Source organism: Tachypleus tridentatus, chromosome 13 (assembly GCF_004210375.1).
Source record: "Tachypleus tridentatus isolate NWPU-2018 chromosome 13, ASM421037v1, whole genome shotgun sequence".
Lineage (NCBI taxonomy): Eukaryota > Metazoa > Arthropoda > Merostomata > Xiphosura > Limulidae > Tachypleus > Tachypleus tridentatus.
Window position 1 is genome coordinate 51904281 of NC_134837.1, and position 288358 is coordinate 52192638.

Genomic DNA, 288358 nt, shown 5'->3' on the forward strand with positions numbered 1-288358 from the left:
GACATACCATCTCTTTATGGATTTTTTTATATACAATGTTCATCTTACGGTTTCACTTAAATTTGCTATGAAAAATCAGAATATGAACTAATTGAACAATTCATGATGACAAGAAACTAACTTGAAGTAAAAATATATTCTAAAGACTTGTCGCATGAGTGTTAAAACGTTTATTGAAATAAAGTACAGAACAACTTTTCGACTTTATTAAATCATATTGATCTAATAAAGAGAGTTTTCAATACCCATACCAGCCCTGTTTATAATACATAATTAAGCAACTGGTTGGACCATCTGCATTCAGAATATACTATTTTTACCAGAGATGAAAACGGTCTCGATTATACATGTATGGTGGAATAATTGTTAATAAAATTTATAATTTATCCAGTTCCTAGATTCATAATTTGTACGGTTCAATGTATAATGTGATTTATTATTACGCTTCTAGATCTATAACAAATGTTGTACTTACACTTCATGTATAAATAAAATGGAGTTATGGTTAAATAAACAACATTATATTGTAAAGAAAAACTATTATCCTACAATAAAAAAACTTGATATCAAAGAAATTCCAGATTTTCTTCTTGAATCCTAATCAGGGATCTCTGCCTCTGGATCCGGTTGGAGTTCCAAGGTACCATTGATTTCATGCCCATTTGTTATGGAAAGACTATCTCACTGATTTCAATATCTAAAAGCTGATATCTCTTAAAAACATCTATGTAGTTTTATAAGTTGCAGAAAGGGAAGCAAGTATATATAAGTTCATCAGATTATCCAAGAGATCGATAGGATAAAGACATCTAATTTATTTGTGCTTTATTGTGAAAATAAGAGGACGAGAAAAGACATGATTAAAATTTGGAAAAGACAGATTACACTCAAGTTAAGACAGTTTTGTTTAAAGGACCAATCACTGTCAACAGTAGTAGAGAATAGCATTTTACGAAAGTTTGAAAAGAAAAACTAAAGGCTGGTTGAGCGTTTACTTTTCTTTACGACAGAAGGGGGGACATGTAAGGACAACCTTAAAGGATAAAATAGTTGTACTAGTCTGAATTAATTTTTAAAACGTGATGAATGCCATATTTTCATATGATTAAATAAAGTTTTGCTAGAAAGTATGGTCAAAATAATAATTACACCAGTGTATGCATTTAGAATTTTAATGTGTCATGAAATTAGCCGACTAGGTCATGAAATTGTGTTCTCACCGAGGAACGTTGTTTGACCTTCCAGTATCTGGCGAGCTGAGTTTCAATCCATACAGGACCACAAACATCTCTTCTTCCATGCATGCTCACTGTACGTTGTAGGTGTGTTATTCTTCTTTGTAGGAGTGTTAGAGCAGCAAATAAGAGTTGTGTATCAAAGCTTTAGGTCCATTTGATGCCATCGAGTGTTGCTGCATGAAGTCACCGATACCTCCCGAAAAGTGGCGTTTAGGGCATAAATTCATACTCGGTTATTTGAGTTGGATGTTCAAGCAGCCTGTAAAACAACTGGCTGAATAAAGATATCCCTGTGTGGATACGACTGAGAACCGTCCATGTCTTATTCTGAAGATAAATCCTGAAATCTCTTTTAATGAATCTTGGATAAAGGGTTGGTTTTTAAAGTCATTGGTGTGGATATGTTACAAGAGTGGTAGCCAATCTCTTGTCGAATGGTGAGCGGTAAGATACTGTTAACTAAACTACCTCTGGTCAGTAAGTCAAAATTAAGGAAGGCGACAAATTTACCGTAAACAAAAAAATATTTCACATTATACTTTTAAATAAAGTGGTTCTTGCAATTTTATTTATACTGCCTGGAATAGTAATTCCTAAAAATATTTTCTTACCAAGTGCTTAAATATGTTAGTTAATGACACATTTGAAACACATATTAAACGGTCTAGAAATATAATTTTTATATTCTAAATATTTAAAAGTATATGTAAAATTTTCGAAAACAAACAATTCATTATTTGTAGGTGGCGATTAAAGGCAGTGTTTATACAATCAAAACGTCACTCAGGCTTTCCGTCATACCTAGAAAACAATTCTCGATACGAAATTAAACGTTAGAACGATTTCGATTGCGAGTTTGTATTATGTGAAAATAAAAGTAACTACTAATTTCAGCGATAGGGGGTTAAATGTAAAGGTTGACGTACAAAATCTCAGTGTTTGTACAGGTTTTAATTTATGTCATTGTGCATGTGCCCTGTTACTGGTAGTTCCCCAAAGATTTAAAAACGTTAAAACATTTTTTAAAACTTCAGAAAAGGATTATTAACATCATTACATTATTGAATTCGAAAATAAATAAAGAAAATAAAGGAAACTTTAACATTTTGGGTTAAATGCCGAAATTCCAAGTGTATACTGAATGAAACGTTTAAATTACTTATCAAAATTCATGCACTTCATTATTACATGTAAGTACATTAAAGTTAGAATACTTGGAAAAACAAAAAAGTGATTTTACACTTTTACAGATTCAGAAATGCCGAAACTCTGAAAGTCAACTCTGAGGGCAATCAGACAATCCACTTGGTTCTCAGAAAGGTCAAAACGCTTGCTATATTCATACTTTGAAAGAATGTGTAAGGCAACTGATAAAACATAAATCCAAAGCTACTGACTATGGTAAGACATCTGAAGGGATGACATTAATATATATGAAAACAAAATAAGAAACTTGCAGTGAGAAAATGCGGAATTTTAAAGAATCCATATCATCCTTGCATTTCATCATCACCACACGGCATTCTAGAACAAACAATACTTCTGGAGATCAAATGTTCATATATTTATGAATCCATATCATATTTATCTTTCATTATCATCAGGTGAGACTGTTGACCAAAAACTTCTTCTCAGGTCAAATGTTCCTCCTTTTTAATCCATGGTCTCCCTTAGCTTTTGTCACCACTAGATTGGAATGTAGAGCAAGAATTGCCTGAGGAGATCAGATCTGCTTATTTTGTTTTTGAATTTTGCTCAATGGTACACGAGGATTATCTGCGCTAGCCGTCCATAATTTAGCAGTGTAAGGCAACTAGTCATCACCACCCACTGTCACAGCTCTTGGGATACATATTTTACAAACGAGTAGGGAGAATGACAGTCACTTTATAACGTCCCTACGGTTTAAAAGGTGAGCATACTGGGTGTGACGGAGATCGAACCCCCAACCCTCAGATTGTGAGTCGAGCGTCCTAACCATCTGGCCATGCCAGGCCAAGAAAAGGAGATCAAATGTTTCTACTTGTGAAGATCACATATTCAATTTGCTGCGCATTATTATTTATTTCGGACGATCAGAGTTATTACATTACATGATACTATTTCAAATAATCGTAAACGTGAATTTGAATTTAGAAGTTAATTAAATGTTAATATGTATCTATTTAATGGTATTTGCCAGCGAGATTGATAAACACAATTTTCTTTTTTTTTAACACAAATATATTTTAATATACAAAAATATAATTTATAATAACAATTATTACTAATAATTATTACAAATGGTCGTTTATATGAAACAGTCTTAAAAAGTTCCAGACATTACTGAGTCTTATATCTGGCCCAGAACTGAATATTTTATTCACAATCCAGGTCCACGACGATAAATCAGTTCTGAACTAATATTGTTCCACCTTGCTTAAGCTAGCTAATTCGGTTGGCTTTAAATCATTTACAAGTTCACTTCTTACCGACAGAGATATTTAATGTCCTCGTACAAATGATAATGTTCAAAGTAATTCACTGAAGTTGAATGTTTTCTAATGTTCTAAATCTATAAATGTTCCTGGCCAAATTCCGTAGTTCTCCGATTAATAGGCGTTAATCATAATTATAGCTTCCTAGACCTATAGCACACTGACTGTAGTTGACCAATAATAATAATAATCTATTTGTCTCTCGAGGCGCCGGTTTTTATATACCAATCACGCGATGCTCTAAAACATAAGTTCCCAAACGTTTTAGACCTTCGGAGCTTCACATGAGAAAGAAAAAAATATTCTGTAGCTTTAATAAAGAAAATACACTAAAAATAGAAACAAACGGTCACTAGCACCAGATAAAATTTACTTCAAACTTTTAGAATATAAATTTATCAAAAATATCAATAGTTAAAGAAAAAGTTTTACTTCTACTTACTTCTTCAAAAATTTCTCCTTGCAAAATTTATATCAGTAATAGCACAGTGTACTTATTTATTGGTGGCTCGAATGGGCTTGGTTTCGTTAATACAGTAGTTCAATATTTGGAGTTATGGTTGTCTTCAATATTTAGCTTGTTTCTAAATTCGATCTTTGTAGTTGCATACAGTTAAAATGTTTGCTCACAAAGATATGCTGTTGGAAAACGCATCAAAATTTTCAAAGCTCTGTTACTTATTTCAGGTGGCCCGGCATGGCCAGGTGGGTTAAGAGGTTATACTCATAATCCGAGGGTCATGGATTCGAATCCCCTGTCACACCAAATATGTTTCCCATTTAAGCAGTGAGGGAATTATAAGTGACGGTCAATCCCACTATTCATTGGTAAAAGAGTAGCCCAAGAGTTGGCGGTGGGTGGTGATGACTAGCTGCCTTCCCTCTAGTCTTACACTGCTGAATTAGGGACGGCTAGCGCAGATAGCCTTCGAGTAGCTTTGCGCGAAATTCAAAAAACAAACTTATTTCAGGGTATTCCACGACCATTTGAATCCATAATTGTGTAATTTCTTCCTTTAAATTTTGCTTTTAGGGTGTAGTCAGTTGAAATTTCTATAAGCTTTTCCTTCTCTTTCAAAGGCAAATCGTTGGTATTTGCAGAGTCAACCAAGGATTTTGAATCCACAGTAATTTTTCTAAATGAGGAGGGACGTACTCCCCAATAGTTGTACACAAATCAGATATGTACTGCAAGACTCAAACTTTCACATCTTCATTTAAACAAATTTCACTCATAAGTACAAATCTACTGAGGTTTTCGAAGCAATCAAGTTCTTCCACAAGTATACATTCACCCCAAAGTTTTAGCTTACGTTGAAGCGCTTCCATTTTACTCTGAACTTTGAAGTACGTTACCCTGATACCTTGCAATTCAGCATTCACTTCATTAAGATAGGAAAATACGTCCGAAAAGTAAGCCACTTTCTGTATCCAGCATTTGTCCCTTAATTTGTATGCAAGTTCAAAATGGTATTCAGATAAAAAGAAACCTATCTCCTCACACAGTTCGTAAAACCGAGAAAGCACTTTTCTTCGAGAAATCCATCGGACTTCAGTATGGAGCAACAAATTTTTATGTAAGCTTCCCATATCCTCACAGAGTAAACTGAAGATCCTCGCATTGAGTGGTCTTGATTTTATAAAATTAACTATTTTTATGACATCGCCTCTTTTAATTCTTCTGGCATTCGTTTCATTGGAAGTGCATAACGATGAAGACAGCAGTAGATACTCTCGATGTCTGGGTTTTTTCTTTTTTGTCCCTGATATTGGGCCTAAAAATTTTCCAATCATAGCTGCAGCCCCATCAGTGCAAATACTTGAGCAAAGCTGCCACTGGATCTCCTGTTCTTCCATAAACAAATCGATCAGTTTAAATATTTCTTCGGCTGTTGTTTAAGTAGGCAAAGGTTTCTAAATTAGCATGTCTTTTCCAAAACCAGCTTCGTGAATATAGCGAATAAACACAAGCAACATCGCATAACCTACGACATCTGTTGATTCATCCGTCTGAAGCAAAAGAAAAATGGACTCACTTTTACTCCCCTTATTAACCTCGTTAAGCAACTTGCTGACATATTCTTGGTTATTCGGGAAACCGAGTTGTCAGAAAGGGAAATAGAGTTAATGTTTTTAAGAAATATCTAATCAATCATGCACTTTATCAAATCTTTTGCACATAGTTTTATCAAATATTCTGCAGTTGTATGAGCTTCACTTGCTTTTGCAATACGGTAACTAACACGATATTAAGCAATAGGAGCACCTCTGTTGTCCTGATGAACAAACGAACGAAATGTAGCTTTTCTTGGATTTAATTATAATCACTTTATTTTGAAATATTCGGAAGTTGGATTTTTTAAATTGGGAGTGTTTTGTTTCCAGTGCCGTTTTAACTTTGATGGATGTAAACTACTGTTTCTCAACACTTTTCCACATTCAACACACAACCCATTATGTCCATCTCATGACCTGTCCACGTAAAACCATATTCAATAAAACTTTCAACATACTTTATTTTCTTTCTTATTTCGGTACTTCTTGCATGATTCTACGTTGAAGTGCTTGTACACGACGATAACGCCGATGAATGTCTATTAGGCCTAAGAATATTTTTATTCATATCAGATTTATCACTGATTTTCAGCCATCTATCCATTATAAGGGTGAGAACTAATTATTAATTTGTCTAAAAACGTATTCTTATATGTCTGGCACTTCAAAAGTATTTTCACAAACACAAAATAGCTTCTGAAAATTCGTAAAGCACTTGAGTTTTATCATCATACAATGACATGCTGACCTACGATCAAAAATAAAGATTTGTGGAAAAAAGGCTAGGGCGCTATATTTTTCTAAAGGAAAAGAGTGACCTGTTATTATTACAATTTGTTTTGTATTTGACAGAAATTGTTAAGCCAAATAATAAAATATTACGCCAGATTTGACGTGCGTCTAAATCTCGAACGAAATGAAAGAAAATGAAACATAACGTCATGCGGGCGTATGACTTCATAGAGCTCATTAGTACCAAGTTTGTCTAATTAAACTACAACGAATCTAACCTAACCTGACAATTACCAATTATAATTGTCATAAATATAATTATACTTTAAAATTGAAACCATTGATACTGCATCTAATTGTATCACAATGTTTCATTTCGTTCGAGATTAGTCGCTAATCCAGATCTGGCTTTTAAAAGACAGTTGGCATCACTACCCAGGGTTGACTGATGCTTCATACGAAAATTACTAGGCTATCTTGTATCTCCAATGACGCATGCAATCTTGGGATGGTGCAATATCTACAAGCAACCAGTGGTACCATTGGCGAAGACTGTATTAACACTTTCACCGCAAGAGCTTCCCCAAAACTAAATAAAATCGTCTGTTGTTAGGCAGAATAAAATATTAAAAGGCCCAATAAGCAATAAACGTGTTATATTAAAGATATATTTTACTTTTTTGTACAGCGTATTCTGATTCAATTTTATAGTTTTAGGAAAAATGTTAACGTTCTAATATTTCCTCGCGGAGCCCCAGGTAACTATGGGGGAGTTTGAAAAACCATGCTCTAGAACATTCGCCAAAATTCGCTTCCAAAAATACCGTTAATCACTATTACCACATACACATCTAATACATTGTTGATTCTTACCCTCAAGAGAGTTCAACAAAATTCGAGAAGAGACGAAACTTGCGGAATACAGATCACATCAAAAAATAAAATTGTTTGTTTGTTTGTTTTGAATTTCGCGCAAAGCTACACGAGGGCTATCTGCGCTAGTTGTCCCAAATCTAGCAGTGTAAGACTAGAGGGAAGGCAGCTAGTCATCATCACCCACCGCCAACTCTTGGGCTACTCTTTTACCAACAAATAGTGGGATTGACCGTCATATTATAACGCCCCCATGGCTGAAAGGGCGAGCATATTTGGTGCGACGGGGATTCGAACCCGCGATCCTTGGATTACGAGTCTAAAGCCTTAACACACTTGGCCATGCCGGGCCCGAAAATAAAACTATACAGGAACAAGCATAGGCGTTAAACTTACTAGTAAATGCATCATGCCTTCCTTCTTAGAGAATTAAAAATTGGTGTTAGACAATTTCTGACAAAAATATTACACACACACACACTCATGTATATATATACACTCATAACAATTTATTAAATACAATAATTGTCAAAGAATTATATAATTTCCAAAATCATGACAATATATAACAATATTAATAGAAATAACCTTATGATAATAAAATTACATAACACGTCAAAATGCTTAAACATAAATATAATCTTTTTACCTAACACAACCAATAATTACACTCTTAGGTATTCTTCGAAAGTTGGAATAAGCTTTAAAAGAGTAACATAAACTTTATGGCTGTGTTTTCTAGCCAATTGGCATGTACGACAAGTTTTACAAAAGTGAGAAACATTTTGCCTGACTTCTGGTCAAAAGAAATGTTTCATAATTTTGTTTCGTGTTTTGTTGACACTCATGGAAATTTCATATGAACTTTCAATATTTCGGAATGATATCCTTTTGAAACAACGATTTGATAAACTATAGCCGAGTCCTCGTTAATACATCATTTACGAAGAAGTAACCATCTGAAACATTCTCCAGTTCGCTCTTTGGGAGGAAGGACGTATTTAAACAATGATGAGATCTGTGGATCTTTTCTTACTAACAGATCAGTTTGCTTCCAGCAAATGGTACTTCCCAAGCTGAACCAGATCTCTCTAATCCATCATTGTCACTTATCAAAGATTTGTCAGTAGGACAATCATTCACAGGATCCATGCCGGACCCTGAAATGTCTTTGACAAATCCATAATATCGTTCTCTGAACACGTCTCTATCATTTCTTTTTGGCTTAATTTCTTAGCCTGAGCTCGAATCACAGCACACGAGGGAAACACATCTGGATTCTACTCAACAATAATATAATTCTTAGATGAAACAATAATCGACTCGTTACCCATTTTGGGTTCGACAACAACTTTACCCCAAAGCAAATCATTTCCCAACAATAACGTTACACCATGAATTGGTAGAGTAGGTCTTACTCCAACCATAACTGGTTCCGAAACTAGGTCTTATGTTAAACATATCTTTTGAGGAGGAACCATTCTCAATACCCTGAGCCACAATAGACTTAACAGCGGCAAAATTCAGATTTAAGGCAATACACCTTCTAACAACAATGATTGAGCCGCCCCAGTATCACGTAAAATGCGTGCATGTATAAGATAAGCGATGTCATTTGTCAAGGACACAGAACCATAAGACACGAAAGGTCTTAATTCCTCCCTATATAAATCAACCTTTTCATTAGTGGCCAAATCAACAACGTTGGATGATCTGATGAAACTACGTCCATATGTAGGCAAAAAGTCACTGAGTATGGGCGTCTTTTCGTTTTTAAACTTCAACAATTGGACATAACATAATCAGATTTTCTACAATTTGATGAAATTTTATCCCATCTGTAATATGAACTAAAGAAGTTTTTTTTTCAAAAGAATCCTCAACTTTTGTTGATTGAAAAGGTATAGATTTTTGCTGAGCTGGCAGAAATTTCTTTTTAATGAAAAGTGGTCATGTGAGTTAAGTGTAATTATGGAAAAGAGAAGCTGCTTCCTGTCGTGTTTCAACTTTCTTTTCATCCAAATTAGTTTGAGATCGTCACTTGTACAACATTTGAATTCCTCAATTAGACACAATTCTCTTAATTTATCAAAGCTGCTGCCAATATGCAGAGAATCACACCAAAATAAACTTCTTTTTCAGTGGAAAATTCCATATAATTTTTACTGTGTTACATGCGATAAGCCCTCAGTACTAACTCTTATGCTTTGAGAATAGCTGCTTTAACCTTATGATGATTTGTACAGTCTTCTAGAGACAGAGCAGCATAAGCTTCTTGGGCTTTACCAGTTCAAACACTGTTATAATAGTGACAATTTTTCAGTGGGCCATTCCATAGTTTGGGCAACTTTCTCAAAGAAATATTTATCGATTCTATTTTCCTTAATTGATGGTATTTTAATATATCTATTAAGTTCGAAGTTGTCATTTTGCCTTAGCCGATCGGATTTGACCCAAATTTCCATTTCTTTCAGCCTAATTTCTTTCTCGGCTTCGATACGAGCTTGTTCGGCTTCGAGACGTTTACTTTCCCTTACTGCTTCAATACGGGTTTCCTCTTTCTTTGAGTTTTAATTAAATTTCTACGTTATCTTTATCACTTAATACTGATTGGCTAGTGGAGACTTTAGTGTATTTCCCTAATACATCCTCAGACAACAAATCATCATTAACTAATATTTTAATAATACACATTTTACTTTATTTCTTCTTACTGATTTTTAATTTCTAATTCTAAGATTTTGGCAATATCAAATATTCACTTTTATTATATATTTTCTAGCTATTCAAGAGAGTTTGATTCAAGAAAATCTTGATAATCAGACATGATCAAATCCTGTTGGCACTGATAAATACAAAATTAAATGTTAATTTACTTCGAATATTGTCTCTGATTCACACTCCAGGCGATCCCCCAGTTTATTAAGTTTCGTTTTATTATTTATTTCGAACAAGTCTGCGATTTATTATGTTATATACACTACGTATCAACTAAACGTAAATTTGAACTTAGAATATAATTAACTAATAATATGTATTAAATTTATGGTATTTGCCAGCGACACTGATAAACACAATTTTCTTTTTCAACACAAATATATTTTAATATACAAAAATACAACTTTTAATAACAGTTATTACTAATAGTTATTACAAATGATGGTTTATATACAACAGTTTTAAAAACTTACAGCCGATACTGAGTTTTATATCCGGTCTAGAACTGAATATTTTATTAACAATTCAAGTCTACAACAGCAAGTTAATTCTCAGTTGATATTGTTGCAACTTGCTTAAGCCAGCTAGTCCAATTTGACCTCTTATCAGTTACAAGTTCTCTTTTTACCGAGGGAGATATTTAATGTCCTCGTACAAATGATAACGTTCAAAGTAATTCACTGAAGTTCAACGTTTTCTAATGTTCTAAATCTATAAATGTTCCTGGTCAAATTCTGTAGTTTTTCCTATTGATAGACGTTAATTAGAATTATAGCTTCCTAGGACTATAGCACCCTGGCTGTAGCTAGCCAATAATAATAATCTATTTGTCTTTCAGCGCGCCTGTTTTTATATACCAATTACATGAGACTAGAACATTCGCAAAAGGTCGCTCGGAACAATACTGTTAATCATCAGTATTACACAGAGACCTAGTACACTGCTGATTCTTTCTCTCAAGAACGTTCTGCAAATTTCAAAACAGGTGAGACTTGCGCGATACACAGTCAAGTATACACGTCGCATGCAAAAATAAAACTAGAGAAACAAGCACAGGCACTAAAGTCAATGTACAACGCTAAAGCTGTAACAACTTACTTCTAAAAATAAACTTATTGACAAAGTAACATTGCTTTACCTTAAATACAACGTAGTACACTGAGTTTTAAGAGGTATTATGATTATTATTATCAAATGTAAAGGCAATGTTGTTAAATGAAAAATAACCACAATAAACAGATTATTTGTTAACATAATGATAGAAATCCTAAAATATCTTTTTAGCCATATTTTAGAACATAATTACTGAACAAGCATCTGTAGAGAAATCACTGGAATCTTAATTAGTGATGACGAGAAAATCCACTTGTATAGATAAATATATGTAAAAACGGCTGGTTTGGGTTGAGAAAATTTTTTTATGCAGAGGAGCCTGACGATGACCGAAGAAGGTCGAAACGTTGTTCGCTCTACTGCATAAAAATTTTTCTCAACGTAAACCAGCCATTTTTACATATATATTTTACTGGAATATTCAGTGTTAATGTACATTACTGACTAATAAAGTCACTTATAAGTCAAAGTTACGATTCTTGAGCCTTAGTATACTGTACGTTTGCACTTACAAGTTTGAATGTTTTTAAATACAAACGGAAATGTTCATTAATAAATCAAAGACCGTTATACACAAATACTTTTTTCTTATATTTATTCACATTTTTATATGTACCTTGTTCTCTTTATATCCACTTATGTTGAAATGGTTATGTAACATGATTGTAATTTCCACATTATTTGCGCTACTACTACAGTTGTGTGTATGTAACTTTATTTATTTTCGCTGTCATCTACGTTTTCTTCTACCGCCGTTTACCATTCTATAATCCTTGTTGTGGCTGATCAGTTGTCGGGAATTACTTTTTAGTAGTATATATTAAAGTATATGGGTATGTTAAGCTAAGGAGTCTTCTACAATAGATGTCTGTGACTTGTTAGCGATAAATTCGACAATTAACAAACGGCATGCGCTCCACTTTTTTTAAATAAATGAAATATATTAGAAACAAGCTGGATGTATATATGAAATTATTTTCATTGTGAAGATCATAGTTGTATCTTAAACGCTATACAATTCTCTTTTTCTTGTCAAAGTCAATTTACGCCAGTGCAATTGCTTTAGGGTTCAGTTTACACACCTATTTTTTTTTTATTATATATATCAATATATTGCAATAGTATGGTTTATAATTCACTTATGTTGTTACGTGAGTTAACACACTTGTATCATGTATTTCGAATAATGGTCTACTTTTTCGTAAACGTCTACACGGACGGGTTCAATTAGCTTTGTAGTGTGTTACGTGAGTTAACACACTTGTATCATGTATTTCGAATAATGGTCTACTTTTTCGTAAACGTCTACACGGACGGGTTCAATTAGCTTTGTACACCTTTTGACAAGATAAATTATTCTCCTGATCTCTTGCACAGATAGTCCTCGTGTAGCTTTGCACGAACTTCTAAAACAAACAAAGCTTATCTCTTTCAAACTATTAATCTCACTTTAACATATTATTCAACAGGCCTTTCACTCCTACAATGGTTAACTTTGCATTTTCTAACTTTTCTTCAGCCGAACTCTCTTTCTCGTGACTTTATATTCTATTCTCTCCTTTGCGCTTGTCTGGTTTTGTGTGTGTGTTTTCCTATATCAAAGCCACATCGGGCTATCTGCTGTGTCTACCGACGGGAATCGAACCCCTTATTTTAGCGTTGTAAATCGCTGTCTGGTTGCAGCTATATATGTATCTGTCATTTAGGCCTTCCAGAAATCTCTATAGCCTCGACATCGATGAATTACAACACACAAAATATATAAATTAATAATACTACTTACATTAAGCACTTTTTTATTTATCTGACATAGAGCATGAACTAAATAAAAGCTTATAAGATCTCTAAATTGAAAATCACTCTAAATAAAAAAATCTATGAAATCTCAAAATCTACCTGACAAGGTTTGGCTTTTAAACACCAAAATACAATAACATGAACAGAAAGTAGGTTGTTCACTGCATACAACTAGTACAACTGACCTGGAACAATATATGTTCCATGTATAAAGAATACATGGAAGCATAAAGCATACAAGCATAAAGAATGGAGAAGCCTGTGGCCATTGCATAATTCACTGACAGTGAAACAGTTATCTATTTTATAACATCACATATGAAATCCCAGCTGTTTTTTTTTACAATAAAACAAGAATGAATCCGTAAATTAGGTCGCTTGTGTAATGAAAATAGGGAAATGTTGCTTACTTGAGCAAGGCTCTGGCTCAAAACTGAACTGTAACAATATATAAGTTAGAAAAACTACATACTAAATGGTATTGGGGTAGTAAACACATGGTACCAATCTCTACAACATGCGTATCTCAGCATTTTTATTTAAAAATTCAAACTACAATGTTAATATGAAGTAAGTATAAGTAAAATCCAAACATACTTTAAACTACTTGTCGGCATTTTGTTAAATTCTTGAGTAACAAAACGTTAAGGGGAAATAATGTTTTAATAGTAATTAGTATTTAATAATATAAAATTAATTGCAACATAAAATTTTATATCTAAATCAAATTGCACTATGTAATTAGTGTTACGTCTTAAGGCACAACATGCTTTTTTTATTGTAAAGCATATAACAAATGAATATTATTTCACTGCCTAACGTGGCCCAGCATGGTCAGGTGGGTTGAGGTGTTCGACTCGTAATCTGAGGGTCGCGAGTTCGAATCCCCGTCGCACCAAACATGCTCGCCCATTCAGCCGTGGGGACGCTATAATGTGACGGTCAATCACACTATCCGTCGGCAAAAGAGTAGCCCAAGAGTTAACGGTGGGTGGTGATGACTAGCTGCCTTTCCTCTAGTCTTACACTGCTAAATTATGGATAACTATCGCAGCTAGCCCTCGTGTAGCTTTGCGCGAAAATTCAAAAAACAAACAAACACTGCCTAACTGAATTTATATAGCATTCATTGGCTGAGTGAGAATTTTATATTTTTCCTAGTTCATTTTACCTTCCAGTGTGAATTCATTTAACTCGCTATTTTCCTGTTATTGAGATCTGTTTAACATGATATTCGTTTTTTTTCTCTTGAAAAATATTGGCATGTTGTCATTACAAGGTACAAACAACTCAAGCTTTCTTACAATTCTACTCCTCCACTATATGGTTACAAACGTAGACACTTACCTGCTGTTAACACCTTACCTTACCTTAGCTATTTCTCATAAAGCTTTGTAATTAACAATAAAAGATTATCAACAATTGTTTACTATAAGAACATAAAAAGGTTATATTGTAATTGCACATCTTGTCTCACTCAGTACAGTTTACAGTAATTTAGTATAAGTTCACTATAATTTGTATTCTAAGTTTTGACATTTTGATTTCACATTCAGAAGTTTTTGTTTTCCTTTGATTTTGAAATTTGTATGTTTTTGATAAAGTCCAATTCCTTAGTTATATAACTTGTAAAACGAGATTTATACCTACATTAAATTATTAATTTGAATATCAATAGATTCTTGCTTTCCTCTTTATCTCAGTAATGAAACTTTTGCAAACTCTCTTCCCACATGATCAACATAAAAACAAATTACAGCTCTTGCATCTTACTTACAATATTGTCTAATTCTCTTCTAGTGTCTCCTTTTTGTAACTGGTCTTCAACTAGACATTCTAAAGCTTCCAAAATCTTAAAAGAAATACTTCAAAATTGCTGTTGTTGCCATAGAATGTGCTTCCCATCTTGTATCAGAGAGGGATTTTAACACACTTTTATTTCCAAGACAAGCTTTAAGAATTTTCCACTGCCTGGTTGAGGCTGAAAAAATGTATAGAGCAAATACATTGTAGAGAAAAAATTAACTGCCATTTGACAGCAGTCAGCCTACCAGATTTAGTGAACGGGCTAAACAGGGCACATGTATGGCAAACTTATTTTCTTCTAAAATCGTTTTCTGCATCCCCTTATAACGATCAGACATGTTGTAGCATTGTCATAAGACTGAGCCTTACACTTTGAAAAATTAAATTTGCAAACTTCACGTAAGTACTGCAATACCTGGTTTGCCATTTCCTCACCGGTATGGCTTTTCAGTTCCAGAAAGGTTAAAAAGCGTTCAATAGGCTGCCCATCTTTTAAGTATCGAAGTACAACACTTAACTGATCTATATGTGACAGATGTGGCGTCGAGTTAACTCACAAGCTAAAATAACCAGAAGAATTTACTTCATCAACAATAAACGCGTGGACCTTCTGAACCATTGGTTCAACGAGTTCTTCACAGATGGTTTTATACAAGTAAGAAGGATCTCCTTTTCCGTAATTTCCATATTTCGAAATGTGTCCTGCTAAGAATGAATCAAACTGACTTATGAGCTCAAGCAGCCCTAAAAATTCCAATTCTGAGTGAGTCAACCTTTTCATCTGTTCTTCGAAGAGCCAGACCACGTTTAGCTAACGTACGAATAACAGCTATTACACGCTCCAAAACATGTTACCAGTAATTGCACCTTTCTTTAATTTGTTTCTCCAACTCTTGTCGCAAGCCTAAACCTTGTCTGCGAGTTAAGTATGTTAGCATACAGTCTCGGTGAGTAATGCTTCTTTCATGATGGTCAATTACAATAGTATTCCGCCAATCACTGAACCCTTCTCTTTTAATAAAACGCGAGAAAAATTTAGGGGCAAAAAATTTACAAACAAAGCAGTAAACTGACCTTGTTAATGGTGAATACAATAACCACTCTCTCTTGTATTGCTCACCAATGGCTTTTACCCCAAAGAAAGGTTTTTGCGAACAGTATCTCGTTGGTTTACCACTACTGAAAGTCAGGCAATATTTGCCAAATGGCCCATTGTAGTATTGACAGTCAATGGATCCCACAAGCAATCCAATAAGCCAATCATCAGCAGAGAAATCGAGCCACAATCCTGGATCTTTTGCTTTAGTTTCTTCATCTTTTGTAGACTGAAGCATTTTACCATAGTCCAGTAGAATTATTTCAACTTCAGACTGTCTTGAAGAGCAGCTTGCATCAACATTAACACTAGAAATATGAGGAGAATTTACAGGAACAGTAAGATCAGTTTTGAGACTTGTGCCAATTGAGCCAGCCTGTAACACCTCAACGTCATTATGATGTTCTGACCTTAAAGTTCACAAACTGGTAACACTGCACAACAAAGTTTTTGCTTCTTGAACACTGTTGGATGTTCCCTACATATTTTTGGTTGCTGATCACAAAAATCACATCCAAATTTGCCCATCACGTACCGTTTCATCGAAATCTTTAGTTTTGTCATGTTTTTTCTTATATTTGTGTCCAAAAATTTTCGTTTCTGTAAGAGACCTATGAACAATGTTTTGTGCAGCCTGGGCATGTCCAGGCATGAAATTAGGCCAGGTTGGAAGCTGTTCTGTGGATGTATGCAGCGTGGGAATGCCTGGACAGGCCGGAGCCAGCTTGACACTGTCTCAGCAGGCTATAAAAGTGGCTTGTATACACAGATGCTGCTCATTGGATTAATATAGACGTATTGTTTCAGAATATAGCATTGCCTCAGTAGCATTGTAACAAGTAAGTTAGATGTTATAGACGTTTTACAGGACGATTGGTGTCGGTCAATATGTCCCGTCAATGTCGTAACAGTCGCAATACATTCTGCTATATTTATGGCGAGTATACGCTTGTTCATCAGAGACGCTCAATGAATGCTCTTGTAAAGAAAGCATATCATCTGTACTTCGGCTGTAAAATTGGTGATCAAGACCAGGAATGAGCACCTCACGTTTGTTGTGCGACATGTGCTGTCTGTCTGAGAGCTTGGCTCAGAGGCACTCGAAAGACAATGCTGTTTGCTGGCCCGATGATATGGCGAGAACAAAAAGACCATGTGACGGACTGTTACTTCTATATGACTGTGTCTGGTTTCTCTGACAAAAACAAGAAGTCATTTGAATATCCTAATCTGCCTTCAGCAATGAAACCCGTGCCACCTGACGACAGTCTTCCAATTCCGAAACCACCAGAGGAATGGACCTTAGACGAATCAGATGAAGAAACTGTAATGCAGGGAACTGGCAGTAACATTGAACCGTGCTCCTCAAGCGATCCACATCTCATAATACAGTTAGAATTAAACGATCTGGTCAGAAATTTGGGTCTGTCAAAAGCAAAAGCCGAATTCCTAGGTTCGAGACTGCAGGAATGGTGTTTGCTGTCACCAGGTACGAAAATTTTTGTATTTCAAAGCCGCCAAGATGATATAACCAAATTCTTTGCACAAGTTGACATCGAAGGATTGTTCTCTGTTTTGGGTTGTGACCATGACCCGCAAGAGTGACGTCTCTTTATTGATTCATCAATGTTAAGCCCAAAAGCTGTTCTGTTACACAATGACAACGTTCACCCTTCAATACCAGTTGGTTATGCAGCACACATGAAAGAAACCTACGAGAACATGGAGATGTTGCTGAAGCACATCCAGTACAGCAAGTAGAACTGGAATATCTGTGGAGATCTGAAAGTCGTTGCTCTGTTATTGGGATCTCTGCATCTCGGCTATACAAAGTACTGTTGTTTCATCTGTGAATGGGACAATCGTGCCAAAGAGTCACATGATTCTAGACAGAGCTGGCCACTCTGTAAAAAGTTAGTTCCAGGACAGAAAAATGTGGCGCATGAACTGCTTGTTTACCCGGCAAAGAATTTTTTGCCTCCTCTTCATATAAAATTGGGACTTATGAAGAATTTCGTGAAAGCAATGAACAAACAAGGCAAAGGTTTTCGTTATTTAAGACAGATGTTCCCAAGAATAACTGAAGCCAAGATCAAAGAGGGCATTTTTGTTGGACCTCAGATCAGACATGTTATGAGTGACAAGCGGTTCGATAGATCTGTTAGTTGGGCCGGAAAAGATTGCCTGGAAAGCCTTCAAAGACGTTGTTGACAATTTTCTTGGCAATTACAGAGCCCCACATTACATCCAGCTGGTAGACAAACTTCTCAAAGCATACAAAACAATGAAGTGCAACGCGTCACTCAAGATTCATTTCCTCCACTCACACTTGGACTTTTTCCCCCGCAAATCTCGGTGCTGTCAGTGACGAACACGGTGAAAGGTTTCACCAGGACATTGCTACAATGGAAAAACGATATCAGGGCAACTGGAATCCGTCAATGCTTGCTGACTACTTTGGACACTGCAACGTGATGCACCGGACATTGAATACAAACGAAAATCAGGAGCAAAATACTTTTAATTATGTTGGACTTAATAATGTATTAAAAACATAAACGCAATTAAATACGTTATTACTGGTAAACAGTTAACTGTCTATTTCTCAAAGTTCCTACATGATAAAGCAAAACCAAAACTATATTTGTGCATACCCACCAGGTACCTGCCACAATCAGCAAAAACTTTTCAGGAAGCCAAACTTTTCAAAACAATTGTTGTGCAGTGTATAATTGTAGGTGTGGAACTTGGTTCAACTTCAATCTTGTAAGAGTCAGATGCAGAATAATTGACTTCTGATGGCAGAGATGGTTTTTGATTTGAAAGATCATGCTGCGTAAGTTGAGTGAAAAAAATTAGCTTTCCAATCTTGGCCACTAAATCCAAAGCCTTTTGTTGTTGTTTTTTTCTTGCCAGTTTTCTCTTTTGGGCACCACTTAAATGAACACATTTCATCTTGCAGCCTGAAAAATACAGAAACAAAAATAAAAAACAAAATAATATGGACCATATATAGTTAAAATGATTACAAAAACACTGAAATTCATAAAGAAAAACGTTGGTAAGACAGTCAAACGTACTAAACTCTAGGTCTATATTTAGACAATGATTGTCAGAAAGTTATCCTAGGACCAAGGTCCAACAGCACATAAACATGAATTCTTAAATACCTTTACTGATTTGCTGCATTCTGATTGGTTGAAAACCATTCGAGACTGGCTTCAATTCTATTTTAGGAGAATTAGTTTTAGGTCATTGCAAAAGTTTCATTAAGGTTGTTGCTATGGTAGCTGTATGCAAAAAGCAATGCCAATGGTAATATGCAAATCCATTGTGAAACAAAAGTATTCCAAAACAATTTGTGATCAATAACACATACTGTAGTGGCCTATATACACAATAATCATTATGTACTGGTACACATACAAAACATATAATCAATTGTAAACTGTACTGCACATTGAATTACTAAATACTAATTAAATATCTGAATAATGAGTTGTAACTTCAACTTTAAGCTCCGTTTTGACCTGGAGACTTCAGATGAGCCAACAAACCATACATCAACAAAATTGGCATGTCTGAAACTTTATCTGCATGTCTCGATGCGAAGGCAAATTCAAAACGACGGCCTCAAATTGGAAACAGTCAACTTCTTTATCCAGACTAAAGTAGCGTTTCCAGTGTACATACACTAAATTACAGGGTGGCCCGTAAGTCCATACTCATCCAATCATGTTATATTCAATTACGCATGTATTATACTTTTTGTCAGAGAAATAGGGCCGATTTAAGCCCATTTACACTTGGCGTCGCTTAATATTATGCATCGAGAATGAGGGACAGCACACAGATACACTGGATACATAAGATATATGGATGGGTAGGGACTTACGGGTCACCCTGTAGTTACGGTATTTAGGCCTAACGTTATTGTCACTCAGTTCTCAAATAACCACAATAACGTTAGGCCTAATGCTAGTACAATGCATTAACGTTAAGCCTAGTACTCAGTACTAACCTTACTCACATGAACTTGTTCAATTCATGCACTTTTTCAGACAATCCGAAAGAGATTTTGTTAATTTGTCGGTTCTTTACAGTATCTCTGTATGCCCACGGTGCCACAGCACTGTACTAGTAGTATAGTGCATACATAAGAACGTTAAGAATCATGTTGTCGTGCATATCGAAATCTTACGCAATTTGACCTAAAAGGTCGAATTATCGCCTTTAGACTGCTCTGACCAGTCAATTGTTTTCTCAGCTTTTCAGAAATGTAACAGAACATATACTGATTTGAATTTACAATCGCAAAATAGTTGAATTACACCTAAAAGTTTGTTGTCGTTGTCTCTGTTTCTGTGTCGGATTATCCGTTCATCTCATAAAAAAATATCACCAGAGGGCTGGAGTAGAGCATTATGATGTCAGAATAAGATCAAGGAAGAAGTAAGGGTCTAAAAATGGCATATTTGACAAAATTTTGTTCTCTATTTATGAATGGGGATAAAAACAAAGGTGCCCGGTCTTAAATAACATTTACAAAACATACATGAATTATGCAGTGCTAACGCAAATAAAACTAAAACAAACGAGACAATAACCCAAATATAACGTACGAAAACAGAAGCCGAAAAATACATAAAACTAACCACGTCTCTGTACACATCTGTCACCATTTCGTTTGACTTATATTTCTTTAGTATTATACTCTTGTTTTTCTGTAAATGTCACTGATTAAAGCAGAAAAACAAAACAGTTTCACTGCCTATAACTTCTTATAAATAGCCACAATAGAAGAAATTATTTTAAAAATATTTTATGGTCAGACATCATAACATACGATCATCTTTTACCTGAAGTTTTATCAACATTTTGTCCAACTCTTTACAGTAATCGTTCGCAAATCAATGACTTCGTACTTCAGATACATAGTTTAGTAGTTTCTTGAAACTTTAGTCACTCGCCGAGCCAAAGAAAACGTTTTTTAACAATGCAGAGTAAAGTCGAACACGGCAGATAAGGGCAATTACAAAAAAATCGACTAAAGTTGAGTGTTGCAGTAAAAGAGTTAAGGGTATGATAGCTAGGGGAAAAACTCTGTGGTGCCCCTCTTCCCTTGGTGCTCTAACCACGTGCTTATTTTGCTTAATTGTTAACCCAGGGCTGCCGAAACGAGGCCTTATAAGTGACCTATACAGTGAAGTATTAATATTCCTTATCTTGTATTCAGTATTTCTATCAAAGGTAATGAAACTGTAATTATAATTTTAAAGAATTTAAGTGTTCACTACCAAAAAATAATGTTGAATTGACAAGTAATTGCCTTGTTTTCTGTCATACTGGTTAGAATAACATTTTATCTAAACATCTTTTATAATATATAAATGCTACATGTGTTTAAACACAAAAAATAAAACATTTTGAAACAATATAAAAAAGAGAGGATACCTAAACAATAACTTATTTACATACACTGCTGGCCAAAATCTTAAGGCCAATGAACATAAAGAAAAAATATGCATTTTGCATTGTTGGACTCAACCACTTATTTGAGTAGATCTTTGAGAGATTAAAATAAGAAAAGGGAACATAAAAGTAAAAAACTTTTTTTAGCATTTAATTGGGAAAATGTAAACACTATGAAATTTGCCTAAATACTAGCTGGTCAAAAGTTTAAGACCATACCAAAAAGAAGTCCTAAACAGGGTAGGAAATGCCCAACAAGAGGTCTGAGTAGTGAGTTGCACGGCCGTCATTGCGAATAACTGCAAACATTCACTTTGGCATGGTCGATATAAGCGTTTGCAGAAGGCTAGCTGGAATGTCATTCCAAATGGTGAAGATGGCTTCAAAAAGATCATGCATTGTTCGAAATTGACGTCCATTTCTTTAGACTTCCCTTACCATTCACCACCAAACATTTTCAATGGGGTTCAGTTCGGGCGAACACGCTGGATGGTCCAAAAGAATCACGTTATTCGCCATGAAAAAGTCCTTTGTCCTGAAGGCACTGTGGATTGCAGCGTTGTCCTGCCGAAAAATCCAATCATTTCCACACAAGCGAAAGTCTTCAGTCAATAAGAATGCTCTCTCCAACATACCAATGTAGCCAGCTGCTGTTTGACGCCCCTGTATAACCTGAAACTCCATTGTTCCATGGAAGGAGAAAGCACCCCAGATCATGATGGAACCTTCTCCACTGTGTCGTGTAGAAAATTTCTCCAGTGGGATATCCTTATCGTGTCAGTAACATTGGAAGCCATCTGTACCATGCAGGTTAAATTTTTTCTCATAAGAGAACAAAACCTTCCTCCACTTTTCTACATCCCATGTTTGGTGCTCCTCAGCAAAGTTTAACTGAGCTGTTTCGTGTTGTGGAATGAGGCGTGGCCTTTGGAGATGTTTCCAGTTTTTAAAGCCTTTCTCTCATAGATGCCATCTTATTGTTCTTGAGCTACATTCTCTGTCCATAAGGGCCTTAATCTGGTTCAAAAATTGGCTGGTGTCTTGCTGGACAACCTGTCGAATCCGCCTGCTCAAAGCCGATGAAATATTCTTGGGCCGACCACTTGAAATTCTTGTTCCGTATCCCTCAGGATCTTTTAAGAAATTTGCAACAGCAGTTTTACTATGCCTAATCTCACCAGCGATCGCACGTTGAATGAGACCTTGCTTTTGCAGTTCGACAATTTTGCCACGTTCAAATTCTGTCAACTTTTTAGCCTTTGCCATGTTTTTACTCAATGTAACAAGGAGATGTCAGTGGAAGATGTTGACAACACTAATGCTTGAACACAAATGACTAAATTTCGTTACGTGTTTACCGATTAACACTTCGTTTCAATGTGGTCTTAAACTTTTGACAAGCTAGTATTTAGGCTAATTTCATAGTGTTCACATTTTCCCTATTAAATGCTAAAAAAGTGTTTTTATTTTTATTTTCCCTTTCCTTATTTTCATCTTTCGAAGTTTGACTTAAATAAGTGGTTGAGTCTAATAATGCAAAATGCATATTTTGTTTTTATGTTCATTGGCCTTAAGATTTTGGCCAGCAGTGTATGTCATTACTGTATACAATAGCTATTTGGTTCCTTACTTGAAATTGTAAAGTGTGTACTTTCAAAGTTTGCACAAAATTTTCAACTAGATTCACGCAACAAGGCCACTTTAAGATTGACTGTCTGAAAGTGCTTTCAGTTTGTGTGAAGCTGTTAAGACTTTTTTTCTCTGGTTCTGGTCTACAATAATGGTTTTAATAACATATTAAGCAAGTTGGCTATTGTATGTGTTTCTTATAACAAAGCCTCATTAGACTATCTGCTGAGTTCCCCAAAGGGAATTGAGCCTCTGATTTTAGCACTGTAAATCCATAGACTTACCGTTGTACCAGCAGGAGACATCTATTATGGGAAGGTCTGGTGAAACATTTTAAGTAGTTGTTCTAAGGTATTAAGTTTTATTGAAGAAAATTACTTTACTAAAAAAAAGAACATATTTTCTCTAAATTCTACGGCTTTAACAATGGAATTGTTAAGTTTATTTATTAAACTAAATTTATATCAGTCAACAGCCTATATTATTTTGATTGTTTACATTAACTTCTTTGTCAAAGGATTTTCAAAAAATATTACAAGTGAGATACATTATTGATACCTCAAGTTCATTTCTAATACTTTTACATAATTCATTTTTGAAGAGAGGAAACGGCCAATGAATGAAGATTATTGTATTTAGTAAACAGGATTTGGTCACATAATTTTTAATCTTCATTACAGTTTTAAATGCTTAGATATCATGACTAAATGCAAAACAATGATATTACATATAGCATGTTAAGTTCATGTAATAATATTGCAGTTCATATTAACAATAGATGAAAATAATTGTTTCTAATGTCAATTGGCACAGGTGATGTTTTTACTCGTATTGTTATAACATAGCAAAAACATTTTTATCTCCTAGTGTCAACTAGCTCAAGTAAAGTATCTTCTATGATTGATATAAGATTGTTTTATAATTGTTTCTAGTGTTAACATAATTAGTCAAGATAATCTAACAACTGACATTATTATAACTCAATATGAACATTATTTTTACTTTCTATACCACTTAGCCCAGATAGTGTAACTACTCAGACTGTTATGATACAGTAGAGTCATTGTTTCTACATTCTGATATCACCTAACTCTCAACGACGGCAAGACAGTAAAATGTGGATTAATGTGACCTGAATGTTACACAGACAACACATTGATGCATCAGTTCCAGATAAAAGAAAGCGATGAGTTAAAAAACTGTGACCAATGTGTAGTCTAGTTAGAACAACTTCCAAAGTCCAATAAGGGTTTATTTGGAAAATCTTGTTTTCACGTTGCTCACTCCAAGTCCTGAAATACAGGACCATAGTCCATGTATGGAACAGGCACAACAGTGATAGCGCCAGAGCAGACAGATCAACCTGCAGTGCCGGTGAGCTCGTTCCCGCGAATACCAATGTGGCCTGATATCTAGAAAACTAGATAGAAGTAGATGTTAAACAGAAATGGGTCAGTGGATTTTGAATATCGGCAAGAAGAGGGTGAGAACGAATGTGAAGCGATTCCACGGCCAGTAAAGAACTAAGCGAGTGAGTATAAATAGTGCAATTTGAGTACTGCTAAGCTTCAATGTGATCCAAGGCAATAGAAATGGTATATAGTTCAGCAGTGAACACAGAAACTGTAGGGGGGATTCTGGACACAACCATCGAACCACAACAAACCATGTCAGAGCCCACAGAGTCAATTGATTTCAAACCATTAGTATAAATGGGAATGGAATATGGTTCAAAAGACGTTGCAAATAAAAGACGGTACTTCCAATCAGAAATATCTGATTTTCTCAGATGGCTAAAGAAAGGTCAGACCTGGGAATTATAAGCTATGAGTGGGATGGGCTGACCAGTGGATACAACAATGTTATCCAAGAACAGACCCAATTCATCCAATTTTCACTGGATACGAAGGCCAAAAGAAGCAATGGCAGATCATCTGTTCTAAAAAGTATGGTCCACCAAAGAAGGAAAACACAACCCTAGGTGGGATGCTGTGGTGAGAATCGAAGTTTCAAAGCATACAGTAAAGACAGTTGCAAATGGCAGAGATGTAGAGGAGATTCACGAGACTCTGTGTACAAGCTCTGGACTGTACAGGTACAGAAAGCCTCGGTGCAGAGCTGAAGTTCCTGATAATGAATGGGGTCCAGCATCTTCAAGGCTGAGGTCCTGGCAGACCCATAGACCAGTGATCCACAGTCTAATTTTGATCAATAAAACCACAATATATTTTTAGCATAGAACATCGATCTGCTCCCCAAGTGATAGAAGAAAAGAAACAGAGGATGTTCAGTTCTCTTACACATTTGACTCGTAGCTGCTTGATGTGTGGTATAAAAGTCAGTTTACAGTAAAGATAAGCCCCAAGAACTTTGTCTAGGGGACCATGGGTAGCATAACTTCAGAGATATGGAGTTTAGGATCAGGGCGAATACCCCATTGGCAGCAAAAGTGCAAGCAGACAGTTGTACAGAGAGAGAAGCTAAAACCGTTTGCTGTGGTCCACTACAGTAAACGATTGAGTAGCTGCCACTGATTATGTCTCATATTCGATGACTGGCATGAGATGTGAAAGCCGTCGATATAGAACCCATTTGCAACAATAAGAGGGAGTTTTTCAGTGATGTCATTAATCTTTATACTGAAAAGTATGACACTCAAAACACAGCCCTGAGGGGCTCCAAGTTACTATAGAAAGGGACGGGAAAGCGTCAAACCCGCACGAACTTGGAACCGCCAGTCCATTAAATTTTTTAATATAAATGCTGTGCCTGTAACCCATATAAGTGGAGGTCTTGCAAAATGCCATACCTCCATGTAGTATCATAAGCCTTAACAAGGTGAAATAATATTGATATAAGATGTCGTTTGAGAAAGACTTCTCTGATTGACGTTTGAAGTCGAATCAGGTGGTCTATGCTGGAGTGCTGCTGTTGTCTGATCCTACACTGGGTGGGAGAGTGGAGGTTGTTTGATTCAAGAAACCAAACAAGACAAACATTAACCATCCTCTCTAAGGTCTTAAAGAGATAGCTTGTCAAAGCCAGTGGACAGTAGTTTGAAGAAATCTTGGAATCGTTCCAAGGCTTAGAGAAAGGTGTAACAATAGCCAGGCATGGGGAAAATATTCTCCTGACAGATACGGTTAAAGAATCAGAATAATAACAAGAAAAGGAGGAGATAGATGGCGCAACATCTTGTAGTGTATATTATCAGGTCTGACCGATGCACTGCCATATCGATGAAGGGCCAGTTTGAGTTCCTCCAATGTAATGGGGCAATTATAGTCATAGAGACGGTTAGCTCAAAAGGAAAGAGATGATTGCTCTGCCCGAGTTTTGATGACCAAGAAGGTAGAGGATGAAGCAGAAGTGCAAAGATACCTAGCAAAAGCTTTCACCGAGAGTATCGGCGATGCTCCGAGCATTAGCTACTTCTTGGCAATCAGAGAGCAAGATAGGAGGGGGACAGAATTATATTGCCCACTAACCTTTTGAAATTTGTCCCATATGACTTTGGAACTGGTGGTAAAGAGATGTTGGTTGTAAACTTAACCCAAGATTCCTTCTGAATTTGACGTCTTAAATGTCGAGCATGTGCATTGGCCTGCTGGAAAGCAATGCAGTTCGAGAGTGTGGGATACCTACAAGAAGTACCCCAGGCCCGTTTATGAGCCTTCCATGCCATGTGGCAGGCAGGATTCCACCACGAAGAAGTATATTGTGAGAAACGTGTAGACGTTTTAGGAGTACATTAAGCAGTTGTCTGTAATAATACAGTCAGTCACTGCTGCCACACAATCTCTATTGATGGCTTACAGATGATGGCAAGATCAAGTTCTGAGAGCAGTGAAAAAAGGCCAGTTGGCTTGACCCAGCTCCCACCAGGGCACGCAGGTCGGGTGGCATCAACCAGCCAGCATCTCTCAAAATTATAGGAAAATGAGCACTGGTTCATGGATTATTGTCAAATCTCTATAAAAAGTGGGAGAATAGTGAAGGGGAGTAAATTGAGAGATCAATAATAGTAAAGGACTGACTAGGTGCACGAAAATAAGTATAATAACCAGTATTGAAAGAGAAGGGTTGTAAGCTGAAAGCATACATTCTACGGAGCAGCCCCTTCTATCAATATCAGAGGGATTATGTCCATTAAAGTACCCCAGGATTAAAAAGGGAGATGACAACTGTTCATCGAGAGCATCAAAGTTTGATAGATCATGTATCTTCAGGAGACAGGTAGAGAGAACAAACAGTGATGGTATGACCCAAGGAAACATGGATGGCTACAGCCTCCAAGGGTGTGTCGAGTGGCAAAGACAGGGTGAGTACGTACTGATCAACCAATAGTGTCACCCCTCCATGCACTCATCCCTCACACAACCTATCATTCTGTACAAAGAAAACTGCCGAAAAGTGGCTGTATCAGCAGGTTGGTTTCAGAAACGTTTCCTGTAAGGAAAGGCATACAGGATGGTAGGAAGCAATCAATGCTTTGATGTCATCCAGATTAGAACATAAACCTCGACAGTTTCATTGTATCAAAGTGGTCATTTTTATTTACATATAGGCGAAATGGGTGGAGAGCCCTTATGTTTTCGACGACGTCTTTTTCTTTATTTGAGGGAGGTCTATTGACCTCCATGGATCTGCCCTAGATCGATTGGGCAGGTCTTTGTTGTAGGAAGAGGATCCTGGCGATTGAGGGCGTAAACAAATGATCGTTTTGTATCTTGAGGTGGGAGAAGATGATGTACCCGAGGAAATGCCCATACCCAGAACTAAAGGAAGTGGATCTTGTGATTTGCTAAAATGAATGTTATGGGCAGAGATTGGTATTGGAGTTGATTCAATAATTCTTTTTAAAAATGGAGGTCAAAAGACTTTTCATCTGGTTTGAGAATGATTCTTTTGGAGTGAAAGAGAAATCTGTCTGCACTCCCAATGTAGTAGTGCAACAAAGTGCAGCAGCATACATCTGAGGTGAAGTGGTGGACAGTAACTTTCGAGCCTCAGGGTAAGTAATGTTTTGAATCGTCTTCAAATGCTACACCTCGTTTTTCCAACCACTTAAGGCAAGAACAAAAGTAGAATGGTTGAGAGCAGTTGCAAGTAATGCAATGAGGGTCTGTTTCACACTTATAGGCATCATGGTACTTGCCACTGCAATGAGCAAACATCAAGGAACCGTGATGTCTTCGAGTGACCAAACTATTGACACTGGAAATATCTGAGAGAGTTTGGAATGTATGGCTATACCTTGCAATTAACATAACTTGCCTTGATGGTGGCAGGTGAAAACAGTAATGCAAATGTTAAAATAAGGACATTGGTCGGCATCATAATTCCATCTTTGCGAGTGGAGATATGTCCTACTGCAGAAACTCCTTAGGTGGAGAAACCAACGAGAATCTCTGACTCAGGGATGTTCTTCAAATTCTTTTCAACAATAACTCCTCGTGACGAATTCAAAGTAGCATGAGATGTAGCCTCAATAGGTATATCCCCAATCACCTTTGAATGTAAGAGAAGTTCACAGAGTTTAGATGTGGCTGCTTCCACCAATATGTCACCAGAGTGAATCTTTTTGACTGACTTTGGAGAGCCAGAAAGTCCCTCTAGGCCCTTCCAATCTTTACGGAAAGAAGATGGCCAAAGTCTAATAGAAGGTGTTATCAAGAAAAGCTTATTATCACATTGCTCACTCCAAATTGACTGCCAACTGGCAAAGAAATGAGCCTTGAATACAAGACCATAGTCCACGTATGGAACAGTCATGGCAGCGATAGCACCAGAGCAGACAGATTTAGCCACGATGTCAGCAAGCTCCTTCCCGTGAATACCAACGTGGCCTGATACCCAGGAAAACTAGATAGAAGTAGATGTTAAAGAGAAATGGGCCAGTCAGTTTTGAATGTTCACGACAACAGGATGAGAACTAAGGTGAAGCAATTCCAGTGTCAATATAGAGCTAAGCAACTTGGTATAAATAGTACAGTTCGTGTACTGCATAGATTCTATGTGATCCAGGGCAAGAGAAATGGCGTACAATTTGGCAGTGAACACAGAAACTGTGGAGTGGATCCTGCATGCAACCACAACAACCCATAGCAGAGCCCACAGAGTCATCTGATTTTGAACAATCTGTATAAATGAGAATAGAAAGATGGTTTAGAAAGATGTTCAGCAAATAGAAAATGGTACATCCAATCGGGTGTATCGGCCTTCTTCAAACGATAAAGGTACACTTGGGGATGGTAATAAGCTATGTTGAGATTGGCTAACCCTTGGAGACAGTTGCATCTGGATATAAAGGCCAAAAGGAACAATGGCAGACTGTCTATTCTGAAAAAGCATGGCCCATTGAGGAAGGAAAACAAAATCCCAGGTAAAATGCTATGGTAAGGATCGAAGTTTTGAAGTATACAGTAAAGACAGTTGCAAATGGTGGAGGTGTAGAAAATATGCATGAGACTCTGGATTAGAGAAGAACAGAATGCTATTGTGTGGAGCTAAAGTTCCAGATAGTGAATGGGGTCCAACATCTTCAAGGTACTAAGTTCAGTATTGATCAAATGCAAGCACAACAGATATTTAGCATAGATCCCAGGAGGTGGAAAAGAAAACACGGAGAATGTTCAGTGCCCTTGTACACTTGATACATAGCTGCTTGATGTGTGTAATGAAAGTCAGCTTACTGTCCTACTTACTGTCAAGAACTTTCCCTAAGGAACAATAACTTCACTAAGATGGAGCTCAAGATGAAGATGAATACTCCGTGGATAACAAAAGTGCATGCAAATGGTTTTAGAGAGAGAAAAGATGAAACCATTTGCTGTGATCTAATTCTGTGAACAATTTAAGGCAGTCTGTAGCTGCTGCTCAATAAATCTCATGTTCGATGACTCACATGAGATGTGGAAGTCGTCAACATAGAGTCTCTTTGCAATTGTAAGAGGAACATGTCTAGTAATCTTTAATCAATATAATAAAAAGTGTGACACTCTAAACACAGCCCTAAAGGGCTCCAAGTTCGCAGACGAAAGTGTCGAACCCATACAAACTTAGAATCGCCAGTTTATTAAATTTTTTAAAATAAAAAGCAGAAACAAGATGTTGTTCTTTGAGAAAAGCTTCCCTAATTAACGTTTTAAGTTAAATCAGGTGGTTGCAGGTGAAGCACTGTCATCAAAACCCACACTGAGTAAGTAAGGGGAGATTATTTGATATGAGGAACCAAACAAGACGAGCATTAACCATCCTCTCTAAGGTATTACAGATCCAGCTTATCAAAGCAACTGGACAGTAGTTTGAAGGAATCTTGAGATACTTCCTGGGCTTAGAAAAAGGAAGGACAATAACCCAGAGCCAAGCACCAGGAAAAGAATTATTCTGCCAGATCTGATTAAAAATAACAAGGAGAATAGCAAGAAAGGCAGGAGAGAGATGGCACAGCATCTCATCATGAATATCATCAGGTCCAACAGATATACTGTCAGACTGAGGAAGAGCAAACTTGAATTCTACTAGTGTAAAGGAGCGATTATAGTCACAAAAACAATCTACCTGAAAGGAAAGAGGTGATCAATGCTAGCTATGTATTTAACCTAAGATTCCTTCAGGGTTTGACATCTTACCTGCCAGGCATGTGCACAGGCCTGCTGAAAAGTGATACTGTTTAAAGTGTGGGATACCTACAAAATGTATCCCAGGCCCATTTTTGAGCTTTCATTGTCACGTGACAGGCAGAATTCCACCACAGACAAGGATACTGTGGAAAAAGTGTTGTGGTTTCAGGAATACATTGAGCAGCTGCCTGAAAAATACAGTCAGTCACTGTTGCTACACAGTCATCTATCGATGACTTACAGAATGGCAGGATAACGTTCTGAGAGAGTAGTGAAAGAGAGCCAGTTGGCCTGGTCCAGCGTCCATTGAGGAATGCAGGATGAATGAAACAACTATGGCCAGAGTATCTAAAATTGAGATGGTATGATCCAAGGAAACATGGACGGCTATGGTCCCCAAGGGTGTATTCAGTGGCAAAGACATGGTAGGTATGTGCTGACTGACCAGCAGTGCCACCCCTCCATGCATTCATCCATCACACAATTTGTCATTTCTGTACAAAAGAAACTGGTGAAAGGTGACTGCATCAGCAGGTTTCAGAAACATTTTCTGTAAGGAGGAACACACAGGATGATAAGAATCAATCAAATCCTTAATGTCATCTATATTTGAACAAAAATCTTGACAGTTACACTGTATCAAAGTGGACATTTTTATATAAGTGGAAAGCCCTTCTATTTTCGACTACGTTTTTTTTATTGGAAGGAGGTCTTTCAACCTCCATGAATACTGCTCTGGATTGAGTAGTCAGGTCTCTGTCTGTAGATGAAGATTCCAGCAACTGAAGGCATGAATGAATAATCGTTTTGTATCTTAGGGATGGAGAAGAAGATGGGCCTGAGGAAATGCCTACACCTGGAGCCAAAAGAATTGGACCCAGAAAGCCACTGAAAGAAGTATCATGGGCATAGATGGAACAGATGTAGACTCATAATCTCTTTTAACCATGGAGAGCAAAAGACTCATCAGATGCGTTATAAATTACTCTGTTGGAAGCACAGAGATCTGTCTGCACTCCTCTTTCTCCTCCATTTACTTAGGGTGAGTAAGAATGGTGTGAACCACTACAGTTAACATAGTATGGTTCCAGTTTGCACACATAGGTGTCATGATTTATGCCACCACAACAAGCACATGTTAAAGAACCATGACATAGTGATTTTGAGTGACCAAACTGCTCACACTAGAAACATTTGAGGGGGTTAGGAATGTATGGCTCTACAGTTCAGATAACCAGTCTTGACTGTAGCAGATGGACGTGGTGATATAAATGTCAAAATCAGAATATTAGTAGGCAGCATAATTCCATCTTTGCATGTGAACACTTAGCACATTGCAGAAATACCTTAGCTGAAAAAAACAGTGAGGATCTCTGATTCTGGAATGTTCTTTAAGTCCCTCTCAACAATAATTCCTCTTAAGGAATTTAGGGGAGCAGAGGAAGTAACCTTGATGGGTATATCCCCAGAGATCTTCAAATTTAGGAGTTTGGGGTGTTGTGGTGAGGATGTTTCCCCTAAAATGTCTCCAGAGCATAACTTTCTTACTGACTTGGGGAAGCCAGCAAGCCCCCTCTGATCCCTTTTGAATAAAAAAAGGGAGACATATGTCCTAAGGATTTCTCAGGTAATGAATGCAAAATGAGAAATCTAGATACAGAAACCACCTGTGATTGTTGAGCAGTCATCCATTTGTGGCCATTTACCAATTATCATTTTTTTTCTCAATTTTATTATTATTATTTTTCATGAATGGGGGTATCCATAATAAAGGAAGAACATTTCAGTGTCCACTGTCCCCATCTACCATGAGGGGAAGCATTGCAATGCCAAACAAGGACACTGCAGCAATGCCAGGGTTTCGTGAGCATTACACTCAAACACCAGCATCAGACACAATATCCACAACACCTGTTGAGAACATCCAACACTGGTACTTGGTTGACCCTAGCCCAAATGGGACCAGCCAATGACATCAGAAGTGTTGAACTTTTTTCCTTTATGAATTTATCTAAAGAAACTTAATGTAGTGTATTTCTATCATATGTAAATTGAGTAATAACAGAAAGTGATTTCTTAAAAGAAATAGTGTGGAGAAATGGTCAATATGGCTTACATTAAAACATTACTTGCATATATCTATTGTGCTTACACTTACTAAAATGTTTAGTGCACCAAACTGAACTTTGTGCTTTCTTTATGTATCCTCTAAACTCTAACACTTCCTTTATTTTTCCAAACTGTACCATAGCTCATATAGCTACAAATTTCACCTTTCATAATTAGTATATAATATGTCTGTATTTACATCATTTTTGTATATTTCCATGTAGTTAATAACATGCATACTGAATGGATGCCACATGACTGTAAACATGTGCCAATCCTTTTATACAGTAAAGGTTACATAATGCAGCCTTTGTTCTTAAGTTTCAAGCTAGCATGTATGTACTTGTATGTGAATCTTTCACAAAGGTCAACTGTTTAAATGGTAAACAAGTCTGTGTAATCTGACTTGGGATAGTTTAGACCGTCTATGTACACATGTGGTTGAAGTATGTAGTATAATGATTAGTGTAATACCATAACAAGTCTTTGTCTAACTGTAAAAGTAGGTTATTCAAACAAGTCTGCCCTTCTTGTGCCACTTGCAAGAAGCCAAATCAAAAACCAACCACATTATTCATTATGAATAAAGATTTGTTTCAATTGTGTACAGTCTTTCTTTGCTGTTCAGGTTTATTCTCTATTTAAAAATGTTCTGAATGTATATTTTTATGGAACTTTTAGTTATTAATAGATAACTAAAAAATAAATTCTTCTGCATTTACAGAAACGCTTGAAAATATGATTTTCAAGAGATAATACCAGACAAATGATGAAGTGCATACTTCCTACAATAATACTGTAGTTTGTTTGTTAAAATGTCATAACTCTTAATTCTCTTATTTAAGAGATACATAAAGATAACATAAAATCAGTGTTCAGCAAAGCTACAATTGAGGAAAGATATAACATGTGGGAAATGTTTTTTCTGCAGTAAAAGGGACAATCTAGTCACTGTAATTAGGGAAACTTAACAGTACTATGTATCAGTATTTTAGCTAGGCCTAGTTACTGCCTTAACAAATAATATTTGAAAACTGAAGTACTTATGACAATGACTTCCTCATTCACGAGAATGTACTTCAACTGAACAAACCTTCTTCATTTGATGGCTGGTGCATGTGAAGCATTTCAAAAGCCAAAAAATGCATTTCATATACAGCAATTCATTATCATCAGCAGTAGAGCAATTTAGAGTCCACCTTAAGCATTTGTGTCAGCACTTCTGACTACACAAGTCCATATTTGTAAAGCATACTGGTGAAAGGAAATGTGGACATTGCAGCCATAGTGATTGATAAGACAAATTTAAAGAGCTAAGCAGATCAATTATAACTATCAGCTATTTATTCAGTTGTAAACTATTAAGAAAGTGTAAATACTGAATGGTCGTTTTTGCAGGAAATTCATATTAAATGTTTGAAAAAAACTTCTCTCTCGAAAAGAACAAATGTAATTTTTTGTTAATTCATAAAAACCAGAATTCTGCTTCCCCTAGGTTACGTATCTCTCTTATCAATTGAATTTTTGTTCCAAACATTTAGTCTCAGTTCCAGCTAACTTGATCTGTCATTAAAAATTACTTCCTCAGTTATTTATAAACATTCATTATACAGTTGCTATTTCTTTTATTAGTTCTTTCAGATATACCTTTAAAACAATATTATACATACTGGTATGATGTACAGTTTATTCAAAATTCATAAAACTGGTTCTTGGATGATATTTGGACATTATATTTTTTTATACAATATATGCTGATGAGCTGCCCACAATGTGATAGATATTCCTTTCCAGAAATTCTATTTTGATGGATAAATATTTCAATAAAACTTGTTTCTCAGTACTTCAACTTATAAAACAGGTTAATTTGTTTTGTTTGTTTTGGAATTTCGCACAAAGCTACTCGAGGGCTATCTGTGCTAGCCGTCCCTAATTTAGCAGTGTAAGACTAGAGGGAAGGCAGCTAGTCATCACCACCCACCGCCAACTCTTGGGCTACTCTTTTACCAACAAATAGTGGGATTGACCGTCACATTATAATGCCCCCACGGCTGAAAGGGCAAGCATGTTTGGCGTGACCAGGATGCGAACCCACACGCCTTAACACGCTTGGCCATGCTGGGCCAAACAGGTTAATTCTGATCCTGTCAGTATGTTAAAATTAAATGTGGAAAACTGTAAATAAATATACCACAAGCACAAGCTTCCACACAGAATATTAACTTTTAATGGTAGGTCAGAAATAAACTGTACGAGGTACCACAAACTAAAGAACAAAGCCTATTCTTACCATATAAGGTAAATAGTTTTAGTTTTTAATATCAGTTTACACATGTCACTCTTTCTCATTATTTTACAAAACCTTTTAACTAGGATTTTAAGATTAAAACATCTTTATTTTAAGTTTAAATGTTTTACTTTTATAGTTTAAATATTTTGAATCCTAGTTTTCCTCCACTCTAGACATGTCTAAAGGATTGCATATATATGAAAAAACAACTGAATTTTAATGGTTCATTACACACCTGGCTTTTAATTTATTTTATAATTTTCTGAATCCAGTACTGATAAGAACCTGCAGATATATAACACTGTGAGGAGACAAGTCATATCAATTTTACCCATTGTATGACATCAAATTAAAAACATCACTTTCTCTTTCCTTAATTATTTAATAATTTACATGTATAATTGAAGAAAACCTCTACATATAAGTATCACTAACATTAATATAATTTTACTTTTTCAAAAATTGTCATTCTATGTATTTAAATTTTGTTGAAGAAAATTATATTTTTACTCTTGAACTGTCTTGGTTTGATTTGAACCACTTCACTAAAATAATAACAGCTGTGTAATTTAATATTACTTCATAACCTACCAAACTATAAGCTCAAATCTTTTTTTAAGGTTATTTTTCATGTACTGATTTAATCAATGGTACAATTATCCCACACAAAAATATAGATTCTCACCTTTGCCAGGACCTGGAGAATCAAATATTTCAGAAGCTAATAGTACTTCTTTGTTCATTTTTCAACTGGAAAAGCAGCAGTGTTCAGGTGGATCCAAAATAGCCTCAATTCCAGCAGAATGTCATATTTAAAAATAGGAATCTTACACTTTCACTTGCCAGGTTTCAGCACCTGTATAATAAGTATTCTTTCTAACTGAACTTCAGGTTTAAGTTACTAATTACTTTTAATGTGACACTTCTTAACTACACAAAAAGACAGTTTTATGTTGTGAACTTAAAATAATCACCAATTTATAAACTGTAGTCCATTATACAAGCATATTGTGTATCTTTTAATTGCAAATACAATTACTTTTCCAATATACTATTTAAACTGATATTATGTTAATGTTCTTGTATTACAGATAGTTATTTTATACAATATGTGGTTGAAATTAAAAGTTTTTTTTTAATAGGTACTTACTCTCTAGAAGGTTTTCTTTCTTCTTACATTGTACTTATTAAAACTGTTTTTCCAGGGGTTCCAAAGAAAGCATTAAGTGTTATTATTCATGATATCAAATTTGATCAAAGCGAGGCAAGTTTCATAACATTCTGTTTCTCTTACAATCTAGGTTCATTCAAGTGAAGTGTCACTCTGATTAAATCACTTTGGAAAACAGTTTGAAATACAAATAGATCTTCTATATAGTCTAACATACACACAAGTCAACTCATAAAATACCAATGTCTTTATTCAATTCACTCAGACATTACAGTCTACATGACTTTTTATTTTGTATAAGAATGCCTGTTTCCTTAAAGAGTTACTGCTCTGAAGTTAGGGCAGAGGAAGCCATGAATCAACACATTATATTATAGTAACTGAACACTTATTAATTTTCAGAAAGACATTTAACAAAATAACCTGCTATTACTACTTTCATTTAAAATGCAGGTACCTGATTATCACTGTGCAGTGAAATCACTTTCAAGAAAAAGAGATTGGATAGCCTCTATGGCATAAAAACATAAAATTGTGGATGAACTCACCTATACAGTACAATAGGAGGGAAAAGTAAGAACTACTACTCACATTTTTAGTTTTTATGTATGAGAAATGTGACATGCTTGTATTTTTGTTTTGGAGTAATGAGTTTTTTTGTTAGTGTTTCTCTTACTTCCTTAATTATGGTGTATGGTTTAAATTATTTGTGTCATCATTCATTATCTTCACTGGTTCTAATAAGTCTTCCTTATACAGTATAAAACAACAGTAAAACTTACTATTTTTTTTCAAGGTATTTATCTTAAAATAATTTGAGATTTTACTTTGCAGCATAAAACACTGAATATAATATTTGCTAGGAAAGTATGTAATAGATACATGTATGTTTACACACATACATGGGTCTGATTGCCATTAGTAAGCTCATGGAATAAATCACTACTACATAGACATGTGAATGCATTAGAATAACTCATTTGCTAGGAAAGTATGTAATAGATACATGTATGTTTACACACATACATGAGTCTGATTGCCACTAGTAAGCTCATGGAATAAATCACTACTACATAGACATGTGAATGCATTAGAATGATAACTCAAGCATGAAACCAAAGCAAAAAAAAAAAAAAGGACAAACCAAGTCTGAAAATTATTTTTTATTCTGCAAAACTCAACTGCATTGGTTCCATTATATCTAAAACCTACAGTTCCTGTTCTCCCACTCTTGCATGTGTGATGTATGTAAACATGCATGCATTGCTGAAGTGTGTTAAACAATATATATATGATTTTGGTAATCCCCCAGCAAAAGAAACTATCAACTGGTAATGTGAATCTGATCATTAATGCTAGAGCTCTCTTATAATGGCAACCCATATTATTCACCATTTCATCCTGAGGTAGCATGGGTAACTCAAGTAGATATATATGTGGAGTGTTCTCTATATTAAGATACTTTTATAAGTAAGCTTTTGGTCCTCCTACTGGATCATTCACCAATAAAGATTCTAGCAAGACCATCAAAAGTTCACAAATAAATGTATTTTAATGTACAGAACACTCATTCCATGTGTACTTTTACATAACAAATCATTACTTCACCAATTAAGTATTTCCACAGTACAATTGACTAGCAGGACAAAAATACTTGCACTGTTTTCTGTATTTTAAAATTATTTTATCAATTTAAAATATAGAAAAAATTTGATCCTATTCAGTTTTTTAGTAAAATGCTATCCTATTGTAAACCATGTTACCTTACAAAACCATATATACAAAAATAGCTCTTTTCTAATTCTTTGTTTCAAAAAATAAGCTAAAAAATACATAACATGTTAGAAAGATTACATGTAATCATGAGTTTCAAAGAATTAAAGTCAATGATTCATTCATCAGTTGTTTTTCTAATTTACATAAAATAAAAGAAACTTCTAACTGTGGAAACCACCCTTCCCTCACATGTTCTATTCAAGAAAACATTCACAGTTTACACATCACTTTGGTGCAAAACATTTTGTAGACCCTTTACTTAAGAAGAATCTTCCAGCAGGTACACAATAAGTTTACACTCTGACAACACTAAAATTTGTAGTTTGATTCCCTGTGGTGGACACAGCAGATAGCCCACTGTAGCTTAGCTCTAAAACAATAATACTTAAGAAGCTGGGAGAAAATGTAATGGAAGATTTGAATTTTCTCAAATTCCTTTAAACTTCTTTATAAAATAATGTGCATGCAAACAACAATCATGGAATTTTCATAAAAATTTATTTATAAATATTATTACCAGAAAGTGATTTCAGTCACATTACTAATGGTCAGCACCTGCAGCTGGAATTAAGTCATTTTAATAATGATGGTCAGAAACTTGGCTAAATGAATAACTTTAAAACACCAGCTAACAACTCTTTAAGGTCAACACTTGGCACTTTCAGTACAACAAAAGGTGTCCTCCTCAAACCATTGAAGTATTAAAAATTTGCTTATCGTATACCCTGTAATCCGTTTAATGTAAAAGTTCATTAATAATCTTATTGGTTTTATTTCATGTACACACAAAGATACAAACATGTAGATTTACTAGTAATAACTGCTGTATTTGTAACATGAATATTGTATTTATTATAGATTAAAAGAAGAAATAAACACCAGAAAGCTATTTGATGTAGTATTTCAACTGGCACACAAGAATTTAGAAAAACTGCATTTCTATAGCAGTAGCATACTAATTTTTGCAACTTACTACAACCTGGTAAATAAATACTTTTTAAAATCACTTATTATCTTGGTTTATCTGAAGTTAGAAACAAAGTAGAACTATGACATAACTACTCCAAGTTCCAACTACCCTTAAATTCTAGCCTAAGAAGGAATCAAGAGCAGGGATAAAGAAGTTAATATGATGTTCAGCTTTAGTGATTAAAGAGCACCAGCTCCTGAAAGAAATTATCATACCTTTTCATTGGTTAATTAATTTTAAAGAATTTGAAGGAAACAAAAACAAGTAGATACTGATTTACATTATTATTTACAAAGTTGCTGGTGTAAGCTCGACCAAACCACATGCTGGGATGGGATTTGTACTATTAGGGGCAAGCTCTTTTTGTGTTACAAAGTCAACTTGTGTTGTGAGACAAAAAATTAAAAACAGTCATGTGCTGAAACTTCTATAGATGGTGTATACATAAGATTATACTTATACACTCTGAATCAATAAACAAGTTATCAGTGGGACTACTTGGTCAGGATAATAATGAACTTATTTACATAGCAGTAACTCAACAGCTAAGGTTAGTTGCTGTTGAACTATGCTCTTAATTAATTATGGTGATGAACTACACTAAGATAGACTATAAACACGAATTCTGAGAAGTTAAAATAAGTCTACCAGGAACATTTAATAAATATAATTTATAAGTGATGTAAGACATCAGAATTTAAATTTTCCCCTCCAAAAATGATTTTGTTTAAAGTTGAGTCATACTTTTGTTACTGGAATGACAAAAGAAATGATTTAGCAATAGTTTCCATGAGCTGACAATCACAGAAATAATGAAAAGCCATATCCACTGAAAGCCTAGGATACTTTCTTCCATTTTCTACAAAAGTTTGTGCTAAGGTTAACATACATTGTGTCTATCTTCCATCTAAACAGCAGTAACTATCTTCAATGTAAACTATATATACTGAATTCACAAAACTTGAATGGTAAGAACACAAAGTTATTTTTTTCATGAATAGTTTGATAAAAGCTCAACTTTTAATGTAGCCATTAATATAATCAAAGAAGTATAACATTTCAGAAATTAAAGCAAACGATAAATAAACGTGTCTGGCCAGAATTAAAAAAAGGTAAAACCATTTTATATCTTTGAAGGGCATCCTTATCAATTTATATGTATATACATATTAAAAATAAAGTAAGCTTTGTCTCAAAAAATGGCTGGTAAAGACAAATAACAATCCTCATATTTACACAAGATTGTGACATGAGCCAAGCCTCAGTGCAGATTCATCAACACTAATATTTTCTATCAAGTTGAATGAACATTACAATAAGAAATTATGTTTTAATGATAAATCTCTATTTATATAAGAACTAAACATTTCCCTAACTGTAAAATATACATCTGTAATGGACAGATGAAGAACAAAACACAATCATAATTCTAGAGTTTCAAAATGATTTAATCATCAAGGCACCTCTAAAACTACTTTCATAAAACTTGGTTCTTTATTGAGAAGAGAACTGGATCCTTATCACTTGATGGAAGCAAATTGGGTTTTGCATTTTTGCAGTTATTATTCAAGACAATGTCATTTATTGACAGTACTCTCTAGATCATTGGCACAAAGAAGTTCACTGTCAAATATCAATGTGAAAAAACACAATTCCTTGTGGTATTGCACATTGAGAGACTCATTTGCACTTAACTATCCATCTCTTGATATACAGACTACTAAAAAAAATGGACAAAAGAAAAATAAAAGAATATTTTATCAAATACCTTAATTTTAACAGCAGTCTCACATAATTACCAAACACAGAATATATTTAAAAATTAAAGTAAAATCACTTGATTAATATTTCTTTCCCCCTTCTTGGAGATAATTGTAAGTTTGTTGCAATGATTTGCTTTGATTCTCATGATCAATGGCATTTGTAAGCTTAATGTGGTTACTAGGCCTCACAGCACAGGCCTTTTTCAAATACTCAAAAACTAAAATGGTTTCAAAAATTGAAAAAATATTATAAATCTTTGAATCAGATTTCATTAAATCACTAAATTTATAATTTATGAACTAAATGCTTGATTACTTGCAGAATTTTACCATTGATTCATATATCTAATTTTATTTTCTTTCTTTCATTGCAACATTACTGACAGACTGGTGTTTGGCCTTTAGAGGTGCCCCAGATTAACATCATAAGATAACACTGTCATGCAAAATAATAAATTGTTAATAAGATAATAGAAATACATTATATCTTAGTTGGTCAGAAGATTTGTAGGAGGAGTTTTATTAAACCTAAGATAAACAATCAACTTTTATCTTCTATAAACTTCTATAGTCAAACAGTTGTAAAAATATTTGGACACTTCAAGTAAGCATCATGAAATGACATTACTTCATTGTAGATTCAAATCAAATTTCTTGGTTGGTCTGATTTTCCACTTTTAAAACAAATTAAAGCAACAAAATTCCTTTAAAAATATTTGTAGTCACAATAGTATTCATGTGTTAATATTAGATAATAATTAAAAAACAAATAACCTTGCAGAACATGCTGGCTTATACGGGTAACTTCTTTTTGAACAATTTTTCTGTGCACATAATTTAAAATCATGAACATTATTTTTCTCATCACTGGACATTATCACTTTAAATCAAACTGACAGTTTAGACTAGTCTCTTTGCTCAGTACAGTAGCATGTTCTCAACTTTATGCCTTAACTTCATTAAGTACAGTATCATTTCTGCACTCTTGTACATTGAACAATGATCTTGTATTTGTAATTATGTTGTTCACTGTGACTGCATTAGTATGATGATATTAATACTACATTTGTTTACTTTTAAATAGCTTTTCTCTGTTCATATACACACAAAAAACAAACATACTTATCAACCTTAGTTATAGTGATATTTAGAAGCATCTTGGATGCCAGGACAGAAAACCATTTATTCTTGGGAAGCCACCAGTGTTTATATAGCAATGAGGAAACCAACAACAAAACACGAGGCACTAAAAAGTAGAGCATCTCCTAAATTCCAGCTCTCGGCTATCTTATTTTTCTCTGTGGGATGCCAGCAATAACCAGCAGAAATGTTATCACAAGGCTGCTGCAGGCAAGTGAAAGACTTTATCTTTAGGCAAGTATGTGGTCAAACACCACTCTCAGACTGCCCAGAAAATCTACAAAGGTCATGGTTCTGAATAATGTCACTATATCTTGGTGGAGAGTTTGCTGCTTCAAAGGTAATTTGTCCCCTGCATCCTGATTCACTTGTGGAACTTGCTCTACGAGCTGTGGCTCTTCCACACATGGGCACTGGTATCTTAAAGTACGAGGGCAGTACATGAGATAAGCCACCACCCTGGTGATGGTCTCCACCACTGATACTCTGAGGGGTTATGACTAGGGGAGTTTTATCTATTGTTCTCAAGACACTAGCTGATGCACAAGATTTAGAAGATAGATTTGCAGGTTTAGTTATAGGATTATCTCCTTGAAGTACTGTTCTGTTTGGAGGAGGTCGTATACATCCTCTACAGATCTCACTCTCTTGCTGAGAGTCTCGTAGATGAAGTAGCTTTGAGTTCCCATATGGATACTCCTCACCATCAGGCAGTGTTACTGATGCTGGAAGGTCAAGTGTCAAGTCTGTCTGAACTGAGTGCTGTCTAATCTGTTTTTCTTGCTGGGCTGCCAACTCAAACCTCTTCTTCTCTTGTGCACCCTGTTGCGTATAAAGCACCTAAATATTTCAAACAGTATTTTAATAACTGAGCAAGCTCTATTAAAAAAAATTCTTTAACTCTGTTTAAAAAGGGTCACATTTCCAAAAAATAAATGTGGGTGTGTACCTCACTTATTTCATATTAACTAAAAATATTTTCATAAAATTAATCCTACTTTGGAAACAGTGTTCACAACTATCAATAGAAATAACATTAACCCATCAAAGACTATGATTTAAACCAGACAAAGAAAAAAGAGCAAACAAGTTGAAAGTTACCAAGCAAATCAATACAAGTACAGTCCACACTTCCAAAATGAACCAGTTTTATCACAGAAAAATTGTCTATAGTTACCAAACAACCCCATTTGATTATGCTAATTCTGTTGATAGTTATCAAGCAAAGCATTATTACTAGAGTAACTAAGTGGACAGCTGCCAAACAAACCAGCATTATTACAATAATCTTGTTCACAATTACCAAACAAGTCAGCATTACTACAGTAATCATGCCCACAGCAACCAAAAACCCTAGCATTACATTGTTACAGTATTCATGTCCATAGCAACCCAAAAAAAACTAGCATTACATTAGTACAGTAATCATGTTCATAGCAACAAAACAAAACATAATAAAAGTGATCATTTTAAAAGCTATCATACATGACAGCATTATTACATTAATAATGCCCACAGTTCTAAAAAATACTAACTTTTTATAGTAATCATGTCTATAGCTACCAAACAAATTAGCACTATTAGAGTAACCACGTACAAAACTACCAAACACAACAACATTACCACAGCAATCATGGGAGACAGCAGATTCTATTCTTGCTTTCTTATAGTTTTGTTAACAGTTCATTTATTATTCCTTCTATCATTTAGTTCAACAACAAATGTTTTTGTTATCTTAAAGTGTTAATTCACCATATAGCTAAAACATTCTGATTTTAAGTGTGTATTATGAAACTGACACAAACTTCCTCTAGTGATGATGTAAGAATATTAATGTTGCAAACATTTATGGGGAGCTGATTTATGATTTATTAATTATTATGGCAATTAATCTCAAGAGAACTAATCTGAAGGTCTAACTACTAAATAAAAATACCTCCTTGATCTTGAAAATGAGTTAATTAAAGAAATATAGTCAGAAAGAAATATTGCTAACTATTGCTCAATTCTGTTATTGGTCTTCAGAAGTGGTTTAAATTTGAAAGATTGTGTTATGCTCTGCTGAATTGCGTTTTTTTATTCTACTGCTTCTCTTTCCTAACTCCTTTGGTACTTCTTAAAATTAATCATGTTGAGATTTATGTTGTATTATTTACTAACATTTCTACCTAAGACCTGGCCAGACGTGGGATCATTAACTGATTTCTTGTTGTAAATGATAAACTTTGTATTCTAGTCATTTGAAACTTTTACTCTGGATTTCTGTTTTTATAGTTTAACAAACTCTTCTTTGTTTGATCCTGGTTGTAGCAGCATTGTTTAGTCAATTATAATCATGTTCACAGCTAAGAAACAAACCAGTATTACTGTGGTAAACATACTCACAGCTACAAAAAAAAAAAAAAGTATTACTATAGTATTCATGTTCACAGGTAAGAAACAAAACCAACATTACTATATTATTCATGTTTAGAATTTTATTGGATAGTCAACATGGTTTCATAAAGGGAAAATCTTGCTTTAGAAATATTTTGACATTCTTTTTTAAAAGGTTACTAGTTATGTAGATAAGGGTAAGAATTTAGAGTTGGTCTATATCTATTTTCAGAAAGTATATTTCCAAGTGTCTTAGGTGTTGAATATAAGTAAGCAAATTGAATAGAAGAGTGACTGAATGAACAAAAGCAGAGGATTGTTACAGATGGAGTTCTGTCAAACTGGATTAATGTCACAAATAGAGTAAATCAGAACTCAACCTTAGCATTTTGTATCTTTTTGATTTACATCAATACTATGGATGAAGGAATAATCAATAAATTACTTAAATTTGCTGACAATATTAAAGTCTTAGGTATTGTTAGCTGTGTGGAGAATGCTGCTACATAAAAGGATTTAGATCATTCAGTGAGTTGGGCAAATAAATGGCAGATGGGTTTTAATTATATTAAATGCAAGATAAGTTTGTGGGTTATTGTAATTTGAATTATAAGTATAATTTGGATGGGAATAACATTAACAGTATCATGAAAGAAAGGGATCTTGATGTAATGGTTGATCAGTTTCTTAAGCCATCCAAGTTGTGTGCTGTTGCTAGTGGTTTGTCAATAGGATTTTAAGTTGTATCTAGAGAAATATTAAGCACAAGACTAAAGAGGTTATAATTTCATTGTAAAGGTTACTGATTAAACCACATTTGGTGTACTGCATTCAGTCTTAAGCTCCTTACCTCAGGAAAGACATCATATTGTTGGAAAGCACACCTGGGATGGAGAGGTTGTCACAAGAGGAGAGGATGAATTCTCTCAAATTGTTTTTTTTTCTTGAAAACAGAAGAGTTAAGGGGGATCTGACTGAAGTGTTTAAGACTGTAAAGTATTTGACAGTGTTGATATATTAACATTTTTCATATTTAGTGGCAACAGTAAGACTACGGGACACACAAATATACATTTTGGTAGGGTAGGAGTTAACTTCAGCTAAGACAGTTTTATTTCTTTAACAGCATGGTTGGCCTTTGGAATGGATTGCCTTTAAATGTTGTAGATACAGTAAATTTTAATTTAAGAAAAAGCTTGATAAGTATATGAATCACAAGAGCTGGTTTTTTTTTTGGTTTTTTTTCAAGTTAACTTAAAGTACGGAACAGCCAATATGAGCCACTGGGTCCCATGTTATCCCTAAACATTATGTCACAGCTAAAAAACAAAAACAAAAAACTGCTATAGTATTCATGTTCTCAGCTAAAAAACAAAACCAGTATTATTGTAGTAATCATATCGACAACAGGAGAATAGTGTCAATAGTTTGAAAATTATGTACCATGCAAAAAAAATTTTTTGCCTGTCCTCAAAAATCTGTTCAAGAGATTGGTATATTTTTACTTCCCCAGGTGACTCATCACAATCATGAAAGTTATCTCTATGTTACTACTAGTTAGAAGAGTTTTTTTGAAATCACTAATAGGTTTACATAATAATCTACATTTAAATTTTGTAAATTGAGAAGCTTCTTATCATTCTTAAACATTTTCTTCCTAAGTAGTGATTCCATAGGATGCTGATGAGCGTCATCTGGTAGAAAGAAACTTTTTTAAATAAATAATTTAATATGTTGTTGAAAGGTAAAGTTGTATTGTGTATGACATGTCAAATTTTTAATGTTAATAAGAACACCTAGAAACTGACATTTCAATTTCTATACCAGTATTAATTATTAATTCATATTTATAAAATTTAAAGCTAAAACAAGCCTAAATTCATTTTTAAGTCTCTGTAAAGGATAATACTGATTAGTGCATCTTTACTTACAGAAGGTTTTCTTTTTTGTTTTTATCTAAAATGTTTCACTTTGGCATTTAGTGTATTTTTTGAATAACTTAAAACACATTAGAGCAAGCATATTTTAAGTCAAAAAGAAGTTTAGGTTTCAAACACTAGTGCCAGCAGTTCCTGAATTCATGCTTTTTTTTTCTTTTCCTAATCATTGATGCAACTAATCTTCTGGTGCACTATGAACTTATAGTTACATTATGCCCCTAGTCCTCATTTATTAAACAAACCAATACAATACTAGGGACCAACTCTACATATACAACAAACCAACAACATTATAATATCCATAGCTTCCAAACAAAACAACTATTATAGCAACAAGGTCTATGGTTTCCAAAGAAACTGAAATCACTAAAAATGAAGATCACACAAGTATCAAATAAATCAAACCAGCTTTAATACAGCAATAATGTCAAGTTATCAAGCAAAACTACAGTAGCCAATCCAACAGCTACAAAATAAACCAATATCACTACAGTAACCATGTTCAGAGCTACCAAACAACCAAATTACTATAGTAACAAAGTCCAATACTTATATGATAAAAAGCAAGTATATTTCTATCTCATAATTACAAAGAAAATTTTCTATGGTAAACTAGTATGATTGTAAAACTCAAAGTAATTTTAAGATCTCATTAAGTTACAGTAGTTTTTTTACACTTACACCATACCCTGGGATAGATTTTGAAATAAGCTGCTGTCTTTGTACACACTATTATTTCAAATACACTGCATAACTTAAAAAGCATTCTGACATTTTCAATATTTGATCAACTTAGATATTTACAAACTAAAATAAGTCTCAAATATTAGAATTGTTATACCATCATTTTAATTTGTTATTGCCTTTAAATCCATCGTGGTATTAAATACAAGATCTTGGCAAGTAAATTTAGTTTAAATAATAAAAGATTTGCACTTAGAATCACATGGAATCTGATTACTGTAGTTAGAGTTGATCTTAATTATATAGAAAAGAATGTTAGACAAAAATATACGACACTGATTTTACCTGTTAAAGATTTCAAAGTTCACATTTTTTTAAATGCATCAGATATTATTTTATATAAAGCACAGAAACAAACCATATCACCAAGATACACTGCACAAAATAATCCCAAACACAAGCAAATAACAAATATTTTGCTAAAAGAACAATAAATGCTTACTGAATAATTTGGTGTTGGTAGGTAAAGCTTCTGCTGCTGAGGCCGTGGTGTTTGTAGAAATTCTTGAGCTCCTGTTGTTTTGGGAGGCGGCCGGCCACGGCCATCACTCCATGACCGTGCCCCCATTTTATAATGACTAATGACGCAAGTAAGAAGCCCCAGTTTTAATACTATAGCTATGACAATGATGAGAATTTGAATGCTGGAAACTGCAAAAAGAGATAAATGAAAAACGTTATCATGGTTTGATAAGTTGCTACAAATGTCTCACACTCACAATAAACTGGAATATTTAGTTCCCTATCTGAGGAATAACAAATACTGGATTCGAAAACATGTTTGTGTAACACCTGTAAGTGTACATACTAAACTTATTACTCACATGTACGTGTGTGTAATATTAATATGAATTTAAAAAAAAAAGTCTGAATCAACCATAAAACTGTAATCATTCTCAAACATCAGACAAATAGTCTGTACCAAGTCCAAGGTCAGATATAACCATGTGAAATGCTGTGCAAAACACTGAAAGTCTTACCTTATACTGCTGCTGATAAATGTATAAATAAGAGATAAAATAAGCCTTTCAAACTGTCCAATAGTCATTAATTCCACGAGTTGTAAATAACTAGTTATTTTGCACATAATGAAAACACTTTAATCTTTTAACAGAAAATCAAAGCAAATATAGATAACTTACTTACAGAAAAACTTCCACATATGTCATAAACAGTTATATAATTCAAAACAAAATTAAATATATACAAAAAGAACATCAAATCTATTAACTGTTAGAACCTCTTGATACATTAATTTTTCCCTTTTTTTTGACACCATTTTTCAATAAATAAACTGATGACAACATGTTATCTATTACTGTTTAATTCTTGATAACTTAATCATGTATGTTACATGTTATAGTTCAACTTAGACTGTTAAAATTATATTTTAAGTTTTAATTTAAATGTTATTTTGCGAGAGGATGCTAATCATGATGATGATCCAATATCTTGAAAGCAAAAAAGTTAAAGTTTTTCAAGAGTCTGTGAATTTGTGCAGTATATAGAAACAAAGTAAAATTATAAAAATAAAGCCCAGTGAAGTAACACAATACCAAGTGATTTGGTTCAGTGTTAGAAAAGTTATTCAGGGGTAGAAGTGAGACATTGCATATTTCCTTCTGCAATTCAATCAAGGTAATTGGCATGTTTAGCAAATATTACTGAATAAATAAATAAATTCATTATCATTATGTAGACTGGACTCAATATTATTTTTACCAATTAATCCAAAAAACTGAAACCAATGACAGAGCACATTGTTATAACAAATGTAACTGCAGAGAGTTTATTTAAGCAATCTATTAAACCCTAAGTTTAGGAAGTTTAAATGGTATTCTCTTCTATTTGTGTAATTAAATCTTCAGGTACATAAACTAGAAATTTTCTTCAATACTTTGTGTGTGTGTGTGTGTGTGTGTGTGTGTGTAAATACACACACATACATATTAACTTATTTTTGCAGGTGAAATGCTTGCTATCTATCACATAAAGCCCAAGTTACCTTTCAACAGCAGAAAAAAAATCTACAGTTAGATTTATAGAATTTCACTCTGATAAAACCTATAAACTACAAGTTTCAAATCAACGTACCTATTAGTTTCATTTCATATTTCATCTCATAAGTTTATATTGAAAAACTGACACTATATTAAAAATGATATTTTTAAGTTACACATTTATTTTTATATCAACACTTTTGTTTTGTAAAATATAATTAATGTTTAATGTTTTTATAATACTTTCCATTATCCAAACTTAAAATAAAAGTTACAAAATAGGTTTATTATCCACGCATAATCCACTGGTTTTAATTTTTTCATTATAATTTTTATATAAAACTCTCCCAGTACAACAAAGCATATATTTCAGATATAAGTTTCATAAATAAATATAAAAATGTACGTTTTAATATTTCATTACTTCTTTCAAGAGTTTGAATTGGTAAACTTTGCAAAGTTTGAAGGGGAATACCCTTTCTTCATGGTGGTACAAAAATGCAAACTTACATATATAGTTGGTATCACATTTTTCAAGGCTAAATCAAATATTATCATATAATGTTCCATAAATGTGCCTACTGCAATGTTCTAAAGGAAATATATAAGTATTCACTGCAGTGAATAAGTTAAAAATACACAAATGGACAAAATTTTTCTCAAACAACTCATCAGATCGATTTACTTCTTATGGAAAAATAATAACAAGCGTGATTATCGTAAACCACTACAATTAAAGAACATAGTTTAAATAAACATGTTAATGCAACTTTATCTATAAAGGCATTCAGGTGGATAAAAAACCACCTAGTGTTTTCTACATAGCAGCATGTAATTGTAGATACTAGTGACGCACAGAAACTGTGCATTATGTCTAGAAATTAGTGATGCAAACAGAACTTGTCTGTTTCATCTAGAAACCAATGGCAGACAAGTTGTGTACTTTCAAAACTAGTGGAATGTTAAACGATATAAACTGACGATACACACACGCACACACGATATAATATCAACCGAATATAACAAATTTTAAAGTCACATTACGCTAAACCATATATGACACAATATCACTTAAATTATATGGTAGTAGTATTACAATTTACTTTTAATGTAAAACGTAAAGCAAACCCCACCATACAAATAGTGATTTTAGAATAGTAAAGTCGGGCGGTACGCAGACCACCACAGTTAATTGCACTGTAATATGTAACGGCATTATTAAAATTTTGTCGAGTTCTAATTTAGACATGCACTCTGATATCGCAGATAGTGTACTTTTTATGTTTGAAAAATTGTTCCGATTTTTGAGATATTAACTGTCTTGTCGTTATTTATATACAAGAGTGACAATACTATTTACGTATGCCTATAATTCTCAGCTTTACAGAGCTGCAACCCGTGTTCACCAAAAGTGCTTATCTTGATGTAACCTCAATACCAGGACACATCCAAGTAACACAGTGTGCATCCCTTTTGATAAGAATAACTCTCAATGCGATCAACAGGGGTAGTCCTGAGAAACCCAACGATAAGAAAGACAATGAGACCGAGAGTAGGCGGTCTTGAAAGCCTTTCTCTTGTCAACAAGATAAAAAAAATCAGCTGTAGCCATTAAGCAGACAACACTACCTTTACATTGAAGTATGTTCAAAACGCATACAATGTGGTTATGTCATTCAAACGAACAAAATATCACGCCTGCGCAATCATGGCTTCTTTTTGCAAGATACAAAATATCAATGGTTGCCTCTGGTAGTATTCCTAATGAGGAACCCGCAGCGGATATCCGGCTCATGAGAAAGCAGTGGGTGAACTACTTCAAGGCTGGTAATTAGTAGAGCCTGCACGAAGATCCGTTTTCACTGGCTGGCAGGGCCCGACCTGGCTCCTACCGTCTCATTCCCGTTCAGTGCCAACCACGATAGACTACGTAAAGCTTGCCGTACTGGAAATACTAGTTTAGCTTAGTCATGTGGTCCATAACGATTGCCAACAATCCTTTTTCAACATTTTGGCTCTCGACTGGGCCTGCACGACTGTTAGCAGAAAATACCACCCTGTGACACCTTCTAAAACCTGCCACCTGGTATTATGGCCGTCAACATGTACTTATATCACTAGTATGTGTCTTTGCTGCCCACTTTCTTTGCATGTTCTGTAGTTTTTAAATGTTACGCTGCTAATGCTACAACGATTTTTACGACTCTTATACCGAAGCTTGATCATAAGTGGTTTATGGATCACATATTAGAATTGTGGAATTTCTTCTCTTCCATTTTTTGCATGTTATTGATAATTTGCAGAATGCCGACCGTACAATTTTATGGTATGAATTCTACCTAGATTACCATAACACGTAGTCTGTGTTAATGAAAATATTTGGAGGAGAAATTTGTTTAAGCAGACAATACTTGTTCGTTTGTAGTTCTATACGAAGGCCGGATATTACAGTGCTTAATTACCGTAGACATATTTACTTTGATGGAGGATTAGTCATACAATGAGACGAGTTTATTTTATTTTTTACAAGTATTTACGTACTGTTTTTTACATGTAGTTTAATTTCAAGGTCACTACAGACAGACACACACCAGTTGATAAAATTCGCACTTGTTACTTATATGTGTACAACTAAAAACCAGTAAACACATAACGTCTTTTTCAGTCTCGAATTGAAACCCCACCACTGAAATCTAACGGCCCATCCACACAATGCAACTTGTATGGTGACGGAGTGTTAGTCCAAGTACCCGAAGATGAAAGTTAGTTGTTGTTTATCCAATAGTGAAAATGTCAAATTGATTGTTTGGTAAAGTTTGTGAAATTTTATGACAAAAACACTCCAGGGCATGATCTAAAATTGCAATTTCTCATGAATGGATGGATAATATAATTTCCCCGTTGTTATTTTCTTGTATGCATGTACAGTGTTAGCTGCAGAACCTGTATATTTAGGCACCAGAATTGGATTTGGAAATCTAGCTATTCTAAGTGAATGGATATTCAGCAATCATATTTCACAGTGCTGTGACAACGAATGTTATATCCCCGACTCATTAAACATGTTAAATCTTGCAGTCAGTATAACTATCTTGACACCTAGTAAATGCTGTGCATTAACTGTTGATTTATATTTCTGTTACTTGTATTTAAAATGAGCCCCCAAACTTCTGCCAAAATATACTTTTTAAACTTTTTATTAGAAATTGCATTAATCTGTTATGGCCTTACGAATCTCCTTATTTATTGAATTTAGACCCATATTGCGAAAACCAAAAATATGTGACTAGTAAGTCTTGGGAATACTGGGCGGTCACTAATTTTTTTTACTGACCATCTACATACAACCAAAACAGCATGACACTGACAACACCTACCAGGAACTTCCTTTCCAATCTTTCCTGTCACGTGCTTGGAAGAACGCGCTATTATTCACAGCCCACACGGAAAAATAGCGGTTTTTTGTTTGTGGCAAATAACTTCAGTGTTTTTACATCGGTGAAATGGAATTTAACATTGTTGCCATGCTGCAAATTTTCCCTCCTTATTCAATATTGTTGATTGTCTTCCCTGTCTTTCAAACGTTTCATTATAATTCGCAGTATTGTTTATCGTCTATCCACACAAACAATTAAAGGATCGTAGTTTCAAGCAACATGGACAAGAGAGGCTTGACCTTGTACACACAGAATGCACAACTTTAAATATTTGTTTATTTGTCGTGCACGGTGTCGGTTTCAAATAACAAGTCTCATTATAATAGTAATAAGAAATACTAAAAGTGTATTAGTATGGGAGTATCGTCATCATAGGATAAAACACATTTATTTTGAAAAACTACAACTATTTCCCGTGTTCAAAACTTGTAAATAAGTGGAGAGATAGGAATAAAGGTACCTCGTACATAATATTTACAGTTATATCACACCGCATAAATTAACCTATCGCAACAACATAAGCAGCCTATATTAAGATTAGCATTTCTTTGAAAACGTAGTTATACTAACGTTCCACACCTCAAAGGTAATTCTTTGTCTTATTTTTTAACCTCACAACACATTACGTGTCACATTTCTTCCAAAAGATATACGAAATACAATGGATTGGTGGCTCCATCTCACAAGTGATAACTTGTAAACAATGAATATTCATAAATATAATAAATACCATTAAAAACGGTCTCTCGTAATATTCGCGGTAGAACAAACGTGGTTTTGTTTAAACACCGCTTAAATTGCCAAAACGTGCACTTAAAAAAAACAAACCACCAATGAATTAATACCTGTAAATCAACGGTTCTCAATCTGTTGTCCGCGGTCCACTGGTGGTCCGCAGCTCCCTTCAGGTGTTTCGTGGAAAGCTTGCATAATTACAGAAACGAAGCAACAGCACAGGGAATGGATCCAGTTGCGACACGTCGAAATGATAAAAATGAGGCGGTCTACGAACAAAAACATCTGAGAAACACTGCTTTAAATGATCTGCCTATACTTTCGTTCAATTATTAAATAGCTTTCAAAAACTCTAGAGTTAATTAAGTATCAAATTAAGTCTGTAATAACATAACCACTACCAACACACGAGCCACACAAAAATCATAAATTGCACTTAATCGTACTAATTACTGCTTTTTTTTCTTTCTACATAGATAGAAAATAAGAAATTTCACCCAATCTTTTCGTCAGTTCTAAGTGTTATAACAGGCAAAAACATGAAATTACTCAATATGATACATTATATGCAGTCCATTTCTCGTAAACAGTAAAAAAAAAAACAAAAAATGGGGAATGTATACATAAACAGCAACGGAAATAGCGAAATTATACTTTATGTTATTAACAATATTTTCAGTTCCAAGTGCTTCTTATAGGGAATAGGCATATTTAACCGATTTATGAAGAACTCCTATTAACATTTGTTGTTTCAGACTTTTCGCACAGAGCCATATAAATGAATATCTTCATGATGACGAGAAAGTCTTGAGAATACATTTTCACTTCAAGTGGGTCATAAAGCTTTAGCGGTTGATACTTTTGATTAACAGCCTTCTTTTTAGTTTAACAGCTTAAAACTATCCACCGCTAAAACTTGCATGACCCAATAGTGTGATTTAGATGCCACTAAAACAGCACACCCACAGTTATAAAGTTTTGATTATGAAACTCACGTGCAGTAAGCGCTATTTAAAATCAAACAACTAAAGTTAAATATCAAACTAAATATTTTTACATAGGTCCCCAGAACGCCTCTAAGATTCTGTGTAGTAATGTATTATTATCAGAAGCCAAGTATTTCTTTAAAAACCTAACAAAATATACTGGCTAACCATCTTTCCAATTCAATACTCAGAGTAAGGCTTCAGACATTCACATATTTATTAAAGTGAGACTCAATCAAAATAACTTAATACCTCAATATATCTTCATACAATAATTTGAAATTAAAACAGCATTTCTTTTGTTATTCATCGTAATAAGGTAATATTTGAGCCATCAAATGACAAACACGAGAAAAAAGTTTAGAATCCAGTTCGACGCTGGCACCAGATTTCGCCGCCAGCTGTCTGTCCCACAGAACTGAGGCGCTTTCGCTCGTCGTTTCTCACTCAGTATCTGCCGCCGACAACCTTGCAGGGACTGCAGTAGGCGTACTAGAAATGCTAACACTCATATTATTTCTCTTACATTTATATTAAAAGTTAAAAATAATATTTACCTTTACAAAAGTTAACACGGAATTTCGCAGTACAATAACAGGAACTCTTTATACAAGTAACAACTGGCAACCATCTTTCCTTTAGTCTTCATTTTAGCGACAATATTGCAGCTATATCATACAACCTCACCTGTCCGATAGAGTAAACCCAACCTCCGAGTTCAATTCTACTATCGCCCTCTGGTGTCTAAAAACACATAAATCGATTTTGTGGAGTAGAAGTTAGATCTTGTACGTATTTAGCGTATACCCAACTTATTTTAATTCACCAAAAGAAAATTATAATAATAAACTGTTATGGCGAAAAATAATACTCCTTTTTCGCATTCTAATAATATTGCATGTTATGAAAAAAGGGCCTAAAAGGAAATTATATATTAAATAAATATTAATAACAGCAAATTTTCGTAAATATGGCTTGTATAGTGCGGTTGACATATTATATATTCTTCTTTGCTTTGACTCATAAGATTTTAGAATTACTAGTGTAGTTTTCTCCCATTGATACTGTGCTTGTTTGACCAACTCTGTGGGAGAGAGGAATCAACTTCATGGTTTGCCAGGTTTTCCGAATCATAGCACATTTAATTAAAGTAAAAATAATAATATAATAAATTGGTGTTTAAAATATGTGTTATTAATCGTTACAGTAATTTCGACTTCTAAATAAATTAAATAATATAGATATTATTATTTATAGTTCACTTACAGTTGATCATACAATTAATATTATAAATAGCCGTTAGACGCAAACCTCTGCGTGAGTTTTTCGTAACAAGAAGAATTACATGAAAGGATGATTTCTATAACAGCATTGTAATCGAAAAGCAAACGGTTAAGAAAACAATTGCACGAGTAGTAATGCGAAACAAGATGCGATGGCTATTACAAATGTGAGATTAATCGTAAAAGATATCCTTAAAAAACAATAAAATACTATTTTAGTATAATTTGGATCATGATATAACGTAACCGAAGAATGTTCATTAAACATGCAAAAGATAAAACAAAACAGATCAATAGAATTTCAAACTGTGTTGAAATTTTTAACATACAAACAATTACAACAAAGCTGTGTAACAAACTTGTTAAGTTGAAGAAAAGACAAACGTCTTTTTGTTTCGACTCGAAATTTAATGATCCAGTGAAGTATTTACAACGTAGTTTGAAGTTATGCTAGGCTGGTTATTTTCGCAATAATACTTTTAATTATGCAGCAACGACACCTATGGCGGTGAATGAACAGTAAGTGTGAGGGCATATAACGCTAATATCTGAATTCGAGTGTGCAAAATGCAGACAGTTCATTGTGTAATTTTGTGCCTTAACAACAAACAAACGCGACAACAAAAGTAATCATGAAGAGTTTGTTTGTTTGTCTGAAGTTAAGCACAAAGCTACATAATGGGCTATCTGTGCGTTGCCAACCACGGGTATCGAAACCCAATTTGTAGCGTTGTGTCACCTTGGTCATCATGAAGGGTAATACACGGGTTATGTGTTTAGTTTGTTTGTTTTGAATTTCGCGCAAAGCTACACGAGGACTATCAGTGATAGCCGTCCCTAACTTAGCAGTGTAAAACTAGAGGGAAGGCAGCTAGTCATCACTATCCACTGCCAACTCTTGGACCACTCTTTTACCAACGAATAGTTGGATTGATCGTGACATTATAACGCCCCCACGGCTGAAAGGGCGAGCATGTTTGGGATGACGAATATTCGAATTCGCGACCCTCAGATTACGAGTCGAGCGCCTAAACCACCTGGTCATGCCGAACCTTTACGGATTATACTACTAATAAACACAAAAAACCGTATAACCTATATGCGTATATATATATATAAGCGGAAATGTTATATAAATTTTTAATATGCGATAACTTTAAGCGCATATTACCATCGTGCAAAACCATATATGGAGTAAGAGGTATTAGTTACACAAAATACTACAAAAATTACATTAAAAGTAAAATTTTAAAATGAATTTGCAATTAAAACCAATCGTTTTTACCCTTTCGGGGAAATTCCACCAGTAGAACAAAAACATTGTTAATGAGAAAATGTAATCGTGTAAAATGAATTAGCATTATATGATAAGTAGGTCAAGTTTGTTGTGGGAATATAAACAGGACTTATTACGACCGCCCCCATTAACTACAGAAGAAAAATATAGATGAAAACTCATTAGTCTTCATGTGTCTGCGTATCCACCAACAGTCACTTAAATGTACCTGATTGAGTTATTGTAACAATAATAGTTGTTGCTGTATTGGTCAAAAAATGTCAAAAATTCAAGAATATATCCACTTCAGCTGAGGTCCAGCATGGCCAGCTGGTTAAGGCACTGGACTCGCAATATGAGGGTCGTGGGTTCGAATCCCCGTCACATCAAATATGCTCACTCTTTCAGCTGTGAGGGCGTTATAATGTTACAGTCAATTCCACTATTCATTGGTAAAAGAGCAGTCCAAGAGTTGGAGGTGGGTGGTGATGACTAGTTGCCATAATTCTTGTCTTACACTGCTGAATTAGGGACGCCTAGCGCAGGTAGCCCTCTAGTAGCTTTGTGCGAAATTTAAAAAAAAACACACACAAAACAAACCATTTCAGCTACACTAGCGGTTTCAAATTTCTCATCAACTTTAGATGTAATAACAATTTCAAACTTCCTAGAAAGTCCGGATGCAGTACCGGTTTCAAACTTCATAGCAAGTTCAACTGCAGTACTCATATCAAACTTCCTAGAAAATTCGGTTAAGCTCAGTTGCAGTACCAGTTTCAAACCTCATGGCAAGTTCTGTGATGCTGCGAGTTGAAGTAATACGTTACGGCGCCAGTTGCTTGTCATAGACCCGTACATTTTTTGGAATGTAATACATCCCTACAATCAATAGATCCTATTCAATAAACTTTCAAAACACCTTTTATATAATCTGTAACTCAGAACAATAGAATTATATCGTGAATAAACACGTAATGGAACAAAAAGACATCCTTAACACATCGTTATAACGTATAACGTAACTTGCACCCAACCTTATCCATCAAGTCTTTTAACTAGTGCATGGTAAGTTGTGAAAAGTAGAAATGGTTGGCTACACTTATTTTATTTGGCCAAACATCAAAGAATGAATTTTTAACCCTAAACGATACCAAGTTAAAACAATTTTCTGCAAATCTGGCCGTTATTTGTTTGTTTTGTTGTCGAGTTCAATGATACACAATGGACTTTCTGTTCTCTGCCCAAATAGGGGATTGAACTCCGATTTTTAGCGATACAAGTCCTTACACTTACTGCTGAGTTTTCTGTTGTGTTTTTTTTACTTCTATAAGTTTTCAGTCACCTCACAATCAACGATCGAAGTTCACGTTTTTATTTTCTTTACCGTTACACAGTTGAAGATGTGATGGCGGTGCGTTCTCCTTTTGGTTAACAAATAGTTTTCTTACCTAGATGGTGTAACAGATTTACTAGTGCATATTTATTTTAATAATGATGTTTACTTCAGTTAAATATATATTTAGAAACGCATGTAACTTATATTGTTATATATCTATTGCGAAAGTCTCGCCTGTTCTCTAAATTTGTAGAAGATTTTCGTGCGTAAAAATCAACAATGTACGATGTATGTAAAATACGGGTAATTGCCAATATTCTTGCCAATTGAACTTTCTATAACCTCGTCTTAAAGTTTATAATCGACGTGTCAAGAGACAGTATAATATTGTTGGGTCACTTCAGTCAGTATATTCTAAGCCTTGGAAGCTATAATTATGATTAACGCTTATTAATAAAACAAAATTACACATATATAACCAGGAATGTTTATAGATTTTGAACATTAAAAAGATGTTAGTATTTCTACAAGGACATTAGATATTTTCATTGGGAAAACTCACGTATGGAGAATACAGCTAGCTGGCATTCCGATCAAGTGAAGTGTATCTGTGTATCAACATAAAAGTGATTTGCGCCGCATCAACTGTGGACAAAATATTCAGTTTTAGACTAGATGGAATAATTAGTAGTCTTTGTACGTTTGTAAATAACTTATGTGTAATAGCAATTATCGTTAATTGTATTGTTGTTTGTATATTACAATATATTTGTGGGGCCTGGCATGGCCAAGTTGTCCTTTTTACGTATAAACCCCCAAATATAGTCTCTTATCATGTTTTCGTTTTACGCTCCTTGATAGCGTATCAAGGAGTATCAGTATCTTGACGAGTGAAGAAGCTTGAGAAATGTCGATGACGCTTCCTATGACTTACGACTTTCATCTAATAAATCCCACTCCTTGAACCTAGATGTCAAAGGCTCGGCATTCGACTTTGTTGGACCAAGATCTCTGATGAAGTCTTTCAGGTACAACAGTACGGGTTTCTCTCACCAGCTGCACCTCTGAAATTGGGTCCGGCATGGCCAAGCGCGTAAGGCGTGCGACTCGTAATTCGAGGGTCGCGGGTTCGCGCCTGCGTCGCGCTAAACATGCTCGCCCTTCCAGCTGTGGGGGCGTTATAAAGTTACGGTCAATCCCACTATTCGTTGGTAAAAGAGTAGCCCAAGAGTTGGCGGTGGGTGGTGATGACTAACTGCCTTCCCTCTAGTCTTACACTGCAAAATTAGGGACGGCTAGCACAGATAACCCTCGAGTAGCTTTGTGCGGAATTCAAAACAAACAAACAAACAATATATTTTTGTAAAGCAAGAATATGGTATGTATCAAGTTTGTTGGAAAATATAATAAATTTGATAAATATTGACAATCAGCTAGCTTCTAAATTCAAATTCCAGTTTCCGTTTATTTGAAATCGTAACACGTAATATATGTACTATAATAAGTCGGAGACTCGTCCCAGATAAATTATAATACATAACATAATAAACTGGAGCTTCGTGTACGAGTGTGTGTGTTTTTGTCATAGCAAGGCCACATCGGGTTATCTGCTGAGCTTACCGAAGCGAATCGAACCCTTGATTTTAGCGTTGTAAATCCGTAGACTTACCGCTGTACTATAGGGGGGCTCGTGTACGAGATTTGAATCAAAGACAAAATTCGTTCTGAATTAAAATGTAAATCTTAATTTAATTTACATTTATTATAAGATTCAAATAGGCCCGGCATGGCCAAGCGTGTTAAGGCGTGCGACTCGTAATCTGAGGGTCGCGGGTTTGCATCCCCATCGCGCCAAACATGCTCGCCCTTTCATCCGTGGGGGCGTTATAATGTGACGGTAAATCCCACTATTCGTTGGTAAAAGAGTAGCCCAAGAGTTGGCGGTGGGTGGTGATGACTAGCTGCCTTCCCTCTAGTCTTACACTGCTAAATTAGGGACGGCTAGCACATATAGCCCTCGAGTAGCTTTATACGAAATTCAAAAATAAACAAACAAATAATAATCAGTCGTGGGGGCTTTATAATGTGACGGCCAACCCCATCATTCCTTGGTAAAAGAGAAGGCCAAGAGTTGGCAGTGGGTAGTGATGACTAGTTGCCTTCCCTCTAGTCTTACACTGCAAAATTAGGGATGGCTAGCGCAGATAGTTCTCGTGCAGCTTTGTGCGAAATTCAAAACAAACAAAACCAACAAGATTTGATCATATCTGATTATCAGGGTTTTCTTGAATTACCCTCCCTCGAACAACTAGAAAATTATAAGAAAACTGAGTTGTTTATGGCACAAGGGCATATCCACGGACACAGCTAAAACCCGGGTTTTGATACACATGGTGGGTAGAGCACAGACAGCCATTTGTATAGCTTTGTGTTTAATTCGTAACAGTCGACTAATCAATGAAATTGCAAAATCTCAGAATGAGAGGTTAAAAATCAATGAGAAAAAATGAACTATAAAGATTATTATTGAAATGCTGGTCAATGATGATTCGAAACATTAGGGGAATATTCTAGTGTCTCCACTAGTCAATCAAAGTTCAGTGACAAAGATAAGTTAGAGATTCAACTAAAACTTAAACAATTCGAGATTGAACAAGCCTGCACCGAAGCTGAGAAAGAAACAAGGCTGAAAGAAATGGAAATTGAATTTACAACTCCAATCGACCAAGGCAAAATGACAACTTTGAACTCAATCAATATATTAAGGTATCATCGTTTAATAAAATATAAGTTGCTAAATACTTTCAACATTTTGAGGAGGTAGCCTACCGAAAAACGGCCATTATTATTAGAAAGTGTTTGAACTGGTAAAACACAAGAAGCTCATGTTGCTCTCTCTCTAGAAGTTTCTACAGATTATGATAAGGTTAAAGCAGATGTTTTCAAACCATAAGAGTTAGTACCGAAGACTTATCGCCATAAGTTTCGTGATTAATGCAAACAATAAAGTAAAAATATATATGGAATTCGCCCATGAAAAAGAACTTTATTTTGATCTATGGTGTAATTCTATGCATATTAGCAGCAGTTTCGACAAACTAATACAATTATGTCTAATTGTGCAAGTGACGACCTCAAAACTAACTTGGATGAAAAGAAAATTGAAAGTAGTAAATCCGTTACACATACCTCCTTAGAGAGTTAAAAATTGTCTGACGCCAATTTTTAACTAAGATATTATACAGAATACTTCTATGTACACATTGGTAGCAATACATTAAATATAATACACTGCAGAAGAATTATACAGCTTCAAAATCATGACAGTATATAATACAATCAATTCAAATACTCTTATGATCGTAAAATTACATAGCACGTAAAAGTACTTAAGCACAAATGCTATCTTTTAGGCTTAACACAATCCCAATCTTTCTCATTGTCGTGACAGTAAGTCTGCATCATATTTTTCAAGGTAAAATGGAATCTCTCAAGAACACTTTGTGATTCAGGATGGTATACACTATATTTAATTTGTTGAGCACCAAGCTGGTAAACAATCTGTTAAAATAACCCAGACATAAAATTCGACCCCTAATCAGACTAAATTTCTTTTGGCAAACTAACAAAAGTAAAGAAATTAAGCAAAGCCTTAGGACTTTTTTTTTTTTGAAACGATTCTTAAGGAAATAACTTAATGTAATCAAATGGATGTGCGCATGATAGTCAACAAATATTGGTTTCCTCATCGAGTTTTTCGTAAAGCCCAACATAATCAACAATCACACTACTGAATGATGGGATAGATTTAATTGGAGCAACGGAAATTTTCTGGTCAGGTTTTCCGACCAACTGACATGCATAACAAATTTTATAAAACTCAGAACACTTGGTTGGTTGGTGTTTTAAATTTCGCGCAAAGCTACTCGAGGGCTATTTGCGCTAGCCGTCCCTAATTTAGCAGTGTAAGACTAGAGGAAAGGCAGCTAGTCATCACCACCCACCGCCAACTCTTGGGCTAACGAATAGTGGGATTGACCGTCACATTATAACGCCCCCACGGCTGAAAGGGAGAGCATGTTTGGTGCAATCGGGATTTGAACGCCTCAACACGCTTGGCCATGTCGGGCCCTAACTGAGAACACTTTGCCTAATTTTTGACTAAAAGAAATATCTCATAATTTTGTCTTGTTGGCACTTTAATAACTTCTCATGGAAAGTTCATGAGAAATTTTCAATATTTCAAAATACAGTTACGACAGAAAGTGTTCGTACCCCTGCGTCCCGAGTAATTTTTTTGCTCATAACTTAAAAAGTATCATGATTACGCTAATAGACGTAAACTATATTATAAGTATTATACTAACACACATCTACATACATTTTTATGTAAATTAAACGACAAATAAACTGTTTATAAAAAATAACCAAAAGTAGGAGAAGCAGAAAGTGTTCGTACATTTCAGAACGTGTGAAAAAACTGATAATCCCGTAAAAATTTTATTTTGTTTGGCAAATAAACTACATTATACCATTCCAGAACTAGATACTGGGTTCATAATTATTGGAATTTGGCCAGCAAAAATGTACTTCCAGCGGTTTAACGCCGTCTCCGTCATTATCTGCTGGGTCATCATGGCGAACAGGAAACAACTGTCCAGTGATTTAAGAAACCGAATTATTGTAAAATACAAGTCTCGTGTGTCTCTTTCCGGTATTGTTACACAACTTAATGTGCCGAAATCTATTGTTCAAAGCATAATTGCCAAGTTTAAGCTTACAGGATCAACTGCTAACTTCCCTCGTTCAGGATGCCCCACCAAAATTCCGGGGGAGAACTAAGAGGAAGGTTCTCAGAGAGTTAGTAGGAACCCTCGTTTAACACGTAATGACATACAGAAACTGGTAAGGGAAACTGGGGTTGAAGTAAGCACCTCTTCAGTTACGAAGATGTTACGCTCTTCTGGGTTCAAAGCATGCCGTCCTCGTAGAACTCCATATTTAAAGCCTGTTCATTTAGAAGCACAATTGAGGTATGCAAGAAAGCATGTAATTAACCCTTTACCTATTGGAAGAATATTCTGCGGTCAGACGAGACTAAAATCGAGCTTTTAGGCCACAATGATGTTTGAAATATTTTCCGTAAGAAAGGGGAACGAAATATTCCAAAGAACACCGTCCCTACAGTTAAACACGGAGGTGGCTCGATCATGCTATGGAGTTCCTTCAGCTTTTCTGGTGTAGGCAGCCTTCACCACGTGAACGGAATCATGAAAAAAGAAGAGTACGTTGATATATTAGGCACTAATATCAAGAATGATGCTCGGAACTTGCGGCTTGGGCGTCGTTGGATCTTCCAGCACGACAATGACCCTAAGCACACATCGAAATTTCTGCAATCCTGGTTGCAGAGGAACCATATAAGCACTCTGGTGTGGCCATGAGTCACCTGACCTCAACACAATTGAAAACGTTTGGCATGAGTTGAAGACCAGGGTTCATCAGCGTCATCCGAAAAACTTGCAAGAGTTGGAGGCCTTCTGTAAAGAAGAATGGAAGAAAATACCAGTCGAGTACTGTCAAACCATCATGGAGAGCTATGAGGAGAGATTGCGCCAAGTAATTCATCTGAAAGGCTACACAACTGACCATTAAAGTAGATGCACGAACACTTTCTGCCTCTCCTATGTTTGGCTATTTGTTTATAAACAGTTTGTTTGTCGTTCAATTTACATAAAAATTTATGTACGTTATGTGTGTTAGTATAATATTTATAATATACTATACTTTTATTATCCTAATCGTGATACTTTTTTAAGTTATGAGGAAAAAACTACTCACGATGCAGGGGAACGAACACTTTCTGTCGTAATTGTATATGATTAGGGAACAACGATTTAATAAAACACAGCCTAATCCTTTGAAGCTGGTACATTTGGGAGTATCCATTTTCTCATAAGCACACCATTTGTGAAAAAGTAACCATTTGGAATTTTCTGCAATTCATTCTTTGGGACTGTATATTCAAGTAGTTTGTTTGGTTGGTTTTTGAATTTCGCGCAAAGCTACTCTAGGGCTATCTGCGCTAGCCGTCCCTAATTTAGCAGTGTAAGACTAGAGGGAATTCAGCTAGTCATTACCGCCCACCGCCAACTTTCGAGCTACTCTTTTACCAACAAATAGTGGGATTGACTGTTACATTATAACGCCCCCACGGCTGAAAGGGCGAGCATTTAGGTGCGACGGGGATTCGAACCCGCAACTCTCATATTACAAGTCGAACGCCTTTACCCACCTGGCCATGTCAGGCCTATTCTAAACGGCTCATTACATGCTAATATTCAATTAAATAGATTTAATGAAATCTGAAAGTTCCCCCCAAACAAAAAAAAAATTGATCCCATATCTATGGTTCTCTCCCAACTTGTGCCTGGTATGGCCAGGAGGTTAAGGCACTTGACTCGTAATCTGAGGGTCGCGGATTCGAATTCCCGTCACACCAAACATGCTCGCTCTTTCAGCCGTGGGGGCGTTATAATGAGACGGTCAATCACACTATTCTTTGGTTTGAGGTGGGTGGCAATGACTAACAGCCTTATCTCTAGTCTTACACTGCTAAATTAGAAACGACTAACGCAGATAGCCCTTGTGTAGCTTTGCGCGAAATTCAAAACAAGCAAACCCTCTCGATTCTTTGAAAATAATTTTAGTTGTTTATATTCAGGGAGACGAGTAGCATCTACAAGTAAATTTAAATTTGGCTTATCAAAACGTGTAGAAAGATTTCAGAAATTCACGAAATATAAAGATGCTTACAACTGAGAATCATTCACATGTGACTGGTTACACATGTGAGAGATGCTTACAACTGAGAATCACTCACATGTGACTTGTTACACATAATTGCATTATATAATTTTTTACCCCGCATTCTGACTTTTAAAATATATCAAAGAAAAATAAATAATAATTTTTCTGATACATTTGAAACTCGGAACAGTAAAGGTAAAACACAAAAACTGACATGGACGAGACAGTTTTGTCGTCAGAATTTCCAAATTTAGAGTTGAAAATGTAGCTTGTAAATCTGGATTTGTGTGATCGTTATAGTTACAAAGGTTTTCAGTAGGTGGATGAATAATAATGATGCTCTGTCCTGTGAGACTTGTTATGTTTGATTATGGCAATTGTCGCTAGGTGGTGCGGTGACTAACCAAGTTGCTACAGACGCCACCGTAAGTGGACGATTTCTATGTATTAAAAAAGCATTTACTCTAAACAAAATAAGAAATGAAAGCACAAAAAAGGTACATTAAAGTTGTTTTTCTACTAAATCCTGTTTTAAAAATTCTGTCTCAGATGGGTACTAGTCATAAATAAGCCATTTAATTTCCATAGGAAATCATAAAATACAGTTTTAATACCATCAGAGATAAGTTTGTTTTTATCTAATAAAAATGCATATATATGTTTAAAAAACATATTGACAGACACTGAATACAGTGATAACTGTTAGTAATTAAACTTGGGCAAAGGACCTAATGGATGAACATTACTTTATTTTACTTTTGGCCACTATCATACTAATTTAAAATTCGACGTAAAACTGTATCAAATAATAACGTTTCTTGTTTCAGTATTCGCAGCAAGAATTGGCGCCTTTTGCTAAAAAAAAAAAAAAAGACCCATGATGATTTCTTAGTGTCCTGTTACCAGTTTCTTCTGGTAGCTTCAATGAGCGATTGCGTCTGTTTCCGTTACAGTGTCTTCAGGTAACTGATAAAAGCTTAGAGTTCAACACTACAACAACAACCTGGTTCAACCTTTTATTCCTCTTCGATTACCATCCAGGTTTGTTTTTTGCTGTTGTTTTAACTTAATTTTACGTTCATTCGATTTCTTGGAAAATGCAAAAGATAGTCTCTTTCAAACAATTTGTTGTTGTTGTTTTCTGGCGCTGCCGTGGTTTTGCAAGTCTGTCTACAAGGTTTAAACGAAAACAAAAACGTAGTAGGAACAATGTCAAAATCACAACTGGTATACTGCAGAAGGAAATATCTAATGTAAAACTATTTAGGAACATATTTATTGCAGAACATGTATATGCAAGACTTTATGAATGTCCCAGAGAGCTGCCAAATCCTGCACCCATCCCAGAACTTCCTAGTTTTAAAAGCAACAGGTAAAATGAAAAAGGAAATAACCTATCGACGTGGTTATTTACACAAAGAGATAAAGGAAACATTTACATTCTCTTTACTCGTTTTTTCTTTGCAATTGCTGTAAACTTATTTTAATATTTTAGAACACGAAACGTTTGGTGAAGTCACGTCACGCGGAAGCGCATCAGTCGAAGGGATAGGTACACATCACTTTCTATACGAAGCCAAAGAAACAAATAGAAGGCTGTATGCGTTCTTCTTGGCAAGAAAGGGGTTATTTTATTGGAAAACTTGCACACAATTGAATATAAAGCTAATACCCCTCCAATCTGAAGGAAAGGCACACCCTGGCAAAAGGATTGTAGTGCTTTGTTTGCTAAATTGGACGAAGCAGCTGGTATCTCAGCTAAACCATGGGTAGGGCACGCTGCCAAAACTGTCCACTCTTGTAATAAACACAGGCATAAATATCTAACGGGGTGGGGCTAGCTGACACCTTCCATAACATTGTCAAAAGAAGAGGATTTTAATGCATTTCTAGTGGCAACGTGAATCACTGATTTCAGTGGAATTTCGCCCCCTCCCCACTATACAGACAAACAGACGTACTTACCACAAAAGAAAACCAACACAAGCGTATTTTACAATTACCTCATGAACATCCCGCTGGTATCCACCGTGAGAAGACGTGTCGGAAGAGACACAAGTTAGCAGGTCCACCGAAGGCTCCCGTTTCCCCACAGGCCAACATTTTACACCAATTAATATGTAAAATTATTAGATACACGTTGTTTTTCAGAGTACTATATTTATTTATTGCAATAAATGGTAATTACTATTAATTTCGTAAACCAACGGAAAAATAAGTAATAAGTTTGTGGAAAAAAGTTTATTGTTTTTAAAATAGGGAAGTGAAGCACACTCAAATATACTTCACTAGAGAATTTATTTACACATAAATACTCAGCGACAATTGATATCCACAAATTTGAGAGGTTAATTGTTGTTATTTTGCGAAAATAAAACTCTAGATGGGAAAATGAAAGTCGTGAAAGATTTTAATATATTTGTACACATTTAATGTGTTTAAATGTCAGTGAAACCGTAATACGATCGTGAAATGAGATAGTTGAAAAATACATTAAGTTAACAAATGAATGTTTGTTTGTTTGTTTTGAATTTCGGGTAAAGCTACACGAGAGCTATCTGCGCTAACTGTCCCTAATTTAGCAGTGTAAGACTGAAAAGCAACTAGTCATCACCACCCACCGCCAAATCTTGGATTATAAATATACAATATACACTAAGTTTACACTAATTGCAGATTGTCGGTATGATGTCACGCCTAAAGTTCACAGTTGAATATCGTGATCAGATCTGACCACGAAACACAACAAAAGAATTCCAATACTTTCTTGGTTGGCCCGGCATGGCCTGGTGGTTAAGGTGCTCGACTCGTAATCTAAGGATCGCGGGTTCGAATCCCCGTCACACCAAACATGCTCGCCCTTTCAGCCGTGGGGACGTTATAATGTTACAGTCAATCCTATTATTCCTTGGTAAATACACACAATCTTATCCTACACAGCATACTATAAACCTGAGAAACAACAACCTTGCTTATACATTCTAGTCCTATTTACTTGTAACCCACAAAATGCAAATCTGATAGAGAGAAGATTTACTAATATACTTAATCTAATCAAGAACACCTGATGTGTGAAGGAAAGGTGCAGCCAAAAAATGATTGAGCTTGTGACTGAAATGGAATGAATTTAATACTGGTGGTGAAACATGGTATTATATTTACAGCATTGGTGTTACTTTACACCAAATATTCATTCATTAGTTAGCCAGAAAGTAGTGTTTCTTTTTTAAAATAGTGTTAATAACTTCTGTTATAGTAACGCCACGGAACTTAGATTAACAGTTTCTTGTCATCACCCGCATGAACTCCATACAGTTGTATCAACCATCATTATTTACGCTAATCACGTTAGCTAATATTACTTGATACAAAACATTCTTTAATTAAGAAAGTTTCTACACGTGCTTTCACCCTAAAGTTTTTGGGCTCTAAATCAGTCGACTTCTATTCGAGTGACTAACGGTCCACCTTTACTCGAATGTGAAGTTGTAGTAAACATTTCAAACTGACATCTCACATAACTTTTTACGTAAGCGCGAGCAAAAATACTAGTCAAAACTGTGCAGTTATTGTTGAATAATTTTACACTTGGTTTATATTTAGACCACATTTGACAGTAATTGTAGATTTTAAACATCTATTAGTGTACCACAGTTGAAAAAATCTACAAAAGTTATATATATTTTTATATAAAAAGTTTCAGTATTTTCGGTGCGTAGAAAAGGAAAAAAGAAGAAATTAAATTAAAATTGAATATTTTATATCTCGTGTATTTCCAACAAATTGTCTTGATATTTGGTATGTGAAATAAAGGTCCATTAGAGCATGTCCAGCATTTCTAACAAATTGTCTTGATATTTGGTGTGTGAAGTAAAGGTCCAGTGGAGCATGTCCAGTATTTCTAACAAATTGTCTTGATATTTGGTATGTGAAGTAAAGGTCCAGTGGAGCATGTCCAGTATTTCTAACAAAGTGTCTTGATATTTGGTGTGTGAAGTAAAGGTCCAGTATAGCATGTCCAGTATTTCTAACAAATTGTCTTGATATTTGGTATGTGAAGTAAAGGTCCAGTGGAGCATGTCCAGTATTTCTAACAAATTGTCTTGGTATTTGGAATGTGAAGTAAAGGTCCAGTAGAGCATGTCCAGCATTTCTAACAAATTGTCTTGATATTTGGTGTGTGAAGTAAAGGTCCAGTGGAGCATGTCTAGTATTTCTAACAAATTGTCTTGATATTTGGTATGTGAAGTAAAGGTCCAGTGGAGCATGTCCAGTATTTCTAACAAATTGTCTTGATATTTGGTATGTGAAGTACAGGTCCAGTAGAGCATGTCCAGTATTTCTAACAAATTGTCTTGATATTTGGTATGTGAAGTACAGGTCCAGTAGAGCATGTCCAGCATTTATAACAAATTGTCTTGATATTTGGTATGTGAAGTACAGGTCCAGTAGAGCATGTCCAGCATTTCTAACAAATTGTCTTGATATTTGGTATGTGAAGTACAGGTCCAGTAGAGCATGTCCAGTATTTCTAACAAATTGTCTTGATATTTGGTATGTGAAGTAAAGGTCCAGTAGAGCATGTCCAGCATTTCTAACAAATTGTCTTGATATTTGGTATGTGAAGTACAGGTCCAGTAGAGCATGTCCAGCATTTCTAACAAATTGTCTTGATATTTGGTATGTGAAGTAAAGGTCCAGTGGAGCATGTCCAGCATTTCTAACAAATTGTCTTGATATTTGGTATGTGAAGTAAAGGTCCAGTGGAGCATGTCCAGCATTTCTAACAAATTGTCTTGATATTTGGTGTGTGAAGTAAAGGTCCAGTGGAGCATGTCTAGTATTTCTAACAAATTGTCTTGATATTTGGTATGTGAAGTAAAGGTCCAGTGGAGCATGTCCAGCATTTCTAACAAATTGTCTTGATATTTGGTGTGTGAAGTAAAGGTCCAGTGGAGCATGTCTAGTATTTCTAACAAATTGTCTTGATATTTGGTGTGTGAAGTAAAGGTCCAGTGGAGCATGTCTAGTATTTCTAACAAATTGTCTTGATATTTGGTATGTGAAGTACAGGTCCAGTGGAGCATGTCCAGTATTTCTAACAAATTGTCTTGATATTTGGTATGTGAAGTACAGGTCCAGTAGAGCATGTCCAGTATTTCTAACAAATTGTCTTGATATTTGGTATGTGAAGTACAGGTCCAGTAGAGCATGTCCAGCATTTCTAACAAATTGTCTTGATATTTGGTATGTGAAGTAAAGGTCCAGTGGAGCATGTCCAGCATTTCTAACAAATTGTCTTGATATTTGGTATGTGAAGTACAGGTCCAGTGGAGCATGTCCAGCATTTCTAACAAATTGTCTTGATATTTGGTATGTGAAGTACAGGTCCAGTAGAGCATGTCCAGCATTTCTAACAAATTGTCTTGATATTTGGTATGTGAAGTACAAGTCCAGTAGAGCATGTCCAGTATTTCTAACAAATTGTCTTGATATTTGGTATGTGAAGTAAAGGTCCAGTAGAGCATGTCCACTAAAACATGTGACAGAATGGATCAGAACAGTCCTACCTACAGAAAATGGAAAATTGCTAAAATATCACGTCTATTAATAACAGTGTTATGTAGGTTGTTTTGGCCATATGACACAACCGTGCGTTTTGATCTCTTGCATTGCTTCAATAACCCACATAGCGGATTACAAATCCGAGGAAAACAGCTCAACCAGTACAATTAGAGCGTGTTAAACTATGTTATTACCCATATATATTGTTGTCATGGGAAGCAGAATTCATATCTGAATAGAAGTAACTTTGTTCACAGTTTCGGGACCTGTACTATCAACAAAACTAATACTGCTTTCATACAAGTTTAAAACATTCTTAATTAAACGGTCATCGTTTCTTAATATAACTGGTGGTTAAGACGCTCGACTCCTAATCCGAGGGTCACGGGTTCGAATCCCTGTCACACCAAACATGTTTGCCCTTTCGGCCGTGGAGGCGTTGTAATGTTACGATCAATCTCACTATTCGTTGGTAAAGAGTAGCTCAAGAGTTAACAGTGGGTGATGATGACTAGCTGTCTTCCCTCTAGTCTTACACTGTTAAATTAGAGACGGCTAGCGCAAATAGCTCACGTGTAGCTGTGCGCGAAATTCAAAACAAACCAAACCAATCTTAATATGACTACTTAAGGAAACCTATTATTAAATTAATTTCATACGCTTTAGGTAGAAGAACTTTTGGAGTTTTCTTCTCCAGTTCACCGTGGAAGAACAAAAACTTATTCTTATGAACGTATTTATAACATAAGTCTTTATCAAGAACTATACAACGGGAAACTTTCTTCATTAGTTTCAAAATAATAATAATTTTCAACAACAGCATTAAAAAAACGAGTTAATACACCAGTTAATAATTTCTTACAACGGAATACTGGTTATACAATGGCACAGTTCCCTAGCTCAACGGAATACTGGTTATAGAATGGCACAGTTCCCTAGCTCAACGGAATACTGGTTATACAATGGCACAGTTCCCTAGCTCAACGGAATACTGGTTATACAATGGCACAGTTCCCTAGCTCAACGGAATACTGGTTATCCAGTGGCACAGTTCCCTAGCTCACTGTAGAAATCATCATTACTGGTTATACAATGGCACAGTTCCCTAGTTCAACGGAATACTGGTTATACAATGGCACAGTTCCCTAGCTCAACGGAATACTGGTTATACAATGGCACAGTTCCCTAGCTCACTGTAGAAATCATCATTACCATTAATTTTTAAGTTGTACATTTAGCGAGAAAAGAGAATTGATAACATGTTCGTTACTAATACTCTCCAAGATGCTGATAATCTCGATAACATAAATAGAATTGTGCAGTTAGGGCTAGAAAGGCTTGTATATGCTCATAGGAGCCGCTCCTACATGAACAACGCCCATCTTATTCTCTTCTTCCGAAATTATGTCTTTCATTTATATTGTGAATTATAATACTTCCGCACTTTCGCATCGCAAATGTTATTAATAAATGTCGCGGAAAAGCCTGTAAACCTTTAAATAAATCTATAGGGTCATGAGTTTTTCAACAAACTAATTATCTTCATTTTATCACATTTCATACTCTTCAGAGGCGTGTGTGTTTTCCTTATAGCAAAGCCACATCGGGCTATTTGCTGAGTCCACCGAGGGGAATCGAACCCTTTATTTTAGTGTTGTAAGTCCGTATATTTACCGTTGTACCAGAGGGGAACTTTTTCAGAGCCTGATGGTTCAGTTGTATTTCTTGGCCTCATGCACTACTTCAAAATGATCCAATTATTATAAAGTAATGAATAGCGTCAAACACCTATAAAAACAAATATTAATCATTCACCAGGTTTAACCAATCAACAATCTTACCGTCTTCCATATACAATGCCTGGCATGGCTAGGTGGATAAGACCCTCGACTCGTAATCTGAGGGTCGCGGGTTCAAATCCCCGTCACAACTAACATGCTCGCCCTTTTAGCCATGGGGATGTTATAATGTGACCGTCAATCCCACTATTCGATGGTAAAAGAGTAGCACAAGAGTTAGCGATGGATGGTGATTACTAGCTGCCTTCCCTCTCGTCTTACAATGCTAGTGCAGATAGCCCTCGTGTAGCTTTGCGCGAAATTCTAAAACAAACAAAACTATCGGACACACACATATGGTAAACTTATAGTTTTAATCTATATTATTCTATTACGAAAGATCGAATCATATACGTGTAATGTACGTCTAAAACATTAAGTTAATTAATGTTGACTATTTTAAAAATGTTATTTTATCGATAGGATTTCAATCCAATCTGCTTGACAAGTTGTTTAATAAAATCAGAAAGAAATTTCTGGAAAACCCAAAGTAATAAAAAATAAAATTAAAATATTATACTATCAGAAAATCTTAGGTACATTAAGTACCTTATTGAAAAACATACAAGTCAATACAATCTGAAAAATACTGTTGGAAAACGTTTAAGTAAATTTAATAATGAAAAATACTTTGTAGGATCATTCCAGAAACGAGGAACATATATATATATTCAACTCAATGTATGCATACCACAAAAGAAACAATACTTTGCTCTAAGAACAAATGACAAAGAAGACCATTGTCGTTAAGTGGTAACTTAGCCACTTCTACTGTCTCTTATACAGATTATAACTGATTGATTGGAATCAAAGCTACACAATGGGTTCTCTATGCTCTGTCCACCACAGGTATTGAAACCCAGTTTATAGCACTGTGAGTCCGCATTGGGGCGAATACATACATATTATATACTAAATTTCAACGTAGCTGTGCTCTTTGTGCTAACATTATATTTTTACTGAAGAAAGATACTAAAGAATATGTTGAAAGACGTAAAAGTAGGCCCTCCAGCTTTGCGCGAAATTAAAAAACAAACAAACAATCCATGTACAACCTTGTAAAATATTCAAGTATTTTAATTTTCTCAAAAGATGTTAGGTTTTATATGAAAAATATATTAAAGGATAAGTATACAAAGATGTTTATGATTGGACGAAAACTGTATTAGTATTCGTAAGCTCATGGGCTTATGGCTTACGTATGGTAGGCCATAATAATGCGAAATTAATATTTGGACTGCTCTTTGACACTTTTTAATTTTGATTATCATTGCTTTTATAATATGAATATAATCTCTTTAACCAAATTACGAACGGTAATTAGTAGGCCTAATTAGTTAGTGCTCTAATGTAAATCAACGCCAAATTGGGCCTGCTTGTGAAGAATCACCGTAAAAGTGTTTTCACGAAACACCTGGATCTCCTTAAGGAGTTGGGTGAAAAGTTTAACTTTTGTAAAATTTCGAGACCGAGACGATTCGTTTGGTACCATTTAGAAAATTAATTAATCTGTTTGTTTGTTTTTTAATTTCGCGCAAAGCTACTCGACAGCTATCTGCGCTAGCCATCCCTAATTTAGCAGTGTAAGACTAGAGAGAAGGCAGCTAGTCATCACCACCCACCGCCAACTCTTGGGCTACTCTTTTACCAACGAATAGTGGGATTGACCGTCACATTATAACGCCCACATGGCTGAAAGGGTGAGCATATTTGGTGTGACGGGGATTTGAATCCGCGACCCTCAGATTACGAGTTGAGTGCCTTAACCACCTGGACATGACGGGTCTTATTATTTTGCTGACATCTTTAACTAAGTCATATGTTCAATAAATAAACAATGTTTTTAACAGCACTTTCTTTTAACCTTTTGTTATAGCTGAAGAGCCTTATTTTCAAATCGAACTGTTTATTCTACTTAATTCTATTTTGCTAATTAGTTATTATTATGTTTATTAGGTATATTCAATTAATCAATTTTATGTTAAAAGAGCTATAACTGTTAATCTTCTTGGAACAGTGACCGATAAAGATTTGTTTCTCTTAATTTTGCAATGGAAGCTTATTCTATATGGCTATATAAATATCACATGCACATAAACAATTTTTTTTTTAATATTTAAATTATAAAAACAGGGATACAGACAATGTCCCAGCCAAACATTTTTATGTAGTCTACTTTTTTATTTGTTACTTTTGAACACATTTTGAAAGTTTGTTTGTTTGTAATTTTAGGTTTGTTTGTTTCAAAGTGGGAATCTAATTAGGTTAGAAATTTGGTAATTACAGCTGGTATTTTTCAAGATGAGAAATTACATGCTGCATAAAACTGGCGTCTAATTAAAAAAAATGGTTCTATTTCAATAAAACAGTTGTCGAACACATTTTTCAGTGGAATACAAGAGACTAAAAATGTTCTCAAAACGATTGGAGAGTACAAAAGACATACAAAAAATACAATTTTATCTGAACACAAAACATAAATTTTTGATGATTCAATTCGTATACAGAAAAGCGTAGAGCAAAATTACCCACAATTGAAACATCGTTTAAATTTTTTTTAAACATTAGAGACATTTTGGTGGTCGACATCATTTAATTATCGCATTCAAGTCTTATAGTTTTAATTTTTCACAAAGTTTGCATCTTACACTTTATCAAAGTAAGGTCAAATTTCTGCAACAAAGTACCAAATATTTACAAAAAAAAATTGTATTTATGAATAGGACTGAAACATTATAAGTTAGTTTGTTATAAAGCAAGAGTTGTATTTATGAGTAGGAATGAAACATTAAAAGTTTGTTGTAAAGCGAGAGTTGTATTTATGAATAAGAATGAAAAATTAAAAGTTAGTTTGTTATAAAGCGAGAGTTGTATTTATGAATAGGACTGAAACATTAAAAGTTAGTTTGTTATAAAGCGAGAGTTGTATTTATGAATAGGACTGAAACATTAAAAGTTAGTTTGTTATAAAGCGAGAGTTGTATTTATGAATAAGAATGAAACATTAAAAGTTAGTTTGTTATAAAGCGAGAGTTGTATTTATGAATAGGACTGAAACATTAAAAGTTAGTTTGTTATAAAGCGAGAGTTGTATTTATGAATAGGACTGAAACATTAAAAGTTAGTTTGTTATAAAGCGAGAGTTGTATTTATGAATAAGAATGAAACATTAAAAGTTAGTTTGTTATAAAGCGAGAGTTGTATTTATGAATAAGAATGAAACATTAAAAGTTAGTTTGTTATAAATCGAGAGTTGTATTTATGAATAGGACTGAAACATTAAAAGTTAGTTTGTTATAAAGCGAGAGTTGTATTTATGAATAGGACTGAAACATTAAAAGTTAGTTTGTTATAAAGCGAGAATTAGTAATCTAGAGACGAGACTTTGTCCGGTGATATATTGTTCTGGACCCATAGAAACATGTTACTGTTATGATGTATTTTAAAACTAATTGTTAGTTTTATTTATTTTTATTGATTATCTGTAAAATACGACGGTTTTCAAGCAAATATAATCTAATGGTTATGATGCTGTAATCAATAAAGTTGATAAATTCGTACCATCAAAAGTTCGTTCGGTAATATGTTCCGAACCTTTCAAGGTCCAATTTTACGCTTAAGCCTAATTTGTTTAGTAAACCATTTAACGTGAAAGCTACTAAATATATCATAGTTCATGTTTTCAGTTTGATGACATGCGGTACTCTTTGCATTTTAAAGCGTAAGCATCAAAGGAAGCCAGTTAAATAGATGAATTATTAAAACGAACCCTCATCCTATCAATATAGACAAGAATTGTACTATTTACTATTTGTTGATTACCCACTGTCTTTACAAACGAGGCAAAAAAATGTAATTTAACCAAACGTTTTCTTTACAGAAAAAGTTATAAAAAAGTTTAAAACTTCTAAATTGTTTCATTTAGAAACATCAGTTCACTAAAAGAATGCCTCTTTTAAAAAAAAACACAAACCATTAATCACTTTTGATAAAAAATAATAGTAAATGAATCTTAAATTCATACACGGTTCCCAACCTTGGCGGATTCGAATCCTCGTCACACCAAACATGCTCGTCTTCTCAGTGCAGATAGCTCTCGGGTAGATTTGCGCAAAATTCAAAACAAACATAACCGAAATTAAATACTCTGTGTTTCATAACAGTGCGACTTGTAATCTGAGGGTCGCGGGTTCGCATCCCGGTCGCCCCAAACATGCTCGCCCTTTCATCCGTGGGGGCGTTATAATGTGACGGTCAATCCCACTATTCGTTGGTAAAAGAGTAGCCCAAGAGTTGGCGGTGGGTGGTGATGACTAGCTGCCTTCCCTCTAGTCTTACACTGCTAAATTAGGGACGGCTAGCACAGATAGCCCTCGAGTAGCTTTGTGCGAAATTCTAAAACAAACAAACAAATAATTCATAACAGTCAACGTAAACATGATGGTAAATGTTTACAATGTACAACCACTATTTACAGCTTTGTACCGATTTAATTTTACACACCCACATATCACACATAAGAAAGAGAGAACACTATAACCACTTACCTACCTTGATGTCATTCAATTCAAGTAAGTAGGCTTCTCACATGTTGGAATTGAGTAATCCACACAAGTCAAGCTGAAACTATACATCTTAAAAACCCGATGCAATCATACATTTGCGATAGTTTAAAGCCATATTTGATATAAAAATACACTTTACAAAATTGATCCACAAAACGGTTTTTAAGCTTTGTTTTCGAAGAACTGAATACAGATTATCCTTTTACTGACTATGTCCATGTTTGTATATATAATGTTTTCTTTCTTATCGTTGTTACTTTCTGAGTTGTTTATCTATTGCTTTCTCTATTATTCACGAACGTTTTGTTAAGTGTACCAATGTTTCTTGATACTGCATCACATTTATCAAATTGAATGCAAAAGCGCTCTCAAAGTGGAATTCGACAAGAATATTTATTTCTCAAGCTGTTTAACATTTGGTTCTTCAAAACTACAAATAACACCTCGGTTTGAATGTTTCATTCCGAGTACTGTTCTATAACAAGTTCTATAAAATTATTTTGATGACTTTAAGATTCCATTTAATAGAATATAAGTTTCAGTAATGACGAATTGTGTGTACAATATTTTAATGTTTTGCACCCTGGTCCTTCAAATTTCTGAAGGGCTTGAAGACTGTTCCCAGAGAATTTTGAATATTCTGCTAACTTTTCTCATGCTAAACATGCAACAGTTTTTCACTTAGCTATATATATATATACACACACACATATATGCCTTTTATCGAAATTTAAAACTGTTAATATTTTTAAATTTTATCATTTGACAGCAGATTTTCAAACAGATCACATAAAATTTCAAAACCTGCAAAATCATGAAAGGATCGCAAAACCATTAGGTCTACTTCTTACACAACATTTAATATTTACTCTAGTAAATCAATATCAATCAGCCTAGTAGCCTAAAAAGCGCTTCCAAAATTTTACTTCCGATTCGTTTTTGAATAGCGTTCATTATTTCAGAAGTTCGTACCAAATTGCATCATAAAATTTACGAAAATATCTACGCTAAGTAACTCTACCAGATAAGATATTATCATTAAGCGTAGTCGCCTACATTGCTATGATTATATCTGAAGGGAAATTAACAACCACTACAACGATCCTTCTGCAGAAGCAAAACGTCACAGGTGTGACACAAGACCACGCGCCACGAACCAGACAAGATGTTGATCAATACAACCGTCTGCTGCCACGCGACTGTCTGGGAGAGACACACCTACCTTTGTGGGGGTGTAACAGTGGCGTGTTTGCGTATTGATTTAAAAGAAATGATCATGTTCAGATGGAGCTTTCATTTTTTTCAAAGTTTAACTATTTTACTTCTTGTTTAATAAAGTTAAATATGAAAAGATAAGGTTTACTTTAGTGTAGTTTCCTCTTCAATTTTGTATTAAAACAAATTATTTTAAAATATAACATTTTAGTTTTATCTTTGATAACCCCTCTGATTAGAGAAACAATGCGCAAAATTAACGGACATCAGACGCTAAATGTTCCTAAAAATCATGTAAAGCACATAAACATTTACACAGACGTGCTGATTAGCACGACAAGCATTAAGCCTTTTGTCTCCCACTAGATAAACAATCTAATCATTTTCAGTATGGCCAGGCGTGTTAAGGCGTGTGACTCGTAATCTGAGGGTCACGGGTTCGCATCCCCGTCGCACCAAACATGCTTGCCCTTTCAGCCGTGGGGACGTTATAATGTAACGATCAATCTCACTATTCGTTGGTAAAATAGTAGCCCAAGAGTTGGCGGTGGGTGGTGATGACTAGCTGCCTTCCCTCTGGTCTTACACTGCCAAATTAGGGACGGCGAGGGCTATCTGTGCTAGCTTTGTGTGAAATTCAAAAACAGAAAAAAAAACATTTACAGTAAGTGTAAAAGAGGGGCCAAACATAAGTTAACGTTTCGTATTTTCATAACATTTATGTACGTATGACTTCGTGGCCCGAAACTTTGAAAACGCAGTTATGAAAATGCAGTGATAAAAAGTAATATTTTGCTTATATTGTACATAAATTTACATATCAGTTGGCTGCTTTCTATCAGTTTCTTAACGAACCCGCTCTACCCCTCAATGTACATATACAGAAAGTTAATATAATTCACAGGTGATTATTGTATTAAATAGTCCATCTCAGTCACCAGTAGTTATTACATATTACAGGGTACTTGTATCTAACATCGAAACAATATTTTAATCTTGCTTATTAGTACATGTTATCAGTACTTTACGTACGTTGTTTTATAACCTAACTAACTGTTTACACAGATGTATGTAACATTGAAACAGTATTTTAATCTTGCTTATTAGTACATGTTATCAGTACTTTACGTACGTTGTTTTATAACCTAACTGTTTACACAGATGTATGTAACATTGAAACAGTATTTTAATCTTGCTTATTAGTACATGTTATCAGTACTTTACGTACGTTGTTTTATAACCTAACTAACTCTTTACACAGATGTATGTAACATTGAGTTATCATTATTCCCACTTGCCTTACTTGACATCTGCACCTTGATCTCGATTAAATTTAGTAGTGATAAAACTCAGTACCAATCAGATGGCTTAGCTAGATGCAGATATTAGCAATATAGGAACCGGTCATACAATGCTTTATGTTTAGTAACAGTGCTACAGTAGGATCGCTCCTTTCCGTCAGTATCTAGTCCTATGAAGTTATGCAGTCCAAGCTCTCTTAAAATAAATCATAACGTATCCACAGCCGCCCTTGATTTGACACTCAACGCTCAGGACCGTTTGGATTCAAATTTGTGTCTCTGCCAGTTTATTAAGCACTGGGTTTTCAACCGATGTAGTTAGGTTTGTTTGTTTTAATAATTTCGCGTAAAGCTACTCGAGGGCCATCTGCGCTAGCCGTCCCTAATTTAGTAGTGGAATAACACTGTCCGAGAATGGTTTATTTTTTTCCATTTTATATTAATGCTAAAATGATATTCTATGCTAAAAACAACCGCGATTTTTTACTTGAATACTCTTTTTACAATATAGAAAAAGTTTCGTTTTTATTTTTTTCAAATATCAGACATGTGATAACACTGCCTATATTAGGATGACTCGGATAGTTCATCGAAATGGTACCTTTAATATCTCCTCAACAGGTCGTCACAGCTTTACAATACTCTAGAGTGTTTCCTTTTATAACAATATCTGTGCAATACGTAAGTCAATGTTTTTCGAAATGTCTGTAAATATCACAAAAAAAAAGGTTATATTTCTTCTTTTTTGTTACATGATAACTCAAAAACCAAAACAATGGTATCAACCAATTTCATTGAGGTGACATAGTTTCAAACGGAGTATCCACTATTATAAGTATTGTTAACTAGCAGTAATTAAAAAAAAGATCATAATTCTAGTGTAAACGATGCTATGATTACCCTTAGAGGTTTGTTTGTTCTTTTTTACCAAAATTTGGTGTTCTTAAAAACAGGGTGAAACAGGAATTACCAGCCAATAATAGATAAATAATAAATATTACAATTGGAACCTCATTATAATTATGACCAATGTGTCTATTGTTTTGTTCGGATTTCGCGCAAAGCTACTCAAAGGCTATCTGCGCAAGCCGTCCCTAATTTAGACTAGAGAGAAGGCAGCTAGTCATCACCACCCACCGCCAACTCTTGGGCTACTCTTTTACCAACGAATAGTGGGATTGACCGTAACATTATAATGCCCCCACGACTGAAAGGGCGAGCATGTTTGGTGTAACAGGGATTCGAACTCGCAACCCTCAGATTACGAGTTGAACGCCTTACCCCACCTGACCATGCCGGGCCATCATTATTTCCATCAGAGTGTCTATTGAAACCACATTTGAAAAACAACAACAAGCAAACAAGTAATGAAAAACTTTTTAAAAAGGAAGTAAACATAGTTATGGGTAATATCAATTCTTTAAAAACATGTGAGCAACATAGTTCGGATGACATTTGCATCAGATGTTATGCTTACATCCTGTTGGCATTGCTTTTAAAATATTCGTATTAGCCACGCTTACTTTACCTCGTTTCTTGAAAAGTTTATGTTTCCCTGTTTAGTGTTTAATTTACGAAAAAGCATAGACATAAATATAAGAAGAAGATTAATGTATACGAGGCTTAATGTACATCATAAAACTTATTACAGATATGCTATTTGGAATTAAGCACAAAGCTACACAAAGGGTTATCTGTGCTCTGTCCACTACGGGCATCGAAACCCGGTTTTTAGCGTTGGAAGTCCGCAGACATACCGCTGATCCACTGAGGACAACAGATATGTAATACGTTTTATTTATTGTAAATTTCACACAGAATGGTTCGACATTTAGGTTTTTAAATCTTAATAGATATGTCCGCCATGGCCAAGTGGCTAGGCTGCTTAAATCGAAATCTGAGAGATGCTGGTTCGTAGCGCCATTTCTCCCATCAAACATGCTCGCTCTTTCAACCACGGCGGTGTTGAAATGTGAAGGTCAATTCTTCTGTTTGTTGGTAAAAGAATAGGTGGTGGGTGATTATGACTAGCTTCCTTCCCTCTAGTCCTTCACTGCTAAGTTCGGGACGGCTAGCCCAAATAGACCTAGTGTAGCTTTGCGCAAAATCCAAACCAAAACAAAAAATTTAACAGATAGTAATCTGAAATTAATCAAATATCAAGAAAACTGGTCAAACATGATGGATAGGAAAAGTTTGACTGTAAATATGAAAATTAACAGTTAGTATTATTTTAAATACATTATGGGTAAACAAAATGTTAATATAGGGATAGGACCCTTGAAGGATGAAAAATGAAGGCTTGTGACTGATGATTATGAAATGGTTGACTTATTATATTCTGCTCTTTCTTCAGTTTTGAAAACAAAGTTGAACAAGATAATTGCATAAATGCTAAGCTTGTGAAAATAAAACTAGAAGGTTTAAAGAACCATAAGGATCCTGGGCCAGATGATATTTCCCCGAGGGTTTAAAAGAAGGTCAAGTACTAGATATGTGAATCACTTGCCACAAGTTGTGTAAGTCCGAGAATAGCCGACAACTACCAACCGATTGGAAATAAGGTAATTTCACTCCTATCTTTAAGGAAGGTAACGAAAGTTGTTCCGGTAATTGTAGGCCTATTAGATTTATATCAATTGTGGAAAAAGTTTTGGAAAGTCTGGTAAAAGATACTTTGCAAAGTCATTTAAAAAAAGTCTATAGTTTTATTGGATAACCAAAATGTTTTCACTGTGGGAGAATATTGCCTTATAAATATTTTGACGTTCTTTGAAAAGGTTACTGCATATGTAGGTGAGGATAAGGGTGTAGATTTGCTGTATCTGGATTGTCAGAAAGCAACTGAGAAAGTGAGACACGAAAGGCTTATAGAGAAACTTATTTCTGTAGGTGTAAAGGGTAAGTTAACTAATTGGATAGAACGGTGGCTTGATGGAAGAAAACAGAGATTGTTAGAAATGGAGTTTAATCAAACTAAGTTAATGATGTAAGTGGTGTACCTTATGGTTCACTCTCAGAACCATTGCTCTTTTTTATTCACATTAATGACATAAATAAAGGAATGATCAATATATTAGTTACATTTGCTGATGATATCAATCTTGGGTGTTGCTGGCTGTGAAGAGGATGCTGCTGCTTTACAAAATAATTTAGATCATTTTGTGAGTTGGGCAAATAAATGGCAGATGGGTTTTTCATTATAATAAATGTAACAAATCACACGTAGGCTATCATAATTTAAATGGGAATAACCTTAACAGTGCCATAAAAGAAAAGGATCTTGGTGTAATGGTTGATCAATCTCCTTATCCATCCAAGCAGTGTGCTGTTGCTAGTGATATGATAAATAGGATTTAGGTTGTATCTACAGAAATATTAAATTACTAGTCTAATGAGGCTGTAATTTCATTGTATATGTTACTGGTTAGGCCACATTTAGAGTATTGTGTTCAGCCTTGGACTTCTTACTTTAAGAAATACATTGAATTGTTGGAAAGGGTTTAAAGAAGAATTATTAAAATGGTACCTGGGAAGCAGAGGTTGTCATATGAGGAGATTCTGAAATCATTCAGATTGTGTTTCTCTTGAAAAATAAATATTAAGGACGATCTGATTGAAGTGTTTAAGACTGTAAAAGGAATTGACAATGTTAACGTGTCAATATTCTTCATACTTAACAGCGAGAGATATAGAACTATGAACACAAATATAGATTTATGCAAGATATAAGGTGTTCGGAAAGTGACTGTGCAGTTTTTAAAGCAGCGATAACAGCATTCATTCAATTTATTTCAAGCCAGCAACTGATAGCGGTGTTTAGAAACAAAATAAGAAGGATCCAAGCCTGTATTGATGCCAACGGGGGTCACTTTCAACATTGTTTATAATTGTTATTCATAGTTACCTCCTGTATTCTATACTGAAACATGTCTGTTAATAAATATATAAGTGCACAGTGACTTTCCGAACACCCTCTGGCTATCGCCTTCAGCTAAGAAAATTTTATTTTTGAAATAGGGTGATTGGTTTATGGAATGGATTGCCTTCGGATGTTCTGGAGGCAGTAACCTTTAGTGAGTTTAATAAAAGAAAGCTTTATAGATATATGGATGATAAGAACTGGATTAAATTTATTAATTTAATATTTATAGTTTTTGCTTAGAGGATGGATTTGTTTTGGTTTGGATTTCGCGCAAAGCTACACGAGGGCTATCTACGCTAGCCGTCCCTAATTTAGCAGTATAAGACTAGAGGGAAGGCAGCTAGTCATCACCACCCACCGCCAACTCTTGTGCTACTCTTTTACCAACGAATAGTGGGATTGACCGTCACATTATAAGACCTACACGGCTGAAAAGGCGAGCATGTTTGATGTGACAGGGATTCGAACCCGCGACCCTCGGAGTACGAGTCGAGTGCCTTAATTCCCTGGTCATGCCGGACGTAGAAGATTGGAAAGCTGAGATTGATCAATATGACCTTTGTTGTCCCTAAACATTAGGTTATATTAAAACAATGAATTATGTTGTTCAGCCTAGCCACAAAATATAGAGCATGGGATTGATTCACGAGTTAAATTCTAAGATTGCGCAATAACTTTTAGTTTTTGTGTACTGTGCGAAATTACTGCGCAGTCGCTTAAAGCAATTTTCCATTATCTACCACATTCTTTAGATTTAATTTAGTCGATCTGATTTTTACATGGTTGACAAGTTATACGAACAGACCGATATGTGGCCAATAACCTAAATTCCAAACATTGCCCTGTAGTTGTATGGAATACTTAGTATATGATTTGAATGGGAGAGTATGGTACTCAAATTCAACATTAAGCCTAGTGTAGCATTTAATGGTTGAGCTTTGAGAAATAAGCCATTTTATGGTACAAAAAAAAAAAAAAAAAGACAGCGTCTCTTCTTTGAAAATAACAGCTTATTTCCTCATCACCAGTAAGGTTTTAGGTAATATGATAAACGTACATGTTAAAATCTCTACCACTAACAATATAGCCTGATGGTAATAGTAACTATCCAAGATGAATGTGGATCATTATCCTACCTTTCTTCTCGTGGTGAGCAAAACAAATAAAAGCAATTTGAATATATTTGCATAGGCCTCAAAAGACCTAGAGGGTATCTTAGATATTAATTTAAATGTTCGTACTTTGATCTATTTATCAAACATAACTAAGTAGTGACAAGTATAACGTCGAGACTGTTGGCGCGATAGTTCCGTGTTTTGTTTCTTTTGTACGTGTCTGTGCGTCATATCAGATTTGCAAAGCACCATAATAGAACGTTAACACTGTGTTATACCTTTGTACTTTGTGTCTATAGAACGAGGTAACTGTATGTCTGCAGAACTTCCTCAGATAACAGCGCCACTCGTTAAAAACACGCACTGTATTTACCGAGTTCACCACCCAGCGGTCAATAAACAAAAATGACAAAGAATAATGGCTATAAACCTTGAAACTAAAACAAATTATAACGTACACAACTTCACCCTACGGTATGAATTTTCTGTCGGCCATTACGATTTTTCAACTGAAATAATTATTTATTTATTCCATTATTAGATGGTAGAAAAAATTGACAATTTTTATAAAAATATATTTATTGAGCTAGGCCTTTTATTTTGTAGTGTATTTATCACCCCTTCTAATTAAAATTCAGAAAGCGAGTAAAACAGTTATCCCTGGGTTTCAAAATCTGTGAAAAATTTATTTAAAAAATGAAATATGGAAGCCTAATCTGAAACCTTTTTTTAACGATCCACAAGAACATATACAAATTTATAAATAAGGCAAATAAAATGCACCTTCAATTGCTGCGCTATGTTAGTATTGTTTATAGTTACTATGACAACTGTTCTAAAACGTGAAAAGACATAAGTTACATTACCTAAGGAATTATGATCTAATTTACTATTTAAAGACAAAAAAATATATGATCGATAGAAACAAAGCACACAAACAGGTAAAATAAAAATAATTGTAATCGTTCGTGAGCTCATCTCGTGCGTTTCCCACGAGGTAAGCGACCTACGTAAACACCCTTCGGCGGTGGCGAGGACGTTCAACGCACTGTGCAAGGCCGCTGAATGGTTCGTACGCTGGGGGTTCTTTGCCCCTTTTATTCGCCGGAAATACTCTCCTTTTTTATATAGTGACTGAAATTTTAATATAAAACATTTTTCGCAACATATATCTTTAACAGTTTGTGCACATAGAGAAATTTAAGGACAATTAATGAATTTCTCAATTGAAAATTTAGAATAATTTGATAATGAGTGTAATTTGCTAACAGCAGTTGTCTGGCTTACCTAATGGTTTATTTCTCAATTCTAATTACAGCAAAGATGTGTTTATACGTTTTGTTTGTTACAAATAACATTTCACTCAAAGATGTTTTTAAAACAGTATTATAATAGCATACCACTTGTTTAATATAAAAAAATTCTTAGCACTAAATATGTATTCGTTTCTACTACTAGAATAGTGATACCAACGCGGAATAAACACAGTAAATAAAAATTCAGACATTGTGCAATAAGTCCTCAGTCTTTGTATTAGCTTGTAGAATGCGATTAGGCATTAGATATTAAATAATATGTCTGTCGTACCCCAGCAGGTCTTTAGTAGACTTGGTTTTGGAAGAAATACCTCTGTAAGCATTTAATATAATAGATATAATGTGGCTGACCTATTATAATAAGTAACCGCGACCCGCAAAACATTTCAGTAGTTTTTCATGCAATAGACTTGAATTTGTCTTATTCTATCATTTTCACGCACGTAATTTAAGCTACGCTTTCTTGCAGGCACTGTGTATTAGATACATAATTACTGGTCCACTTTTTTAAAAAAAATTACGCGGTCAGATAAACTCACATAGACGTTACTTTATTTAAACTACATGTAAGGTAATGGTGTGTGTTTTCTTATAGCAAAACCACATTGGGCCATCTGCTTAGTTCACCGAACGGAATTGAACTCCTGATTGTAGCGTTGTAAATCCGTAGACTTACCGCAGTATCAGTGATGGTATTTATAGTGTACATGATAGAGTTATGAACTGTAAGTGTATTAAACGGTTTTCGACTTGAAACAAAGAAACTCATAAAACAAAGAATAAACCCCGTAGTTAAGAAAAAAGCTAAAAAAATGTTTATCGTAGTCTCTGAAGCTAAATTATTGCAAAATAAAGTGTGAAGTTATAATGAAGGAAAACTTAGCTGAATGTGCAGAAACGTGTGTTCACAACATGATAAACATATGTATGTAAAAACGGATTGTTTGGGTTGAGAAAATATTTTACGTAGAGGAGCGAACAATGTTTCGACCTTCTTCGGCCATCGTCAGGTTCACCGAAGAAGGTCGAAACGTTGTTCGCTCTTCTACGTAAAATATTTTCTCAACCCAAACGAACCGTTTTTACATATATACTTTTCTCTACAAGTGGGTTTTCTCAACACCACTGATAAACATATGGTTTTGAACGAATTGTGTATGCATATCTTAGACCTAAATAAGTCGAGAAAGTCCAAAGAAGTTTTATTTAGTGTTGTGGGTGGGTTTTCTTACGGCAAAGCCACATCGGGCTATCTGTTGTATTAGCGTTGTGTCAGTTTTTTTTTTTGTATTTTGGGAAACTACATGTGGGTGGAGTACTGTTTGTGTGAAATACTTTGCAAATACAAAAAATTACAGAAAAGATCAAAACTGAAATCAAAACCAAGTTTGTTAGTTGACGACAACGACGCTACCATCATGCATCAAACTCACTGCACTAAAAAGTCTGATTAAGCAAAAAGCAGGTATGGTGATCCTAAATTGAAAAGCCAATATGCAATCCAGACTCCTCACACAAAGGTCTTTCTCATGATACGAGATATGCAGTGTTTGATTGAGAAATGTGCGAGAAAAGTACAATAAACTCTTGTACGTAATCAATAAAAAAAAAAGCCACAATATGGATTCTTTGAATTTCACTGAACTTCAAGTACACAAGTATGTTGGTCAGGTGGTTAAGGCGTTCAACTCGTAATCTGACAGTCACGGGTTCAAATCCCCGTCGCACCAAACATGCTCGCTCTTTCAACCGCGGGAACGTTATAATGGTCGGTCAATCCCACTATCCGTTAGTAAAAGAGTAGCCAAGGAGTTGGTGGTGGGTGGTGATGACTCACTGCCTTCCCTCTAATTTTACACTGCTAAATTAGAAACGGCTAGCGCAGATAGCCCTCATGTAGCTTTTCGCGAAATTAAAAAACAAAACAAGTATGGTAATAAAGAAATGTCATAGATGGTTATTTTAAAACTTACTTACTATGTTAAAGAAGAAACACTACACCACTCTGACACAAATCAGTGTATTGTCTTTCAATTTTCGTAAGAAAACAGAAACGTAAAAAAATTAAAACTTAAGTGCAACAAAAATTATCCTGCTTTATTAAATTTACAGCTGTTTTAAATTACCAGATGTACAATACCTTTGGTTATTTCTAACAACAGTGTACTTCGTATTCAATCATTGTGGTAAATTGACAGTAGGTGTGGAAAATTTTATTCTTTTTTGTACAAGTACTAATCTGGATGATAAGTTAATCAAATTCTAACGATTTTGTTTCAGAATTATTGAACAAAGCTTTATTTTTGCCTAACTGTTAATAATTTTGAAGTTAGCGCTCACCATCAACTCTTTGGCTATTCTTGTCTCAATGAAGAGTAGGATTTGACCATTAGTTTTATAATGCACTTACGATCCCGAAATGCGGAAGGCTGCCAAATCCTGCACCCTCGGATTGAAGGTCTGAACACGTTAACTACTAAGCCACGCCTGGCTCCTAATAGCTTAGTTTAATTACTTTATCCGAACCCTTACCTCGAAAAATAAGACATGTCCTTTGAGTTGTAGGACTCCCAGCTGTGCAGTGGTTAGCCGGATTATTCCTAAGAGTGCCCAACAGACATGGAGAAGATATTTACACACCCCAGACCCTGTTTGTACAGGATGAGCATGAGACAGAGTTCAGATAACCCGCCAATCAGGAAGTTCTCTTCCGCCCTCCACTGCTGATGTCTGTACAGAGCAGAACTAGAACTGTGCTAAACTATACAACAAAATATAATTTCCGGCAGCAACACAGCGTTACACCACAGTGTAAACTGCTGTCGAACGTAGAAAACTCATGTTTTAAACACAGCCAGAAGAACAAATGAAGTTCGTAGTGCGCGCAAGGAAATGAAACATGGAGTGAAAGGGAAAATCTTCTGCTACATTGCGCACGTAACACTTCAAAAACACTCTGGAATAAGTGTATGTATGTTTAGTCAACTTCATTAGCACTTATTCTTGTTGAACAGAATAATAAAATCACACACGCCAAACTAGTATCACGCATGTGTCACCGGGGCAGAAAATAACATCATGGCTACTGCGCGATCATTGCCCTGCCACCTGGCGGTGCGAAGAAGGCGTCTCACGCGCGGCCACATAACGAAGTAAAACAGAGAAAAAAAGAACTCGAATTATCTTCATGCAGTTCGTCTGCTAACTACCCATACCACTTATCGTTAAGCTCATCGGCCGCATAGAAAAAAAAATCAGAGGTGAAAAGCCAGGGCTCACTACCAAGGGCATTGTCCTGGATGCGCGAAACACTGAGGGCTGAACTCACTCACTCTGGATTGCCCTGTTAACTCATCAAAATTCATAAGTTATAACCAAATCAGAGCATTAAACTTTCAAATGACTTCTAACCACGTTGACAGTAACTTCACGTCAATACATTCTTACATGATTTTTGTAACCTAGTACAATAATTTTATATAGTTATGAGAAGATATTTGATAACGAATGTACTACTACAAACGTTATTTATATTTGCATAAATAGAACGACAGTCTTATAATTACCACATCTTCATTTTTCTGCACTTTTACTGTTGTCACACCTTACACATAATATTTATTTTCGCTAACATTCCCAAAGTAGGTTTATTTGCCAGACCTGTCGTTTTAGTGCTTTGTATTCCGCATAACTTTAAATAATGCAAAAGGAAAAACTCACTGATTTGCATATTGTTTATGCATATCCAAGTAAATTAAAAGCATGAAAAGTAACTTGATTTATTACGTCCTGAATTAAACGTGTAATAATATACCTAGAGGAGCAGCGGAGAATAAGCCGATTCCTTAGATCTTGTACCAAATGCATAATAAATACCTGTACAGTAGGGTGATTAACTACATCTTGAATGTATCAAAAACACCTACAGGATAAATAGATTATTAGATCCTGAACCATATGTGTTAATAAATGCCTATAGAGTAGTTTGATTCACTAGATCCAGAACGTATTATGTAACATCTGTAGGATAAGGTAAGTTATTGTACCTTAAGCTGTACCACACCACGTGGAAGAAAAATCGATTTTTTAGACATTATATGGCATGTAATAATATACCCAGAAAATAATATGATTCACAGGGTTTAAACTAATGCGTAAAAAAACACCTCGAGAATTATATGATTCATTAGGTCTTAACCTAATGCGTAATTAAACAGTTGGAGAATAATATGATTTATTAGATCTTAAACTAACGTGTAATGAAATACTTAGAGAATAATATGATTTATTAGGTCTTAACCTAACATGTAATGAAACACTTGGAGAATAATACGATTCATTAGGTCTTAATCTAACGTGTGATAAAACACTTAGAGAATAAGCTGATTCATTACGTCTTAACTTAATGCGTAATAAAACACTTGGAGAATAATATGATTCATTAGGTCTTAACCTAAAGTGTAATAAAACGCCTGAAGGATAAACATAATTCATTAGGTCTTTGTCCGGCATGACCAAGTGGTTAGGGCGCTCGACTCGTAACCTGAGGGCCGTGGGTTCGACTGTTCGTCACACTAAATATGCTCGTCCTTTCACCCGTGAGAAATATATTATGTGAGGGTCAATCTCACTATTCGTTGGTAAAAGAGTAGCCCAAGGGCCACCTATCAGATGGTGGATGGTGATGACCTCCTGTGGTCTAGTCTTACACTGTTAAATTAAAGAGAGCTAGTGCTGATAGCTCTCGTGTTGCTTTGCGCAAAAATTCAAAACAAAGAAATAATCATTAGGTCTTAACCTAATATGCAATAAAACAATTGGGAGATAAGTTGATTCATTAGATCTTAATCTGATATGTAAAAAATACAGCTAGGGGATAAGCTAATTCATTAAGTCTTAACTTACCACGTATTAAAATTCCTGGAAATTGAAGACTTAAGCTATGCTTATAATAAACTATCACCTGGAAGAATATATTCAATATAATATGAATATATATTATATATTCGTACGTTGTTAGCGACGAATCCAGGACAACTTAGACACCTAAAAACAACGAAGTCGGACATTTAGACATTATTTGTTTATTATAAAATAAAATGATAATTATAGCAGATACGTTCCATGTACAACACTTCATAGGTATAAAAATGTAGTCCTAATACAGTACCAGTTTAATTTACTTTATTATATGATAGTATATAAAACTATTGGCTCTCGTTGACTCAGCGGGATCTCATTTTTATGGTCATAAGTGACGTCATTAAAGAGGAAATTAACGCAATTGGTTAGAAAACTGATCACGTGAATACGAACCTGTCTTTAACTCCATTACACGAACTGTATATAGCCTGGGCCTACTATATTACCAGATTAAATTTTCTCCACTATACAACATGTATGTCTACGCCTATACATAATATGTATATATATATATTTCCATTATATGTATTTTAAGTATTTCGCGAAACTTTAATAGCTATAACACTCATCTAATATTATTGTTGTCTAAATGTCCTTCTTGATCATTTTTTTAGATGTTTAATTGTCCTGTTACAATTAACGAAGCCTTATATACATAACTTTCGATTTTGAAAAAAGCATCTTTGAAATGAACAATTTTATGAATTCCAAGTCTTGTACATCTGAAATACACCAATAATATACTAGTTGCGTTTTGGAAGTTTAATCCTACAATGTTTTGAACTATAGAAACAAACTAACTCTGATAGTATCAAGAGAAATTAATTCACCCATCTAGTAACGTCTCTGTAACAATATGTTAATGGTTGATTTACTACCAAAAATACAGTTTATTCTAAGCAAGCAAAAATGTGAATTTACACATGAATATAGCATATAACTATCTGCAAAAACACAATACACTGTTCTTTAAAAATATCCTAGCACGTAGTGAGCACTATCCTAATGCAGTGTGGCGCTGCTCGTGGCCTAAATAATGCTGGAATTCTACAAGAGAAGGTTTCTGTTAATTAATGTCTTATTGTAGTGTAGCGCTGTTGTTTGTCTGATTAAATTATTAATATTCCTTCATGTATTCACAAATTATGCGGTTCACATATAATCTCGCAGGATACAGAATGTTATTTCATAATTGTTGACACTGTTACTTCTCATACCTTTTCACGATTTCAATAAAATAATATTTGCTACCCTCTAGCAACACTTTCCGCCAATATCTTGATTTGGACGTGTGTTGTACTATCACATTCACATATCACTGAATAGTCTCTTGGATCGAGACAACATTGGTGACTAACCTTGGCATCAATATGTTCAGTCATTTCCGTCAACTGTGTGTGAGGAGAAAGTTACCTTATTCTAATCTTGTCCAGAAGAATCGTGGATTGCACTGATCAGAGTGATTTGTCAGAAGAACCTTTTATCACACTGGTCACATGATCACAGTGGTGTTCAGAAGTATCTCGGCTCACAATGATCAAGATGGTTTGTCACAAGAACCTGTTCTCACACTTATCACATGATCAAAGTGTAATTCAGAAGGATCTCTTCTCACACTGAGTGAGTTGACTTATTTATAGCAAAGCCACATTGGGTTAACTGTTGTGTCCACCGGGGAGAATCGAAATCCTAGTAAGTCCAAAGACTTACCTCTGTCCTGCCAGGGGACTTCTCACTCTGATAAAGTTGATGTTCAAAAAGACCTTACATCATTGCGCTTGTCACAGAGACCTCAGACAGAGGTTTATAAACTTTTACTTCAACCCGAAGTACTAAAATTAATTACTACTCTTTTTCGAATTTGATCAAACACATATATATATAACGTTGTTACAAGTGTGCATTTAGATATCAAGTTAAGTATAGCTTTTGAAACTAACACTCCCCACATGATATCTTGAAATTTATCGGGCACATTTACGATATCAAATACCGGGATATCTAAATCAGATATCCCAAGACTTACCTGTAAGACGTGGATAAGCTTTTTTGTCTTCACTGGTTACACGGCGCACAGCTGTAAAAAGCAGTGTTTGTTCGAGGCGTTATACTAGAAACTAATTCCGTGAAGTTGCATGCACTATTTAAGGGTCACTGTTACACAAGTGCTGAAGAAAGGGGAATGTTGCAAGGTTTTAATGTTTCAGCTCTTCAGTTTGGTTATGTTTGTATAATACCCTGGGTTTTTGTATTTTCAACTTTATAACAACTATTGTAACACTATCACATTCTCGAGACAAACGAAGTTAAAACTGTAATTCGATTTTTTTGTTTTCTCTATCTGAGTAACTCTTTTTGCAAAAACTATGATCGTGTTTATATTACATATAAATGTACCACATACGTTTTTATACGACTGAACCAGCTCACAAAGCTATGGGTGGTATGGTTCTCCAACCACCCATACATTTCTAAATACAACTTATTTTGCATCAAGAAGTTCGTACACTACCTTCACTACCAAAATAATCCCTCTGTTGTATAATTTAATTTTTAAAATAAATACCTTTTTAAACTCAAAACAAGCGAAAGGAAGACAACTTATCACTAATCATCAACAACTTCAAGAATCCCTAGCCCGCACGATCTGTTTCGTGTATTTCTTTCGTCGAATTACATTACAACTAAATCTCGATCTAAGTATAATTCTCTCACTTGAAGCTTCTACGCGTGCGTGAGAGTTGACGGCATTTTTATTTTGGAGCATAGATTTAGTTTGGTTTGTTTTGTTTTGAATTTCACGCAAATCTACACGAGGCTAAATGCGCTAGCCGTCCCTGATTTAGCAGTGTAAGACTAGAGGGAAGGCAGCTAGTTCATCCCCCCCCCGCCAACTCGTGGACTACTCTTTTACCAACGAATAGTGGAATTGACCGTCACGTTATAACGCCTACACGGCTGAATAGGCGAGCATGTCTCGTGCAGACGTTTAGTTGCAAATAAAAACAACATTTGGTCCAAGTTAAAATATTAACATACGTTCATGGTTTCTTCTCCACGGCTTCTATCGCGCTTAAAACATGAACTTTGATCGCTTGGAATCCAAAGTTTAACATTTCCTTTCAAGATAAAAATGGCATCTTGCCTGATATTAATTTCATGTGGGAAGCACCACTTGTCAGAATATGATTTAAGTTAATCTTGGGGACATCTTTTAATCTCGGAGCAAATTAATTAAGGAAAACCATCATGATATTGTTATAGCCATTACTTCAAAACCCTGCTGAAGGAGAGCTTGTAATTTGATTTCTTTTTAATACTGGGGAAAAAATTAAATATCACTACGTATGGGCTTATAACCCTAAAATGTTAAATCCGATCCCTGGGATGGGCGCAGTATAAACACTGTACAGCTTTGTGCGTAACAGCAAACATCAATAAACTAAAACATTTATCGTTATTTTTAAAAGTCACATATGAAAAAGAGTTTCGAAGAATTCCCTCCTCAAAATTTGCTTTTTTACCAGTTCCGTAGACAATCATTGAACAATTTTTCACTGATACTTATATAAAAAATAGTTCTGTTAATAATGTAATTTTCCACCTTTCCTGGCAAAATGACGAAGGCTGAACTATCTTTCGCTGTATAAAACATTAGGGAAGAAATGACATAACTTTTTCGCCAAACTTTTGTTGTTTTGTTTTTAGAATATCAATTCATATGTAAATATTCAGTATTTTATGTCTCGTGGTATCTACTTTTCTTATGTAAATGTAGTCAGTTATCTCCTTAGCGATTTCGTTATTTAACAGGAAAACAAAACTTAATTATTTTCATATACAATACAGGTAGTAGGGTTCATGAAACTCTAATTTTGACTTTTCTACAACATATTTGGCATTTAAAAACAAAACCTATCGAGCCTACTATGATCTGATAGTTAGGGTGCTCAGCTTGGAACATAGGGATAGTGGGATCGAAATCTGTCGCTGAAAATGTTCCCCTTTTCAACTGTGGGAAGCGATATAATTCGATGGCCAATTCCATATTCGTTGGTTAAGAGTAGCCTAAGAGCTAGCAGCGCGTGCTATTGACTAGTTGCCCACCTTCAGTAAAAATTCGAGACGGCTTGCGCGGAAAATCCTCGAACAGCTTTGCGCGAAATTCATCAAACAAACAACAAATATAACTAAAGAAAAACACTCATATTTCAGAAGAAAATAACGAAGGTGACAATAACTATTCATACAGAGACCGTGGACGGAACCCGAGAGCCTGGAAGGTACATCGCTGGCAAGTAGGTTGATGAGAGTCTTTCTCGTTGTTTCCGTTCAAACAATCTGAGTTACCATTGCACAGGGTCGTTAAAAAAAACCAAGAAAAACAACACTGAATGGAAAAACAGAGTGTTTTCGAGAGTTACGTGTTTTTCAACACTTCAACAGCGAACTTGAGGTAACATGATACTTTAGCCACGCACACAATGTGAAAACTCTGGATGTTATAAACACTTTATTGATATCACAACGCGAGAAGGCAAAGTAAAACGGAAATATTTTGGAATATTTCAAATTTTGGGAATCTTTTAATATGGGGGACATGCTATATACCTATTTGTTTGTTCTAGAATTTTCTCTCAAAGATACAAAAAAGTTACATACACTTCACTGATCCTAATTTGAAACTGAGAGACTAATGGGAGTGTAGCTATTTAACGGCATCCACTAACAACTCTTGGTGTACTGTATGAAAAGAAGGATTTGAAAGTCACTCTTACAGTGTAAGCCCCCCAGTGGCTCAGCGGTTGTCTGCGGACTTACAACGCTAAAAACCGGGTTTCGATATCTGTGGTGGGCAGAGCACAAATAGCCCATTGTGTAGCTTTGTGCTTAATTCAAAACAGCAACTTACAGTGTACCAACAGCCTCTAAGTGGGAGTGTGTTTTAGCTGGAATCGGACGTAAACCATGAACCGATGTATTCACAGTTCAATTGCGTCAAACCACAAGGCCCACATTATGTGAACCAAAAAAATATTGAACAAGAAGAAAAAAATTAGAATAGCAGTAGAAAATTATTTTTATCACTTCCATTTATTTTTGTTTGTTTTTTAATTTCGCATAGCTACGAGGGCTATCTGCACTCCATTTATTTCTGCAAGTTACGTTCTTATGAAAGACAGAGAAAATTGAGTTTGGCAGTAGACAGAAGGCGCTGCGAGCAGAAATCATAAGTTGGTATTAATTATTTTAAGCTTTTTTTTAAAAAACTTTGTAAGTGCTGGAAAAAAAAAAATAGTTTAAATTAATCACCGTTTAATGATTTGTCTATTTGCACATAAATAGTACCTCATAAATAATATGAAAGTAATAAATAAATCAAATTATCAATAACAACAAAAAATTCAAACTACTCACATTAATATAATCATTGTCACTAAACCCTTTGTTTACACATTCTGTAAACCTGCCTACTACCTCATGCGCATTCCATGATACTACGGATTGTGTAAACCTGCCTACTACCCCATGCGCAATTGCATGATACTTGTATTTTATTTACATTTTATTCAGAGCTTAAAAATTACTACTGATATTTTACATTGTTTGTTTGTTTTTGAATTTCGCACAAAGCTACACGAGGGCTCCCTGAGCTATCCAACCCTAATTTAGTAATGTAAGACTAGAGAGAAGGCGGCTAGTCGTCACCACCCACTGCCAACTCTTGGGCTATTATTTTACCAACGAATAGTGAGATTGACCGTAACATTATAACGTCCCAGGGCTGAAAGCGCGAACATGTCTGATGTAATGGGGATTCGAACCCGGGACTACAGATAACGAGTCGAGCACTCTAACACCTTGCCATACCGGACCAGAGTTGAACTCAGAATTGGGAAATGTACTGTCTAAAGGCTGTATGTTTAGATGATACAAAAGTACGACTATAGATTCTAAGGACTGACTGAGATATTTCAGTGTTAAAAAGAAGTAAATACAGACGGTGTCACTAACACGGTGTAAAACAGATTACGTACCTGATAAATTACCAGCATGGATTACGAATTTAACTGGTATTTATGTATTTCTATGATGATTACCAAATTTGATGTGAAAAATGGCATCTTGCAAACTTGATACCTGTCCAATAAAAACATACTTCTAATTTCTTGTTGTCGTTGATTTTGTTCTTTCTTTTTGTAATTTGAAAAAGGTTTATTAATATTTCGGTTTGTAGGTGAGATACAAAAATTAAGTGATACATTACAGCTAACTTTTAAATAATGCCCGCTAAATTTCTTCGTGAATGTGTTCTGTATAGTAACACAGACACACACATACCTTTTAACTTTGACTTTTTTTTTGTTTGTTTAACTGGGTTCATTAGCCTTTGCCATATCTCCAGCATCGTTGAAAGAAAAAAGTCTAAATATAAGACACCGACGACCAGATTATAACATAATTAATAACATAAATAGATGACATGAATATTAAAATTATTTCAAGTGTAGATAACCGATCACATAGTTTTCTTCATATTTTCATTTATTTTTTCCATTACTTCCCAGCCCGGCATGGCCAGGTGGTTAAGGAAATCGACTCGTAATCCGAGGGTCGCATATTTGAATCTCCGTCACACCAAACATCCTATGCAACGGTAACTCAGATTGTTTGAACGGAAACAACGAGAAAGACTCTCATCAACCTACATGCCAGCGATGTACCTTCCAGGCTCTGGGGTTTCGCCCACGGTCTCTGTATGAATAGTTATTGTCACCTTCGTTATTTTCTTCTGAAATATGAGTGTTTTTCTTTAGTTATATTTGTTGTTTGTTTGATGAATTTCGCGCAAAGCTATGCGAGGACTTTCCACGCAAGCCGTCTCGAATTTTTACTGAAGGTGGGCAACTAGTCAATAGCACGCGCTGCTAGCTCTTAGGCTACTCTTAACCAAAGAATATGGAATTGGCCATCGAATTATATCGCTTCCCACAGTTGAAAAGGGGAACATTTTCAGCGACAGATTTCGATCCCACTATCCCTATGTTCCAAGCTGAGCACCCTAACTATCAGATCATAGTAGGCTCGATAGGTTTTGTTTTTAAATGCCAAATATGTTGTAGAAAAGTCAAAATTAGAGTTTCATGAACCCTACTACCTGTATTGTATATGAAAATAATTAAGTTTTGTTTTCCTGAGTTAAATAACGAAATCGCTAAGGAGATAACTGACTACATTTACATATGAAAAGTAGATACCACGAGACATAAAATACTGAATATTTACATATGAATTGATAATCTAAAAACAAAACAACAAAAGTTTGGCGAAAAAGTTATGTCATTTCTTCCCTAATGTTATATACAGCGAAAGACAGTTCAGCCTTCATCATTTTGCCAGGAAAGGTGGAAAATTACATCATTAACAGAACTATTTTTTATATAAGTATCAGTGAAAAATTGTTCAATGATTGTCTACGGAACTGGTAAAAAAGCAACTTTTAGAGGAGGGAATTCTTCGAAACTCTTTTTCATATGTGACTTTTAAAAATAACGATAAATGTTTTAGTTTATTGATGTTTGCTGTTACGCACAAAGCTGTACAGTGTTTATACTGCGCCCATCCCAGGGACCGAATTTAACATTTTAGGGTTATAAGCCCATACGTAGTGATATTTAATTTATTTCCCCAGTATTAAAAAGAAATCATCTTTACAAGCTCTCCTTCAGCAGGGTTGTGAAGTAATGGCTATAACAATATCATGATGGTTTTCCTTAATTAATTTGATCCGAGATTGAAAGATGTCCCCAAGATTAACTTAAGTCATATTCTGACAAGTGGTGCTTCCCACATGAAATTAATATTAGGCAAGATGCCATTTTTATCTTGAGAGGAAATGTTAAACTTTGGATTCCATTTAGCTTCGTGTAGATTTGCGCGAAATTCAAAACAAACCAAACCATTAAGTTCGATATTCAGTTTCAAGAATCGTTGTTAGATAATGAATGGATATGTTATCAACTAAACCATTTTGTTTAATTTTTTTAAAATCGGAAATAAATGTATTGGTGATGAAATATACACACAAAATACTCTTTTATATTCCTAGTTTTTTGGTTTTTTTGCCTATCCTAAAATCCGTGAATAACTGTTTTGTGTTTTATGGGAACAGCGACGCCATCTGCACTAAACAAATAGCAAAAATACAAAAGTAAAAAGAAAGTGAAAAAGCAAATAAAGCTACAAAAGCAGATAAAGTAAAAACTTTAATAGAATTTAAAAGGCCAATGGCTTGAAAAAGTTAAAAGACAAGTAAATTAAACACGGTCACCATCGCCAATTACACTGTCCAACGTCAGGGGTAGAATAGACGTGTCGAAAATAGTGCTGTTGCTCACGGTCTTAACGACGGCATAACAGCAAAACGTTGGCTGTTATGACTTGAGTGTCACAAAGGTCACACATTGATGTATCATTCCCAGATAAAAAAAAAATGATAAGATCAGAAACTGTGGTCAATGCGTAGCCTTGCCAGGACAACTTCTTCTTTCTAGTCCTTATGGAAGCAAGACGGACAAAGAGCAACAGAAGGGTTAATCTGGAAAAGCTTTTTATTACGTTGCTCACTCCAAATCGACTGTCAACTAGCGGTGAGCTGAGCCTTTAATAAAGAACCACAGTTTATATTATTTGGAACAGGCATGGCCAAGACGGCAAAAGAGCAGACGGACTTAGTCACAGCGTCAGCGAGCTCGTTTTCGCGAATACCGACGTGATCATGTATTTAGAACAACTGGACATTAATGAAAGATGAAGGAAAATGGACCAGTCGTCGTTCAATATCGACGAGGACAGGGTAAGAACTAAGAGCGTCCGTATAAATAATACAATCGGTGTACTGCACAGCTTCTTTGTGATACAGAGCAGTGAACACAGTGAATCCTGTGAGCAACCACTAGCCATAACAAACGATGGCAGAGCCCACAAGGTCACCTGATTTTGAACCATCCATATAAATGATAACAGAAAAATGATTTGAAATATGTTCAGGAAAAAGAAGATGATACTTCCAGTCGGGAGTATCTGCGTCTCATATGACTCGAAGAAAGGTTACAGGTGGGGAAGGTAATAAGACATGACAAAATGGGTTGATCATTGGAAACAACAATGCCAAACCTAATTCAATCAGCTGAACCTGAATTTAAAGGCCAAAAGGAAGAATGGCGGACCATATATTTCGTAAGAGCATAACCCACTGAGGAATGAACATAACACTTCAGGTGGGGTGTTGTGGTAAGGATTGAAATTTAATAGTATACTACAAAGAAAATTGTAAGCAACGAAGGTTAAAAGGAAGTTAACGGGACTCAACATACAAATTATGGACTGGCAAAGTGCAGAAAGCCCCAGTGCAGAGCCGAAGCCATAGATGGTGAATGGGATCCAGTATCTTCAAGGCCGATGTCCTGACAGAACCATACACCAAAGACCTATAGTCCAATTTGGATTAAATGAGGGCACGACAGATCTTGACCATAGAACATCAATCTGTTTCCCAGAGGTGGAAGAGAGAATATAAAGGATGTTAAGTGCCCTCGCACACTTACACTTGCTACATAACTACTTGATGTGAGGAATGAAAGTAAAATAAAGTCAAAGATCAGCCTTAAAATCTTTTCCTCAGGAGTAACGGGAAGAACAACATCACTAAGCTGGGGATGAGGGTGGAAACCTCATTGATGGCAAAATATATGTAAATGGTTTTGATAAAGAAAAGGTAATAACATTTACTGTAGTTCATTTCAACAGGCAACTGAGGGTAAGTTTGAAGTTGTCTTACAATAAACATCACACTCGACAACTGACACAAAATATGGAAATTATCGACATAGAATCCACTGGCAACAGAGGAGGAAGTTGTGTAGTGATGTTGAGAAAACCCACTTGTAGAGAAATATATATGCAAAAACGGCTCGTTTGGGTTAAGGAGATATTTTACGTAGAAAAGCGAACAACGTTTCAACCTTCTTCGGTCATCGTCAGATTCACAAAGAAAGAAAGAGGTAACTGACCTGAAGCTGACCACATGTTTGGAAGGGGTTGTGTAACTGAGTGTCGGAATGTAGAGGGCGGTGTTAGATGTTTGAATACATAATTTTATATTATTTATTTTATTATATTTAATATAGGTATAAAGGCGTTCCTTTATATTGGTTTATTTTGGGTTCAAGTTGTTGTATAAGTAAGGCTTCTTTAATTTTGTGTTTGTTTATGTTTGTTTCTTTATTTAGTATTTGAGTGTTTTCTGTGGTTATGTAGTGTTTATTTGACTTGCAGTGTTTGAAAACGTGTGAAGATGACTTTTTATGTTCTTTGAATCTGGTATCCATTTTTCTACTTGTTTCTCCAATATAGAAGTCGTGGCAGTTATCACAATGCATTTTATAAATAATGTTGGTGTGGTGTTTGTCAGTGTAGTTTTTACATAATATAGACTTCAGTTTTGTGCCTGGTTTTTGAATAAATTTGGTATTAACTGGAATGTCATATTTTATTACTAGTTTTCCCAAATGTTGGCTATTTGTCTGCTGATGTTGGGAATATATGGTATGCAGCAGCATATGGTTTAGTGATTTTTTAATTCGTGAGATATATTTACTTCTGTTGGTTGATTTTGCTTTTTGTCTAAATGTGTGCGTATGATCCAGTCCAGTATGGGGTAATTTTTCGGTGGATTCCTGTTTTAAATTGTGTGTGTGTGGTTCTTGTAATTTTGAGATAAAGAAATGATATTTGATTACTTTCTTCCTGTTCACATGTGAAGTTAATGTTGGGATGTATAGAGTTAATGTGATTGAAAAAATTAAGTGTGTGTTCTGTAGATCTGAAACCCGCAACCGTGTCATCTACATATCTGTACCAGTATAGTGGTGGATGTAATGCTGTGTTAATTGTTTGTGTTTCAACTTGTGTCATAAAAATATCGGCTAGAACTGGTGATAAATCAATATAAAGGAACGCCTTTATACCTATATTAAATATAATAAAATAAATAATATAAAATTATATATTCAAATATCTAACACCGCCCTCTACATTCCGGCACTCAGTTACACAACCCCTTACAAACATGTGGTCAGCTTCCGGTCAGTTACCTCTTTCTTTCTTTGTGAACCTGACGATGACCGAAGAAGGTCGAAACGTTGTTCGCTCTTCTACGTAAAATATTTTCTCAACCCAAACGAGCCGTTTTTGCATATATATGAAGTTGTGTAGTGATATCATTGATTTTGACACTTAACCATATGACACTTAAGACAGCTTTGTAGAACACCAAGTTCTTGTGTGAAAGAACGGGAAAGAGTCGAACTCATATGGTCGTGAAATTGCTTCTCTAGTAAAATATTATGAATAAATATAGGCAAATGGCCATGCAACTTATATGAGTAGAGGTCATGCAAAATGGTGTATCTCTACGTAGTTTCAAAAGCCTTCTCAAGATTAAAGAAGATGGAAACAAAATGTTCTCTCTTGAGGAAAGCTCCCCTGATTGATATTTCAAATCAAACCACATGGTCCATGGTATAGTGCTGTCAACAGAACTGACTCTGGGTGGGCGAGAGGATGTTGTTTGTTTCAAGGAACCAAACAAGACAAGCATTAACCATTTTCTCCAAGACTCAGAGAGACAGCTAGTCAAAGCAATTGAACAATAATTAGAAGGATCCTTGGGATCCTTACCAGGCTTAGAAAAAGATAGGATAATAAACATGTACCAAACATCAGGAAAAATGTTTTATTGCTTAATCTGGCTAGTTACAACTAGAAGAAAAACAAGAGAAAGATGCTGCAGCATCTTATACTGAACATCATCAGGTCCGACTGATACACTACCAGACCAATGAAGGGTGAACTGAAGTTCCACCAGTTTAGAGAAGTAATTACATTTGTAAAGACGATCGGCTTAAAAGGAATGAAACAATCATTTTGCCAGACAGATGATGGCCAAAAAAGCAGAGAAAGAGACAGAAGTGCTGGAAAGATGAGCAGAGTTCTCGCCGAGTACATTACTAATGCTCTGTAGATCAGCAATTTCATAGCTATTGGAGAGCAAGTTGGAAAGGGGTGGGAAGCATACTGCCCATTTACCTTCCAAATCTTGTTGTTATATGACTTTGGAACTGATGGTAAAAGAGATGCTATTGTAAGCTTAATCTAATATTTTATATGGCTTTGATGTTTGACCTGCCAAGTATAAGCACAAGCCCACTAAAACCCAATGTGATTAAAAAGAGTGGGATACCTGGAAAAAGTATTTTAGGCCCATTTCTAAGCCTTCTATACCTGCTGGCAGGCTAAAGACCACCATGGACGAGGATACCGTGGGAACATGTCAATGTTTTAGGTAGAAATGAACAGTTGCTTGAACAATGCAATCACTTACTGCTTCCTCGTTAATAGATGGAACACTAACGATAGCAGGATCGATTTCCGACAGAGAGTAAAAGAGAGTCAATCGGCCTGGTCCAGTTTCCACTATGACACTTTGGTCAAGTAACATCAAACATGGTCAATCTCCCTCAAAACAATAGGAAAATTATCACTGCCTCATAGGTAACAGTAAGTACGTCCTCCAAGATAAATGAGAGAAAAGTAAAAGGGAACAAATAGATAAACGAATAGAAGTAAAAGCTTTGCTAGGTGTTTAAAACATGTAGAAGACCCAGAATTGAAGAGAAACAGGCCGTCATCTAAGATCATATGTACAACCACAGAGTAGACTGTGTCCACTAAAATCTCTCGAGATGAAAAAGGGAGATGGCAACTGTTTTTCTATGAGAACATCAAAATCTGATTGATCACAGATCTTTCTAGAAGACAAGTAAATAAGACAACTCAAGGAAACAGAGGTGGTTATACCCTCTAAGGATATAATGAGTAGTACAGACAAGGCAGGCACATACTGGTCGATCAGTAGTGTCATTCCTCCATTTACTTATCCATCACACAATTTGTCATTCTAGTATAAAGAAAACGGCCAAAAGGTGCTTATATCAACAGGTTTCAGGAATATTTTCTGTAAGAAATGACACATAGAATAATAGAAATTGATCAAGACCTTAATGTCATCCAGATTGGAATGAAAACAGTTTCACTGTATCAAATTGGCCAATTTTACTCAGGTGAAAGAAAATTTGGCAGAGAACCCTATTGTTTACGATCAACCAGCTTTTCTTTGTTGGAATCAGGTGTATTGACTTTCATGGATCCTGTCCTGGGTCGAGCAGGCAGGTCTTCATTAGTATAGGTAGATTCCAGTGACTGAAGGCATGAACAACTAATCGTTTTGCATTTCAAGGCCAAAAAAAGATGGACTCGGGCAAACACCAGAAGCTGGGACTGAAAAAGTTGAAATGAGCAGTCACTAGAATGAATGCTTGGGAGAGAGACAGGAGTAGATTTTGAATTCTCGACTCGATTATCCATTGAGGGTAAAAACTATTCATGTGATGAAAAGAAGACTCTGATAGAGGCACAGAAAGCTCTGTCTGCAAACCATTGAAATAATGGAATGTAATGCATCAGCATATGTTTGAAATGAGTAGGGACAAAAATTTCGAACCTCCAGATAATAAATGTTCTTAATGTTGTTTTATAAATGCTGTATCTCTTTCTTCTTCATCCTCTTATGGCAAGAACAAAAGAAAGAGAGGTGGGAACCACTACAATTGACACTGTAAGATTCAATTCACACTTTTAAACGTCGTTGTCTTTACCCCCAATGAGCACATGTCAAAGAACCATAACCAGATGCCTATGAACGGCCAAATCACTGATGCTGGAAACATCAAAAGGGTAAGGAATATATAAGGCTGTATCTTACAGTTCAGATAACCTGCCTTGAGAGAGGTGGATGTGGCGAATAAAATGTTAAAATAAGAACTTGGTAGGCAGCATAATTCCTTTTTTACAAGTAGAGATTCATCTCGTTATAGAAATATTTTGGTTAGAGAAGCCAGCAAAAGTCTTCGACTGGTCAGCGTTCTTCAACTCTCTTTCAACAATAACTCCTTGTGAGGTATTCAAAAAGCATGGGGAGTAGCCTCAATAGCTATATTCCCAATGACCCTTGTGTGTTAAATTAGATATTTCCATAAGGATTTCCCCAGAAGATAGCCCATTGATTGACTTTGGAGAGCCATCAAGTCCCTTTAATCCCTTCTGAATGAAAAGTAGGAGACGTTGCTTTAAAGGTTTGTCTAACAAATAATGCTTTATAATAAAACAAGGTACAAGTGCAGAATGAGGTAGAGATTGCTGTGCTGTTCAAAGTCTCCGAGACGTGGCGGCTTAGCTGTTAGCTGTTTTTTATTAGTTTATTTCTATTAGAATATGGTTATCCATAATATAAGGAGGGAGATTCAGTGCTTACTGACTCTGCCCACCATAGAGTCGTACAAGGAAATGCACTACAGTGACAAACAAGGGCGCTGCAGCAATGCCAGGGCTTTGTGGGCACTATGCTCAAACATCAGCACCAGAAACAATGTCCACAGCACCCACTGAGAATGCTTAACATTGGTACTCAGTTGGCCCTAGCCCAATAGACCAGCCATTTGCCTCAGGTGGGGCCACTCCAGAGTCAGCTGTTTACAGAAATTCAAGGCCAAAGTAATGAATTGTAGTTCCCTAGACACCACTCAACCACCAGGATCTTCTTTTCCACTTTATAGGTCGCCACGCATGTCAGACACGTAAATTTTTAGGCCATTTGGGTTATATCTATTGAGATTACTCTCAATGCTACTCTGAATTCTTTCAGGGGAATGGTCATTGAGAGGAATTTGATGAACATGCCGAAGTTGGAAGTTCTTGCTGGTTTTTCCAGTCAAGGCACTTTTGCTGTATGACACAACTCTACTCTCAAGGATGGAATTATGCTGCTGGCCACATTTAAAGTGCAGCCATACATTCCTAATCCTCTCCAGTGTTTCCAGTGCAAGCAGTTTTAACATTCCAAGGCATTGTATGATGGTTCTTTGAGGTGTTCTCGTTGTGGTAGCAAAACCACGATGCCTATGAGTGTAAACTGGAACCACGCTGAGTTAACTGTTGTGGTTCCCACCCATCTTACTACTTAATTTTTACCCCAAGCCGGTGAAAGAGAAAGAGGTATAGTGTTTAAAACCATTAACAACATTTCCTACCCTGAGGCTTGGAAGTTATTATCCCTAACTCCATCTCAGACATATGCTGCTGCACTACATACCACTGCTACTGTGGGAGAGCAAACATATCTATTCATGCCTACTACAGAGTCATCATCAAAGTATGTAGTATATTTTGTTCTGAATGGATGAAAGAGTTGAAAAGTCAATGTCTACTCCAATCTCAGTTTCCACTATTCCTTCCAGTGACTGCCCAAATCTACTTCTTATGGCCCAAGTTTCTGCTGCCTGCTCGGTTCCACCTTCTTTGTCCCCAAGATGTAGAACGATTATTTCTTCACGCCTTCAGTCGCTGGGATTTTCATCTACTGCCAGAGACCTGCCTACTTGACCCAGAGCAGAATCCATGGAGGTCAAAAGACTTTCTTCTACTAAAGAGCAGATCGATGTTCTGTGCTCAAGATCTGTCTTGCCCTCATTCAATCCAAACTAAACTACAGGTCATTGATCTGGACCTCAGCCTTGAAGAAGGGCTTTCCACAGTTCTCTAGTTCAGAGTTTGTACACTAAGTCTCATGATTCTCCTCTTCACCTCTGTTGTTTGCATTTTACCTGTAGTTTTGGCTTCCTTCCTCAGTAAGCTGTGCTCATTTGGAATAGATGATCTGCTGTTCTTCCCTATGGCCTTCGTTTCCAGGGACATTTCGCTGAATTGTGTCTGTATTTTGATGACATTGCTGTCTCCACTGGTCAGCCCATCTCACCATAGTTTATTACCATCCTCATCTGTGATTTTTCTTTGAGTCATGTGAGTAAGGCAGGTACTTCCAGCTGAAAGTACCGTCTTCTATTTGCCAAACATCTTTAGAACCATTTCTCTATTCCCGTTTATACTGATGATTCGAAATCAGGTGACTCTGTTGGCTCTGCCATGGCTTGTCGTGGCTTGGTTGTTTCTCTAAGTATCCTCCCTATAGTTTTTGTGTTCTGCCATTTCTCTTTCCCTGGATAATGTCGATGCTATGCATTAAGTTTACTTTTTAAACCGACCCTCTTAGTTTTCATGCTGTTCTTTTCGATATTTAAAACCGACTAGCCTGTTTTTCTCCATCTTCAGTTTCTATTCAGTTTTTCTGGATACCAGACCACCCACCACCTTGGTATTCGAGGAAACCAGCTCGCTGGCACGGCAACTTAGTCCGTCTGCTCTGGTGCTATTACAGTTGTGACCATTCCACGTGTGAACTGCGGTCCTTTGTTCAATACTCGGCTCCACGGCAGTTAATAGTCGACTTAAAGTGAGAAACGTGATAACAAACTTTTGCAGATTAAACCTTCTGTTGCTCTTTGGCTGTCTTGCTTCTGTAAAGATGGAAAGGAGAAACTTGTCCTAGTTAAGTTTTGCATTGGTCATAATTTTTTAGCTCATCGTTTTTTCTTATCCTGGACTGGCCCCCCAGTGGCTCAGCGGTATGTCTGCGGACTTACAACGCTAAAAACAGGGTTTCGATACCCGTGGTGAGCAGAGCACATATAGCCCATTCTGTTGCTTTGTGCTTAATTCAAAACAACAACAACTTATCTGGGACTGATGCAACAACCCACATTTTACTGTAGTGCCGTTGTTTTGACCGTAAACGACGGCATCATTTTAAACATGTCTTTCCACGGGTTTAGTTTTGACGCTGGACAGTGTCATTGGCGATTATGGCACTGTTCATCCTACTCGCGTTTTTACTTTTTAAAAGGGCCATTGGCTATTTTACTTCTATTTAAATTTTTATCAGCTATTTGAACTTTATTTGGTTTTACCTTGATTCATTTTTACATTTTACAATGATTTTACTTTTATTTTTATTCTTTTTACCGATTGTTTGGCGCAGATAGCCTGGTTGCTTTGCACTAATAAAAGCCAAACAACCAACTCTAGTCATTCTCCAGAAGTGTTCCGGATAAGAATCTAAAACTCTTCAGTTGACATACTTCTCAAGAAGTCTGCTCTGAAGCTAAGCAGTTAGTTGTTCTCCCACAAAACTAATCACGATGAATGATTCTGCTCTGGCGCACATTAGGTTCGTTGTCTTCATTATCTTGTAACGCTTTTCTTGTTCTCACAGGAAGATCAACCTCTCATAGAACTATTGTCCAGTTGTGCCAAGAAATCCCTTGGTCGTAAACCATGAAATTGTTTGATAGCTAGTCTAATCTCGCATTTATGTTTAAGCACCAAGTCTGTTCTCAATATGTACTCTTCCTTAATGTCAATTATTCATACCCCATGTCGTGTAGTGAAGGTTCCTACTATTAGAGTAATTTCTAACTTATTTTTTTTATAAATGTTTTAAGACCCCTTTGCTGTTCTCATCTATCCGTTCTTTTGATTCATCACTGTAGACAATTTCTCACCTTTCACTACCAGGTCGAATTGAACAATAGTAGCTGTAGAAACAATTTTAATCAACATGTTATAAGCATTACCTTCAATGAATCTACTAAATTGTAGACTATTTTATTTAAATAATAAGTTATTTACCTTAATTGGAATAGATCGAGCGTTTTCAGCTGAATTTAACCCTTTAAGTCCAGCTAATTCTGTTTTCCAAAGTCTTGTTAATTCTTTATTGTTCCTTGGTGATAACTCCTTTATCATCTGTTAGTTTGTCACAGTCTTGGCTGTAATACACGTTTTTCACACTTATAGTAGTTTTATCTTTCTTTTATCCTTTGGGTCTGTGCGTTTGTGTGTGTTTTCTTATAGCAAAGCCACATGGGGCTATCTTCTGGGTCCACTCATCCTTTGGGAATGATTTATATTTATTTTATACTTTTATCAGAAGTTACGGTTAATACGTCCTTTTAACTTACAATCAAAACACCTGTTATCTTGTTGTTTCCTTTTTCCAACCCGAGGAAACATTTATCTAACTAATCCTTTAAATTGTTCTAGGCTTCTACCAGAGATAGAGTTTCTACACTATTTGGTTTGATTATCCCATAAATCCCAGGTAATGCTTTTACTTATTTATCTGAAACGTTAATTTATTCACGTTTCATCGCAAACCGGACAGTTTCCTTTAGACTAATTCGCATATCCTCATTTATTAAGACATCTACGAATTGACCATGTGTTAATGGATCCATCTTTTCACGTGAAGTATCTGAGTAAGATACTTTTTGCAAGCTTTTCTATACCTACAGCAAGTTCAGCCAACCAATTGTATTTCGCTTTATTTTGCATCTGTTGGTTTTTCGATTGGATAATGTTTAACTTGTCTATAAGACTCGACAAATTAACAACGCATAGGTATGGCTAGAGTAGTCCAATAAAGTCCAGCGGGTACAGGTGACAAGTTGGTAGTAGCTAATGTCAGATGGGTCCTTTTCCATGTTTTGTAGTTAATAGTGTTTAAAATTAAAATTCGCAAGTGGTTGTAAAGAGACGTATATATAATTTGATCTGTTTCTTCTCTAATAGTTTCTTATAAACTAAACGTAACAGCTAACATAAAACACTGTTTGTTTGTTTTTTAATTTCGCGCAAAGCTACACGAGGGCTATCTGCGCTAGCCGTCCCTAATTTAGCAGTGTAAGACAAGAGGGAAGGCAGCTAGTCATCACTACACATCGCCAGCTCTTGAGCTACTCTTTTACTAACGAATAGTGGGATTGACCGTCACATTATAACGCCCCATAGCCAAAATGGCAAGCATGTTTAGTGCGACCGGGATTCGAACCCGCGACCCTCGAATTATGAGTCGAACGCCTTAACACGCTTGGCCATACCGGGCCGAAGACACAATTTTATGTTAAACAAAACTAATATAAAATAAAGTGTCTGCATGAAACCACATCAAGTGTTAAACAAAATTAGTACCCAAATAAATACAAGTTTCGAGAGATCGCATAAGGATAGTGTGGTTAGTGAAAAACAACTACTTTTAATCAATAAATGTTAATAAAAATGAATCCCGAATAAAACCAAACACCCCACAATCACCAGCTAAACCCAGGGCCCAGCAAGAGATCAGTAATCTGTGAGACTGACTTAAAAACATCATTCGCACGCACTAAACCCGTTTTTGTCATTGTCTTAGTACTGGTTAAGACCAACTAATAACCCAAGTTTGCTGCACCAGCGACGCAGACTCGACCCATTTCATACCCTTTACGTCATGTCACTCCTAGATGACCTAAAGTAGACTTTTCACAATACTCTCCTAGTCACGCCTGGTAACCACCTCTTACGTGTATTTCTAAGTAATACGTTAGATCATGCTCATGTGTTTCGTGAAAATGGTTCGCCAGCCAATCAACATCAAATTTGCTATAACACGGTAAGCCACACATGAAACTGAGTGTTTTTTTTTTTGGTATTTAAAACAAAGCAAAACAAAACAAAAATGCACCTGTATATGGTCTGTTTAAATTTGTTCAAAGCGATTTAGCGAGTTGAAAATGTAAATCTATCCAAGAAAAATATACTTGTAGGTGATTACTGTCTACTAAATAATATTCTGCATAAACAATCTGGATGATAATTACACTTGTGGGCTTTAGTTTTTACTTGATGAAAACGTTCTACATGAAAAAAGCTTTAAAACAAACAGTACACTTACAAGTATGTAGTAGTTACCTAATAACAGTGTTCTACATAGAAAACATTGACACTTTACAGCTACTATTGTCTACTTAGTAAGAGTGCCCGACATGAAAAACCTCATTACAGTCTTTGCAGGAATTTAGTGTCTATTTAATAATTGTGTTATGCATGAACAACTACAGAAGAAAGACACTTCTAGGCACTTAGTGTTTAATAAATTGTTTGTTTTGAATTTCGTGCAAAACTATACGAGGGTTATATGCGCTAGTCGTCCTAATTTTGCAGTGTAAGAGTAGAGGGAAGGCAACTAGTCAGCGCCACCCACCGCCAACTGTTGGGCTACTCTTTTACCAACGAATAGTGGAAATGACCGTAACATTAAAACGCTCCCACGACTTAAAGGACGAACATGTTTGGTTTGACGGGGATTCGAATCTGCGACCCTCAGATTGCGAGTCGGGCTCCATAACAACCTAGCCATGCCGAGTCCGAGACTGAAATAACCTCTGATGATGACAAAGCCATGGAAATGGAAGAACTTGTACTGAAAAAAACGATACTAAAAGAAGAGGGTGTTGTACTTAATAGTGAAGTCGTAACTGCTTAAGGTATCCAAATTAGTGACCCTAGTGACGAAAGTAGTAAACTAAAACAAAAAATGTATCAATTATACCAGTAAAAACGTAAACCAATACGGGTTTGACAAGGATTTGAACTCTCAGCCCTGAGGTTGCGAGTCAAGTGCCTTAACTATCTGACCATTCTGGGCCTGTTTAGTTAAAGAAAAATCTCTCTAACAGTGACACTTTGAACGCACTTAATATCCACTAATCAGTAGTGTTCTACACGAAACGCCTCGACAACTGACATTCTACAGTAACCTGGCATCTACCTAATAATAGTGTTATAAATGAACAATATAGATAACAACGAACAAGCACTAAGTGCGTAACTTGTAAGTGTTGTACATGAAAAAATGTTGACATCAGTGACACTTGAGGAACATATTGCATACCCGTGATATTTTTGGAAATCCGTTAGTGTCTTAATTTAAAATTAACAGACCCACAAAACATTTACGGTCAAATTAGTAGTTTTAATGCATCATTACCTCTTTAAATACAATATTTTTAGAATAAAACAAAGAATTTTAATCACGGACACCAAGATATATAAATCACAGGCCTGATATTAGTTAAGCCTTTATTAGGTACGACCTATATTCGATAAAAAAGATAAATTAACTTGTGCACGTTTTTCTCTTTAGATTAGTTAGGAATAAACTTTAGTGTAGTTTATACTCAAGTGTCAATTCTAAATGTGCAGCCGTACAACAACCAATCAGGTCCCGAGTATTTCATTATTCTAGCCGCGTACATCCTCAGCAGTGGTGAGGAGTCTTAAGAACGTTGAAGGTCTTAATGATCGTGGAAACTGATAGGCCTAAAGCGCAGAAAACCAAATAGTAGCATTGCAAAGAGGTCCAATAGGGTTGATGGTCTAAAAATACCTCCCGCCTCTAAAAGAAAAAAACAGAACAACTAGTGGCATATATCCGCACATTGTCTCACTACCGGTGCCCGTGGGGACATTCGTACCACACATTGGTTGAAAAAATTAGACAGAACATTGCTTAATAGTAATCCGTGATGACGAGAAAACCCACTTGCAGACACAAACAAATTTAAATCAATACACACAAATCCAATAAAAACACACGAAACGCAACTAAACAAAATACTACTAAAAATGAAAAAAAAAACTAACACAATTTCAAAAACACTTTATTCCTACCTACAAAGACTCCTTTAATTTCAAGTCTAACCTTAACCAACTTAATCATAAAGCCTTAATGGCCAGTTTCGATGTCATATCCCTCTTTACAGAAGTCCCAGCCGCTGTAGCCTGCAAGATAGACTTATAACTCTATATCCGAGACCCTAACCCATCAATAAACATTCCTAGCAACCAATTAGCTACTCTCATAGAATTCACCACGATTAAGACAAACTTCATATTCAACAACCACAACTATATACAAACAAATGACCTTAAGCATGGGCAACCCAGTATCACTAGTTATAGCCAATATTTTTATGACACAAGTTGACACACAAGCAATTAACACAGCATTACATCCACCACTATACTGGTACAGATATGTAGATGATACAGTTGCAGGATTCACATCTACAGAACACACACTTAATTTTTTCAATCACATTAACTCTATACATCCCAACATCAGCTTCAGATGTGAACAGGAAGAAAGCAATCAAATATCATTTCTTAACCTAAAACTTACAAGAACCGATACACAATTTAAACAGGAATTCAAAAATAATCACCCATACTGGACTATACATTCCTTGGGACTCAGCACATGAAACAAAACAAAAACTCAACATACTAAGAAACCAAATAAACACAGCCATAAAACTATGCTCACCAGATAAAATTAACGATGAATTAGACAAAATAAAACAATACTTCATCAACATCAATAAGTTTCCTCCACAAACCGTAGAAAACATTATACGTACACACCTAGGCAGAAAGCAAAATCAACTAACAAAAGTAAATATATCCCACGAATTAAAAAATCACGAAACCATGTACTGCTGTATACCATATATTCCTGACATCAGCAGACAAATAAGCAACATTTGGCTAAAACCAGTAACAAAATATGACATTCCAGTTAATACCAAATTTATTTTAAAAAACTAGTAACAAAATATGATATTCCAGTTAATACCAAATTTATTTTAAAAAACCAGGCACAAAACTAAGGTCTATACTATGTAAAAACTACACTGACAAACGCCACACCAACATTATTTATAAAATACAATGTGATAACTGCCACGACTTCTATTTTGGAAAAACAGGTAGAAAAATGGAAACCAGAAATAAAATTTTCTCAACACATACCAGCTGTTTTTACATACATATTGATTAATAGTATTAATAAATAAACTTATATTATTATTTAATATTGTTTTACCACCTAACATTAGTCCTTTCTAAAGCTTTGACAAGATTTCAAGCAAAATACACACAATGTATATTTCCATCTGTTGACACGAAGTACGCAAGAATGTGCATTTTCGAATAAACAAAAAATTCTGAATATTTTTACAATAGCTGTTTATTGTCACAGCAAAATCAAATTACAAAAATGCAATTAAAGGAAAAAACAAATCTGACTAAAAGTTAAAAGTTATGTTCATGCTATATAAATGTTAGCGTTTTGGTGAGCAGTTCAGATACACACACACGCACACACGTTGACAGTAAACTTTCTGACTAATAATGATTACGTCATGTACCTTAAACTTTTATGAGTACTTAATTAGTAATTACGCATCTAACCAAACTGCAATTAATCTTAAACTCACTCATATCATGCTTAAAGATTAATCAACTCATGCTACAAACAGAATTTTAGTAATGTTAGAAGTAAACTATGGTCTTCTAAACTCTAGTCAGGAGAAAAAAAACTGAGCCAATGTTTTAATTACAGAAATATTGAAGTGAATAATCCTAAATCGACACTAACTGTAATCGCAATGACGATCCAGTTGTGACATCTTATTTATCTTCACCGTTTGTTTGTTTTAAAGTTAAGCACAAAGCAACATAATGGGCAATCTGCGCTCTGCCCATCATGGGTATTGAAACCCGGATTCTAGCGTTGTAAGTCCGCAGACGTACCGTAATGTCATTGGGTAGCCAAATTTACTGTATTGGATGAGAGAATATAAAACTTCCTAAGAGCTGGTTCCAAGAGAGGTCGAGAACAGTGTATTGCGACAATCATGAAAATTGTTCGGTGGTTTGAAAGGTCATGATCTAGTTCTAGCACTTTCTGTGATCACTTCTCCATCTGTATATAACTAGTTTGCAAAATCCTCACTTTATTTAGTGTCCTCTTGAAAGAGTGTTTGTTTGTTTGTTTGTTTGTTTTAATTTCGCGCAAAGCTACTCGACGGCTATTTGCGCTAGCCGTCCCTAATTTAGCAGTGTAAGACTAGAGGGAAGGTAGCTAGTCATCACCACCCACCGCCAACTCTTGGGCTATTCTTTTACCAACGAATAGTGGGATTGACTGTACATTATAACGCCTCGACGGCTGAAAGGACGAGTATGTTTGGCGCGACGGGGATGCAAACCCGCGACCCTCAGATTACGAGTCGCACGCCTTAACACGCTTGGCCATGCTGGGCCTCTGGAAAGAGTGACTAGGCTATTTTCACACTATAATATTTCTAAAGAAGGACTCAATAACTTTTAACTTTCAACATGGGTTCTCTGGAAACTAGTTGAGATCATTCTTTGATCTTCCTTCTCATGGTATGCGAGCGTTCAACCTTCTTCTTCAGTTACATAACCACATTATACCTTTTCCTTCAGTTCGTGATGACGAGGAACCCATTTGAAGTAAAAATTTATTCTCAAGATGGCTGGTATGGGTATTAAACTTTTACTTCAAATAAAGTAAAGAACAAAGTTTTGACCTTCTTAGGTCATCTTCAGGTTAAGAATACATTTTTCCTTCAGTTGTAAAACCACACCAAACCGGGGCCTGGCATGGCCTAGCGCGTTAAGGCGTGCGCTTCGTAATCTGAGGGTCGCGGGTTCGCGCCCGAGTCGCGCCAAACATGCTCGCCCTCCCAGCCGTGGAGGCGTTATAATGTGACGGTCAATCACACTATTCGTTGGTAAAAGAGTAGCCCAAGAGTTGGCGGTGGGTGGTGATGACTAGCTGCCTTCCCTCTAGTCTTACACTGCTAAATTAGGGACGGCTATCACAGATAGCCCTCGAGTAGCTTTGTGCGAAATTCCAAACAACAACAACCACACCAAACCTGCTGGCAGAAACTAAACGTTGTTATTGTTAACATCGTAAAGTCTCTTCTTTTTATCGCAACATGATTTTAGCTTCTCACTGGACAGTATCAGTGGGGATTTTCAGTTAATGGGAGAATTCGAGCGATTTTGCTTGAACCCATGTTATCCTAACGACATCCACAGATAAGCTGAAGGTGCAGCTTCATGTGGCTCATGAACTAGAATGAGGGTCAATGGTTCTAGGTTCCCTATCGTCCACATACTAATGCCACATTATATTCCGTTAACAGATATGTAGTTTAGGGTCGAGTGTCTTTCAGAAACAAAAGCTTAAAACCATTATAATGTTATCGCAATTCGAACAATTTCCCTAAGATGTGGTTTATTAAATCGTTTGAATCCGATCAATATTAATGATGAACTTATCATTCATCAAAGTCCATAATCTCTCATGGTATTGCTATGATAACCATGTTTCTTGTCCTTGGCAAGTCTTGGACAGTTTTCCTTTTCCTCTAGAATCTAATTTTAAAAGTAGGTTGTGATCCTTGGTTAAAGCTTTGATAATCCTATACAGCTCCAAAAGCAGCTGCATTTAAGTAGTCTTGTTAAGTGGTGTTGCTCTAGCGATTGGAAAAGCCACTAGCTTACAGAGATCCAAATGGTTTAATAGATAAACATGTCTGGCTGTTTGTGCAGGCTAGACTAGTCTCGCCATTTTCTGGCTTCATGCAACAGTCCAATCTAAATCTTCCTGTGCTATAGCAATCTTGACACCTACATCCATTTGTACCGTAACAGTCTTAAGATCAACATTATTTATATCAACAAATCTGTGATGCATTTTCACAATTTGGTAGTTGTGAACTATGCATATAAGACACCTTTTACAGCTTTCAGCGTATCTTATTTTAAGCATTTAATCTCATTGTTCTTCCTCCCTAATAGTTCTACAGCCCTACTTTTTAATATTCTTGGTTGTATTGTCTAACTCTTCTGACATTTTTCTGCAACGATTCTCTTGCTTCTGGTTATCTTATTTCTTCCATTTTCTTCTCGCTCTCATCAAAACCGAAATAAACTGAGAAATCCGTTCTTCAGTTCTTTTTTTTTTTTTTACTTGTCATGGCTTTACTGCACGATTCGAATTTCAAAATACTATAAATTTATCTGCGACTTTGCAAACCTTTACTATTTTAACTTTAAATCCGAAACTTGATATTGACGGGCCTTGATTAAATTTAGGTCCACAGAATGCTCGAGTTCCACTTGTTTCCTGGTGTCATAAGTCACAGTGCCATAAGTTCTTGCTCAACAATATACCTACACTAATCCCTAACCTACATGATCAGGCGTTACCTAATCCCGTAAGTGATAAATAGTCTTAATCCATTACTCTAATCCTCTTTTATGCAAGAATAATCCTTAAGGTGCTGAAACTATTATTTAAGAAAATATACAAATAATCCGGAAGGGTGTACGTACTCAGTGTTTACACCATTCCTGACACTACACCATATTATTTGGCAACGTGTCCCCACCTGTTGGTTCCGCATGCCACATATATTAAACACATGGCCATGAAGTATTTCCGGTGCAAAACTGCTGTCGTCACACAAACATACTTAAAGTTATAATGTAAGAAACATATCACGTTTTACAAAACTTTAGGCTCTCGAGGTCATAAGTGTTTATAGCTAAAACATCCAGTTCGGTGTTTATAACAATGCTTCAAGGAGGCTTCATTAGACGAACATACCACACACATACAAGTTTACAAATATTTAGGCTGTTATTAATAAAAATAAAAAGACGTATATGTTAACCCGCTCCACAGGGTAGTTCATACAAAGTAAACGTGCACACAATTTTTACACTTAATTCTTGCGTGTATACACATATAAAACATTTACAGCTGTGAAAATATGCTGTTACTCCTATTTGTACTCCTAGTGAGGAATTTTTGCACTATGCATAACTATTTCTTTTCATAAAAGCTTGAGTTAGATGTGTGACACAAGGGTTAGAGTGCACAGCCGGTGAACCCTAGACTTCATGGTTCGCATTCCATTGCCGCATAAGTACATTTCACACTTTAGCTATAGGTGTAATTGATTAGCTGCCTTCTCTTTAGTTCATTAGTTCAAAATTAGAAACGACTATCTATGCTTGGATAGTTCTTAGCTAGCTTTGCACAAAAAATCTAAAACAAAGAAATAAAAAGGTTTACGTTAGTTTGTTTGAGTCTGAGAAACTCTCATTCCCACTTTGCTACTTTAGTGTACTCTGGTGGTATTCTTCCGAAAACAGTCATCATCTGACAAACAAGCAGCAACCATTCACAAAATCGTTTTTTGTTACAAGCTCTATAAATAAAGAGATTTTAATATATATATATATTAAATTAAATTACCGTTTAAAAAAATTAATGTTTCACGGCGCAAAGCAACTAGGCTACCTGCCCTGATTTAACAGCTAGAGTAGCATTCATCTTAAGTCACGTTAAGACTCATGAATTCATCATACTTCAGAATTTTACGGTTTATTTTATCATTCGTAATTATTAATGCCATTTAGTCAAAAGTAAGATATCTGAATATATTAAAACTAAATAAATAAATTATAAATTACTCAAGTTAATTTCATATTGCAAACTACAAGAACCACATAATATCATAATACAATACTTAAGTAAAGCTGAAATCTAGAACAACTGAGATGTATTGAATCATCAGATGGATATCCTCGCTATTAACGACATTTTCGACCATAATCCCAATAATATCTCAGTTTCGTCTAGCTTAGGATATTTAAGTTAGTCCTAAACCTATATATATACCGACAAATTAATGCAAAACTATCTTCATAAATGTAACTAATAATAATATTCATCAAACCATCTTGTTCGTACCCAATATTTTAGTGAAGTCTTTTCACAAAAGAGCTACATTAGTATGGTCAGAAAAATTGGTCAGTTGCCTTTAGAATGGCCACTTTCAAACAGGTGTTTGTTAATTAAACATATTGTTAGAAATTCAATATTGGTATAAACCATAGCTTTTACCTGTATTAGTTTACTGGTATCAACAAAATTTTGTTGGAAACTTTCGACTGACTACTTTACTGTCACTAGACAAATGGCGATAGCGTTTAAAACCGACAGTTTATTGGTATCAGAAACGCCTTTTTAACTTCAAAACGGCCAGTTTGCATGGTCAGAAATTTTAGTTAACAACCTTCTAAACGGTCAGTTTAACGAGGTAAAAAATACCCCCACCACATGTCTTCAGAATTACGAGTTTAATGTGGTCACAAAACCTCGACCAAATGTCTTCAATATTATAATTTATTTTAAGAAATTTTCCGTCAGTTGTTCTAAAAAAATACCAGTTTAGTCTCTTCAGAAAATTTCGATTAGACCCCTCAGATCACTTAAAGCTGGCTTGTTTATAAAAAGAAAAATCTACTAAGGTTACTTGTTGCCGTCCATAATGTTGTACTTTCGAGGGAAGACAACTAAACAACAGCGCCCACCGCCAATTTTTAACTACTCTTTATTTACAGGGCTAGGCGGCTAAGGCGTTCGACTCGTAATCCGAGGGTCGCGGGTTCGAATCCCCGTCACACCAAACATGCTCACCTTTTCAGCCGTGGGGGCGTTATAATGTTACGATCAATCCAACTATTCATAAAAAAGTAGCCCAAGTGTTAGTGGTAGGTGGTGATGACTAGCTGCCTTCCCTCTAGTCTTACACTCCTAAAATAGGGACGGCTAGCGCATATAGCCCTCGAGCAGCTTTGCGCGAAATTAAAAAAAATAATAATAAAAAACGAGTAGTGGGATTGCCTGAAAAATTATAGCGTTTCCACGGCTGAAAGGACAAGTATGTTCAGCGTCGAGTCTCTGATAGTAAACTGACCAAATATTTTTAGTTACTCTCAAAATAATACTTTATTATTATTATAAAAACTAAGCTATCTTGAAAATGTTTGTCAACTTTCTTTCCTTCGTCAGCGGTCGAGTCTCCTGGTAAGTTAGCAACATGTTTAAGACATTATAATACAAAATCCGAGCTTCGTTTCTTTGTGGTGAGCAGAACATAAATAATCCACTGTGTGGCCTTGCGCTAAAACAAACTTTACAACCGGAAAATCCCTGTTATTAAATTTCAGCGTAAAAATTTACAGAGATCCAAATGCTAGTTAACTATTTTAAAAAAGGCAAATTTCGCTGCATAATTACTTTTTATTATATCAAGGTAATATAATAGTCATGGTCAACTTTTAAAACAGCAAGTGTAATACCAGAGATATTTTCTTACCTGAGCCTAAATGATATGTTAAGGATACTATAGACAAAATATTAGTTCTAGCTTTAAAAAAATGTAACTGTCAAAATCAAATGCCGGGTTAGTTTACTTTCAATATTGCTCAGTTATTTCTGTAATTGTATGCATTATTAACCATTGTTCTTGCTCTCTGCATTCACTATTTTAAAAACATCGTCAACCATGTGATCCGGTCCAACAAGTAAAACGCATTACTTTTCTGTAAAAACAAAGGTTTCTAAGCAAATTTTAATCTCAATGAAAACATTCAAACCCACCTGTGATGTTCTTGTAACTCCCCAAACTGTCCACCCTCCCAAGAACGTAAAGCTGTTACAACCGTCCGATATATAGGTGATCAACTGCCGAAAATCTGGTATCACATCGGCAAGCAAGGCGTTTGAGAAAAGAGGCTTTCTGTAGGTTCGAGCTGAACGGATGAATCGTTTGCTTCCGCTGAGACACAAACGTTACGCGCGCACGCAGAAAACGACGTCTTTCCTGTCTAGACGGGTCTGCTCAAGAGAACCAATCGTAGTCTGGATAGCTGTAATTTCTCTGTGCGATTCTGGAACATCGAGCTCATGTCAGACCCATCCGACTGTCTATTGATGAGTTTGTCATTCGTTGAGAGCTGATAGTCGACTTTCACCTGATGCATGACGTGGGTAAGGAATAAGGGAGATCCTAGTACAAGATAAGGGGATTGTTACTTGTTGCAAGACTTTATGACAAACCAAACTCAACAAATCTAACATGCAACTTTACAGGTGATCTTGTGAAAAGCCAAAACTGACCTCAAACATTGTACAGAAACTGTAATTCAATAAATAGCTCGGGGATAAGCAACACTTAACCTGATGTCGTGTCCACTTGTTCCAGAGGTGTTTTGGGGACGAACCAGATTTGACATAGAATATGATGGAGAGTTAATGACTTAGCTCTTGTTTCTGAGACGATCTAGACATGACCTGGTACAAGCTGGAAAGTCAGTGACTTAGAAAATGTTTCTAAGATAATCCAGACCTGATCTACAAACTGTACAGTGAGGAGTCGTAAATTAACAACTGTTTCTAGAACAATCCAAACTTGGCCTGCCAAACTTCACCAGGTGCAAGGTGAGAAGTCAGAAAATTTGAATTTTTTTAAAGGATAATCCACCTGATGTGATGCACGATGAGGAGTCAGTGACCTAGCAAGGACTTTTAGAATAATCTAGACTTGATCTAGTGCACGGTGAAGAGTCAATGACTCAGCAAATGATTCTGAAACCACAAAGACTTGATCTGATGCGATGTGGGGGTTAGTGTTTAAGCAATTGTATGTGGGGACGATTCAGACCTGGCTCACTGTGTGTTGAGAATTCAATGACTTAGTAACTGTTTCTGGAATAATCCAGACCTGACCTTGCTCTTGATGAGAAGCTAACGAGTTAATAAATGTTTCAAGAATGACACAACCCTGACCTAATGCATTTTAGAGAGTCTGTAACTCAAACTTTATTTCTCGAACAACTCAGACTTAATTTGGTGCTAGATGGAAGTTCAATTGTTCTGAGGTAATCCAGACCTAATCTCATACATAGAGGGGAGTCAGTGAATCTGAAAATGTTTCTAGAACAATTTAGGCCTGATCTACTGCATGCTGAGAAGTCAATGATTTTTGCAATATTTTCTTGGATGATCTACCCTTTACCTGGTGCAAGGTGAAGAGTCAGTGGCTTATCATTTGTTTCTGTTATGATACAGACCACACAGTACTTAAAAGAACTTAAATGTTCTGGGGCAATCTAAGTCTAGCATGGCGCATAGTCGAAAGCCAGTAATTTATCAATTATTTCTGGGATAGTCCAGACCTTACATGCCTCAAGGTGCAGAATTTACAATGCAGAAATTGTTTCTTGGATAATCCAGCATTGATTTGGTACATGGTGGGGAGTCAGTTACTTACAAATCGTTTGTGCGATTATCAAAATCTGATCTGACAACAGAAAACAGTTAGAAGCTTAGCATATTGTTTGTGGAATAATCCAAACCTAAACCTAACATGCATAATATGAGGTCAGTGACTTGGCAAATATTTCTGAAGCAAGCCAAACCTGGCCTGGTGCATAATATGGAGTCGACGTTTTAGAAAGTGTTTCTGAGATGAACCAGCTTTGATCTGATGCATGGTTGGGAGTTATTGACTTACCAAGTATTTCTGGGATTATCCAGATATGTTAATAGTCTATAATGAAAAGTCACTGATTTGGCAAACATTTCTAGGACACTTCGGATCTGATCTGAAACACTGTGAAGAGTCAATGAATTAGTAAGTGTTTTAGGGACAATCCAGACCTGACCTGCTGCAAAGTGAAGAATCGACAGTTTAACTATTGTTTACTGGATGATCTAGTTTTGACCTGATACATGATGAGAAACTGATGAATTAGAAGATGTTTCTGGAATGATTCAAATCTGACCCACTGTAAGCTGAAGAATCAGTGACTTACCAATTTTATACGGGACTGTCCAGGTCTGACTTGGTGTACAGTGTGAGATCGATTATTTAGCAAATGTTTTCCATACGATCAAGATCTGGCCCAATGCATGCTAGGGAGTCAGTTACATATCAATTATTTTTTAAATGGTACATACTTGAAGGTACATGATGGAAAATCGATGGCTTAGGAAGTAATTCTAGAACAAGTCAAACCTAATATGATGTATGGTGGTGGGGAGGGTGGGTGTCACTGACTGAGCGATATTTTCTTGGACTATACAGACCTAACCTACTGAATGATGGGAAGTTAGCAGCTTAGCAAGGGTTTCTGAGTATGTCAACACCTAACTACTGCATGTTTAAAGTTCAGTAATTTGACAGTTCTTTCTGGTACGATCCAGATAGTAGATGGTGAATGGTTGGGAGTCAGTGACAGCAGCTATTTCTGAGATGATCCAATTATAAACTGGTACATGGTGGAGAATTAATAATTTAGAAAGTATTTCTAAAACAATCCAGACTTTACGTGGTGCAGATACTTAGTAGTTGTTTCTAGAACTATCTAGTTTTAACCTTATACGTAGTGGAAAGTCAGTGATTTAGCACTTGTTTCTAGGACAATAGAGGTATGACCTGGTGCCTTAGCAATCGGTTCTGGACTGATCCAGGCCTTACCTGTATCATGGTGAGGAGTGAGTGACTTAGCAAGTGTTTTTAGGACAATGCAGACCTGACGTAGAATTTGTTTTATAGGGCATAACCATTCTGAACTAGTAAATTTTGGAGAGTCAGTCACTTATAAATTCTCAATAAACATACCATAGTATTATCCCAGTGGCTCAGCAATAAGTCTGAAGGCACTAAAACTGTGTTTCGATACCTGAAGTGAGCACAGTACAGACAGTCCACTGTGTAGCTTTCATTTTCAGTACTTACGCTAGTCGTCCTTACTTTAGAAGTGTTAAACTAGTCAACACCAACTCTTATGCTACTCTTTTACCAACGATTACTGGAATTGATCATTATATTATAATACCTCTCCGGTTAAAAGGACGAGCATGTCCATGACGGGGATTAAAATCTGCGACCCGCAGATTGCGAGGCGAACTCTCTAACCACCAGGCCATGCCAGGGCCCTAACCCCTAAACCGTGTCAGGCTATGTTAATCGGTGAGGAAAAAGTATAAAAGGTATCGCCACTTTTATTTCTTATGCCTAATCCGGGCGAAAGAAAGGAGTTAAAAAGAATGTATAGTGTATAAAGATGTATTTAAAATAACAAAGCACACAGACAGGAGCATCAGTTAAGGGGAATAAAATGGGCAGCAGCCGCTCAGGCTCGAGGAGAAAGAATTAAATCTTCTGTGGAATATTTATAGTCAGATCGAGTTAACACATGCGCAAGTTACGTTTTAGCGTAGATCCCTCAGCTGAACTGGGGGCCTGCAAAATCAATCTTCCTTGCCTACCCCCCTCCATCAAGTCATCAAGTATTTTGTGATACGATGCTCCTGCCTGTAGGTAAGGGAAACATACATACGCTGCTGTAACTGACTTCGAGCCCTTAAATTAGCTACCTCTTCTCGTACTGGTAGAATCAGCTTATTAAGTAATTTTATGTTGTGCCTGTTATAGAAGTCACGGCAAAGAAATATACACTTTGATATTTTTGTTTAAATGTTTTGTGTAACTCGCATATAAGGACCACTAAGCTTGCAATATTGCTACGGTTAAGAATAGCGTTATTAATGAAATAAAGATTGATGGTTTATAGCGTTGACCAAAACACCCTGTTTTTAACTTTTCTTATAAACATTGTTGTGTTATTATAATAGCCAAATGTACTCGAAACTGAAATATTCTACCTAAGTTATTAATAGTTAAAGTAGATTATTTGTTTTACCACGAGACTACACATTATTTACGCTCTATCTACCTCTGGGAATCGAATCCCGGATTCTAGTGCTGTAAGTCCGTAAACTTACAGTTCAGTTACTAGGTGACACATACAGAAGAATGGAGAGTCGTACATTTAATAACACTATATCTGATAGAACGATCTAGGACTAGCATGACCAGGTGGTTAAGGCACTCGACTCATATTTCGCAGGGTCGCAGGTTCGAATTCCTGTCACACCAAATATTCTCGCCCATTCAGCTTTGGGGACGTTATCATGTGACAGTCAATCCAACTTTCATTGGTAAAAAAGTAGCCCAAGAGTTGGCAATGGGTGTATGGTGATGACTAGCTACTTTCCCTCTAGAAACGGCTAACACAGATAGTCTTCGGGTAACATTGCGCGAAATTCAACGCAATCCAAACTTTTGTTACATTGTAATATGAATACGTGCTAGAAAAGTTATTAAAAACATCCTGTTTCATTGTGGCTTAAGACAGTTCTGATGGCAATGTTTGTTATGTGAATTGTAATATCTAGTTCAAGGATACGAAAATAGATAATATATCAGATTTTATTTCAAGTTGTGTAACATTGCTATAATATCATTTTTATTTTTGTTGCTTCTAAATGTATAAAAAATGTTCGAATAGTTTTTGAAGAGCTAACTTGTGCGTCAAACATTTTTTTGAGATTGCTATTTTAAGCATCATTCGCTTTCAGCAAGCTTCATCATCAATCTCTCGTGCTCTCTCTGGCGTCTCCCACAAAATGATCAATACCTGAGGGGGCACTTGGGGTAAGGAAGTACACTGTGTGACACGTGCATGCCCTCCTTGAGGCGCTCAAAGATCGATAGCAGACAAATCAATTATCTTACTGTCTGTAAAAGACGGTCGTCCCACACGGGATTGCTGTAGGTTTAGAGTCCTTCTCAAATTTCACAAAGAAAGGGCGAAACACATCACAAAATCATTGTACGGACGACACTGGATTTAATTTATTGAAGTCACAAGATCTGAAAGACATTGTTATGGTGTCTAAAAGTATTATCTGAGATCACCCCAATTAATGAATATTGTTTTGGCGCCTATGAGTTCTTTCCAGGCATCATCGAAACTGATAATACTCCTGGCAAACTTAGATATTGTAAACATTACGCTGTCCAGGTGGTTGCGAGTATATCCTAAAGCGTCACCAGGACTGTTTCACGTTGTCCTGGTAAATGTGTGTACTATAAGACGTCATTAGAACAAATGCACGTTGTCCTGATAGTTGTGAACACTTTAAGGTATCACCAGAACTGACTCACGTTGTCTTGGTGGATGTGGATACTCTTAAGCATTACCAGAATATACGGGCGTTGTTTTGATAGCTGCAAATAATTTAAAACATCATAAGAATTAATTCACATTGTCCTGGTGAATGCGTGTGCTCCAAAACGACATCAGAACAGATGCACGTTGTTCTGGTAACTGTGACTACTCTGAGGCATCACCAGAACTGATGCACGTTGTCTTGGTAGTTGTGTATGTTCTTAGATGTCACTAGAACAGATCGACGTTATCCTGGACGCTGTGAATACTCTTAGACGTCGCCGGAACAGAGGCACGTTGACCTGATAGTTGTGTGTGTTTTTAGATGTCACTAGATGTAACTGTAAATACTCTAAGGCTTCGCCATAAGAGATGCACGTTGTCCAGGTAGTTGTGAGTGCTTTTAGACATCACCAGAACTGAAGAATGTTACATTGGTTAATGAAGGGTTTACTGGTTGTCACGTGGTTCTAAGAATAATGACATTGAGACCAGGATCTCTTGCGAACGTCTAAAGTGCTTGAACGCGGTAATCATCTCTAAATTAGACAGATGTCAAGAATGATGTTATTACTGTTCTTTTTTGTCACTGGAGACGAAAATGATGACGTCTCTGACGATAATGGTTGCTAACGTAGCTAACAATTCGTACAGAGAGTAAGAGGTAATACTAATTTGTTTTCGCTTTTCTAGCAAATTAACTCTTTTTATTACAAACGTTTCTGTTTCTTCTCTAATAGTTTCTTATGAACTAAACGTAACAGTTAACATAAAACACCGTGTTTTTTTTTTAATTTCGCGCAAAGCTACACGAGGGCTATCTGCACTAGACGTCCCTAATTTAGCAGTGTAAGACTAGAGGGAAGGCAGCTGATCATCACCCCCCACCGCCAACTGTTGGGCTACTCTTTTATCAACGAATAGTGGGATTGTCCATCACATTATAACGCCCCCACAGCTAAAAAAGGCGAGTATGTTTGGTGCGATGGGGATTCGAACCCGCGACCCTCGGATTACGAGTCGGACACCTTAACCCACCTGACCATGTCGGGCCTTCAAATACAGAATATAAGGAAATTGTATAATTTATTAACGTTTCTTCCATATATTTCTATTAATTGATTAACTCATGATAATTTGGTTATTTAGTGTCAATTATTCATTATTTGTGGCTCTTGAATATGTATCACATGGGACCGAAAATGGTACCTGACTGGTTCTTAGGCTACAGTAGATTCACTCGGGGTATAGAGAGCTTCATTCCTCTCTTCAAAACAGACAACTTTCTCTGTAGGAAATTTGTGATAAGATTTAATTTACTTTTTTCCTGTATGAAGATGTGTGACATTTGAACAAAACACACTATACGAATTTTGCTTTAGTTGATATGTGTTTATTCACATTAATTACTTTTACATTATACTCTACAACTTGTAGACTATACAGTACTAAGTGATAAAACAATAGAATTTATAACATAAGAGCTGCTTTGTTAATGTTTCTTCTCTGAGCGAAATGGTCTGAATCTGAAAATTTAAAGTAGTTAATATAATGTATACATATTAATATGTATATTGTTATTAATAAAATGTTAAATGTAATGATTAATGTTTCAGCCTAAAAATAATGTTTGTGGCTAAATTAAACTGAATAACAAATATTTGTAAACAGTTACACACGTACGTACTGTGTGTGTGTGGGTGGGGAAGTGATGTAAAAAATATGTGTTTATACAGTCATAGTATAGCAGTTTCAATGTTTAGGATGTTTGTGGATTTTATTTGAAAAACCACTCAATTATTTCAGCTGTATTTATTGTAGAAATGTTTTCAGGCTTAATCTCGTAGTATAAATACATCGCCCTCCGCTAGTGCATCGGTAAGTCTACGGATTTACAACGCTAAAATCAGGCGTTCGATTCCCCTCAGAAGATAGCCCAATGTGGCTTTGCTGTAAGAAAAACACAAATGCACAGTATTAATATGCTTCGCGTGCTGATTGTGCTCAATACAGGTGTTGGATTTTGTTCTCACAAATTAAAACCTCTCTTCCAAACATCTTGTGTACGGGCTTGAGAATACAGCACCATTAATAATTAAACTTTCACTTCATCATTAGATTAAAACTTAAGTCACATACCCGAGATTTTCGGTGCTGGTATCACCTGTGCATTTCATAATTATTTACGAGTCGAACGCCTTAACCCACCTGGTCATGCCTGGCCGAAACATTGTGAACCAAAGCGTAAACTGTTGTTTGGTTCTGTTTTGATGTATTTTACACAGTTACAGTTGTTGTTTATGTAATTATGATATAAATAACGCCTAGCCCACTAGTGTGTCTGGTGGTATAAAATGAAAGGTCGTGTTGGCACGATATAAAGCAGACATATTATTACATAATATTCTTTGTTTTCATTCTTAAGTTCTTGAAATAAAATATTAATAACATAAATTTGTTTATTCATCGGTGTTTTATGTTTAATATTCAGAAAAAAAACCCACATCACAAAATATTTTTGTGCCATGAAGTTGTAAAGTTACTACTCGTATTAAAGCAGCTGTTATTCGTATGTTTCTCTGCAGTACTTACACAGTTATTTTACAATATAAAATACTTCATCTGATCCTAGTGGATAATAATATATTAAAACACAATAAATCGATCTAACGAGCAACAATTGCCGACACGGGCGTAATGACAACAATGCATATACCAGAAACGTAAGAAGTGCGATACACTTACATTGACAGATGACGTAGAAAGTACAATGCAACTACTAGAACAGATGCGGTAACAAGTAGTTACAACTGCACCCATAGAGGGCACAACAAGTATAATACAATTAACTACACTAAAATATGCCGTAACTAATACGACTACCATGACGAATAAAGTATAGACAATGATACAACTATTCCGACAGTTAAAATAATAAATATGAGCAATATGAAACTGCACGATCGGTAAAGGTACAGTGAAAGATAATGTTACACGTAAATAACAAATACAATTATAGATGAAGTAAATTTTTTGAATGATGTTATTTTATGACGCTCTCTGTTAGAAACGAAAACAAGAAAAAGCAGCAACTTGTTTACAACTCTCTTTTTTTTTCACTTACTGTCTGCTTTATTAAAACTCTTTTCTAGTGTCGAGCTGGGTAACCTTTTGCTGCAATAGAAGTCGAGCAAAAGGTGTTCATTTACTATAAATGTCTTACTCGACCACTTTCAGACAGCACGACTACAGTGGATTGTGTTGCATTAGTTTTAAAGAAATCATTGACCAAGGAAATAAAACTGCAGAATTACTCTATGTAAATGACTGGTAAAATGAAAAGTTTAGCTTTGTTCGAATGCGCCTTTGTAAAGTAGTCGGAAGATTAGGCCTCTACTACAAGAATGTTCCCCACACGCTTACACTACCTCTAACAGTTTGCAGCATAGAAACAATACAAGCAGAATAAGTGTTCCCTGTAGTTTTATCTATAACTTTATTTGCTATCAGTACAGTAAAATGTGAAGGCTTTCCTTGTCCAAAGTTTATAATTTAAGCATCATTGTATTTTCTTGTTTGTATCAAAAATAAGCAGTATTAGCTTGTTTGCTATTATTTTCAATTTTTGTAATATGTTCCACAATCACTGTTGGAAGAATCAGTGAATTATGAGATAGTTTTACGTTTGTCGCCTTTATAGCCTGTCAAAATGTTTCGTCAGCAGCAGCAGTTGATGGTACTAGTTTTTCTTAGTGATGAACACATTATTTTAAGATAGCCAACACCAATATGTCCCCATGGAAAATAATTTACAGCAAAAGATAAAAATGTTACCAACCAAAATTCTAATAAAATGCATATATTATCATGTCCCCTTGAGAGTCTAAGAAATTCTTGTTCTTAACACTTGTCTTTTAAACTATTCAAGGTATGTTTACTATAAGTATATTTATAGGGCTGAAAAAATCGCCTGACACATTACATCCATTACGCATATACAAAAAAATAGAATATTCTATAGACGCCATGGTGATGTCCAAGCGACTAAGGTGGCATAGTTTGTAGTTGGGATATCCTTAAAATGATACTTACTCCAGCGTAATGTAATTTCTAAAGTTTATAAACTGAAGTGTATTTTAAGAGGTAAAAGCTCACTATTCGCTATTCTAGACTAACTTTATATCTTTTTAGATCGTTGTGTTATAGCAACTTAGTGGCTGACCTTATTCAGTTATGGACTCGACATTTCTACGCGATAGCCTATACGTTCTCTGCCCATCAGAGGTATCGAAACCCGGATTCTAGTGTTGTAAGTACGTTGACATACCGCTGTGCCACTGGGGGGTGGAACCTGTGTGAGGAATTTATCATCACAGATGCAGTGACCACTCAAAGCCTCATCCTTTCATTTTAAATCTTTCATGTGTTCCTTGTTCTTAAAACATTAGTGGCTAGTGGCTGCGAAGGAAAATTAACATTCAAAATTGCTTTAAAATATTAATATACGTGCTACAGTTCAGATTAACATGTGATAGTACAATTTTGTTTTGTACTGCTTCTTCATTACTTATCATACGTTTCGTATTTCTAAAAAAAACAATTTAATTAATATAAGACGAATATGAAACTGCTGCTTCTAGTGTGGCTTAGAGGTTTTCAGATCAGTTCTAAAGCATAAGAAAATGGCATTCAAAATTTGCAACAACAGTGGCAACACTATAGTTTTGGCCAAATGTTTGATCTTATATACACAACAAGGGTAGTGTTACTCTGCCTTAAACTTGATTGAAGTCGCTATATTATTTCACCTTCTACTTTGACTGAAGTCACTATATTACTCCACCTTCTAACTTGCTTGAAGTCACTATATTACTCCACCTTTTATCTTGACTAAAGTCACTACATTACTCCACCTTTTACCTTGCTTAAAGTCACTATATTACTCCACCTTTCATCTTGACTAAAGTCACTATATTACTCCACATTTTACTTTGACTGAAGTCACTATATTACTCCACCTTCTAACTTGCTTAAAGTCACTATATTACTCCACCTTTTATCTTGACTAAAGTCACTATATTACTCCACCTTTCATCTTGACTAAAGTCACTATATTACTCCACATTTTACTTTGACTGAAGTCACTATATTACTCCACCTTCTAACTTGCTTGAAGACACTATATTACTCCACCTTTTACCTTGACTGAAGTCACTATATTACTCCACCTTCTACCTTGCTTGAAGTCACTATATTACTCCACCTTTCATCTTGACTAAAGTCACTATATTACTCCACATTTTACCTTGGCTGAAGTCACTATATTACTCCACCTTCTACCTTGCTTGAAGTCACTATATTACTCCACCTTTTACCTTGACTGAGTCACTGTATTACTCGACCTTTTACCTTGACTGAAGTCACTATATTAATCCACCTTTTACCTTGCTTGAAGTCACTATATTACTCCACCTTTTACCTTGACTGAAGTCACTATATTAATCCACCTTTTACCTTGACTGAAGTCACTATATTACTCCACCTTTTACCTTGACTGAGTCACTGTATTACTCCACCTTTTACCTTGACTGAAGTCACTATATTACTCCACCTTTTACCTTGACTGAGTCACTGTATTACTCCATCTTTTACCTTGACTGAAGTCACTATATTACTCCACCTTTTATCTTGACTAAAGTCACTATATTACTCCACCTTTTACCTTGCTTGAAGTCACTATATTACTCCACCTTTCATCTTGACTAAAGTCACTATATTACTCCACATTTTACTTTGACTGAAGTCACTATATTACTCCACCTTCTAACTTGCTTGAAGACACTATATTACTCCACCTTTTACCTTGACTGAAGTCACTATATTACTCCACCTTCTACCTTGCTTGAAGTCACTATATTACTCCACCTTTCATCTTGACTAAAGTCACTATATTACTCCACATTTTACCTTGGCTGAAGTCACTATATTACTCCACCTTCTACCTTGCTTGAAGTCACTATATTACTCCACCTTTTACCTTGACTGAGTCACTGTATTACTCCACCTTTTACCTTGACTGAAGTCACTATATTACTCCACCTTTTACCTTGCTTGAAATCACTATATTACTCCACCTTCTACCTTGCTTGAAGTCACTATATTACTCCACCTTCTACCTTGCTTGAAGTCACTATATTACTCCACCTTCTACCTTGCTTGAAGTCACTATATTACTCCACCTTTTACCTTGATTGAAGTCACTAATGTGTCTCTAGATCTTTCGTCTTTGCCTTCGTTCAGTTTTATTCCATTTCAAGTTGGGAAAATCAAAGGTATGTGCGGTCTATTTGAGGTTCGTTGCAGCTGTATCTCAAATATGTGTCCTGTATTTTGATATAGCTAAAGTTAAGCGTAGATACTAATTCTGTATGCAGTGTACAATCAGCTAGTAAAAATAAGGGTGAGAAAAATACTATGGGTTGTCATAAATTGTTTCTTTCATTTTAATAATGAATTCCAGCATCTATGTCGTTTTCTGACACAGACCAACGTTTAAGTTATTCAAGTTCTTTCTTTTTTATCGGTATCTTTCCTACCACTTACATATCTTGTTATATGTTCAACGTTATTAAATACTACAGAAACGCTTGGATTTAGCAAAAAAATAAATTAAATTTTTAAAGGAGAATCCGAAAACATATTTATAGTTCAATTTTCAGCTCACATAGTATCAAATTGGAGTGAACGTAATGGTAAATTACATGTACCGGATTTACTATTGTTCCTATTTTAATACCTAACGTCGTTTCAGTTTGATGCATGTGACATATATTGTTGGATATGTATTGAGCAAATTTCATAATAAATAAGCAGACTTGTCCGAGATAAAGTGTGATACACAACATACAATACAAAGGAAATTACATATATCACTTGGTTGACGTCCCCTTTAGCTCAACGGTAAAACACTGGGCGTGTAACTCTAAAAATTGGGTTTCGATACCAGCGTTGGGCAGAACACAGATAACTTATTGTGCAGTTTTGTGCTTTAAAACAAACAAACAATCACTTAGTTAGTAAATACTTCGAGTCGCCAATAACACTGTTCGGATTCTATTTTAAAACATTCAATAGCCTCATTTAAAATAACTACTCTTAAGTTGCGGAACAATCCAAGAATCTGGAGAAATTTACTTTTCCGTCGAACTATCTCTTCATTCACTACTTTCTGTCTAGACACGTAAAAAGCTGACATTTCTGCATCTTAAGACATGAGAAAGTACAATCTAGTTCCATGCGTACATACAAACAACTTAAAGAACTGAAAAGAGGCATATATGGTTTCGTGATCAGTAACAAATTCTGGACACCAGACTTACTACACAGGTTTCACATCATTTTAATTAGTTCCCTGATTACCACAGAAGTAACAGATTAAGCCTAACGAAACGGTTAGCATATTGATGGCACTAAGACGCAAGCCTCCAAACTGTATTTTAATCATGTATTATCTGTGAAGCACACAAAATGTTTAATGTTACAACATGTTTTAACAACTTACTGTATGTGTCTTGGTTTCAAATAATTATAGTTTTCATTGCTTCTTATTAATTGTCAATAGAACTTTCTTCGATTTACACGAAAAAGATAAATCTTTAAAAGCCGTGTCTTCAACTCCGTACAAAGAGTTAAATGGATCATGAGTTAAAGCGTTATCTCCACTAATAATACAGTTCTGAACAGCAGATTGGTTTGACGGGTTTCATTTCACTTGAAATCATATTTTTGTCCGATGCCCTTTTTTGAACAAAAAGAAAATAATTACCTGTGAAACCACATTATAATATTATTATACGTCGACATTAAGAAAAAACTAGCTTCTTTTCGAGTACTTAAGTGAAAAACTTGCAGTTGAAACTTGTGACACAGAAACAAGAAATTTTAAACTAAGAGCTCGTTTTTATTTTTCCATTCTATCACAGCCACTAAAATATTACGTCAAAAATAAATAAAACATTAACCATCTATTTCTAGTAGAAAGACAAATATATATTAAGGAATTCAAATTCTACTTTAATACAATTCGTTTTATCTGTTAAATAAAACCTTTAATTTATTTCTGCTAAAAAAAAAGAAGATTCTGAATATCACAAATGTCACTAGCGTTCAACAGAAACTATTTCAATAGAACGATATTCGAATATACTACGATAACAAATAACAGCACCATCTTTAATAATTTTTCAGAAGAATTGTATCCAAAGATACTTTCTGAGAACGAGTACCAGCACTACCAGCAATAATTCTTCAAAGGAAAGTTATATTTCTTATATAAAAAGGCAGGTTATTTCTGACAAGTGAGTTATTGTTCTCTCAAGAGTTTCAGTTTTGTTTTTTTAATATTCCAATCACCATTCCTCCAAAAGTTACAGCCCTTCACAACACACCTTGCAGCTTTTGCCCTAACAAATAAGGAATTCCGTGCAGTGTGACATCATTTTGAATATTTGACGTTACCTTCGTCTGTAATAGGATTAAAAAATATTTGAGAAAGGATATAGGTAAAACATCCACTTATCTGCCTAAATGTGGTATTTCTTAACAGCTTATAGGTAACTATGACAGTCAGTCAGCTTTACAAATGATTCGAAATTAGTCGTCATATTTTCTTTCTTTATGAACCACCTTCTTCTGAGTACATTTCTAAAGAAAAAGGTCTAAAAACTAATGAATAATTATTAGTATCAGCAAAAAACTGACAATAATGTATCGGTCAAGCTAGCAACAGAGAAACTGTTACAACTTTTAGATTCCCTGATGAACGGCCATTCGTGACATCGATAAATTACCCAGTGAGCTATTCCATTTGATGCATTAGTGTTAGTTGATATTAACTTTTAATTGTGCCAGTGTTTAGCATATCGTGGCCAGGCGCTAGACTCATAATCCGAGGGTAGCTGGTTCGAATCCCCGTCACTCCAAATATGCTCGCCCTTTCAGCCGTGTAGGCGTTATAATGTGACGGTCAATTCCACTATTCGTTGGTAAAAGAGTAGCCCAAGAGTTGGCGGTGGGTGTTGATGACTAGCTGTCTTCCCTCTAGTTTTACACCATTAAATTAGGGACGACTAGCGCAGATAGTTCTCGTGTAGCTTCGCGCGAAATTTAAAAACAAACAAACAATGTAGCATATCATATTATCAATAATTAAATTGGGACCTGAATATTACTGAGCTCTCTCAGCCTTTTGCTGACAACTTTTTCCTAGTCTTCAATCGTCTAACTTTGCCAAGCGAAAGGAAGGACTAAAATTATTTAATTCTGCTTTTTTTGTTAAACTTTTTATGTATCTGTATAACGTGCATGACAATTATCTCCTAATATATGCATAACTTAAGGTTTAAATTGTGCTTTGCATGTATAATACAATGCTTGATATTATGCAAATTTGTTGAGTATTTTAAAGCGTTTTTATTGATTTCCAGTCAATTTTAATTTAAATACTCCCCCTCAAACGTTTGGTAAATTCCAACATGTACGGACAGAAGGTCAAACATCAACAACCATAAATAGACAATATTGTTCTAGCAAAGTTATCAACACTAGTCAGCTTAACAACAAGATGACGATCTATGGATTTTTGAGTCCGTTTAGCTTTACTATATAGTAACCTTAATTAATTCAACTGTCTTATTGGAATGGAGCTTGAGATATATACGTTCAAAACTAAGATCTCAGAATCTACTGCACCGATCTTCACCATTATTAACTGGGTAATACTTTTATAATTAGACAGTATTTTTGTAGCTGAGTAAGAAATAAAACAATTGAAATTTCCACAAAAATGACGTTTCAGATTTAACCAATAAAAATTACTAACAAAAAGGAGTATGTTTCAGATTTAACCAATAAAAATTACTAACAAAAAGGAGTATGTTTCAGATTTAACCAATAAAAATTACTAACAAAAAGGAGTATGTTTCAGATTTAACCAATAAAAATTACTAACAAAGAGGAGTATGTTTCAGATTTAATCAATAAAAATTACTAACAAAAAGGATTAAGTTTCAGATTTAACCAATAAAAATTACTAACAAAAAGGATTGAGTTTCAGATTTAACCAATAAAAATTACAAAAAAGGAGTAAGTTGCAAATATAAAACAATAAAAACAACTTTAAACATTTATTTTTTTATTTAGTGAAAGTCTCTTGAGTGTTGCAAGAGAAAAGCAAAGCATTTTCATTGATAACTGCGTCTACAAAGAACTTTTCCAAAAATCTACTCTGTGGTACAATGCTGTGATGACAGCTCATGGATGGTGAACGTTACTGATTGTCAAGTATGATTACATGGTTGTAGAAATGTCAAATAATTCCAGAAAAGCCTAAGGCCTAATAGCCTTCCGCAGGAACTAGCAGTTACACCTGCCAAGACAGTGGATATTTATGCTACTGTGAATAATGAAATAACATTTCACCGAATTCATTATTCGATATTATATTTACTTTACCATTATAAGAGGCCTAATGATACTTCTTTGGCTTGCTGACCAAGCTATGCTGATGAGCCTTGAATAGAGCACTGCCAGTCAAAGAATGCATTAGGCCTCTACGTCATGGATTCTCTTCAATATCACCTAGTGAAGAAAAAAATAAAATAAAATAAAAGTAAAAAAAAAGAATATTACAACAGGTGAAGACTGAAATGATAAAATGCAACGTTTGTCTGTGGAAGACGAAAAATATCAAGTCTACTGAAGCAATTCTTCTAAAATTTATTTTTTACGAAAACTACGTACTTAAACTTTGAAATTTATATAAATAAACGGTATATTTGCTACCAACTTTCATGGACAGATTCATTTCTCAATTAACTTCTTAATTAAAAGATTGTCATTTTTGTTAAATTTCTACAATTAAATATATAGTTAACAGTTCAAAGATTTTGTAACGAAGACAAAAGCCTCGGTGGAAAAGATACAAGTAAGGTATTTAGTTATAACGAGAAATCAACTTGAAGTAAACATCTTTCTAACTTGAAGATGACCTAAGAAGGTCGAAACGTTGTTCTGTACTTTATTTTAATTACAGATTTAATACTTATACCAGCCATCTTGAGAATACAATGTACGTTATTATCTCGTATTAAATCATTACACGAGTTCCAATTGATGATGTTCTAAATGTTTTATCTAAAAATCTCGATAAAATATTCACAGCTCAAGTTGAAAATGAAATATTCACTAATGTTTAAATAACGTATTAAAACTCTTTTCTGTTTAGCCGTAATAAAATTATGTTTAATTAACTGTTATTTCCAAATTAACTACGGTAAATTTGTATTCTAGAAACTTCCATTTCCAGGATAGCTTCGGTAAAATTGTGTTTTAGAAACTTTCATTTTCTGTTCATCAAAAATTGTTTTCTACAGAATCAAGAACTCATTGCAGAAATTCCTTTTTCTTTTCTTCTGTACTTGTTTTCTCAGACGTTATCCACCAAATTGGAAGAAAAATCATTTTTTGCGCACTTGATGTGGATGATACTTTTTAGGGTTATGCTCAAAGATAATAACTGATTAGAAACATTTCATAAATTTCATAATTCTATTGATTATTTTAAACAGCTTACTTATGAAACTGAAAAAGACAATGACATTTTTCTTATGTGCTTTAAGTTCAAAAATCTCGATAACATGGCCAGGCGCTTTTCTCGTAATCCGAGGGTAGCTGGTTCGAATCCCTGTCACACCAAATATATTCGCCATTTCAGTCATGGAGAGCGTTATAATGTTACAGTCAATTCCACTATTCGTTGGTAAAAGAGTAGCCCAAGAGTTGGCGGTGGATGGTGATGACTAGCTGCCTTCCCTCTAGTTTTACACTGCTAAATTAGGGACGGCTAACGCAGATAGCCCTTGTGTAGCTTTGCGCGAAATTCAAAAACAAACAAAACTATCGGACACACATATGGTAAACTTATAGTTTTAATCTATATTATTCTATTACGAAAGATCGAATCATATACGTGTAATGTACGTCTAAAACATTAAGTTAATTAATGTTGACTATTTTAAAAATGTTATTTTATCGATTAGATTTCAATCCAATCTGCTTGACAAGTTGTTTAATAAAATCAGGAAAGAAATTTTTGGAAAAACCCAAAGTAATAAAAAATAAAATTAAAATATTATAGTATCAGAAAATCTTAGGTACATTAAGTACCTTATTGAAAAACATACAAGTCAATACAATCTGAAAAATACTGTTGGAAAACGTTTAAGTAAATTTAATAATGAAAAATACTTTGTAGGATCATTCCAGAAACGAGGAACATATATATATATTCAACTCAATGTATGCATACCACAAACGAAACGATACTTTGCTCTAAGAACAAATGACAAAGAATACCATTGTCGTTAAGTGGTAACGTAGCCACTTCTACTGTCTCTTATACAGATTATAACTAATTGATTGGAATTAAGCACAAAGCTACACAATGGGCTCTCTATGCTCTGTCCACCACGGGTATCGAAACCCAGGTTATAGCAATGTGAGTCCGCAGACGTACCACTGTGCCATTGGGGCGAATACATACATATTATATACTAAATTTCAACGTAGCTGTGCTCTTTGTGCTAACAAAATATTTTTACCGAAGAAAGATACTAAAGAATATGTTGAAAGACGTAAAAGTAGGCCCTCTAGTAGCACAGCGGTATGTCTGCAGACTTAAAACGCTAAAAACCGGGTTTCGATACCCGTTGTAGACAAAACACAGATAGCTCATTGGGTAACTTTGTGCTTAATTAAAAATATAAAACTACAAACTTAAAAGTAGATGCAGTCTTGTAAGCAATGTGTCTAACCTAATACAATATGTAAAACATTTTTTAGCAACACTGATGACGTAATTAGGCCTCTGATATAAAAGCTCGTAGAAGTCGTGATCCAACTTGACAATGAATTAGTCGACACATTGAAAATAGTCAGGTCTCCTTTTTCTTTTGAGTTTTTTTTCGTATTTTAGCTCAAAACTGCTATCATTTGGAACATTACAATGAATCATTAGCAGCACAAAGCACATTGATAACTGAAAAGGTCAAAGATTATACACAATAAGCAGACAATATAATTCTGGTTAATTAAGAAACAGAAGATAAAATTTACCACATGAGGATATTACACAAACAGAGCGATGTAAACTACCAGTCCACGTACGTTAACAAAACATTCAGAAGTAACCATAGTAACTTTAGTCAACAGAAGATTAGACGTCATAACTCTGGCCACCTCATCAAAAAGAAAAATGGTCACTATGCAACCTTAACGAATATAGCGTTAAATATTATTGTTATAACATTTATGGCAATAGTTATAATTAAATGTGAAAAGAGTTATAGGTTTCTAAAAGGCTTAATTGATCCAATAATTATACGTTGTTTGACTTTTGACAGACTTTTAAAAGACAAAAATAAATAAATAAATTATTCAGCAAGCCAGAGTAGCGTGATAATTTAAGCTGGAGTAATATGACAGGTAGCATTCTGCAAATCAATTATGAGTTATTAAATACACCAAATGAAAATAACTGTGAAAGTGCGAAATAAATCAACTCCAAGTATATAACTATAAAGCAAATCAACTTCAAATGTACAACTATAAAGTAAAACTGCTCCAAATGTCTAAGTACAAATTAAATCAGCTTCAAGTTTGTAATTATAAAGTAAAATTCCTAATATACAAATAAAATATTTTGTTTATTGTTAAGAACAGAGCTACACAATGGGCTATATGTGTTGTGCCCAATAAAAGTGTTGAAACCAGGCTTTTAGCGTTATAAGCCTTCAAATACAAATACGAAGTAACTCAACTCAAAATATACATTTCAAAGATAAATAGCTGGAAAAAAGTTAAATCAACTACAGACTTTCCAAGTGTATGAATCTTAAATACAAGTATAATGTAATCGATATAACCTTAAATGTAAATCGTAACTTTTGCTTTTTTCCGAATGATAATCTTAGCTGTGACGTAATCCATGGACTCTGCACTGTCTCCTACTCTGTTAGAACCTTTTAGATATTACGTTTGTTCTCCGGCTATACCATAGGGAATAATTGTCTGTTGTAACGCGCCAGTGACGCAAGGAACTCGGAGAACCAACGAGTTCAACTTCCCTTACAGGTGGTTCGTTCACTATGAATGAACTTTGTGGCTACAAATTAGAGATTCACTATATCTTCTCGTCAAATCCATTATTTGTGGTATCTAATACAAGTAACTACTAACTGTAGTAGCTAAAGCATTTATAACGTCCTTGCGATACTGTAAAAAAGAATTATTTATTAATAATTTTTCTTCTCGTGTCCCATAATGATGATGTAATTATTGGTTTAGAATTTTCGTGCGAAGCTACAGAGGAGCTATCTGCTGATACTACTTTCTAATTTTGGACTGATAGGTTATTCTTATCTAACTAAAATGTGGGTTTAAACCATAAACATTATAAAGCTCAACAGAGCCAAAATAGGAGCACTTTTTTGGACAGTCACTCAATAAAACAGTTGTTAATTTATGATAAGACTATTTTTGATACCCGTGGTGGTTATAACACAGTTAACCTATCGTGCAGCTTTGTGTTTAACAACAAACAAAACAATCCAAAGGATTCGCTGACCTCTACAGTAATTAATGTTTGAGAACCAGCATTGATACGATCCACAAAAGCACATACACATTAAAGAGCTATAATCTTATGTACAAATAAATGCCTTGTGCCTTAGTTTGACTTGGAATTTGATTTAAGGACCAATTTGTCAGAAGAGATTAAAGTATTATTTCAGATCATCTCAACTCAGCTGATGAGGAGTAGGATGCTAATAGTGTTTAGTTAATCAGAGGAGAAAGTACCACTCTAGCGGTCGGACGAGGCCTTCTGATCATTATATGGAAATCATCATATCGGCAATCAGTATAGTTAATAATTGTATAGTTACCGAAAGAAAGGAAATGTCAATTCTTAAGGATACAGTGGGCCTATGATTTAATTAATTCTAGCTTGAGAAGGTTTCAGTTTTGAGATTGAAATATTTGGTAGGTAGAGAATTTTATGGGAATTAAGAGTGATGGCTCGGTTGATGCCATCATATCTGAGTAAAACATAGCTTGGTCTGTTGTTTCGCAACTGTTAGCTAGAATCTATTCAGTTATTTTGATCTAAAATGTAATACAGCAATGGCATGTTGCGTAAATAATGTGAACTTGGTGCACCCCATGTCAAATTTAATCATGGTGGAATATTTTCAATCACGCAGATCGAAATATTTCAAAAGCACACGGATTTAGAGTATTTTCGTAACATTATTCTAGTACAAGTCTGCGTGATAATGCAGACTGTACTTGTACAAGTTGCGCTGAAAGCGAAAAGTAATTATTTTTGGCGTAACTAAACTTGTGTTTGAAGAGAGGCAAGATGTTATTGTTGATGAAGTTTCATAGTTAGAAAAAAATAAGCTACTGTTCCTGCAACATTCAGTTTATTTTAGTTACTAGTATGGGCCTAATTCCCTCTCTTTCATATTAAACCTAGACTATATTTTTGTTTTGTAAAATCAAATGATAGTGGAAGAGATGTTTTAGGGTTCTATGACAACTATGGACTATAAGGATGTCTGTAATGACCCCAGGTAGCAGTTAGGACATAGGTCAAGCACCAGACCCAAAGACGAATATATGTCAATCGAGTTATCCACAGGTAGTAGAGATTATATTTTACAGGCAATAGGCAGGACGCATAAGATAATACTTAAGCCTAAAGACATAGCGTGTGATACATTATACTTAAGTCTAAAGAGAATGTATGATACCTAAGATTATAATTAAGCCTAAAGGCACAGTGTATGATACATGAGATTATACTTAAGCCTATACACACAGTTTATGATACATAAGGTTATACTTAAGTCTATAGCAGATTATTTCTATTTTTTGCACTATACTCCGAAAGAGAAATTTTAGGGCAGAGCCTTAAATCACATTTCAGACTGAGATTTTCTGGCCAAATACGAGCAGCATTCAGTTTACCTAATATGCTAACTAAAGATTTAGCTTCATGAATTATAGCTGGCTCTTGTATGTCTGATTTCACTGTGTCAGTCAAATACTTTTTTTAATTTCTTTGTAGCTCAATGCCAGTACTTTGATTGCATCACTTGAAATATACCATAAAGTTTTGATCAAGCTTTTCACAACATGAATTTTTGTTTGGGAGAAGTTATCCATATCTTATCATGTAGCCTACCTGTAGTATATATGAACGAAGGCCTGCGGCAGAATCATATGAAAATATTATACATCGTATATATGGTTATCTGAGTCACGGAAGTTTGATTTTTTTTAAAGACAGAAGTCTGTACTTTAAAGTAGTATTTCATTAAAATATGAATAAGGTAAACGTCGAAAGAGCTTCATTTTTCAGGAAACGACATTTGTATATTCCTGTTTGCTCTGCTATCCATCTGATGGAGTAATTTTGAAAAGGTTTAATGTTATTATTTTATCTCTGTATTGGGTAACCTTATGCAGTCCGCTCAATATTTACTGTAGGCGTCTGTCTATTCCTGGTTGAAGAGACATTTCAGAGGACTGTGTTTATCATTGGAAGATTTCTTATTTTACCATCGAACACACAACAAATGGGCCCGGCATGGCCAAGCGTGTTAAGGCGTGCGACTCGTAATCTGAGTGTCGCGGGTTCGCATCCCTGTCGCACCAAACATGCTAGTCCTTTCAGCCGTGGGGGCGTTATAATATTACGGTCAATCCCACTGTTCGTTGGTAAAAGAGTAACGCAAAAGTTGGCAGTGGGTGGTGATGACTAGCTGCCTTCCCTCTAGTCTTACACTACTAAATTAGGGACTAGCACAGATAGACCTCGAGTACCTTTTTGCGAAATTCAAAAGCAAACACAACAAATGGTGTAATAAGATTATCTCTATCACAGCGATGTAAATGGAACCTCTACAGCAACATTATGTAGCTGTAACATATATGTTAAAAGCGACTTCTATAAGTTCACAACTTTAATAACAACACCTAACTACGTTCTTTTAAAGAAACGAAACAACCTCCACGTTTCCACCTTACGTCACAGCAGGTTTATGGTAAAGTTTTTATTGTGTGCTGTACTCGTGAGTCACGAGTTTTGGTTTAGCTTAATAAAGGTTTGTTCTTTTGGAGTTTTACATAAAATTAATCGAAGGCTACATGCACTAGCCGTCTTTAATTTAAAAGTGATAGACTAGAAAGGAGTTAGCTAGTCAACACCATCCACCACTGACTATTGGAATACTTGTTTTATTCCAAAAAAAAGTGAATTGAGCGTAATATTATAACACCCAACGACTGAAAAAGACAAACGTACTTCGTGACATGATTCAAACTGGCGACCTGCAGAGTGTGAGTCAAGCACCTTAACCGCCAGGACATGCTACACCCTAAAGAAAATTTTAGGTAGAAGGCACGCCATCCTTTTATTCATGAGGAATTTGTGGATTTTTTTCGTTTTTGTGGTTTTAGCGCAAATAGGATACCTATACTCGGTTTACTAAGGTGGAATCGAACTCCGGATTATGGTGTTATAAGTCCATAAATTTACTACTGATCCACTGTAATACCTACCCCTGAATTTAACTTTGGTATTTCTTTCAGTCACCGCTTTTGCTGAATTTGATATTTTTTTATGAAAATATATTATCTTTTTCACATGGTACATGTAAACGCAAAGGTGATCCAGTAATTTAATGCTATGTTGAAACATAAGTAATGTTTTAACACTTGACTATGTAGAAACGTATAACTACATCCAAAATTTAACACACCATCGAAGAATGAACCAGGAGATACATCATGGTACGTTTCCTCACACCTTTACATCACGCACGTACGCAGTATGGGGGGTAATCGGCTGAACCCCCTAATTTTATGATGTAACTAAAAAATATCCTTTTATAGTTATAGTACAGCTCTTTATGGTATTTGACATTCTGGACGCTTGTTGATTTTATGTGAACAACTATACAACGGTTTAAGCCATATTTCATACAAAATTGCTTTCCCATTTAACTCATAGAACTTTTTTCTTTTTTTTTTACAAATCCTCTGGGTGGATCATGCCCTTAGATGACAGTGGTATTAACATGTTTTGCACGGTGATTGTGTTTCGCACAATATGTGTTGGTGTTTCATCTCACAAATTTATAAATTAGAATATTCATTTCAAATATTCTCCGTACTGACCTGTACATTAATCTCAAATATTTTAGATCGTTTTGAAAAATCGACGTCATTAAAGAAATTCAATTATTGGTTCTACATTCACCGGCCTTTTTCTGTTGTTTTGTAAGTCTTAATGCAAAATGCTTTCACAGTTGGTAACAAAGCGTGAAGCTTGAGATTCCGAAGAGTTTTTTGATTGTTACAGAGCAAAGCCATTCTGGGTTATCTGTTGTGGACAACACTGCATGTTGGTAAACTTATCGCTGTTCCACTCGTTTGGTTAGTGGCGGTTGCTTAACAATTAACATGAAAGAGACATAGATCTGTAGAACTCAACGTCTTCATTAAGACGGAAGTATGTGTCATGCGTCCCATAGCAATGTACTGAATGCACTGAAACTTAAGCTTTGACGAAGATTAGATAACCACGTTGATTTCAAGTTACAACAGATCATCATGGAATTTTACTTGATAAACCAAAGGTTTCACAGGTATTTACCCATTAATTTCATTTATCTTTTATTGAAAAGTAAAACATAGCATGCATGTATAAGTGTATTGTGTACAGGTCAAAACTATAAAGTATTTAGCTGGTGTTGTGTTCTCTGTGAGATCATTTTGCATTGTATATCAGCCATCCAAAATTGTACTGATGATTGTGGCATACACTTAACATTATGTCATACAATCCAATTAATGTTATATTTATGATTAGATAATAACCTTACATGTTAACTGACCAAACAATATTTCTAAACAATTCTAGAATGAATTTTAAAATTGTCATTGGGCTACTAAGAAGTGCCTAATTTAATGTAATGTAGTAGTAACATTATTGTAACAGGTGCTTGTCACACTTATGATAATAAGAACAATATCACAATCACAGTTTGGTCTGTATGAAATGTGAACTTATGAAGAAACCAGCCTTTCTGTGAAGGTCAACTTGGTGGAATTTAGGTGAGCTTCCTCTTTTACGTATACGCATATTTTCATAAACAGGTTATTTCTAATTTGTAATAATGAATTATTAATCAGAATATGAGTTTCCAATGAAAACTGCATTGAAAACGCAGTTCCAAATAGCACACCTTTCTGAAATGTACCTTGGTATTTACATTATTGTAATTTACCATCTATACTTCATATTGATGGCATTTTGGAAGCCCCTCCACAGTTTACCTCAGCTCCCCCAAAGAAAATATCCTGGCGCCACCACAGCGTTCGGTCAATTTTAATTTTACCTCCATTTGGTTGTATTTCAAATAACACTATACTGTAAAGAATTATATCTTCATTTTGGCATATCTGACAGGTGAGAACAAACTGTTCCATTTAAACATTATAATCTTAGATGATTGCACCCTCTGGTATTCATTAAGCAAATCTATATAAATATGTTAAAGGCTTAAAAAAAACATAGTTTTAACAAATATAAAAGAAGGACGAGTCGATCTATAAATAAAACAACGTGTGAAGTAGAATCGGATTACGAAAAAGTACTTGTGATGTTTTTGTCGTTTTATTTATTACACTACGTAACAAAATTTTTACTTTTTCTTGTTCCTGGGCAGAAAGTGTTATTTCTCAATTGCTTATGCCAAAAGTAAATAAAAAAAGACCTATTCTTCTCTTCAATCTTTGCTTTTGTGACTTGGGAAATGAAATTTTCAAATATACCCATTTTCCAGAACATTCCAGGTAGATACAGTGCTAAGTAGCTGATAGAGAATCTTCTCGAACTTACAAGAATTTTCAAGAACTTTCTAGAATGTTGTAGAACTTACGAGAATTTTCTAAAACTTTCCATAGTAATATATGTATACAGGGACGCACCACTTCAGTTTAGTTCTAGCTGCCTAAGTGAACACACATAGACCTATCTGATTTTATCAGAGATGGCATCAAGAACCTGCAGGCATTCTCCAGACGCATTCTGCTATGTATGCGGCCAATTTATCAAGACAAGAGCAAAAAGATACACTGTGACAGCATCTGCTAAAATGTGTGAAGTCTACAAAACATATTTCGGCATACCTGTTAGGGATCAAGACAAACCCTGGGCACCTCATTTTACCTGTGAGCACTGCAAAAAATCTCTGGAGTGTAAGAGGACAATTTTTGCTTGCTCGAATAGTAAGATTTTATATTATACAAATGTTAGATATTTTAAAATTTAAATATCTTTTAATTAATTTTTTTTTAAGTTCCAATAGTATAAAATATATATCACATATAAAATATTTTGCATGAACCTCTTACACATTAGTTGTGGATGAAATAAATTTATTCTTCATAATAATTTTATTTTGCTCTTTTGCAGGATGGTACAGAGGGGAAAAGAGAGCCATAAAGTTCGCTGTTCCAAGAATTTGGCGTGAATCCACTGACCACTCAAGCAATTGCTACTTCTGCAATAACAGGCTGGCAAGAATGCATCTGCTATCACGTATCCGGACCTTCCATCATCCATCGCCCCAGTGCCACACTGTCCTGAGCTCCATGTACCCACTTCACCAGAGAGAAAGCAGCCATCCTAAAAAGAGAGCAGCAAAACAGAAGAGGAGGTAGAGGTGGAAGATCCAGATTACAATTTCAGAGGTTTTGTTTGTTTTTTGAATTTCGCACAAAGCTACTCGAGGGCTATCTGTGCTAGCCGTCCCTAATTTAGCAGTGTAAGACTAGAGGGAAGGCAGCTAGTCATCACCACCCACCGCCAACTATTGGGCTACTCTTTTACCAACGAATAGTGGGATTGACCATCACATTATAACGCCCCCACGGCTGGGAGGGCGAGCATGTTTGGCGCGACGCGAGCGCGAACCCGCGACTCTCGGATTACGAGTCGCACGCCTTACGCGCTTGGCCATGCCGGACCCAATTTCAGAGGTGCAGCTGGTGAGAGAAACCCGTACTGTTGTACCTGAAAGACTTCATCAGAGATCTTGGTCCAACAAAGTCGAATGCCGAGCTTTTGACATCTAGGTTCAAGGAGTGGGATTTATTAGATGAAAGTCGTAAGTCATAGGAAGCGTCATCGACATTTCTCAAGCTTCTTCACTCGTCAAGATACTGATACTCCTTGATACGCTATCAAGGAGCGTATAACGAAAACATGATAAGAGACTATATTTGGGGGTTTATACATAAAAAGGATTTACATTACAGTCGCAAATCTCGAAAAACTACTCACTTCTAGACATTTTTTTTTTTTCACTTTTGTATAACGTTAGTATAAATACATGTAAATCTTGATTCATATATTGTTTTATCCAGACCTTATGTAAACGAAATTATGCAAAATTGCCCGTTTTTACATAAAAATAGGTTAATTTCTGAATTTCATTATCCAGGTCACAAAAGCAAAGTTTGAAGGTTTAATGGCCATTTTCTGTACTTTTACAATATAAGCAATTAAGAAATAACACATACTATCCAGGAACAAAATTTATGTTACATCATGTTATGTTATTGCAACGAGCGCACTACACTGATATCAGTTTTTCTCGAAATCGACGCTTTCAATTGCGTACAGAGGTTGCTGTACAAATTCTTGCTGACTCATTAATCACATTAGAAAAAAAAATAATGGTATATTAGAGGTTCTAATTTTTTTAAATAAAGAATATGTTAAAAACCGAAATTTACATCTCGTATGGAATCCACTCTATTTTATTTAGTTTAGTTCCTTATTTGGAAACGAGCACTATTTGTATGTTTTTTTAATTTCGCGCAAAGCTACACGAGAGTTATCTGCGCTAGTCGTCCCTAATTTAGTAGTGTAAGACTAGAGGGAAGGCAGCTAGTCATCACCACCCACCGCAAACTTTTGAACTACTCTTTTACGAATGGTGGGATTGAATGACACATTATAACACCCCCAAGGCTGAAAGGGCGAGCATGTGTGGTGTGACAGAGATTCGAATCCGTGTTTCTCAGATAACAGGTCGAGCTCCTAAACCACCTGGCCACGCTGGGCCTAAAGAACACTAGAAGATAGTTTTGAATAAAATAAAATATACAGTTTTTATACAGTTTTAATCTGCTAGTTCTGAAAGTGTTGTGTACTGAGGTTAATTGGACCAAAACTTGAGAAAAACAAAGCAAGAAGGCTGCCAAACATAAACCAAGTCGCTTTAACTTTTGATCTATTTTAAATAGGAAGAGACTAAATGTCTTCTGACATTTTAGGCACCCAGGATTTCAGCTGAAATAAAACGAAAAAAGTATAGGACTGGAGAGGCAAGGTTACTTGCGAAAGTTCAAGTTTGTGTGTTTTTTTTTTATATGTAGGTCCAAATTGTACAAAAAAATTGTATTCCTAATTTTACTCAAAAGTTCTTGACACATCTTATGTCCTGGCAAAAATGTTCCAGAGTCAACATGACAGATAATTGTGTTTGTTTTTGCACGTTAAATGATACCAGTTGTTTAGCGATATATACTGATATTGGGCCTACTTAACTGAAACTTACTAACGCCATTAAAATTTACATTCATTGAAGTTAGAGAAAATGTACTTCTTAAGCAAACAACTATGTTTGTTCTAGAAAAAATGTGTTATTGTAAGCCTACTCGTAAGTATAAGCCTCCTTATATATGTCACAAAGTATTATCATTTGGCACGAATAAATTGACAATCAACAGCACAGCGTAAAGAAATACTTACTAGTGGCCTACTGCGCTTGGCGTTGTTCCAAAGGCCGTTGTCACGACAACTCGTTTCTCACGATAATGTGTGTAACCAATAGCAAGCGTCGTTAACTGACTCTCAGACAGTTCCAACTTTACCTTGAAACACGCTTACCATGAATTAACAATATAATTTTTAAGAATATTAGAATATGCCTGTGTTGCCGGATATTTTATTTTTTAACTAAATAAATGAAGTTAATTAAGTAGGTTATGTTTGTTTTCGGATTTTTGTCTAAAGTTAATCGAAGGATATGTGCAGTGTTCGTCCCCTATTTTAAACTACTTGACTTTGAGTGATGGTACTTGTCAATAGCATTGATAGTCAAATGTTAACCTGTTCTTCTGTTACCGAATAAAGCGTGTTAAGGCGTGCGACTCGTAATCTGAGGGTCGCGGGTTCGCATCTCCATCGCGCCAAACATGCTCGCCCTTTCAGCGTGGGGGCGTTATAATGTTACGGTCAATCCCACTATTCGTTGGTAAAAGAGTAGCCCAAGAGTTGGCGGTGGGTGGTGATGACTAGCTGCCTTCCCTCTAGTCTTACACTGCAAAATTAGGGACGGCTAGCACAGATAGCCCTCGAGTAGCTTTGTGCGAAATTCAAAAAACAAACAAACAATGTTACCGAATAATTGGATTTGACCACACCCTTGTAATGCACTCATAACCCAAACTTTAGAACGCGGTATTTTGGCAGTAATGGGACGCGTACGTTGGATTTACACATCTAACATCATGCATGCTAACCTCTGGGTCGCTCTGAAACTGTTTCAGTTGATACGTTTCATGTAGAACACAACAGCGTTAAAAGTTGAATATAAATTATTAAACATAAAATAAAGCACTTTGTGGATATTGTTTTCTTCTAGTCGTCGTGTACTTTTTTATGGGTAGATTGTATTAAATCTCGATTAATAAAGGTTTTTCGTAACTTCCTTAATGTTATTTTTACAAAATTAGTGTGTTACGAAGCGTTCGAAGCTTCTTCGAATAAAAATGCGTTATGCCTTTTCTCTCTGGCACTTGTTTTGATATAAAATTAATCTTCCCAGAAGAAATAATCAATCATCAAGAGTGTTCGAAGATTAAGCAGTCTTCCTTTACCCCGCGCTAGACTAAAGATTATGAATTTCTGATGGCGTATTAGTCTATTTGAACCAGGTGAGCGAATTATAACTAGGCTGTGCTTTGAAAAAAAAATCTTAAGGCGTGTAGGCAGACGTGAAGGGAAAGGTGAAATTGAGGCAGGTTGTAGAGTTGGTGATTATAAGCCGAAAACTGACGGATGACAAAAAAATCAAAACAATAGGCCTTTACAGAGCCTGGCTTGAGTCAATAAATCCAAAAGGCAGATAAAAACAACCATCCCTGGTGGTGTCGAAACCAGTGTGACTGATAGGATAACTTCACATCAATAGAAATTCTATAAATAATTCCCAGTTAATATTATTAATGGCTTCCTCAATCAAGATGTTTCTACATATGTGTGTTGTTATTTAAATGAAAATGACTTTAGTGTTATGGCCGTGATTCATTGTTTGGAACTTTCTTTATAAGTTGAACGTATGTAAATAATGAATCACGCTAGAGTTAATTATTGTTTGTAATTAAGTACAAAGCTACACAAAGGGCTATATGTGCTCTGCCCACCACGGGTGTCGAAACCCCGTTTTTAGTGATCTGTGTCCGCAGACATACCGCTGTGCCACTGGAGGGTATTAATTATTGAGTTTGTTGAAGTGAATCATTGAGTGAATTTGCTGGATTATTAATGAGTAAACGTTTTTTAATTTTGTGGGATTTTCTATCAGTTAATCAGTCCAATTCAGTGAATAATTATTTTATGATTCGAAATAAAAACAGAAATTCTAATTACCAAGTAAGAGAAATATATTTTAGAAATAATTTATCTGCAAAGTTAAGCATGTCATAAACATTAGTTAAGTTAATTGTGAAATTTGAAGTTGAATATATATAAAACGTACATGTTATTTTCGAGCGGACTGAACTTTCCATTATTATTTCCTCTCAAAAAGAGAAGGATTACAACAACAAAGTTGATGAAGTACATCTTTAACTCATGTTGTTCAGTTGATAACAGAACTATAATCAGTTAAAGCGGAAAACCAAACAACAAAACAAATCAGAAGTGTGAATCTGAACCCAAGCAGACAACTTAATAGGGATGGACAAAAGGAACTTGTTTCTATAACACTTTTTTAACTGTTGGTTTACGAATGTTTCTCTGTTTTTGGTATTTAAATCATAACATTTCAAAATAAATAAGTAAAAATACCATCCTGCAATTACAATAATGCATAAAAATAGCTCATCTAATGTCGATCGAGAAAGGATTAGTTAGATAACTACTCAGAATGGAAGAAGACAAAAAACCAAAAGATAGTAGATCCTCTATTTGCAACTGGCGCAGATAGCCTAGTTGCTTTGCACCATCAAACACCAAACCAACCATTTGCAATTAAAAAGGCAAATAGCCAGAAAATTCAAATAAAAACCCTGTACTGTCAGTTTGAGTTTTAATGATCGTTTGTTTGGAATAAAGCACAAAGGTACGCAATGAGTTGTCTGTGCTCTGCCAACCATGAGTATCGAAACCTGTATTCTAGAGGTGGGAGTCCGCACACATACCGTTATGCCACTGGGACCTTTGTAAACTCTCCTCAAAAACTGGGAAGCGAAATGTTGAGCTTCTAATTAAACAAAATATTGCATTTTGGAGTTATAAAACGGCTTATTTCTAGTATCAATATACAGTCACTGTTATAAGTTTTAACCTATTTCCTTTTGTTAACATAAGTTAATATTTTAGCTCAGAGTATGTTTTGTATTTTAATATACAATTGATATTGTGTGGGTTAATGTAGTGTGTCGATATTCAGTTTCTTACAGATCCCATTGTTAATTACTAATCACTGTCACTAATATTTTACAGTTCTCTTTTGTGGATATTAGCATTTGTAGTGTTTTGGAAATAATTATGAAATACACAGCGCCAAAAATCTCGAGTATGTGGCTTAAGTCGTTGAGGAAATCCAAGTAACCAGAACCATCAAATTAAGTTTTAATCTAATGATGAAGTGAACATTTGTTATTAATGGTGCTGTATTCTCAAGCCCGTACACAAGATGTTTGGAAGAGAGGTTTTAATTTGTGAGAACAAAAATCAACACATGTAGTGAGCACAATCAGCATGCGAAGCATATTAATACTGTGTGTTTGTGTTTTTCTTACAGCAAAGCCACATTGGGCTATCTTCTGAGCTCACCGAGGGGAATCGAACGCCTGATTTTAGCGTTGTAAATCCGTAGACTTACCGATGTACTAGCGGAGGGCGATGTATTTATACTACGAGATTAAGCCTGAAAACATTTCTACAATAAATACAGCTGAAATAACTGAGTGGTTTTTCAAATAAAATCCACAAACATTCTAAACATTGAAACTGCTATACTATGACTGTATAAACACATATTTTTTACATCACTTCCCCACCCACACACACACAGTACGTACGTGCGTAACTGTTTACAAATATTTGTTATTCAGTTTAATTTAGCCACAAACATTATTTTTAGGCTGAAAAACTAATCACTACATTTAACATTTGATTAATAACAATATACATGTTAGTATTTATACATTATATTAACTACTTTAAATTTTCAGATTCAGACCATTTCGCTCAGAGAAGAAACATTAACAAAGCAGCTCTTATGTTATAAATTCTATTGTTTTATTACTTAGTACTGTATAGTCTACAAGTTGTAGAGTATAATGTAAAAGTAATTAATGTGAATAAACACATATGAACGAAAGCAAAAGGTCTGGCATGGCCAGGTGGGTTAAGGCGTGAGACTCGTAATCTCAGGGTCGCGGGTTCGCATCCCGTCGCACCAAACATGCTCGACTTTTTTTTAGCCGTGGGGGCGTTATAATGTGATGGACGATCCTACTATTCGTTGATAAAAGAGTAGCCCAACAGTTGGCGGTGGGTGGTGATGACTAGCTGCCTTCCCTCTAGTCTTACACTGCTAAATTAGGGACGGCTAGCGCAGATAGCCCTCGAGTAGATTTGCGCGAAATTCAAACAAACAAATAATTCTGTATTTGTTTTTTTTATCAGAGCAGTACACTAGAGTTTCATTCTTGTTGTTTGTTATCAAGCATAAAGCTACACAAAGGATCATCTGTGCGCTGTCTACCACGGGTATCGAACCCGGTTTACAGCAGTAAACGTCCACAGACTTACCGTCTAATGGGGGGAATCCAGGGTTTTATGTCTGTCAGTGTGTGATTGTAAAGCCTTGTTCTAAATGTGCTGTCCCATCACTTGCTTCACTGTAGAAGTCGTATGTTGACCATAATAATGTATTCTTCTTTGTCATCATACAAACGATCCTGATTTTTGATATACACTTCTTTTCTCTTCTGGATTAATATTCACAGCTGTACGTTTAGCAAAATCCTTCCTAGACTGTTGATTATCATTTAAAGAAAATACTCTCACCAACTCCACGCTGCTTTTCAACAATTTGAGCTTTCTTCCTCAACCACTGTATTATCAACAGTGGCTGTTTAAACTGCCCTCTTTAGAATATTTTATACAAATCCTACTCAAACATGAAGATTTACCTCAATCTGTTGCACCGAGTATATTTTACCACCATAAACCTTGATGTCTACAAGATTATACTGTGTTTGTTTATTTTTTTTAATTTCGCACAAAGCTACTCGAGGGCTATCTGTGCTAGCCGTCCCTAATTTAGCAGTGTAAGACTAGAGGGAAGGCAGCTAGTCATCACCACCCACCGCCAAATCTTGGGCTACTCTTTTACCAACAAATAGTGGGATTGACTGTAACATTATAACGCCCTCACGGCTGAAAGGGCGAGCATGTTTGGCGCGACGGGGATGCGAACCCGCGACCCTCAGATTACGAGTCACACGCTTGGCCATGCCGGGCCAATTATACTGTGATATATCTGTCTTAAGAGCTATGAGTCTGTGCATCACCACATTATTGCTAGAAATAGCGTAACTTCATGGAATTTTATGAGAATTATACTGGTTTAGCAATTCCATGATACTTAAAAAGTTTATTCAGAGCTTAAATAATTATTTCTAATATTTTACATTAACAGTTTGTTTGTTTTGTTTTTATTTTACGCAAAGCTACGCGAGGGCTATCTGAGCAATCCATCCCTAATTTAGCAGTGTAAGACTAGAGGGAAGGCAGCTAGTCATCACCACCCACCGCCAATTCTTGGGCTACTATTTTACCAACGAATAGTGGGATTGACCGTCACATAATAACGCCCCCACAGCTAAGAAGGCGAGCATGTTTGGTGTGAAGGGGATTCTAAACCGCGACCCTCAGATTACGAGTCAAGTGCCTTAACCACCTGGCCATGCCAGGCCTTATATTAACAGAGAACCCCTCCTTGCCAATACACACACATGCAAAAAACACGCATTTTTATTTAGTTTTTTATTTTTGTAAAAGACATCTGATGTATTCGGTGATTACTCAACCCTATAACTGATTAAGTGTGAATGCATAATGCGTAATCTACAACACTTTTTTCGTTCAAAAAGGCGTGTTGCAAGTACTCGTCTAGCTGGAGTGTCGTTATCAAAAATTCCCTATTCGTCCAGCCATTCTAAAACAACTCTCATAAAAGTCTGTAGCGGTAGCAATCTAAAGAATGAAGCTTTGCTCCAACTTTGGCTACCAGCTGCTATTAAGTGACAGAAGAAAAAGATGACGACTGGCCACAGTTGTAAAGTGCAACACAAGTCAGTCTTGAGTCTCAGTCTCAGTTGACTGATCGCTTCAAAGTTATTCCAGATTCAGCTATCTTCAATCATGCTGTACAAAGAACATTACAAAAACACACAGTGATATGACAGTTGACAACCACTCTGAAAATCACTTATATCTGATACACACAGGAAAGCATGTCTTTTTATTATAACTGGAACAAATATAAGGACGAATATAGTCAGTGATGTCGAGAAAACCCACTTGTAGAGAAATATATATGTAAAAACGGCTCGTTTGGGTTGACAAAATATTTTACGTAGAGGAGCGAACAACGTTTCAACTTTCTTCGGTCATCGTGTGAACCTGACGATGCCCGAAGAAGGTCGAAACGTTGTTCGCTCCTTTAAGTAAAATATTTTCTCAACCCAAACGAGTCATTTTTACATATATAAAGACGAATATAGAAAGTGTGCCCAGTTTTTCTCAACTTTGTCTTGTTTAACGTGCAAGTTTCTGCTCTTTTATGTAACTTGGCTCTCCTTTAATAACACTTCTGACGTTTTTATTCTAGTTCCGCTTTTTTTGTAGATGTAAAATATTTTGATTAGATAAACTCATATAAAGGGTAAACTATACATGAGTACCATTAGTTTCTTTGATCGTACGTGCACCGTACAGCTATAGACCCTACATAAGTGACACACATTGCATCTGTGTTGGGCGCCATGTTGGATGGATATGAGTGTCATGATTACGCTGATAAAAGCTTCTTGACTAGTACAATTACCAACAGAAATACAATGAATTCTCCTTTTTCAACTGAAGTGTATCACTTGAATAAAGAATGTTGGACACGCTACTTACAAAAGCATTCTTTGATGGGAATAAATGACCCATATTTACTTCCTAAACTGATGTTCTAAAAGTTAAACGATGGGAGAGTACCTAAGACTTACATAACTGTAAATGTCCGGGTATTGTAAATCCAATATCTAATAAATTTAACATGATCTTACACTTCGAATACTTTGAAAGCCTGTGAAAGACTAGGTGCCTATAAATACTTTATAGCTGGTTTTGTCAAGGAACCCAGTATATATTATAAAAGCTAGGTAAGTACAAAGAAGTAAAAATTCGTTAGGTTCAGCTGTATTTTTCAACCAGACTCATGAATACTCGGTAGGCCTAGTTAATAGCCTTTTCAGTATTTGTTAAGATTGGGAAGGTCACGTTTACTATAACTTTTTTCACTGACTTTAATTTAACTGACGAATTACATCATCTCTATTACCTTCTCCTCCATAACAATATTGATTTCTTACAAATGCACCCCAGAAAAGCTACTATAGTTTTGAAAGGAACAGAAGACGCTGAAACTGAATAAAGAAAACATTAAACGAATTTTGAGGCCCTCGTCTATTCTTAATGTATTATTTAATATACGTTCCATACACACTACATCGTATCAGATCAACGTTTCATTGAGAAACCCTTACAATGTGTTTAGGAATTCGTGAGATATTAGTCAAACAATGTAACAAAGTCAGTTACAGACACAATCGATCTCCTCACACTGCACTATAGCTACGACAGCTAGTGGAAGCTTCAACACCGAGTTAGACATAAAAACCTTTTGCCGGTTGCACGTGGAAATGATGTAATCAGAATTCCCCCACCACTCTAAAGAGCGAACGCAGCTTAACACTGAGGGGAATAAATATATATATATATATTTCCTTAGTGTATAATCCGTCGGCGTGTGTTGGTTTTCTTACCATGAAAAGATTGCTACACAATAGGTCATAAATTTTACTAAGTTCTTTCTCAGTTTCTTACTTCTGTTATACTTAGCAGGATCTTTGACCCGTGACTGAGTTCTACAACCGACTAGCCCCGTTCAAATTCACGTGCTTAAAACACGTGTGTCTGTCTGTATGGACATAGATTGATCGCTGAACAAATAATCACGGGTATTCTAATTCATACAACCAGGTTTCGTGCAACTTTACACAAATAATTGACCGCGTCAGGTACAACTATTAATCATTAAAAAATAGTTTTAAAGTGACTGCTTTAGTAATAAATAGTTTTAAGCCATTTAGAGCTTTCAGATTTTATACAAAGTACCAAACTGTTATTATATGAAACCCAATTATTCACCAGTTATCGAAGTATTTGTTATTGAAAGTTTGTTTGTTTGTAGTTAAGCACAAAGCTACACATTGGGCTACCTGTGCTCTGCCCACAAAGGGTATTGAAACTCCGTTTCTAGCAGTAAAGTCCGCAGACATACCGCTGCATCATTGGTGTGTGTGTGAGAGGAGAGGTCTTTGGGGAAAGAGACAAATATTTAAAATGCCATCTTTGTAACCTTTGCATCAGAGCTTCTATATACAAACTATTATAGCTCTAACGCTACATATAGTCTTTCAACCTTAGTTGATATGACAAAGACCGTAAATGATTAATAACATTTAAACATGTTTTACTCTATTTTGAAACATCGAACAGGGACATATGTTTTAATTAATTAAACAGTGCAAAATATTGTAGATTTAAGGATTGCACTAGAGGAGATTCAGCAGCATGTGATGTCTCCTGGTGGCTCAATGGTTAGTTTAAGGAAATATAATGCCTTAAAATCCAGTTTTGATACCATGCGGTAGGCAGAGCACGAATAGTCCATTCTGTAAGTTTGCGCTTAACAACAAACAAAACTATAATAACTTTGGATTCTTAACACTTTCTTTCTAGCATCACTCGCAAATGAGTGACGCACAATATGTTATTAAGTCCATGTCACGCAAACGTGATTCACATTACTTAAATCTGTAAGGGATGGTTCGTAAAGCTTATTCTTAAACAGTAGTTATGGTTTTAAAATAATGTTTAGTCAGCAAAACACTTACTTGTATAGATATGTATTATATCACAATATAAAAAGTTATTATGTATATACATATATATAACAAAACAAACATTGAATTGTAAATCCTAGTTGAAAATGTTTTGTTTTGTTTTCATTTCGCAAATGGGTTATTTGTCACAAAAGTAAAATGTGCCTCTTGTTAAAACAAAAACGATTTGAGTGACATGGTCCTGAAAGTAAATGTTTTTTTTCATAGAGGTCCATGTCACTAGTTTTTTTAATTGACAAAAGCCGTATTTAGTTAGACTTAATAACTTTAAATCTGGTACGCACAAAAAACAACTACTCGGTATAAAAAAAATCAAGTTGGATCAAAACGAAATTCCACAGATGTGACCTTGGGAACGAATGTGTTAAGAATGTGTCCTGTTCTACTATTCTTGTTCAGATATAACATATTAAACCCATGGTCGAATGGAACTTCCCTTCTTTTCGGTTTCTTAGATCTAGCGAAGAAAGAAGATAAAACGAACATGATGGACATAGATAAAGAGGAAAACGTGCGAAGTGATTTGTTATCTTTTATCACAAAACAACTACTGCTTCCTTCTTCCGCCAGCAATATAGTTCACTTTATCCCTTCCATTACTTCAAATTTCCATCTTAAAGCAACAGAGTTGCTGAGCACGGAAGGCATGTCTCATAATTCACTCATAGGATTTAACCACCAAACCGTGAGGCGTAGTTCACCTAGCTTCCCAGGCTTTGGGAGTAGGGTTTCAGTTGATTTATTACAAACGTTCCTAAACTGAAGTTGTTATTATTATAAGTTTCCTGGATGAACGTTATCAAGATGTATGTCCGTTTTTGTATGTTTGGGGTAGCACTATACACTCACATCTGTATAGTTATAGTAACGTGTCATTTTTACTTTATAGCGTTTGTATCATAAGTTTTAGAAGATATTGTGACGTTCACTCTGGTTCTCAAAAAATAAAAAATTTAGTTGACTATTGTTTGTAGTTGGGGTTGCCAGTTTAGCTCATAGGAACCATTTTTATTGAAAGAATATTAGCTTTAGATCTATTTGTTTCTTTTTAACCGCCATTTTTAGCGTTAAAATCCTTGATGGTTACATCTGATCCACTGGAAGACATGCTACGCCTTAAGTACATTATAGGGAGACGTGGAGTAAATTGTCAGACTATCCGTAAAAGCGTAAAGTATGTGTTTATTTAATGCTTATGAACTGATTAGGCCTAGTGAATGAGTTTACTTAAGCCATGGACACAAATCTACTGGAGCGATTAAGCAATTAAGAAGTTATTAAAGGGACCCTATTTCACAATACTTGCCACTTACCTATGCAACACATCCCACAATGCCTCAAATGAGTAGTACATTTATCAGCCTCACGCATATGGCTTTAAAGAATATTCGTTACGACGGTATATTATTTTTTTCTATTTGAACTGAGTGGTAAGATATTAAGCATAGTTGTAATTTTGATTATTTTATTATTATACTATGTTTGCTAAATTATATAAATAAACTTCAAATTATTCTGTTGTGTTGTGAAACTTACAACACGTGAACTGCCACACTTTATTTAAGTCCCTCGTTGGGTCAGCCTTAAGTTTGAGTTTCCATAGTTGTGATGGGCATAACAGAGACAGACAGTCCATTATACATCTATGTATTAAAGAACAAAATGACAATTTTGTTTATTTATTTATTGTTTGTTTGTTTGTTTGGTTGTTATCTTTAATAAAACATTTAGTTACTATATCTATGTGTTAGTGCATGTAAATCAAAATGAAAAAAGCAAAATCCCTAACAATGTGGTTAGGTTAACCTTTACTATTATCCGGCGTTACTTTTGTAAATATTAATCACTTTTGCACCATAAGTAAAAGAAAAAGAAAATATAACTGAATCTAAACAATAGTATAGCCTTCGGTATCCTAGCTAATATGAAGATAAATGGTGTAATGAATAAGTGTTTTGTAACGGATATACTAATATACATTTATGTTAATATCAATGTTTGTTTTAGTTAAATATGTATTTAAAAATGCATGTAATTTATATTGTTAAATGTATATTGCGAAATATCCGCCTATTTTTTAAATTTGTAGAAGATTTTCGAGTGTAAGAATGAACAATTATTTTTTTACAAAAGCAATAACGTATCTTCGAATATTGTTGCCAATTGAACTTTCGAGAAACTCACCCTAAAAGGTTATAAATCGAGGCACCAAGAAACAGTTTTTTGTTTTGTTTGCTACAGTTAGTTTACTATAAATATCAGAAGCTACAACTGTGATAAAAACGCTTATCAATATAAAACTAAAGATATTTGACCAATAACATTTATAGACTCAAAACATTATAAGCTGTTTAACTTCACAAAATTAATTGTAGACGTTTGCATGTCTAAGAGGACATTAGATATCTTCGTCGGTAAAATGTCAGCTTTTAAACGGCGTGAAGCCAGCTAAGAATAGAACTAGCAAGCTATCCTCTACGTGAACTGTTCTAATATCAACTCGAAACTAATTCGTTTATCGTGAACCCTCGAAACAGTATTCAGTTTCCTAACAGATAGAATACTTAATATTGTTTGTAATTTTGTAAAAAGTTTGTAAATAAATCAGTATTTGAAATAATTATTTGTAATAGCCGTTAATATAAGTTGTATTGTTATTTGTATATTACAATATATTTGTGTTATGAAAGAAAATTGTGTATCAACCTTTTTGGCAAATATCATAAAGTTAATATATATCAACATTCAGCTAACTTCCAAAATTAAAATTAACATTTCAGGCTATTTGAAAATATAATACGTACCCTCCCCGCTAGTACAGCGGTAAGTCTACAGATTTACAACGTTAAAATAAGGGGTTCGATTCCCTTCGGTGGGTGAGCAGAGACCACCAATGTGGCTTTGTTAAAAGAAAACACACGCAAAATAATAAATCGGAAATTCGTCCGATTAAAATAATAACACGTAACAGTTTAGTATAGTATATTTTAGTTGAGATAACCATTGTTTATATGAAACACCCTTTGAATCATCAAAAAAAATGTTTTTTAGGTTAACATACTTATTTGGTAAATATACGTTATAATAAAAATGTCGATTTGTATTTATTGTTTAATATGCTAGTTATAAGCCTTCTTCTGGATCTACATTCTAAATTACAAACACTATAAAATATAACCCTTTTTTCAGCAGTTTCACTCGCAATGGAAAACACTAAATTATCTCTGAAGTTTTAATGATTAATAATAGAGGTCTTATAAAAGCTTTTTTTTCGAATTGTTAGAAATAAAATGAATAAATAAAATATGTTTGAATTTACGTAGTTATGCAGATATGTTTCTACTTTACGTGTTTCTAGACGTTTGTATTATATATACAAAAACGGCTCGTTTGGGTTGAGAAAATATTTTACATAGAAGAGCGAACAACGTTTCGACCTTCTTCGGTCATCGTCAGGTTCACAAAGAAAGAGGTAACTGACCGGAAGCTGACCACACGTTTGAAAGGGGTTGTGTAACTGAGTGTCGGAATGTAGAGGGCGGTGTTAGATGTTTGAATATATAATTTTATATTATTTATTTTATTATATTTAATATAGGTATAAAGGCGTTCCTTTATATTGGTTTATTTTGGGTTTAAGTTGTTGTATAAGTAAGGCTTCTTTAATTTTGAGTTTGTTTATGTTTGTTTCTTTATTTAGTATTTGAGTGTTTTCTATGGTTATGTTGTGTTTATTTGACTTGCAGTGTTCGAGAACGTGTGAAGATGACTTTTTGTTCTTTGAATCTGGTTTCCATTTTTCTACTTGTTTCTCCAATATAGAAGTCGTGGCAGTTATCACATTGTATTTTATAAATAATGTTGGTGTGATGTTTGTCAGTGTAGTTTTTACATAGTATAGACCTCAGTTTTGTGCCTGGTTTTTGAATAAATTTGGTATTAACTGGAATGTCATATTTTGTTACTAGTTTTTGCCAAATGTTGGTTATTTGTCTGCTGATGTCAGGAATATATGGTATACACCAGTATATAGTTTCGTGATTTTTTGATTCGTGAGATATATTTACTTTTGTTGGTTGATTTTGCTTTCTGTCTAGGTATGTGCGTATGATGTTTTCTACGGTTTGTGGAGGAAACTTATTGATGTTGATGAAGTATTGTTTTATTTTGTCTAATTCATCGTTAATTTTATCTGGTGAGCATAGTTTTATGGCTGTGTTTATTTGGTTTCTTAGTATGTTGAGTTTTTGTTTTGTTTCACGTGCTGAGTCCCAAGGAATGTATAGTCCAGTATGGGTGATTTTTCGGTGGATTTCTGTTTTGAATTGTGTGTCGGTTCTTGTAATTTTGAGGTTGAGAAATGATATTTGATTACTTTCTTCCTGTTCACATGTGAAGTTAATGTTGAGATGTATAGAGTTAATGTGATTGAAAAAATTAAGTATGTGTTCTGTAGATTTGAATCCCGCAACCGTGTCATCTACATATCTGTACCAGTATAGTGGTGGATGTAATGCTGTGTTAATTGCTTGTGTTTCAACTATAGACATTCCCAGTAACCAATTAGCAACCCTCATAGAATTCACCACGATAAAGACAAACTTCACGTTCAACAACCAAAACTATATACAAACAAATGGCCTAAGCATGGGCAACCCAGTATCACCAGTTATAGCCAATATTTTTATGACACAAGTTGAAACACAAGCAATTAACACAGCATTACATTCACCACTATACTGAATATGAAGAATAAACAGACAAGTAAAGTGAATATGAAGAATAAACAGACAAGTAAAGTGAATATGAAGAATAAACAGACAAGTAAAGTGAATATGAAGAATAAACAGACAAGTAAAGTGAATATGAAGAATAAACAGACAAGTAAAGTGAATATGAAGAATAAACAGACAAGTAAAGTGAATATGAAGAATAAACAGACAAGTAAACTGAATATGAAGAATAAACAGACAAGTAAAGTGAATATGAAGAATAAACAGACAAGTAAAGTGAATATGAAGAATAAACAGACAAGTAAAGTGAATATGAAGAATAAACAGACAAGTAAAGTGAATATGAAGAATATAAAGTGAATATGACAGACAAGTAAACTGAATATGAAGAATAAACAGACAAGTAAAGTGAATATGAAGAATAAACAGACAAGTAAAGTGAATATGAAGAATATACAGACAAGTAAACTGAGAGAAATAGTACGAGAACAGAATACAGAAGAATCATAAGTCCAGATCAGTCAGTTTGTTTGTTTCAAAGTATATCACGGAAAGTTACACATAAAAGTTGTCTCCAATTTTGGAACTGATAAGCAAGAGGGAAGGTAACTAGTCTACAGCACCCACTATTCAAATAAACTAGTCCAAAAGGTGGTGGTGGGTGCTGTAGACTAGTTACCTTCCCTCTTGCTTATCAGTTCCAAAATTGGAGACAACTTTGCAAAATGCAAAATGCAGTTTTTTTTATATTTTGTGTGACAAAATATACCCTCAAACCCATAACCCAGCATGCCTGTCACTAGGCTACACTTGGCGCCATGGATCAGTTTGAAGAACAACTAACCTAAAATACAATAACACAGAATACAAAAAATACAGGTGGACCTAACCAAAAGTCATTCGTCATAATCGTCTTTAGATGAACATTAGCGAAGTAACACCGAAATAATAAGCTTCACAGAAGAATTTTCAAATGGTGATGAACCTAATGAGGAACCAGAAATTCCTCTCAAAAACACTTCAGAGTATCATCATGGACGGAACTACTACTAGATTCTAGTTATCATCCAAAAATTTATGATACTTTAATCAGCATTACAATTAAGAGAAAATAAGCACTGAATTTGATTCACTAGTATAAGAATGTAAATAATGATTATTTGGAACAATAACAGTAATGAGTAAATAAGAATTTTTTTTACGTACAGTATTTTTCAGACAGTAAACGAAATATCTAAACGTTCAGCAATGGTTATTAAAATCGCTTTTCTTGAACCGAATACAAGAAATGCCACCACATTTTTAATTTAATGAAAGGTTTTGTAATGGATTCATAAGTTCGTTTCAACCCTCATATTACAAATGTATTTTATATGTACTACAGGTGGTGTCTTACATAGTCCGTCATATTGAGCATTTTATTTGTAAATGCTGAAACGCTCGGTGTACAGAACCAGCAAAAATGAAATAAATAATTAATGGATGTAACTGTAGTAGTAGTTCTTTTCTTTATTTTCTGTCTCTCTGCATGTGTGTGTGTGATTCATGTGTTACTAGTGGTCCTGCAACCAAGAAAGACATGGACCACGAGCAGTATTCTGCATAAAACATTTAAGAAATTATATTAATCAAAAAGCTGACAGGGTAGGTCTCATAAAAGCAGTTAATGTAGCTGAGCATGTAAGCATCTCGTTTATTGTCTCGATAATCTTTATACACGTGTTACAAGCTTTGTGCGTGTTTAGGTGCAACAATGGAGAAAAGAAACATCATGTACAACAAGGCTAATATTCAGAACTAAAACTAAATAACATATTTGCTACATTCAACTGAACGAACTCAAACGCAAATTATAATACATTTTGAATGAAAGGATAACCACAAGGAACTTTACAATTGAGTAGAAGAATAAGCGACGATTTTCCAGGGGTTGCACCGTCAGATGCTGACACCCTCATGAGGAGGGTTGGTTGCCTCGCAGGAGTGAAATATGGTTCCTCTTCTTGTGTTGGTATTGGCTTTTTTCCTGTATTGCGTCCTATTTGTGCCTCGCCTTCTGCTTTAAGAAGATACTGTGCGTGTTATTTTGTTTTAGACTAGTTTCATTCCTCCAAAAATCTCCACGAAGACGTTCCATGGTTGCTGTTTTTGCCTTACTAGAGCAGTGACAGTCTATATTCTGCCAATAGAATTGTACTAGATTAGAAATAGGTGCTTTTCTTGCAAGCTTATTCGAGACCTCATTTAACTTTATCTCTTCATAGGTCTGGTTTATATATCTTGGTAATGGTCTTATTATATAGCTTCTTTGCTTTCTCTCATCTATCTGTGGACTAACCACTTTTCATTTTACTCAGTACTGCCCACAAGTCAATAGCAAACGTAATATTGTAAAACTACCTATTTGTGGTTCGTTGCTTTCAGAAATGCAGAGAAAATCTTATTCTGAGTTCCAACTCCATCCTTGTGCTACTTGTGAAAAGCTTAATGTTCCACCAGCCTTATACAGAATATTGTTGCTCCAAGAAATTATGGATTTCTAACCGACTCTCTCGTTGTCTCCTGTGTATGAATGATTTGTGGTTATGACAACAAATGTATGTTTACCATGATATTTAAGTAGCTTTAACAGGCATTTTTTCATTCACTCTCTGCATTTCCAGTTTCATCTGAAGGTTTTAAGTTCCACATGTCTGTGTGACAACATCTGCGTGTATCTAGTAATGGGATATTTAAGCGTCAGACACCCACACATACACATCTGAGATCTAGTGAAAAATTTAAGTGCAGAGGTTTACATTCTGCCTTCTACAGCTGGTATGTGGAATGTTATAAGAAACATTGCTATCCAAGAATTAAAAAAAAACATTGTTATCCAAGAATTAAAAAAACATTGTTATCCAAGAATTAAAAAAACATTGTTATCCAGTTATGTATTCTTTTTAGAGCTGGTTGTTAAATTTTACTGGGCTATTATTGTAAACAAAAGTAACGTAACAATGTTGTTGCATTAATTTAAATACGTTTGATAGTGTATGTTTGTGTGTGTGTGTGCGTGCTTAGTGAGAACTGAAATGGATCTTCCTATTTATGCATGCAGTTTTGATTTGTAGTTCAAAAGTACGCATTTTCACACATTCATGTGTATTTGCCAAACTTTTGTAATTTGAAGTTTTCAGGAACTTGAGTGGCTCTATAGAAATCTATCCAGAGAGATCTTCTAGAAGTAGAACAATGAAAAACAACTTGTCCAACTTTTAGAACATAAAGTTAAATTTATTTGTTCCTAGCATTGAGACATACGAATTTGATATCCATACAACGGTATAACAGTAAACTTATCCTGCTAAACTTGAAATAACGAAAAAGAACCACTGAGTGCCAAGGTGACGTATTTCTGTATAGACAATGCTTTTGCTAACCCAATCTTCAGTGTCATCTCTTCCTGAATGACTTAGCGACAGCAGTGATCACTTTTTATATAAGGTACAAATGAAGACTGGAAGACAATTTGTAAAAAGTAATCTAGGAACTCTAAAAAAATCTCAAGCTTTCTGATGGTGTTCACATTTTCAAGTATGTCACAGCCATCGAGCAACAAAGTAAACATCCCATATTGTCTTTGCTTGAGAAGCATGGAACGAAGTCGACGCTCAGTTCATGCAGATAAAGCATGACTTTGCCGTTGTAGAGAAGGTAAGGATTACAAACAGTAGAGATTTTGCTCTATACAGGTGATTAGCTTCAAAAGCACGAGACATAAACGTAAAGTACTATGTAGTAATGCTAAACTCGCAGACACTTCATTCTGGTGCTTCCAGAAGCTTATGACTGACTATAAACATGACAATGTCCATCATCCACAATGATGACATGTAGTTAAAGACCAAACCCTTCTTGTACAGATAAATTAACCAATGCGATCATGGTAACATGCAAGTAAGGTTCAAACTACAGTATTACCTGTCAAAACTATACTGCTAAAAAAATTAAAGGAACAAGTACATATTTCAGCATATTTTTATCATACCTAAATTTATGTATGGAAAACATATCCGTTCGTCTACAAGTGTATTTTTTAGGCTTGCGAGTGAAGTTTGAAGCAACTCAAAGGAAACTCATCTTACTTAAGGAGAATACAACTCAAGGTACCCGATATAAGACTGTTATGTGAAACTATGTATTCCTCATTAATTCTCGAAACAAACACCAACATGGATCTTCAGCGGCTTGTTTTGTCAGTGTATACCTTCATCTTGTGTATCCAAGCAGTTACGCACCATCTGACAGAAAAGAGGTGGCCAGGGTCGTCCAGATGCTGGAAGATGGCCAGACCCAAAGGAGGGTGGCACAGCGTGTCGGTGTGTCACTAAGCGTCATCACTCGACTTTGGCGACAAGCCCTTATGGCAGGAGACCAGGTCAAGGCCGTTATCGCTGCACAACAGCCAGAAAGGACCGCTACATCGTTACTACCGCTCTGCAGAACAGGTTAGCTACGGCTAGGTCACTGCGAAATGACCTTCAGAATTCCACTGGAACCCGTGTGTCGACCCAAACAGTTCGCAATCGTTTTCATGAAGGACGGCTTAGGGCCAGACGGCCTGAAAGGGGCGTTATTCTGACAGCGCAACACCATGCAGACAGGTTGGAGTTTTCTCGTCAGCACCTGGACTGGGGACTTCATCAATGTACCACCGTGCTGTGGACAGACGAAAGCAAGTTCACTGTATCTCGTGATGATGGACGTGCTAGAGTGTGGAGACGCCGAGGAGAGCGATTTTCCGCCTGTAACATTGTGCAACTCGACGCTTATGGAGGAGGTTCCGTAATGGTCTGGGCAGGCATATGCTTGGGTGGCCGCACGGACTTACTCATACTCAACAGAGGTGCTCTCAAAGCACGACGATATAACGGCGAAATTCGTTAACCTGTATGAAAATGAACCCATCGCCGATAGCACCGGTGAAAGGCCTCACAATGGGTTCCAGAAGGAACCTTGACGAGGAAGGAATAGAGACTTTTGAGTGGCCTGCAAGATCTCCAGATTGAACATTGTTGGGATATGTAGTCGAGACGTGTTAGTGAATGTCAGCGCTCTCCTCAAATGGAAAAAAAACTCCAACAAGGCCTGGTAGACTAGTGAGCTGCCATACCCCAAGATAACATCGATAGACTGATTCGAAGTGCGCCAACTCGGTGTCGGGAGTGTGTCGCAGCTCGTGGAGGTCACACTAGAAATTGAGTGTTCCAAACACTTCTTGAATAAACGCGTATAAACTGTTTAAAGTATTGTTTCACATGGGATATCAGTTTTGGTGATATTGGTCATTTTTAAAAATTTTATTTATCCATGATTTACCCTTCATCACACATTAAAAAATGGATACAGATGGAACTGAAATGAAGCAAATTACCTAAAAAAATTAAAATATCATCACATATGGAACACTGAGATAAATTATATAACAAAAAGTACCTGTTCTTTTTTTTTATCAGTTTATAATTATATGCAGAAATAAAATACATCTCCAGCTAAAACGAAATACACAGATCCATAAATACATCATTCAGGTCTGGATGATGCTATAATCTCTCTACCTTTAAGAAACTCACAAAAGTCAATTATTTGAACTCAGTGTTGCAATATCAATATAGCTGGGTAACGGATAGCATCCTTGAAATATGGGCTGTTGGCTTTATCAAATCCGTACACAAATCTACAATTAATGATTCTAAAAGTAAATACCATTGAACCATCATCCTACAAAACATTATCAACAAGATATCAGAGAAGGTTGTTACAAAAATATTTACCTATCAAATAGAACCACTGTTACCATAATCATTGGGCAGTTATCGCAGTGGAAAAGACACCTAGATCAATACTGCTGAATTTACTGCTGATATATGGGAAGGCATTGAAGCTGATCAGAAACCTCAGAAGTAACATTAGATCTGGGTGATGCTGTATTTGTATTTGTATTTTGAATTTCGCACAAAGCTACTCGAGGGCTATCTGTGCTAGCCGTCCCTAATTTAGTAGTGTAAGACTAGAGGGAAGGCAGCTAGTCATCACCACCCACCGCCAACTATTGGGCTACTCTTTTACCAACGAATAGTGGGATTGACTGTAACATTATAACGCCCCCACTGCTGAAAAGGGGAGCATGTTTGGCGCGAAAGGGATGCGAACCCGCGACCCACAGATTACGAGTCGCACGCCTTAACACGCTTGGCCATGCCGGGCCTCTGGGTGATGCTACTGATACAATCCAACTGTCCATTCTTGATAACAAAATATTGATGCGGCATGAGAAAGACAGGTCATAGCTGTACAAACGATGCAAACTGAAGTATGAGAGCTGGCAATGAAATCAAATTACCACCAACACTGGTCTGCCTCAAAGGTCCTCACACTTTCCTGTTCTCTTTAACATTATGGATCCAGCTTGTTCTAACAGATACAATGTGCTAATATTTGTGGATGGCATTATGACGTACAGCAGAGACTTTAGCAAAGCTAAAATCGAAAGTATGATGCAACCATGTCATTCAGTAAGTTGAACGATTGGTGCAATGACACAGGAATGGTCATCATTCCTGCCAAAGCTGCGACAACCGTGTTCTGCATATTCATTAACAGATATGCTGAAGAATACAACCCGTAGCTATTCTTTCGAGCACTGACATCCATCTTGAAGAAATACTTAAGTAACTGGAGATTAACTTCATCAGCCATATTAACACTACAACAACCAGAACTACCAAAAGTATCTACATACTGGAGGATACAGCAGATAATATAACTAAAGAATATCAGTGTTTATGTTCTACCTAAGTCTTATCTAAGCTAAAAAGAAAACAAAAAATCCCTAAAAATAGTTTGTAGAGCACCGTACAAGAATTGGGTTTAAACTTTATTCCTTTATCTTCTCCTGTTCTTCCTTTTGTGATATTTCTTAGTATAAATATAATTCGCGTCTTAAACCATGTAAATGAACTTCTCATAAAAGTTTTCAGAATACCAACAGAATAGCATTCATTTTTAAGATAAAACACATAGGCCCAGAACATTTTTATTTGTTTATTTGAAGTTAATCACAAAGCTGCACGATGAGCTATCTGTGCTCTGCGCACCACGGGTACTGAAACCCGTTTCCTAGTATTATAAGTCAATAGACATACCGTTATGCTACAAGAAGACAGATGTAGAAAATAAAATCAGTGTGCGCTATGAATGCTCCCTCGCCAAAAACAACGACACATATTAATTAAAGAAAAATATGAATAATATAAAAAAATAAAAAGCTTAAAAATTACAATATAAGAGCTAATGTTTTAAAATTTTTAAAATGTTTATTTGTTTGCAAAAATCTTAAAAATCTGAATGTTCACTTCAAGTTGAAACAAAATACTATTTAATGTTCCTACATAAAAATAAAATAAAATAAAACAAAACAACACTTTTATAACAACTAAACAAGTGGGTAGAGAAAAATAATTTGGAGCCAACGTATAAACATAATTCAAAACTAACCTTTGTTTTATTACTCATCGTGCACCTACTTCATGGGCTATATTCAATGTGCCTATCGTAGGGATCGAACATCTATTTTTGAGCTATAAGCTCTCGAGCTTATTAATAAGCCACCTGGCCCGGCATGGCCAAGCGCGTAAGGCGTGCGACTCGTAATCCGAGGGTCGCGGGTTCGTGCCCGCGTCGCGCTAAACATGCTAGCCCTCCCAGCCGTGGGGGCGTATAATGTGACGGTCAATCCCACTTTTCGTTGGTAAAAGAGTAGCCCAAGAGTTGGCGGTGGCCTTCCCTCTAGTCTTACACTGCTAAATTAGGGACGGCTAGCACAGATAGCTCTCGAGTAGCTTTGTGCGAAATTCCAAAAAAACAAAACAAACAAATAATAAACCACCTGGTGGAATGTTTAAAAAACGTCCTTAGGTACTTTGTTACAGAAAATTGTAAATGAATTGTATAACCCATTGTCTTCTACCAAATAAAGTTGGTTATGCATTGTTTTGATAATTCATGGTATAAGTTTTACTTCAGTAAGTTCGCCTCCAAAATACGTATTTCCCAAATAACTTTGAATGAGTTATTATATAACCAGATGTTCTTATAAAAAGTATCCAAAACCCGAATGTCTTAGAATAAGTTTTTCCAGTGTCCTTTTACGTTGCTGATAAATTATATGTTAACTGATGTGCTCGTTCAATGAAGGAGAAGACTATAGATCCTGGGGGTGACATAGAGAGTCAACTCCGAACACCGACCCTGTATGTCATCCCCGGGACACACGGTAGGTTTGGTAACAGTCGGCTCATCATTTATAAGTACACACCTTCAAACTTTTGTCATTTCAAGGTAAATCTTGTGTTTTTGTACGAACATTTCTATGATATAAAAAATATTCAAATAAGAGACAAAAATAATATCCGCGGCAAATAAGGTTAAAAGTTTTAAACTTTTCATTTTTCTAAGTCTCCTGGTGGGTCATCGGTAAGCTTACAGAGCTATAATGTTAGAATCCGGGTAACCATTCGAAGAGATGGGAAAAGCTCAGATAGACCATTGTATATAGTCTTGCTTAAATTGGTTTGATTGTTTTGAATTTCGCGCAAAACTACTCGAGGGCTATCTGCGCTATCCGTCCCTAATTTAGTTGTGTAAGACTAGAGGGAAGGCAGCTAGTCATTATCACCCACCGCCAAATGTTGGGCTACTCTTTTACCAACGAATAGTGGAATTGACCGATACATTACAACGCCCCCACAGCTGAAAGGGCGAGCATGTTTGGTGCGACGGAGATTCGAAACCGCGACCCTCAGATTACGAGTCGAACGCCTTAATCCACCTGGTCATGCCGGGCCTCCTTGCTTAGAAACCCAAATAACACTTTTAAAATTGTAGAATACCTTACTTAAACTTTCATACTGTAGGTGTTAAGTGTTATGTGCGGTAAAGCCATTGGACAAAAATAATTTTCAGTTTTAACCCTCAAAGGGTAGAACGCCCTCTAACATTGCTAGTAAAGATTCTGTCATCTTGCTATTTTTTAACGCAGCAGAAGCTGGTAACATTTTTAGGTTTTTACACCAAAATAGTTACCTTTTACTTTCAGTGCAACTTCGTCAAGAAAACGTAGAGTTTCCCATTTTTTCTGTGAATAGATTTATGGACAGAACTAAGGGTTATTTATACTTTCTTTCAGGAAGTTTGTGTTCAAACAACACTACTTCCTTCAGTAAAACATTGTGTCAACAGAATTTGGTCATACTTGTCCCAAGTTTCTTAAATAACCAGAAATACAATTTTTGTAAACTGGTGAAAATATTCTTGAAACAGTTTTCACTGGTTAGGCTTATGCCTCTAAAAGTTTTCTTACATTGATGCTCGAGTCGTTGTTTTAAAAAAAGAAAAACCGTATTTAAACGAATAAATTTAATAAAACTTTGATTACCTCTATAGATAATATCGGTGTTTGTTTTACAGAGGACTTGCCAAATATTTCCAGTAAAATTTTAGGAGGTATTCAAAATGTACAAAACCAGGTGATGATGAAGTTGTTGCATACACACGATTGTTTATTTGTTATTATTTGGTTTATCTGGTGAGTTAATACTTAATTATTATTTGACTTTCATGGCGGCCCGGCATGGCCAAGCGTGTTAAGGCGTACGACTCGTAATCTGAGGGTTGCGGGATCTCATCCCCGTCCCGCCAAACATGCTCGCCCTTTCAGCCGTGGGGGCGTTATAATGTTACGATCAATCCCACTATTCGTTGGTAAAAGAATAGCCCAAGAGTTGGCGGTGAGTGGTGATGACTATCTGCCTTCCCTCTAGTCTTACACTTCTAAATTAGGGACGGCTAGCACAGATAGCCCTCGAGTAGCTTTGTGCGAAATTCCAAAATAAACAAACAAACAAACAGACTTTCATGGCGGGAGTATTGGAAGTAATTACTTCTAGACTAATAGTTATGATAAGTTTGTTACGTAACTTTGTACGAGTCGTACGTTGTGTATACAGTTTGATTGTTGTGGCCTGGTATGGCCAGGTGGTTAAGGTACTCGATTCGTAATGCGAGGGTCGCGGGTTCGAATCCCCGTCCCATCAAACATGTTCGCCCTTTCAGCCGTGGGGGTGTTATAATGTTACGGTCAATTTCACTATTCGTTAGTAAAAAGAGTAGCCCAAGAGTTGACGGTGGGTAGTGATGACTAGCTGCATTCCCTCTAGCCTCACACTACTAAATTAGGGACAGCTAAGGTAAATAGCCCTCATATAGTTTTGCACAAAACTCTAAACAAACCAAAATTGATTGTTGTACCAGATTTTACGAATATTGTTGACGTCGTCTTACTGAAAGCTTTCACGTTTTTTTAGTTATCTGTATTATTGTTGCTAACAGAGGGCTAGATAGTTCAAAATGTTTCTGTCGCGGGTTTTAAATACGTGAAGATGCAGCAAGTGAAGTTAAATTTAAGGAAAATAAAATTAAAGAAAGCAAGTTAATGCAAGAAAACGTGAAGTTAGTCGGCATAGGAGTGGTTAGCCTCAACAGGTGATTTCTGTAGTGTGTTTCACAACAGTGTTACAATAATAAAGATAGGAAAAATAATTTTTCTTTTCAATTTTGTTCTAAAGTAACTGAAACAGCTTGTGTGGACTTTTGATGGAAAAACAACAACAGACAATTATATAAAGCTCTGGATAAAACTGTGGTGATCAACATAAGAAGTGGATAAAAGTGTGGTAACCAACATAAGAAGTGGATAAAACTGTGGTAATCAACTTAAGAAGTGAAGTAAATCAGAAAGAAAGAAATTCAGTAAAAGTGAAGTTAGATTACGTTATTGTTAGTTTAACAGGCAATATTTTAAAACGAGTTTCACACATTAACAAAGATAAGGAGAATAATTTATATAGTCAAGTGGTGCTCTGAAGTAACTGAACCCGACTGTGTAGACTTTGACGACAAGGAGGTAATTATTTAAAGGTTTGAATGCAACTGCGGTAACCCACGGGGTAACGTAACTGAATTTATCGCAGATTGTATAATAAGAAACAGAGTAGAGGAACATCATTTATCTTGTCAGTTGGGTTCTAAAGTAACTGAACTAGACTGTGGAATTTTGACAAGATTAACTTGTGTTTAGGGTTACTGATGAGGAGTGGAATTCTCTAAAACTAATATAACCCAATAACACATGTTGATCAAATTGTAGATTAAACTGGATCCCCTTGAACTTAGTCTTCGAGATTAAACAATTTTGTGAATACTAAGTTTATTTATTATATCTGATATTGTGCGGCTATTTAAGGGGAAGAACTAAATAGTGGCTAATGACACTTTTTATTCAGTTCCCCTAGAAAGTATATAGGTTTTTTTCTCATAGTGACTACAAAGCACGTTCACAAGAAAAGAGAACTGTATAGAGTTTTAGAAACAGTTGTGATATCCTATATTGTAAAGAAATTTTGTACATACGTTTGACTTTTCGAGTATATTATTTTAATACAAGTGGATTGTTTACTATCTGTTTGCTGTTCGAATTTATCGCCTACTGTTAATAACCCAAGCCAATATATAAAATTACTGACAGAAATAAACCAGTGAAAATTGCAAAAATAAAAGTTTTCCAGTGCTACTTGACCATTGTTGTCCAAATAATTAGGGACAAAGCGCGGCATAGCGGGTAGCATGCTGGACTGTGAAATGAAAAATCCGTGTTTTGATACCTGTTTCTGCAAACTTGCGCTCCGCTATTTGAGGCCATGGATATGCTATAAAGGTGCGATCATGTTCACCATTAAATTAGAGTAGTCCAAGAACTGTTGGCGGGTGCTATTGGAAACCTATCTTTCCTTTTATTATACTACTTCAATATCAGAGGCGGTTATTGCAGACAGTCCTTATGTAGCTTTGTGCGAATATCCGACACAAACAGATAATGAGGTTGAAACTTAAAATCAAATATATTGATTAGGCAGTCAGTCTTATAAGTGACTAGATGTGGACGTCCGTGACGCGACATCGTAGAACTCAGTATAGACAAGCCTACTGATTCAGCAACTAACATCGTCATCCAAACCGACTTAGAGTGAAAGATCGATCTGACATATCATACTGCTACCCAGCAGACCGAGACGTCGTTTTACAATGCTGTCTCGCCAAATGAATTGTTTCTGTTGTTTCTTGGATTCAAGAAAAAGAGGGCGCTTTATAGAGCTCACAACTTTCGTGATTTTATTATCCTGTTTACGATTAGTTGTGTGTAACATTTATATTCTGGCCCTATAAAATAACAACAGAAATAAAATTGCATCAAAACTTTATCAGTGTAAAATTATGAGGCTAGTTAACTTTGAAGGAAAAACAAAGAGCTATGTGCAAAATGGACTATTTAAATGTTAAAAATGTAAATACCGTGTTTCTCCGAAAATAAGACAGGGCTTATATTAATTTTCACTCCAAAATATGACACTAGGGCTTATTTTCGAGGGATGTCTTATTTTGATATATTAAAAAAATGAAGTTACAAAGTAAAACTATTAAACTAACCATTTAAAATAAACTATTATTAAACTATTAAACTAACTGATTAATACTTAAACAAACTAATTAACTAACTATTAAACTAATTAATAAATTAATTTTTTTTATTTCTTTCCTCTTCCTGCCACTCTTAACTAGGGCTTATTTTAAGGGTAGGGCTTATATTAAAACTATCCCTAAAAATCACACTAGGTCTTATTATCAGAGAAACACGGTATGTATATATATATATATAAAATAAATGATTAATCGAGATCACGACAGAAAACGGTTTGTTTGTTTGAAGTTGAGCACAAAGCTATACATTGGATATTGTGCTCTGCCCATCATGGATATCGAAACTCGGTTTCTAGAGTTGTAAGTCCGCAGACATGCCGTTGTGCAATTGAGGGACAACAAAAATGGAATTTTATTTAAAAAGTAGAAAAGGAAGGGGTATAATGATTCAGACAATAACTTGAATAAGAGATTCAAATATGTTGATTCAGTTAATAATATAACCCTGCAGGCATTAAGATATAAACAACTAGTAACTTGGCCTTCGCAGTGATGTAGACAATTAGTTAAATGTTTGAAATACAGAGCGAAAAGGTGTATAAGTATTTATTAGAAAACTCAATCTTGAGGGGCTTTAGATAGATTTTAAAAAAATATTTAACATTGGAGCGAAGGGACTTCACTTCGATATTTATATTCAGATAAAAACTTGACTCTGAAGGGTTAAATATTGACCTCGAGAGGAGTTCCGACGTTGACATTTACTGGAAATTTAACCTTGTGTTTGAAGGCTAGTTTAAGTTAAAAAATGATTTAATTGCAGTGGCAAGCAGGCTAATACACCATTCCGTTGGTGTGAGAGAATTCACGTTTTTAAGCCTAGGCTTGGCTACCCTTGAGAGGGACGTTCGAGTAGGAACATTAATACATTTAGACTGAAACTTGGCCTTGTTTTATGAAAGGTGAAACTTAAAAGTAAATGCTCATTCAATAAACAGTGGTTTATTGATTAACGAACTAGTACTGTAATTCCGAGGGATCATGGTCTGAGTCCCGTTGCTGATAAAAACATGCTTTAAACTCTGGGCCCATGAGTGTGCTTTAAAAATGCCAATCAATTTCCATCATTCCATCAGCTGGTTAGTGATGTATTGTTTTATAACATTACATACCGTTTTCTTCTATTGTTTCAAGTCAGTATACCCTAATATTTTTTGCAATTTTACACACTATTATTACAATTTTCCTTCAGCTAATATTTTACCTATTATGTTCTATTGTTGCTGTATTTTGATAATACCTGAAAAATATATATTCAAGATGAAAATGGTGTGTCACGTGACACAACAGAAAGGTCTTCGAACAATGTAACTTTTGTTTCTTCGTGCTCTCTATGTTCTGCCCACTTCGAGTGTTGAAACACGATTCTCAACATTATAAGTATATTAACTTACCGCTAAACAACAAATAGGAAGAACATAAAATAGTAGCGCGACCCTTATAGAAAGCTCCTTAACCTCAAAAAAATGTTGATTGGCCATTGCGAAAGTTATTGAATCATAGTTTTGTCAAGTTTCAATAAAATGTTATCGACCTGTTGCTAGTTTTGCGCCTTAGTTTTGACTGATTTTTGTTGTTTTTGTTTACTGGCCTATATTATGATAGCTTCTTTAATTTTACTGAATTTTTTGTGCTATAATTAAAATACGCAATAATTAAAATCACATATTCATTCATCCAGTTCAACGGATTGTCAAAGAGAAATTTGTAGTAAAAATACTTGACATATCGAACACTGGCCCGGTATGGCCAGGTGGGTTAAGGCGTTCGACTTGTAATTTGAGGGTCGCAGGTTCGAATCCCCGTCGCACCAAACATGCTCGCCCCTTTTAGCCGTGGGAGCGTTATAATGTTACGGTCAATCCCACTGTTCATTAATTAAAGAGTAGCCCAAGATTTGGCGTTGGGTGGTGATGACTAGCTGCCTTCTCTCTAGTCTTACACTGCTAAATTAGACAGCTAGCGCAGATAGCCCTCGAGTATTTTTGCGCGAAATTCAAAACAAACATATTGAACACGCTTCCGAAATCCGCTTTAAATTAATTATCTTAAAAGAATGTGACTAAACGATTTTTAAACATCTTAACTAGTATTAACTTCAATGTAACTAGAATCAAATAATATGACTAGAATTCATTTTAAGCACCTCAAATAGAATTATCTTCAAGGTGACTAGAATAAAATATTATGACTGAAATTCTGTTTAAAAGCAACTTAACTTCAGTTTTCTTCAGTGTGACTAGATTCGAATAATGTGGTTGGAATTCAATTTAAGAACCTTAAATGAATTATCTTCAATCTAATTAAAATTCTTTTTAAACATCGTAGCCAAAATATTTTCATTGTGACGATAACTACTAATCTGACTATAATTGTTAAGCACCCTAGTTAGAAATGTCTTCATTGTGACTAGAATTATCTTTAAAAATTTTTGCTCATAATATTTCAATGATTTAAATTAGTTATTATTATTTCCAAGTACTGTAATCAGTTATCGTTACTTGGAATTAATATAAGTATCTACAAACTATGTGGCTCTTGAGTATCCCAGATTATACAGCTTAAAATGTTCTCAAATGATGTAAATATATTACACTCCTGATCAAATAATTGAAATATAGCTGAACCTTAGATTAAGAGAGTTATAAGTTAAAACCTGATTATTTGCCACATAATGAGTGAACTTGGGTAAAATTTTTATATCAATTAATATATAGGGCGCTATTTGATAGCTCTCTGTACTGATAATATTGTGGATTTTTTAATGTTATTTGTTTTTATTATTATTATTTTGACAAATTAGAGCTAAATAACAAAAAGTTAACTATATTTAGTCAGATTGGAGACTGCAATTGTAAGTATAAACTTTTAATTTAGATTTTAGTGTAACGTGTCAAATAACGATATGTTTTTAGTCTTGTTAGGTTTAACGGTTCTTTACACTTTGTTATAATTCATCGTTAGAAATATAAGTTATTATAATTTTATGGGTTTTGAATGTTATTTGTTTTTATCGTTTTCATTTTTAGAAATTAGAGTTGCATGACAAGAAATAACAAGATTTAGAACTAAAATAGAAAGTACAAGCTTTTAATTTGAGTTTTAGTAACATAACATTAAATTATATTTAGTACGTATAACGGTTCGTTAGGCATGGTTATAATTCATGTTCCAGTGAGATTGTAAGAAAAATTAAATACATTGTTTTATTTAACAAATACACACTAAACATTACTTAATGGTTTATTTGTTTGTTTTGAATTTCGCGCAAAGCCACTCGAGGGCTATCTGTGCTAGCCGTCCCTAACTTAGAAGATGATTTTGAAGATGTTCCTACTTAAGTAGGTGAAAGTAAGATCTGGTATATCAGTATTTTCAGAAAGCATCTGACACAGTGCCACATAAAAGGCTTGTAAAGAAACTTATCTCTGTAGGCATGGGGATAAGTTAACAAAATGGATAGAAGAATGGCTTGATGGAATAAAACAGAGGGTTGTTATAAATGAAGTTCAGTCAAAGTGGATCAGTGTTGCAAGTGCAAGTGATGTATCTCAGGGCTCAATCTTAGGATCGTTGCTTTTTTATTTATATTAATGACACTGATAAAAAATGGTCAATAAATTGCTTAAATTTGATGATGATATCAAGATTTTAGGCGTTGCTGGCTTTGAAGATAATGCTTCTGCTTTACAAAAGGATTTAGATCATTTAGTGAGTTGGGTGAACAAATGATAGATGGGTTTTAATTATGCTAAATGCAAGATATTGCATGTTGGTTATCATAATTTTAATTACAAGTACAATTTGAATGGAAATATCCTTAAAAGTATCATGAAAAAAAATGATCTTTGGGTAATGGTTGATCAGTCTTTTAAGATATCCAAGCAGGGTGCTGTTGCTAGTGCTGTGGTAAGTAGGATTTTCAGGTTGTATCTACAGAAATATTGAACACAAGCCTAAAGAAATTATAATTTCATTGTACAGGTCACTGGTTAGACTATTGTATAGATCATTGGTTAGGCCACACTTGGTGCATTATGTTCAGACGTCGGCTTGTTATCTTTTAACCAAATGTTGAAAAGGGTCCAGAGGAGGGTTGCTAAAGTGATACCTGGATAGAGAGGTTGTCATATGAGGAGAGATTAAGATTCTTAAAATTGTTTATCTTGAGAAAAGATGAGTTAGAGGGATTCTGATTGAAGTGTTTAAGATTGTAAGAGGAATTAATAATGCTGATTCATCAACATTTTTCATACTTAACAGATAGAATTACGGAACTAAGGGACACAAATATAGATTAAGGCAACGTAGAAATCGTCTTAAGATAAGACAATTTTATTTTTCAAATCGGGTGGTTAGCCTGTTGACTGGGTTGTCCTCTGATGTTGTAGAGAAAAAAATTTTGAGTGAGTTTAAAAGAAAGCTTGAAAAATATATGAATGATAAGAACTGGCTTTAGTTTTATTTATAACAATTTTAGTTTGGATTAAAAGATAGGACATCTGAAATGGGCCATCAGTTCTCTTGTTATCACCAAACATTGTGTTACATTATACGTTAAAATTAATGTTAAATAACGTAAGAAAGATAGAACTCGAACTGAAAACGCGCGGTATACCACAAAGAGGTGGAAAAAAAATTATACTCAATGCAGGACATTCCAAGAGTATAGTTTCAAAAAGGCAAACCCGATCAAAACATTAAAGACATCTCTACAATTATCTTTCAAACACCAGTGAGGAACTATTTCTGAAAAACAGTAAAACAGTGGTTAAAACGTGGGCGCTGAAACACACAATATACTAAGTTTAGATCAACATTCGCTACCGGCAGCCGATTATAAGAATGGTAATAATTATTTTTATTTCAAAACTGCAAAAATCAAAATATTGCACTGTACATCCTTCCTTTAGAACTGATGATTAATACAAAAAGTACATTCAACCACCACCCATACTCAGATTTTGTAGTTCTTAAACGAGCATGGTTGTATTGTAAAAAATAAATAATACTATATTACCCTTTTATAGATAGAATGATTATACGTAATACAACCTGCAACATTTTAACATTGTTGTCTTCTATTCACTAAGTAAAAAGGAAAAAAATAATTAAATCAAAGAACGTAATCATGTAACAATTAGTGATCTGTTTTGAAACGGAATATTTTTTCTTTTCCACTTTCTCAATTTTTAAATTTATGTTGTTGCTGTGTATTTTAGCTGACTGTTTGACGCACATTATAAAGGACGATTTACTTATCTTATTAAGTCAGGCAGACATTTTCGTTTGATGTAGTTTTTAACTCGAAAGAAAAAAAAGTCGTATTCAGAACTCACTTGTTCATTGACATCCAACCAGTGGTAGAACATATTAACACAGTGTAAAATGACTCACACACATATTTAATGTAGCAAACTCTGTTTATCATTAACTACTCTGGTAATTAATAGTAGGGATAGTTATAAAACAAAATGGCGGCCACAAAAATCTCCCATTTAAAACCACCTTTAAAATGTCTGAGTATTAACAGAGCCTGTTTCACAGTATTGGCTAAAGCAAACCTAAGGCTTAGTGTTTTTATAAGCCTATCTAAATCGCTATATACGTGTTTACGGAGTGAATCACGATTTCACTATTTCAACGAATTTTCATGTAAGTAAGTAACTTCTTCCAGACAAGCGTACAGAAAAAAGAAGAAATCTAATCGCACTAATTCTTTCACAAAACTCTTCCTTCTGAGTTCTCAGCGTTTCCTTTCTTGTACGAAAAAGGTTGCACTAGTTTAGACATATAATGAGATTGGAGGGTAGGTTGATAAAGGTCCTAATGAGTAATAAAATGGAATCTGGTGTACGCACGCCCTACTCTTGGTGATGCTGGCTGACAAAAATATAGCTAATAAAAAAGGAGAGAGAGAAAACAGAGCGAAAAACTTATAATAACATTTATTTTCATTTTATAAAGACTGAGTGTTTTTTTTTTTAATTATCCCTAATTTGGTTCAGACTAACATAATTACTGTGACTTGACAGCCAAAGTAGGGATAAATGTTTATTTTTTTATGTTAAATAACTCAGCTTTTTTAGTTTTGACTCTCTTGTTTCAATATTTTTGTAGCATTAAAGCTTTCTATGTTGCGTAAATATTGATACCTACTTCTCTTTCTAAAATTTAATATTTTGTTATACTCTATATGTAGTTTGAAATTAAAATACATGTTTCAAAACCTTTTTGAGCAGTCAGGCCTGGCATGGCCAGGTGGTTAGGGCACTCGACTCGTAATCTGAGGGTCGCGGGTTCGAATCCTCGTTACACCAAACATGCTCGCCCTGTGACGGTCAATCCCACTATTCGTTGCTAAAATAGTAGCCCAAGAGTTGGCGGTGGGTGGTGATGACTAGCTGCCTTCCCTCTAGTCTTACACTGCTAAATTAGGGACGGCTAGCACAGATAGCCCTCGAGTAGCTTTGTGCGAAATTCCAAAAAAAAAACCTAACAAAAAAATCTTTAGCACTCTGTGAAAAAAAAATCTGACATTTACTGTTAAGTAAAAAACTAAAACATACGTGGACATTCGCTCTGAAAGGAATCTGAGCAAGTACACTACCCTTTGTCCTGCAGGTAGTTTCAACACCAACATCCTGAAGCAAACAAGTTGATAGCACTGACAGGAGGAAGAGGTCCAAGTGAACCTGACCCTCCCTGGTCATTAAGACCGAAAACCCAATAAAGAAAGAAGCCTGTGGAAAGTAAAACTCGTTTGTTAACCTACCAATTGTACGCACTAAAATTATTATAGCTTTGTTATTCAGTTGCTTTCTTTTTCTTTGATTTATTTGCTTATTCTAGCTATAAACTTTATCAGTTTTATTACAATAAATCATTTCTAAAGTATCGAAAATGATATGAGTAAATGGCAGAATGTGTACTAATAACGAGATCAAATTTTCCTTTTCTTATTTGTATTCAACGAGACCCAGAAGGATCTGGGATAACTTTAGTTGGTTAGTTCAACCCGTTTTGTCTCAAGGTCGATAACTTATTTATTCACTTGATTGTTTAGTAATCACATGCCGAGTACCAGCAAACGAGACGTCACGTGACTTTACAATGAGGGCGTCGTTTTCCTTCTGTCTAGGGCGCATTGCAAGCGTACAGGTGTATGTGTTTGTGTGAGTAAATATTGCTATGTGAAGGAGGACAGCACCGGTGTGTGACGTCGCAGGTAGCACGTGCATGAACTCCCACTTAGTCCTATTGTCACGTAAGAGAAGTTTCCTACGATCACATATTCATTAAAACAAAAACAAAACGATGCATCAAAACAACAAAGTGTTCACTGAATATCTTGATTTTGGTGACGCGAACAAAAGTTTCTTTTTACTTTATTACTAAGGTCAAATAATTTGTTTCAATTGCACATCATTATACAGAAAGCTAACCTGCTTATAAAATAAAGTTCTTTGAAGACAGAGTAATAATAAATATAAATAACGCTTACCAACTCTTGGACACATAAAAACAAATCAATCAAAATTATACACAACTGTAAGACAGCACGATAAATTGCAGCCGTAATACATATTTCATGTTATAAAATATCAATTTTTCACACACACACGCAGGGGGGAGTTCGAAGAGATTTGGCCCAACCTCTTATTTTTGTGATGTAAATATATATATATATATAGATATACGCTTCTAGAATTATAGCGCAGCTATTTATGGTATTTAATGTTATCTACATAGCCTACATTATTATAACGAACTATTAGCACTTTTTTGGCTTGAACCAGAACCTGTACCATTAGCATTCTGGTTGTGCGTCGCACAATATATGATGGCTTTATATCTCAAAATCAGAATTCCCATTTCTATATACGGGCCTGTTTGTGTGAGTTTTTTGGGTTAAGGCGTTCGACTCGTAATCCGAGGGTCGCGGGTTCGAATTCCCATCGCACCAAACACTCTCGCCCTTTCAGCCGTGGGAGCGTTATAATGTTACGGTCAATCCCGTTATTCGTTGGTAAAAGAGTAGCCCAAGAGTTGGCGGTGGGTGGCCTTCACTCTAGTCTTACACTGCTAAATTAAGGACGGCTAGCGCAGATAGCCTTCGAGTAGCTTAGCTCGAAATTCCAAAACAAACAAACAAAATGACTTACAGAAATGTTTACTCCACCACCACTGCAAAGTTTCCACGTCTTTTGCCCTCTGAGCTTTCAATCATGAAACTTTCAAATGGAACTTTAGAATATAAAATCTACACAATCTACTCCAAACTCAGAAAAATATAAAGAAAACTCTGATAATATGTAAGTTAGATTTTCAAAGAAAATTAGAATAATCTTAATTGTCCGAGTGTTCAGTCCCTTTGCTACGACAATCTTAAATCAGTTTAGATGCAGGAGATTGATTTGAAAGATTACAAAGCTATTGTAACGGTCTCTGTGTGTAATCAAAGTGGTTTAACTTGGCTTCAGAGTTAATATAACTGTTCAAGCCACAACTCACAAGGTGATACCGCAAACTAACCATGAAGACAAAAGAGTATTACAAACAAATCACAAATAAAGTGGTAGAGAAGCTATTTAAGTACAGGGACGTCCATCATTAAGAAGTGGAATGTGCTTTATACCGCCCAGTAACTATTCACATCATTCCAAACTAAGCAGGCGGGCAAGCAGGAAAACGGGGTTTTTTGGCTCAACACAGCACATCACCCAGTCAACACCATCCCATCAGTCAAGTATGGTGATGGCAACAACTTGTTAGTGGGAAGCTTCTCATGACTGAGGGAGAAGGTGGGGGGTACAAAGTAAGGCAACTCCTAGAGGAAAACCTGCTTAAGTCAGCCAAGAATCTAGAACTTGAAAAGAGCAAGTACGTTTTTAAATGTTTCAAACTGACCTAACCCGATATGTATCTTAAAATTGCGTGTTGAACTGTTGAAGATAGAATGAATGTTGCATTATGCTTGTTGCACCGAAAGCATCCGTAGTTCCGAGGCTTTGGCATTACACATAAAGTTCCATATGAACTTGTCATGCATGACAGCTGTTTCAAATTAATTTTGAAATGTTTTACGAACGTCAAACTTTTACTGTAAAGGATCTAAAGAAAACCTAGGACAGATGGCACTCGACGCGTAATCCGAGGTTCGCGAGTTCGAATCCCTGTCACACGAAACATGCTCATCCTTTCAGCCCTTGGAGCGTTATATTCAGGAAAAATTGATATTTAGAAGCCATTTCAGAATTTCTCAAACAAACGAAACAGAATTTAAACGTATTGCTTATGCAGTAGAAAACTAACTGCAATTCAGTTACTTCTAAACAACTTACTGCAATGTTTTACAAACTTTAAATAGCAACGCCCCCTAATAATGAAGTAATTTTCATAAGTGATAACAGCGAAATTAACATTTAGCTTTTCTAGTAATATTTTTAATGAAAAGATGTTTGTAAGAAGTGAGTAAACGTGATAGCAGGAAAGCTTTGAGAACAATGTTATAGTTTTAGTAGACTGTCATCGTCTCTGACTTTTCTGTTTCTTCCGTCGTTATTTTTACCTCCCCCACTAAAAGACCGCCCCTCAACCCAGAAGCACGTGCCCCACAGTTCGAAAAACAATGAATTACGATTTAATTTCAATCAGCTTTGTAGATGGAAGAAGTGTTGGTCTCTGTTTTCTATCTCACATTCCCTTAATCTAATGAAATTGTAATCTGATTTAACTGAAACTTTGGTTGAGCGACACAGTCTTCAGGTCAGAAATCAGCATTACGTAATCACATTCCATTGGACAGCTGTAATTTGTTTCATTAAAAATAAGCAAGTTGAGACAGCAATAAGTTCACGGACTTACAACGCTAAATTTCGAGGTTCGATTATTTCCCGCGGCGGACCTAGCAACTAGCCCAATGTGGTTCTGTTCTAAAACAAACAACCTTTTTGGAAAACAAGCTATACAAGATTTTATAATGAATCAGTTGTTTAACAGCTCCACCTCAAATTTCTCAAGTTCGCATAAAATATTTTATTTCATTCAACGCAAATATAAAACAAATGAATTTACCTAAAACAAGAATATATTAACTGATTTATAACATACTTCAAGAGAAAATTTGCAAATTTCGTAACATTAAGTTACAATAATTAAAATTTTATTAATTGTATAGAAAAAGAAAAATCTGCTATGAAAGTTTAACTCTTCCTGAAATACAATTTTTGCTTTCCCTACGTAATAAATAAAACAGATTTAAACTAGTTGTGAATTTTTACAAAGTAAATATGTATTTCAAATCATTCTAACCACGATTTTAACCTTTCATAATGTAAGTATAGGCCCAGCATGTCCGGGTGGATAAGAAACTCGACTCTTAATCTGAGGGGTCGCGGATTCGAAAGTTCACACATCCCTCCGAACTTATCAGTTACATATATTTATAGCAAACTACTAAAAACCTGACAGACCCCTCCTAGCTTATCAGATACATATATTTATAGTAAACTACTAAAACTTCACACATCCCTCCTAGCTTATGAGTTATATATCTTTATAGTAAACTACTAGAAACTTGATATAACCTTCCTAGCTTATGAGTTACATATCTTTGTAGCAAACTACTAAAAACTTGACAGATCCCTCCTAACTTATCAGATACATATATTTATAGTAAACTACTAAAACTTCACACATCCCTCTTAGCTTATGAGTTACATATCTTTATAGTAAACTACTAGAAACTTGATATAACCCTCTTAGCTTATCAGTTACATATCTTTATAGTAAACTACTAAAAACTTGACAGATCCCTCCTAACGCATCAGTTACGTGTCTTTACAACAAACTACTTTAAACTTGGTATACTCATCTCCTGGTTTACTCTACACCTTTATAGTAAACTAGCTAGCTGGAGTACACGTCCGTTGGACAGGTGAAATAAAAACCCGTTTGTAACAAATGGTAGGAAATTGTGCTTTTATTTTTGTTTCTTAATGTAGTAAACATTAAAAGTGCAATAAAAATAGATAAAGGTGTCAATTATGAAAATAAGAACATACTGTTTTCAGGCATTCTATCAATATGATATAAGATGAGGGGTCTGAACCCCCTCTCTCATGTCATCCCATATCACTATGTCAAGTTTGGTGCTGAATGATCAAAACTGTGGAAACGTATAAGGAATAGATATGAAATTAAATATATATGTGTGTATATAACATACACTGTGTATGTTTACGACAGTGTTTTTTTTTTTTGCCAGACACATACTTTTCTTTATATATTCGATTACTTCATAGGGTGTGTTTGTGTGTGTGTGTTTTTATAGCAAAGCCACATAGGGCTATCTGCTCAGCCCACCGAAAGGAATCGAACCCCTGATTTGAGCGTTGTAAATCCGGAGACATACCGCTGTACTAGCGGGTGACACTTCATAGAGTAAAACTAAGCATCACCCAGAGTTCTCTCTTTGTAAAACCTGCAACAAGTTTAATATTACTCAGGATTCTTTTTGTACAATAATATAAAGTATGGAAAATTTTGAGTATTCCGTGAGGTTTGTGAAGTATAAATCTGTATCAATTCACAATGTAAAAATAATTATAGTTATGTTGGTCATAAAAACCATTAAGAGTTAAACACTATGAAAGAAAGATGTGTGTTTAACTTAATGACATTATGAGAATAAGTATAGAATTCAAAACTCTATTACAATATAGGTTTTCCCAGTAACTCTATTACAATATAGGTTTTCCCAGTAACTCTATTACAATATAGGTTTTCCCAGTAACTCTATTACAATATAGGTTTTCCCAGTAACTCTATTACAATATAGGTTTTCCCAGTAACTCTATTACAATATAGGTTTTCCCAGTAACTCTATTACAATATAGGTTTTCCCAGTAACTCTATTACAATATAGGTTTTCCCAGTAACTCTATTACAATATAGGTTTTCCCAGTAACTCTATTACAATATACGTTTTCCCAGTAACTCTATTACAATATAGGTTTTCCCAGTAACTCTATTACAATATAGGTTTTCCCAGTAACTCTATTACAATATAGGTTTTCCCAGTAACTCTATTACAATATAGGTTTTCCCAGTAACTCTATTACAATATAGGTTTTCCCAGTAACTCTATTACAATATAGGTTTTCCCAGTAACTCTATTACAATATAGGTTTTCCCAGTAACTCTATTACAATATAGGTTTTCCCAGTAACTCTATTACAATATAGGTTTTCCCAGTAACTCTATTACAATATACGTTTTCCCAGTAACTCTATTACAATATAGGTTTTCCCAGTAACTCTATTACAATATAGGTTTTCCCAGTAACTCTATTACAATATAGGTTTTCCCAGTAACTCTATTACAATATAGGTTTTCCCAGTAACTCTATTACAATATAGGTTTTCCCAGTAACTCTATTACAATATAGGTTTTCTCAGTAACTCTATTACAATATACGTTTTCCCAGTAACTCTATTACAATATAGGTTTTCCCAGTAACTCTATTACAATATACGTTTTCCCAGTAACTCTATTACAATATAGGTTTTCCCAGTAACTCTATTACAATATAGGTTTTCCCAGTAACTCTATTACAATATAGGTTTTCCCAGTAACTCTATTACAATATAGGTTTTCCCAGTAACTCTATTACAATATAGGTTTTCCCAGTGGCGAAGCCTTCAGATTGTTTGAACAGATGAACAATGTTCGAATCTGTGCGATACTGCAAAGCTCACTTTAAGCTGTGAATGCTTTATAAGAATGACAGTCGAACTCTTTCAGTTGGTCTGTGATAGAATGCCATTTACTGGCTACCTTTGCATTAGTTAATAGTTTAAAATTAGGGTTAGCGGCATATAGTTTTTGTAGCTGATTCATAAATATAAACACAGTACTCAGTTTAAAGGCGCATGGCCAGCCGGTATTATCAAAATATATCTCTTTTGCGTCTCGTGCTTAAGCCCCTCCTTTCCTCATTAATTTTTTAACATTTAATTTTCAAATCGTGATAAAATTACATTATCTTTAAAATATTGGTAAGCTTAAACGCACTGCTTGATTTCGTGGCTCGTGACATTTTATGTGCCCATCGCAACGTTATACTGCTGGGCCCATACGTAGGTCGAGCCTTTTCCTCATTTTTTCAATTATGTTTTGCAAAATTCATAACACAATAAACATCACTATATTATATGTATATCTAATGGAAAATCTATTTTAGACCACTTAAACCTCAAATATTTATACTCTATAGCTCCTGTGAACGTTTTTACAGGTCACCCGACATTTACTTTGAAATAGTTTTATCTAGGTACAAGTTCTGTACCATCAATTGAAAATTTATAAAATTACGAAATTAATTACGTTTAAAGAAAATTTTAAAACCTTTGTTTGTTCTTAAGCGCAAAGACGCACAATGAACTAGCTACCCTCTGCCTATTGCACTTATCAGAACTCACCTCATATGCCTGAGTCTTGGTTCTGAGCCCTCAAGGTACAAAAGCAATGATTACATGAAAGTATTGTGAGATGTGATTTTTTTAGAATGGTTTGAAAATCAAGAATTTTAAATTCATATAAATCCAGTTTTGTGAAAACCTGTAAAATAACCTGTATTAACTTTTCAAATCCAGTGTATGCCCTTGATTTTATAGTCTTAAACAAGGAGTGATAGATAAGTGATGTCCTCAGTACCATTAGAAGTTACTTTTCTCGTCCTTTGTAAGTACTGATGCTTAGGGTTGTGTTCGAAAGTTTGTTCACCGTCAAGAAATTCAAAGATAGTTCTAAACATTTCGAAAGCGAATGAGATTTTTTTTTTTTTGTTAACAGAAACTGTTTGACAATGTACTAATTAAGTCATGGATATATAAATATTTTATAAAATTTATTGATTTTAAATCTTAGAGCAAAAACTGGAGGACTGAATGAAAGTTGCTCGTTGAGATACTTTTTAAACTATAATCAATTGATACAAAAAAAAAATAATGAACCAGTCAGTGTTAACATTTTTTACTGTCTTCCCGTTTGTTGGTTCATTTAGCGCTTTAGATTTTCAGTCGTCACCGCTTTGCTGTACTTCACCCCTATTTGTTTTAGGCCCGGCATGGCCAGGTGTATTAAGGCGTTCGACTCGGAATCTGAGGGTCGCGGGTTCAAATTCCCGTCGCCCCAAACATGCTCGCCCTTTCAGCCGTGGGGGCTTTATAATGTAACGATCAATCCCACTATTCGTTGGTAAGAGAGTAGCCCAAGAGTTGGCGGTGGGTGGTGATGACTAGCTGCCTTCCCTCTAGTCTTACACTGCTAAATTATGGACGGCTAGCGCAGATAGCCCTCGAGTAGCTTTGCGCGTAATTCAAACAAAAACAAACCTATTTGTTTTACTTAAATAATAAAGTTAAATTGATTTTATGTATCTACAAGCCAGTGTCAAATAAGTTTACATAATGGAGAATCAGAAATTATATAACAAGCTGTAAAAGTATTGTGAGTTATTTATTTCACTGTTACCAGTATCATACTTGTAAAAAAAAATTTTGTGAACAGGAAAATATGTCTTTTTGGTTCATCTGAGATAACACTACAAATTAGTTTGCTGCCATCTAGTGACACAAAATTTATTATTTTAAAGTATACTTTATGCACACCAGCATTCAATTATATAAAATAATACTTCTGCTAGATCTGCATGTTCGAAGAGGTTTTATTCACTTCCTTTAACGTGAAATAATATTTCCACTACTGATTACGTAATTTGACCAAAAATGTTAGGGTCGTACAGAGTGATACAGATAGAGTTGTAACGAAGGGTAGACTTCGATCTTCGAAGGCTCATAACATATTTCTGAAAGAAAGTTCGAACCTTGGACAGCATTAATTTCTATAATTAACTGATGACGTCACCATAACAACTATTTTCTTTGTGACTGACAGTCCTTTTATTTTACATATAATCAATACAGATAAAATTAACACTTACATCTGGTTTATAAATTAAACTAGAAAATGTACGTTGTGTATGCTATGTACACGTACCCGGTGCTATGTGCGATACCCCGATCATATCGCTATATACAGTACTGTTGCATTGCAAGAGCACCCTATGACGTTAAGTTAAAAAAAATGCAACTCAATTACGTAACATTATTGTTTATTTAACAGTCACCGTTCTATGCACGTTAATAGCCATAGTCTTTTCAACATACCTTATATAGTAAAATAATAAAAAGCAAAACAGAACACAATAACACTAACAGTTTGATTGAAGGTAATTCAAGACCTTCAGCTATAAAAAAGTGACAAGAGAAGGTGTCAGTGCATATTTCAAGCAAAATGTTTAATTAATTCAACCTGCGCTTTGTGCAGTTTGTGTGTGCGGTGTAAGGTTACACTAGTACTCATTGTGCAACATTAAGGTTATTTGTTTTAGCTTTTATCTTTCATATGTATTCTAGAATAAACATAGGTGTAAATAACACGAGACTGACTAGTCACTACTTTTTGTTAATGAGAGGCATGTGCTCATCTGGCCACCATTACTATGTGTGGAAGTTCGAGCTGGCAGACAATGTAAAATTGCTGAGAGTGACCCGAAAGAACGAAGGAGACACAGTGCTACGCCATTAACTACTACACATACCATAACCAAGAGTCGAAGGCGGAGGGTGTTATACTCCAAGTAAAAAAAATAGATTTTTTCTATAATATATCGAATTACAGTGGGTGACATCGCCAATGAGAGCACTGAACTAGTTTCAAAGTGTATATATACGATTTATTTGTTTCGTGGAAAGCATTTCACCTACACAACTCGACATGACAGTTTCACAGCTTTTTATTTAAAATTATGACAGTATTAAGCACTCACATAAGTTGAAATAACCATCTACAACATTCTAGTGGTGCCTGCTGGTCAGTCAAGCTGTACAGAATACGCGCCAAAACATACACTGTCTACAGATGCAAGTTTTGTGTACATTCATTTTGATAATATCTCTGAGTGCCAAGGTAGACGCTTAGAGGAAATTTTGGTTAATCTGTATGGTGTAAGACAAATTTAATCTGATCAGTGACATTATGGCTTATCCGTGAACAATTCAAGCATATGCCTAATACTTACAATAGACTCATTCTCAAAATTACATGAGAGATTAAATTTTTGCAGACGTTCCCTTTCAGTACAAAATCCTTGAGCTGTCAGTGTTATTACCATAAATACTAGTATTCAGTATTAGTGACCCAAAGTATTTTGTGTTGCTTGAACAACAACAAAAAGGAACAACAAAAACATTAATGTAATTCTAATATACAGGGTATTCGAAAATTAATATACCAAAAATACGGTTGAATAACTTGTTATATACATCAGTTAAACTGCAGCAAACAGTTTTGAGATAACAAAAACTTTAATAAAAATACAAGTAGCAGACTTGTAAGTTTTGTTTTGTGGAATTAATTCCTGTTTCTTTGACAAACGATCTGTTACTGGAAAGTGTTATCGACACACCCCACAAGAGTTCTTTGTTCCCCAACTTCGAGAAACTCCTGGCTTGTTACAAAGAGCTATTTTCCAACAGGATGAAACACCACCTCACTTTGCTCGAATTGTTAGTATTTTTAAATTAAACTCTTTAGAGCGTTGTATTGGTAGAGGAGAAACTATAAAGTGACCCGCTTGTTCGCCCGATTTAACCCCTTTAGAGTTTCATCTCTGGAGCTTTTTGAAAACTCCGTAACAAACCAAAAGACCATGAAGAACTGAAACATTTGATTCGTAGTGCGATCTTGTCCATCCCTACTTGTGTGTTGTAAAATGTTTTCTCAGAATTATATTAATTATTCAAAGTGAATGATGGAAGACATGTGTAAGCCTATTAATTATTAAAACTAAAACTTATAAACCTACGACTTGTCTTTATATTTAATTGTTGTTGTTATCTGAAATAACAATACAGTTATTCAAATTTAATTTTAGTATAGTAATTTTCAGACACCTTGTACATAAAGTGCTTATACCAGTTTGGATTGGTTTATTTTGAATTTCGCGAAAAGCTAGAGGAAGGTTATCTACGCTTGTCTTCCCTAATTTAGTAATGTAAGACTAGAAGGAAGGCAGCTAGTCATCACTACCCACCGCCAACTCTTGGGCTACTATTTTACCAACGAATAGTGGAATTGACCGTCACATTCTAATGCCCCCACGGCTAAAAGAGCGAGCATGTTTGATGTGACGGGAATTCGAACCCGCGACCCTCGGCTTACAAGTCGAGTGCCTTTACTACCTGGCCATGCCGGGCCTCTTATTACAGTATAAGTTTAGTTTTATTACAGTATATAGGTATGTACATGCCTTTCTATGTTGTTCATTTAATTTTGATACATGTGTGAAATATCACTTAAATGTATTAGATTGTGTATTTAGATGTTAACATGAAAATAAAGCACTGACAAAAGTACTGATTTTCACACGAAACAGCAGAATTTTGTTAGCATATAATTATGAACTGTACATTTAATAGCGAAAACTGTTGATTATATTGTATATAAATATATTTCTGCAGGGTTGGTAAAATTAATCCACTGCAGTAGTTGGAAAAGTTAGGTTGATGTCCTTGGTATTTTGTTACCTAACCACGCTCGTAATATTTGTGAAATCACTCTGTGGCGTACGTATCTCAAGTGGCCGTTTTCAAAAAAAGGAAAAAAGTTACTGAGGGAAAGTTAGATTTATGTTTTTATTTTTTTATTTGCTACTACAAATACTGGTAGACTGAAATTATTGCACAATAGTAAATTTATATAACTTAAAAAAATAATGTATCATTCATTTTTAATTATTTAAGTATATATCCATAAAATTGATCTATTTATGATATACAACTTTATTTGCACAGGGAAGTGTATATAATTTGTAATTTCACAAGTTAACATCAATTAAATATATCAAATGAAATGTAAACACTCTTTTCATATTTTAATATGCATATGTCTGGAGTTTCAGGTAAAATAAGCTCTTTTGTATAATTTAGTAACTTGTTTCTGTTATGTCGACATTCAAAAATGAATCCCACTATGGGGAATAACATTTGGTTGTAATGGAATGGTGATCTTGAGAACCACTGTTCTAATGAGAAGAATGCTAGCATTTCATTAAAAAGGTCTTTTTCTGATTACAGAATAATAATATTTCCAAAGTATCTTAAAAAGAGGTTTCACCTAACTGATAAATTTAGAGTATCATGAAGAATTTATCCATTTTTGTTCTTTACAATTAAAAACTTGCTACGAACGATTTAAATTGTAATAAAACCTGGATTGTTGAAGCAAAGTTTTCCGACACTTCAAGCCTTTAATTATAAGATCTTACAGAGACCATTTGGAGGGAATTGGCTCCAATCCAGAAAGATGTAGTAGTAAAGGGAAGACAAGAACATGATCAGTTCCATTATTACTCAGTAAGAAAAAAGGAACAAGAAATATGTAAAAGAGTAACATTGCTAAATGTATTGTATTTAGATCTAACACAATATATGTAATACATCATTTATGAAACAGGCTTAATGATTTGTGTCACTTCTTTTAGACTACCTTTATATATTTATTTATTTACTGAAAAATTTATATCAATTCCTACCACAAATTTTCAAATAAATCAAGATGAATTTTATATATTTATAAGTTTTCTTAATTATTTAAATCTTGTTTACTTAAGAATGTTAGATATTTGGAGGTGCAGATACATAAATAACATATTTCTCCAACCCCAACCACCAGTGGCACAGCAGTATAAATATGGGCTTATGCTGCTAAAAACTAGATTTTGATACCTTTTGTGTAGCATCACGCTTAATACAAACAACAACAATAATCTCCACCCCCTCCAGAAAAGGACATGATGCACCACCTCTTGCTTATTGGCAACAATATTTGAGATTTATATTTTTATGTGGCACATAATAAACACAGAGAAAAAAAGAATAAGACATATAACTGAATACATTAGTTGTACACATCTTCTTTAGTTCACATATCTCTATATGGTTCCATCCAGTGCTGTGCACATATGATTAACTTCAGTACAATTATCGAAACTCAACACAGTAGCCTTATAAATGTTCATTAAACATTTTTTTATGTTTTAGCTAATAAAACAAAAAATGTTGAATGAAAAATGAAATCACATACAGGGTGTCCCAAAAAAAATGTATACACACTCTGAATGATTATAACTCACTCAAACTTTCTTCTTTTACAGGTGCAACTGATTTGAAGTAATGACAGAAGCAAGTCTAAACTTTATGAAAAGCAAATTTATCTTAAAGTGCTACTGAAACCGTGAGAATGGAGCTGAAGTGCAAAGACAGTTTAGAAGGGAGTTTCAAACAGATCCACCAATGCGACTCACCATTTATTGCATCGGAGATAAGTTTGAAACAAATGGAACTGTTCAAGTCATCCGTGAAGGGTGTTCTGGAAGACCGGGTCATCCACCTTCCCCACATGTAAATCAGAGCTGTTGGAAAGTCTTCACTAATCTCCAAGAAAATCTGTTTGGCAAACAGCCTGTGAGACAGAAATCGTAAAATTGAGCATCCATCACATGCTGAAGTGCGTTCGCTAGAAAAGTTTTATTCCGGCATTAGTCCACGCCCTCAATGAAGATGATCCTGACTGGAGAGTTGAATTTTGTGAGTGGTACCTGGTAAAATCTGCAGAGAGTGCACAGTTTCCAAACAAGATTGTCTGGAGCAATGAGGCTACATTTAAGTTAACTGGCTCAGTTAATCACCACATTTGCACCTACTGGGCACCTCAGAACCCGTGTTACGGTTGAACACCACATAAACTTATCAGGGGTTACAGTGTGGTGTGGATTATCAGCGTTGGGGGTAACTGGACCATTCATTTTCGAAAACACAGTCACTGGTCTCATTTATCTGAATCTGCTGCATGAATCTGTCGTACCATGCATTCGAGAGCAATTGGAGATGAGGAGTTTTATTTCCAGCAAGAAGGAACACCACCCCACTACCATCATAATGTGAGGGCCTATCTTGACGAACATTTGCCGAACAGATGGACTGGATGAAGAGGTAGAACTGAATTTCCCCCACGTTCACCAGGCCTTACACCTCTGGATTTTTTTTTTTTTATGGGGATACGTCAAAAATAAGGTTTATAGGACAAAACCTGTAACAATCAATGAGCTGAGAGCAGCAATTGAAAGAGAATGCACCCAAATTCCAAATGAAATGATTCGTGAAGCTTGCAATTCCATCTGTCCACATTATCAGCAGTGCCTGGATCAGAACAGTCATCAGTTCGAACACCTGCCATAACTCAAAAGATTTTACACCTGTCTTCTTAAACTTGGATTATAAAACCTAGATATATTTTAATAAACATTGTATTTATAATCATTCAAAATATGTACACATTAATGAGTTACATACATAAGATTTGGATAGTTGAACTAACTGAAAAACACTAATTTCAATTACTCCACCATTAACTCAAAAAACCTTGCCCACCACATATCAACACCCAGTTTTTAGCAGTGTGTGTCCACAGATATATCACTATGCCATTTGGGTTTGTATACGTGGAATAATCAAAATAGTAATAATCAGAATCATTAATTTTTAATTAGTTTATTATATTCATTAGATTCCTTGGTTTAAATATAAATTTGATTACTTTATCTGACACTAATCAATGTAACTAATGCTCACAGATAATCAATCAACAGAGATATTAAAATTGTTTAGATTTTGTTTCAGATCTATATGCTGCGTGATGGACAAAAGTGAAACGTAAGGGTTTACAGTTACTGCTATTGTTCAGCTGTAAAGATAAGTATTAAAAACTATAAATATTTCATTCCAGGATTATCAAAATGATTAAATTACTTAATCGGTTGACTATTTATTCAAAAAAATTAATAAAAGTTTAATGCCTTTTTAACCCAGTATAACGATTTTCATTTGCTTACCTTTTAAATTACAAAACTGAATGTTAGAATTAATACATTAATATACTAGTAATAAATTTGAACTTTGACAAGACAAAAATGAAAAAATAAAGATACATAATTTTTGAATGTTAATGGTTGTGTGGTAGCACCCTAACAGCATTATTGATACTCATTTCTTTCATTATTTTATAATGTATCATTACGTTGTCAAGGTGAAAATGTATGTTAGCATTTTCTTACACTAAAATATATTTCTCTTTTATGCCCTTACAAATTATATTTTCTTGATTAGCACTGCCCTCTATCGGTACAAATGTTAAATGCAAACCACTAGCCTTCCATCTAATGCTTTTGCATATTCACATGCAAATAAATGATCGTGTAGAAGTTCTCCACATCTGCACTCTATAATCACTTCGAGATTAGTCAGAATATCTACACGATAAATCACCAGAAGTGTGAAGGCTGGATTGCAAATGCTAATCTCCGATATCGTACCTTACTTCTTTCACAAAATAGCTAGAATCCCACATTGAACTGGGGAAGGGTCAATTAAAAATATGATCTCAAACATATGCTGCTGCATTCTATTCTACTGCCACAATGAGAGTGCAAACAGATCTCTCCGTGCCTCCAACAGAGTAGTTTGAAAAACATTTGGAAAATATTTTGCTCTCCTTCATTAAAAGAGTCGATGATTGTACAGGCTACTTGCATCTCTCTCTCCCTGCCACTCCTTTCAGTGACTGCCCGATTCTTCTTCCTTTGGATTCATGTTCGGATGTTTCCTTTATTCTCTTCTGCATATCTGAGAAGTAAAACAACCATTCATTCATGCCCTCAGTCACTGGAATCTTTGTTCACAGACAAAGACTTGCTTACTCAACCCAGAGCAGGATTCATGGAGGTCAATGGACCTTCCTCCAGTAAAGAAATGATGTAGTCAGAAACAGAAAAGCTCCCTGCCATGTTCTCCTCCATGTAAATAAAATGGCCATTCTGATCCAATGGAACTGTCAGGGTTTTCATTTAAATATAGCTAACATTAAGGATTTGATTGATTGTTACCATCCCATGTGTCTCTCCTTACAGGAAACGTTTCTGAAACCTGCTGATATAGTCACCCTTCGACAGTTTTCTTTGTATAGAAATGACAGGTTGTGTGATGGATGAGTGCATGGTGGTGTGGCACTGCTGGTTGATCAGCATGTGCCAACCCTATCTTTGACACTTGATACACTCTTGGAGGCTGTAGCTATCAGTGCTTCCTCTGGTCATTCCATTACTATTTGTTCTCTCTACCTGGCTCCTGAAGAAATCTATGATCATTCAGACCTCGATGCCTTAATTGAGCAGTTACTGTTTACCTTTCAAATCCTGGGGGATTTTAATGGACATAATCCCCTCTGGGGTAGTACTGATATTGTTGGGAGGGATCATTCCATTGAGCATGTGCTTTTGGATCACAACCTATCTCTTTTCAATACTGGCTCTTATACTTATCTTCATACACCTAGTCAGCCTTTTACTGTTGTTGATCTTTCTATCTACTCCCCTTCACTTTTCTGGGGGGTGGGGTGACAGTAACCCATAAAGCAGTGATCATTTTCCTATCATTTTGTGAGAGACTGACCGTGACAATGTTACCTGACCTGTGTGCCTTGATGGAAGTTGAACTAGGCCAACTAACCCTCTCTCAGAACTTGATCCTGCCATCGATAGATGACTGTGCAGCAGCAGTGAGTGACTGTATTATCCAGGTAGCTGTTAAGTGTATTCCTAAAAGCTCCACACGTTTCCCACAGTATCCTCGTTGTTGATGTAATCCTGCCTGCCACATAGAAAGAAAATCTCCAAATCGGGCTTTTACCTGTTCACATTTTTATTGGTTATTTGGCACAAATAGCCCTGTTGCTTTGCGTCAATAAATGCTAAACGACCAACCAATACCAGTACCAGTTTATATGTTGGGAATAATATTTGTTATCACGTCCCATCTACGGTGTTTTCACAGAATGCCTTCTCTAGTAATTGAGTGTTGCTTTTCTCAGAAATATAAATTTTTAATGTGATAATTTTGAGTTCATACCTCAGTTGATAAGTAAATCTCATCATGAAAATCGAAAATAATATGAAATACGGGAAACTGGTGATCCCATGTTCTGAAAAAGAAGATGAATATGCCTAAACGACTGATTTGTATCTCCTCATAGATGCAATTAACTTCCATACCAAGTTTGGTAAAAACCACAAGACTTAAAATTTGTTTGTATCCCTACATGGACCAATTAAACCTCCATTCCAAATTTGGTAATGGTCTATCTACAGGAAGTGAGGTAGTGGTAAAAAATTGCAAAATGTGAATTTTCAATTTTGCATTTTTTACTAGTTTTTTTACCAATACCTCACCTCCTACAGTACAATTTGCAACAAAGAAAATCATAATTATAATTAAATAAAATATCACGTCAGGATAAAACTTTTTTTATTGTGAATCACTTTAATGGCTTCATAATACAGAAATGTTTTAAATATATTACAACAAGAACAACAAAAACTGATAACAAATGAAGCATAAAATTATTTTAAATCTGGCAAACTACAAACATAAAAATAGCAAAATAGGAACTAAATAAAAAGGATGAACAATACAAAAACCTTATTAAAATGAGCTACAAAAAATCCTTAATAGGTACAGTCAATTAGTAATTATTATGTAAAGAATATTCAGATATGAACAATCACTACAATAGTGTAATGCAGGTGTTAGGTTTCAGTTTCATAAAGATTTCTCTCATTACAGGGTTATTATAAAGATAACAAAGTACAAAATCTAACAAGCCATAACAACACAAATGAAAAGGGAGGTTGTTGAAAAGTTATGCTTTATAGATTTTTGTTATTTAAAATTAATGTTATAATTTGTATTTAACTTCAAATATAGAAATGATCAACAGGGTAGAAACTGGGGAACATCTGGGTGCAAGTGTTTTGCTGCTTATGAAAATAAGGAATAATGATAATTTAGTTACAAATAAATTTGAAGGGATGTGATAAGAACTTCCTCTCGTGAATATGGCAGCTGAGTAGTAATTTGGAGATGCTGATCAAATGTGGATAATTTTAAAAAATACATTTTTAGATATTCAGGATAAACATATTCTTTATAGAAAGCAAAGTATAGTTTCAAGTAAAAACCAAGTTGGCTTAAAAAAAAAAAGAGTTTAAGAGAGAAAAAGATAAATAAAGGCATAATAAATATAAGAAATTTTAAATTGATTGCCATGATAAGAGTTAACTATTGTAACTCCTCTTTTAAAGGGAGGTAATAAAAAAATTAGTCCAACATCAGTTGTGGTAAAAGATTTGGAGTGTGATAAAAGATGCTTTACAAAGTAATTTAACAAACTTTAGAATTTTATTGGATAGTCAGTATGGTTCACGGAGGGAAAATCTTGCCTTACAATTCTTTGAAAAGATTACAGCCTTTGTAGATGAGAATAAGGGAATAGATTTAGTGTATCTGAATATTCAGAAAAGATTTGACAAAGTGCTACATAAAGGGCTTGTAAAAAAGAAATCTTTATACATGTGGAGGATAAGTTAGTAAATTGGATAGAATAGTAGCTGAATGGTAAAAAATAGAGGGTTGTTACAAATGAAGTTTAGTCAACCTGGATTGATGTCACAAGTGAGGTACCTCAGGGCTCAATCTTAGGACTTTTACTTTTTTTTATTTACATCAGTGACATAGATGAATGAAAGTACTTACATTTCCAGATGATATAAAGGTCTAGGATGTTGTTGGATGAGAAGAGGATGCTGCTGATTTACAAAAGGATTTATATCATTTACTGATTTAGGCAAATAAATAGTAAATGAATTGTGATTATAATAAATGGAATATAATATATATTGGTTGTTATAATATGAAGTATAAGAATAATTCAGATGAAAATAACCTTAATGGTGTTAGGAAAGAAAGGGATCTTGGTGTAATGGTTGATCAGTCTCAAAGGTCATCCAAACAACATTCTGTTGTTACTGGTAGTGAAAATAGAATTTTAGGTTTTCTACAGAATTACTGAATACAAGTCTAAAGAGGTTATAATTTCATTGTACAGATCACTAGTTAGGCACTATTTGAAGTATTGCATTCAGTCTTTGGCTCATTACCTTAGGAAAGACATTGAATTGTTGCAAAGGGTTACTAGAATGGTGCCTGAGATGGAGGGGTTGTCATACAAGATATTGAAATCTTTCAAATTGTTCTTTTTCCAAAAAGAAGTTAGGAGGGATCTGATTGAGGTGTTTAAGATTGTAAAGAGAATTGATAGTATTGATACATCATATTTTTTTCATATTTATCACTGAAAACAATAGGACTAGGGTACACAAATATAAATTTTGGCAGTGCAGGAGTCACCTTCAGCTAAGAAAGTTTAATTTTTTTCTAACATGGTAGTTGGTCTTTGGAATGGGTTGCTTTCAGCCAATGCAGTAAATTAAGGAAAAGCTTGATAACTTTATAAACAATAAAAGCTGGCTTTAACATTTCTCATTTATTTATTTTTAACTGTTTAAATTTAGTTTAGAGAATGAAATAGTCATGATGGATTAATAGGTCCCACATTGTTCTAAAATGTTAGGAGTATGAATCTATCCATACAATAGATACAAATGATGATCAAAAATCTTGGTTCAAACTACTTTTGCAAAACTGATATAAGTTTGAGAGCATTTAAAATAAAATACAACTAAGACAAACTATATACAGAAGATGGGTTACTTCACATTTTTTATCTACCAGTATTTATACCAGTTTGTTATAAAGTCACAGATTCTACACAGCAAGAATATAGTCTTTCTAGTACTACGCCATAACCATTGATAACATTTTACTACACAGTATTTCCAGTGGTTAGTGCTTTGTAATCAAAGGTTTCAGGGTCAAACCTTACTTATGTCATTGAGCAAGATATTTTATTCAAAATCTGACTTATGAAATGGGTCATACTGAAGTTCAACCAATGACACAAAGTTAATATAGAAAGTGTTTGTTTTGAATTTCACACAAAGCTATACAAGGGCTGTCTGCACAAGCCATCCCTAATTTAGCAGTGTAAGATTAGAGGGAAGGCAGCTAGTCATCACCACCCACTGCCAACTCTTGGGCTACTCTTTTACCAATGAATAGTGGGATTGACTGCACATGATAATGTTTCCATGGCTGAAAGGGCAAGCATGTTTGGTGTGACAGAGATTTGAACCTGTAACCCTCAGAATAGGAATAGATTGCCTCAAACACCTGGCCATGCTAGGCTGTTAATATAGAAAGTGAAAAGATTATCAGTTTTATCACAGTAAGCCAGTAATTTAGTATATAATATTTAATAAAATCACAATCAAGTGACTGTCAAGATGGTTTATAGTTCTTAACCAACAAGAAAATAATTTTAAAGAGATACCTCTATAGCTTTCACTTCAGTTGTGGTACATTCCTGATTTTGTAGCTCTTACTTCAAGAATGACATTTTAAATTAATTTCAGGATAGTGTATGGTTCTTATTCAATTATGTATATGTTTTTGATAGGCCTAAGCACATTTTATAGTTTTTACTCAAGAAGTACATTCATGGTCAAAATTGGGATACTCTGTAGTTCTTATTCAACTATTAATGTGATTCCAGCATGTGCCAAAGTATTTCGTAGCCTTCACCCAAGAACTGCATCTTTGTTCAAGGTCAGGATATTTCGTAATTCCTATTCAATTATGTATACATTTATGGTTGGTGTCAGAGTGTTTTGTATCTCTAACCCAATCAGTCTTATGTTTCTGATGGGAAGGGAGTCAGACAATTTGATAGCTTTTATCTAAGAAATACATTTCTGATTGAAATCACAATATCTTGTAGTTCTTATTAAATTACATACATGTTTATAATGGGAGTCAAGGTGTTGTATAAATTTTACCCAAACAGTACAATGTTTCCACCTGGCATCAAGGTGTCTTACAGCTTTTACCTAATCAGTTTTATGTTTACAATGATATAAGTATACTTTATGGCTTTACTCAAGTAGTCTTACTTCCAAGATGTCAAGATGCTTTATGCAGGAGTGATAATGCTATAATTATATATGACATCCCACTACACAGTTATCGAGGGTACTAACTAATAAACGTGAAGTGACGATTCTGAATGTTAACAAAACCAATAATTAATGTACAGTTAAACTACCTGAAGTTTATTTGCATCTACTAAACCTCACATTTTGGTAATGAATTTCAAATACTTTTAACATTATTTTTAATGATAAATTAGAAAAACATTCAAGAGATATCCAAGAAACAATCTAATATAAAGGTCTGAAATAAACCTTCAATTTATACTATATGGAAGAAGGTATGCATTTTAATGTATATTGGGGAGTTTGTATTTTATCAGGAATTAAAGTACTTTAAAAATGGTTATTAGGTGTATCACCAAAGGAAACAATGGAGTGTAGATAAGAAACCTTGTTCTTTACATGATATTAATCAACCAAGTTTATTGATGTTGATGGTGTTTGATATGCAAAAAAACAGCAATAATAAGGCTTCTCATTAGAACACAGATCTGGGCTATTTATTTCAACCTCTTGTTACCTACACTGTGATCCTAAGAACATCACAACAAGATAGTATCGCATACTCAAACAAAAGTTAACAGATTAGGTACAATACATAATGAAAACATACAGCATGAAACTAAGTACATATGTGATATGTTAAACCTGACAAAAATACATCAACTTTACTAATGACAATACTAATGGTCATCCTTATGAAAAACTTTAAAGTGTATGAAAAGATGGAAATTTATGACAAGAATTACACAGTAACAGCTGTAGCCAATTTCAAGACAATGACATCATGACACAAATCATAATGAGCTATGTATGAATCTCCAAGACAAAGAACTCTATGTACATTAATAAACACTTCTTTCTAAACAAACCCTGTTTTTAATACAAATTGATATTAACAAAAATGTTCTTGACTGGTGAAGAAATTGCTGGGACAGTAAAAAGTCACATAATACAGACAAATCCAGTCCAGAATGCCATGAACTTTGTTTCAACCACAAACAGCCAATAAATAATTCACTACATGGTCTTGGAAAGAAGCCGTCTTACTCACGTAAACTACACAGACCGATGCAGGAGAATGACATCAGGGTTGACGTTTACTTCACTGGGTGTTGACTGACTTTAAACACCATACTAAAAGGCCTGAACAGTGGAAGCCAGGCCCCCTTGTAGGACAAATACAAATTAATAGTCTTCTAATAAGCTAAAACAAACCCTTCTTCTTTTCTTTCTTTTTCTCTTTTCCATCTAGGTGCCTGTCACATGGAAAAATTAGAAATCAACTTAAAGCATACTTAACTTATTTCTTATTAGCAAACAACAAACATCATGGAAAATGTCTTTGAAAACAAAATATTCTACACTCAAGTTGTTGCAAAAATAGTTCATGTGATAAGGCTAATATTCTTAGAGCCATAACTTGACAGGTACTGGGGTTTACTTATTTTCTAAAAAAATAGAGTTATAATTTTCTTAACTTGTTACATATTTCATGAAATAATTTCAATAAGTTTGACTGGCTTTAGGCTTATGTTGTATTCAATATTATGACACCATCAGTTTTGTGACTTGTTCTGAAGAAGGATGTTTCTGTATACTCACATTAAACAGTCTATAGTTTAATATATTGTTATACTCAGAACAACGTATTGACTAACCTTCACTACTTGGAAGATGTCAAAATGACTAACATATCTTGAGTAAACATTACTTAAATCACTCGTTTTCTTGAAAATACCTATTTCAGTTTTTCATTAGTTCCATATGATTACATGTAATAATTATATCTTAACTGGTTTAGTACTTGAGTGTGTTCTTAGTGACCCAAGTTCAATGTGCTGTAGGTTTAGTTTAAAAAGTAAAATTCTTTAAATTCAAAATTGTACTTGTGTGTGATAATTCTGTGACAATACTCAGCATTAACAGTATCAGTCTGTGAGAATTATTACTTTCCTTGTAACCAAGGGAACTCAAAACACATTTAAAGAATCAGAACCAAATTTTGCATACATGTACCAATATATTAGGTTGGAAAGAAAATAACCTTTTTTAAATAAAAAATGGCATTAGTTTTGAGGAAAATAATTTGCAAATTTATGCCAAAATCAGTGGAAAAATTGCCCTGCAAGCCATAGTTGAAGCACATCCAAAGTTGACCATGCAAGAAATGTCTCGACAGCTCCATACCAACCATACATCAATCATTACCCACCTCCATGATTTTGGAAAAGTTCTGAAACTTGGATAATTAGTTCTGCACAATTTGATGAATAATTGACATGCTTAGAGGGTCATAATTTGTTCATCTCTGAGAATCACACATGCTAATGAACCATTTCTTGAAAGAATAGTAACAGGCAATGAAATGTAAGTTCTTTATGAGTATGCATATTCAACATAAGAGACAATGACTGAATCCCTGTCAGACATATGTTCTAACACCAATGAGTGGCTTACATCCAACAAAGGTTTTGCTTTGCATTTGGTGGATTCTGGAAGGTGTAATTTACCACAAAATTTTGGATTCAAATCATGGATGAAAGATATTGCCATCAGTTGGAGTGCTTACATCGAGCACTGATAAAGGGAGTTGCATTAGTCACTTAAATAGGCATAATGATTTTGCATACAATGCGAGACCACTCACTACAAAAATGACCTGAGAAAACTTCAGGCCTTGAAATGGGAAGTTGTGCCTCATCCACCCTATTAACCAGATCTTTCTCCATCTGCATTTCATCTTTCACATCCTTACAGCATTACTTAGATGGAAAGTGGTATGCAAATATCAAGGAACTCAAAACTGACTTATTTTTTGAATCCAAACCAAAGGAATTTTATTCGCAAGAAATTCCTAACTTACTTAAAAGAAGAAATGAGGTCAAATATTATCCTGATTAAATTTGTGTCTGAAGACAAATTTTTATCCAGTTTATAATTCAAGAAACAACGATACTTTCTTTCCAGTCTGAAATTTCACAAGATTTAAATTTTTACATGATCATAATAAAAAATATAGTATGATTGTATTTATGTACATGCCTGTTTGTTGCTTTCTTTTTCATTCATACAGCCAGGAGAAATATAACTTTGTTACATGAAATAAAAAACGATTAAGCTGACAGAAGCTAATACAGGCCAATTTCACATTCTTTTGTCACTAGCTAAAGAAGAAAATAACCTGTAAGTATTGTGCACTATTCTAATTTAAGATATTTTGTCACAGTTAAATTTCTTAAGCAAACATTCTTATTTTTACCCATTATATAAAAATAACTTTTTTCTAATACCTTTTATACTTAGAAATTTATTCACTTTATTTCTTACTAAATAACATCAAAACATTTGAATCTACCATGGATCACATTAACCTACACTAAAAATGTTCTTACTCCTTAGAATTAGTATCCAGAGTCAGTTTCCGAAGGGTTTCATCTATATCCTTATTAGCTACTTCAAATGCTGTTCTTTCCTTCTCAAAATCTTTCCACTTCTGGTAGAGCTCCTGTCTCTGCTGTTCTAAAGCTTTGCGCATCTGTTCACTTCTTCGATGAAGCTGTTAGAAAAGTAAAACAATAAAACTAGAATTTCTTATATGAAAGTTCACTTTTTGCATTTGTATTTCCTTTTAACGTACAGAATGGTATACAAGTTATTTAAACCATATCACCTTCTGGTAGGTCCTGATTTCCAGCTGATTTTAGTTGTCAAAGAAAAATTCTTCAATGAGAGTATATTTTCATTCAATATAAATTCAAATTTAATATACTCAAAAATTCTTCTGGAAAAAAATAATAAAAATCTGTGTTTGAAAAATATGTAATACTCCAAACATATGCCACATTTTTTAGAATGGTTCACTCTTTTCATATGGTTCTTTGAAACATGGCAAAAAATTTTCAGTGACCATCTTGCACATTTTTGAATGAACTTGTACTTTTGTTTAAAATTAGAATCAACAAAGACAACCTGATAAAATAAATAATGTAAGGGTGAAAATATTATGCTTTGTTCACTAGTAATTCACAAAATCCATGTAGAGTCAAAGCTATTACTAAGCCATCAGTATTAGCTTTTATTGCAAGTGTAATGGATTATCAATACACAAGTGCTGGGTGTCAAGAACAACATGATTCTGACGTACTTCTGCCTCCGAGTCTTTAAGCTTATTCATTTTTTCCTTCACTTTCATGTCAAATACTTGTTCCATTTCTCTTTCCATTCTCTTCATCTTGGTCTCATGGTCTTTTTTCTCTTCTTCCATCTGAGCTAGTGGATTCCTGTCGTAATAAAGGTAAATTATAAAAATAAATTAGTATTCTGTAAATAAACAGCTCAAAAAAAAATTATACATGTAACTTAACTACAAAAGAAAACTACTCTGCTATGAAAGACATAATAAAATAGAATGATTTATCTGAAACACTAGGAGGTAAAGTATGTTTGGTGGAATGTAAATTTCATTGTGATTAACAAATTTAAAACTCCCAAGGTCATGATAAACATTAAATGCTGAAATATTAAAGTTTGAATTCTCTGGTCTCTAATTATTACTTTTAAAATTAACATTTTTCTCAAACCTGCAACTGAAATAATCTTTTGTTTAGAACATAAATTAGTTTCGTAAACATTTAAGAAAAATATTAATACTAAAAACAAAGGAGAGGTAAAAAAGGTAGCATAAGTAATTAATAAGATTGTAAGCCTAATTTTTTAGTGAGCAGGTAGATATCATCAACTTAGTGGCAAAGTAAGAGCCATGACATATATTGTTTAAATTTTTATTAACCATAAACTTGCATCTTAACCCAGATGGGATAAATGTGGAGTATGTAGGACTTGAAAATTTTTCAAATTAAAAATATGCTGCATTGACAGAAGTGAATTGAGGTTTCCATTCTCTTTTTTGTTTCCATTGGGGTAATTAATCAACATATTAATCCTTTGATATTCCCCTTGAACCAACAACTTTCATTTTTTCACCAAAAGTCTGTTTTTGTTCTATGTCATTTCCGTTTTAATGCAAAAGAAAATAAATGAGGAAAACCATGGAAATATAAGAACATGATCCTACCTATCTCATTACTTACAACTGCAAGAATACAGTTGATCTGACCACAATTGGATATCCATAAAAAACTGATCAAAGAAAAGAAGGCAAAGATAGTTTTAAAAAATAACACAAAGTAAATTAGAAAAGAAGAGCAACCTTCTTCCACTTCTTCTCCAAAAGCTAAAGCTATTGTCTTGTATTCTGGATTCAGAAGTTAATGTTGCAGATTTTACCCCTTTGGTCAACAAGAACATCAAACCTGTTGACATTGAATGCATTTCTGGATTGACAACTGTGATTTTGATCAAGAAAATACCAAGTAAAACCAAAGATTCCTTAATAGAACATAATAAGCATTTTAAAATAAACCATTCAAAATTTTCTGAACAATTATTCACAGCAAAGTTAACTGAAAATTTATGGGCTAACTTAAACCGATTAACGAAAAATCGCAAGCCACACATAGAAGATGAACTTTCTGAAGTACTCAAAGAAAGATGACAGTTAATCACTCAGAAATATCTACACAAACTCACTGAAAGCATGCCATGTTGATGTAAAGCAGTATTAAAATCCAAGGGAATGCTGACTAAATATTAACTTGTGAAACTTGTTCGTGTAATTTTGAGTTTAATTTTTACGTTCAATTATTGCAGAGAAATTTGTTTGATCATTTTTTTAAGCTAATTAGAATAAGATGATCAAAGAACTACATCAGATGCACGACACTTTTTATAAGAATATATAACTAAAATCATGAAAATTCAGGTACTTAAGAAAGCCAGTGTTAAAATTAGGATTTGAGATCATGTTTGGACAGATCTTGTCAGGTGCATCCTAAAAATATAGTTTTAAATATTTTTTGTTATCTAATAAAAGATATAATAAATTAACATTCTCAGAGGAGGCTTTTTTTTGGCCACCCCCTGTGTGTGTCTATATATATATACTTGATTTAGACTTTGTCCCTTTACCCCTAGAGAAATTTCTAAGCATTTACAGCCATCAAATACTGAGATGGAAACAAGAGCAGCAAGAAATGAACATTCATTATGAAAATTAACAATGTATGTAACAAATTATATGGACTTGCTGGTTCAAGCATGGAAAACTTTAAAGGATAAAATATATCTTGAATTAAAATGATTGAAGAACATTCATTAGAGAAGTTACTGGGAGGTATAAGTCAAAAATATCTTGTGCTGAAATTCTTGGGTGGATATGTTTTACCAAATGATTTTGAAACCCAACAATGCTTGGGGTTTAGAGAAGGAGAAGGACCAAGAACCCAAATTACAAGAAAATGAGGAAGAAAAAACAAATGGATTCTAAATATGAACAAGATGTATTTGCAACTAAGTTGTAAGTGAATTTGAATAGCTACTTTGAAAAACAGCCCCAAAAAAATTATAATTTTTAACTGGATCCACAATAAAAGAATTAATCAATGGTGCTATGTATAATTCTAATTACTTATTTATCTTGAAGGTCATCTGTTGTTCTCTTTGTTAAAAGATGTTCAAAAAGTCATCTTTTATACTTTATTTCTTACTGTTCTTATTCAAATACTTCTTATCATTCATGATAAAATATCTAAATGTCTGGCTAAGTTTACACACACACACAATAAAAAAAATCAACCAATCTTCATAAAAAAAAGGCCAAATTTAACAACCAGTTTTATCAGTTTTTGTTCCACATTTTGATTCTTTTGGTCCAACTTTAAATGATACAGTAATTGACAAATTCAAAATTAGCATTAACACGTCTGGGGATGAGAAATTTACTACCACATTTGGGAGGTTTAGCTTGCTTAAGTTACAAATACAGGGTTAATATATTAACATATAACATTAAGTAAAAACAAAGTATATTAGGATGGTATGACACCTTTATAACAAAATAATATAAACTTTTAAAGAATTCTATTCAGACTTCTTTTTTAAATTATGATCTAATCTGTATCAGTTCATTAAACTTCAACAAACTAATACATACATTTCATATCTTTTGTATTACTGGTAACATAAGTTTGCCCCAGAAAGTTTTTAATAGCAAAGTACAATTAAACATGAAACTGAAAAAATCAGCAAGCACGTTTCAACCTGTGCTTTAAATTAAAATTCTCTCTCTGACAGATTAGAACAATGTTATGAAAAACCACAGCAGACAATATACATGAATGTAGCAAAACAAGAAATGCAGACATAAACAAAAAACTTCAAAGTAAAAAAAACAGAGGCTTGAACCAACATTTGAAAGACAGTCAACTCTAACAATTTGACCCAACTTATAACTGATACACATGCACAAAGACATACAGACAAGCATTCACTGATTGTGTAAACAAACTTACCAGAATACTATACAGGTGTTAGATATCCTTTGTTGGCAATAACTAACAACAACCATTAAAAAATCAGTACAGGTGACATAAATATTAAACCCTTAATTCTACAAATTTTAGCTTAATCAGATATATTAAAAAATCACATATTTACTTAGAATTTAAAATTGAAACATTTCAATTAAATCACAGATAAAGAAATGTGAACAATATAGAAGTAAAAACTATAAAGATTTTTTGACTTGCATGCAAGTATGTTAATAAATGAACATTTGTGTGTGTTTCTACATACAAATTTGTTAACCCTAGTATTACCAAATGTAGCATAGAGAGATTTCGAAGTACATTTTCTAATTAATTTATGCAATAACTTACTTGTGGGTTATTGATTTGTTAGTTACAAAGAACCTGGTACAATATGAGTCACACAAAATAATTTTAAAAAATAAATATGACAAATAATTCAACAAATCACTGCAGGGTTAGGCTTTGTATGTGATTTTACCAAAGTATTTTTTGTCAGTTCTTTATTAACGAGTGTTATAACAAACAAAATCATAAAATTACTCAAACAGACCTCACTGTTTGTAAATGGTATGAGTTAGTAATTAGAAAACTAAATAATACTTTTTTTTAAAGTAGTAAAAAACCCAACTAGAAACCACACAGACAATTTCAACCCTTAATGACGACACTATTAAAAATATATATTTTTTAAATACAAAGTTATATAAGAACATTATTATTGTAGAATATATTAAATTCTACACTACAGACTATAAATTTTTGATCTTATCATCAAAACAATAAAATGCATATGCAAATTTTGAAATTCAGAATATATATCCCAAGTTTCCCAAATTCTCTTCTCCTTTTGATAAGACAGTTTCACCAAGGGTTTTGTCATTGAATTTAAAATATATAAAATAAGCTTTTCACTGCACAATGGTTCAAACTATTTTATTATCATTCTAATGCTGATTTACAAAATAATTTTGATCAGTTAGTGAGTTGGGCAAATAAATGGAAGATGGGTTTTAATTATAATAAATGTAAGATATTGCATGCGGATTATCATAATTTGAATTATAAGAATAATTTGGATGGGCATAACTTTAACAGTGTTATGAAAGAAAGGGATCTTGGTGTAATGGTTGATCAGTTTCTTAAGCTATTCAAGCAGTGTGCTGTTACTAGTACTATGGCAAATAAGATTTCAGGTTGTATCTACAACTTACTTGTTTGACACCATTCCAGATTTACCTTCACTGCCAACACCTGCAAGTTTCAAGCATCTATAATTTTCATAGTGAACATTGTTGGTTATATCCTTTAAATCTTGCATGTGTGTTCTGAAAAAAACAAACTCTTTTTTATGAACATTTTAAACCCATAGTAGACAAAACTGCCTCTTATAATTTCATTAGAAGTGTCCATCATTAAAATACTCAAAAACTTGAGTACAAAATGTTTCTTTTTTCAATACATTTCTAGTGAGGTCACTTTGTTCAGTTACCCTTGCAATAATGGTATTAACACTTAAGGTCTATTAAACTTGGATATTAACATTTGTAAAAGCTCTTTCTTCCAAACCAGGATCAGCATGGATAGAAAAAAAAAGACTTTCTACTTAAGACAAATTTTTAAATCAAAATTCATTAGATATTTGTACAGAAAATAAAGAATTACAAATTCACATTCTTGCAGAAAAAGCATGTTTGAAAGACATCTAGCCCTAGTCTGTACAGAATGTTTGCAAAAAATGCAAGTAACAAAGCATTATATATATATATATATTGAAATATTCTACCCTGCTGGAACTTCCAATACCGACCAACATAAACATGTTGGTTTTGTTAAGATAATATTGATCAAATGCTGGTGTAGGTTGGACTTGCTGGTATTAAGCTTGAAATATTGCAGATCAGTTCTTAAAACGTGTCCAAGTAAACCATTATATGTTGGTTTTGTTAGGATAATGTTGGTGCAACCTTGGCTCTTTAGTATAAAGCTACAAGTACTACTGGTCAGTTCTTGAAACAATCAGTGTCCAAGTAATCAACTTGCAAAGATAGTTTTATATAACAAACAACACAATAAAATACTTTATTATATTTTATTATTCTATAGAGGTAGGTATATATTACTTTTATTAATATAGAAATGGGTGGTTTGAGTATAAATGAAATAGATTTGACCTGCTTTGTGGTTGACACTGATCCACCAGCACATAACCAACACATAGTGGTCCACATTGACACTTTAGTAAATAAATAGTACATACCAGTTGTTACTAGTTCCCAAGTGAGCTACCGCCATTTAACGGTTGAGAATGGTTCACTAATAATCAACTGTGATGGTCAACACTGGTTTTCCAGCAAGTTACCAGCACAGTGGTTTATAATGATTCATCAATAGACCAACTAGATATCTCAAAACACAATGTTAGCAGGCAGTCAGCAGAGACCAATATTTTTTTGTTATGGTAGAACTTCTCACAGGAACTTAATACTATAACAAGACCAGTCATTATTTAACTATTATATACTGGCATATTTTAACATTATGACAAGATCAGTCAAGACTTGTTTTCACATTTCATAAAAAGCAGTAAATAAATTAAAACTACCATTCTAAATTTTAACACATGATCTATGATTTTAAATTACTTTTGTAAACTAGAGCAGTGTTTCACAACCTGCTGGAGCACAAACCATTATTTGCCAGAGCACAATATGTTCTAAGAATATTTTCTCAAAACTGTAAAAAAAAAAAAAATTATCAGTAACTTTCAAAATGTTTATCTGCTTCTGACAATTAACTTCCTCTTGTCACAGGTAGGTCTAAGTGCGTGGCATGACATTTTAGTGAATTACATTTAAAATTTAATTAAACTACTTAATTATTATGATTTACAAGTACACTTGACATCAAAACATAGAAAATAAATCAAATCTTAATACAAGTTTAAAGTTTCTATTTTATAAGAAAATATTTTAAAACAATCTCAATCTCCCCTGGTGTGAAAATTGTGAAATTTGTTCTCTAGACATTCCCATCTTCTTAAATTTAATTACCACCCCTTCTTGAAGTAAGAAATATAATGTAATTTACTTTTTAATAACAAAATCGATCAGACAAAGCAAAAGTTTATTTCTTTCAACCTTAGTTGTCTAATTCTAAAGAGCAATCAAATGGAAAATCAGACCCATCCTGCCACGCCCATCTGTCATATTTTCTCTTTTAAAATATTAAAATACTCACAATTAATGTCACCAGAGTGTGTTAAAATATTCAAAATATCTAGTGGAGTACAGTAGCTTTTCGGTTGGGAAACTTTACACTAGAAAGTAACATTTTCATATAAGGCCTATTTGAAAATTAAAAACAAAGGATTAGTAAAGCATTTTTCTCAGGCCAGTATATGCTTCCATAAGACTAAAATAACTTTTCAACTGAAAAACAAAATTGTTGCCTATGTTTCTTATGATAAATTAATTTTCCTTGAAGTGACATTAAATATAAGCAAGATTAAAAACAACCTGTTATATATATATATATGTGTGTGTGTGTGTGTGTGTGCATTATCATAGCTTTCTCAATAAAAGTACACAGTGTCTGTCTGTGTGTAACTAATGATTCAAAATATATAAGCCAACTATCAGATAGGATGTTTAGTTAACTTACCTTATCAACATGTTTCTAAGGGCAAGAAAATCACAGTGTTCCATATTTTCCACTGAAAACAAAAATCATGTAATAAGTCAGTATTATCAAGTTTAATTAAACAATACCTTCACCAAGTATCTCATATCCCCAAAGTTTTCTGGAAAATTCTATTTACAAAATTAATTTATATGATTACATTATTTTCAAAGAAATTTGCAGCAAATTACCTATGGCTTATGAAGCAATGTTAATGTAAAACAATATCTTAAACATTTTAAACATGAAGAAAAATGTATTCCACTTACCCTCAGCTACACCCCAAGGATATCGCCGACCCCTAACTCTTTTCCCATTGGATTCCACTATTACATTACTTCCTACAATTGCAAATGGTATTCGATCCTAGAAGTATATACCCATACCCATATAATTTATAAACCTGCACTGTATCATAGCAAATGGAATATCCTTCATTATTTTACACAGTAAGATGTCTTTTTTGTTTTAGCATATATATACAGAAAATTTCAACTTTAAATTAACTTTGAAAACAACAATAACTTTAGAATTTCAAAATATACTTTCAATACACTATTTTTCATTCATTCCATGATGGAACAAAAAATACTTAAAACGTGTATTATCCCAAGTAACACTAATAGGACAATCCTTCTCAATACATCAGAAAATATTCATAAATGCTTGACAAGTAATTAGAAACAATTATAAAAACCTTTCATTATTTTTAAAGAAAACAGAAAAATCTTTAGGATGAAAATATTCACCCTGTAGCTTCAACAAACTTGCTTAAATGAGCTAATAATAACTTTCTAATAAAGTTTTATAAACATTAAAGTATTTTCAGTATGTTTCTTAATTTCTTCTGATAGCTGACATTTGTTATTTTGCTTGTCACCCCTGATAGATTTCATTTTTAAAATTTGTTATTTCTCTTTGTTACCTCTAGTAGTTTTATTCTTTACGTTAGTCATTTTCCTTGTTACCCCCAGTAGTTTTCTTTTTGTGCATTTGTTATTTTCCTTGCTACCTCTAGTAACTATCTTGTTCCTTCTACAGCTGTCTTTTTATATTCTTGACACATTTTGTTAATCCTTTTCTTCTTCCCATTAGTTTTTTTATTTTAGTTAACTTGTTAAAGTCATTTATTTTGCTACATCATTTTCTTCACTATTCATCATTATTTATTTTGCTACATCATTTCCTTCACTAATTATTATTATTTATTTTGCTACATCATTTCCTTCATTAATTATTTTACTAACCTTAAGAGGTTTCTGAAGTTTATTCTCCTCTTCATCTTTACAGTCTGGGAACTCATAAATTTGGATTTCATTTTGTGCTAATTCATTAAGTACCTAAAAATATTAGAAAAATGATAAATTTAAATAACAAATTTTTTTAAACACTAAAATACACAAGTTTTTGGAACAACTTCAAACTTACATTTTTGGGAACACAGAAGTACATTCTCAATAACAGAATATATAAAAACAAACACATTATATAAAGGCATTTATTTCTCAAACTTTTTTTCCAATCAAGAGATTTATTTTTAATGGTGATATTACTCATCAAAATAAATTATAGCACAAAAATCATTTGAACCTTTTATTCTAAGAAACATTAGAATATATTTGGAATTTCTGTGCATGTCCAAGACAAAACAAAAAAAAAAAAAATCTTAATCAAATATAAACTTTTGCTTAATTGAAGGTTTGAAATTAACTATAACAATTACAATACAGTGATTAATATCCAGTGTCATCTTGTGGTTAAGAAGAGTTCATTTGTTCTTCATTTATTAAAACCTATCAGTTAATTTTCTTTATCTGGTATTATTTGTTTTATTGTATGTTCCTTAGCACAATCACACATCATTGCAGTTGGTAAACTGCACTGAAATTGCATTTGTGACAGAACAAACATGACTCATGAAAAAACAAACCTACTCTCATTGTTGTCAAAATTGCACTTCTTAATCTTTTTATAACTAAAATGTCATACTGTCTTTTAGCCTTCTTTCTATATTCATTTATAGCAAGAATTTTTAAACATTATAAACCCACAAAATTCTTTCTCCTAATAGTTATGTTCCATTATATTTAAGCAAAAAATGCTGTCATTTCAGAGCTATTTGAATTTTGCAGCATTTACAATAAATTGCAATGTTTTGGTGGGTTTTTTTAAGGTTAGTGTATTAGACCTAATATTAATATTTAATGAATTTAATCAGCAAACTCTAATAAAAAGAAACTACAAATAATTTTGCAAGAAAGATAAAAAAAAAATTCTTATGCAGATATCAACAAGGAAATATTTAAAATATAATTGAAACTGTTAATAAAAACTCTAAAATAAAGGTTTGCAATTTTAAAGAGATTTGTTCTGAAAAACAAATATCTTTATATACTAACACTTAGATATACATTATAAATCATATGTCTGGTTGCATATAAAACATATCTTGTTTCACACATTTGTTAGTTGACAGCACGATAGCATGGGTAGAAGATGGAATTATACTAATTAAATGTTGTGGTGGGGAAATTCTATTCAATTGTTTAATCTTTACAGCTATAGTTTGTTTCGTATTGTTTAACTAAATTGGGCCTTCAATTTGTGCATAACAAAAATACACAACTTTTCCTACATACCACTGTTACCCCTGCTAAGTTACCCCTTGCATTAGTTTTGTTGGGATATTTCAATGCCAACATCACAAGACTAGTTTTTACTTTACACCCTGCAGTAGTATTTTTTCCCCTAGCTATAGACAAAAAAAGGTGCCAAAGATGTGGGATGTTGTGGGTTAAAGCACCCATATATGCCTATTTTCTTTCTTTACAGAATGTGAGATGGGCAAGAGAGATCTAGTTTGCTAATTTGTGTATCCCAAACATTATGTAGGTCCTATTTTTCCATACATTCCCAAAAACTAGGGTACATTTTACATTTTTCTGCCATAAGACTTAAGTCACTGTCTTAAATTATGTTACATAATTTCATTACAGCACCTTTTTTTTAAATGGTTTTTTACCTTAATTTCATCAAAGGTTTGGTCAGACTGTTTTAAATGTTTACCTTCTTTTGATGTAAAATTTCAGTTAACTGTTCACAATATTTTGTAGTTTCAGACAAATTTCATAAGTATGGGTTTGTGCTTTATTAAACTTCAAATGAAAATGTGCAAAGTATATAATTTCAATGATAAAAAAGAAATGTGTACTTTTCTATTTACTCACTGTTTTTTTGAACTGACTACATTCTTCTGGAGTCATTGTATCTGATTTAGCAATGACAGGAATGATATTAACTTTCTCATGGAGTCTCTTCATGAACTCTATGTCTAATGGTTTTAATCTAGAAGAAATATTTTAATTGACAGCAATTATCATAATTTTTTTCTCACCAAATAAAATTTATTGGTATTTGGATGAATTAATTTTTATGATAAAACAGTACATTTCAGAGCATTTGCCATAAATACATTTTCTGTAAAATATTTTTTTCTCTCTCTTTTTTTTTTATGTAAAGAGACAACTTTTTACTCAAGATGAGAAAATAAAATACATTTATATATTTTTTTTCTACCAAATAAAATTTATTGGTATTTGGATGAATTTACATTTCAGAGCATTTGCCATAAATACATTTTCTGTAAAATATTTTTTTCTTCTCTCTTTTTTTTTATGTAAAGAGAACTTTTTACTCAAGATGAGAAAATAAAATACATTTATATATTTTCTAATGTCATATCATAAGAACAGTTGCTGGAAAGTACCAACAGAAAAGCATGACTTGGGGATATCTTTATGTATTTAAATATAAAATACAGAATATTTTGCTAATATTATAGTCAGACAAAAACTTAATAGTGAACTTTCAAAATAATAGTGCCTTAAAATATCAGAATTATGAAATAAATATCTTGATTAACATGTACACAAAATAATTTTGGGCAAATGTTGCTTGAAAATTGAATATAAGTACCATCTTCAATCTTGGTTAATTTTAGATTATTTTCATCCTGTGAATTGCTATAATAGTTCAATGGTACACATATTTCATTTTATATAAATCTTCTAGGCATTATTAACAACTGTTATCTCCAAATGTCAACTGTAAAACCAAAATGTTAAAAAATAAATACTTTTTTTCACATCTGTAACTAAAGAATATTTGTTTGCAAATACTTCAGTTAATCATGCATATTTTGAAACAAGAAAACATTATCAGTTTTATTCTGATGTAACATCATATAAACTGTTAATAAACAATTATTATGATTGACAGATTTGTTTATATGAAATAAAAGATTCTTTTCAATTATGACATCAAATGTTTCTAACACAAATGTGTAAACAAAGTCATTACTATACTAATTCACAAAACTTACCCATGTCCTGGACTGATGAAATAAAGGCAACAATGAACTCGAGAGTCTACAACAGCAGTACGGTGGACTCTTGACTCAGCATTCAGAAAGTCTTCATACTTAGACTCTATATAGTCTATTATAGGATACCAACTACAAAAACAATGGAGTTAAGGTTTGTTAGGCCTATCATGACTATGTTTGTTATGATTAAATCTTCATTCTCAAAACTACTGTTTAAATAGTACATATTCTCAAACTGTTAGAATTTGTTGTGTTACACCACCCAACAAGCAAAAATAATTTATAAGTTTGGATTATAAGTAAGAACTATAGCTACATGAAGTACCATGTGCATTAGGCCTAGTTTTAGGATACAAATAAAAGTTTTAATGTGATTAAACTTGATAATAAAACAGTTGTAAATAGAATGTTTAAATTTATTTTATAACTTAGTGTCTTTGTATCACTGCTAATGTAAAACTTACCATTCACTATTATCTACAGCATCTCCAAATCCTGGAGTGTCTACAATGGTTAGTGTTAAATTCACTCCATTTTCATGCAGGAAGACTTTGTTTGTTTCCACCTGTGACAGCAATATTCAAATAACATATCAAAATTTGTGGATGGTAGAATCTTCAATATGTGATTAAGTTTATGTTTTATAATTATTCAGTTTTTAATTTATAGTTAATTTATCGACCTATGTCATGAAATTTAAAATTGATTATCATAACAAATTGGGTTGTGATTGAAACGTAAAATATAATGCAAAAAAAAAGTAAAATATACCATGTCCATTTACTAGTGTTAATATTCTCCAACTGAAATAATGTGTTTGTTTGTTTGTTTTTTCAATACTACTGAACTTATCTCCAGTTAATGTTCAATAGTGAAACTATATTTGGTAATATCCAGGTGTTTTTAACAATATAGTTGTAACAATGAAGTTAAAACTTAAATTACTGTGAATTTAATAAACCACCAACACACACAAAAAATGTGTTCACTTTTCTAAAATAGAAAAAAATACAAGCTACTACCCCTTAAGTGTTAAAATACGAAGAGAAATATAAAGAGAGTAAAATAATATATTAAGTCAGCGACAGATGTCGTACTAAGACATAGTATGAGTGAAGTACATTTCGTGCATTTTCCACAACGAGGAATGTAATGTTTTGTGTTGTTTTTTTTTTAAATTATGGTTTCCTGAAAAGAACAACCATATTTTGTTGTTGGCTTGTTATTAAGTTGTCCAATGAGCTAGTTCTGCTTTGTCCACCATGGTTATCAAATTTCGACTTTTAGGACTGAAAGCTTACCGCTGATCTACTAAAGAGCTACATATTGATTCAATATAGTAAGGTTCGGGACGATATTTTCGTTTAATAAAACATTTCTAGTACTTCCGAAATCGTTATTTAAGAACTAATTACAGCTTTAATAAGTTACCAGCTTTCAATAATAAAAGGAAGCGGAAACGGTAACTTTCATTTCAGTCATTTATTTATTGCAGAAAACAAACTACAGTAGTTTTCTAAAATAAAATAAATACATTGCTATTACGTTTACTGTAGTTTTATAACTAAATGAAAAATGCGATATATTCGACGATTTCTGGAATTCTATAGAAACAGTAAAAGCTGAAAGACACCAGACTAGCATCGAATCAAGCTGTCAAGATACTGACTTACTTACTCAGAGACAAATACCCCAAGTCATCAGCAGCGAGGCTTAATCTAGCCAAAAGAGGAAAGGATATAATGGACAAACGTCATCCCTGGCTTCCGCTGGACTGGTACGAATTGACACTAATGCCTACGTGATGCACGAGCTGCCAGATGCTTTTATGAATCGGACACGAAATCCGAAAGTTTCTTTCCATACCTCTTAATGGACAAGTGCAGCAGAGCTCAGAATGAATTTCTTCAGCAGATGTTGGCCTACACGACACACACACGCGTATACATAATACAGTTAAGTTACAATAGGGGGAGGGAGTTCACATCGCAAATGCACATCAAGTGTTAAAAGTTGAGTGCTATTTTTGTGGAAGTTCAATTTCTCTTGCCTTCATATTATATCACAACTTTAACATCTATCCACTACAGAAAGAGATTTATATAATAAATTTTAGGATACTAGGTCATCTTATTTGAAAGGCAATTTAAACAAATATAGATAATTTGAATGACTATCCTATGGACTGTATCTAAGAAAAATACGTTGGATCAATGAAAACATTTTACCACAGAGCTCCAAGTGTCCATTATTATTAGTCACGACTGATGTGAACCATGCGATTCACATGTGCGTCATTTGTCAAACTCACCAACACTTTTAAAGTTAATCTAGTTTCTTATTCCTGCCATCTAAGCTCAGTATCGTTTAACTCAGTGATTTTCAAACTTGTTTGTTTGTTGACCACAATAGAAATTGTCCACTATGTATACAACCATTCCACGATACACGTAAGGGTGCTCGTGTACCACTAGAGGTTCGCCGAGCACAGTTTTTGTCTGTTGCAATTTGCACAAAACTGCTCGAGAGCTAGTTATCTGCGCTAGCCTTCCCTAATTTAGCAGAGAAAAACTAGGAAGAAGGCAGACAGTCATCAACACCCACCGCCTACTCTTGGGCTACTTTTTAACACAAAGTAATGGGATGACCGTCACATTATACAGACCCTAGAGCTGAAAGGTCGAGCATGTTTGGTGAGACGAGGATTCGAACCCGTGACCCTCAGATTGCAAGGCGAGTGCCCTAACCATAGCCAGTCAACACCACCCACTGCAAAATCGTGTGCTACCTTAATCGAATAGTGGGGTTTGACTGTCATTATCATAATGCTTTCACCACCACAAACTGCAGAGCGCGATTGGTTTCTGTTTGTGTGTGTGTGTGTGTGTTCTGGTATCAACATAGCGCTAACCAGAAACCTCAGGTTCACAGTCCAGGCATGCTTGGCCCTCGCCAATCAAATATTATTGATAACCGCTGATTTAACTTACTGACCCCGATGGGTCAGTGGTATGTTTTCAAAACTACAAAGCTAAAATCCGTGTCGCTTTGCGCTAAAAAACAAAAAAAAAACAATTTTCATTAGAAAATATTCAGTCAAGCATTGTATTGTGTTAAAGACTCAATGGTTAACAGCCATTGAGTTAACGAAAAGGAAACTACGATTATCTTAACTTTATAGCAATCACAAACATTTAATCAATCTATCTAGGTTAATGCTCGGTAAATATTGGTACTTCGCCATGAAACAAATTTTACTAATGTCCGACTTCACCCAGTATATATTTCAATCTACCTGTCTCTCCGTTATAACTAAATAGCTAGAGCACTAAATGACGTATAATTTGAAATATTATTTCCTTTCCTCTGTTACCAAACGTTAATTTTTAAAAAAGTTCAGTTCATAAAGTCGTATTACGGAGCCTAATTGTCTCGTCCGTTAGGTTTGCAGGTCTTCATTCTGATTGAAACATCTTTTTTTCTTAAATACAATGAGCGTTAAAGTTCACACCGCTCTGTTATTATTAAAATACTTTACACTTTTTTTTAAATACACTGTAAAAAATTCGCACCGCTATGTTATGGGTCTAACTCTCCTCTTCATTAGGTCTGCAGATCTTTATTGTCAAAATTCTTATTAAAACGCTTTTCTTTTTGTGAATACACTCTTGTGTAAAAAGTTCATACCGCTGTGTTATGGACCTAACTCTTACGCAGATCTTGACTGTTGGAGTCCTTGTTTTTTTTTGTTTTTTTTATTTTTCGCGCAAAGCTACACGAGGGCTATCTGCGCTAGCCGTCCCTAATTGAGCAGTGTAAAACTAGAGGGTGTGTGTGTGTATTTTCTTATAGGAAAGCCAGATCTGGCTATCTGCTGAGCCTCCCAAGGGGAAACGAAGCTCTGAGTGTAAATCCGTAGACATACTGCTGCACTAGCGGGGGGAAGATTAGAGGGAGAGCAGATAGTCATCACCACCCACTGCCAATACTTGGGCTACTCTTTTACCAAAGAATAGTGGGATTGACCGTAACATTATAACGCCTCCACGGCTGAAAGAGCGAACATGTTTGGCGCGACGGGAGTTTGAACCCGCCATCCTCAGATTACGAGTCGAACGCCTTAACCCACCTGGCCATGCCGGACCGTGTTGGAGTCCTTATTATAACGTTTCTCACGTGCACTGTTGTATACTAAGTTCCAATTTAAGTTAGCATTTCTGAGGCTTACTTTACTGTGTTTCCGACACTAAGTGCGTCACAGATATCATACGCATACATGAAATAAAACATCTTTTTATCAATACTGAGAAATCCCTTTGAGCATTGTACTATACCTGAAAACATGTTAAAATATTTATGGTTTGTTACAAAATAAAACATATCCCCTTTATTAGTACTGAGAAGTTTCCTGAAACATTGTATCACCATCTGAAAACAAATTATTTATAACTGTTACAAAAACAAAATAAAACATGATATTCCTTCATTAGTACTGAGTCCCTTTAAACATTCTACCGCTATCTGGTGACAAAATCTTTATAGCTACTACGAAGCGAAACATAACATCTATTCATTAGCACTGTGAAAAATTATATACTAATACCCACACAATATATCAAAATACAAAACTCACACTTTTATTTCTTTAAAAACTAACGTGGAGGACAAAGAAGAAGCAATGATATTACAGTGTTATATGGTTTGGGATAAAGCAATAAAGTTGCTCATTACTGCAGAACCACGAGGAGACACACTGATCATTACTGCTTCAAGGTACAATATTTTAGGAGGTCGTTTTGAAACCAAAAGAGAAGCAGTAAAACTGTCAACTGAATGAAGAAACCATATTCATGCCTCATATTTTTCTGAACATTTTTCTCCTTAATAATTTACTTAATTGAAAATGTATGTATATTAGCCTATTCGTCTTTCTTTTAAATATTTATCTACCAATAGGTGTTGTTGTTTTTTCTATTTTTGTTCCTCTACATACCTTTACTACTAACTTCATTACCTCTAACAAGTACTTTGTTTTCTCATACTTTTATTAAATAGTCTTACTTGTACTGTCTTCTTCATTCTTTGGGATGGTCCAGGGTACTCATTCGAATAGATGTCCGTGAGAAACATGGAGTTGATGAGGGTGGATTTTCCCAATCCCGATTCCCCTACATTATAGGTATACTATTAACATATGAACTGTTATTTTATTCAGTATAAGACAATTAATGTAGAATATGTAAATTACTTTAAAACCTGGTTGTGATACGTTGACCAAAATGAATAAAAATCATACAAGAAAACCTTGTAAAGTTACGAAAATGACTGTTCATTTGAAAAAAATAACGAGAGAAAATACAAGAAAACTGTAGCTAGATAGTAACCTAAAATTTCAGTGAAACTTTGTAAACTGTTCCCATACATATAACATGTAATCTACACTTTTTAAATAAGATTTTGTAGTACTGAAACAGTACACATAGCCTGCATTTTCTTCACAAAATTCTGTAGCACTGAAATCGCACAAATAACCTGCATTCTCTTGACAAACTTCTGTAGCACTGAAACCGCACAAATAACCTACATTCTCTTCACAAAATTCTGCAATACTGAAACCATACACATAACCCGCATTTTCTTCACAAAATTCTGCAGTACTGAAATCATACATATAACCCACATTTTCTTCAAAAAATTCTGCAGTACTGAAACCATACATATAACCCGCATTTTCTTTACAAAATTCTGCAATACTGAAACCATACACATAACCCGCATTTCCTTCAAAAAATTCTGCAGTACTAAAACCATACACATAACCCGCATTTTCTTCAAAAAATTCTGCAGTACTGAAACCATACACATAACCCGCATTTTCTTCAAAAATTCTGCAGAACTGAAACCATACACATAACCCACTGTTTCTAATGAGATTGTGTCATACATATATAGCCTGCACTTCATCACAAATAAATGTAATCTGCAATTTTATGGAGATTTTGTGAATTCTAATGTGTAGTTTCACCGTCACAACTACCTTTTTACTGATTGTATTCACCCCATAGACAGCCGACCACTACCACCTTTAGGAAGTGCCCAAACTAGTTTATAAACATTGATTATGGGCCCCCACGTAATTTTGCCATTTTGTTTAAGGGCCCAATGAGGTCTACTTGTACCACTAAGACTTCTTCACCAACAATGATATTTCATTAAAATTATCTTACTAAATGGAAAACATCAAAACGATAATGTTTAACTTGACAAGAACAGCAATTTTCAGTTTCTCAAAAAAATAACCTAACATGCGAGTTGAACGAGGTAGTTTTATTCAGCAATAGATAAATGTTACAAAAACTACTATCTTGTTTTATAAATATTTTCATGTTGAATCACTGATTATCAACAAACAGGGTAACAGAATATCAAACACGACGACACCTTAAACATCACATGGCTTAAACAACCAGGTCAAAGACCTGAGGTTCAAGTACAACCGTCACAATTAATGGCGGAAGGAAAATTAACAGCAACAGATATAACGTTCACACAGTCACAAGTGAGGAGTATTTTCAGGCATATTAAGACTCGAACCTTTTATCCCTGGGCCGGTAGCCCGGGACGATAATAACAAAGCAACGCCTGACCAATGTGGATATAAGCTTTACCTTCCCAGTATTTCAAAACGAATTTTAAACTGAGAAATCTCTTACATATATTTGAGAAATACTACATGAAAACAGCAGTTTTAATGGATCAAAAACGTTTTCCATGTCTACTAGCTTCTTTTACATTAAACAAATTTTAAGGAATTGGAACGCGCGCGTCTTTTCTTGGTTAAATACAATTAATAACATGTCTGTTTTGACAAAGAGTTATCTTTCCTATCAATAACGACGCTGTACAACTGTCTATTTGTGATGTGCTAACCTCAAGAATCACATCACGAAATTTAAAGAGTATTAAGCTGTCAAGCTTACCGCTAGACCAACGGTAGTGGAAGAAGCATCAGATAGAAAGAAAGTATATTTACTTGTAAGTTATTACATATAAACAAAATATAAATAATTATCCCCACGAGGTATACATTTTTTTCGAGAAAAAATGAAAACGGTATGTAGAAAAAAAATTAAAAAGGCTAAACAATTTCTTGCAAGTCTGTTGTTAGAATAATTACACATACATTGGTGCTTCACTTACTGCAGAACGTAGGACATTAAATCATTCAAATATGACCAGAATGAGGTAAAACAGACCCAAAGACAACATATTCATAAGAGTACATCCTTAACAAGACAGCGTAGGGGCTATTTTACTCCAAAACAATGGGATAGAACGAAATTGTTTTAACAATGCTTTAAAATACATGGAGGACCTAGTGTACCCAGAAGTTAATAAAACGGTGGTTTCCAAACTGAGTGTCACGACAAGTTATTAGGAGTGTCGCCAAAGTTTCAACAAACGAATAATAATTAACACCCAGAATGCATATGGCAGTAGAGATGTCGAGCAAATCATGCTTAGTGGGTTAGAATTGTCGTTAGTAGAAAAAATTTGAGAAACTCTATTGTGCCACATTACTACACAGAAGAACACAATAAAACTGAATAACACTGTGACAGTGTACTTAAATACAACGATGAAAAGGATTTAGATGAATCTCCAAAGTGTGAACAAACTGTTTTTGGTTTTCGACCGACATTAGCAAGTCTCTATGATAATTAAGTAAACAAAGTAGTAACACTACACCACAAATCCGTCATTCATGTACTGCTAAATAACAGGTAATTTTACTTGCTGGGAAGTTCTGTCAAAACTTCTTAATGTGTGTGTGTGCGCGCACGCATGCGACAGAGACATCATACCACGGATAAAATGAGTAGCAACATCTACTCGCATTTCTCACGACACGCAACCATTTCTACTGCACACAGATAATGCAGTTTTAATTTTTGGAGCATACCCTATAATAATGGGAAGCGTGACGTGACGTAATAGATGCTCAGAAGGTAGCCAATTTGTCAGGGTAACCACTCCTAAGTAGAGAGCTATGAAATTCATTACCTTCACACACTAACTTTTAATTCGGCAAAATATTTTTGTAACACGTTAGAAGTTAAATTTTATAATATTCTAAATTCATTCGTAACACGGTTATCGAATTCGTATATAACACTGCACAACAATTTTTTTGAAAAGTTTTTGCTGATTGTGGCAGGTACCTGGTGGGTATGCACAAATATAGTTTTGGTTTTGCTTCATCGCGTAGTAACTCTGAGAAATAGACAGTTAACTGTTTACCGGCAATAACGTATTTAATTGCGTTTATGTTTCTAATACGCTATTAAGCTCAACATAATTAAAAGTGTTTTGCTCCTGATTTTCGTTTGTATTCAATGTCCGGTGCATCACGTTGCAGTGTCCAACAGTAGTCAGCAAGCATTGACGGATTCCAATTGCCCTGATATCGTTTTTCCATTGTAGCAATGTCCTGTTGAAACTGAAGATTTCGATGAAACGGTACGTGATGGGTAAATGTGGATGTGATTTTCGTGATCAGCAGCCAAAATTCTATAAGGAACACCCAACAGTGTTCAAGAAGCAAAAACTTTGTTGTGCAGTGTTATTAATCGTACGGTTTTCAGGCTTAACATCCATTACCGCTATTCTGGACTCTAATGAACTGTCATTTTTTAAAGATTAATTCATGCTATATTTTCTGGTAAAGGAGAGAGCCTAATATTATTCCTACGAAAACAAATTTATTGCCGTGAAAAAATTTGTCTGTTGTTAAGCGCAAAGCTACACAAAGAACCATCTGTGATGTACCTATAACGAGTATTGAAATCCGGTTTTTAGAGCTGTGAGCCCTCAGCCTTACCGCTGAGTTAGTGAGGGGCTTGAAGGACTGAACCATAGATATAAAACATTTGAAAGGGCAAGCATTTTGATATGGCGAGGATTCGAACCTGCGACCCTCAGATTACGAGTTGAGTGCCTTAACCAAGCCATAAAGCACCTGTAACATCAGTATTTACAACGTCATTATTCAGATAAATTAGACGATGGATAAAGTGTATTATAGGATAGAAAAACAACAGTAAAGCCTAATAGCTCATTCATACCACCCACACTTAAATAATGCTACTCAGATAATTTATATTTACTATTAGAATTATTAATTTTTATATCTCGAGATCATGCGCTTAACTTTGTTATGCTGTGTGACGTGACCATTAATTAGTACTACAGTTGAACGTTAGGTTAATTGTGAAGTAAATCAAAAAATTTTATTCTTTGGTATAAATATATATGTATATATAGTTTTTCAGATAGCTTGCCAAATACAGAAATGTAGTTTATGTCGACAATTAATATAGTAACAAACACGTCAAAGACTGTAAAACATAGCTTGGTTAATGAAACTTGGAAATGGATACCACATGTTTTTCAAGGACGAATGTTTCCATGAGACCCTACACGAATATTTTCTCTACGTTAGAGTAAAAAAAGACCATATATAAAATTATTCATGCACGCATACACACAAACAATCGCCATCTACAGCGTTATAAATCTATTACAGATTTCCCATTCATTAAAAAGTACAAAATAATTTCAGTTGTGGATAAATATACTCACTGGAAAGAGTTACAACCAAAATTAAAAGTTTATGAAGTAGTTTATTACCATATAACACAGTACCACACCTATCACATTTAGGTAACGTAGTTACTGTTATTTAACACATCACTCAGAAGAACTGTCGGATCAGGAAGCTATTCCAGGATAAGTAAAGTTGTGTATAATTCGTAGCTATTTTATTAATTCATAGAATTAATTTTCACAATATAATTATTGAAGATTGTATGAAATGGGAGAACAGTCCACTTTATACGTTTCGGTTAAAACAAACTGTACTGATCACGAACGAAACTGAAAAAAACAACAAAACAGAAACTTATGCAACTTGTTAAAGCAAGTTTGAGAAAAGGCCATTCTTGACAGTGGGCTTTTTCGAAGAGAACAAACCAAAGCTGACCAGTTCTTAAACGCGTAAAGACCATTTAACATAATTTAGTATGGAACTTGATAACCCTGAGATAATAAATATACTCTTAAAAGTCTTTAACGTGATAAACGCTTAGACTTACGCTGCATTATCTAAAATACTTTCTGAACATCTTTGAAAACTACTGGGATTACGGCCGAAAATATCTTTAACAGGGAGAATACGAAAACAATCAAAAAATAATTTATTCTAATCTTTATAAAACGAATGTAAGAAAAGTATATCTAATTAGTTATAATGATTACCTATACCAGGTTAAACTTTAGTTTCGCTCCAAGTAAGTAGCTTGTTCTCGTCGTAACTTACTATTAGATTGTCCAGAAATAAATGTCGGAATTCTCATGATGACATTTAGAAGCTAAATATTGAGTAACTTACCGTGTGTTGATTGGTTTAATTCAACGTTTGTCGCTCATAAGGTATCTTAATTGTCTGCTGTTTCAACTCCACTCAAAGTAAGATTTGCAACCCCAAGGCAGCATGGACAAGAAGGACTTTTGTCTGATTTTCCTCTACGATTTCAAACTTGGACAAAAAGCTACTGAAACTACATGAAACACCAACCGGACATTCGGCCATGGATTTGTTACTAAACATATAGGTTTCAGCGTGGAGATTAAAGTCTTGAAGTCGTGGAAGGATGCCATCCTTAGATAAAAACACATTACGGGAAGCCGTTGAGACAGACCCTCGTGTGTGAGCTTGCAGAAAAGCTAGACACAAGCAAATCAAGTATTGCCAAACACCTGAGTGCAATTGGAAAGACGAAAAAGTTGAATAAGTGGGTTCCGCATTAGCTGACTGAAGATCAACAAAATCGGCGTTATTAGACCTGTCAATGATGACACTCCAAAAATTGAATGAATTGGGAATCGAGGTTCTGCCTCATCTACCTTATTCCCCAGACCTTTCCCCTATAGATTTTCATATTTTCAAGCACTTTGAAAGCTTTTTGAACAATAAACGTTTTCAAAACCAGGCAGCAGCAGAAGAAGCTCCCAAAGAGTTCACTGACCACAGAAACTTTGATTTCTACATAAGAGGCATAAACAACATCGTAAAACGTTAAAATCGTAAAATGGTGCTTACTTTGATTAAAGCATGTGTTACAGCACTGGTTTATACTTTTCCAAACTTTGCAGTTCAAAAACATTTATTTCTGGACAACCTAATATTAATAACATCTAGTAGTTTCAGAAATAGCCTCTAATTGTTTGACTGTCACTCTTATGACTCACCCGGAGATTTTGTAGTAACGCAAGAATTCGAACCCGACTAGCAAAGTCCGTAATCTGAAGTCCTACTACAAGGCATTTATTATTAAAATCACAAAAATACAGGAAAACGAAACAGATGCACGGAAATGTCGTTAAAATAGTTTTACACCGTTTCTAAAATTAGTTTTAAGTCCTTTTCGAGAAGTGTTTAAAACATATGATTACAATATATTTTAGTAGTAAAACGTGTCTACTTAATGATCCACACTTTCTTATAAACTTTACTTATGTTAGTCTTGAGAGATCCATAAAAAATAAGTTTAAATACGACATTATTGGGAATTCCTTTAATGTACCCAACGTGCACTAAGGCATTTTTTATATACTGAGTTGTCATGAATAAAACAAATAGCCATATCTTCTCTTAGTATTATAAATGTGACTTGCTACAAGCGCCTCGACTCAATCGTTTCAACATGAAGCATTACTGTAATTCTAATTTCCTGCAAGAAGTTTAACACAACAGTGACGTCATGTAAACTGGCTTGGTGCCAAAATCCCATCCTGTAGGGTGAGTGCCTGCTATTGCCCTCTAAGAAGCAATCTCTACGGAGCTAGAAATAAGGCATTCATAATACATACATAATCTTGACGAACACCAGGTGGCTATGCTAGACTTTACATTTACTGTGACTGCAACACGCACACATTTAAGTTGTGGGTCGTGGTTAGAGCACTAAACTTCGGGTTATACTAATACCACACACACAAGCTGTGGTATAACCCAAAGACTGATGACCACCATAAACATAAGCTTAACATGATTTAGCATCTGGTTACGTTACTAGAATTATGTACGGGTGTTCCAATAGATCCTTTCTTAACGGCAAAATGTCCCAATTTTCATTTCTGTCGGTGATCTATGTTGTTTTAAATTTTGCATTCAGTATTTTGATCCTCTGACACTCGTTTTACATTTAACTAAAAAAGGAAATTACAACGCAGTTTAGATGACTCAATATAGCTTTTGCTGCTTCCTCTGAAGTTGGTTGTAAGGTAGGTTGCAGCAGACGACATACTGTTGAATACATCACTAAGCACGTGATCCTGCACCTGCTTAAACACGAAACAGACAGTTGAATGTTAATGGAGGCGTAGTTCATTGCAGATGTTCGACTTTCAAGTCGTGAAATGATTATGTAAAGTAACGCAAGGGGAAAACACTAATGACAAATATGGAGAATTTTACGACAAATCCCAGGCCAACAAGGAGTTGAAGTATTTCACTGGTCAGATAGGTGCCTTTAACAACGATAATACGAGAAAAATACCATTTTTCCTTGATGATATATACTGTTTGCATAGCTTAGAGTTTTTAATTTTCCCTAAAAAGTGAGGGGATGGAAGTTTTAAGAAATAAATATCGGACCGTGTCCTGGTTCTAAAGTTTGATAATCTGTTCACACTATCTAAGCTGCGGGTTTTCATGATAGTATCTAACGCCGTGTTATACTAAAAGTACTTCTAATCAGAACTATACTGATCGTCTAAAAAGTGAGAATTGTGAAATGAATCAGTAAAAAAAAAACACGATAAAATATCTCTGTATACCGACATATTCCTTTACGATATGGCCACTCCTTCAACATGTAAAGTATAAATGTTGATACTGAAGTTAGGTGTTCCTGCTGCCAAGACCCGGCATGGCTAGGTGGTTAAGGAATTCGACTCGTAATATGAGGGTCGCGGATTCGAATCCCCGTCACACCAAACATGCTCGTCCTTTCAGCCGTGGGAGCGTTATAATGTAACGGCCAATCCCACTATTCGTTGGTAAAAGAGTAGCCCAAGAGTTGGCGGTGGGTGGTGATGACTAGCTGCCTTCCCTCTAGTCTTACACTGCTAAATTAGGGACGGCTAACACAGATAGCTCTCGTTAAATTAAAAACAAACAATCCTGCTGCCAAATCACATCCGTAAATAAACAAGTACTTTGATTAATTTCAATATTAAAGCATTTTCTTTATCACCAAGGTTGATTTTTTCTTTGACCTTACTAAATTTAGTAAACAAGTCAAAATTTTTGTACCTAAGCTCACCATTCAATAACTGCTTTCATGAAATCAAGACATCTACAACCTTGCAAATAGTTATTCCAACTCTAATATTAGTTTGTTGTTACTACTTTAATATTTAATTTTAAACCAACACTTCGCTCAACCAAAGTCAAACATCAACCTAAACATAGCATATGGACAGCAATGGACATTATGGTCTTTCAAAGTTGTTTCTAAAAAGCCACCCTTGAAAAATAAGTAAATACCTAAACCTACCCCCTTATTTTTCTGGCGATCATCAGCTCCATTTTTAAGCTCTTGTAAAGCGCAAGCGTCCACCTACTAACGATGGCGACTAATTCCATAACCCAATCATCCTTTTTTTTTTTTTTAAAAAAAGTGATGATGTCGACGAGAAATTATTATTTTGTAGCGGTGAAATTTGTAGCAGATAGTTCTTATTTCATGAATGAGAGGGCGTTTCGATCTCTTTAGTGTAGGCCTGGAGCATAAAAAATTGAAATGTCATTTTACCTGCGCAAACAGTTCACTAGAGATTTCAAATTCACAATGTCTACGCTGCCATAAAGTCAATGTAACAAACTGATATTTTCTACCAGAGCAAACCCAAAAAGTATCGACTTTGTTTACAATTTTAATGCAAATATTCAAATAAAATGGCATATTCAACTAAATTAGTACAAACTGGAGTTATCCGAGATATTTTCCACACTTGGTATTCCTTGTACTTCACTAATAATTATAATCTACCACAACTGTTATATAGTAACGCTCCCACACGAAACGTTGTCACTCGTGAGAAACGAAGGCAGAAAAGAAAAAATTCCCAACCAAGAACGGATTAAATAATACCGGAAACCATCTAAGACTTGAGACGAAAAACATTATTGGAATTTCTTAAGCTTATATTTCCACTCTTATATAACTACGTTAACAAAGTCACTCTTCCCACTTTACACCAATGAACATATCACTCACGCTCCAATTAACACTGTTGATACCCCAAACACACACGCGCTCACACACAGGGTTATATCTTCCCCAGCAATTTCTCGGAAGGATAATGGAGGTTGGATATACGCCAGACAGTGGTATATGATTTTTAAATTTCACGAGGAAACCTTGATCTTTAACTCGAACACCTGTCCAATAATTACTTAGTTATTACCGTGCTCCATGCTAATTTATTGTTCTTAGAACAAATATGTGATGTTACTCACTAATTCATCTTGCCTAACATTGCTAATAAAAAGAGGAAAACTGGATACAACAGCAAATTAACGAAAATTAATGTACAGATGTAGCTAGAATATCACAGTAGTTACCGAGTTTACTGGGATTAAAATGTTAATAATAATTAACATTTATGAAATATTCAATTAGACTTCCTGTACAAAATTTATGTATCGACGACTAATCCATTAGCAAGTCCTAGCTGTGTGAAACAAACGACCAGGTCTGGATGTCAAACACCAACTGATTAACAGCAGATTGTCAAATAAAAACCATCCTGATGATCAAAAAATGGGAATCGATGTCAACCAGCAACTGATCAACAGCAGACTATCAACCAAAATAACATCCTGATGATCAGAAGGTGGGAGTTGATTAACAGCAGATATGATAGACCAGAATCTCGCCAAGACCAGATGGATAATCAGAATAACGAGTTGACCAACAAATGACCAATAACAGTCCAAGACCAGGTTTATGATTAAGAAAAGGTAGTCGATCCAAAATTGATAAACAGCAGGCAGCCAACTAGTAATTAAATGTATAACTAGCTCAAAGTCAACCAACAAGTCGAGTTTTTTGGGTTTTTTAGCACAGTTACACAATAGGTTATCTGTACTCTGTTCGCCTTGGGAAATCAAACGCTTAATTTTGGCGTTGTAAGTCTTTAAATTAGAGTTAATCGTGCTGTAACGTTGGAGCCGAAGTCAAGTTTATATGAGAGTTCTAAAGCCGGGGCTGAGGATTCTGAGCATCTCCAATCTTGTCAACCCCCCATGTACATTTATATATATATATATATACTCTTTTTTATAAATTGAATTAACTAAATAAATAACTTAAGAATATAATATACTTTTTTGTACCTAACCTCAATTAAGTAGTTAAGATAAAAACGGTTTACCATTCTTAAATAATTTATGCTCTCACTGTCTTCTGGGCGGTTGAAGAGTTGATTGATTGGGTGTTTTATAGCACAAAGCAGGTATCTGCGCCAAAAGCCTAACTGCTTTGTGCTATAAAACACCTGTCTTCTGTTTGAATCATTTATTACTTTAAAACCTGTTTCTATATTACTGTTAAATGCTGATTCTGTTGCAACGTTCGCTGAAACGAATGTAAATATACAACTTTAAGATTGGGTTTTACATTTCATCCATTTTATCGAAAATCTATTTCACCCCTATAGACTGTTTTACTTCCAAGCAAGATCAATCAAATATTGCTTTTTTGATATTCTACAGATTTATATTGGATAACGTCAAATTTAACCTTTGAAAACTCAGAAAGTCCTTCTCAGATCCAGAATGATCAACGATCCAGATCATTTCTGTAGTGTGCTGAAGAGTCTCGATCTTACTGTGCCCACGAAATTTGGTACAAACCAGGTCACACTTTACAGAGTTTTAACCCCAAACCGCGAAAATACCTTATCTCTTTACTATATACAAATGATTCAAAGTGATCCAGATACTTAGTTGTATTCGGACCAAATCTGGGGAGGACTGTCCCATATTAAATTTTCATTTTGAATAAAGATTATCGTGTATGTCAGTCTATCACTTTTCAAGTTACGTGTGCGGAAACAAAGACCTGATTACAATATCATCAAACCACTATATTAGTTAGCCACAGTGATCTATTATTCTGCAGCTCAGACCAACTGAAGGCAATCAGAGCTGGAGATAAATTACTGGAGTCACTCCGGAGCCAGCAAACCCAAAACACTTAACTCTACCATCACTTACCGCTAACCTACTGGGGAATCAACAATCGAGTTCGCTTAGCTTAGAGGCCAATAACTGGAAAAGTACGGTAATATGAATGACCGATAAACAGCTAGTTGACAATTACAAACTCTTTAATGGTTTTCAATGCCAAATGTCGCACGAACGTATTAATATTTCACACTTGTTATTAGTATTTATTCTCAAAATGATCTCCAATATTTGCATGTCGTAGTTGCCAGAACTTCTTGGGTTTAGTTATACGAACTTTGAAGAAGTGGCAGATAACACAGTATAAGGTGATAGGTTTAAGCCTGTGTTCACTGTACGTTTTATCACAACCTATAAATTTGTACTAACCTAAATTAAACTTGCATACTTTAATTTCATGTAATGATGAATATTAAAGAAAAATCAATGCTTATACCCATAAAATGACAGATCCGTACTCCATATTAGACTGATTGACACACCCACTTCAGGGAGGTTGTCTTTTAAGGATGACAAAGTGACGAAGACACTTCAATATACTGCGCATGTAAGATTGCGTGACGAGATTGAAAAGCTGAAGGGGAAATTCTTCCGCATTTAAAAATTATAATAAATGTTTAATTACGTAAAACTGGCTATACACTGGGTTTACGTGGTTATTCTTCAGAGTGAATATTTATAATATATACTATCTCTAAACGATTCACCACTGAGTTTGTAATCGAAAGTGTTTGGTGTTTTCTCACTGTCCAGATTAAAACCCTAAATGCTTTATTTCTTTTATAAAGCCTAAATTTACAAACGGCACCTTGCCAAGCACGTGTTTAACAGTTCTTGCAGTTTGTTGATGAAGAACAATGCTTTATTATTTTATTGTTACAATGTATATACTATGGCAAAGTTAAATAAAAGTTACTAGTGTTAAAAATAAAACAATAAGTTGCTTCGTCAAAACTGGACATGGCAGATGGAGTGTGCGTAACATATTACGACATATTTGCTTTCATCCATGAATTTATTTGAATTAACACGAAACATTTTATTTACAGTTAAAGTAACAACTGTTAAAAAAAACGAGTCATGCAAAATATTAGTACTTTAAATAATGTTATTCTAATTTCAAGCGACTACGGAAAAAAGCCAAGCACGATATTACACCGAGTCTGAAGGGTGGTACTACGTGTAGCTATAACTAAAGAAAAACGTGTTTGGTTTGACATTTTAACCTTAACAACAAACAATCATGAAATGACTATAAATGTGACAAGAATCTGGTGATCTGTTGGTGTTCCGAGTATACAGCTAGGAATATATAACAAAATCAAAACATTGAACATCAAGAAATCTTACCTACAACAAATACATTACTGTGAACATTGACAGCAACTTGTTGGCATTGATAAACGGAGTTCTCAGTAAAGGAGAATTACAATACAATGACCAGGACTGTGTAATAGAGGTTAAGACTTACTGATTGTGGTTATGTTTACAACCAAACGTCTGTTTTATACGTATAATGCCAATAAATCTTCAGTAGAATCAATTTCAAAATTGTTTCGCATCATATATATATATATATGTTATTATTCTGTTTATTCGGACACATGTGCCTATTATAAAGGATAAAATGCCTACCCAATGTCCCATTTCGTTGTGTGTGTTCACTTGTACGTAAATTCACTACCAGCAGGCTAAACATACCTACCAGAGATTGGAAACCATCAGCTTAATAATGATGTCAAACCAACCAGTTCACTCACGACTCAATTAAAGTGTAGATTTAATGATTTATACAATAATTATTCTTCATTACAGACAAGGTGAAGTGTGTTATACACAGATAAAACTACTGAAGTTATTTTTTATTTCAAAGCTCAAGGTACAATTTTATCTTTCCTTCTTAACACTCAAGTCACTACCAATAAAACAAGATCTTACAGATATGGTGCAATTTTTAAACATCTCTAACATTTATTTCCCTTCTTCAAAACAAAACTCGCCTTTGCACATCGTGCAAAATGCTGGTAATTCCGGAATACTGATATAGCACACAAAATAGACAATACATTTACAAGAAACAAGAAACTTTCAAACGCAGTTTTTAAGAGAAAAGAAATAAAACAGTTACTAAAACTGAAATATTTCTTTCTATTAACATGCACGTCTTCTGAAATAATTTTAAACAAGAAAAAACGAATAATAAACTAGAAATTCGCTATTTTAAATATTGAACGTTAATGTATACATACATACTGGACATATGTCTTGTTTATTTGCTATTTAACTTCTTAAGAAATGACTACGAACTACAAATTATGTATTAACTTCCTACTGATTTTTTAGCCTAATAGCTAAAAAAAGCAACACAGACAAAAAAAACATTAATAACCAAGGATTAAATGTGCATTGATATTTCTAGCTAATGCCCGATTCCTAAAGAAATTTGATTGACTCGTTATTTGGAATTAAGCACAAAGCTACACAATGGGCTATCAGTGCTCTATCTACCACGGCTAAAGAAAAGCCTTAATACATATCTAAAGAGTAGACGATTCCTGGGACTAATATCTGAAGAAAAGGCTTAAAAGTTAACGAAACTGTTAACCTTTGGACTAATGTTTGTAGATCTAATTAACATAATGAGATGCAAGGTGAACCTGCTAAACATTTCATTTGAATAAAATATAAAGACCTGTAAAATGTACGTAATAAAACTGGAGTACCTAACAGAAAACAAATTATAATAGCCTTATTATGCTATCCATTCAATAATAATATATTACCAAATTCCGGAAAACCTACCGACAACCATCAGGGTAAAATCAAACCCTCGCTTCACTGCTTTTCTGTATACTTGATTAGGCAGATTGGCAAAACCCACGTAGCCTTCCATGTCTTTAGGGGAAACTTTCTCCCGCTCTCTTTCCTTCAACGTGTCCTTTTCTCTGTCTTTCTCCCTACTTAGATGAATGTCTTTCGTGGAATTCGTCAGTCTTGATGAAGAGTATAGAGTACTGATTGTGGACTTAACATCAGATGTCGCTGTGTTTGTGGCAGAAGTCCCTCCATCTGAGCGGAAGAAGAGCTCGCGCTTTGTCGACAGCTGGAATTAACAAAAGTAAGTACTTGAATTACATGCATTAGAAAAGAAGTGAGTGTGCCTTTAAAATACGGATGTATATATAAGATCCACTCGCGCTAAGTGAGCACTACAACATTATAACTTAATTTTGAAATTATAAATAAATCAAACTTGATAGGGCCGGCCATTTTGATGGACAACACGTGCCCCGCACAGGGCAACCTAACACCGATGCACACTAACATTGATATTGCGATTATCATTTGTTCTCAATTTTAAAGGTGAAGGAGTGCCGAATATAAAATTCGTACAGACTATAATTTTACCTTGGACCGGCTCTTACATTTTATTACTAAATTAGCTGGAGTACCCGTTCCCTGAAGTAATGTAAATTCATGGTTAGTGAAAGTTACCTTTGTGCATAAGGAGTTGCTTCCAATGTGCAATTATAAAAAAAAAAAAACATGCAAAAACGCTCATACAAACTGCAAAAAACAAAAAGTGAAACCACAAGTTTGCACTTATCTCCGCACAGAGTCGACAAACCTTCATGCCAAAGTTGGTGAAGATCCATTAACAGGGGGTGAAGTAGTGGTAATAAAAATGTACATAACAACAGCAATACTAAAAATCTGTATGTATGTCCCCATGGGCCCAATGAACCTTCGTACCAAAATGTGAAGATCCGTCTGAAGCAGGTGGGGTAGTGGTAAAAAAATCGCAAAAAGCAAATTTTCAGTTTTTTATTTTGTGTTTTGATGGGCGTTTTTTTTACCACTAATTCGCCCTTTGTTGATGGATCTTCACGAAATTCAGCATGAAGGTTTGTTGGATCCTTGTAAAGATACGCGCCAATTTGCAGTTTCCGATTTTGCTTTACAATTTTTATGGGCGTTTTTTTTTTTTTTTAGGATTGCATATAAGGAAAGGAACTTTTCATTAATTATAAATTTACACAGCTTCCGTCCATGGGACAGGTACTTCAGCTGGTATAGAACAAAACACAACAGCATTCCTCCTTTATCTATATAAGTATAATAGTACTGTCTGCTTTATGTCCATATAACTACTTCGCAAGGTGTGGACGGTTCTTCATCAACATTGGTATGGAAGTTTATTAAGTCTAGGTATACTAGGTACATACAAATTTTCAGTTTTGCATTTTGCAGTTTTTATAATCATATAAGGGAAGTAACTTTCATGTCCTGAGATAACCTACCGTTAATCACAAAATTACTTTACTTCCATCTAGCTAGTATATAACAAAACACAATAGTGTGTCTCCTGTGTATCAAAAATAAATAAAACACAACATCACGTCTGCTAACCTCGTATATTAACTTAAGATCTACGGTTGTTTACACTGGCTGATGCACATAAAACATTGCAATATCATTTAGTTCCATTTCCATATATTCAAGCAATTCAAAATGCAGAATATAGACGATCTGGTTCTTAGTAAGGTTTCTGATGGAAAAAAAAGGCACATACTTGTTAGTACTTAAAATACGGTTTCAAGATGAGTTGAATTACCCCCCCCAAAAAAAAAAAAAAAAAAAAAACAACAAATCAACGGAGACTCTAAATTAAAAATATTTTTCCCAGTTGTCTTGCTTATACTTTCATTACATAACATAAAAACGTAGCGTTACCAAAACGTAATGGCGTTTCCATATAAGCTGTTATTCTAATTTTCATTAGTAATTATTCTATGAATACGCCACGAATTCACATCGTGAACGACCTTAATTTTGATTGGCTCACAAAGGAATACACCAAAATTTGATTGCCTCTTTATTGGTCAAGCCTCAAGTTCCAAGATGTATCTATTTCAGTTAGCTATGAAGCGTGAGGTTATGGTACATAATACGGGTTGAAAGTGGCAATAGTTGCCCTGTCATTTCTGACGTGTTATACATTAGCAATTACAAGATGGTTCGGTGACCACTCAATGTAAACAGCTGTATCAAGAGTATATAGTGCTATAAGAACTAGTGTACACCTCAGATATGTAATACTTAATAATATCAGCCCGTAGATGGATCTGAGGTTTATTATATTATTATATCATTATTCGATAACGTAAGCCATGATGTGTAATAATATTGTATTCGTCCACCGAACAAACACTAAAAATATATACAACCCCTAATCTGTTATTAGTTCCATCAATTTCCACCGAGTTACACCAGTTTTGAGAAATACCAATTCTCACAGGTTTCAACACCTATCTCCAAACACTTATCTTGTGAGTAAAATACAGCTAACAACACTTTGCATATAAAATAATGCATATAATTACAATGATTATCATTCCGTAGTTGGATCCAAACTGTACAGACTGGTAATTTTTAGTTCAGGATAAACATTACTATCACATCATCAGTAAGCGAGTCAAGAACTTTTATTGTTCGTTCATAACAGATATAATGATTAACTGATAGACAATAGTCATAAAAATATAATATTCTGAATGTAATGATACATCTTCGGCTAAGAATAACAACACTCCATCAACATATTCACAGCGCCCCCAGCAAGATCGTGAAGGTTCTGAGCCAAGCTGCAGTGACGTCAGTAAATTAAAGAGGTTTAGCCTATTTTACAGCATCGTTGATAAGTTCATAAAAGTTCCAAGCCATGTTTCAGCGCACTTTATATATAAGCTTTGCTCTTCTTAACCTGCAAATCCGTTTGTATAGTAACCTCAATCTCAATCTTATACAACTTTTCGAACATTTTCTAGTTCTTGAAGGTCACTACGCTGGATAACATTATGTATCGCATGTTAGTACAATTCAATAATTTGAGAGAGAAAGTAGAAAATTTTGCAACAACATATCCACCACGATATATCTGCCATAGTCAGTGTCGACTCGGCCAAGGCTCTTCAGGCCAGATAACATACGACAGACAGTAATGATGTAGCGGCTACTTACATTCTCAATTGCATAAACAACTTTTGCAGCGTGGACTAGATTAAAGAAGTAAAATGAAATTATTATCACATTTATTTATTTATTTATCGTAATTATGGTACGTATTAGTTAAGTAGACCCAAAAATATTCTCACTAAAACAAAAAACAGACAGGCGATTTACAAAAGTTTTAATGGTTAATAAAACAAAGCAACAAGAACATATATTTATAAAAAAAATAATAAAACAAAGCAACAGTATTATTGTAGTCGTATATAAAGTAACGTTCCTTGATTTCAACCACATGTGTCACATTTCACCATCCGGGTTTACAACATCTTATGACGCTTCTTACACATTTCCTGTAACACATATTTGTTGTAATTAGCGACTTCATAATCACGTTATTTACAATGTATTCTTCATGTAAAGCAGAGACAGCTTAGTCTGCTTTATGATCAATAGCGAATTAAATGATTTGCCAACTTTCATCCCCATCTTGTTTAGTTCCTTGTTTCAAGTTCACTAGCCAGCCCTACAAAGATGTTTTATTTAGCGATATTTTTTTCTAACGAGTTTTTACTTTTTATAAGATGGCGTACGTGGGTATACAAGTTTATAGTTCTCTAAAGTTTTATAAATTTTGTATACAATAACAGTCAAATAGGCAATCACAAATCGCGAGGGCTGTTTCGTCCTTATAAATGATGACAAAATTATAGTTATTGCTAGAACTAGGTAACTCTGTTGAAGAATGATGATAAGTGAAAATCTCAGTTTTTACTATTCGCCAATTTTCGACTTTTGAACACTCTGAAAAACTGGAAAGCGGCATACACAACAGAGATAGAGCAACTTTTCATACATAGCTTTTGATTACCTATATGTGTATTGATTTTTGTTTTACTCTTTCACTCCACACATAATATAGGGGTTCATTCCATAAAGGCAATGACTGTATAGTGTACAAAGCACTGAGTCTTCTACACGTTACAGTCATATAATGGTTATCTATTATTAGCTGGTAATTCCAGTTTCACCCTCTACTTAAACGTTTTAAGAGAAAGCCAGATTTCTAAAAGAAAGCTAACCTCAAGAGGTAATAACATCGTTTATTTAGCTTTAAGTTTCTTCTCGTTTGTTAACTTTGCATAGAATAATAATAAAATAGGTAGTCAGAGACTGTGAAGGCTGTTCTACTCTCTCAAATATGATAAAATTATAGCTTCTCCTAGAACTAGATAAAACTCTAAGAAAGATGACGATGAACGAAAGTAAATAAATCTCGGTTTTTGGCTATTCACCGGTTTTAACTTTGAGACGATCTGGATAGCTGAAAAGCAGCATATATACCGTAAATAGAGCGAGTATGTCAAGTAGCTCTTCAGATCTAGCTTCTGTTGATTTATAGAGAATAACTTTCAGATGATTTCTGTATTGCTTTAACACAGGTGTTTGTGCCATCCCTACATAGTGCACTCTCCGATACATCAAAAGCACAACGTCACAATCATAATTACCAATCAAAAGTACAAGGTGAAAACAATCATCATTCACCAAAATTACGTAATAGCAACAGATATAACTGTCTTACTTTATGCATCACCTAGAAATAGATCATGCTACGACTTCACATTATCCCTAATAAATAAACCAATAAACAAGGAATACAACACTTTCTATTTACAAAAAATGATATTTATAGGTTTTCAATACACAGGAGGGTAAAAAGGCCTACAGAAGTTACTTTATTATAAGTCTAAATTGGATACAAAAGTAGCGAAGGAGATAAATGTTTTATTTGTTGGATTTCATTCAAAACTACACTAGGTCTATCTGCGCTAGCCGTCCCTAATTTAGCAGTGTAAGACGAGAGAGAAGGCAGCTAGTCATCACCACCCACCGTCAACTCTTGGGCTACTCTTTTACCAATGAATTGTGAAATTGACCGTGCATTATAACGCCCCCCACGGCTGAATGGGCGAGCATGTTTGGTATAACAGAATCCGAACCCGCGATCTTCAGATTACGAGTCGAGCGCCTTAACCACTTAGCCATGCTCGTTCATCAGATAAATGTTACCCAATACAACAATAAAGAGATAAAACTAGCAACAAACACTCATAAACAAATTAAAACTTTATATGTCAACTTGGTGATGTTACGTAGTTATTACATTCCAACAATCCAACCTTTTGTTAGCGATACCAGTGAGCCTCCAAGTCTGAAGAAGTTAACGCGACATGTTCTTAACAGTTCCTGTCGGTAGTGGTTTCTAACAGGATTGATGGAAATATCTCCTACAGAAGTTACTCAGAACACTGGGCGCCGTTGCACACTGTTTTAACAATGATTAGCAAACATTTTAATTTACCTGGAACATATTCTTATCCATAGAATAGTGTTAAAGCGGTCTACTAATGATAAATGTAGGTACTTAAAACGCGTTATTCCTGATGCATAGATGATTTCTCACAGAAAACATTGGAAATGAGCATATGTCCCATTATTTATTGATGGCATAACCAATCACGTAGGAGTTAATGAACGATAAAAAATTGATATATTCGAATTCTCTTTAGCTGTTATCTCCAAAATTCCTAGAAATTAGTAAGATAAAGGAAAATAATTAATTGCTGAATTTTATACGGTTTATTGACTCATATAGCTTATTAGTTGTCTTACTCGATAGTAGAGAGGGCACCACCTTATTCCACATACTACTAGTAATAGTACGTTGAAAACATTATACGTGTGTGTGTGTGTGTATATATATATATATATATATATAAAATAACCCTGTGAAGATCTATGGGTTGAAAGACTTCGCTCCCTCTATTTTCCCTGGTTCTGAAAAGTATCCCTGTTAACTATGTACTGATTATCTTTCAGCAAAAAGTAGAAATACCTGTCTTTAAAATGCATTATTTATTCTTCAGAAAGGGTTAACAATATCTGACTTACGTATGTATGGTTTCTTCGTCAGAAAAAGTTCACACGTCACAGAAATGCGTTGCTTCTCCTTGGATAAAGGGTTAAAAATACATGACATGTCTTACCCGTATGTTTGATGTAAAAGAAAGAACTGACAGTGAAATAATTTTAATATAGATTCAGAAATAGATTTCAATCATTCAGTAATCTAAAAACCTATGTTGGGTTATTACGACAAATTAATAATAACCTTATTTACAAGTTTATTTGTAATTAAGCACAAAGTTATAGAATGAGATATCTGTGCTCTGCCCACTACGGGTATCGAAACCCGGCTTCTAATGTTGTAAGTCCACAGACATACCTCTGCGCCACTTAGATAGGGGCGTTATATATAATGCTGTGTAGTTAATTAATTTTGTTTCAGTCCTAAGGTGATTTAACCACTTACTCCTTGTTCAACCAGTGTGTGAAGTAAGTGATGTTTGACAACAAAGCGATCAAATACAACACTGAACAATTATTTATTTTAAAATGTAGCAATATGATCTGTATGTGAAAAGGTCATCCCTAGTACTGCAGAAAAACCAAAAACGTATCCTGCAGATTCGCTCATGAGCTTATTTTACCAGCTACACTTGCTCAGACAAATGACTGACAGAAGCTTCGCGCATTATCCGCATCGTTACGCGCCAACTAAGCCAGTAGTACGTTAATCGTATAACTTACGTTCAGACTTGAAGGGCTAGCATCAGACAGAAAAGCATTCTGGACAGGGCTTCCCTGACTGCTGTCATAGATCCGTTGTCGTTGAACAAGCCGCTCTACGCTGGCAAAACGGTATCCCATCGCACCATATGAAGAAATGGGGGATGTAAGCTGGCGAGAGGGAGACTGGGTGAGCACCTCAGGCCCAGGATAAAGAGGTTTGTTGACAGAGGACTTGTCGTTAATGTTTTCCCCCAAGCCGCGAAAGTTTCTTGGCGGTGGCGCAGGCTTCGCCGGAGGAGCCACAGCAGAAGCACGGAACATACTGCAGCACACAGTGGTGCCCAGAGAAGGGAGAACGCCGGTGGACTCTATTCTGTACAACAACCCTAAAACCCTCTAGAAAGAACTAAGAGATCTGTTAAACAATATCTGCGGGCCCCAAACAACGATCTAATACAAATGATCACAGCAGTCACATTAAACGCACTCCCACGCTACAGAACTAATGCAGATATTTCTTGTAAAGAGACTACAAGGACCTCTACCGGAGCCCTTGAGTGACGTAAAGCACCATGACGCTGAAAAACGTTCTCGTCACGAGGCAGACAAAATCTCGTTTTTAAACTTAGAAGAAACTGCTAAATCATTGCTTTTGAAATCGTCAATGTCTTACGAAGGGTTGCATTACTACACATATTAGTCTTCTTTAGAAAGTTTTCGAAATTAATTTGTTGGTTGTAAAAAAAAAAAAAAGTAGTAATAAAACTGAAAATGACATACGATTAATTATTTGCTACTGCAGATTGTAGCCCTGCTCTTTGTTGCCCTACAATCGTCAATTATTCATAAAAATAACAGTTCCACTTATCACCCAATATTAGTTTGTTCTGCTGTCTATGAAGCATCGCATGTTTGTTATATGCTGAACATTTGAGATCAGTTTCAGTTCTCATCATATGCTCACACAGACTAACGTTATTTCTATCTATTTATCAGAGCACATAATATAGCATCTGTACCTCCATCAAGGCACTATGTGGAATGTGTATAATATTTCTTAAATAAAACGTATTAGTTCTTCATCTCAAGTACTGGGTCTCAAAACTGCCTCTTACCAAAACGTTTAATATTTCTAAATCTTCATTGTTTGGTATCGTCACTCTGTATCTAAATATTAAACACAAACTTATTTCCGTTTATACTTTAATAATTTTTCATATTTTTTTCATATAACAAAAGAATTATCCACACTATAGATTAGCAGCAGAAAAGAAAGTCAATACATAGAAATTAATATTCAGATAACTTATTCAGAATCACACTAACAGTATTCCAATTTTTTACTAATACGCATAAAACATTCTATTCAAAAAGAATGGAGTTATGTTTATGCCAAACTTTCTTTAAACAGAAAATGAACACTGAAAATGACAAAATCATACTAAGTGGTTTACACCACAAGTATACTCTTCAAAAAAAGTTTAAAATTGTTAACAAGTTTATTCGGGTAGTTCACTCAGCGTCTGCTGAACAACTGTAAAGGTGAAGTCCACGCTATGAAGTTTAACGTCACTCAACGTCCCCCCGTAAGCATCAATAACTGCTTGGCATCTCCTGCCCATGGAAGCGATGAGATGACGAATCACATCCTGTGGAATGGCTGTCCACTCAGCCTGCAAAGCTGCTGCAAGCTGAGGTAGAGTCTGCGGTTAAGGTTGTCGCCGTCGCAGACGTCGGTCCAACTCGTTCCAAAGATGTTCGATGGGGTTTAAATCTGGTGATCTGGAGGGCCAGGGAAGAACGATGATGTTGTGGTGTCTCAAGAAGACAGTGGTGAGTCGGGCTGTGTGAGGACGGGCGTTGTCATGTTGAAAAACGTCGTTGACGTTCACCATGATGGGTTGCACATGGGGCCTAAGAATCTCGTAGACGGTTGCGTACGGTCTGATCGGAAATCCTACGCAGCCCTGGTATGGTTGAGGCAGTAGACGTCGCAGTGGTGGTCCTATCCCGAAGGTGACGTAAACGGATGTTGCGATCTTGTGCGGGCGTGGTCACACGAGGTCTGCCAGATCGTGGACGGTCACGAGTTGATCCATGTTGTTGGTGACGATTCCATAGCCTTGTGATGGTGCTTGGGTGGACATTCACAGCCCTGGCAACATCTGAGATTCGCCTTCTTCCAAGCGACCAATGGCGTTGTTGCGTTGTGCTTCAGTCAGTCTTGGCGTAACTGTATTGTGTGTCGGTGGCTTAACACTGAGCTATGGAAACGGAGAACCTGTCACTTTTATAGGGATTTTGCACATGTTGCACTTGCAGAACATGCAGATCTCTCAAACAAATTTATTGGACACGCATGCGTTTTGGCGAAAAATCCGATGTTTTCCTCCGTTTTCAAAGTGCACAACTTTTATTGTCATTTTGGTCTGACAATCAGTGCCTTAACACGTGTATCATCACATACTCTGAGCTTGTAACGTTATTACATATATTTTTCTTTAAAATAACAAAAATATCCCTTTTGCGTTTCTTTTTTTGAAGAGTATAGTTTCCACAGACGTCAGCTGGATTTCTGGAGATTTCTTTGTGTATACGACTAACATTTTCCAACCATTACAGGACAAACTAGGCAGTCTCGAAGCTGATGCTAAGCTACAATATTATTAATTTTGTTAAAACTGCAGAAAACAATTCAGTCAACAGTTGGACATCAAAATATGATGAATGCACTTCATTCTGGTTGTCAATTTGGAAAAAAAAAAGTTTTGTTTCAGAAAACAATTATTAAATGATTGGCTTTAAAAGATACACTAGAAGAAAACAAACTACCTGTGAAACAGTTTTAATTAGAAGACTATCTAGCCTCAGCTCTCTATACAAATTAATGGTTTTGCTCATTTGAAGGTGTTACATATATAACAGTTCTCACAACTCAGTGAAAAATTGCAGTTCAAGAACAATTACTTTTTGGTTGTTAGGCCTGATGAAATAAAAAATTGTCCTCTAAACACGATTACTGATAGCAGTACCATGTTCTCTCTGAAGATAGCAATAATAATAGCGGGTATGTTTCATACAGGAAATTCCGTATGCCATATTAAAATTCCTCACTTTTCCTCTGTTACCAAAAAAAATAATCACAGTTATTATTTACAGATACAACAACAATAAGGAACTTGAATTATTTTAATATACTGACGGTCAGGAGAAATGAACAATCACGAATTAAAATTCTTCTACCCCAACCATTCCTGACACGCGATGATTAAAGCACCTTGTATCACATACTGATGCTACACCACGGATAAACCGGTATTTTTGTCACATTAAAAATAATACGACTTAACACCACACACGTGAAGTTGACAGAATGTAGGGGCAAATGAACGAATCTACATATATATGATTGAGTGGTAGTACAGATATACTTAAAATAATATTTCAATCAGATAGTATCAAATCAGGTTACTCAGTTTACATATACAACGCTGTCAACACAACCATATGTTAGTTCAACATTCGTAACACCTCGCTCTTTTCTGTTTAACACAGGAAAAAAGATCACAGAGTTTCGAGGGGACGGCGGTCCGAGTCATTCGGAAGGAAGAGTTGCACTGAGTGCCAACCTACCTGATCCAAAACTAAAAACAGATCTCACGGGTTTCACAGTCCAAACAATTCAGTTTCATCTGTTATCAATAACAATTAAAAAATACCAATTCTTATCACAGCGTAAAACAGTTACGCCGATTATAGTGTTATAGATTCGAAACTAAGTAGATAATTCTAATTAACATGTCAGTAGTTCAGGCATGTATATATGTTTGTATATCAGGTTTATGACAGATTAGCTTTCCATCGATAATCAAGTTATCGATTTTGCAAACATTTCAGTGACAACAGATTTTAATACACTCAAAAAAATACATAACAGATGACACTTTCTTTTAAGTTTTAAATAATTTAATGTAAAGTTGAATTTTTTACACATCTCATGCAAGTAATAACCACAACAAGGGCGGAGCAACGAGTTATGCCGCCCTGTGCAAACGCTGTGCTGCTAACCCCAAAACGTATTTTTCGAGGACCTGCAGGTGGCAACAGTGTCATGTTCTTTGTACGTTTTACCGAAAAATCCAGATTCTGCTTGACGAGGGCGTTTCATTCGGTTAAGGTGCTATTTTGTCGCCCTCAAGAATCAGCCGCCTGTGCATACGCACGCGCTCCACCACCTGGTCGTCTCGGCCCTGAACCACGTTAAGCCTAAGACTAAACTCAATGGTAGTTAATTTCCGGCTTTACGCTTCTTGGGTTTTATACCTCATATAATCCACAACTGCAAAACACATGCCACGCATGTTCAAGAACACAGTTGTCACGTGATCATGTAATCACAAAGCGAAACTCAATTCTTATTTCATGTATTCCATATACAGTTTATTTTTAATTATATCACATAAAAGAACGATATTTAATACCCTTCTCGAAGGCTTCTGTGCGTACTTGCAGCCTAATATTCACTTCATGATTGAAGGCTAATGGCAGCTATTGTCAATCACGATGTTGCACACGTGGTGCTAAGGTGCTTTATACGCCAGAAATTATGGTTTCTATACATTGTACTAAAATGTCTCAAACACAGGCGCCATTTTCAATTATATCGCTGTTACTTCAGGCGTCAAATTTGGAATTACTGCTGACGTTAGTTCAAGGTTACGGAATAATTTTAACAGGCACAAGATGCGAGATGACTGAATTCATGAAAAAAATCATAACGCATCAGATATAATGCTTCCAGTAAAAATTACATAGGTGAAAATGACATCAGTAATAATGCAAAGTGGGGAGACGTTATTAGGCATGTGTAAACGCAAACATAAAATATTTCTGTTTGTTTCTCTTTTTTGGAAAGAACCAGTACAAAATTTTGTTTGTTTGGAATTAAGCACAAGGCTACACAGTAGGCTATCTGTGCTCTGACCACCACAGTATCGAAACCCGATTTTTATCTAGCGGTGTGCGAGTGAAGAGACATACAGCCGTGTCACTTGGGGGAGGGGTAATCGCACTTTAATTACTATTCGAGTTCTCCTAAAGCGCATCGGCGAGCTTACAACGCTAAAATTCGTGATTTGATTTCCTCCAGTGCATCTTTGCGCTTATCAAGAGATATTCAATATGAGTTATTACTTTCAGAATGAAGAATAATTTGATAACTTCTTTTTAAACAATTAGTGTCTTGTTCTTACATAGTTCACTACCTGTGAGTTAATATATTGATTCATTTCGTGATAAAACAACCCGGTGTAAAGTACTCGTCTAAAGGGTTGTGTGACATTATTCATTTTCTGGAAAATATACACAGGGGACTCCCCATCGATAATTAATGAGATTAATTACACTGTGTTTTCTATTTTCATTTACACTTTTCTGTGAATCGTACTTTACTAGGGAACGTATAACAAACAAAATCACGACCAATTTGGTGCATGCACGTAAATAACTTTTGAAAAATGTGTTTAAAAAACGCATAAAGGGATCGAAATCGATATTCCAGGGTTAACATTTCCTGTCGTTGAACGGTTTCAAAAACGGCAGGAATATGGGGTTTGAGCCTCTCCCGGGAAATGAAAAGGCGTCAACCCTCCTGAAATATAACCGATTAAAGCCCCTTTACATTATATATTTACACTGTAAAGTCTGTTACCCCCAGTTTAACAAATAACATCAATTCGTCCACTACAGGTATCCATTGCCTTGTGCATTTAGTTTGTTCACAGTGGACAACAAAAAAATGATATTAGAGAAAACTCAAGTGATGTGGGTTAATGTGATGGTGCTGATTTCAAACAAGTAATCAGAATACGTGCATCACCTGCAGATTTCAAGTTGCTGCAATATCTCAATATTTTATCAACACTATGTGAAACACCATGCAATAAATTCAGTACAATAGATTTATGCTGTGAAATTATGTTTACTCGAACAGCCTTATGATTAAAAGGTATATATTTTAAGTAACTTCCAACAGTGTCTGTGTTGTATTGGTGTAAAATTCCAAATACATTGTTTATATGTTCTGCTTGTTTGTTTTAATTTCGCACAAAGCCACACGAAAGCTGTTTACACTTGCCGTCCCTAATTTAGCAGTGTAAGACTGGAGGGAAGGCAGCTAGTCATCATCACCCACCGCCAACTCTTGGGCTACTCTTTTACCAACGAATAGTGGGACTGACCGTGACATTATAATGCCTCCACGGCTAAAAAGGCAAGCATGTTTGGTGCTACGGAGATTCGAATCCACGACCCTCGGATTACGAGTGAGCGCCTTAACTACTTCGCCATGCCGGGCCTTATTCATTCTGTTTGTTCTAGATATAATTGTAAGAAATAACACCACTTTTGCTTCATTCCCATGCTCACTTGCTCAGCCAGGAATTCGCGAAACTCTCACGTGTTAAGTTTGCTAAAACATTCGAGAAATTCCCCAACTTAGCATAAAATAGACAGACATCTCTTTCTCTTATTCGCCTCTCACTCATTTGGTCACTTCGCTTCGCTCAGTGCACAATAAAAAAAAATATTCCTTGCATCATACACAAAATATAACAACATTTTGCAAAATTTCCTTTATCAGAATTTTTAAACTCTAGTTATATAAACATAAGTTATTTCATATTTAAATAATCATTTGAAGTGCTGGCTGTCTCCAGATCAAGTAAGGTTCAAAATCGCAAATATCGCCCAAACAGTTTCTGCTTACCTTTGTTTAAAATACATTACTGTTTCACAAGAAAAAAAAATGTATTTTAAACAAGGTAAAGGAAGCAGAAACTACTTTGGGCGTAAAATTAGTGACGAAGAGAAACATTGAGTTCCACACGTGTCTTGTACAGCTTTCACATCTGGCTTGACACAATGACTGAGTAAGAAGAGCACAAGTATGCCATTTGCAGATCCCACGATAAGGTGCGAGACCAAATATCATGCAACTGACTGTTATGTTTATAACACTAAAGTTTCTAAAGATTCCGACACAACTGAAAACAATAAGTAAATGTCCAAATCCTGTATCTGTAATGAAAGCTGTACTTCAAGAGGACAAAATGGGAAACGGAAGAGTTATCCCAAGTTATCTTCCTCTAGTAATTCTATTGCTGTGACACACCTCAACATAAACTGCTTCATCTGTTCACACAATCTTCTAAATAAACTAACTCGTGACTTCTTGACTCTCGTTTACAGCAGTGGAATTTATCAGTTTCAGGAACCAAAGTTTGAATTTACTGAAATCACTATCAATGTGCTACTTCTCACTACATCATGCAATATGTTTTGTGTTTCTATACAAATGGAAGAATTAGGTACTAAACATCATCCTCAAGAATGGATACTTTTTATCAACTAATCTAGATTTAGTCTAAAAGTTGTACTTTTGCACAGTTGGAACATCAAGCCATCAATTCCTGTTGCTCGTGCTCTGAACATGAAGGAAGCTTATCGAAGCATGTAGATTATACATTCTTGAATATAATTCTCAAATAATAAATAAAAGTTATTTTCACGATATATAAAAATACTTGGAATAAATCTATTTATCATCACTCGAAAATTAGAGGTGACTATTAATTTTTAACACGAGTTTTACAATTAGTATCGCCAGACTACTCAGAAACGGATTTTTATAGTAATTGAGAGAAAAGTGTTTTGTTGTGTTACATGAGAACTGCCTGCACGTAACAGTCCTAATTTCAACCTGCTGGACTAGAAGGAAGGCAGCTACTATAAACTACACCAACTGACAGCTCTTAGGTTATTCTTGTCTAACAGAATAGTGGAATGTAACCACCACTGTTATCAGTTACATGTCTGTAACCTAGAAATGCAGAGCGTGTTTCTTGCGACAACGCGACACAAACCCTCATACTCACAGATCGAGCACACATTTAGTAAGTATGCACCTCACTCTGTTTATAAAGAGAGAGCCTGAGACAAGTGTCCATTAATAAAAAAAGATGACTGAGAACCTTGATTTTTAATTTGACAACACAGTACTACGACCAGCGATACTTTCATTTTATAGCTCGATATAGGTAAAAACTTGATAATTTGTTTCTTAATTTCGCGCAAAGCTACACAAATGATGTCCCTAATTTAGCAATGTAAACCTAGAGGGAAGACAATTATCACCATCCACTGCTACCTCTTGGGCTACTCTTTTACCAACAAGTAGTGGAATTGACCGTAACATAATAACGCACCCACGGCTGAAATGGCGAGCATGTTTGGTGTGACGAATCCGTGACCCTCAGATTTCGAGTCAAGCACCCTAACCATCTGACCATGCCGAGCCAAAAAACACAACTTAATTTCACCCTTTGACACAAATTCATTGTTAATACTTTCTTACCAATAGACTAATGTGCAGTTTAAACTTTACCGAAATTATTTATTTATTTTAGTACGCTAAGAATAAAATAATTCCATATTAAATATTACGAAAACTCTTTGTGGTGTTATTAATTGGTAAACTTTTATCATATTTTGAATCTCTAGTGGCCAATTATAAATTGTGATCATAGGGGGTAGGTGAAATCTTGTGTCTGCCGCTGTTGATTTATTTATAAAACATGTTGAACATAAAATAATTCATAGTTTGTCATTAGTACTAACTTCAAGATTTTATGAGCATATACGGAAAGAAATATGTTATTTCAACTACAATAAATATGCCACATCAAGTGGCTAAGAGGAATTTTACCCAATACCATGTCTTATGAGGAGGCCGGCTATAATAAGACAGATATACCAGTGATCTAGGAGCTATCTATAATATTTGTATGATCAAGGCTAAGTAAACTACAATTATAACTTTAAGTCACTTACAAATTAAAATTTAGAGTAAAGATTAGGTAACAATACAAGCTTCTATCTTCAATCATTTTATTATTAGCGTTTTTGCTTGAATTAGCTTTACTATCGTTCATAAGAACAGGCGAACCAGAAGATGGTCCAGCAACCAGAGCCTCAACAGGAGGAAACAATGTAACTCTTACAAACTTACGAGTGAAAGAAGCAAATAATATGTAAACCAAACTATCCATTTCATATCCAATTCAAACGTGATATTTGACACAAAAATAATACTAACGCTTAACCCACGTGTTTTTCAAAACACCTAGATGTGGAGGGGAATACGCAACGTTACGGCCAAATGACCACAATCAGTCGAAATGAATTGGTATGGATGAATATTATTCTTTAAATGTTGACAAACATACAACAGCAACAACAAAAAAAGAGTGAACTTAAACGAAACTGAGGCCAACATTAAAATAAGATTTCACACTAGGAACCACAGTAAAGACTTCAGCAAGATGTAATACGAATATCCACATCATAATGCTACTCAAAGTAACATAACACATTGAAGTGTCAAACTCTTAAGATACACAGCGCCAAATATTCACATACTCTAGGTTTAACGCTTACAAGTAAGGTACCACCAGCACACCTTACATCTACAGAAGTTACCAAGAATAATAAAGTAGCAATGACACTATGAATGTTACGACACGATCTTATATTCTCAATGTTTCGACTCGTGGTTGATAATAAAATATCCTGTCATAACATTCATTGCTTTTAGTATCCATTTGTTAACATAACACTGAACACTGGACGTTTTACCATCCTACTGATGTCTACAAAAAAGAAACAAAGTTTACTGAGAAGGAAACAGCAGATGTAAATAAGAAAAGCCTGTTTCTATAGTCGTTTCTCTCTTGTTCAATGTACTGTTTTTCAGTGATGTCGAGAAACCCACTTGTAGAGAAATATATATGCAAAAACGGCTCGTTTGGGTTGAGAAATTATTTTACGTAGAAGAGCGAACAACGTTTCGACCTTCTTTGATCATCGTCAGGTTCACAAAAAAAAAAAAAGTAACTGACCGGAAGCTGACCACATGTTTGAAAGGGGTTGTGTAACTGAGTGTCGGAATGTAGAGGGCGGTGTTAGATGTTTGAATATATAATTTTATATTATTTATTTTATTATATTTAATATAGGTATAAAGGCGTTCCTTTATATTGGTTTATTTTGGGTTTGAGTTGTTGTATAAGTAAGGCTTCTTTAATTTTGCGTTTGTTTAACAAATATTTAATATAAATATATATATTTCCTTTTTCCATATATATTTATCGGAAAAATAAAATAATAATAATAATAAATTAAAAAACAGAAAGGAAACGAAAAAATAAAGAAATAAAACTAGTTTTAATCATATAGTGCATGGTGGCCAGCTTGATTTATATTTCTTAAATATATATTTAGAGGAGAGAGGTACTTAGGACTATGTTCATCATGTACGTAGTATCTATCGAGATCACACATTAAATCATTTATATGCCAATTGTTATTAAACTAATTTAGTGCATTATGTAAGTCTTACAGATATTGTCTCTATGTTTGCATACTTGTGCATGAATGTGGATGAAGTAATACGTGGTACTTTATAGACTGTTGTTGTTTTGAATTAAGCACAAAGCTACACAATGGGCTATCTATGCCCTGCCCACCACGGATATCGAAATCTGGTTTTTAGCGTTTTAAGTCCACAGACACACCGCTGAGCCACTGTGGGGCATTTTATAGGCTGAGGTTAAGATTGAATTAATAGCGCTCAAAGCAGGCGAAACGACTGAATAATGATGGTGCATGGAATAATGGAATAGGACCTCGATTATATTTTGTTGATTTTCGGAACACGAGGTAATGATTAAGAGGAACAAACGGGGACATTTGTATTGCGACGCTAGAGGTGAAATTCTTGGACCGTCGCAAGACGAACTACTGCGAAAGCATTTGCCAAGAATGTTTTCATTAATCAAAAACGAAAGTTAGAGGTTCGAAGGCGATAAGATACCGCCTTAGTTCTAACCATAAACGATGCCAACCAGCGATCCGCCTGAGTTCCTCTAACAGTAGTGCTGATTCACAAGGTGATCTTTTGAAAGAAATGCCGGCAAAAAAAAAAAAAAAGTTTGCATTTCATATATTTTACCAGCGTTGGCAGTTGGAAGATCATGAAGGAACCTGTTCGCCACCTCACAACATTTTAACGTATCACTGTATAAACGTTAACTACTTGTTTAACGACAGACTTCAGGTAAACACTGTCTGAATAACACGCGAGTAAAGCTTGTATTTCAAAACCTTTAAGGCAATAACATTGTTACTGTTGTACAAAATAACTGAATGTGTGTACCTTAAAGCTGTTGATAAGAATAAATATTACACTATGTAACAAAATTTTTACTTTTTCTTGTTCCTGGGCAGAAAGTGTTGTTTCCCGATTGCTTATGACAAAAGTAAATGGAAAAGACTTATTTTTATATTCAAACTTTGCTTTTGTAATCTGGGAGTGTGTAATGAAAACATATGAGAGACTATATTTGTGGGCTGATATGTGAAAGTGGTTTACATTACAAACGCAAATCTCGAAAAACTACTTACTTCTAAACATTTTTGTATAACTTTAGTATAAATATATGTAAATTTTGATTCACATGTTGTTTTATTCAGACCTTATGTAAATGAAAATGTGCAAATTTGCCCGTTTTTACATAAAAAATAGTTTGATTTCTAAATTTCATTATCCAGGTCACAAAAGTAAAGTTTGAAGGGAATAATGGCCATTTTCTGTACTTTTACAACATAAGCAATTAAGAAATAACACATACTATCCAGGAACAAAATTTGTGTTATATAGTGTTATCTAATTTCTGTAGTGCACATTGGTGTATACAAAACATATTAATACTGGAAATAAAGGACCTTTTAACACCAAAATGTTTTTATTTAATCAGATACTTAACGTTTCGCTTTACACCTTTCTTCACGAACGTCCACTAAACACAAACTGAAACTGACACTACAACACACTCAATAGCTGCTAATGAAAAAAATTTAATACAAAATACAAATCAAATTGATAATAAACTGTTGTTACGCTGATTTTTCATGTAACAAGATATGAATGGTAACAAGGGCTACAATTTGATATAATTACACTAAGAATATCGTTACCAGTAGGATGTTTTTCGTTGTCTTTATATCGAAGTTATTTACTTTTCCATTAACTAATGAAAAACTTAAGTTTGAGATTTTTGTTACAATTAACAATTATGTTTTAATTTCGAAACATACAAGGTTAATGTTCGAGTTAATTTATATAATAATTGGTAGTTATAATAAAGTTATCTTATGTAATTTCAGAAAGATCAAGTAAATATTCGACGTAGAACGTTGTCCGAGTTTAGATCTTACACACCTGGGAGGGGGTCAGGAACATGTCGTGTCTTCCTCCCTACTGAACCAATGATTTAAGAGTCAAATGCTGCTGATAATATTGTAACACAAAATAAAGATTTAACTTCTTCGCCATTTCGGGTCCATGTCCTTGAATATAAAACTAGTAGCATTTAGTGTATTTTTTACTCTTCGCTTAATTTGGTCACAAATACTTGGAAACAGTTCGCACTGTTGTATTTCGCTTCATTTGTTTGTGTTCTTACACAAATAGCTCCGAAGTTACAAAAAATATTCACTAGAGCATATTTATACAAAAAATATCCTGTTTTTAAATACAATGATGGTATCTACGTTTTGATAAAATAATTTTAATGCCTAGTGTAGGTGATCTTATTTCTATTTGTTTTTTTTTTTTTATTTCGCGCAAAGCTACACGAGGGCTATCTGCGTTAGCCGTCCGTAATTTAGCAGTGTAAGACTAGAGTGAACGTAGCTAGTATACACTACCAACCGCCTACTCTTTGGCTCCTCTTTTAAAAACGATAAGTGGGATTGATTGTCACATTATAACGCCCCCACAGCTGAAAGGGTGAGCATGTTCTGTGTGACGGGGCTTCGAACCCGCGACCTTCAGATTTCGAGTTGAGCACCTTAACCACCTGGCAATGCTGGGCCTTCTTATTTCCAACGTCGAAATTTAATGGTGAGATGCACTTAGCCCTATCGACATAATATCATGCACGATATAGCGATACTTCTGTTACCAAATCATTCTTGTATAAATTTTATATTACAGTACCAATACGAGCAATCTCTCAATCTGTCTTTTAATGGAGAGGGGTTCACATAATTATGTAGAAATGTTGAGTTTGTAATTTTTGGTACTCCGAAAGCTGTGGTGAGTATTGAATTTAGTGCTACTTGCAATATCTTAAGATTTGTTTTTGCTACATCTAACTATGCGTATTCTATTACCGGTTTCATAAACTGTTTATAAATTTTAATATAAGCACTCACGTTCAGCACCGGGTTTTTAGGTCGTTGATAGCCTGGGAAGGTCAGGTACGGTCGACTTCTCTCTCTCTCTTTTATCGAGATTTGGGTCTGAAGACCCGTGAGGGTCAGGTTCATATTGACCTCATCCTCGAGACCTTTTCCTCTCTCTCTTGGGTTTTGGGTATCATATACATATACCCTGGAGGATTAGGTGCTCTTTGACCTTTTCCTCCTTCCTTTACTTGTATAGTCATGCAGTATTGGTTGGTGTTAGTTACTGCTTTAGGGTCAGAGTGGGCTGAATTGCTCTGACCCTTTTCACAGCAATCCTTTTCTTCGTATGCACTGTTACACTAATTTAAAATACCAGCCACTTATTTTGAGTGGAGGTGCTCTAGACTGTTTTTAACAAATTGTTAACGTGTACCTTTGTTGACTAAAAACATTTTGTATACAGCAGTGTTATAAACATTATTCTAAAGAAAACTTTCGTACTCTGTGTTTCGACTTTAATCACGCTGTTGACGAACACCTGTCTACACTACAGCGATTTAACAGGCGCGATAGTCTATTTCCGATAGATGGCACTATACAACAATATATATAACATTTATTATCCCATGTTTAAAGATTAACAACATACCCTGCGTAAGGTACGCAATAAAGAAAAATGATATATGTTTTAATATTTTATTATTTATGCAAAACTTGAAATACATACGTCATGGCAGTAAAAGCTTAGTAATGTTACTTACAATTTTATCAAACCACGTGACGCCAGCTTTTTAAATTACTTACTCTGTCTGAAATCTTTCACCCAGATTACATATCCAAAATACTGACCAGGAACTAGCTAACTTCAGAACTTAAACTCTGTGGTTTAGCTTGATAGACTACGGCTCTGTGATTCACATCCGTTACTATGAAACATAATTGCACTCTGATCTTTAGAAATGTAGGTATAAGAGTGACAGTCAAGTCCCATTATTCAATTAGAGTAGTCCAAGAGTTGACGTTGGTGATATTGGTTAGTTTCCTTCCCTCTAGTTTATCACTTCGAAATTAGGAACAACTAACACAGATAGCTCTCGTAAGCTTTACACAAATTCGGAATAAACTCAGCTGAGAACCTAAAAATGTAAACATTCAGCATTAAGGTCACACATGTTTTAGTGTTGTAAAGAGTATTAGACAAGGGGATGTAGACTCTACGTCCGTGTGTATGTAGGTAGTTTTATGTAAAATAATAAATAAAAAACAATTATTTAAATCTTGTACGTGAAAACTTAAACAGTGTCATTGCTAATGTACTTTTCTTTTGTTTACAATCTCTTTTTTTCCTACAAAAACGCTCGTTCAGAAATTTAATCCAAAATTAAGGCGCAGGTGTATGTTTCCTATTAGAACCAAGTCTTTATTTTCTAACGTGATATTTTGCCCAACAGCAATTTACTTTATCTAATGACAAGATATATTAATACAAACAACTTAGTAGTACGTAGAGCGTTAAAAAATAAGTGCAAGATATAAGATATATCTTGATGTAAAGCGTTAAAAAGAAACCGAAGATATACGATATGTATTTATGTAAAGCGTTAAACAAGTGCAAGATATACAAAGTATCGTTTATCTCCGATGCGAATCTTAAAAGCAAGTCAATCCATACATGGAATCTTAATGCAGGCTCAAGTTGCTGCACTTAAGTAAATTATTTTCAAACTGAGGGCGTTATTTACTTTCCTATGGATTAATTATTATTTAATAAAAACAATACGTGGATAGCTAGAATTTTCCCTCATCTTAACCCGAAAATTAAATATTAGTAACAGAGATTTCCAACAGAAATGTTAATAAATAGAGTAATTGGTCCTCAGAAAGTGAATAAAGATTTTGAAGATGTTAATTACGTGTGTTAAAGATAACAGATGTATCACTCTGTATTTAAATGGATCTTTAGAATTAACTGCAATAAATCTTGTTTGTTGGTATGTTTTAGAGCAAAGCCACATTAGGATATCTGCCGTATCTACCTGATTTTAGCTAAATTATGAACGACCAAGTTTTATTTTGCTATTAAAGCTGTTATCTCAAAGTCGACAATTTTCCTAACATCAAAGCATATCACATGCCCCACAAGCATTACACATTCTGAAAAGAAAATCCCTGTTTTATATACGTTAAGACCGTCTATCCTGTTTTCGAACTTCAAATCACGTGGGAAATGTTTTAGACGCTCGTTCTTTACCGTCTCAGTAGCAAATAAGTATTAAAATCTTCAAAAATACATCGGTATATTGTTCTAACACTTTATATTAACTTTAATGCACACCTTTACAATCAAAGCTCAGTATAATATAGAAAAATCTCCCTCTTATAATCAAAACGGATCAGCGGTAAGATTACGTACTTCAAAAGGTAAAATCCCAGTTCCAATTCTCGCGGTAGACAAAGCGGAGATTACGAATAGTGTATCTTTGCGCTAAAAACAAAACAACAAAAACGTATTATTGAGACGAGTTTGGTGCCATCTAGTGTGAAACATACTAACTATAATAGTCAAAGTATTAAAATAACCTATTTAGAAAGACATTGTGTGTCACGTCACACGTTCTCTCGAAATATGAGAAGTTGTAGAAGCCAAAACGCATTTGTTCAAACGGAATAATTCGATTACTGTCTGCCCTTTACAAGTTTAGTGACTGTGGTGAAATGGGAGAGGAGACGTGAAACTTTACAAGTCCAAAGTCAAGACCTAATGTGGGATCACCTATAATGGAGCGCGTAAACTTTTCATGAAAGAAAGAATATACCTTAAAGTTACATCGTTTCTGAATTCCGCTATTTTCTGTTATATCATTAACGTTTTTAATAAAATCAATCCTCTTTAATCAACGGAGACTCCACATTAAGAAATCAACAAATATTTTTCCAGTTTTTACATTTATGCATTTGTTTGTTTGTTCTATTTCTGAATTTCACGCAAAGCTACACGAGGGTTATCTGCGCGAGCCGTCCCTAAGTTAGTGTAAGACTAGAAGGAAGACATCTAGTCATTATCACCCACTGCCAACTCTTGGGCTACTCATCTACCAACGAAGAGCGAGATTGACCATCACATTATAACGCCCACACGGCTGAAAGGGCGAGCATGTTTGGTGTGACGGGGATTCGAACCTGCGACCCTCGGATTACGAGTCGAGAGCCTTAATCACCTGGCCATGTTGATCATATTTATGCATTTAATTTTATACTTTCAACACATAGAACAATATTAGGTTATACTTTTGTTGCAAGAAAAATAAGCTAAAAAAACAATATGGTACGGTTAGCTTGTTTGTATTAAAGCACAAAGCTACATAATGGACTATCTCTGCTCTACCTATCATGAATATCAGTTTCTAGTGTTGTAAGTCTGCCGACATACCGCTTTGCTAAAAAAAAAGGGGAAAAATTGTACCACGAAAAATGACGAATACGAAATACATGTTTTAATATTCACAACGTTCCGGGCTGGAACTCCCTTCCTCTGGTGCTTTTAAAACTGTGGTGGACTAGAATGTTCAATATCACAGGGACTATCAAACATAGAACGTTCGAAATTAACATAACGAAACAGATCTTACGTTCCATACAGATAATATTTTAAATTATCCTAATTTTTCATTTATTTTTGTTAGGCCGAGCTGTGTTTCAAACTTTAAAATCATTACGTTGTTTCTCTGCAAGAGTATAAAGCACCTAATTTTCCTGTTAATATCTCAGAAGTTCCCAATCTGAGTTTTATCAATAATTACAGTATGAACACAATACGAATTAGTTTCATGAATGATCTTAATTTTGACCGACTCACAATGGAATTTACCGACGTTTTAATACTTCTTTGTTGGTCAGTTGCAATGAAAGTTGAGGTTAGGGTGCACTATGGAGTAAGGGTGGTAGCACTTTAGCTGTCATTTTTGATGGGTTGTACGCTACTTACAAATAAAATGCTCAGAGAACATAAACACAACGGTTCAAACTTTAAAAAGTTAAACTTTTGCTGGAAAGATCACATCCATCCATCACACACACGACGTTCTAGAAACGTCGAATTCACCAGATTCAAGAATAACTACCCGATAAAAAAAAAACGTACCATTTTTTCAATACCCCAAAACATCAAAAAGTTGTACAAAGTGAAAAGGACGGAACTTCCAAAGGATGAATAATTATTAGTGCAAGATACACAGGTATAAACAGCGTATTAACACGTACCCTATTAACAGAAAAGTTCGAAGAAACAAAATAATGAAATTCAAAAAATTAAAACCCATAACAGAATGAAATTAATAATCCAGTCACCGATCTTTCTACAGAAAAATAAGAACTAAAATCTAATTCTTAAGAACAACGTAAGAAATACCACTTCCATATCTGAAAATTAGCCACTCTTACTGTTACAAGACTTGTTTTTTAACAAGTAACGGAAGAATTTAGTTATATTCACAAGGCAGATTCAAGACATACCTGTAAGCCAATGTTACTTGGAGTAATGTTAAACAGGAATTTCTAAACGAAACCTCTGTGGCATAACAATATTAATATAAATATTAAAACTGGGTTATGGAATACAAAACAAGTTTGACCTTCGTTCGTTCTGTTCAACAGGTTTTACAAGTAGTTGAACATGAAGTATGACGTCACACAAAATGGACTACATTGGGTTTTGTAGCAAAATATACATTTGTGTACTGCCTGTTTTAACCCATTACATGCACGCACATTGTGTCTCCTCTCGTTAAAATTAACAACTGCTTACACATTCGTTGGATAGTAATTACAAATAAAATTAAAAATATTCACAAAGATCCTGTTGTCATGATGATCCATGATGTGAAAAAAAAAAGCCATTCCTGAAAGGTTTGGGTTGTTCTGATCAAACAAAAAAAAAATTATTTGGCACTATTTTCAAGGTATAGGGCGCTGGACCTGACCCGAGATCATGACAGCAATCATAGAAAAGTAAACGTAAAGTAAAACTATGTAGCAATAACACATGCTTGATATGTTCTAGATGTCTTTGTGAATGTAATGGTTTAAGTGTAGCAAATAAACTACACCGAGTGTCCGGGTCAGATGAGAGAATAACTTATTCAAAGATAAACCAACCATTCTGATACACCAGCCAAATTTGAATACATCTATTAATTAATGTATTATAGCGAAGCAAGATGTATAACACAATCGTTATCTTCAAAAAAGAAAGGAATGAGACTGTATAAAACAAATATTAGTTTCAATATTGTGTGACATTAACGACACAGTAAAACCCAGAGATGCAACGTTGAAGATGTTGCACGATACGTGATGATTTCAGTAGCAATTCTCAAATTTAAAATGTCATTTCTGTAATGAAGAACAAATAACAGAATGACAGTATAATGCCTAGTATGGTACCACCATGGTACAATCCATATAAGTTTAATCCGATTATATTTTCATTAATATTTATTATTAGTTCCTTTTAGTTCTGCTGAGCTTCATTCATCGAAACAAAATACCCTAATCACTGGTTTTCGGAATGTTTCTCTTGTTGACCATCCTAGGCTCAGTACTGAAATATGCTGGGCTAGCTCTGTGGCAGGTGCTAAAGACAAGAAGATTCGTCAAGTCATGACACATTTACAAAAGTGCAATGTAAGTCACGATTAAGAGATAATAAAGTAAATCCAATGCAACGGTATAACAACGTATACATATATAAACATTACTTTGTTCTGCTCAAAGCTACACGAGAGCTATCCGTCCCTAATTTAGCAGTGAAAGACTAGTGGAAAGGCAGCTAATCATCAAGTATAGTAGGATTGACCGTGTCATTATAACACCCCACGATTGAAAGGGCGAGCATGTTTGGTGTGACGAATCCACGACCCTCAGATTGCGAGTCAAGCTTCCTAACCACCTGACCATGCCAATCCCTATTATATTACTTACTTTTTTATACGTAGCCACTATTCCGTAACGTATATCAATTTATTTAAAGCTTCCACTGGTTTGGTTTGATTTGAATTTCGCGCAAAGCTACACGAGGGCTATCTGCGCTAGCCGTCCCTAATTTGGCAGTGTAATTTTTGGTATATTTTTACTTAAATTTTCCACTGCCACGTTTATATATAAGCCCGATACTAGAAAAGTTGTTTATTAGACGGTGAACTATAAAAACCAAAAGACGTGCTTTAACATTTCATTATTTAGCTAAAACTTGAAATCAGTGTTACAAAACCCGCTGTTAATAAATGAAATTGGGCTTGCTTTTGTTAAAACTCGTTTTAATTGTTTACGAGTTGCGGTTTTTTGGAGTTTGTTTTATTTTCAAGTCGTTTATGTGGGTTTTTTGAGGTAGCTTACCTCAACACACAATGAAATGGTTGTAGGGGTGGAGTTTCAGTGAATGAATACAACCTAATCATCGTTACAACCTCAGAATCATCTTGTTCCCACTCCAGTGGCCCGCCCATCTGACACACTGTATATTTCAATTAAGCCATATAAATTGCTATTTCGAAGGAACCCCATAAAACAGCAGTTTGTTAAAGTCAGGATCGTATGTTCTGTTTGTGCAGCTTATTTTTCTCACTGCTTGAAACTCTTAAAACCTTGGCAAAGCTCTACACACGGACTTAATTCCATTAGAACACAGTACTCCAGATTATTGATTCTCAAAGTGTGTCACGCAATGGTCCTCCGGGTGGTCCGGCCAAAATGCAAGTCATATCAAGAGCAGCCCAGTTTCATCCCATTAATTCTGATGAATTCATTTTCAATTGCAAGAAAAAGCATGTGGGGTAGGATTAGTAGGTGGTCCATAGACCACTGTTCTAGATGGGAACATATTGTTGCTTTTGCTTGCTTGTTTGAATTTTCGCGCAAAGTTACACTAGAGTTATTTGCGCTAATCGTCCCTAATTTAGCAGTGTAAGACTAGAAGAAAGGCAGTTAGTCATCACCACCCACCGCCAGCTCTTGGGTAACTCTTACCAACGAATAGTAGGATTGACCGTAACATTGTAACGCATCCACGGCTGGAAGGGCGAGTACGTTTGATGTGACGGAAATATGAACCCTCAACTCTATGGTTACGAGTCGAACGCTCTAACCACTTAACCATGCCGGGCCCATATTAACGCTAATGGCAATGAAAGTTTATGAAAAATTCACAATGATTCTTAGTAGTTACTTCCACTAATAGCCATTGTATTTTTGAAATATTTAGAAAAAAGAAAGCATTTCTATAAGAGGAAAAAACCGTATAGAAAAGCCTGCAAGATCCACTCGAAATCTCGGAGAAATTCTTCACGAGTGGAACTCCGTAGTCTAGAATTACTAGTTATTATGTATTTTACGAACAATTCCTTATTCACTAGTAAAGTACAGAGTTCCGAACAAAACACGATTTGTCCCTTATTCTGCTCAGGGAACATCATTGGTTTTTAAAACCTATCATTTCCCACTTTAAACAAATATTAACAATTGTCAAACACAACAAGTGTTCATATTTCACAGGTCCCCCGCTAGTACAGCGATAAGTCTATGGATTTACAACGCTAAAATCAAGGGTTCGATTCCCCTCGGTTGGCTCAGCAGATAGCCCGATGTGGCTTTGCTATAAGAAAAACACAAACACATATTTCACAGCCGTTCAGGTGGCTACTCCATATACTTCTTTTTGACGTTTCGAATTTGTATTAAAGCAGATAAAGCCCCACTTTTTGGGAAATCGTAGTATTACAGCATATGTGTTTTGATCAAAGTTCATTCATATAAAACGAACAGATAACATGCACGACGCCTAAAACAACCCGTAGTTTTGACTATCACGCGTTACTGAAAGAACGACAATAACTACTTGTATGTTGCTCATCGTATATAAATACAAGAGTACAACACTCCCTCATTTTGAATTGTTCAGTATATCATGAAAGTTGTTTGAAGTTAAGCACAAAGCTATGCAACGGGCTACCTGTGCTCTGCCTGCCCACCACGGGCAATTATACAGACATATCACTGTGCCACTGGGGTGCATCACGAAAGTACCTGCACAGTTCATTTTGAAGTGTTCATGATATTATGAAAGGAGAGAAATGCTTAATTTCGCGTGGTCTCTAACCACGAAAATACTTGGACATGGAGACAGAACATATATTCTATTGTTCACATCATAAACATACAAATAGGAACTTGGTTGTAACCAAAATATAATTTTCATTAATTAAAGAATGTTATGCGATGTTCATAATAATCCAAGTATAAAGAAATAAAAAGTTGCTTAGAATTACTTATAAGAAAAAACAAATAAAAACAGTTCTAATTTCACGTCCACACACACAAAAATGGAGGCAAAACCAAAAAAGGTGGACGCAGATTATGCACACAACGATACTCTTTCTTCAAGTTCCACCCACGGGTTAATCACCACAACCTTCTACTCATCACACAAAAGTCTCCTTGTTTCGTTGTAATCCTTCCAGCTTTCACAGTTCAGACTTCTTTACGCCACCTCGCGAGCTCGCAGCATAAACAAAGCACAGGCTTGTCTCCCACTAAAACGTATCCTAAGCATAACCGGGTGGCTATACAAAGGGTTGTTAAGTAGACGAAAAAGTTTCTTCTCCATTTGGTTCTTCATGTGTTGGACCTCTCGTAAATTCTTCCTTCAAATTCACGTAGAGACGAAGACTGATTAGAAGTACAAATAATATCCAAACGTAAATGACATCTCATAACTTTAGTTGTGTTTCATTAAGGACACTGTTGAACTAGATAAACTCTGTAATGTACTTTTTTTTCACGATAACGCCCTCCGTGCTCCCTCCCTCGCTTCGGAAAACTCCATTCATCAGAATCGTGAATCTATGAACGTAGGCCCCAGTACAGTAAAATTATAGTTCACTTTGGAGGTGTTGGGTTTTCGTTATCATTTTATACAATCATTTTTGCTGTTACATCATTCTGTAGCCAAACGAATAAACAATTGAGTTTTTCTTGAACTCCCCCCCATCAGTGCCTCAGCATTAAGTCTGCGGTCTTCAAACATTAAAAAGCAGGCTTCGATACCCGCGGTAAATGGATAGATCACTGAAGCTTCCAAAGTTTTGCTGGAATATCGTACAATTCAAATACTACACGGTTTAAGATTCATTAGATACAATTGTTTCTAGATTCTTAACAATCGTGGTCAATAAATAACTCAATTTTGAATTTTCACGCAGTAACTTTGAATTAAATAATTCTGTATTAACCGTTCACTAAATGTAAAACTGGTCTCAATTACAACCTAGACTCTCCAGTATTACAGTCTTCTTCAATCACAGAATAAATTCGCCTTAAACTAAGATGTTTCAGACCCAGTCACAAATAACTCCAAGTCAAATTAACCCTGAAACAGTATGAATGACTTAAGTAGCAACATGAATTGATGATGATTTTGAAATTTTCAAAAACGTACAATTTAAGATTTCGTCATTCACTTCTGTTTCGTTTACGTCACCTCTATAATTTCTAACAACCAGTTTACGTTGTTTAGGTAGTTTGTGAATTATCCACGGAAAAAGTTGTTGTTGTTGTGGCGCTGTGTCCACCACAAAGAAAGTTTTTTGTTTTTGTTGATGCTAAGCGCAAAACTACATTAATGGGATATCTGTATTGTGCTAAGATACACCCTAAGATTACAAGTCGAGTTCCTTAACCACCTGGCCATGCCGGGCCTAACTGATATTTAGCCAACATTAAGTCATGTTCATTTTGTTTAGAATCATAACAACATTAACCACAGAAAAAGGCTTATTCTTAACAAAAGTTATTAACAATAAATAACAGGAAAATACTATCTTTTGAGATTAAGATTTTTTAATGTTGTTTTTAACTCAAAGTTTCACAAAAGTTTCCAGATAATTAACTCCGTATTTTATTTTTGTAAATCCGTAAACTTCCAGCTGGCATGAGATTAAATGCATAAATTATTTTTCAAATCGCCACAAAAATCAATCAATCTCCACTCCAATACACAAACGACAGCGAGAGACAATATACAAATTTAAATGTAAACTTGCTAACAATAAGTAAACATTATATAACAGTAACAATACTAATATACATCAATATTTATATTATTTTTAATAATGTATTAATATTGTGTATTTATACATGTATATTCTACTTAAATACACAACAAATACAATGTGTACTCACTGTTAAAAGGTGTCCAAAGTCCACGATAGAAACAGACATGTGTGGGAAAAAAACATATGACGAACACGAGATTCAAAAAAATACATATTTCAAAATTTTCAAACCTTAAAAACACACCATAATTCTAATATTAAACACAACTTTCGTATGAACAGCGGTATGTAAACAGGTTTACATAAAACTATCCATTACTTCAAACAGTGAGAACATGATAGTCTCTAACCCAACACGCAACATTTAACACACTAAATGATCAACAGTTCAGCCAATCACCTTCAGGCCTGATATTGCGTTAACACGTAGAGTCAGTTGTATGCATAATTATTTGTTAATAAAAAGACACGCAAAATAGAGGGACACTTTTCACGACTACAAGCAGTTAAACTAACCCATTGAACAATGTTTATGTTCACCCATATTTCTACACACGTGTATTAATAAGCATATATATGTGTGTATACATGCTTTCTGTATTTTATATTTTGCAAGTGTTGTGATATTCATTTTACTTCTCGTTTGTTTTGTTTTTTTCAGCATTATTTCCATTTTTACTTGAATACGATTTTCAATGTATTGTGGCTCGGATAATGACATTTTTATTTCAACAATCAGAGGGCTCTCACGTACAAAGTGAAAATTTTAATGGGTGTTTTCGTACATTAGGCAGACGGAAATATTACATTATTACATGTTAGAAAAACTAATCATAAAAGTATTGTTTGGTGCCAAAAATAATTTAACAATTGGCATATGAAGATCAAAATATATATTATTGTCAAACTTTCGACAAATGCAAACGACTGGAACTCCAGAAAAAAAAATTACGGGCTTTGTTGTTGTGAGTTATTTGACTGAGTAATAACTACATTACATAAATACTAATATTACGTATTGTCAACCTTAGCTTACTTTACATGTGTGTGTGTGTGTGTGTGTGTGTGTGTGTGTGTATTTATTATAACCATAAATTTTAAGCCATAAACAAAATACGCTGCATATTTTAAAAAGGATCCTTGGATACAAGCTACAACGTGGGATTATAAAATATATCCTAGATTTTGGAGGTGACAAGGGAAGTAAGACCCACATTGCGGTGGGGATACACCGTCTATCAGTCTTAACCTCCAATTCGCTAGTGTCATATGAGAATATTAAAAATTTAGAAATTAAAAGAGCGAGATATGAGTGCTCAAGCCCACAACGTCTCACATATCGCTCTTCACTGCCTGCAGACAGTTGTGGGAAGGTGACTGACTGCTCTCCCAAGTTAAAGTAAGAATAAGATTAACATAAAAAGATGAAAAATAAATAAATAGAAAAATGAAAATAAGGTACTACCATCTGGAGGTAAGTAAGATAAAACCTCTTGAGGTCAGCATTCCTGCCCCCAATATGGTAGAGGCACCAATTAACATGGCATCACTAAAGTGATAGTTTATTGTGACTGTCGTACTTTTATATGCGGCTCAAGGTGTACATCCGCATAAAGTTGTGCCACAATACAAGTTACACATGATTACGTCAAAACTGATACTACTACTAAATCAATATTTAAGTTAAAGCTCTACAAATAAGTCTCACGTACAAAAAACAAACAAAAACAGTCCGTCCGTTGATGGAAATAGACAATATTTAAACACGTGCTCCAAAATATTATAAATGGTCCATTACATACATATAAAATATTCAACACCTGGAAAACCGCAAGTGTTAACTAGAGCATACGCACAATAACGCCATGTGTGTATTACACGAATAACAGTCAAACCCCACTATTCGGTAAGATAAGTGAAACATACGAGTTAGTAATGGGTACTACTGACTAATTAACTGCCTTCCCTCTAGTCTATCGCATCAAAATTAGAGATTTCTACGTCTAGGTAGCCTCATGGCTTTTCACGAAATTCTGAAACAAACACGTCCGTCGGATATTCTGAATGATCCCTTAAGATATTACGATATGCCTTACTTTTAACAAAAAAGACAATAATCAACGTTCAATTTTGTTGACACATTAATACTTTATGATAAGTTAGCTTCTAACTAAAGAAAGAATGAGTGTGTGTTTTTTCTTATAGCAAAGCCACATCGAGCTATATGCTACGCCCACCGAGGGGAATCGATTCTCTAATTCTAGCATTGTAAATCTGACCCACCAGTAGACAAGAATGACTGGCACTCGCTTTTACTTACACACTAAAATTTCATAATTTTTTGTCAAAAAATTTACGAAGAAAACGAACTTTACAGTCCAGAAATATATACATATATAAATCATTTTTTAACTAACGTTTCACCTTTGCGGTTTCCTCAGGGTTAATGTGCACAACTGCATATTATATCAAATAGTCGTGTACATTACCCCGAGGAAGCCGCAAAGTTGAAACGTTGGTTACAATAAACATGCACACTTGAGTGTCAAGGACGAGCTGTTTAGTGGATTACCATGTATGGAAGCATAAGCATCCCAGATAAAGAGGTACCATGCCTATCACATTTGTCATTGTTAGTTATTACTATTTATAGAATTTGATGTCATATGTATTAAAGTTATATAATGTTAGAAATAAATCAGATTAATTAATCTTAATTCTGTAAAATACATGAACACCTATAAGTGTTATTTAGTGTGTCAAAATCCATCTAACTCTTTAAGGTTGGTTGATTGGTTGTTTATTAACGCAAAGCAACCAAAATATCTGCGTCAAACAACCGGTAAAACAAAAGTAAAATTATTAAAATACGTAAAAGGGAATCATATTAAAACAAAGGCCAATTTCGAACTAAAAACGTAAACAGAATTAAAACGTTCAAAGGCCCTTAAAAATTTAAAAACACAAATGAAGTTGACAGAATAAGAATTTCCAATGAAACCGTTCAACGTCGGTTAAACCCATGGTAAGAGTATGTCTAAAATGGTGCCGTCGCTCACCTTCGTAACGATGACACAACAGTAAAATAATTTGAGTGTCACAAATATCACACATTGGTGCATCAATCTCAGATAAAAGAAAACGATAAGTTCGAAAACTGTGACCAATGCGTAGCCTAGCCAGGACAACTTCCTTCTTCCGATCCTTACAGATGCAAGACGGCCAAAGAGCAACAGAAAGTTTGATCCGAAAAAGCTTGTTAATACGTTGCTCACTCCAAGTGGACTGACAAACGGCACAGAGCCTAGCCTTGAATAAAGGACCGTAGTCCATTTATGGAACAGCCATAGAAGTGACAGCACCAGAGCAGACAGACTTAGCTGCGACATCAACGAACTCATTCCCATGATATCTAGAAAAGGTGGATAGAAGTAAATGATAGAGAAATGGGCCGGTCGGTTTTGAATATCAACGAGAACAGGGTTAGAACTGACGTGAAACGATTCCACAACTAATAGAGAGCAAAGTGAATCAGTATAAATAGTACAGTTCGTGTACTGCACAGCTGCTACGTGATCCACGGCAAGATAAATGGGGTACAATTCAACAGTAAACACAGACTCTGTAGAGAGGATCCTGTGTGAAACCACCAAACCAAAACAAATCATGGTAAAACCCATAGAATCACCTGATTTTGGGCCATCTGTATAAATGGGAATAGAAGGATGGTTCAAAAGATGTTCAGCAAATAGAAGACAAGACCTCCAATCAGGAGTATCTGCCTTTTTCAGATAACTCAAAGAAATGTCACATTTGGGGATGGTAATTAGCCATGGTTGGATGGGTTGATCAGTGGATACATCAGACCATATATTATGAGAAAGGAAAACATAACCCAAGGTGGGATACTGTGGGAAAGATCGAAGTGTAAGTGTATAGTAAAGAGAGTTGAAAATGGCAGAGGTGCAGAGGAGGTTCATGAGCATCAGTGTACACATTCTGGACTGAAGGATTGCAGAAAGCCCCAGTGCAGAGCCAAAGCTATGGATGGTGAACAAGGGTCCAACATCTTCAAGGTCCTGACAGAGCCACAGACCAGAAACCCATATTCCAATTTCAATCAAATGAGAGCATTATAGATCTTTAGCATAGAACATCGATCCGCTCCCTAAGAGATAGAAGAGAAGACACGGAGAATGTTCAGTGCCCTTGTACACTTGATGCATAGCTACTTGATGTGTGGAATAAAAGTCAGCTTATAGTCAAAGATAAGCCCCGAAAACTTTATTTCAGGGGCCACGGGAAGCAAAACTTCGACAACACAGAGTTCAAGATGTGGATGAACACCAAGTTGGCAGCAAAAGTGCATGCAAATAGTTTTAGAGAGAGAAAATGTAAAACCATTTACGGTGGTCCACTTCAGTAAACAAATGAGGGTAGTCTGTAGCTGCTGCTCAATAAACCTCATGCTTGATAACTGACATGTGGAAGTCGTCGACATAGAACCCGTTTGCAATGGTAGGAGAGAGTTGTCCAGTGATGGTATTATCTTTATACTGAAAAGTATGACACCCAAGACAGTCCTGAGGGATTCCAAGTTCCTATAGGAAAGAATAGGAAAGTTTTGAACCCACACAGACTTGGAATTGCCAGTAAATTCAAGAAAATTAATAAAAATGCATAAATGGACACACAACCTATATGAGTGAAGGTCTCGCAAAATGCTGTACCTGCATGTAGTATCGTAAGTCATTTAAAGGTGAAAGAATACTGACACAAGATATTGTTGCTTGAGAAAGGCTTCTCTAAAAATCAAATCAGGTGGTCCACAGTGGAGCACTGTCGTCAGAACCCACACTGGGTGAGCAAGAGAAGGTTGTTTGATTCGAAGAACCAAACAAGACGAGCATTAACCATTCTGTCTAAAATCTTACAGAGACCACTCGTCAAAGCAATTAGACGGTTTGAAGATATTTTGGGATTCTTCCCAGGCTTAAAAAAGGGAAGACAATAGCTCAATGTCAAGCATCAGGGAAAGCATTTTTCTGCCAGATCTGGTTAAAAACGACCAGAAGAATAGCAAGAGAAGCAATAGATAGATGGCGTAACATCTCATAGTGAATATCATGAGATCTGACTGATGTACTACCACACCAATGAAAAACAAGAAGTTCCACCAGTGTGAAAAGGTGATTACAGTCATAAAGACGATCAGCTGGAAAGGTCTGTTTGTTTTGAATTTCGTGAAAAGCTATACAAGTGCTATCTGCACTAGTCACCCTAATTTAGCAGTATAAGACCAGAAGGAAGGCAGCTAGTCATCACTATCCACTATGAATTCTTGGCCTAATATTTCACCAACTCGTGAGCCTCGGATTATGAGTCGAGCACCCTAACCACCTGGCCATGTTGGATGCAGCCCAAAAGTAGAGATGACCGCTCTGCCCGAGTATTGATGGTTAGGAAAATGGGGGATGCAGCAGAAGTGCCACATGCACGAAAATAGCTTTCACTGAGAGTATCAGCAATACTCTGGGCATCAGCAACTTCCTAATCATGGAGAGCAAGATTGAAAAGATGGATGGAAGTATACTACCCACTGACCTTCTGCATCTTGTCCCTTATGACTTTAGAACTGGTGGTAGAATAGGTGCTAGTTGTGAACTTAATCCAAAATTCTTTCTGGCTTTGACATCTTACCTGAAAAGCGATGTGGTTTGAAAGTGTGAGATATCTAGAAAAGGTATCCTAGGTCCATTTACAAGCCTTCCATGCAATGTGACAGGCAAGATTCCACTATGAACAAAGATACCATGGAATACGTGTCGAGGTTTTAGGAATACACTGAGCAGCTTTCTGAATAATACAGTCAGTCACTGCTGCCACAGAGTTGTTTAATGACAGTATAGAGGAGATGGCAAGATCAAATCCTGAGAGAGCAGTGAAAGAGGGCCAGTTGGCCTGGTCCAACTTCCACCGAGGCACGCGAGTCGAGTCGCATCGACCACAACCAGTCTCACTCAATATTATAGGAAAATACACTACCCCCCCGAGTTACTGTCAACTTTCCATGAAAAGTGGAAGAATAGTGAAGGGGAAAAAAGTGAGATATCAATAACAGTAAGACTAACTAAGCACATGAAAATAAGTACAAGAACCAATACTGAAGAGAGAAAGGTTGTGGTCTGAGAGCATACGCTACACAGAGCGACCCCTACCATCAATATCAGCACCTCCCAGAGGATATTATTATTTCCATTAAACTCCTCCAAAATTAAAAGGGGAGACGGCATATGTTTAACAAGAGCATCAAGGTCCAACTGATAATAGGCCTCTCCAAGAGACAGGTGCAGAGAACAAACAGTGATAGTATGATCCAAGATAACACGGATGTCTACAGCCTCTAAGGATGTGTCAAGTGGCAAAGACATTGTGGGCACATGCTGATCAACCAGCAGTGCCATCCCTCAATGCACTCGTCCATCACACAATCTGTTATTTCTGTACAAAGAAAACTGCCGAAAGGTGACTGCATCAGCAGGTTTCAGAAATGTTTCCTGTAAGGAAAAACATGCAGAATAGTAAGAATCAATGAACTTCCTTGATGTCATCCAAATTAGAATGCAAACCTCAAAAGTTCCACTGTATCAAAGTGGCCACTTTTACTTATGTGAAAAAGTTTGGTAGAAAGCCCTTCTGTTTTCGACTACTCTGGATTATGTTGGCACGTCTAGGTCGGTAGATGAAGATTCCAGTGACTGAAAGTAGGAGCCAAAGTAAATTGATCTGGGAGCCACTAAAAGGGGATATAAATAGGTTTTGACAGTGATTCGTCAACTCTCTTAATAAAGGAAGGCAAAAGATTCTTTGTGTTGTTTGAAAACCACTCTGTTGGAGGCACTGAGAGATCTGTTTGCACTCTCACTGTAGCAGTGAAACAGTGTAGCAGCACATGTCCGAGATGGAGTGGTGGACAGTAACTTATGAGCCTCAGGATGAGAAATATCGTGAACTGTTTTCAAAAGCTATACCTCTTTCCTCCACTCATAGAAGGCAAGAATGAAAGTAAAAGGGGTAAGAGCCACTACAATTAACACAATGAAGGTCCATTTTACACTCGTAAGCATCATGGTCCTTGCCACTGCAATGAGCACAGTCAAAGAACCACAATATGATGCCTTTGGGGAACTGAACCACTGACATTGGAAACATCTGACATATATATTGTCATACCTTACAATTTAGATAACCTGCCCTGATGGTGGTAGGTGATCATAGTGATATAAACGTCAATAGCATAATTCCATCTCTGTGAGTAGAGATATGCCTCACTGCAGAAGCTCCTTGGGTGGAGAAACCAGCAAGGATCTCCGACTCTAGGATGTTTCTGAAATCTCTCTCAACAATAACTCCTAGTGACGAAGTCAAAGCAGCATGATAAGGAGAGAACAACGTTTCGACCTTCCTTGGTCATCTTAATCTAAAGATGATCTTAATCTAAAGACGACCTAGAAAGGTCGAAACGTTGTTCTCTCCTTATCAGTAAGTGTTAATACCCACACCAGCCATTCTGAAATACAAATGCAAAATGAGTTAATTGTGTTTTGGAACAGATGTTTTCACAAAGATGACTCAAGAACATAGCTTTTTTTTTACTGACTTAGGGAAACCAGCAAGCCCCTCTAGTCCCTTCTAAATAAAAAGGAGACTTTAGCCCTAAACATTTGTCTCAAAGACTGTAATATCAGAAAATGATGAACAGGTGTTGAAGAAGTTAAAGATTACTGTTCAGAACCTTCAAGACGTGGTTCTTTACCTATAATTTTTTTATTATTTTATTTTTATCCTGATTGGGGATCCATAATAAAGAAAGAAATTTCAGTGCCCACAGAACCAATCACCATGGAACCCTACGAGAGGATGCACTACAATAACAAACAAGGATAATACAGCAAAGCCATGGTTTCGTCAGCACTATACCCAAACACCAACATCAAACAACGAACTTCAGATTAACCTGAAGATGACCTAGGGAAGTCGAAACGTTGTTCTCTGCTTTATTAGTAAAAGTGTTAATACCCCTACCAGCCGTTCTGAGATACATTTTTAATTCAAGTGGGTTTCTCGTCATCAAGAATTATCCGTTGAGAACGTCCAACACTAGTACTCGGTTGACCCTAGTCCAAATGGGTCAATCGACTGATCCTTGGAATTTCCCCCACGGACGCCCATCTACAGGAATTCAAGGCCAAAGTGATGTGTCTGGGTTGAACCCCAGAACCACCAGGATCCCCTCCTCTTCACGGGTCGCCACGCATGGCAAGCACGTGGGTGGACGTTCAGATCCCAGAGGAGGTAAACCGAAAGTACAGAACCCTCTCTGGGAAGTTCTCTCACCACGTACATGAATCCACACCAAGGGGTAATACTTTAAGATACATTTATGTTTAACTGGAGATAAGTATAATGAACAATAATACTGTCGTTTCTCACCTAGCGTGTAAAACGTCTTCATATCAATAGAATAAATATACTCGTGAGTTTATATGAATTACAAGTGAGTTTATTTACGCTTATTTTATTAAACAGTGTATCATTTATCAGAGTAACCAAACTTTATTTTAAAAATATCAGTCAAACATGCTAATTTTCAACAAAATAATAACGTAACACAAACATAAGAAGCAATATTTTCAAACAATACACTCATTGACGAGACGGCTTACGCTTATAAAAAATCTCCCTACAAGTGTTGCTCAACGTCCCTAATCAACAATAAATTCTTTCATTGTGGTAAATTGACGCTAGAAAGCTGCCCAGACAAACTGGATACCAAAGGTATGTTTGTTAAAGATTAAGTTACTTCGATGTTGACCGAAATCAAGTCGCCGTTGAATTAACATTCTTCTGGAGCGTTGTAAGAGTATGATTGAATGGCATTCCAAAATTGGTGAACATGATCATGTCATGTCATGTCCTCAACGTTCTTAGTGCACAATGATTCACAATCAAGTGCATGACTAATATTGTATAAAAATATTATTATTATTATTTAACTCAAATGCGAAATGATGAGTAATATTTCACTGGAAGCGTACTGTACATTGGATGTTTAAGTGTTGTAACATCGCATAATACGTTTATATGGGTTATACTTACTTTACATAGCTGATATATCTCTTAAAGTGCACCCATGTGACAAATGTGTGTGTGAGTGTGTTTTCTTTTAGCAAAGCCACATCGGGCTATCTGCTGAGTCGACCAATGGGAACATGCGACAATTACTGAACCTCAATGTAGGCTTTTCACGATGACGAAAAACCCACTTGAAGTAAAAATATATCTCAGGATGGCTGGTATGGGCAGAAGAAGGTCGAAACGTTGGTCTCTGCTTTATTAGTAAAAGTGTTAATACCCATACCAGCCGTCCTGAGATACAATGTAGGCTTTCGTTCAATGGAAGGGCTGCGAGTACCTTAATATTTAGCTTGCCGGACTGCATAACAGAAAATACAATATTTCGAACGGCAATATGTAGCTTTAGACCTCGCACTTTCAACACTGAAATCATATCACAGTAAAGGGTTAATGATAGGGGTATTACTTTAATCATTTTTACGTCACAGCCAAAGTTACTAAAACTCCACAATCAAATTTCTCTGTTTTGAATTTGCAAACTAGAAATTTTCTCAAATTACCTTTGCTTACCTTTCATTCCCCAATGTCCACTTTTTTTTTTTTTAATTTCGTACAAAGCTACACGAGAGCTATCTGCGCTAGTCGTCCCTAATTTAGCAGTGTAAGACCAGGAGGAAGGCAGCTAGTCATCACCACCCACCGCCAACTCTTGGGCTACTCTTTTACCAACGAATAGTGGGATTGACCCGGACATTATAACGTCCCTATGGCTGAAAGGACGAGCATGTTTGGTGCGATGAGGATTTGAACTAAAGGGCTCATTCTTCATATACAAGCATAAGTATGCACTTTCAAATGCAGGAGGCCTAAGCCTGAAAATTTAAGAACTGCCAAAAAGAGGAGTCATACAATTAAAATAATACATAAATGTAGAGTTATTGGGAAATAAATGTATGGGGATCAATTACTTCATACTTGGGAGGGGGCATCAACTGTCCATATACAATAGCGCCATGTTCCTGTCTACAAAGGGTGACAAAAACAAATATTTCATGTGATTACTTTATTGAATACCTTGTGGCCTCGTGGTCTTCCCACTCATTTAGGTTACTTAATGTCAATGCAAACCTGTCTTAAGACAACACCTATTTAATGTATTTTTCACACATGAGTCTGATCATGGAAGTATTTCAAAAATTATACACATACATAAGCAGATGCAACACTGACAAAAAAGTTAAAAGTTTGACTAATGCATAAATCAACAGAGATTCTATTAATCAAGATTTATGTACAATACACGAATATCTACTGTTAAGTTAAATTCTCTACTAGTTCAGAATGTTTACTGAAGGAGGCAGTTATGCATTTTTTTTTATTTTAGTAATAACTTGTTTTTGGATTTCTATTACCCACAACTGGTAGAAGTCCGTAAATAGAAGATTTTCAGGTTCGTAGGTTTACCAACCTAGTAACTGTAAAAGGTAAACGTGAAGGCTTGGTCATCACATTATAAAGCCCCCTACAGCTGAAAGGGCAAGCATGTTTGGTGTGACAGGGATTCAAACCTGCGACCCTCAGATTACGAGTCAAGTGCCTCAACCATTGGTCATGACAGACCAAACATGAAGGCAGCCCTTTATGTTATACAAACACAAAATGTTTAATAAAGCATAAGTTTTAATAAATCAAATGTCTAAAAATTCTTGAAATAAATTCATGTAAAATTACATAACAGTTAAACTATATTTGTCAGAAATATCTTTGACTAGATAAGCCTAAATGCACATCATTAGAAATGTGTAATGCCTGTTTAGAAGCAGTGCAACTTTTGTCACTCAGATCTATTTTAAAACGGTTTTGTGCATGTAACTAGACTAATAGCTCAATTTATAAAAATTTATTTACCTGAAGGAGGGCCAAAAGCTGTCTGGAAAGATCACCTGTTTCAACTACTTTTGCCACTATACAATAATGTGTTATGTGTCAGTCAGTCAATAGACACTCAAATGATGTCACATAAGGGACACTTAATGTTGCAATTTGTACTGTTGGAACGTGCAAATGCCATGAATCATGAGAATAATTATGCATTCTGTAGGCTACAACACAGCACAAATTATGAATTTGAAAGCAAAAAAAAAAAAAAAATTGTCACTGTTAATTTTGGTTTTCTCTTGAAACAGAACAATTTTGGGGACCCTACAGAAATATATCCAGTATATTAGAATTATTTGCATTTTAGTCCTAGTATTGGTTTTAGTTCTAGTGTTGTCTTGTTTATCATTTCTGAATCTAATATACATGTCAGGCACTGCTACCTGCTGACATCTGTAGAAACCACTTTGACTGTCAAGAAAAAACTACTTCAAATAATCAGGGCAAGGTCATTCACTGGCAATCAACCAATCATAGTTTAACAATCAGACTGCAAAGTATTTATTTTCAACTTTTTTGTACCTATATCTGCAGTAGTTACCAAACATACCTCTGCAATTCAAGCTAAACTGTATATGAAATTTACATATTGCTTACATAGTTTACTGCTATATATTTAAACCGGCAAGTAGGCTGATAAAGTTGTTTTTTAACAAGAAAATTAACTGCAAATTTACTTTTGCTTTATTAAAGGGCTTTACAATTACAAATAGTCATGAAACTTAATAAATCTGCATGTGCACATACAAAATAAACAGTGTACATCTGTAATCTGTCGTGCATAAATTATATAGATTTAATACATAAATATGCATATTTCTCTGTCATCTTGTCAAATTACTAACAGTACTGATATTTATAAAATAACAAATCAATTTATATTTTCCTTGCTAAGAGTAGCAAATTGATCACAAAGATGTAATATATACGTTGCCCATATACGTTAGCTTAAAATTACAATATCACACTTGGTGGCCTTATACATCACAATCTAATGAAATCTGAGCTAGAATTTATGGGCTGTCATCTAGCAATACTGACAACAGACACATATCATAATAATATTACACAGTAGATACCCGAATCAAAAACTGTGAGAAACTTGTAGTTGAAGATTGGGAAATCAGTTATCTTTAGCTGAATTTGATATCGCAGTGCAGCAAGGGGAAACAAAATATAGAATAGAATATTGTAAATGTTTAATAATAAATAATGTGCTGTACACTCTCACACAAGTAAACTATCCATGAACTAAAGGGCACAGCTAAATGTTCTTAGAAATGTTAATCACCATTTTGAAAATATACACTGTTTATTACAAAAAACACGTCATTTATTGCAGAGTGTATTCAGATATGAAAAAGATGTTTTAATTTTTTTTTTAACTCAGCTAGCAACTTGATCACAAAGTCTGATTGCCAATTACATTACTGTAATGATGAAAATTCTTAGTTTAATAACAAATTAATGTTGAAACATTTGAAAATATCAATTCTTAATGTTTTGTGTAGGAAGAGAAGAATATCTAAAATAGTTGTAATAAACAACCTACTGAAGATTCATTACAGGAATGGGTGATTCTGTCATGTGTGTACTCACTGAGTGACTATTAGGTTATTACAAATCAACTTATTTAATTTAAAATGATTAAACCTGCTTCCTATTCTACTTATCAACTCTAAGGCCTGAAAAGTTGTAGGAAAAAAAAAAAAAAGTTAATTTTTACTAGACTAAGTAAATACAAACTATTATAAGCTACACATTTAATATTCTAATTTACATGTTAGGTAGAATGTAAAATGCTTAATCATAAAAATTGATGTTAAGAGTTTTCTAGTATATTTGAAGGTAGATCATCAGTATGTGCAAATATTTTCCTAGGAAGGGGACAAGCTAGTACGAATGGAATGAAAAATTGATATACTTATGCAGAATGAATAAAGAAAGAATCATGTTTCAAATTTTCAGGGGGAAGGAGGTGTTTGTCACCTATGCATAGACATTCATGGAATAGACTATAAATACGGGGTTCAACAAAGCATAATGTAGTAGTTAAATAATAGATAAGAGGGTTTTCTATGTTTTCGGTTCAGACCAAATTTTGTTTTTAGTAAATTACTTGAATCTGTGGTAGCAATTACAGATTTTAAGTCATTTTGTAAAAGTATGTATTTTCTTCATTAATGTTTGCAGGTAAAGTAGGTCTACAACAAGTTATAACAACGTGCAAATGTTCAACCTTTTAACAACATGAAAGAAGAAATACGTTGTTGCTTACGTGGTCTTAGCTTTGAATTGTTTTCACCACGTAATTCAAAAGAACCCATCAACAAAAAAATATTATAACAAGACGTTTATATTAACGTAACTTCAAACTGAATGGTAACAATTATTCAAGTGACATTATAAAGATAATCATCTTTATCTTAATACCAAGAAGGTATAAGATCAGCAAGCAGCAAACGCATACCATTCCCAACTAAGAACTGCAGTTTGAAACTATTCTTCTTATCAGCTCATAAAAGATGGGTTTACAAATTAAACTGCCTCACAGTGCAGTTTATATAAAAAATTTCCTGTGTGGTAATTTTAGCTGGAAAACTGAACAGCCACAAGCTCTTTGGAATAGAAATGTATAACATGTGCATGTCTTAAAACTCTTAAAGAAACTGTTCCAGACAGTAAATTTAAATTATAAAAATGTGCCTAAACACTGAATACCATAAACCAAAATGTTGTAACAGTTCATACTGTTAGGCAGGCTCTTCTGGATTGTTTAAAAGGCAGAATGTGAAGTCCTTACCTAATAATGATAATGACAATGTTTAAATTTTCAACTTGGAGTGCTACAACTTTACTTTCATGCATGTAACTTAACCTAACATTCATGAAATAACATGCCTAACTGCACAAGGAATACTAACTAGCTACTTCCTTGCTAATTTTCTGTTGTACTTATTGCACCTTCTCATATCTTTCCTATTTTATGGAAATATGAACTCAATATTCACAAAACTGAAGTTGCAAACAAAACATGGTAACTTAGTAATAAAATTAACAACTCTAACAGACAAATCAACGGTCCACAGTCAATGTTTATTGAAAGGTTTTAAATAAATGAAATTGTTTTCCAAGCTTTTAAAAAACTTTTTTGCTTTAAGCCACATACTCATCATGTGATGTCAAAATTCTCTCTAGCCAAAAAAAAACAACATACATATCTAAATTAATATAAATTCATGATGTTAGGAAAATAAGGACAAAAAATTCAACTGAAGATAAAATAAAAAAAAAATCCTATAACCCAAGCACTTTTGAAAGGGGGAACTTCCTTTATCCAGTGAAAACTGGGAAATCTTTCCTAATTTGCCCCAAAAAAAGCTTCTACCTTTCTAAAACACTGGCTATATAATTTCTTTCTTATTACTTCCCTAAATTAAAATAAAGATACTTTTGAATATCATAACTGCTATTTTTATCTTAACCATCCAATTTATTTTAAATAAAATACATTAAAACTGGTGCAGTTGATAGGTTACTTTAAGTATTAAAAACAGCTAATTTTTCTTGTGAAAAAAATGAACAAAAGATAATGCAAACAAAGAATAATAGCTTCCTGTTTTAAATTTTAAAAATGCAACAAATACCAACTATAAGAAGATGTGTGGTAATATTTTACAATTCAAATTTTACAGCCAATAAAAGTTACTTTACACAAGTACTTATATCAAGAAATATATATTTTTACTGAAGTTTATAGATTCACTAGTGTTTGAAAATAATAACTTTACTTACCAAACTGTTTACTTGATGTGTAACTAGGAAGATCTGGAATGAAAATAATTTAATGAGAATAAAAGTTTCTATTAAACTGAAACAATATCATATTCACAAAACATTTCAGTTGTGTATATGAAAGTTGTCTATTTGAAACTAATGATTCACACAAATTTAAACAGTAGTATAAACAGAAAAAAACATATGCAATACAAAAAACTCTTAGTGTACATCTGGATCTCTGAATTGGCAAGAAAAGAACCTCTATATTTGTTTATAATTGTGATAAACACACAATAAGCTACTTTTACTACCCTATTCATAAGTAGTTTTCATGAGCTCACATATGGTCTTGTTATTTCAATATTTTACAATCAATATGAAGTAGTAGTACTAAAACAAAATGATCTTGAGGCAATACTGAATATACAAAACATAAATGAAATATCTTAACACTGCGGGAAAAGCATGAATTGCTTCCTTCAGTTACAGTATGGAATATGAACACAAACATATAAACATTAATGTAGTTTACCCTTACTCTTTTAATTCTTCCACTTAAAACATACTAACTTTAGAGTTTGCTTCCTTATAAGTTAGAGTTACCTTTGGGGAGAAATGTGCTTTGAGAGGTGAAAAACAGCAAATTAGAAGCATAATTCAGAAACTTAAAACAGAATTATGGTAAAGGCTGCTTTGGGAAGGGTAAGATTTACATTGCTGTGTTTGTAAGAGTGCACAGTGGTATAAAAGTTGAGGCTGCAGAGATAGGTTCAGTCAGGATTCAGGTTCCAGTCTCCAATAGATTTGAACATTTGATCACTTGCAGGGGAAGTATGAGATGATCAAGAGGTTTATATACTGGGGTATTCTCTAATTAATAATGGTGAGGTTAGTTGTACTGAAAAGTATAACAAGAATAGGACTAGAATTGTCTTGTCAGGTACTAAAAATGTCCTTTTTCTCACTGATAAAAAGAAATATCCAAAACAACTAAAATATGCACCTGATTCCAACACTAGCTTCCTGTGAGTTATGAAAAAAAGTTTGTTTTACAATAGATATCATACACAGACTCGCACATCTTTACAGTAAAAAAAAGTGATGTGCTATTCAGTGTTAATATGGAAGAATTCACTATTTAGTTTTAGATTTTGAAAACATTTATAATACCAAATGAATAGGATTGTTTGTTTTAAATTTCGTACAAAGCTACATGATGGCTATCTGCACTAGCTATCCCTAATTTAGCAGTGTAAAACTAGAGGAAAGGCAGATAGTCATTCATCACTATCCACTGTCAACTCTTAAACTACTCTTTTACCAACAGATAGTGGGATTGATCATTATATTATAATGCCTCTATGGCTGAAAGGGCGAGCATGTTTGGTGTGATGTGGACTCAAACCTGCAAGCCTCGATTACAAGCTGAGCACCCTAACCACTTGGCCATGCTAGGCCAAATTAATATGAATAAAAGATGGCCTGAAAAAGCCAACACTTTATAAAAGTTTATGAGAGGAATCAACAATTTTCTCAGTTTAAATCTTTTACTTTTCTCAAGAATAAGGTGGCAAATATGGCCTCAAAGGACCAGAAGATCCCTTGTTGTCACTAGTTTACATTTTGTTTATGTTTCTTTCTTTTGGTGTTATATATTGTAGTACTTACAACCTTCTATACCTTTTACATATAATTAATGTTTTCATCTTATCATCGTATTATTACCCAAACAGTCTACAAATTCATCACTACCCTGAATGATAAAACCAGCCACACTATCATGGAGTTCTTTGGATCTGTGCATTTAATTAATTCTCCATTTGTAGTTGACTTTGAATTCCCCATAGTAATTAAAGGCTGAAAATGTGTATTAGAAACTACTTCAGTCTAATTTTGCTTTCCAGAAGGGCAAAGTGCAATGGAATTTTTGTTACACAATATTATAAATAAATATAGCTTACAGAATTCAAAATCATAAACATGGAATATTTCCTATAAGTTTACATTTGAAGAGACTTCATAAACATTTTTTTCTTGTGTAATACAAACTTGTTGAGCAAACAGTAAGTATCAAAATGAAGAATGCTTAAACAAATATTTTCCTAGTCCTTTCTACTAATACACAATCACAACACTGAAAGAGACATCTATAGGTTAACTCTGAATAATATTTATCTGGAAAAAAGGTATTTTTTAAGCTCAGTAGTTAACTAGAAACTTAACATAATCAGCTATAAATAAGTTTATTACAATTTTACTGGCCTGCAAATTTAAACTTCATAAAAGTTGTTTTGGTTTTAATAACAATTTTTTCTATAATTCAGTCTATCAGAATTCAGAAATAGATATTCTTTTCTATTATGTAAGGTTTTACAAATCATAATGAAAAAAATCTTACCTAGACCAAATTACTATTCCATTTATCACAATAAACATTTTATTATTATTATGCTTGTTACAAAAAATACAAACAAACTGAAGAAAAGGGAAGAACACTGATGTCAAATAAATATTTATTCTCACTCATTCTGATTTTTTCATGTGTGTGAAATCTACATCTTTAGTCTCAAAACTATGTGTTGTGCTCTTTCTTTCCTATACTATTCTGGAGCATCTTGTTTCAATGACTGTCAGTAATCAGCTGTCATACTAACATTCCACATTTTGTAATACCCCCTTTCCATTTTCCTGATGTCATGATGAAATTTTCCAGACATTTCAGGTTAAACACATATTTATATTAATATAAGGTTCAGAATCAGATGAAACTGTATCAAGAGTCTCTGGTGGAGTAGATACAGGTACATCAGGTCATATAGCAGACTAAAGGTTTCAATTAAAAATTATCTTTTTATTTCACGTCTTGTAGCCTTGCAGGTTACACGTGTAAAAACATCAGACTTTTCGACTTCTTGGCTTATACCAAATCACTGTACTTCCAAAAGGTAAAGACATTTTTCCTACCTTTAATCCATTGTCCCAACTCTTCAACACAAACAGTGAAAACTTTGTATGAAGCTCGTGATTTGTCTTAGTCCCAAAGTTTTATAATAAAATACACCTTTTTGATGAATTCTGTAATATTTTGCCTTTCTTTTTTTATGACAAATTCACCACAAATATTACAGAATATGTTTGGGTCATTTACACAAGCTCTTGTTGCCATAGCAATAAATAAATACTAAAAAAAAAAAATAATGTCAAAGTGCACTCACAAACAAATACTATCCAGAAAAGACACATCATGTGACCTGTTAACAATTTATATACTAGTGATGCACTTCTCAAGGGTCCTAGAATTATCAACAAGTCTCCCATGTCACAATTGGTCCACAGAAATCAAAAGCCAGTGGTTGTCAACATTTTAAGCATAACAAAATTGGACCTAATTTTAATGAAAATGATTCAATTATGTAAAAACACATGACATTTTTGAAAAATCTGTACCTGATGGAGAAAAATGAATACTTTCAGATTCAATGTACAGAAATTACTGGGAAGCATGCAAAAATGTCAAGACAATTTCAGGTCTGTGTTACCTACATAGCCCCAAGTAAGCAACTTTTACTTAATAAGCAGTTTTAAATACCAAAGTTAAAGTAAGTTACACTCATAAACAAACATTCACAATTACCAGTGACCATTTCAATTGATACATGTTTATACTTTAAGATGTCACTTTATTCCCCATAACTCTTCAGGAAGATTATATATCACATCATACGAGTAGATAAAATCAACTCATGAAAATGCATTTTAAATATTAAATAAAAATGTGTGTGTGTATCTTCTTATAGCAAAGCCACATTAGGCTATCTGCTGAGTCTACCAAGTGAAATCACACCCCTGATTTTAGCATTGTAAATCCATAGCCACACTGCTGTACCAGCAGGGGATGTGATATAAAAATAAACAGCAAATCAAATCAGGTTGAACAAAAGATAACTTGTTCATTTTGCTTATATTCATGTTGAACTGATACTTAAAGCCTTCATGCCCAGTGAAAATAAACTTCATTTATGAATTATTTCTTTAATTGACTAAACCTTACAAGAAAATCACAAAACTACATACATGTATCACACAACTGCCTGAACATAACATCTTAAAATATCATGTGACCAACTGGTCCATTTCAGCTATTCAATCCTCTAAATTAAAATAGTTAAATAAATAATCTTAAATTCAACCCTTATCATTCACATACTTATCAAACTTTTTCTTAAACTCACTTAAATATACAGCCTCTGAAAAATACAAAAAACAACACATTCCAAATGCCAACCATCATCTTAGAAAATGAAATGTTAGCTGACGATGACTCCTATCCTGCCAAAATTTATATTTGTGTTCCCTAGTCCTATTATTATCACTGTTAAATACAAAAAAGATTATTCAATTCCTTTACAATCATAATCACTTCAATAACATTCCTCCTTACTTTTTATTCAAGATAACCCTTCTCTAAACCCTTTCCAACACTTCATCCCAGGCATCATTATAGAAACCCTTAGTAACACTTCCTAAGGTAAGGAGCTCTAGACTGAATACAATATTCCAAATGTTAAAGACATTAATTACTTGGTACCATCTCTCTCAAGTTAAATCACACAAGTCTTTTTCATATGGAAAAAAAAAACTGATTTAATTCACAACTGTTTAATTTGGCAATTGATGAGAAAAAATATGACTTTTCATTCTTCTTAATGATAAAGCTAAACTTTTTTTTTTATACTAATAGTTCATATAACACCATTAAGCAAGCGGAAATTATTTTATCAAAGACTGTACTATTAACATTACTAAGGGTAGTAGGGTTTAATTATAATTTTAATTATTATTCATTAATTTACTAAATTATTTCCTTCGAAGCCACCTCCGTATACAATAAAAAAAATATTCCCCTTCTTTATACTTTAATAGCTGCAAGTGTTGTATCTTCACTCTTTTTATTTTTTTTTTTATTGTAGCATGCCTTGCATAACTAAGTACAAATTAAAACTCACCAACCATATTCATGAGAAACAATGATCTTAGTTACCGATATTTGCTTCAGCACCAAACACTGCGTAAGTACATTGAGTAGTTTTAAGTTATAACATCGATTTTAAGCAAACTGTTGTTTTGCAATGGGAGTGGTATTTGTCAAATTAGCTAATGTACAAAATACATAAAAAGACCATCACTGTATAGAAGTAACTAAAAAAATGAACAACTGCAACAGAATTACTATATGCTAGACAGAAAAGTAATAACCACACAAAATATTTAAACAAATATACGCCGCTTACCGTTTTTCTGCATCTTCTGAAATTTCACCGCCACTAATACACACTCCTAAGCGCATGCTCCTAAACAATACATTTTTGACATGGCCGATCGATTTTTCTGCTCAACCTTCACCTTATTATTCCTGCTCCATCTTTTGTAGAACTTTGCGAAGGTTTTATGATTGTTTATACTGAAGTTAAAATTACAAATAAATTATAATCATGAGTTGTTGTTTTTTAGAGTTCTTTTTACATTTTCAAAAAAAGTAAATCAAACTGGTGTTTAATCGACTGAAGAGTATCTTATAATTTATATTTAAATTGAAGGAACTATCACAACGCAATTTTACACTTGTATAAAATTTATTGCATTACTTTTAGCCACATAAAATAATTTTTTTTAATTGTTTTATGTAAAACGTACTTTTAGTATTAAGTAGATAGGCTCAGCATCTTGTCAGCAGTAACTGCAAGAGCATAACATACAATGACACCTGATTCTTTTTTCTGTTCACTAATAATATAATGCTCCCTGGTGGGTCAGCGATAAGTCTATGGACTTATAACCCCAAAACCCGAGGTTCGATTCTCCGCAATTAACATATTGCAGATAACCTACTGTGCAGCTTTGTACTAAGAATAGGGCTGGCATGACCAGGTAGGTTAAGGCGTTCGACTCGTAATCTGAGAGTTGTGAGTTCGAATCCCAGTCATACCAAACCTGCTCGCCCTTTCAGCCGTGAGGGCGTTATTATGTGCGTTCAATCCCAATATTCGTTGGTAAAAGAGTAGCCTAAGAGTTGGCGGTGGGTGGTGATGACTAACTGCCTTCCCTCTAGTCTTACACTGCTAAATTAGGGACGGCTAACACAGATAGCCCTCGTGTAGCTTTGTGCGAAATTAAAAAAACAAAACAAACATAGTACTAAGAAAACAACAATAACATAATGCGATGAAAAACATATAATGGTTTGATGGTTTACTATTTGGAACAACAGTTGTGTGTATTTCTTAATTAACATATACCGAAATATTTGATAAGCTGAGTACAAAATCATTTTGGTGTATTTACGTATCTTGGCCTTGAAGTAAATATAGACATACCTCCATGATATCGGCTTACCTGTAATTCAGTATCCCTTCACCTGTTACTTTAATATTCCTAGGCTATTCTAAATTGCAACTTTTTACGATCTTTTGGTATTTACTTTTTTCAATAATATAATTACGAAACTACTGACGTCTATTGGCAATTATGTTTAACATTGCCTAAAATGAAAGTAAGAAACGTAAATATTTGAGTTTAATGTCCATTTGTACAAAGTAATATATTCGTATATTAAACTTAGTTTTCTAATATGGATTGTATTTACCAGTTTTATACTTTTTATATTATTATTAACGTTATCGTTAACGGGAACAGACTACAAAATAATCTCAGAAATATATAGTGGGTAATGCTTTGAATTACTCCATTTTGGTTTAATGGGTCCTTAGACAATCACTGACTCTTATGACCGAAAATATTGATAACAACACAAAACTGCACAATAGGTTGACTCTGCTCTGTCCACCACGAGCATAGAATATCTGTTTCTACTGTTGTAAGTCTGCAGCAGTACCGCTGTGCCACCGGGGGCAACAACCAAGCTACCAAAATGATGGATAGATGCTCTTTCATTATAATTTATTATATATTCCTGTTTTATGACGTTGCAAACTCCTAGTTAGTCCTGTATATTGAGCTTTAATCCAAGTATAAAAATTGCTTTGATCAGAAGTTATTGATAATGAGTAAACCAGAGGTTCTGCATAACTAGAGCTTATTACTTGTTTAATTACTTTAATTTTATTTTTTAATATTTAAAAGTTTTTAAAATGAAGAACTTCTAAATATCTTTAATATATGAAAGTTATCGCAGTTTGTTTTCAAAAATTAAACTAAAGAAAGCATAATACTTTGAGCGATTTCTTTCGTTATCTTATGTTTAAAAGTGAATC

At 34.8% G+C, this 288358-nt stretch overlaps 3 protein-coding genes across 37 annotated transcripts in view; all 3 read right to left on the reverse strand.

Moving 5' to 3' along the window:
• Window positions 1-18439: 18439 nt before the first annotated feature.
• Window positions 18440-36310, reverse strand: LOC143241113 (uncharacterized). The gene is made up of 2 exons (XM_076484693.1): window positions 35716-36310; window positions 18440-18868 (listed from the first exon to the last, which is right to left on the reverse strand). Exons 1-2 carry the CDS (start codon window positions 35771-35773, stop codon window positions 18594-18596), a joined length of 333 nt encoding a protein of 110 aa, XP_076340808.1. The 5' UTR covers window positions 35774-36310; the 3' UTR covers window positions 18440-18593.
• Window positions 36311-36433: 123 nt separating this feature from the next.
• On the reverse strand, window positions 36434-119906 carry LOC143241112 (uncharacterized). Of its 15 annotated transcripts, none has more exons than XM_076484691.1 (5): window positions 88146-88701; window positions 54626-54812; window positions 53193-53351; window positions 47353-47561; window positions 36434-42672 (listed from the first exon to the last, which is right to left on the reverse strand). In XM_076484691.1, exons 4-5 carry the CDS (start codon window positions 47476-47478, stop codon window positions 42097-42099), a joined length of 702 nt encoding a protein of 233 aa, XP_076340806.1. In that variant the 5' UTR covers window positions 47479-47561; window positions 53193-53351; window positions 54626-54812; window positions 88146-88701; the 3' UTR covers window positions 36434-42096. The 15 variants fall into 15 exon arrangements, with proteins under 15 accessions (XP_076340806.1, XP_076340795.1, XP_076340798.1 ...); XM_076484680.1 differs by having other exon boundaries at window positions 36434-42690; window positions 88146-88698; XM_076484683.1 differs by having other exon boundaries at window positions 36434-42690; window positions 53193-53367; window positions 88146-88698.
• Window positions 119907-201840: 81934 nt separating this feature from the next.
• LOC143236637 (protein peanut-like) overlaps window positions 201841-288358 on the reverse strand; it is an 86828-nt gene continuing 310 nt past the window's right edge. For 2 of the 21 annotated variants that reach the window (XM_076474990.1, XM_076474992.1), the window contains exons 2-16: window positions 286379-286548; window positions 281104-281135; window positions 235975-236275; window positions 221916-222022; window positions 217319-217419; window positions 216852-216983; window positions 215698-215815; window positions 213718-213810; window positions 212740-212836; window positions 212453-212504; window positions 210004-210117; window positions 208775-208816; window positions 205510-205645; window positions 204758-204921; window positions 201841-202621 (exon numbers count right to left, since the gene is read on the reverse strand). In XM_076474990.1, the coding sequence (XP_076331105.1) occupies window positions 202570-202621; window positions 204758-204921; window positions 205510-205645; window positions 208775-208816; window positions 210004-210117; window positions 212453-212504; window positions 212740-212836; window positions 213718-213810; window positions 215698-215815; window positions 216852-216983; window positions 217319-217419; window positions 221916-222022; window positions 235975-236275; window positions 281104-281135; window positions 286379-286391 (1554 nt within the window). In that variant the 5' untranslated portion in view covers window positions 286392-286548 and the 3' untranslated portion in view covers window positions 201841-202569. Of the gene's footprint in view, window positions 202622-204757; window positions 204922-205509; window positions 205646-208774; window positions 208817-210003; window positions 210118-212452; window positions 212505-212739; window positions 212837-213717; window positions 213811-215697; window positions 215816-216851; window positions 216984-217318; window positions 217420-221915; window positions 222023-235974; window positions 236276-242136; window positions 242195-242835; window positions 243372-260637; window positions 260657-266358; window positions 266643-280028; window positions 280047-281102; window positions 281136-285528; window positions 285639-286093; window positions 286116-286378; window positions 286549-287480; window positions 287603-288358 lie in introns of those variants that run through there. The other 19 variants (XM_076475004.1, XM_076475003.1, XM_076475001.1 and 16 more) reach the window with 18 other exon arrangements.

What these genes read in the sequence shown, in the direction of transcription:
- LOC143241113 (XM_076484693.1), bottom strand. Translation starts at nt 35,773, where the DNA reads ATGAACAAAGAAGTACTATTAGCTTCTGAAATATTTGATTCTCCAGGT. An exon ending in TTCTCCAGGTCCTGGCAAAG is followed by an intron (nt 18,869 to 35,715) that starts GTGAGAATCTAT and finishes TGTATTTTTCAG; the next exon opens with GCTGCAAGATGAAATGTGTT.
- LOC143241112 (XM_076484678.1), bottom strand. An exon ending in TACCAACACCAAATTATTCA is followed by an intron (nt 42,691 to 47,352) that starts GTAAGCATTTAT and finishes TGAAATATTTAG; the next exon opens with GTGCTTTATACGCAACAGGG.